Source organism: Xenopus tropicalis, chromosome 7 (assembly GCF_000004195.4).
Source record: "Xenopus tropicalis strain Nigerian chromosome 7, UCB_Xtro_10.0, whole genome shotgun sequence".
In the NCBI taxonomy this organism is placed as follows: Eukaryota; Metazoa; Chordata; class Amphibia; order Anura; family Pipidae; genus Xenopus; species Xenopus tropicalis.
The window spans coordinates 96079627-96367984 of record NC_030683.2 but is presented as its reverse complement, the minus strand read 5'-3'; the positions used below and the strand labels follow the sequence as shown (position 1 = coordinate 96367984).

Genomic DNA, 288358 nt, shown 5'->3' with positions numbered 1-288358 from the left:
AGCAGAGTACTTCATTTATTGCCCACTGGTTGACAAACTCGGTTAGCCGACCAGCAGACACCGCCTGGGTGTACTCCACTCTGATGCGGGAACGCACCAGCACCCGAAACATTACCTCTGCCGACAGAGGGTTGCCACCTTCCAAATGCTGCTTCCTGGATTTATAGATGGCTAGTTTGGCCAAAGCCAGGAGCAAATTGGAGAGAAGGTCTTTTCCTCGATTGTCCCGGGACACTGGGTGTCCAAAAATAAAAACATGAGGGGAAAAGTGTAACCAGAACTGCAGGTGGAGTTTCCTCAAAAGAGCTAAAAGAGGTTGCAGTCTGGCACATGAAAAGTAAATATGAAACAGGGACTCCCCTTTGCCACAGAATGTACAAGCAGCCGGGGAGTCTGTAAAATGAGCCAAGTACTCTCCTGTGCTCAGTGCACCATGGAGCACTCTCCAACTCAGGTCTCCAGTGGGTCTGGGCACCAAGCTGGAATAAAGGCCTCGCCACTGGGGTCTCTCACCCTCTTTGAGCACCCGCCTCCAGATGGTATCATAGCGGGAGACGAGGGCAAGGAAGTGTACAGTGTGAAGCATGAGAGAGTACAGTAGTTTTCTTGGCATGTCACAAAAGCGTGTCAAGGTAAAATTCTCCAACTGGCTCAGGTTGGGAGAAGGAGCAGCCTGAGGGGATTGACGGATCTTAGGTGCTATTTTTATGGCTGGAGGTGGGGCATTCCAAGGGGAATCTGGCTCTCCAGCATGTAAAACCTCATTAATAAAGGTGTGAGAGCCAGAGGAGATGGTGTCCTTGATCTCCTTGATTAAACGGTTTGGAACTCTGGTGGTGCGCAATTCCATGCGCTGCATAACTTCCTGAGTTTGCACCCAATCTATTCTCTCAAAATCCAGGAGATCCCCAACTCTAGTTAACTGAGCCCGGCAAAGGCGGCGGCGGATGCTGGTGGATTCTAACATCCTAGTCTTTAAAGACGGATTGTAAAGTAAGGGCTCAGTTAGAATGTCCTCCCCTTGAATAACTCCTTCCCTTAACACGGAGACCATGCTCCAGGTTTTAAGAGTCTCTTGGTAGTATGCCGGTAATGGTGAGAGGTTTTTTAAGAACCCTTCAGGTTCGATGACAAATAATTTTCGGTCATACCCCATGTTGCGTACCTTGTGATAAAAGCTGGATGCTAGAGTACACCACTGTGGAGCAGGGTCTGCATAAAGGTATCTCTGTATCTGTTGGAGACGGAAAGTGTGCACTTGGGAGCGTATGCACACAACTCCCTGCCCACCCTCTCTCAAGGGAAGGCTTGAAACACCTGCAGATACCCAGTGCTTTCCCAACCAGAGAAAGTCCAGTAACCTTCTTTGGATCTTAGCAATGAATTCTTGAGTTGGGCTAAGGCACACCAGCCGGTACCAGAGTTGAGAGGCCACAAGCTGGTTGATCACCAATGCCCTCCCCCTCAAAGAAAGCACTTTAGCAAGACCCTTCCACTTTCCAAGACGGATGATGACACGCTCCTCTAGTTCACTGAAATTCAGTGAGACAGGGCACTCCTCAGCTGACAGGTAGACTCCTAGATATTTGATGACCTTGGTCTCCCATGGGATGTCTTGAAAAATAGGAGGCAGATTGTCTACTTCTAAAGGACCTTCCAGAAGGCCTGAACTTTTGGACCAGTTGATCCGAGCAGATGAGGCAGCAGCGTAGATCTCTTGGCACTCTTGTGCCCGCTTAAGATCAGATAGGTCTTGGGCCACAAGGATTACATCATCTGCATAGGCTGAGAGAACCACTTTCATATCTGGTTCTTTGAGCACCAACCCCGTTAGTCTTTTCCTTAGGAGACACAGGAAGGGTTCAATGGCCAGTGCATACAGTTGTCCTGACAAGGGGCATCCTTGCCGAACTCCTCGCCCAAAGGTCAGAGGTGCAGTTAGAGACCAATTGATTTTTATCAGACACTCTGCAGAGGTGTACAGCGTTTTCAGGTAGCCTACAAAATGTGGACCAAAGCCATAGGTTTGCAGAGTACCTAAGAGGTATTGATGATCCACCCTGTCAAATGCCTTCTCTTGATCTAGGGAGAGAAAGGCAAGGGATAGACCAGCCCTCCGAGCAAAATGCAGCAAATCTCGGACCAGAAAAACATTATCAAAAATTGTCCGGCCGGGGACTGTGTAGGACTGGTCTGGATGAATCACCTCTGCCAGAACAGACTTGAGTCTGAGTGAGATCGCTTTGGCTACAATCTTATAGTCTGTGCTGAGCAAGGAGACTGGACGCCAGTTCTTAATAAAACGGAGATCCCCCTTCTTAGGTAGCAGTGACAACACTGCCCGACAGCATGAAAGGGGCATCTCACCTGTCTCAAGGGCTTCAGTTAGGACCCTGTGGAAATCAGGTCCCAGAGTATCCCAGAAAAACTGAAAGAATTCTACGGTTAGTCCATCTAGCCCCGGAGATTTATTGTGGGGCATTAAACTGAGTGCTTGAGAGAGCTCATCTAGAGTGATAGGTTTCTCCAATCTCTCTCTTCTCCTCTCGCTGACTACTGGAAGCCCTTCCCATAGTTCCTTGCAGGCATCTGGAGAGATAGGATCCGGAGAAAAAAGGTTTTGATAGAAGGACCGAGCTCTGTCCCGGATAGCCTCTGGGTCCTCAAGGGGGGTGCCATCTTCATCAAGGAGGCATGTGATTTGTTTTCGGTTCCCCTTGTTCTTCTCCAGAGCATAGAAGAAGCGCGAGCCACGATCTAAGTCACAGAGTAACTGCATGCGGCTTCGTACATAGGCACCACGAGCCTGACGCTGTTCTATGTTACGCAGAGTCTCCTTCTTTTCTAGGTATTCCCGCTGTAGGTTTTGGTCATCACATCCCAACAGCTTTTGCTCAAGCTCAAGCACCTCCTCATTCAATGCCTCAATCTCTGCATTGCGCTGCCTGCTCACACTCCTGGTATACTCTTGACACAAGAGTTTTAGGTGAACCTTGCCTACATCCCACCACTGACTCAAAGTGGCAAATTCATCCTGAAAACCCCTCCAGTCCATCCACATTTCTCGGACCGACTTTGCAAACCCCTCATCCTCCAATAAACTGTTATTAAAGTGCCAATAAGCAGCTTTGGCCAGTGATGGTGCATCTGCCACTATCGCAGAGGCACAGTTGTGGTCTGTAAATGGAGCCAACCTAATGGTACTGCACCTGGCTCGTGACATGAGATGACCCGATATATATATCCTATCAATCCGGGACTGAGAAACATGACCATTTCTCACCCTGACATAGGTGAAGGTATTTGTGTCTGGGTGCTGCTCTCTCCAGATGTCAACCAAGGAGAAGCGGGCAATGAGTTCCCGCAGTGCCGACTCCGATGAGTCTCTTTTCTGGGGCACATTGCGGTCTTGAGCATCCAGGGTGTAATTGAAATCACCCCCCATAATCAAAGCTTCATCTGAGTCAATTGTCTCCACGTATGTTGACAAACTTTCAAAGAACTGTGTTCTCTCTGGTCCAGTAGTTGGGGCATATATGTTTATAAGGTTGTATGTGCTATTCGAGTCCTGGACCCGGAGATGTAACACACGGCCTGGGATGACAGATTTAGCACTTAGCACCTGAGGCTGGAATGATTCAGAGAATAGGGTCACCACCCCACATGAAGTCCATGTGAGGTGGTTAAAAAAGACCCTACCCTTCCACTCCAGATGCCAGGTTGCTTCAAGCTCTGGAGTGGTATGGGTCTCTTGGAGAAAACTTACAGAGTATCTTCCTTGGTTAAGAAAGGAAAGCACCTGAAACATGCGGAAAGGCTCTCGACAGCCATTTGTATTTAGCGTGCTTATACTCAATGCCATAATTGTGTATTAGGAAGTGCTTTAGCTCTCACAGAGGCCAGGTGAGACAAACACTTTTTGTGAAACTTAATGATACGGAGATATTCTGCTGTGCCATAGTTCTTGGCCTCTCTTATGACCCCAATATAATGTCTCACAGAACGTATTATTAAAGGCAAATCATGCCAATTCTCCAGGGCCATACGCAGTTTATTATCCAATTTTACACCAAGGTTGCTCTCAAGAAACCTTTTGAGTTCCTCAGCAGGGATGAGAGGGGCAGAAGGATTTGCCACACCTGTTTCACCCTCTTCTACAATATTATCCTCATCCCTTGGCTCTTCCTGGCTGAGGGATTGATAATGTCTCTCCTCCACTTGAGCTTTGAGGATATCTGCACGTGATGTTGCAGGAATGGGATCAGAAGCACCCATCATTTGGAGAACCTGCAATGGTTCGATTTCTCCTGCAACACCTTCAGAGCTGTCTGGGGCAGCAGATGGAATCAGCTCCTCCACAACAGGGGGAGCTTTAGAGGTTCGATAGTCAACCTCTGCCCTTTCTACTGCCTCCTGATCACTCCGGATGGCAATAACATTGGGGTCAGTGGAAGGTAAGGGAGGAGAGACCTCCACATGGACAACAGACTTCACAGGGTTGTTTTCTGAGTCTGCCATGCTATCCTCCTTCATATCCACCACCCCAGCCCCACCATCCCCCCATACAGTCTTATCTGCAGATTCCAGTATGGGGGTTATCCCAATATTTTCCCCCTCTAGGAGTGGAATATCCTGAGGCACTGAAAACTGAGTATGTTTGCAGTTCCCAAAACTTAGCACCTCAGGGACATTGACTACCCACTCTGCAGGTGTTTCATTGGGTGTCTCTTTGCACTCCATGTGCAGAACCTCTAAATGTGTTGGGGGCAGGTGCTGCACCCCTGACTCTGTGGAGAAGTCCATGTTCCCCTGTTCTAGGTTCTCCAGACCATTAACCTCATTATTTCTTACTGAATCTGGAGTTGAGAGTGTATGGTCTGACACTGGTTGACTGAGTCTAAAAGATGGGTTAGACAATGTGAGGGCATGAGGGCCAGATGTTTCACTGCTCTTCTTGCCCTTAGATGGGGGTGCTCCATCATTGACTACTAATGCCCATTCCTCAGGTACCAGGTGGTTGGACTTAAATTTCCTCTTCTTTTCCTTGCCACCTAAAGAGGAAGGGTCACTCACTGCTCCTACCCCAGCAGATGTTACAATCTTGTGTGCCCCCACACCCACAGGGGAAGGTTGATTTGTGGTAGGAATAGCTGTGCCACTGGGGGATGTGGTGAATTTATTTCCCCTCTTCTCCTTTGCTGCAGTTGCAAGACAGGCTGGAGACTTAGGTAACTTCAGTGAAGAAGGGGGAGGTTTTGAAGTTGTGGAGGTGGGTTGTGTAACAACCTCCTTTGAGTTCTCCAGTGAAGGGGATGTCCCCTTTAAAGAGCCTGCTGAAATAGTCCTAGCAGGGCAAGCTGTTACACATGAAGTGCCAGGGTTGCAAGTGTTGGCCGTGGTCTTAATTTGCCTTTTGGGGCAACTCTGGCGAGTGTGCCCCATCTCCTTGCAAAGGAAACACCTCACTTCCTCTGTGTTGTAAAAAATTTTATACAACACCCCCTCAAACAGAACCCCGAAAGACCCCTCAATACTATCTTGACCCCGAGGAAGAAGCAGTTGAACCTGCCGTTTAAAAGAGAGGACATGTTTCAGTCTGCTCTCTTTGCATCCTAAGGGGATTTTAGAAATATTTGATTTTAATTCCCCAAGGGCTTGCAGGTGGGGACGCAATATTGGGTCTTGTAGAAAAGGGGGCACATTGGATAGGACCACCCTAGTGCCCAACCCTTCTAGGGGTTCAACAGGGACATAACTCCCCCCCACTCTGATACCTCTCTGCACCAAAGTGTGTACTGCAGCCAGTGTACGGGCAAAGATTATTGCTTTCCCATACATTTTGCTGGCTGCCACTATTGCAGAGGGGCCCACTAGTTCAGCTGCAGCTTTTATATAAGCCTCTATGCCATGAGCTCCTGACATTATACATCGGACCCCATGTTTCCGTGTAAGTTGCTCTGCCCCAGTGGTGACTTGGCTTGGGCTGCTGCCGGCAGCTACCGCCTGCGCAAATGTTTTAGCCGGGGTCACATTGGCTGAAGCAGCAGATGTAGAAGCGCTGGGGTTTTTTGACACAGGCTCTGACTGCTGCTTAGCTGCAGAGCTGTAACCGGGTCTGTCAGGTCTTTTGCCTTTAGTACCCTGAGGCATTTTTTTATCATTTTTGTTTTTATTCCCTCCCATTATTTACAAAATACCCCACAAAAAAGGAAGCTTAATTTTATTAATCAACAAAAAGTAGATATAAAGGAGAAAGGCTCTTACAGGGAGAGAGTTAATGTGAGCAGGTGCCTGGGAGTTGCACTGCTGCTGAGAAAAGATTTTAAATCCCAAAATCCTTCTCCCTTTAGCTTTCTCACATTACAAAACTAAAAATGCAACATGAAAATAAAATACCCACACAATGTGAGAAAAAAGTCATTGATTTAAGCTGAAACAGAATCAAAATGCAAATGAAACTGACACCCAGGTGTGGGGGAGGGGTAGGGGATCTATCAGTGAGTTTGTAGCCCAAAGCAGTGAAGGGAAATGGGCTAACAATCACTCACCTTCTGGGTGAAACTAAAATTCGATTTTAAATAAAGTAAATCAACTCAAAACTTCTCAAAATTCAACCAACAAATGGCCAACACCTTCTCACATCAAATGAAAACAAAAAATCTTCCCTTAGACAGGGATTTCCCTGCTTAATTTCAGCTTAAACAGAGAGCTTGCTTTTTTGTGGCTTTACTCCTTCAGTAGCTAAAGAGATCTCCTGGGCAATTTGTATGCACTAACTTCCTTATGGGGTCTCTAAATGCCAGATACATTGGTGATCCTATGCACAATGGGCATCAAACCGTTCAGTGGACCCCTGGCTTTCATATTTAGGGTGTGTTTTCTTGGTACCTAATGTTATGTGGGAGATAAGGTGCTTGAAAGTGGAAGATTTGAGGTGATTTTTTAGAATTTTCATAATTTTTTATAGAAAATGCTAAATTCAGTAAAGCATTGCTGTTTGGTACTTAGGAGTTGGAAGACATAGTTACCCATTTCGGATTCGTCAGAATGTGTAGTTTTCAAAAATGTATGGTTTCCTGGGGTAAACCTAATGTTCCAGGATTTTTGGCTTTGGAATGTAAAGTATGCTGTATTCTGCTGTAATGCTTTGAAAATTTAGTAATTTACTGCTGGGAGTTTTTGATCTATAGAAGTCAGAAATCTCAATAAAACTATACATATCAGGTATTGGCACGTTCGGGAGACATGAGGCTTTCCAAATCAGTTGAATTTTTGTCCATAAAATAAAATATGTTTCTGGTAGAAATCCTTATATCATGAAAAATAGCATTTTTTCTTTTTTTTTTTGTATTTCAAGCTCTAAATCTTGTTCCAGAAGTGGAAATACACAAAAACTCAGGTAGATTTGGAAAGCTCAGGTTCTCCTGAAAAAAACAATATATAGTTTGCCTACCTAAACTTAACCCTGCCCCCAGTAAAAGCCCCTACATTGAAAGAGCACAGAATGTTTACAAAACGTCTGGCACTGGGGGGAACTGAAATGACGAATTCGGCTGGCACTTAAAGGGATAAATTAGAGAATGATACATTTTTGTGCACCGCCAGTCTGATCATATAGATTGATATTGGGAGAAAATGAGGTCCCTGATTGGTTTCTTTTTTTTTATGGGTGGGTTGTTACCTGATGGATCTTTCTAACTGAACTATATTCTGCTATATTGTGTGCACAGGTATAGGATCTGTGGAAACCTGTTATCCAGAAAGCTTTGAATTACAGAAAGGACATTTCCCATAGACTCCATTTTAAGCAAATAACTTAAATTTTAAAAATGGATTTCCTTTTTCTCTGTAATAATAAAACAGTAGCTTGTACTTGATGCTAACTAATATATAATTAATCCCTATTGGAGGCAAAACAGCCCTACCTGGTTTAATTAATGTTAAATTGATTTTTAGCAGATCTAAGGCATGGGGATCCAAAGTATGGAAATATCCCTTATCTAGAAAGTCCCAGGTCCTGAGCATTAAGGATAATAGGTCCCATACCTGTATATTATGTATTTCTCGTTATGTTTTCTGTTGCTGTTGTTGTCATAGTTGATCTTTGCTTATTGATTGTATTTTGATATATCATACAGTTCTTTTCTTTAAACCTTGCACAACAACCTTAAAGTTCTGTTATTGACTTTGACTATATATTTTTACTTTTAATCTTGCAGCCAATCACACTGTCAAAGAAACAATGAGGAGGCATACCTTATGCATAAGCTCTTGATCATATATGTCAAGCTTGTATACATATACGTTAGGGTTGGACTCTTGTTCGGGTTCTGTCCAAGATTTTATAGATAAGATAAAGTATATATAATGTTGGGTAGAATGTATGCATATGCTTCAGCTTCTTTTTCTTCTACATGTTTGAACATAAGAAAATATACTGAGTTCTCTGGTGAACTGAGTTTCATGCACCAGGCTAAGGTGTATCATGCACAAAAAAGGATAAATAGTTTATGGCGTAAACCATGGAAAACTGATGGAAGATTCTGGCATTTTAAAGTTATGAACAATAAGCAAGAACCAACTGGTCTGTAGGCTTGGTTGATGTGCGGAGATGGGGGCCTAGGGGTGCTTTATATGTAAATATGGGCCTGTATCTAACCTTTATTTTAAAGGCTGTAATATTTGGGGTCTACTATCCCATGTGACAAACAGAAACTTCTGTCTCTAATGCAGTATGCAAGGAGAGGGTGATAGACTGCTCTAACGGACTACACTCATGTGGGTACAAGATTCAGTATATCTAGAGCCAGGGATAGAAGGTAAAAGTAGGGGCTGCAGTTAACCCAGGGTGCTAGATTCCTAAACCAAAGTGCTGTAACAGTACAATTAAGCTATTTTAGTAGTCCCAAAGGAGACGAAGAACATGAACCCCCACCCAGAAAAACATGAAGCTCCACGTGATACTGAAAGTGGTGGAACCTGAATATTCCATCTAACAGAAAATGTAGGTGTCTCAAGCCTGTTGGTAGGAGTACTATAAACATATCGAACAACTATTACATTTTATTAGGATAACCCCTGTTTTCAATAAATTGTTACTATTGGGTCATTTATAAATGGCAACCACAGATACTGTACATGCATGTGGGTGCAGAGCTGCACCCATTAGTACACAAATTTCATAGCAATTGCATCAAGTGCAGAGCAGCTGTACTTTGTGTCCTTGAACAAACTTTGGCTTTAATAGTTTGCCTGGTGCAAGGAGCAGAGTGTGTTTCTCTCTTGTAGTTGGCACCTGGCATGGCACCTTTTTGCCCAAAGCCACCCATCTAGAGCCTGGGGAATGATGCTGTAGTCAGATGCATACATTTGAGCAGCCCATCACCGTCATGGTGCTCTATTCACTGTCAGGGTCCAATAGTTGTGCCTAATTCCAGAGGTGCACACATTTGTTCCTGAAGGTACTCTGTACATAATTTTTGCATTTTGCATTTCCCATCTCTGAGCCCTTTAGTAAATGAACCCTTTAATACAGTTCTATTGCAATATCTGAGTGTAATCCATGTATAGCATATGCATAGCCTTTATGGGATTTTGAGTGTCCAATGCTAACAGTATTGTTACAACTATAGCATAATTCTATATGTTATATTATTTGATTACATTTAACACATTTTTTTTCAACAAAAATGGCATTTAAGGAACACATTTCACAATCCAGTAGTAAACAGAGCCTTTAAAAATAATGTCTTTATTACCCTGTTTTACTGGTTTAGCTTACAATAACAGTACAGTTCAATGGCTGTGGGGTTTATCAAAAGCTACCGAGGCGTAAAGCGCAGCCTAAATTAGACTTGATCACTTACTTCCTTTTAGAGCAAGGTGCTGTGATCAGAAATGAAAAGTATATATGTATATCATTCATATTACAAAATCAGTTATTATACGAGAACTGTAATTAGTACCTTCTACTCAAGCCTCTAACTAGTTAAAGATGGTAAATGCCCTGATTATGTAAATAAAAATGAAAGACAGTGACATTTGGATGTGATCCAGAATACTTTACCTATAAACTAGTCTAAGCCAGAGAGACAGGATGTTCCACAGAGCAAAGGATCATGTGATTAAACAAAATGCACAAACATTGGGTGTATCATTAACAAAACACAAGGTTGTGTGTTTCTGAGAGGTTGGAATGTGCACTGACGCATGTACTTTGCATACTTCATAAAAATACTGAACAGCAAAAATAGATTCCCTTTTTGTATTTATTCATTGTTGCAAAGTGTTAAGAGTATCATTTGCATGACAATTCTCAAATAGAGCATATAAAGTATATGTTCTTTATTCTCCTAATCTCTCTCTCTTTTTTTTAAATTTGCTAAAACAGTTAGACGGGTCACCAAGTTTTTTTTTCTGTTCTGAATGATATGTGATGCACTTTGCTGTTCAGAATTCTTCAGCCTGATTGTAAGAAACCATAAGATTTGCTTATGTTTGCTAAAGCACCAAGATAAAGTATATTATCATAGGAAAAAAGGTCAGCAGCCAGACAGGCTGAAGTCTCCAGTAACCCAAATGGAGCATAGTGGAATGTTCATACTTCACATTACACCCATTAAGACTGATCTTACATGAAAAGAACTTTAGATAAACCGTAGGTAGGTCATTGCTTTATGCAATATAATAGTATAATTCATAACTATCACACCAACATGTATATGATAATGAATAGGCAGAGCAAACACATAGTAGAAGGTGGTTAGGAGCAAGAGGGAAAAGTTGTCCTTCAGCTAAATCTCACAAACTGCTACCCAAACTGCCCTGGGGCAAAGGGGAAGGAGTACTTGAAGCAGTGACAGGTGGGACTTGGTCTGAAGGACAGTTATAGAGCAAACAGATATGGAAAGGAACGTGAGTAAAGTTGTCCTGTTATTGACAGCAGGCAAAAGTTGGTGGAAAACACAGGGACCCATCCAAGGAAAACTTCCACTGAGCTATGTGGACTGAAAAGATAAGGTCAAATAATGCCTGTCTGGAGCTGCCAGCCCTTACAAATCATTGAAGGGGTACACACTTTTGCATATACCAAAGTGGTACAATAACAGTTGGGATGGGCCCTTGGGTATGTTTAGAGAGGAAGCAGATGGGGCCCAGTCTAAGGTGGAGTGGGATTTACGAAAAAAAGCCTGTTTGCTTCCTTAGATAGATCTAAAAGCCCAGCTTTGAGTGTGAGCTATGGAGTTAGATATGATTGAATGATTAATACATTGAGGTTTTCCAAGATCTCTGGTGAACTTTGGTGTAAGCTAATAAGGGCCTGAAAGAAGGTTTAAGTGGGGTTCTAATGCAAAACCCAGACATAACTAATGCTAGGAAAAACAAATTTTATATTTGCCTTTTCTAGGATCTTTATATGTAGCTGGGTGTTTGGATACCTAGGCAGTTGGTGAGTACGAATTCCAAAAGTAAAAGATTTAAGATGCTCAATGGCAGGTAACTCAAACACAGATCTATGCAAAATAAACCTGAAAAAGTGCATGAATATTTGCAGTTTGCCCAATCAGAAGACAAATCTTGGTTTCTTTTAATGCATGGTTGGATTGGATATTCCAAGAGGTATTTGTTTGGTGACTAACAATGCCATCCTCTAAACTCTAACCATGGTTGGTATATACAAAGTGTGCTGTCAATGAATTTCTCCATTAAGTGGATATATTTGTTAACTTTGCATATATTATATTTGTGAAACTGTGTAAAATGAAAGCCTATTGCTACTAAGCATAGTCAAGGGTAATAGTTAATTATAGTGTTATTAATCAAGCATTACATTTTATTTTATTTCCTGTTTTTCAGTTCTCTGTTAGATATAAATTCCAGCTGGTACGTGATAAAAGGACATTGAAATGATTTGGATTCTGCCACCTGGCTGTAACATTATATGTCTGATTTACATCATGGAGAGCAGCATGCAAAGTGCAAAAACAATATTTTTTTTTCAACTTTACAGCCTACCCTCAATTTGATGTAACTTGCAGCAGATCTCTAGGCTTTGTTTTAAAGTGCTTCCCACACCCACCCCCACAAGTACAGGATGTTTGTACCTGTTTAGTATGTGAAAACATCACCCACAAAAGGTAATCTCGGGAGCTTAATTAAACCTAAAACAATTCCCTTGGCAACTATGGGACAAGAAGAAGTGTTTGTGCCACCAATGCTGTAAACTTCTTCCATAGCACCATGTCTGCATTCTTGGGCGAATGGTGTTTTGAACGGGTGAAAAAAATGTTACAAATCTTATAAAAAGGCTATAATAGTGAAAATGATGGATTCTGAGAAGACCAAGGGGCAGATGTATTGAACTTCCAACCGCAGTGCCCTGAAGGATTCCCAGCAGTGTGACTTTTATCATAGTAATGATGGATTCTTAGAAGACCAAGGGCAAATGTATTGAAATTCCAACAGTCCTGAAGGATTCACAGCAGCTTGCGTTTTATCATAGTTATTAACACTTTCCTAACAATCAAAAAAAGTGTCCCTGACAGAGAGTAAAGTAAATGGTTGATGGACATTTCATTTTGCCCTATCAACCTACACTTGTAACCTATGCAAGTGTTTTAAGTACAATTTGACATTGTGTTTAGTCAATGGAAAAGATTACTATGTCACAAAAACTGGCACAATATCTAATCAAAATAATATCAAAATAAAATCCTCCATTTTTGTGTATATACATGTATTACTGTTTTTGCCAACATGTTTAATACTTGCTGCTTGCTTAAAATGATATAGGGTAACTACAGGAAATATCTATGAGTGTCATTTCAAACGTACGCCAGATAGTTTTCCTTTGTACGTAAACATCAAAGTCTATGGAGCTCTTCTAATGTAGTACTCCTTAACAGCCCTGTACTAGGGATACATATTCATTTATCATATCAGAGATGCTGTTCGGCATTGTTGAACTGCTGTTGATGGAGTACACTTTGAGTTAAAACAGATACATTTCAAATCTGTTACGTATAACCCTATGATAGATTGTTATTTATGAAAGACTAGTTGAAAAAGATTAAATAGAAGGGGTATCCAATCAGTTAAGATATTCGCGGCGGCTTTATTGTACAACCTTAAAATAGAAAGAGCAGGAAAAAGTTTAACGTGAAGAATGAAGCTGTCAAGTAAACTGCTGTTTGGCGATATGTTCATTTCATTCTGTTAAATGGCCAGTCATGCCGAAAAAGGTAAAGATACTTAATATAAATGTTTCGATTATTTCTGTCTTTTTGACACCTGTAAATATTTTGTAACAACAAAGGTTTTTCATTGATATAGTCATGAATTACACCTAAGCTCCACTTATCAAACGTATGAGACCCTGCTTGGCTGCTTATTTATTTATATGTTATTATACCATCTCAAGCCCTTTTAAGCCATTTGATCTGTTTAACAAAATAGCAATTCTGTCATATTATTCACCTGACCATGCCTCATGTGTCCACTTACTATAACAACAGGGACTCATAGTTCCAGTCACTGTCTGAATCTGGTCTGAGGACACTTAGGACGTAGACAGTGGCACTTAAAATAATTATACAATTTCCAAACCATAAACAAAACAGTTTCGATTGCCATCAGTAAATTTGTTTGTGAAACAGCCGGAAATTCACGGTGTCGTCAAAAAAAGTCACAAATTTTTCAGTGAAAGTCGACAGAAACACTCATCACTACTGTTAGGAAGTGGACTGGCAATGGGGCAATTTTATACTGCTTGTAGAAAATGTCACCTCCTGGCAAAATAAGAGCCTTTCAAAGGAAACTTCCTCCATTACAGACCGTAAATAGTGATAATGACCACCTAAGAATTCCATACAAAACCAGTTTGTCTTGTGGGCAACATTATTATACCATAACAGATGTTTAGGGACATATTTACTAAATAATCTGATTTTTTTGTTTTTAGAAACTCACATAAACTCCTGAGAGTTTTTTGATTAAAAAAAATTTGATCAATGATGTATTTATTTATAGTCACGAAATTTTGTAAGTTGATCATAAAAAAGTTTTGAATTTTGTGTTAATTTTATGCAAAAAGTTAAAAATTGAGTATTTTGGTGAAAGCTTTATGAAATTTTTCCATGAATTGGCCAGTGGCCATTTTAGGATCATTGGCATTCATTTTGCACACTTGCATTTCTGAAAACAATATTGTGTTTAAGTTCCACTTGAAAGTGTATGCAATAGAAAACAATAATGTGTTTAAATTGCCCTTGAAAGTGTGTGAAATAGAAAACAATAGTGTGTTTAACTTCCACTTGAAAATGTATCAAGGATAGGCTGTCACTGACTATTCTATTTCTGCATGTTTTTTTTTATAATAAAACTCTAAAAACTTTAATATTAAAGGCCTTCCATAGGACTCAATGGTTCTCGGCAGTGTAAACCTGGCATGCTTTTTGTTAGTATAAAAAAAGTCACATAAAGTTTTATAAATCTCGAACATTTGTGTTTTTTTAAAAAAAACTATACACATTTTTGAAGAAAATACTCCAAATTTTTCGAGAAAAAAACCCAAAAGAATCGTATACTTTTAAAAACATATACGTAAATCTCGAACAAAATGAAACATTAAAAAAATTCAAACATTTCCCAAAAAACTTAGTAAATGGGGCCCTAAGAATCTGATTTCTGATGCTTAACCTGATTATCAAGTTCCTGGGAGGTACATATTCTTTTTAGTAGAAGGATGCTGCTAGCTTTTATTGCACAACAGTTTTACTGCAGAAAGTTACATTGCCCAACACTGCAACAATATACCAGCCCTCAGTTCATGTATGCACCCCATGCCCATAAGGCTGCAATACACTATTGATTTATTCTTTCTACTGATCATGTTCAATAAAAGAATAAAGATCCCATCAGATTTCACTTGAATGCATGCCACTGGTTACAATAATGAAACCTATTAGCCCCAGCATTAGTGGCAGTGTTCCCTTATAATGAGTGCATAGATCTGTAGCTTCTTTGTACAGTTTCATGGAAATAGCTTTCTTTAATACCAAATTTATACAATGCTTTCCACATAGAACCTTTTGTGAGTCACCCAGCACGCAAAGTTCATTAATATTAAATACATAATTAGCATTTGTGGCAATGTTGAACAAACACACCAATTATCAGTACCCTGCAAGTCATTGTAAAAAATGAGCATTTACAGATGTAAATGTAATCGTTATAGTGCAATGAAGGAAATGTTTTGTTGTGATCAAGATCCCCCTGGCCCAATGCAAGCAATAACTGGACCAAAGTTTACCATTGTTTATTTCTTTTTGGAGAATATTCAAGGCTTTGAAACTTCAGTTTCTCTGCACAGTGTTCTGCACAAATTCACTAAAGGCATTTTTACCGGGCAAAAGTCATAATATAGTATGTGCTCCAGTAACTTCTCTACAGAACTCTACAGCACCGTCTCTACAGAGCTATAGATCAGCTTCTATACAGAGCTCTGGAGCTGTAAGACATCTTTCAAAATAAATATTTTAAGTCTTTTTTAATCTATTTCCCTCATATTTGCCCAAATATTTTATGTAGTATAAGTATCAAGCTTTACAACTGCTGACTTTATTAGTATATATCATTCACGCACTGATAAATACTCTTTTAAAAATTCTTGAGAAATTGATTGATTGATAAAAGTTCTATTACATATGAAATCCAATTTTTTAAAAAAAACATCCATACTTTTTCTAAACTTATTTAAAAATCTCAGCTGTCAGTCATATTTTGCCTTACATGCCTCTATGCCTAAGGCACAGCAATCACTTTCACTTTCCATTCTGCCCTTCCTAGATATCACAACCCTCTTCCTGTTCACATACTCCCTTTTGTCTATACAGCATGTAGCCTGTGTATGGCATACAGAAAATCTTGGTAGCGTTCATAAAATGGTGTCTGTCTGATTGCTGTAATTATGAAAGAAGACAAGACTGAAAGAAACAAGATGTATCTCTTTTTTAGTGTAAATAAAGTTTATTTTGACCAACTAGCATGATAAAATATGAATAGAATTTTTTCTTAGGGTTACATGTCCCTTTTAAACTGGCCCCAGAGTTCTCTTTTCCCAGGCTCTATTTCTGTAAGTACAGGTACGGCACCTGTTATCCAGAATGCTCAGGGCCTGGCATTTTCCAGATAAGGGTTTTTCTGTAATTTAGCAATTAAATAGACCTAATTGGCATATTTTCCCCCAATAAGGATTAATTATATCTTAGCTAGGATTGAGTACAAGGTAATGTTTTATTAGTACAGAGAAAAAGGAAATCATTATAGAAGATGTGCTTCCTGTAATTCAGAGCTCTCTGGATAAAAGGTTTCAGATCCAATAACTAGTAATCTAGTAGAATGTAGACCCAAGATGAACAATAAGGCGTGTGCTTTTGCAGCCCTTAGTGCTCTGGCACTTGTATCCATTACTTTCCTTACTTTCATATTTTAATTACAGTATTTATATAAAAAGTAGAAGTAATTAAAAAGATCAGCAATAAGGTAGCATTGCTTGCACTACTGCCAACCAGTTGTATGTCCTGAGCGAACAATAAAGTGACGTTCTCAAGCCAGAAGAAAATAACAGGAGAACAGAACACAGTGTTTTGTGTAACGAGGGGAAACTCTTGCAAAATATTGACTGAAATGCAAGGAAGCCTTTCCATGTTAAACAAACCTAGTTTTTAAAATTGCCGTGATAAGGTTCCTATTTTTAATTAAACATCCTGTTTAGGAGATCGGATTAAGGCTTCCCATTTTTTCATATCATGGAAAGTTAAAATAAGCATTTTTTGTTTTGTCTGCTTCACTATCACACCCTTGCCGCTAATCATTGGTACAAAGTATATTTATAAGGAGTATTTTGTGACCTTGTTTATTATCTGCTGTTGCTCATGCATTTAAATAACTTTTTTTAGTCAGAAATGAATCTTGCATTAAGTTCATTTGAATTATTTATATTGCGTATTTGTTTAAAATACAGAGTAGCAAAAAACAGGCTGTTTAAATGAAAGGCTGAATAACTTCTTGCACCGTGCAATAACTTTGTTACAAGTTAGAAGAAAAGCAAAAGTAAATGTACTTTTCCCTAATAATAATATTGTTTGGAAAAAGGGTAGCTGAATATTTCCTAATAGATCAATATTAATAATAACATAACAATAAAAATAATGGAATCTCTCCCTAAATGCAATAATGGTGAATTAAGCCCCTGAATTAACATCACTATCACAAAAGAAAGTTCCCCCTACCTGCCTTCCCCAAAGTAGGCCAACTTGACAACTTCTGAGCTTTAGGGGGGCCATTTATTGTTTTCTGATTCAGTTTTTCTAGCGCTAAAAGTTTCTGGAAGATTATGGGGCACATTTACTAAAATCCGTTTTTTTTCTGGGCTTAAAACTCGATATGGTATAAATTCGGAGTAACCATGATAATTTTTGATGTTCCAAAATGTTTAGACAATGCTTCTATCATTCTAAAAGTCACAAAATTTTTGTGCCAAATAATTCGTTAGCACCACCAAAACCCTTCTGGGTTTGAAGCCTTCGATGTCTGGCTTTGGAAGCCTTCCATGATTGTATAGAGACATCTAAAACTTACAAAGCAGGCTATATAGGTTAAAACTATTTTAATATCTATCTATCTCTATCTATCTATCTATCTATCTATCATCTATCTATCTATCTATCTATCTATCTATCATCTATCTAATCTATCTATCTATCTATCTATCTATCTATCTTTACCTATCTATCTATCTATCTATCTATCTATCTATATTTACCTATCTATCTATTCATCCATCCTTACTAACACACAGCGTAAACTAAGCACAGATCAACCAATCTATTTTCGAATGTTTTGCAACAATAAGCATTTACTAAAAATGAGTTACACAGACAAATGTGCATATCTAAAAATAACTAGTGATGAGCGAATCTGTTCCGTTTCGCTTCGCCGAAAAATTCGCGAATCTTTGAAAAGATCCGCGAAACGGCGAAAAATTCGCGAAGCGGCGAAAATGTCGTGCGACAAAAAAAATTGTCGCCCGCGGCTATTATTTTGTCGCGCACGGCTCTTGTTTTGTCGCACGGCTCTTGTTTCGTCGTGCGGCTCTTGTTTCGTCGCCCGCGGCTCTTGTTTCGTCGCCCGCGGCTCTTGTTTCGTCGCCCGCGGCTCTTGTTTCGTCGCCCGCGGCTCTTGTTTCGTCGCCCACGGCTCTTGTTTCGTTGCGCGGCTCTTGTTTCGTCGCCTGCGGCTCTTGTTTCGTCGCGCGGCTCTTGTTTCGTCGCCCGCGGCTCTTGTTTCGTCGCCCGCGGCTCTTGTTTCGTCGCCCGCAGCTATTATTTTGTCGCACGGCTCTTGTTTCATCGCCCGCGGCTCTTGTTTCGTCGCGCGGCTCTTGTTTCGTCGCCCGCGGCTCTTGTTTCGTCGCGCGGCTCTTGTTTCGTCGCCCGCGACTATTCTTTTTTGACACCGCGACAATTTTTGGACGTGCGGCGAATTTTTCCGCGGCGAAATTTTTCATCCGTTTCGCGAAACAATCCAATGGCGAAACGCGGAAATTCGCCGCGAATCCATGCCTGGCAAAACTTTTCGCCCATCACTAAAAATAACCATTCTAACTAGTATCAACTATATACATATCTATATATATATATATATATATATATATATTCTACTGCTTCAATATACATTTAGCAAAGGGACTAAGTTTTACCTGCAACATATGGGGGTTTTAACCTTAAAAAAAAAAAAAATATATATATATATATATGTGTGTGTGTTTGTATATATATACATACTATACATACACACAGATATATAGTTGATAGTTGTTTAAACGAATGTATTTAGCTTACAAATGTTCATATATTAGATTGTGTGTGTATTTATGTATATGCATTTCCAGCACACACTTTTGGTAATTTAAAAAATATCAAGGTTAGCATATGGGCCATGCACCCAGATGGCAATTCGAGAAATGGCAAGGGAAGCAAATAGACTGCACACCAGGAAGGCTGAAATAGACATCTCTCTGTTACTTTCATACCAATACATTTTGGAAATCATTCTGTGTCCAATCTACAATATCTGTGTGGATATGTATATGGCAAAAAGATAATCCCAAGGAAAGTGTAACCAAAACGTTAACAAATTCCAAAATGTTCATACTCTTTGTTCTAAGTACAATTTTTTTGTGGAAATTTTACAAAACCATGAAAAACTCGTTGAATTTTAACAAACTTTTCGCATACATTCCGAAATGTTCTATAAGTTAGAAAAAATACTAAATTATCTCAAAGTTGTTTAGTAAATGGGCCCCTAACTGTGCAACAAAACTGCGACAATTCCGAATGGTTACCAGGCTTAGTTGTGCAATTACAAGCAATGCATCAAAACTGATGTTGCACTTGGATTGAAAAAAAAGATTGGAAACTTTTCTAACTCTGGTAGATGTCATTTCCAGTATTTGCATGAGAGTGATGTGTGTTTGATTCTTAAGGTGCAACTGCTCTGCAGTTTGAAGGTGGAACAGGAGGAACGCAATGTCATGGAGTACAAATATACAGAAGAACAAGGAGCTCATCATGATGCAGTACTTTTAACCCATAGGATTTTTAGTGCAGTGAGGCAATGTGCAGCCCCACAACTGCAGGATGGTAGGTAAATCACCCCAACTGTCTTTTGCAAACAGTTCCTTCTTCTTCTCCACCTTCTGTTTCATATGCTTCAAAAATATACATCCTTTGGAACACCCAAAATTTATTTTCTCTCCATCTTTTGGCTTCATCCAGTAAAACTGTCATTACCCACCTTTCTAATGAATCAGCAGACCATAAATGCTTTTAACATAGTTCTAAAATAAAAATAGTGGAAAGCTCTTGACAAAACAATCCCCTGAAGTCTAAATATTAAGGGGATAGCTGAAAAACACCCCAAGTGGGAAACCTGTGCCTCCATAGACTTGAATGAGAAACACCTGTCAGCATATTCTACCCTACAGCCTAATGCTACTAGCTAATTTAAACAGATCCAAGCATTATACTAACATCTATAATGTATATTTTTATTTAGGTCTTTTGAAAATAAAAAGGTCAAGTGGTCCATCTGTAGTATTTGTACTAACATTCTCATGATTGGAGCAATATGAGCCATTCCTATTTCTGACACCTAAGGTGCAAAGGTCAGCTGCTTCCCCCAGGTCCTTCTTACCTCCACTCAGACTCCATGGGAAAAGATTATCCTTCATAAGACAACATGTTGCTACCATGCCATCCTGTGCAAGATATAGTACACAGGACACTGATTCATGGAAGTCTGGACATACCTTCCATGTCAGATCTTGGGCAAGAATCTTCAACCCCATGTCCCCAAGAAAGAAAAAGATTTTTATCTCTACGGAAATGGAGTTTCCTATGCTTGTAAATCTCAATGGACAGCTTTAAAAGAACCAATTCTTAGGAATGGAATATATTCAAAAAATAAAACTTATACTGATGTAGAAATCTGTTCTCATGAAATATTTTAAAATAAACTGACTAGATTCACTGTAAAAGTGAAAGTTATTTCTACAGCTGTTTCCGAACACTTTACGCTGAAAAGCACTTCATTTCTGTGATTTATTTATAAAAAGGCTTGGCCACTGGAAAAAAAAAGTTAAAACGGCTTAGGTTTTACCATATCAAAGCACCCAGACCTGTATGTTTTCTTAAATTGTATATTTTAGAAATAGGACCAAGAATGCGAAACAAGCCTACGCAGCTCTAAATACGTCCTACTCCTAAACCACACTTGCTGCTTAGTTTACGTTAGAAAAATACTGTTTTAGAAAAAAACACTTGTTCAAGTGTCTCAGTTTCTGAACACACTACGATCTTTCATGGTACCTCACAGTCTCACAATATAGCTAACTAAGTCTAAATGGTAGTACATGAATGGTACATGAATGGTATCCATGTCTGCCAGTAACAACATTTTTCTAAGAAATGTGTTTTAAAGGCAGAATTTGAACTTCAAAAATTAAACAGTACAGAACACCTCCTAAACCAACAAAGATGTGAATTAAATTCACTCAGAGTTGAAGGTGAAGTGGACACTGTGTGTATGCTACTGTACTACTGAAACCCCCATATGTCATCAAAGGCACTAAGTTTGCCCAGGTGCAGTAACACATAGCAACAAATAAGGTGACCAGTAAATGCTTCCTGCTATGGTTGCTATGGGTTACTGCTCCTGGGCAAATTTTGTGCCTTTCATTACATCACCCCCCTAAAGGTTTAAACTAGTGCCTCTACTGTGCGTTTTATTCTATTTATTGACAATCACATTAATGAATTTACCATATTAATGAAAATCCTTCATTGTTTTTGATTTACAAACATTACCTTGGCTGGATTTATGGGCAAAGGAACGAATGCAAAAAGACAAACATACAGAGGCATCATAACTGAGAACATTCTGGTCTGGTGCTTCTTTCTATAACAACTATCCTATATTTCAGTACAGGTATAGGACCCATTATCCAGAATGCTCGGGACCAAGGGTATTCCGGATAATGGGTTTTCCTGTAATCTGGATCTCCATACCTTAAGTCTACTAAAAAATCAATAAAACATTAATTAAACCCATTAGGATTGTTTTGCATCCAATAAGGATTATTTATATCTTAGTTGGAATCAATTACAAGGTACTGTTTTATATCTACAGATAAAAAGAAAATAAAAAAATCTGAATTATTTGATTAAAATGGAGTCTATGGGAGATGGAGCTTTCTGGATAATGGGTTTCCGGATAAGGGATCCCATACCTGTACTGTAAATCTATATAGAGTTAACCTAGCCTGCAGATGTCCTAATGGGCTTTAAACTTATCTAAAAGAAGATAAAAAAGTTATGGGTAAAAAAATGAAATTACATAAATCCTAATTCCAAATGATCTTTTGGACGCATGTACTGTAGTTCACAGCCTGGAACAATCTCCTCTGCATTCCATTGCAGGGCTGGATAGTTGCCAGGCACATTATTGGAAAACTTTGCAGGTCAAATGGTAATTAAATTATAGGAAATCAGAAAAAAATACTTCTTTCAACAAAATAAAGGGAGCACTTAATAAGACGTAGAAATGTAGGTCAAAATTGGAATTGCAGTTAAAACTAGGTCACTTGAGCCACTAAAGACTTGGGTTTTGTGCTACATTTTTTCTATGAACAAAGCCTCTTACAGTATAGTAAGCTGAAACTATGTTTTAGAAATAACTTGCATCAGTGGTATATTGCGATGGCTATAGTACCACTGAATGTAATAGTGGCCTAATGTCCATAATTCTGCCTATTCAGTGCTGGAAAGTCTTAGACATCACTAATTTTCCTCTCCATCCAAGTTTTATATAAGGCTTTACTGGTTCCATTGTTCTTGAACAAACTTCTGGTTCCATGCCAAACATTTCAACAGTTCCATGTTATTCCTTACAATGTATTATTTCTTGGGAACGTTAACATTCATTGCATTTTATCAAGTCATTATGCAGCTGCCATATCTGTGCAAACGAAGTTTGGCTGAGGATGGGTATTAGAACAATTGTATTTTATATCTTTATTGTGATGCTTTTTTAATAAAGTGATGATATATACTGCAGGCTTTACAGACATTTTTCATCACTCATGCCAGTACCCCAATTAAGCTTAAAATCTCATATTCCTATCATAAAACCAAACACTAGAGCCAACTTCATGTTAACCCAGTTAACTTGCCAGTTTGTTTTTAAACTGGAATGGAAAATGAAAGCATCAGGAGGAAACCCACTCAAACAACCGGAGATCATGCAAACGTCACGCAGACAGTATCAAATCCAATACCCCAGCACTGTGAATCAGCAAAGATAACCGCTGTGCCACAAGGCTGCCCAATGTCCACTTTGACAATGGTATGATATAATAGGCTTGCAGTTACTACAGAGTCAAATGATTAAAATAAGCAAAAATACTCTGTTTCTAACATAAATAAACATTCTCTTATGCAACCATGTATGCTTGATGGCTATCAGAGATTAAGAAAAATAGCTTCTAAAGTTCTCCTAAAAATGTGTGTACCTTTGATTCTTGAAAGTGCAGATTTAATTTACTGAGTAAAGCATTTTTAGGTAAATCCATTTCCTGGAAACCGTCCAAACGCTAGTTAAACAGGTTATTTAAGATATATTTTTGTCTCTTAAACCCACAGTACATTTATTGGCTTTCCAGTTATGATTTAAATACTCAAATTTTTTTCAAGACAGTGGGGTTCTACTTCTGCTGAAAGATCATTCGGTAAGTATTTACAGGAATCCATGATCAGCAAACAACATTGGTTCACAGGAAATGATTGCCTCCTAGCAATAGCTTGTTGGAGGTGGTAGCATGATAATCTGACAGATAAAGAAACTCTCTACTTACTTCTAAGGTAATATTCAGGCAATGTTGCGCAGATGAGTACAACAAGATTCGGCAAGCATTTGGATCTGTGGTAAAAAAGGCAGATTCTAAGATAATTCCTAGTGCGCCTGTGTGGTTGATTGACAGGAGATGTTATTGAGTGTGAGTGAAACTTGAGGTACAAGGGAAGATGTTTTGGGAAATATAATGCTAGAGAGATTCAGGGTGGCACTGTGACATCCAGGAGGGGATAACAGCAAGGCAGTCTGTACCTTGTGAAAGGACAGAAGAAGAGAGATCAGGAGAAGACAGGTACAGTATATTTGTCATCAGCACAGAGGTGGGGCTGAAGTAATGGTTGAATAAGCTTTTCTGGAGTAGTATAAAGTGAGAACAGCAGAAGGTCTAAGACAAACCCTTGAGGAACTTCAAAAGAGAGAGGGAATGCAGTGGCTGTAGAGTTAGAGAGGGCAACTTTAAAGAAAAATTTAGAAAGATATAACCATGCAATAGCAATGTCAAAAATGCCAGATGAATACAAAATGTCTAGGAAGTATGGGTGGTCAACTGTGGCAAAGGCTGCAAAGAGATCTAGAAGGATGAGTATAGAATAGTGCCCTTTAAGATGGCCCTACACGGGCCAATTGTAGCTGCCGACATCGGTCCCTTGGAGGGGCAGAAATGACGGCCATACCCGACCGATATCTGGCCTAAAATTGGCCAGATTTCGATCAGGCAGGTTAAAAGATTCAGTCAGTTCGAGGACTGCATCAGCTCGTTGATGTGGTCCTCGAACCGACTGTGCCAGGGCCCCCAGGGCCAAACGATTGAATTAGCCTACATTTTCCCGATATCGCCCACCCATAGGTGGGGATATCGGGAGAAGATCCACTCACTTGGCGACATCACCAAGGGAGCGGATCTTAACATGTATGGGCATCTTTAGACTTTACCAGGAGAAGACCATTGTTTACTTTGGTGAGCGCAGTTTCTGTTTCGTGTATTGGATGAACTCCAGATTGACTGCATAAGAAGTAGTATAAACAAAGTGAGACGGTATGGGGCCAAGGGAACAGATTGTGGGGTTGGAGCTGACCAGATATTTGCAACCTTCCTCAAATGTTGCAGAGCTGAAAGAGTGTAAACTAAATGTGAATGTACTGCAAGTTAATTTGAGATTGTCCTTAAACGTTTGCTCAGCCTAATGTGGAAAATGTTGTCTCTAAAGAAATGTGCAAGGTCTTAAACAGTTATGAGTGGAGAATGTGGAGGGGGCACAGTAGGGGGTTAAATGTTTAAAACAGCCATTGTGGTTAAGAGGATAGAGAGGAGATTAAAGAAAAGAATTACAGTTGTTAAACTATTGATAGACTTGATTGTAGCAGGAGATCATGAACTTGGAGTGGAAGTCAGGATCAGTTTGTGACTTATTCTACTGGCGTTCAGCTGATCAACTACATTGAGCTAGTGTTCCAAAGTTGGTGTTTAATCCGGTGACGTGTGGTGAAAAGAGCAAGGGTGTCAAGAGCTGATGAATGCACATCATTGTAGAGAGAAGCTGCCATAGTTGGACAGAAGAGATTGTTAATATGAGAGATCTGATATGCTGCTACTGCTGAAAGTTGATGTAGGTGAAATGCATTAAGATTTCTCTATATGTGGTTGGAGAGGGATGGTTGTGATAGAACAGTAGAAACTGTTATCTGAAAGGAAAGTAAGTGATGGTCAGATAAGGGAAAGCAGAGTTAGTGAAGTTAGAAGGGTGGCAGGAGTGGCAGAATATAATTATGATTATGTGACAATGTGCAGTTGCTATGGCCAGTGAGCCCCAGCACCATATATATTTGATACAAATATGTGATATAATTACCCTAGCTGAGACTGAAACTTTGTTCTTTTTTGCATACAAATGGTACATGAACTGTATATGTAAATAAGCCTTACTCAACAAACAATAAACATGTTTACTAATCAACAAAATGACATGCATATAAAGTCATTATTAATTAGAAAATAGGCAATGCAAAGGATTTAGGTTGTAAGGGCAAGGTAAGGTGGTTGGAGAGGGGGTGGGAGGAAGAAAAAGAAGGAAGGGGCACCAATTGTACAAGAGAAAACTTCATATTTACAAACTTCAAGTTCAAATTGCTAGTTTGAACAATAAATTGAGGGCACATTGACTCTATTCACATGAATTAGCGGGAGCGGCAATGCACCTATCCAACCTGGTCTGATGGATTGCATGCAAGTGTATCCAGGGTCACTAGTAAATGCTGGGACTAGAGTCAAACTGGATGTTATGGTAATTCCACGGTTCCCTTAGGGCAGTGCTGTCCAACTTCTGCGGTGCCGAGAGCCGGAATTTCTCTCACATACATGGTGGAGGGCCGCTAATAGAAGCCAGTTTTGGCCACTCCCCCATTTTAAACCACACCTATTTTATCACAATGGTCGCTGCAGGGATATCAACCATTATTCATATGTTAAAGAATTATATTACGTCATATTAAGACATACCCTTAAATCCATATGCCTCCTCCCCTGTGGATAGCACAGCAACCCCCAGCATATAATTACACACCTTAGGGACAATTTAATGGCTATTTCCAACTGCTAACAAACTCCCAGAACAAACCCCTGCCAGGTTCACCTCCCACAGGCAGCATAGGGTAGGCAGAGTATGGCACACACAGGCAGCATAGGGCAGGCAGAGTATGGCACACACATGCAGCATAGGGCAGGCAGAGTATGGCACACACAGGCAGCACTCTGCCTGTCCTATGCTGCCTGTGTGTGCCATACTTTGCCTGTCCTATGCTGTCTGTGTGTTCCATACCCTCCCTGCCCTATACTGCCTATGTACCATACTATGCCTACCCTATGCTGCCTGTGTGTGCCATACCCTCCCTGCCCTATGCTGCCTATGTGCCATACTCTGCCTACCCTATGCTGCCTATACACAGGTAGCATAGGCCAGGCAGTACCTACAATGTCTGAGGTGTGAACAGGTGAACAATGTGGGTGATTACAGCCTGAGCCTGAGGTGTGAACACTGCAGGGGGTGAACAATACAGAGATTAAAAGGTGTGAACAACACAGGGGATTATATTTTTAAACAATACAGGTGGGATTACAGCCTGAATCTGAGGTGTTAACCATGCAGGGGGCCAGTTAAACTCAGTACTGATACCATTTAAAGCTACACAAAGTTAAGCCATCAAAGCAGCCAGACAGGTGGGGGGCCACACAGAGGAGGGCTGAGGGCCGCATCAATAGCTACAAATGATTTGCAACAAGTGAATCCTACACCTATGCTCTGCTTAATGTGCATTCCTTAATTAACTTGCCATTCCAACACAAGTATTGGGGACAGGGTACACTGAGACTTGAATATGTTTTACCAAAAAAGGCACTACTTTGCAACCATTTAGGTACATTGAGGGCAAGTTACAATGGACACAACTTCGTAAGGGCCTTTAATCACACTGGAATTCTGAGCAACAAGACTGCATTATGGGTAAAAACATGGCGATTTGGATTACAGAATTGCACTTTGCACAATGTGCTTGTTTTAAAATTAGGCTTACAATTTCTTGCTTGTTGACGGGATTCACGAAAGCTTGTAATTTGTTTAGTGGGTTATGAGCACTTTATTTTTACTATAAAAATGGATTATTGAAATGTTTTCACAGTTGGAATATACTGTAACTAAAGGTTACTTGTTACTGATATAATTGTAAAATATTGTGTTTTAGTAACTATAGTATTTAAAATGTATTTCCAGTTGTAATAGCTATTGCTTCTGAATCATGTGTGTTCTAGGCAGGTTCACTAGAAACCACACTAGGGGCCTGATTCACTAAAGTGCGATAAAAATTAGCTTTTTTGCGGTAAAAAAGACGCGATAATTTGCGCGCGATTCACCATAGTATCGCGTGCGATAATTCGCCATTTTCGTATGCGGTATTTCTCGCGCTAGTTTTAGCGCATGCATTAAATTCCGCGCTGAAAAGAATACGATCGCATGATTCACTTTAACTTTTGCGCGCTAAATATCGCATTCGGCTATGCGAAAATTAACTCCTACTACAGGCAGGCGAAAAATTATAGAAAAGTACAGTAAATGAGTTTTTGGCAATAAAATATCGACTTACAGTGTTATTTATTCAAGTATGTGTCTTTTTACTCAATTTTACTAAAGTCTTGGCATGTATGGAATTTCGCTACTAATATACAGTACTATAGCGGTAAAAATTTATTCGCCAAAATATACAGTACTATAGCGGTGAATATTTTGTTGCGCAAAATACATTACTATGTATATTTTGGCTGTTTTTTTTCGCGATTTTGTAATCTCGCGACTTGCGGACATTTTGTGGCGATTTTTTAATCTAGTGACATGTGCGACTTGGGGCCATTTTGTGTCAATGAGCCTGCAGCCACCAAACTGAGAGGACATGCCTGGGGTTTCGGACTTGCTACCAGGGGAGAGGCGCTATATTATCAGCGTGCTGGATATGACCACCCACCGCCGGGGGACTTATGGGTCCACGAGAGGAAGAGGGCAATCCTGGCCAAGCTAAGAGAAGGTTTGCTCGCCAGGTTTGCCCTTGATGTGGGCCCCCGCCAGCTCCGGCGTCTGTGGTCCGACCTTAAGCGCAGGAGCCCAGAACTGGTCGCTGAAATTAAAGAAGGTAATTATTGTACTTTATTATGCTTTTACAGTATACGTTCAGTAAAAGATTTAGCAAGTAATTTGAACTAAAGGTACAAATGTAAGAAATGTCAGGGATGATGAAAGTAACATAGTAACATAGTAAGTTGGGTTGAAAAAAGACATACGTCCATCACGTTGAACCATAATGCCAGTGAGGAACTGAAACGTTGCTCACAATAAACCTCTGAATATTATTTCACATCTTTGTGACTCCTTGTCAAAAACCTGTGTGTGCTGTCACCCCATGCCTGTCTAGATTTTGTTTTGCCTCAGGCACCCAGGTGTTATTGTTCCTTATGGTGTGCAGCTTCCCAGCACTTCCTATTGTATATATATATATATATATATACACATCTATTTTCAAATACATATGCATAAATAAGTTTAAAGCAGGGGGAAGCAGCAGGGAGCGGCCCATAGTGTGAGTCATTTGGGGAAGGGCCACGAATGTTTAAGGGGGCCCTGGCTAACAATGTCTGTGTGTCCTTCGTATTGATGTGAGGGTTCACAGGGGGCGTGGGAGAAGGGGGATGCCCAAAAAATGTTGTTGTGAGGGGCCCCGTTATTTATGATGGTGTATGAATGTATATATATATATAATATATTACACAAAATAACATCTTGCAATACTATTTCACAGAACTTCAGCTGGCGCCTCCTCCCCAGGCCCAACCCCAGGCCCTTCAGCCTCTACTGGCCCAGCAGGCTCTACCGGCCCCAGCGGCCCGACCTGCGGCCCCCGAGGCCCGTCCACCGGCCCCCGAGGCCCAACAATTGGCCCCAGAGGCCTGACCAGAGGCCCCAGGACCCAGCCAGGCCCCAGAGGCCCCAGAGGCCCCAGGACCCAGCCAGGCCCCAGACTCTGATGAGGCGGAGGAGGCCGCCGAGGCCGAGGAGGCCATGGATGCCAGCCACCAGGTTCTCCTGCCGAGGAAGGCCCACAACATCGGTCCATGCAGGAGGACCTGGACAATATGAGGGCTGAGCTGGCCCAGCTCCGGGGGGAAGTTGCTGAACTGAGGAGGGATGTCACCGAACTCAAGGGCAGCAAGCCCTAAGTTTTTTTTCCCCCCCCCCTTTTTGTATTTTAAGTAAAAGTTTTTAGTTTTATACTTTTGAATTGAGTAATGTGTCATTATTTATCCTTCATTGATATGGTATTCTATACTTTCATGTAGTTTCCCCTACACTCTTACATTTATCAGTAACAGCATCAATATGCTATATGGATTAAATGTTTGCAAATATTCTGCCAACAATTTTGTCTTTAGCCCATTTTGCTGAATAGTAAAACTTGCGTTAATTAGTACGTAGCGTATTTTCTGGCGAGTGTGATAACTGCCAATCCAATGTTTTGTTGCCAGAATAATTGCAATATTATATTTGTCCCCGTTTAATAAAGTGCCCATAACATATTTGCCGTTTATTCTGTGTCTAAAATCTCCCACTTAATTTAAGCCACTTTAGCAAATGGACCCCTAAGTATTTGGCTAAATATTCTTAAATGCCCCCCCATTTTATTATCTCTAGCACTTCTTAGATTTTTATAATTTTTGGGGGGTTTTTTTGCAAATAAACTTTTATACAGCACCTATTTAGCACTCTGTGCTCTCCCAGGGCAAAATGTCGCCATTTTTATGCTGCCGATTGTTGCGTACTTCATGCGATAGGTTTGTCGCGACAATTAGCGCATGCAATAAATAGCCTGCATGCGGAAAATACCGCGCACGCTATTTATCGCATTGAAATACCGCGCGTAAAAAGCGCGAGTATGCTTATAGTGAATCGTGCGATAAATCGCCAAAATTAAGACGAGGTAAAATTTATAGCGCACGCTATAAATAGCGCACATTTTATCGCACTTTAGTGAATCAGGCCCTAGGGGGCCTATTTACTGAAAAAAAAACAAAAAAAACAAACAAAAAAAAGCTGTGTAACATAAATGGAGAATTTTGCCGCCAGTTTTTCCATCATTATTCCAGTGGAAGAAACATAAAAAATGATGCCGTTTTTTTACGCAGCAAAACCTGCCAGTTTTTACACAGTATAATAAATAGGCCCCTAGGTTTTGCAATAACTGGAGAATTCCTATATCAGATACAGTTACCAAGCTTGAAGTTCGCCAGACATAAATATTTCCAGAGTGTAAAGACATGCTTGTCTAAGCAAAGCTAATTAACTGTAGGCTTTGCTGATCTCACAGCTGTTCAGCTCCAAATGCTATTTCCGGCATTAGAAGCTGGTGAGTTCGCTTACCATTGTTAGTTTAGAAAAGTGCATGGAAAACACATTCCTGTAGAGCTGAGAGCTGGAGGAAAGGCCACTTGCCATTATTAACTCGTAGCATTAACAAAGCATCTTGGATTCAACATTCCATGTAGATGGTCATATCATTTACAAAATGTAAAAATATTTTGGGAAATCTGCACATTCCAAGCAAGAACTTTAACAAATATCTCTTGGGGCCCTTATGAGCAGTACTATCCCATGTGCTTTGTAGACAGTCACTCCAACTGCACTTTCAGACCAATCAAAGGTCTGCACCTGAGGAGCCATTTTATCCTCAAATTACAAGGAAATTCTAATATACCGGGGTGGGTGCTAATATCAGTGGCATAACCAGCGGCGTACCCTGTGCTGGGCCCCCCTGCAAAAAAATCTTCAGATGAGCCCAGCTCAACTCTGCTTGCCCCCTACCCCTGCCTGCTTGGTCATGTCCCCTGTCCTGCTTGCATATAAATACCCGCTCTCCTATTTAAGGGCTGACAAGGAGCTGGCATTTACAAGCAACAATGGAGGAAGCAGACTGGTGTGGCCCCCCCTGTACCCTGGGCTCCCCCCTGACTGCGGGGTCTGCTTCCTCTATAGCTACACCACTGGACTTAACTACAGAGGAAGCACAAACCCCCAGTTGCAGTATAGTATTGAAGTGCGCTCTGGGCCCTCCAAAAGATATTTTTGCAGGGGGCCTGGCGTAGACTACAGTAGAATTGCCACTGGGCAATATGTTAGACAAAATGTTAAATAGGTAACTATTCTCCCAGGCCTTTGCTCCTGTTCCGAAAAATATTTCCCAGGCATCTTTCTTACCTAACACAAAGCCACCAGCTTCAGTATTTCTAAAGGTTTCCTTGTGGCTTTCTAGGCTAGCTCCAAAATGGAGCACATAGACATAACATGTGCTTTATTCTGAGGGGCAGGCAATTTGAGGATTGTATGCATCCTGCCTCCTAACTTGCCCATTATTCAGGTGCTGTGCTCTGCACCTAACCTCACATTGGGCAGCACCCTGCAAGGCCTTGGATGTAAGTGCCTAGTGAATGATCACTAAGGGTGCAAAATTATATCCCTTAGTTCTTTAGCCTTTGCGTCTAGGTCCTTTGCAAATTACCCCTACTTGATCCATAATATATTGTACTAATATAAATGTATTAAGTTCCTTGTTATCACTATAATCTACTGCTTCCGTCTACATCAAAATAATCTTTTTTTCCATTAATATATTACAATGCAATGGTCTCACAATTGTTTCCACCTTATACTGCATCCTTAGAAAACGTTTGTGTGCCCTTTGCCTGGATCATCTTCTTGTCAAAAGTACAAATTACCTGTCATTACAATAGGTACCAACAAATGGATACTCCGTACTGATATCAAGGATGATCTACAGCCACTTTGCAACTCTGACTGGACTTTATTAACCAAAGACCCTGCCAGTCACCAAAGATATTAGTCCTGTTTTAATTCTGGTAATTCTAAAGTTGAATCCCCTGCCTTCTCAGGAATTGAAGAAGCTCTCTGGGCTTGTGTGTTCTGTTTTTGTGCCTTATAAGCTATTAGGAGAGACATTATATAATCTGACGTTAAACTGGGTGCACCCGAGGGAGACTTCTAGTTGTCTTTGAAGGTCTTTTGAGTTTACTCAAAAAAAAAATATTTTTACTTTATTTTAAATGCTGTTGAAATGCCATGATTAAATATTAACATTCTTCTTATAAATATTCATACATTTGGTACCTGAGAACATACCAGCAACAAAAACCATGTTATTATCCAAAGGGGAGAAAACAGATTTTCAGTACATCTACAAAAAATGGTTTAAATGTGTTATTGTTGTGGATTTCTTGTAAGAGCGGAAATAACAGTCAACATTTGGATAAATAGCACAATAAACATGTTGGAACTGATATAACTGATAACACTATAAGGCCAGTCCTAGAAACAAGCAGAGGATAGTTCTGGCAATGAATAGAGTCACAACTCAGATTAAGGGCAAGCCAGGTAACAGAATGCAGAAACTGGAGGCCAAAATACTTGGCTCTGACCGAAAGTAAGAATGCAGTGTTTCTTCTTCCTTCTGCCAATACCCAATCCTTCTGCCAAGGTGACACATAGGGTAGGATAGGATTTTCAGTTTGGCTACAGTAGCAACTTTGATACTATAAGTTCTAGGATCACAAGGCAATCTCTTGTAACTGACCCCACGGGAGTCACTGATGCTTTGATGGTAGGACAGTGTGGTAGAAACTGGCCAATAAAGAAATACCAATGTTTTTCGCCCACATTGCATAATGGTAAAAGAAAAGTGCAAGGCTTTTTTTTAAAACCAGATCAACTATGTAACATGTCTAACCTGTTAATTCTGTGCATAGGCAGATATTTACGACAGCTAGTGGAAACCAAACCAACACTGAGAAACCTCCTACAACACACAGAATGGAAATATATAACATGGAGATGTGACTGTATTTATTCTTATGTTCTTATATACAGTTTTGCCAATGCATGTGTCCGACAATGAGTTCTGAAGTTATTACATACAGAACTGGCAATGCATGTATCCTACAATGAGTTCTGGAGTTATTACATACAGAACTGGCAATGCATGTATCCTACAATGAGTTCTGGAGTTATTACATAAAGAACTGGCAATGCATGCATCCTACAATGAATTCTGGAGTTATTACATACAGAACTGGCAATGCATGTATCCTACAATGAGTTCTGGAGTTATTACATAAAGAACTGGCAATGCATGCATCCTACAATGAGTTCTGGAGTTATTACATACAGTTTTGCCAATGCATGTGTCCTACAATGAGTTCTGAAGTTATTACATACAGAACTGGCAATGCATGCATCCTACAATTAGTTCTGGAGTTATTACATACAGTTTTGCCAATGCATGTGTCCTACAATGAGTTCTGAAGTTATTACATACAGAACTGGCAATGCATGCATCCTACAATTAGTTCTGGAGTTATTACATACAGTTTTGCCAATGCATGTGTCCTACAATGAGTTCTGAAGTTATTACATACAGAACTGGCAATGCATGCATCCTACAATTAGTTCTGGAGTTATTACATACAGTTTTGCCAATGCATGTGTCCTACAATGAGTTCTGAAGTTATTACATACAGAACTGGCAATGCATGTATCCTACAATGAATTCTGGAGTTATTACATACAGAACTGGCAATGCATGTATCCTACAATGAATTCTGGAGTTATTACATACAGAACTGGCAATGCATGTATCCTACAATGAGTTCTGGAGTTATTACATACAGAACTGGCAATGCATGCATCCTACAATGAGTTCTGGAGTTATTACATAAAGATTTTCCAATGTGTGTGTCCTACAATGAGTTCTGAAGTTATTACATACAGAACTCACAATGCATGTATCCTATAATGAGTTCTGGAGTTATTACATACAGAACTGGTAATGCATGTATCCTACAATGAGTTCTGGAATTATTACATACAGAATTGGCAATGCACGTATCCTACAATGAGTTTTATAATTATTACATACAGAAATGGCAATGCACGTATCCTACAATGAGTTATGGATTTATTACATACAGAACAGGCAATGTGCAAATCCCACAATGAGTTATAGAGTGATTACCTACATAACTGGCAATGCAGGTATCCTACAATGAGTTCTGGAGTTATTACATACAAAACTGGCAATGTGCCTATCCTGCGATGAATTCTGGAGTTATTACATACATAATTGGCAATGTGCCTATCCTACAATGAGTTCTGGAGTTTTTACATACATAATTGGCAATGTGTGTGTCCTACAATGAGTTATGTGCGCCACCATCTTGGCAGTGGCTCCAAATAGGAAAGTTGTGCCATCAGGAACTCCTGAAAGTATTGAGTCTATGGTGTCATGTGTCCTGGATCATGGAACTGGCACTACATTTATCCTGTCATGTGTTCTGGGCACATTATAGATGGAATTGGTGCTGTTATGTGTAATGGGGTGTTATACATGAGACTGGAATTATACAAATTCTATGTGTTCTGGGGAATTATACATGGAATTTTCCCTGGCATACTATGTGTGGAGAATATGTTTAATTATCTTTCCCAAACTCATAAATCCTTCTCCATCTATGATTTTGTGTAAAACTCAGACACATACATTAGTGTCTGTGAAGCCTTTTAAGAAAGAAGCCTTTGATAACTACCTGTCATAGCCAAATATGCAAGAGATCAAAACAGTTCTGTATAATCCGTGGATCAGCTGAAGCAGGGATTAGCTAAGAATTCTTCCTCCCATCAAACTGAATTTTTCTATGGTTATAACAGGATGCTGGTTTGTAAAATACATTCTTGTTTTTTTAGCACACCCATCAGTTATCTTTATATTTTAATATGTACTTTGGCACCATGCTTGTGTTTTGTATGTGTGTATGAATTTAATGGGATGAAGTTATGTTGGCAGGAAGTAAATATGAATTTAGGAGAGAGCAGTATCTCGGCATGAGGGAAAATAAGCAGCAAATAGAGTTTCACCAGATGCCACGTTATATAACAGTTACATTTTTAATCTATTACAGCTGGTTGTCCATATTTACAGCTTTAATTGCTCTTCCTCCAAATAAATGTAACACATTCCTTATGCATCACTAATAACTCATTATTTGTTTAACCCTTAAACTGAATCCTCAAGTGTAGATTTGTATATTCTGTGGTATAGCAACACAAGCCTTTTAATGGTTACTGTAAGAGATTTACACAATATGGCCAAAAGTATGTGGTCATAAGACCTTCCTGTCCAACATCTCATTCTAAAATCAATGGTGTTAATATGAACTTGGTCATCTCTTTGCTAAAACGGCATTTACCATTTATAGTTTAGACTTTCTTTAAATGCTGGAACACTGGGGGATTTGTTTTTACATATACAGAGGCTGGGCATTGATGTTGGGTAACCAGGCGTAGTTGTGGTCATGAGGGGGAGTAGCAACACCTGCATTTGTGTTTTGGTGTGTCAGACACAAGTCCCGCTCACAGGTACAGTTTTGCCAACATGCCTCCTCCAGCCCACCCCTCACTAATACAGAGCTGGCTATCACAATCAGCTCTGTTTTTGTTTAGGAAGCTGCAAGTCTTGGAGCACAGAGGCCTGTGGCAATTTGTACACACCTGAACACAGTGTGCCAAAAGTGCAAAAACACGGTTGGCCTTTTTTTGCATTTTACTTGCTGTTTTGGGGGTTTGCAATGGGCCCTGTATTGTGTTTGGCAGATCATATCAGACAAAATAATCCAGCAGCACATTTATGATCAACATGAGTCTGTGCTAATATTGCAGAAACATGTCTGTTTAATCAGAGCAACATTAAGCAACTCCTTAGGGGGCATTTACTTTGCCCCTGGACAGCCGTGCGAGAGCGGGGCACAATGGCTATGCCCTGAACCTTGTGGCAAAATGCAAAAAATGGCTGATTGAAGGTATTAAATACATTTATGCACAGTAAATGCCCCCCTTAAGTTCTTGACAGGCTATGGGTTTTTATCACAAAAAATCTAAACCATTTGGTTCATGTTCATTTAAATTCCACTACATGGGCTTGAAAAGCAGTCCCTGAGCCCAAACAGATGGATCAGTAGATAGGAACAAATAGTACTGTTAATAGATCTGTGACACCTGATAACAATGTGGACAGTTACGTTTATTAGTTAATATTTGTTTTTCTATGAATGTTTTTATTAAGCAGCTGCATGTGCGGACACATGGAGCTAACTGTCGTTGCTTAATATTGATAATTGTCTCTGTGTTTGTCTCTATGTGTTTTTCAACAGAGGCAATTCTCAGTATTGTCTATGGCAGGGTATTTTCTGGTGCAGTGACAAGTAGCCGCTACTAGTAGCTCCATGGGTCAAAGCCCTAAGGTACTTGTGTGCAAACCTGCTGTTTGTTGTTTCATGCAGTTGCACCACGAGAACCTACTGACACAAGGAAACCCTGGAGCTGCCACTACCCTAAAGGTGGAGTATTTTGACCCAAATTTGCTATTTTTTTTTTGCAGGTGGAAAAAGGACATAGTGTATCATATCCCTTAGGCCTATAGCACACACCTCTGCAATTGGGCGATAAATAGATGCAATAAAAATTACCCTAACAAATAGTCACCACTTTTCTTAGTGTTATGTGGGAAATGTGCTGCCTAATGCAGACATGACAGTGATTGTCGGAGCTCTCCTCATAAACATTCCCATGTCTGCTCTAGGCAGTGCTTTTTTGGGCACTACAGTGTTCCAGCACTTGTTCCTACCCATATTAAAATAAGCTCTGTGCATCTTTATGCAGAGAAAAGAAAAATTATTTATTTTACTGGATTCCTTATTCCCTGCACTATAATCCTAAATAACCTATGCTTATAACCTATACAGTGAAGTGTTAGTTACAAATAGAAATTACAAAAATAGAAAGGACTGTGACCAAAAATACAATTGGTATATTGCAATAATTAGAAAATGCATGGTCCCAAATTCCTAGGGTTGTCTCCCTTAGAATACAAATTTGGAACACAAAAAGGCAAAAACCACAAGTTTAATTGCATAGTACAACTTTCAGTCCCTTGTAATTGGTTTCAACCCTAGAGGACATAAATGGCATTTTTAGAAACACTGCTGCATCAAATGAGATCTATAATAAGTTTAAACTGAGACTGAAGGAAAGCCATGCAAACCCAGTGATCCCATAACACAATAGTAGAATATTACAGGCTAAAAGCCAACTGTATCTTTTGTCATTATAAAGTCAGAAACATTTCTAAAGATAATACTGTTTACAAGTACACCTTGTGTCTCAACCCCTTCTCCTTGTAGATTATAAGCTCTTTTGGGCAGGGCCCTCTTCACCTTTTGTATCGGTTATTGATTGCTTTATATGTTACTCTCTATGTCCAATGTATGAAACCCACTTATTGTACAGCGCTGCGGGATATGTTGGCGCTTTATAAATAAATCTTAATAATAATAAAGTAGGAGTGGCCCATGTTCCTGTACTAGAACCTAAAATTTTGCAGGTGACACATTGAGCTCATGTATTTACTATACACCCTGTTTTACTTTGGTCTATATTTCATTGACATTTATTGCTCAGCGCCCACTTATTGTACAGCGCTGCGGGATATGTTGGCGCTTTATAAATAAATCTTAATAATAATAAAGTAGGAGTGGCCCATGTTCCTGTACTAGAACCTAAAATTTTGCAGGTGACACATTGAGCTCATGTATTTACTATACACCCTGTTTTACTTTGGTCTATATTTCATTGACATTTATTGCTCTCCATGGTGTTGTACTATATATGTTGTACTATATATTTATTGTCTATAACCCACGAATCCGACCCGAATTGGAAAAGTTCCGACTTGAAAACGAACACTTTGCGACTTTTTCGTATGTTTTGCGATTTTTTCGGATTCTTTACGAATTTTTCGTTACCAATACGATTTTTGCGTAAAAACGCGAGTTTTTCGTATCCATTACGAAAGTTGCGTAAAAAGTTGCGCATTTTTCGTAGCGTTAAAACTTACGCGAAAAGTTGCGCATTTTTCGCGTAAGTTTTAACGCTACGAAAAATGCGCAACTTTTTACGCAACTTTCGTAAAGGATACGAAAACTCGCGTTTTTACGCAAAAATCGTATTGGTAACGAAAAATTCGTAAAGAATCCGAAAAAATCGCAAAACATACGAAAAAAATCGCAAAATACCGATCATTGCGAAAAAAACGCAATCGGACTCCATTCGACCCGTTCGTGGGTAAGTAAATCAGCCCCTATATGTAGAAATAGCAACTCTATACAATTCATGTAGTGATGAGCGAATCTGTCCCCTTCCGCTTCACTGAAAAATTCACGAAACAGTGAAAAATTCACAAAACACGGGCGACTTTTTTTTACGCAACCTCGCCCCTTTTTTTACACAACCTGACACTTCAAACTGTGTCTGGTAAAATTAAATCTATATCAAAGTCAATGTTGTTATAGCCTAAAGTTCTCAGCCATTTCTGGTTTTTCCATAACTTGTTAGCGGAAAAAATTTCAATGAAGTTTTTTCATGATCATATTTTTTTCTCTCAACTAATGAGGAGCGTATTTTTGTGCCAGGTGTGGATTTGAGGCAAAATTCCCCATTTCGCCATCAGAGACATTTCTCTTGAAACTACGGCAAAAATTCGATTAAAAAAAATTTAACTGAAAAAGTCACGTGCATAAAAGAAACCCATAGACTGTAATGCATTTGGAGTGAGGAAAAAAGTTGCTTGCACAAAAAAACTCACGCATGGTAGCATTACGCAGATTTTTCTCCGTTCCCCAAACTTTTTAGCATTTTTGCAAATTTTTCAGCAGATTGTCTCATCACTACTCTTGACAACTAGCATAATCACCAAAACAACTGTTACTGGAAAAGCTCGCTCACATTAATGCGCAAAAACAACGTTGCTGAATGTTCTTATTCATATTATTTTTTCATCCACATTTTCAACATTATTTCAAATTGACATTTGGAAATCTCAAATGTAACAATATTTGTTTTTAAAGGCAATTTTCTCGGACAGTGGCATCGAATTCAAATGTTAATAAACCTGCACCTCTAGTTTATGTAGAACAACGTTACTGAAATGTCAGCTTTTGATGTATAATAATGGGAAATTGGCCAAACCTGCCTACTGTTTTAGTAAAAAAATTATCTTTGTTTTTTTTATCTACAACAGGGAAAACAGGAAAATTAAAGCTACTCCATGTTTGGTCCTTGCATGGTAGATAATTACATTAACAGTGCACAATTAATCACCCTGGATAACAAAACAATCAAAAAAAGGGTGAAGGAAAGGCATTGTATACTGGTATTTTAATTATCTACATTGCAAAGGCCAAATATGGAGTAGCTTTAATTTCCCTATTTAGCTCAAGAAATAACAGAAAAACAGATTTTTTTTGTAATAAAAACAACAGACAGCAATTGAACAATGACTATACTTCCCCTTTAGTGAGTTCAACTGCTTTGATGCTTTATAAATATGGCCCCATATAACTTACCACTTACAGAGAGCATTTTCACATGGTTATTAGCACTTCTATAAAGCTATCTTATCTCATAAGCACACAATTTATGCTTCCACCCCAGCAGCCATGCTAATAATAGTCACATAGCACTCTCACAATCTTTCACTAACCACTTTAAGGATCCCATTATGCTAATAATCCACCTTTCAAAATGTAGCATGTGTTTGGTGTACATGGCAGCTATATAAGAAACTAAAACTATTACAGTCAATAAAATACAGCAAAAGATTCACCAATGCCAGGGATTTTGAGAGAGATAGAGAAAGTGCTATTAACTTGGATTTTCTACTGTAATGGATTCGCTCTAAATGTGGTTCTGAGCTAATGCAGCTTAATAGGCCTGGATTTGTCTCCATGCTAATGTGCTTATTTCCCACCTACAATCAAAAACAATCCCTTAAGAGATTTAGCGCATAGCTGCATTTATACATCACATTCCCTAATACACGGCTATTCTTTCTGTACCATAAATCTGCCATTGTATCACAGGGGAGGAATAATTGGACTGATAAAAGCCACAAATTGTGAATGCAATTGAGATGCTGGATTTCCCTGATGTAGGCAGAATAAATAACATGCATGTAAACTCGCCTACTGACCAAGCCATGGATAAGTCCCTGCCCTGGTGAATTAGTTACCCTGAGCCACTGTCTCACAACAAAAAGCCTTGTGTTCTCACTTGGCTGGGCTCTCTTAGCTTTGTTTCCGGTAGCTAATCAAAAGTACAATGTCTCGGGGAAAGTAGCTGTCATCACATGTTTGCATTTCAAATCAGTTACTGTCTGCATGGATTGGATTTGCTTCGAAAGAACAAATGAATGAGGATACCTGATGCATTTCCTTAGAAACAGCCTACGGAATGTTTCAAAACAACTCTCCCATGTAACTTGCTGTACCAGATGCTACAGTTATTCATTTGGAATCATCTTTTGCTTTATTTCTCCCTACACAATAAGTTAGTAGTGCCAAATCTATTCTCTGTAATGCCAGTCTTCCAAAGTGCTGCCATATACCCCCAACAACCCCCAATGCAGACTGACTAGCTCATATTTGTTATGAGCTTTAAAGGGAACATATAACGCATGTCTATAATATTTATATATTTAGGGACAGATTAATCAAATTGTGAGTTTAGAGCTTAATACATAAAAACTCACTCACGTTCTATTCATTCCTGTGGGATTTATAGAAGTGTATTTATCAGGGTGAACGTTTACCCACTGATAAATACACTTAAACTCCCATAGGAATGAATAGAACGTGGGTGACTTTTTATGTATTAAGTTTTAAATTCATATTTTGATAAATCTACCCCTTACGGGCACATTTACTAAAACTCTAACGTAATTTTTTTTATTTTAAAAAATTTAGATAAACTTGTTTCCACGAATGCCTTAGGACGAGAATAGTCATATAAAAGTTTTGACATGTTGCATGAAAAACGCAACTTTTCCAATTGTCATACAAAAAAACAGCTTCAAAAATCCGAAACCTGTAAAGTATCAAAGCAAAAGATATTGACTTTTACACAATCTCAGCAAGTTTTAGCTGGTGAATTTGGACCCATAGTAAATCAGAAAAAAAATGTGGACGCTTAGTAAATGGCCCCCCAAATGTCTATACCTAGTAAAGTTTAAAAGAAAACCTTTCCATTTAAAATACAAAAAGTGCCATTTCTAGTGATGAGCAAAATTTTTCAGCAGGCGTGGATTTGTGGCGAATGTCTACGTTTCGGCATTGGTGGATTATTTTGCGAAATGAGTGCAAAAATTCACCTCTCAACAAGAAAAGTTGCACTCGTCAAAAATTGCATGCATCAAAAAAATTAAAAAAAAAATTTTTTGGACCAATGCAAGAATTTTTTTGCCATGTGACATTTTCCATGTTTCGCTCATCACTAGCCAGTTCCTTTAGGAACATTACCAATGCTATAGTATTCAATCCAACAGGACATATATGCTATCCCAAATATGCTTGGAACTACTGTATGGTTGAATGACAACAATGTTTTATGTAGCTATAACCTTTGTTATGAGCTGAGAGGGATTCAATACAAATAAATAAAAAACTACTACTTCTCCATACCTAACTTCTTGCCAGGTTAAACTATAAAACTGGTTTTCCTGGATGCTCAAAATATTTAATATATCTCTGTGGCTATTGCCCTTTCAAATTAACAGATACTTAGAAACAGTGTCAACAGTGTCGGATTGGCCCACCAGGCCCACGTGTCAGTGGGCCCTCCTGCTTTTGACCATTTGGCCTGCTTCATGGTCATTCCTTATTTCTAAATGGGAACAAAGAGGAGAAATAGAAGAAAGAATAGATGCTAACGAAAATAAAGAGGTTGGGCGAGGAAAGTAGGAAAAAAAATAGTTGGAGAATGGGCCTATGGCCTAAAGTTTTCTTGTGGGCCCCAGTCTGACACTGCTTAGGCAGGATGATAGGAATTCAGAGGTAAGCAAGTTTAGAAATGTTCAGCATTTTTCTGGAATTTTGCAAACTATTCAACAAACTTTGGCAAAGGTGTCAGATTTTAGTCTGGTCTCAGATTTCAATAGTATTTCCTTCCCCTCTGAGCTCTTTGCTCTCATACAAAGCGACAGGTAAAGGTGTTGTGTGAGTGAGAATGGTTTATGGGGATATTGTGAAAATCCCAGACAAAGTGTGGAAGAGAGGAGCAAGTCAAAGTGTTTCTGTGTTTGTCCTTGTTCATTTCCCTACAGAGAGCATAACTGGATACTGTATTTAGCTTCAGTTGCTGCAAATAATATTTTATATCACAGAAAGGGCCTGATTTTGGGTGTACACTTAAAAGTGGAATCCAATTTTCTGTTAAGCAAGAGTAGTAATTGTCAATTTGCACAACAAATCCAAATTGCCCATTTGTGAAACAATACACAGGCAGTACATATATAAACAAACCCAAATGTGCTAAACTGGGTAAAAACTCAACTCAAGGTCTAAAAACCATACATATGGGAAGACCAAATTGCCCTGGGAATTTTGTACATCTTATACTTACAATTAAACTTTAATTTTGGGAATTTTAGCCCTAAAGATAAAACACCAATGGAACACACTGTAAGGTAACTTTCATTGCTGTGTCATTATTATTGCCTATATAAGATACTGGAAGTCTAATGCCATAAATACATGAGAGCAACCTGAGCAAAGTTGGGCCATGACTGTGTGTCAGCCTTTGGCTGAAAGACACCTGTGGTGCTTCACAAGAAGTTGTAACCTATAGTCCATCACAAGAAGTTGTAACCTATAGTCCTTCACAAGAAGTTGTAACCTATAGTCCTTCACAAGAAGTTGTAACCTATAGTCCGTCACAAGAAGTTGTAACCTATAGTCCTTCACAAGAAGTTGTAACCTATAGTCCGTCACAAGAAGTTGTAACCTTTAGTACGTCACAAGAAGTTGTAACCTATAGTCCGTCACAAGAAGTTGTAACCTATAGTCCGTCACAAGAAGTTGTAACCTATAGTCCGTCACAAGAAGTTGTAACCTATAGTCTGTCACAATAAGTTGTAAAATTACAATAATAGATTAGATTAAGAAAGAGATTCTATAAGTTTATTGCTTAAATTTGACTTGTTTAATTTTGAGCCAATAAATGTTTTGTTTATTTCACTGAAATATGTTGTTATTTTTTCACAATAAGTTGTAACCTATAGTGGTCCGTCACAAGAAGTTGTAACCTATAGTCCATCACAAGAAGTTGTAACCTATAGTCCGTCACAAGAAGTTGTAACCTATAGTCCGTCACAAGAATTTGTAACCTATAGTCCTTCACAAGACATTGTAACCTATAGTCCTTCACAAGACATTGTAACCTATAGTCCTTCACAAGACATTGTAACCTATAGTCCTTCACAAGACGTTGTAACCTATAGTCCTTCACAAGAAGTTGTAACCTATAGTCCGTCACAAGAAGTTGTAACCTATAGTCCTTCACAAGACGTTGTAACCTATAGTCCTTCACAAGACGTTGTAACCTATAGTCCTTCACAAGAAGTTGTAACCTATAGTCCTTCACAAGAAGTTGTAACCTATAGTCCTTCACAAGACATTGTAACCTATAGTCCTTCAGAAGACGTTGTAACCTATAGTCCTTCACAAGAAGTTGTAACCTATAGTCCGTCACAAGAATTTGTAACCTATAGTCTTTCACAAGAAGTTGTAACCTATAGTCCTTCACAAGAAGTTGTAACCTATAGTCCTTCACAAGCAGTTGTAACCTATAGTCCCTCCCAAGGTTTTCACAACTGTAACCTGAAGATGCTGTATTGTCTGATCACCTCGACTGGTATAACAAAGAATGTTTGAGCAAGAACACTCTCTCTTCAGATTTTGTAATTGTGCAGTTTCCACAACTCTGCTGATGAGCTGTGTGCATACTGAATGAAACAACAGTTGCACAACGGATGTTCTGATTAGAATCACTCGCTGCTGTGTTATGCCACTTCTGAGAAACATGCACCAATGTCCACAATCCAAACGCAAATCCATGTTTACTGATCGCAAGTTGGTCGACAGTTCATTGGGTCTTGCAAGTCATAGATACAATGGGAATGGGTGAATTTGATTATTATGTAACCCAGCTGCACATTTTCACATTGGTACATGCCGTTTCTGACGAAAAATTTGAGTTTTGCGAAAGTTAAAATCAATAACAAAGGTCAGTGAGGTTTGGGCATATCAGGAAATGCCTATTTACATTGGTGGGTGGAAGATATGTTACCTTTATACTTAATACTACAAGGTAAACCATATGTATTCATTAAAGAATGTTGTATGTGTCAATGTCTTTCCATGAAATTACAGAAACGGAGATGTAATTTTATATTAATAGTATATATTATGTAAAAAATTACATAATTATCTCTATATGTAAGATAACAGCAAGATGGCTGACATTTTCTTGCATTATACTAAAGTTTTTGTCAGCAGAATGAACTTTATTGCATCCCTAATTATGTTTTTTGGCAACTTCTACAGCAAAACTAGGGGGCGCAGTGGGACAGAATCATGGTTGTGTTTCCAACCCCTTTAAAGGCGATTAAGATGTATTTCAGTGATTTTGGCTAAAATAATTGTATATATTCCTTTTTTTTCGCTTTTATTTTTCATTCCCCTTCCCATCTACATCCTGAGCTGACTAATACTTTAATTATACATACACACAGAAGTAGCCAATCATAACCCTTTACTTGTTTATCAATTGCCCAATAAATAGGCTGATACCTTGTGCCTTGAATTACAAAGATGAATGAAATTACAGGAATTTTTTCACCATCTGTTGCTTGTTTTGTTTGGGCCAAAGCACTCATTTAAAAACAGAAGCTGTATTTTTTTTTTTTAAATCCTTCTAATGTAATACATCTCATAACTTATTCTCAGTGTAGAGAGATGAAAGCTACAAGGCTGTGATTCAGTGGAAACACATTTCAATGAGAGGAAGTGAATTCACTGGTCAGCTTGGCACACTGTTATCTACAATGTTCCAGAGTCAGATTCCCATTCTTTTCTGGTGACTGGCAACTGATGTGATATATATACTGTATATATATATAAAAAAGTCCACACGACAGCACCACACTCCGAAAGTTGCTACAATGTAGCTGCCCCTGTGCACGGAATACCAAATAGATACCAAATCAAACACAACCAGCACCAAGGGTCTTGTGGTTCAAATAAATGTTAGTGTATTATAATTGCATGTACAACCGACGTTTCAGTCCCTTTTGGGACCTTTTTCAAGGTTATACTGTATATATATATATATATTCTTTAGGTTTTTAATTTGAGTATTGTGCAAAAACTAAACATGTTAAAATTCTTGGTTACTAGGCAAAAGAAGAAAAGACATCCACAATAAAAATAAATAGCATAGCTCACAATGCATCTAAATGAATCACAGGCATATGGAGAAACTGTTAATAATGTACAGACTGAACCTGTTCAATTGGGAAGGAAACTGTTGGCATCATTTATAATACCATGCAAAAACACATACATTTTAAAACTTAAAAAGGATGAAATATTTTATTGCAATATGTTGTTAAGGGGTGACTAATAATTATTTTTATTTTTGAAGATGCCTTGTGGTACAGTAATGTAGTAAATATGTTCTTCAACATGCCTATATGTTTGATTGCGCTTGGGTGGAGGAGATATCAGGGTAGAATACCTCCTTTCTCTTCTAGATACACCTGAAAGGCTAGCATGAAAGGTGAGATTTGGGATAAAAACTTAAATGGTGTCTTAGGGATTATTGGAACTGTGGCTGAATGCCTGATACTGCAAGAAAATGGTATGCCTCTAACCTTGTTAAGAGCTAATGGGGCCTTTACCAAAGGTCTGATAATAGTCTGACAACTACTGCCTTCATGTCTATGTAAAATGTGTTTCAAGAAGCAATGCTCTTGCAAAGAAGGACCAAGATCTTTCAGAACAGCCTGACTGTGTGGTAAAAAAATCCTACAGTATTGTATATGTCATGATCTGTGAAGCAGTAACCCTGGGACTACATGGGAGGTTGCTTCTGGTAGACGGCCGACTGGTTTTCACTGGGACTCTGGAACGTTCTGCCGACAGGGAACTTGGACACGGCAGAGATGTGTGGTACAGGGTCAGACAGAACTGTGGTCAAAATCAGAGTAGAAGTCAGGGCAGGTAGTGAACATTCAGTGTCATGAACAGACACGGAGAGCAAAACAGGCTTAGGCAGGAACTGTAAGACATAGATCCAGCATGGGCAAGGATTGGGAGTATAAATAAAGCTTTCAAACCCAAAAGAAAAATAAAGGGGCATCAGAATGCATGACAAGATCCCAATGCAGTCACAATGCAGCTCTGCATCAATCTCTCTGCATCAATCTGTTTGCTGACATCTGTTCATCAGAAGGTGCCCGTGCCGTGACACACAGGAGCACCAAGACATGCCGCCATGAGGTAGGAAGGGATACCCGTCTCCCAGGGTGCCTGACAGTATTATTAATTTCTATGTAAGATAATCAAGTTAAAAGAAACTGTTGTTATATAGATGTCTCAAATGGCAAGACTTAAAGGTTATAATAATAATATAACTTTGCTTTATTCTAGTAACTTATTGCAACTAATAAAAGTTATCATTTACTGCAATGTTGTTTTAATTCAGATCAGATCTAAATATTGCTATGGGTTACTAGACCTACAGAAAACATTTACACCTGCTATACATTACTCCCTTTTAGCCTCGCTGCTACATACTTACAGTGAATACTCTAATGCTGCATGTTCATAATGTTGCACACAATCTGCTTTGAAATAAATGAAAACATCAAAGTGAGAAGCAGAATCAGGATTTAAAAGAGATGGGTGAGCAAAACTGTCAGGTTGGATAGTAGCGTCCGTGTGCGTCATGTGTTAAATCAATAAATAAGGTGAGTAATATAAGGTAAAAAAAATAAGGCAAGTTGAGTGAAAATGTTGACCTTTATATAGTGTGCATGCTTTATGTATGAAAAATGATTCTTTTAGTGATAGCATCAAACATGCTAAACATTTTTTTTGTTATATCTTACCTATGACTGAGGTTGCAGCTTAGAATGCAGTCTGATCATTTCATCCAACTGGTAAAAGCTGTGAACCTCAACCTTTGAGGTCTGCGTTAAGGTTCTTGGCTTAAACTAAAGCCAGTGAGGAGAATAGTTTGTTTTCTCCAATGGTTTTTACAGCAATCAAAGCAGCCATGATGGACCTAAGCAGAGGAGATTACAGGATCCCCCAGGATTGCAAGGAGTTGCAACAAGAATGGAACCAGGGTCTCTAGCATGAGATCCTGCATCAAAGGCTACTGGCACTTGCAGGAACATTATAGCCTGTATGACAGCACAAAACATTAGTCTTTTAAAACATACAGATATGCATAGGATAATAATTACTCTATGCCTTTGCTTTACAATTTTAAGGCTGATTTATAATTGGTGGGCAAGGCACAAGGTAGCTGAACTTCCTATATTAATAGTTAATATATTTTGATTAGTCGTCGTTATGAAATTGTGTCGGTGTCACTTTCCCCAAAGCACAAAACAAACAGGTAATGCAATATCCTATTTTAGCCCACACTTGTTACCTTGGGCTAAATGTACTAAAAATGTTCTTGGATTAAATATGCTTCCTTGACTGGCTTTAATATAATTAAACAAGGGTTATTTGAAATTAATTAAGAAATGAAACAGGAAGCAGAAGTGTTGGAGAAATATACTGGAAGCCACTGTGTCTAAAAGAAAAGTAAATACAATTGCCCAACTTCTTTGTTCTAAGCACTTCACCTGTCACTTGACTCACTTATGACTTTTTGTAAGTAGATTGTGACTCACTCTGTTATAAAGATCTAAAGGCTCATTTGACTGACAAAGGTAACAACTGCTAGTAATGAATATGGTACCTGTAGTGGAATACACACTATTTAATAAAGCAGTTAAAAGACATGGAAACCCCCACAAAAAATCTGGATTAATTTAAAAAAAAACCAATTTTTAAAATTGAATACATTTGCTCTTCTGTTTAAGAGATGAGTATTCTATCCAATGTATGCCACTGTGCTGTTCCATAGCAGGATGAGTAACTCATACTTACCAACTACATTCAAATACTGACCAATACGAGGAAAAGATGCTCATTAGAGTTTACACTCTAGTAAGTAAATTCAAGTAGAAATAATATAAATGTGAGTTAAACACTAAATGGTAGTTTGTTGGGGGGATCCTTAATTAAGAAGGATCTGGGGATTTTTGTGGATAACGAGTTGTCTAATTCCAGGCAGTGTCATTCTGTGGCTACTAAATCAAATAAAGTGCTGTCTTGCATAAAAAAGGCATTGAATCAAGGGATGAGAACATAATTTTGCCCCTTTATAGGTCCCTGGTAAGGCCTCACCTTGAGTATGCAGTGCAGTTTTGGGCTCCAGTCATAACATAACTCTTTACCACTACCTTAGAGGGGGTTATACACAAACATATACACAAACAGCAGAGGATCTTTTTTTAGCATAAAATGATCAACGCACCAGAAGTCACCCCTTTTTGATTAGAGGAATGGAGCTTCCATTTGAAGCAGCGTAGGGGGTTTTTCACGGTGAGGGCAGTGAGGTTGGGGAATGCCCTTCCTAGTGATGTGGTAATGGCAGATTCTGTTAATGCCTTTAAGAGGGGCCCGCGTGAATTCTTGAACAAGCATAGTATCCAATGCTATTGTGATACTTAAATCTACAAGGATACTTCTATCTACAAGGATAGATATTGGTGTGTATATATATACTGTATCTATATACACACATATACACATGTATGTAGAACAATATGTAACACTGAACTCACAGGTCTTTTGTAAAAAGCAAAAAAATACATTTATTGAACGGACATTTTGGAGACCTTTATCAAGTTAGAGCGGTGTTACTTGTTGTTCTATAATATATTAATATGTTCTAAATATATATATTTAATATTTTTAGAATCTCCTTTAACAGTCAAGTGTATAGAGCAATAGGTCAGTATGTCATTGAATACACTTGCTTGCATTTGCTTGCCTACTGCAGTTCACTGGTTCTTTGCTGGGGGCACATAATCACATTCCCCCTCATCTGTTGTACATAACATCAATTTTAAAAGGGAAAAAGAGAGGTTTAAAAAAACATTCTCTTTAATTTTCCCTTCATTACCAGCATTCAGGGGCATACAGAGGATTATACTGAAACACTGATAATAATTTCATCATCCTCATTTTTATTCATTTATTTGGTGCCAGTGAGTCACGCAACACTTTGAATGTCAGCATCATATGATAAATTGTCATGTGTTTATTTTTAATGACACAATGTAATAATCCTACACACAGCCGTAATCATTCTGATTCACAGGGAACAGTTATGTGAAAAGCATTCTCTACTATATATTTGTAGGAGCTGCGTGTATGATGCTTATAATATCATCTTAGTCAAAAATGATGCTCATTTGGGGTTTATTTGGAGGGTTTGAACTTGATGGACTTTGGTCTTTTTTTTTCTGATTTAACTATGTAATTTTGTAAAATCTCTGGTCACCATGAAGTGAACTGATTGTCTGCATGGCTATGGCACAGCTGCCATACTGGTACAAATGTACAGCTGTTAAAATTCTGTCCTGTGTATCTATTTCTGATGGGTGTGCAGAGTAGAGAGGTTTATAGCATAAAGGCCACTCATGCACATAAAGCCTGGGTCTATTGTGCACACTATTTGTGTTGGGGATGGCTGTCACAGTGCTCCATTGAAATTTCTTTCTTGTGCCGGCTTGTCTGCTAAGGTGACAACAGCTGTAAGGGAGGCTTCTTGCTTTCCCACACAACAATAGCTCAGCCAGAATATGAAGAATGTGATATCCTTTAGGAAAAGTGACTTAATTTCCTCCTCCTGATTATGGTGACTGCAGTTTACACAATGATAGAAGTTTATTTGAAATTTGGTTAGGGCCTGTCATTTCTTGCCTCCAGAAACATAGTTGAGTAATCGTATATTTTTGTAACTTGCTCTTTTTATAGCAAGGAAAAAAGGTGTGTTTAATCAATTTCAAACCTCATTAGCTCTGGACATGTTTGTGACTCAGTACAAAAGGAAAGTTTATCCAGTAATATGTGAGTGTGTCTCATTAATTAAGAGAAAAACAGAATATTCTTGTTAAGCCCTGAAGGGAAAATGCTTGGGCTATGACTTGTTTTCTCAGTCAAAAGCTCGATCTTTTCCCTTCAACATAATGATATATAAAATGCTACCATTTACAGTACTTTCAAAAGCACATTAATCTATGTCTGTCTCTCAGCATTGTGTCATAGAAGCCCCATGCAGTGTGTTTTCTGGGCCCCAGAATTTCTTATTCTTGTGGATTCATGTTATGGATAGGAAAAGTAGGGTTGTTACAAGCACAACACCCACTGGCTACAGAGAATCTGAAAGTTGATTGAGGAGACTTTTTTTTTTTCTATAGTAATAAAACTGTACCTTGTACTTGATACTAAGATAGAATTAATTCATATTAGGTATAATTAATGTTTAATTGATTTCTTAGCAGACTTAAGGTATGGAGATCCAATGTAAAGACCCCTTATATAGAAAACCCCAGAACCTGACCATTCTGATTTTTTTCTGACAAATTTTGCCTTTTAGATGTGCGCTATAGATTTAAAGATGCTTGTAAGTATAAAAACTAAATGCATTTACAATACAATACAATCAGTTAACAGAAAGTTTATGTATTTGAGAAACTTCTGGTTTGTTTTTTCTCCAATCTTACATGTACAGGTAGGGGACCTGTTATCCAGAATGCTTGGGACCTGGGGTTTTCTCAATAAGGGTTTTTTCTGTAATTTTGATCACCATACCTTAAAGTGCACCTGTCACAATGAAACTGCTTCCCCCAGCAGAGGTGCGGGCTAATAGAGCATCATTTAACTTGTAACATAATAAAACTATGAACAAGAATGGGGGAACAGATACCATATTCAGGATCTTGTACTGAATAATGTGGGAAGCCAGCACGGCCACCTGTAAGTAAAACCAAGAAGAATATATTAGAAACTATTGCAAAGAAATGTAGCGCTATGAGTGTTTCATGTATAACGTTTAAGTGCATCAGAAGCAGCTTCCAAACTGACCAGCCCTGGGACATAGCACAATGGTGACATACTTGAGGTCTGAAATGTTTAATCCTGTTGCACCTATGGCACATTTAATTACAGGATAACCCTATTTCATTCCATTCTATTGGCATCTGTGTTTCTATAGCTATGCTTGAATCTCTTGGCTTTCCCTTGGACCAGTTCATCATGCTGCTGTTATAGTCTGCAGCCATAGTGTTCCATCTGTGTATTTGGAACTAATGGTTTCATTAGTTAATCTCAAGCCATTTAGAAATAATATTCTTAGAAGATCATTATTTTTGTTTCTAATTTTATTACACATAAGGGACTATGATTGTCCTTATCTAACACTGACAATTTACTATTTTGCAGTCTTAACTAGAAGCGTAGTCCCAAATTTTAGCTTGAGCTGAGTGATCAAGATTCACAATTGTCAAGGGATTTGGTTCCGACATCCATCTATCTGCACTTGAAATACATCGTGTACTGCTGGATAGATTCGCCGGGCTGGGATGAGTGCCCAGTGTTGATCGGGTGACCTGCTTTCCAGCGAAACAAAATATGGCAGATGCAAATGTTTTTCTTACATTTTCTTTGAAAAACAATCTGGCACAATTGATTTTGAGTGTAATTCATAGAAATGTCAGTTATTCAATTTGAAAGTAGTGGAGGGGAGACAGCTACAAAAGCCTATTTAAAATGTCACACCTGTTTAAACTTAGTGAGCCTCTGGGAAACTTATATATAATTGTCTCTTTGTCAGCCCACTCACTGACGAGTTCATGCACTTCAAGCAACTGAACTGAACAGCATTGATGCACAGGACACAAACTGCTACGCTATAGCCAGAACTTCCTGCAGAGCTCTTCTATCCCAACTACACAACAGGGAGCTCTGGCAAAGCCAAGGAACTTGCACAATTATCTCTGGCAGTGCTTTACTGCCCTACACAATGGGGCCTAGAATTCTTCAGAATAAAGCTGTAAAATGCCCAATTACAAAGATAGCAATTTATTGCTTTGTTCCAGGAACTCTGTTTTTACAGACCCTTTTTTGTATTTTTTGCCAACAACTAAGCATAAGCTGTCATTATTTATCTTTAACCAGGCCACTAAATAAGTAATCAGTTAATGACCTTCCGTAAACATTGCCTGTTGTCAGTATAAATCTTAAATTGTTATGAAACTGTATATATAATAGCTGCTTGTTTTAGAATGCACACAGCTCAGGCTGATTTAAATAAATAGAAAATGTTTACTATAACAATGAATGCAGATGGTAGGGGTCATTTAGGCCATGCAGGGCATGGTGCAAAGTGCAAAAAAGGGTGCAAATGAATAAGCAGTGTGTCCATGTGGCCATCTCCCATAAATACAGTGCGGCCTTTCAGTTCAGCAGTACTGTATTCATAAAGGACAGAAGTGGGGTTGCACTGAGTGTTGTTATCACTAAAAAGCAAGCACCAAAACCATATTTTATTTCACTACTAGTAACCTGCACATGATGCACAATGATGCACTACAGAACCACTTAGCAACAAAAGAACAGGCCCAGCAGGCAATTAAAAGAGAGGAGACCTTACCATTGGAGCTTATGCTTGAGGACCCAATTTGCTTTGGGAGTTTGTGCCCAGTATTCCAACTCTTGCCTCAGGAGGGACACAAAATAAAATTCCTAAAACTTGGTCGAAACAGGATTCTGGGAACAAATTCCTTTAGGCTCTTAGAAAAGTCCCATTTACATGGGTTTATCCTATAGACTAATGCTTACCCACTGGGTTTTCAAAGCAGAAGCCAGGATAATAGCTGATCAGATTCCCAACTACAGACCGGTTTCGCCCTTCTTGGGGCTCATCAGTGTAGTACAGGGTTTTCTGATCAGCTTCCTGTTCCTGTTCCTGTTCCTAAAACTTGGTAAAGTACCTAGGATTTCTTAGTGTTTTATTCCCTTTTATTTACTGTTTGCAATTCAATATTTTATATTATGATTATGTATATCTTCTTTGCAAAATCTTTTGTATATATACAGTATATGCACTGCTGGTGCAGTCATTTAAATGATCATTTAAATGATAGAATAAATTATTTGCAATGCACACAGTGTAATTTAGTATTAAAACCTATTCCAACCTACCATCAAAATTATGACTGAATGCCTTAAAAGTAGTGTAATTCTTGTTACTATAGATAAGGGAAGTTGAATGAAAGTTGGATTATTTCTCAACTACGGTGGTTATAGTGGCTATACCTTGGCTAAATGTTTCCACATTCACTAACCTTTTCTTTGCATTATAACATTTTGTTATTTTGTAATTTAACAGTGCATTTCCCCCCTTTCTCCCACTCTCCCACACGAAATGCTCTCCAGCTTTGAGCAAGTCATTATTTATCAATATATTATCAGTTTTATGAGTATATGAATGCATACTAGACATCTAAAAATAAAGTGATGAACTTAGACAAATAATCTTATAGTTATAGATATATTATCACTTGGTCAAAGATCACTCTGTCTGCTTGGGTTTCAGAGAACTGCATATATGTGTTCTGCCGCTAGTAACCTCAAGGGCTAAGATAAGGATTTTTTAAAATAATGACAAAAACACAGACCATAATGACAGGTTGAAAGCAGTGAAGAGCCAAGTTCTACCCAGCCATCCTGCACCCCTCCCACCCTGCTGCCTGTCACTCACAACTTTCCTCTTGCCCCCACCTTGTAGTGTCCCAGTAGTTATGAACTTGGTAAAAGGTAAATGCAAGGGAGCAGGCCAATGCAGTAGTTGTTAAGTAGTTGTTATTATAACTTTATACAAATGCAACTTTTCCCTAAAAGATTGTATAAGTGGTCACAAGCCACTTGATAGGATGCAGTACAGGGTATAATATTCCAAATTATAAACACAAAACAGATTCAGTAAATGCTTGAAAAATCCTTTAATAGGTTCTTATGTATCAGAAAAAAACTTTACTAATTCAAAAGTATGGGGTCACTGTAGTGAGCAAACCAAGGAAGATATTGAAGGAGAGACAACCGAAATTGTCATTTCATAGGAGGGATTGCTCTCTTTTAACATTAACCTTGAATTCCTTCCTATGTTGAACATATTCCTGGCAAACATGTGGCACACCAGACTTAACATATACAGTATACTTTCTTACTTTCTACAAGCTAAAAATCCAGCATAATGTCTTGTGCAACAATGTCTATAGGTTTGGTAACAGCATTGTCACATGTACAGATGTCTGTAAATACATTATCTGTCACATTGTCATGAAATATTGGTGTGATCATTTCCCTGCATTACTATTGTACAGGTATGGGAGCCCTTATCCGGAAACCCATTATGCAGAAAGTTCGGAAACTTTAGGGAAAGGCCATCTCCCATAGGCTCCATTATAAGCAAATAATTTAAATGTTCAAAATGATTTCCTTTTTCTCTGTAATAATAAAACAGTACCTTGTACTTGATCCCAACTAAGATATAATTAGTGATGAGAAAAAATTTTCGCCAGTCATAGATTCGTAGCGAATTTCCACATTTCGGCATTGGCAAATTGTTTTGCAAAACTTGAGAGAAAATTTGGTGCCGAAAAATTACTCAGCAAAAAAAAGTTGCGTCACATGAAAATGGGTGCGCACGACAAAAAAAGACGCAATGACAAACACATTTCGCGGATTTTTCGCTTCACTGAAAAAATTGGGAAACAACAGCAAAGTTTGCGTAACGGTGAAAAATTTGCGAAATGTGTTTGTCCCTTGCGTCTTTTTTTTGTCGCGTGCACCCATTTTTATGCGTCCACGCCCCTTTTTTATGAGATGCAACTTTTTTTTTTGCCGTGTGACGAATTTTTCAGCGCCGAATTTTCGGGGACAAATTCAATCATCACTAGATATAATTAATCCTTATTGGAGGCAAAACAAGCTTATTGGGTTTATTCCATATTTAAATGATTTTTTGTAGCTTTAAGGTATGGAGATCCAAATTACGGAAAGATCTGGAAATCCCCAGGTCCCAAGCTTTCTGAAAAACAGGACCCATACCTGAACATGGATTAGTTCTACACAAAAGATCCAATGACAAAGAGCATATGATATAATAAAATCTGCCTATGTATTCATGACTCACAAATATCCAAACCCTGTTAATGTCCTACTGTTTAATATCTGTAAAAAAAACACACACCAGAAACTTATTTCTGTGTATTTTGATGTGTTCAGTTCTATTCTTCCAGCATTACATCCAGAATTCTAAAAATAATTTAATATGATGTTCCTTTTTTTGAAGCAAAGCAAACAGTATTTCAAGTAAGCTAATTGCTATGTTATTTTACTTTATTTAGAAGAGAGCAAAAAATGACAGTAATTTGCCACTGCTGTAATTATATCTGTTAGAAATAAAATTCTTCCAAAGTCTAAAAATACATTTGTTTCCAATGAAAATAATACAGACAGTTTTGCGTAAACACATGTGTATATTCATTGCATGTCATCTATTTTGAGCAGGCCCTGTAAACACAAGGTTATGGTTCCTCTTAGCTATAAAGAGTAAAAAATGTATTTTACTTCTTATTAATGGTCTCATTTAAAAAAACAGGAATTTTCTTTGCAGATCTCCTTTGACAGGGAAGAAGTGGTACTGGTATGAATAGCGCTCCCAATGGGTTGAGGAAGGGAAGCCTTTACAGCGTTAGGAAGACAGGAAGGGCAGAGGATAAGGTTAGACATTCAAGCAATAGGTTAAGGGGGGAGTTGCCTGAATGCTGGTAAACAAAGTGGGTGGCAGGGGGTTCTATGTTGCGTAACAGAGGGAGAAACATTCTGCCCTTTTGCCCCTATTTAAGCTTGTGGTTCCAGGGTTTAGTTTACAGTTATGGTGTGGACGTGGGAAGCAATGCTTGCCAGCTGGCAGGGTTGTTATATTTTCTGCTTAGTGGGGTGCAATTCAGTACTCTTTTGTCCCAGGTGGTAGCAGTATGGAGCAAGGTTTAACTATTTCACTTGCCGTTGGATCATGTGCCTGTTGACTGGCATGGTTGGCGGCCCATTGACTATTGTGGGGTTTCTGCTGGCAAGTATTTCCAGGGTGCTAAAATATATTATTATACTGCACTGTTTAAACCAAAAGCAAACAAATGCAAACATTTCATGTTATTGTGTAGATACAAGCTGTGGTGTTTCACATCCATCCTGGACTCAACGTGCATGAAAGGGAGGAAAGAGTAGGTAGTTGGATTTAATTTGCTAAGGAGCAAACAGTTGCCTTGATGATGCCATGTTAAGGTTACCTTTAAAGGGGATCTGAACCCCCAAATATGAATTGGTGTAAACTTATTCATATTGGTCCCCTGAGTACTTTTCATTTTACATTTACAATATCTCAAAAACAGTTAAAAACAAAAAATGAATGTAAATTGCAATATGCTCAGAGACGCATCATGATTAAGTTTACATTAAACATAAATAAATTCATATTCTGGGTTTAGGTCCCCTTTAAAAAGAAAAGCCTATTATAGAGAATACAGGATATATAAGGAAAGCAAGAGCATAGAGCATGCGCAGTAGCCTAGAAGCATATGGTTACCATGTAGATGAGCCTAGAAGCTCTTAGCTAGACTCAAGCTCAGTAAAGCAGCAACTACCAGAAGAGTGAATGCCTCACTGAGAAGTAGCAAGAGGTTAAATGTCCACAGAAGAACAGACTAGACCCCTAATTAGGACAAAAAAATCAGAGGGAAGAATGATGCCATAAGAGGCAGAGTAGTATAATATGGGGTTGGGGGTCATGATATTTGAGGGTATAATTTGCCTTGTGTTGGTTTGGTGTAGTTGGCCAGCTTGAATATATTACAAAATATGGACAAACAGTCCCTGTTTTGCTTAAAGGGGAGAACATTTCTTGGTAATCTAATGCATAGAATGTCTTAATGTATTATATATATATATTGATAATGGGTGAGTGCAGAGGACCTCTTGTTTGTGTGTATATAAATTTTGTGGTCACAGCCTCATTTTACAACTTTCCCTTTTTTTTTGCTATAGGGCAAAGAATGTGACAAGTTGTGTGACTGAACTAACACCAGTGCCAACCTGCCACTCAACTCCAAAATGTATTTTATTCAGCTCTGCTGGGTCTAGGGGTGGTGGGTGTTAGAAACAGATTGTTCCCTATTACAGCAATATCCAAGTTACTTGATAGTAATTTACTTTGCCAATCAAGTTGCTGAGAGGGAGGGGTCTGGAAACTGAGTGACTGCTTTGCTAGCGTGAGAGCGTGAGGACGGGTCTAAAAGCATAACTGTCTCTCCCACTGCATGACACCTGACAGATCTATATATATAAGACCTCTACTAAAATATCAAAGTATTGTACCGACTAGCAGCCTGACTAAACAGACCAGCCAGAGTTTGTTTTACATTCATTACTATTTTTACTAGAACTGCTTCGTATGTAGTTGTTTTTCCTTACCAAACCCAAGGTGCCACACATTTGTGTTACAAAATAAAGTTACAAAATCATGGACACTTCACTCATGCCAAACACAGGCACTAAGTTAAATGGCTGGTGTTAAAGGTAGCAATCCATCAGCAATACATTTTGATCACTCTACTGCAAGTCTGAAAATAAAATAAAAAAATCTAACTCTTTGCCATGGGTAAATGCATTTCATAAATCAATCCCAAAATATTTAATTCATCATATAGGATTCTTTTGGATGACTAAATGAGGCATCCACCATTTCTAGGGGATGCTACAAAGTCAAAAGTTACTGCAATTAGAATGACTGATATTGGGCTCCTCTTTTTGGACCCCGTAAAAATGCCCTATAACTCATGTATAAAAGTAGCTTGCCCTACTGTAAAGTTAGTAAACAAAGCTGCTAGAGAGTAGTACAGAGTTAATTACCAAGATAACAGGGCTCATTCACTTTCATTCCTTACATACCTTGTGGTGTGTGGTCTGTAGTTTGCTTCTGAGGAAGTGGCGGGATGCCACAACATGGACCTATACATGAATAAAAGTGGCTTTTAATTGACAGCTTTTTTTTGGTGCTCCGTATCTTTTGGTACAGATTTAATATATAATGGGTTAGTTACTAGCGCTAGAATGATACAAATTGCAAAAATGCAGATTTGTTTTATTACTTCTCGATACCAGCATAATTGTGGGCACCCTAGTCTGAGTAGCATCTAAAAAGCAAATGCTAATTACTGTTCATATTGGTGGATTGATCCAGTTGTGTTATCATTTTATGTGCATCAGTGATGTGCATGTGGTTCATTAGGTGCAATGCAGAAATAGAGACTGCAACCAAGCAAAATTTCAGCTGGGGAGCTCACCCCATTTATTATGCCAATGTACCACTGTACAAATGTGGTACACTAGCATAATAAATGGGGTAAGCTCCCCAGCTGAAATTTTGCTTGAGTGCAGTCTCTACATCTGCTTTGTTCTATACATTGTTGGGGCGTTGCCATAAGTCTAGGAGACTTTTCACCACAGAATATTGCCTAAGGTGAGTGCAGCTGTGAAATTTTTTGTTTGCACATTAGGTGCAAAGCCAGTTGAATGTGTAGGCACAGCACACAAAGGGAACGTGCAAGTAACATCTTATCAAGGCAGGTGTTAGTTCCAGTCTCTGGTTTGTCCGTGCCCCTTGTCATTTGCTCCTTTTTCAGAAAATTTGAAGCCAATGGTATTTTGATTCAAGATGCAAGTATAGAAAAGTGTGTACAGAAAGGTAATTTACATGAATTGCATTCACTTTCAAAACTCTGCACACATTTTTGCAATATGAACTTTTGCTTTTCCCTGTATTCTCTGCCATCATCAGAAAAACAACAAAGACAAACAGAAAATATGTGCATTGTTGTTATGAACAGTTGCTTTAAGCAAAGTGTTTTTAAGTATAGGCAGGCAAGAGAAATGACAGAAATACTGGCTAAGTCATGTCAGGCCAGAAAACAAAGCACAAAATATCTTAAAAGGTGGAAGATTTTTGGACTTTCCAAGGGTCAGGCCAACTTAAAGGGAAAATATGCCCCTCTTTTTGACATGAGCTGATTCAGTTAGGCTAGAAATGATGAATAAAACACTATCTGAACTGTAACAAATAAATATAAATGTTATTTTATATTAACACACATGCATACCTTTGTCCACATATTGAAAGGAAACCATTAAAGCCAGTTAGTGTGTTTGTGTTGTGTGTTTCTTTTGCAAAGGAGCAAACAAGTTATTTTGCTGAATGTACATTTTTTTCCTTGAATATACAGTGGCTTGCAAAAGTATTCGGCCCCCTTGAACTTTTCCACATTTTGTCACATTACAGCCACAAACATGAATCAATTTTATTGGAATTCCACGTGAAAGACCAATACAAAGTGGTGTACACGTGAGAAGTGGAACGAAAATCATACATGATTCCAAACATTTTTTACAAATAAATAACTGCAAAGTGGGGTGTGCGTAATTATTCAGCCCCCTAAGTCAATACTTTGTAGAACCACTTTTGCTGCAATTACAGCTGCCAGTCTTTTAGGGTATGTTTCTTCCAAGATTGCCCTGTATTTGGCTCCATCCATCTTCCCATCAACTCTGACCAGCTTCCCTGTCCCTGCTGAAGAGAAGCACCCCCAGAGCATGATGCTGCCCCACAATATTTGACAGTGGGGATGGTGTGTTCAGAGTGATGTGCAGTGTTAGTTTTCCACCACACATAGCATTTTGCATTTTGGCCAAAAAGTTCCATTTTGGTCTCATCTGACCAGAGCACCTTCTTCCACATGTTTGCTGTGACCCCCACATGGCTTGTGGCAAACTGCAAACGGGACTTCTTATGGTTTTCTTCTTGCCACTCTTCCATAAAGGCCAACTTTGTGCAGTGCATGACTAATAGTTGTCCTATGGACAGATTCCCCCACCTGAGCTGTAGATCTCTGCAGCTCCCCCAGAGTCACCATGGGCCTCTTGGCTGCATTTCTGATCAGCGCTCTCCTTGTTCGGCCTGTGAGTTTAGGGGGACGGCCTTGTCTTGGTAGGTTTACAGTTGTGACATACTCCTTCCATTTCTGAATGATCGCTTGAACAGTGCTCCGTGGGATGTTCAAGGCTTTGGAAATCTTTTTGTAGCCTAAGCCTGCTTTAAATTTCTCAATAACTTTATCCCTGACCTGTCTGGTGTGTTCTTTGTACTTCATGGTGTTGTTGCTCCCAATATTCTCTTAGACAAGCTCTGAGGCCGTCACAGAGCAGCTGTATTTGTACTGACATTAGATTACACACAGGTGCACTCTATTTAGTCATTAGCACTCATCAGGCAATGTCTATGGGCAACTGACTGCACTCAGACCAAAGGGGGCTGAATAATTACGCACACCCCACTTTGCAGTTATTTATTTGTAAAAAATGTTTGGAATCATGTATGATTTTCGTTCCACTTCTCACGTGTACACCACTTTGTATTGGTCTTTCACGTGGAATTCCAATAAAATTGATTCATGTTTGTGGCTGTAATGTGACAAAGTGTGGAAAAGTTCAAGGGGGCCGAATACTTTTGCAAGCCACTGTATTTTACTGATGGGTGGCAAAGGATAAACAATAGGATACAAATATGTGGGATTAAATGAAAAATAGTTTTTTTAAAAAAAATATATATATAAAGCAGGAAACAAGCAATACAAAGCAAAAGTACCGTGTTGAATATGTGTAGGATGGAAGGTCCTCCCAAGGGAGTTTAGATCCCAAGGGTATTTGACTGGCCTAGCTGGTAATTCACAAGTTAGAGCTGTGGTCGGTATTACAAATTTACCGCAATGTAGTTGCCAGTGAATTAAAAGTTGCCTATCTTCTCCTCTGTTAACAGTCCCTGCCTGCTTTCCCTCCCTTATCAGGGGCGGTTAGGAGGTGATATCAGATGAGTGTTGCTAGTCAGACAGGGTTCTTAGAAGAAGGGTAGTAGGCAGATGGTCTGAGGCTAGTGGTTGTTGCTATAAAACGGATTTGAAGGGTAGAGGTTTTAAGTAAAAGGAGGCTAGCCTCAGAGATTGGGGAATTTGATCTCTATAAGAACTGCCTTAAGCAGCTAATGGGGAGGACTGGTTTAAGTAGAGGTTGTGATATTGATACTAGTTATATAATGATTAAATGTATCGTTATGTTAAGGTAACTTCCTAATAAATTGGCTTTGACTTTTTTTTTAGCTTAAAAACATGTCTGTCTCAGTAATAAGCAAATGGAATAGTGGTGATGGAGGTTATATGAAGGGACCCAACATCAATGTTGCTTATCCAATCCCCGCAATATAGCTTGCAGTTTATAGGCTTGAAAGCCATTGCACTACTAGCACTCATGTTCATGTTTAGGGCAGAAACCAGTATCAATCCATTTACATTTGTTTTATTCCAACTCCACAAGTAAGATCCAGGCTAATCGTTGGTAATATTACTTTGCCATAACCAAGAAATAAAAGACAACTATTGTAACCATGTAATATCTGCTTTGCAACAATGCAGTACAGATATCTGAGGGACCATTCCTGTCCCCAGCCCTCCAGCATTAAACAGCTGCTCACATATAGCTAGGAAGTTATATGTATCTGTGGAAGGGGCTCACACATATTACACAAGTGCACAGGTTCATGAAATGCCTATTTATAATCTGTGCAGAACGTCTGTTGGCAGTAGTTTATGGGCAGGCAGTTCTGTTCTGTTTATTTTGATCAAATTGTATGAAGTCAGAAGGCTCAATTAGGAACAAACCACAGAACATTAGTCATAATTAGCGGGTAATCTTTTTATCCATTAGCTAACTGGGCCTAAGGCAGAGGATGTCATAAAGTGAGCTGAGCTAGAGACACTTATAAAGCAGAATGTGCAGAATATGACACTAGGATGCTCACTAATGTACATGTATCAGACATAAAACAATTACTTAAGGGTTTAGTTCTCCTTTACTTTTGAGTTATAGGCATATAATTATAAGGCTTTGCAGTGCGAACGTTGCTTCACACTTTGTTTTGGTTATTAACAAGTTACCTGGGCTACAAGTCCACTATTCACCTCATCCTCCCACACCTTCCCCCTGTTTTGTACACAACTGCTAAAACTAATTCCTATGTGACATAATGTTCTGTCCTGCTTGGGAAACACAGACAGTACCATACACACCATCCTCACATACTTAAAAGCTACTCATCATAGTTTTAGTCAGTCTGTTTAAAGCCTATTCTAACGTGAATGAAAAAAAATAGTTTAAAACACTTTTCATTTTTGTTTCATTTATTTTTTATTCATTTTGAAACTCAGTGAAGATCACATAAATATTAACAATTTGTATTTCATAATTTTATAGTACACAAGAGCAATAAATATACATATCCATGTAATTTCTGACACAATTCACTGAAACTTGTGTGTTATAATGAATAATGTCCCCTGTGTTGTGAAATATGACAATAATAGAAGTCAGACTGGAGTTCCATGACCTGAATAAAAGCACTCTGCTTGGGCCTCATTCTTTTCTTTGGTTATAGAACTCCATGATGACTTATAATATACTTACAGTATAGTTTACAATAGGGGTTACATTATTCCCCGTATACTGATTGAGAGCTTGGTCCTTGTTCTTTTGTATGGTAATGAAGCTCCTCAGTGACTTATAGGGATGCACGGAATCTAGAGGATTGGGCCAAGATTCTGCCTTTTTCAGCAGGATGCAGCAAATTCAAGCGCCTGGCTGAACTGCATCCTTAAAATCACGTGACTTTTGGTCACATGAACACGAAAGTAAAACAATACAGAGCACATTATTTCCTTTATATGCTTCAGAGATTGGGCCTTATTCTTTTGGATGGTCATAGAACCACTTGGTGTCTTATAATATCCTTATAATTTACAATGGGGGGTACATTATTCCCTATATATGCTTCATATGAGAGCTGTAGTTAGAAAAGATGGGACCTCTTGCACTACATTTTTATGTATAAAGATCCCAAATTTGCTCAGGTCTAGTAACCCTTAGCAACCAATCAACAGGTAGTAATTGCTGGCCACTGTAAAGTAAACTTAAAGTAAACTTCAATTTGGTTGCTGTGAGTTTCTAGACCCTGTGCACACCTACTTAAAGGAACAGTAACAAAAAATGAAAGTGTATGAAAGTAATTAGAATATAATGTACTGTTTCCCTCACTTGTACAACTGGTGTGTGGCCTCAGAAACACTAATATAGTTTATATAAACAAAGCTGCTGTGTAGCCCCAGGGACAGCCAATCAAAGAAGAAAAGGCACAGGTTACACAGCAAATAACAGATAAACACTATTATATTCTACAGAACCTATCTGCTATCTGCTATATAACCTGTGCCTTTTCTCCTTTTTTCCAGCTTGAATGGCTGCCCCCGGGGCTACACAGCAGGGTATTTATATAAACTATAGTAGGGTTTCTGTAGCAAACACCTCAGTTGTACCAGTGCAGGGCAACAGTACATTATATTTTAATTACTGTAAAAAACTATCATTTTTTGGTGTTACTGTTCCTTTAAGCACTCAAGTATATCATATGTGGTAGGTTATTGCCTCAAGGGGCAGGGGCTGACTCATACCTGCTGGTATATGGGAATTTACCGCTTATCATGTATATCTGAAGACTTCAAATATTTTACACAGAGTTGGTCATGCAATACTGATAATTCTACATTTAGAGTTTATAATTCAACCTGTTACCTTGATGTTAGCGTCCCAGTTACTGTGGCAACCAAGTAGCGGCCTAAATTACAGAAGGGGGCCTGAATAGAAAGATACATTTTCCAAACTATAATTTTGAATTCTGGCATCAAATTAAATCTGAGTGATTTGTTGGACAGTACTCACCTGGCAAGGGGACAGCATTTTGAATTTCAGGTTAGAGGAAGCAGGATAGAAAGGCAAATATTTAAACACCACAAAACTAGAAAAACAAGACCAACTGCAAACTGTCTCAGAATATCATTAAATACATTTTGCTAACAGATAACTCTAGGGTGGATTGTTTCCCATTGCTATGCTATAGTATAGTACTTGGCTTATTGCGTACACAGAAGTTGTACTGTACTTAGGAGAGAGGCATTTTCCACTGGCAAATATATTAGTCCTGTTCTCTGGGTACAAGCTATAACGCCATACTTTATTATATACTTAAAGGGGTAGATCACCTTTAAACCATCTTTTAGTATGATATAGAGTTAGACAATGATATTCTGAGACAATTTGCAATCGCCCTTGATTTTTTTCTTTTTATGGTTTTTCAGTTGTTTAGCTGCTAGGGATACTGTGATGATTTTTATGGGGTACTTCTTATTTCTAAATTACACTGTTTACATAACAAATAATTCACTCTACCATTTACAATTTTATTCTTGAACCAATAAATGTATTTTTTTAGCTGTTATATTGGTGTGTAGGTGCCATCTCAGTGCTTCGTGCCTGAGTCTGAGCTTGCTGCCTTCCCATTGTTCTGCTGATCGGCTGCTGGAGGGGGGGTTGATATCACGCCAACTTGCAGCTCAGCAGTAAAGTGGGACTGAAGTTTATAAAAGCACAGGTCACATGGCTGTGGCACCCTGGGAAATGAAGAATATGGCTAGCCCTGTGTGAAATTTCAAAATGAAATATAAAAAAATCTGTTTTCAGATTTCAGAACAAATTTCAATGCAGGATTCTGCTGTAGAAGCTCTATTAACTGGTGCTTTTGAGAATAAACGTGTTTTCCATGACAGTATTACTTTAAGCAGCTGTTTAATTGCTAAGGTCTTATGAATTGACACATTGATCAGCTTTAATATATGTTTCAGTTCGTTGACAGATAGGAAAGTATTTAGTAATTCATTAATATATAAACTACTGGTAACACTGGCAATAACTGTGTTAGGGTGTTTTCATTCGGTACAAGCCAGCTGTCCAGGTGCAAAACATGCAGGGAACCCTGGAAGATATTCATTCCAAGAATTATTATAGCAACAAGCAAAATTATTAGCCAGACATAGCAAATTTTTCCATTTCCCTATAAGACAAAAAGAGTTCCACCAGCACACCCTTACCTCCTCCAGTACTCAAAACTCGGTGCACAGCCTAGAGAGTCGGCACTCCCACCACAATCCAGCAAAAAAATGTAATCGGCACATGACCAGAACAGGAAAGATTCGCTCATTTATACAGACTTCCTGTGCAAATTTTTGCGCCCATTTACTGAATAAATCCACCAATGGCGAAATGGGAAAATTTAGCAAAAAAAAAAATTTTGACCGGCACAATGAGTGTAATGCAAGCCCCTGCATGTTTATTCAAAGTGTAGAAGCAATGTTTCGGAGACGTATACCTTCGTCAGAGTGGGGTTGCCCCACTCATCCACTCACTTGCACATCACTTAAAAGAGCAAATTAGGGAGTGCAGGTTGGTATGGGCTGCAATGGAGCCCTGTTAGAGCCCTGGCAGGCAGGCAGTAAGGATAGGACTGGTTTGCAACACTACTTTTATTTATTGCTGCCAGTGAATCTTGCAATAGAACAGCACCGCCAGTATTTCCAAGAAATTGCAGCCCCACTTGTTTAATCAACAGGGTGCACTGTTCCACATAAATCTGTCAGGCCGTGTGTTGTTAAGAGTTTGTGGTTAAACACTATGTTAAGTTTTGTTTTGCTAGATTTCAGTCAACAGTAATTTAACAGGCAATATGCCTCGAAGGTAAACTACAGATTCCGTGTATTTTCATAACTGGCAAAACCTATTGTTTGACTAAATGCCCCAGTAGGTAGAACTCTGATAAAGAGATAAAATGCTTCAACAGTTCCTGGTTTAACAAACATGATTTATTGATGTCAGTCTGTGCCCATAGCTAAATGTGTTTTTTTAACCGTAGATAATTGAGACAGAAAAACACTAAAGCAAAACCTCAAATCTGACTGTACTACCCATTTTTTATTAACAGTAAAAATAACATATTAAAAGTACATGAACTTCATTCAGGGTGGGGTACATTTAACATCCTGATGCCAGTTTGAGACTTAATAGCCTTGCACTAAGGAGAACCAATTGCACTGGTTTTTGGCTCCATAGAGCAAGGTTTATACAAATTATGGATGGTCTGAGTTGTCACTAATGGTGTAAATGGTGCACCTAGCATGCAAGTGACCCCAGTATTTAAAGGCATTACCCCATTGGGCTTTTGACATTTCGAAACACAGCAGTACAAAATCTCTAAGAATTTGGACAGGAAGAGTCATTATTTTTTTTAGTTTACTGTTACACAAAGGGAGAACATCACAAACACAGGGAAGGGAATTTTAAAAAGGAATCATAAAGACTATACGGGCACAGAGATGTGTATATGGAGATATATGGATATGGTTAATATATATATATGTAATATTTACTGCACCTGTGCTCTCATTTAGTCACAAATCAGACACAATCTTTAGGTGCAAGTGTGCTGCATGTATTGACGCTGCTTGCAGAGGGAACCCTGAAGCTACCGCCTGGTCAGTACATGGCAGGAGATGGCAGTAGCTCCAAGGTTTCCCTGTGTCAATAGGTGCAGCAGTGCTCAATTTAGAATGGAAAGCAGGAATGGATGAGCAGTACCGAGCGCAACTATAGAGAAGTGCAAGCAGTTCCACTTGCTGATGTAAATGAGCCCTTTTAAGCCACCATGACCCTATAATGCCATAGGGCCAAAGGTCAAGTGCTTTAATATGGATAAAAAAACTCCAGGTCACGACATTCTGAATAATAGGTCTCATACCTGTATATTGGAAATTAGAACAGCATTACATTTCTTGGGGGGTTTATATCCTCTTCTTCAGGCACAGAAGTAAGATTTTTACATGAAAACCTGTCTATGTTACAAAGTGCAAAGATTCAGCTTTATTGCTGTACTTGTTTTCTTATTTGTTTAAGACAGTAGCCACAAAACACTGGTACAACACTGGCAATTAGCTGGAGTAGAGTAAGTGGCAGTCTCTGTCCCTGATTTACAGGGCCGCTGCTGGCCAAATGGGTGCCCTAAGCAGAAATTTACTTTTGTGCCCCCTCCCCCAAATATTACGGAAGTAAAAAATTAAATAATTAAAAAAAACACCTACTATAGGGGCCCCACACACAGTGCCCCCAATTGCCCCCATAGATTGAACTATCTGGGACAGCGGGATGCGCTATAAAAACCGGTGGGACAGTGTTGGGGGGTATGTTATAATATATAAAAATGTTTTATTTTTTGGAGCAGCTGGGATGGTGCCCCCCTGGGAGTTGGTGCCCTATGCAGACTGAGTACTCTGCTTATAGGGAGCGGCGGCCCTGCTGATTTATATCTGATCAGTGATTAGAGTGAAGGGGAAAAGAGCACTGGAGATTTGGATTTCAAGTAGGCACAGCTTTGTGACTTCCATGGAAACCTTCAATGATTACTCATATTTTAAAAATATAAATTTAGGGACTTTCTGAGGCACAAAGGGTTGTTCTACTTAAAATTTCAATTAAAACACAAAAGCTGTCATTGTTGTGCTCTTTCCTCAAACTCTGGAACAGCATTATAAATTCTGTCATTGATAGTGGCATGAAAGAAAGTGTGATTTATGCTTTGTTTTAACTATAATGATTTATTCATGTTTGCACAATGCTTCTCTTTTTCAAACATATCTGTAAATGGATTTGGAAGCAAAATATTAAAGCAATTAATAAAGAAATTTGATTTGGAGAAACTAATCTTAGTGTAACCGAACCTTACAAAGGCCCAATTGTACAAACATTCCAGCTTTAATTTACCATTTCCCTTCATCAGTAACATACAAAGGATAGAAAGTAACTAAGAAGCAGTTAATCTACTCGTGGGAGTTCTGTGTTTCTTTGACCTTCCTCGTGGCACTTAATTATATCACTATTGTAAGACCATCCATTAAACTTTAGAGGAAAAGACCTTAAAGGTAGATCAGGTGTTTTGGGTTCAAACCTCCCCTTGTGGTCCAACATTTGATTTGGTCCTGCATAGCTGATCAAAAGGTTCTGATATGGGCAAACTGTCATATGATCACTTTTAATATAGTTCCAGAAGGATCCACGGTAGTAGGTCGGTATGCCCCCCAAATGTCAGCTTCCGTATATCAACTACTGCTTAATACTATTAACTACTATTTAGGTTCTAGCCCCACTACCCACTAGTCCATATCCTCTACCCCTATAGGTGCTAGCCCTACAGTTTGAGAGCTTCTTAGATCTATATTTTTAATATGGATATCATGTTGCAACAAGGTCACTGGAAATATGCATCTACTACGCCTTGTGCCATTGGGCAAGTCACCTAATGCCCTATACATCAGGCTTGAAACATGATGGCAAGTAGTGAGTAGTGGATAGGCCTCCCTATGTGCTACTCCCTTTAGGTGCTAGCCCCACTACCCACTAGTCCCTATCATCTACCCCAGTGGTCCCCAACCCTTTGGATGTTGCTCTCGGTGCCCCCAAACCATGGAGTTATCTTTAAATTCCTGACTTGGTGGCATGTTTTGGTTGAATAAAAACAAGATTTGCTACCAAATAAAGCCCCCTGTAAGCTGATAGTGTGCATAGAGGCTGCCTAATAGCCAATCTTAGCCCTTATTTGGCTCCTCCATGAACTTTTATGATGCTTGTGTTGCTCTCCAAGTCTTTTTACATTTGACTGTGGCTCACGAGTAAGAAAGGTTGGGGACCCCTGATCTACCCCTTTAGGTGCTAGCCCCACAGTTTCTTAGATCTATATAAATAATAAAAAGCAACAAAAACGATGAAATTGTGGCCTCACAGAGCAATAGTTATATGGCTGCTGGGGCCGGCAACCCACTTTTGACAGTTGAAAAGAGTTAAAAGAAAAAGGCAAATAATTTAAAAACTATAAGAAAAAAAACAAAGACCGGTTGAAAAGTTGCTAAAGATTGTCCATTCTATAACATACTATAAGTTAACTTAAAGGTGAACCACCCCTTTTACTCATGGTAACTTCAAGATAGAGACAATACATAGTTTTGAGCTATCACTTTGAGACATAAGGAAAGGAAAGGATGCTAGAAGTGCAGTTGGTTTAATTCAACCCCAAAGGCACAAACTGAGACCTAAGGAATGATTGGGATTTTTTGTCAGGTTTTGCCACAGAGAAACTCCATAGACTCCAATGGCCACAAAAAAAGGTGCTGAGTATAGGAAAAGTTCCCATGAAAATATGCCTATTGACTTTAATGCATTTTGAAAAGTTTTCGGTGAAGTAAAACACAACAGATTCTCTTATCACTAATTGGGATGCTAGACCCTATAACCCTAACAAGTGTCCATTGCTTACAATGACATGTACATGTATTGGTTTATATAGATTTCTATATCTTAAAGCTGTCATGATCATGTAGAGTGAGTGGCATGTGAGTGGCAGCTGTCCTTTTTACAAATGGAAGATTTTTCTTTGCTTCATGGTTTTAAAGGACTTTTTTGGAGAAAATGTTGCGTTTTTCACATTTTTTCCACGTGTTTTTTCATTTGTGCATTTTCAGTTCAGATCTGATATTAAATGACAAGACATTCAAGGTTTTTGTGAAAATGCGTTTAGTCATGGTTTAATAAACTCTAAGGGGCCTATTCATTAAAGTACGATTATGTCCGAATGTTAAAAATTCATATTTTTTCTAAGTTTTAGAACTGTGCGTATTTTCTGAAAATTTTTGTTAATTTAATTAACTTTTTCGTACCTTGCGACAATTTGTACAACAAAATCGTATTTGTCGCAACAATTACGAAAGTTTTGTATTCATTCAAGCTTCGGTATCGTGACTTTCCTTTGGCCAGGTTGGAGCTGCAGAGTGCCATTGAGCCCTATGGGAGACTTTCCTTGGGCCGGGTTGGAGCTGCAGAGTGCCATTGAGCCCTATGGGAGACTTTCCTTGGGCCGGGTTGGAGCTGCAGAGTGCCATTGAGCCCTATGGGAGACTTTCCTTGGGCCGGGTTGGAGCTGCAGAGTGCCATTGAGCCCTATGGGAGACTTTCCTTGGGCCAGGTTGGAGCTGCAGAGTGCCATTGAGCCCTATGGGAGACTTTCCTTGGGCCAGGTTGGAGCTGCAGAGTGCCATTGAGCCCTATGGGAGACTTTCCTTGGGCCAGGTTGGAGCTGCAGAGTGCCATTGAGCCCTATGGGAGACTTTCCTTGGGCCGGGTTGGAGCTGCAGAGTGCCATTGAGCCCTATGGGAGACTTTCCTTGGGCCGGGTTGGAGCTGCAGAGTGCCATTGAGCCCTATGGGAGACTTTCCTTGGGCCGGGTTGGAGCTGCAGAGTGCCATTGAGCCCTATGGGAGACTTTCTTTGGGCCGGGTTGGAGCTGCAGAGTGCCATTGAGCCCTATGGGAGACTTTCCTTGGGCCGGGTTGGAGCTGCAGAGTGCCATTGAGCCCTATGGGAGACTTTCCTTGGGCCGGGTTGGAGCTGCAGAGTGCCATTGAGCCCTATGGGAGACTTTCCTTGGGCCAGGCTGGAGCTGCAGAGTGCCATTGAGCCCTATGGGAGACTTTCTTTGGGCCGGGTTGGAGCTGCAGAGTGCCATTGAGCCCTATGGGAGACTTTCCTTGGGCCGGGTTGGAGCTGCAGAGTGCCATTGAGCCCTATGGGAGACTTTCCTTGGGCCGGGTTGGAGCTGCAGAGTGCCATTGAGCCCTATGGGAGACTTTCCTTGGGCCAGGCTGGAGCTGCAGAGTGCCATTGAGCCCTATGGGAGACTTTCTTTGGGCCAGGTTGGAGCTGCAGAGTGCCATTGAGCCCTATGGGAGACTTTCTTTGGGCCAGATTGGAGCTGCAGAGTGCCATTGAGCCCTATGGGAGACTTTCTTTGGGCCAGGTTGGAGCTGCAGAGTGCCATTGAGCCCTATGGGAGACTTTCTTTGGGCCGGGTTGGAGCTGCAGAGTGCCATTGAGCCCTATGGGAGACTTTCTTTGGGCCAAGTTGGAGCTGCAGAGTGCCATTGAGCCCTATTGGAGACTTTCCTTTGGCCAGGTTGAAGCTACAGAGTGCCATTGAGCCCTATGGGAGACTTTCCTTGGGCCAGGTTGGAGCTGCAGAGTGCCATTGAGTCCTATGGGAGACTTTCCTTTGGCCAGGTTGGAGCTGCAGAGTGCCATTGAGTCCTATGGGAGACTTTCCTTGGGCCGGGTTGGAGCTGCAGAGTGCCATTGAGCCCTATGGGAGACTTTCCTTGGGCCGGGTTGGAGCTGCAGAGTGCCATTGAGCCCTATGGGAGACTTTCCTTGGGCCAGGTTGGAGCTGCAGAGTGCCATTGAGCCCTATGGGAGACTTTCCTTGGGCCAGGTTGGAGCTGCAGAGTGCCATTGAGCCCTATGGGAGACTTTCCTTGGGCCGGGTTGGAGCTGCAGAGTGCCATTGAGCCCTATGGGAGACTTTCCTTGGGCCAGGCTGGAGCTGCAGAGTGCCATTGAGCCCTATGGGAGACTTTCTTTGGGCCGGGTTGGAGCTGCAGAGTGCCATTGAGCCCTATGGGAGACTTTCCTTGGGCCGGGTTGGAGCTGCAGAGTGCCATTGAGCCCTATGGGAGACTTTCCTTGGGCCAGGCTGGAGCTGCAGAGTGCCATTGAGCCCTATGGGAGACTTTCTTTGGGCCAGGTTGGAGCTGCAGAGTGCCATTGAGCCCTATGGGAGACTTTCTTTGGGCCAGATTGGAGCTGCAGAGTGCCATTGAGCCCTATGGGAGACTTTCTTTGGGCCAGGTTGGAGCTGCAGAGTGCCATTGAGCCCTATGGGAGACTTTCTTTGGGCCAGGTTGGAGCTGCAGAGTGCCATTGAGCCCTATGGGAGACTTTCTTTGGGCCAAGTTGGAGCTGCAGAGTGCCATTGAGCCCTATTGGAGACTTTCCTTGGGCCAGGTTGAAGCTACAGAGTGCCATTGAGCCCTATGGGAGACTTTCCTTGGGCCAGGTTGGAGCTGCAGAGTGCCATTGAGTCCTATGGGAGACTTTCCTTTGGCCAGGTTGGAGCTGCAGAGTGCCATTGAGCCCTATGGGAGACTTTCCTTGGGCCGGGTTGGAGCTGCAGAGTGCCATTGAGCCCTATGGGAGACTTTCCTTGGGCCGGGTTGGAGCTGCAGAGTGCCATTGAGCCCTATGGGAGACTTTCCTTGGGCCAGGTTGGAGCTGCAGAGTGCCATTGAGCCCTATGGGAGACTTTCCTTGGGCCAGGTTGGAGCTGCAGAGTGCCATTGAGCCCTATGGGAGACTTTCCTTGGGCCGGGTTGGAGCTGCAGAGTGCCACTGAGTCCTATGGGAGGCTTCCAAAATCATGCATTGAAGGTTCAAAGTCAGAAAGTTTTTTGTGCCATTTACGATCATTCAGATACGAAAATTTCAGAACTTTCGGAATGAATTTTTGTATGACCACGATGATATTTGCTCAATAAACGCACATCAGAAATTTTCGTATTTCATATGAATTTTTCCCAAACATACTTTTTAAAGCCCGTAATTCAGACTTTGTTAAATCAGCCCCTTAAACAACAAAAATCTGATTGTTGGGAAATCTGCCCTTCAGCATAGCCAGACAAGACAGTGGACTCATGTGAGTCATGTGAGTGTAGCCCAAATTCATAGACTTTATATAAAATGTTTTACCACTTATCATTACACCTGTGCCCCAGGTAGAGACAAGGGTTAGTATGTAGGATGGAAGGGAAGATACCCATTGCATTGACTCCTGACACAGCTGTCATAATTCCAGTCTGACACCTCTGTTGCATGTGACAGGCCCTGCTTGTGCATGGCTACAAACTCATACGTTACTGTAAAAAAGGTGTACTGCAAAGTCTTATGCCCTCCATATTGCTGAGTGAGCATTGCTATTCTATTACTGCATTTATTATTAGATATAGAGTTGCTGTTTTCTCGTGCTGAGAGTGTGGGAGAGCTATTTCCTCAAGTGAAAAAGACCTCGGAGATCCTGTTTGAGGTGGAGGCAACGTGTCAATGTGTATCTATGTTCCAGTCTCCCTGGCAGAGGTGGAAAAGCTGCTGATTTGTTTTACTTTTTAACTTTGAATATAGGAAACCTTTCATGCTAGCACACGTGTGCATTTGACCTTTGGTGCCTGTGGTTTGTTATTTTGGATTTGGAAGAAGCATAAATGGTAATGGCTAAAATGTTCTCATTTCTTAGATGATTTCCTGACACACCCAAGTAAGTTCTAACTCTCCACCCTGGGCACAAAGTAATGTATTTTGAAGCCAAAACTGGCATCTTATTTAATGTTTTTTAGGCATGATGTGGCACAACTACTTCATATTTTTTAATATTTTACCAATGATATTGAACATGTACAGGTGTGGGGTCTGTTATCCAGAAACCCTTTGTCCAGAAACCTCCAAATTACAGGAAAGCCATCTCCCATAGTCTCCATTTTAAGGAAATAATTCTAATTTTCAACAATGATTTTCTTATAATCTGTAATTATAAAACAGTACCTTGTACTTGATCCCAACTAGAAACCAATTAATCCATATTGGTGACAAAACAATCCTGTTGGCTTTAAAGTTAAATTTAGTAGACTTATTGCATGGAGATCCAAATGATGGAAAGATCCCTTATCTGGAAAACCCCAGGTCCCAAGCATTCTAGATAACAGGCCCCATACCTGTGTTTTCATAAGCCTGTAACAGCTTCAGGCCCTTTTCCTTCATCTACAGTCACCAGTAGGCTGTCTTTTCTGCTGCATGCTCTATCCCATGGCCATCCAATGTGTTTATCTCCTGCTGGGGTTGGACCACAAGGCTGTCAGTAGATCCTGGGAGTTGTGTCACAGCTAGAGGGAAGCAGGTTGGCCTTCCATTTTGAAACTGCACATCTGTTCCTTAGTTGTGGAGGGACAACAGTGGGTTGAGGGGATTACATGTTTTTCTTCTAAGCTTGGTCATCATTACTGCACTATTATTTCTGTCCCACTGTATGGTAATATTCATTTTTTATAATCCACCAACTTCAAAGTATTTATCTCTCAATCTTCTTTCAATGGTGTCACAGTGTTTATTCAGCTGGACTGAAAGCTTGCAAGTTGGAATATGTTATATAACTGCCCACGCTTCACTCATTTTTTTCTGCTGTATGTTCCTTTCGCAAGATTAGCCTTTCACACCACATTTCAGGAAGGTCTCATTGAATGTGAAAAACGGTCTTACATACTTGCCTGTTGTGGCCCTATGTTACATATGTATACTGGCATTCACCTGAATGATACCCTTAAATTAACAGCTGTCTGTTTACTGACTCTTTTGAAGTTTAAAATAACTAATAGAAACACAAGTTACTTACTGGATATGTGAGTGCAAGTGACTAATCTATGCCTGGTGCAGTAAAGCTGGGTGTTTGCATGTGGCATATTAAGTTTACACAGTGGCACAGGATAGTGTAAGTTCACATGTGTATATTCCTAAATCTCAGGATCACACGTTATTGTCAATGATTCACAATAGATTCGCCTCCATGGGACCTCAAAAACTCATGATTATAATAAAGCAAGCAACAGCTCACATCAACTAGATAGAAGACATGTCACAGGCAAGAACAAATTCCTGCCCATCTCATCTAGCTTGGGATCTAGAAATAACACAGACAACCCCTTTAAACTTCAGATAACATAACAATTAGGCCACAACTTTATTTAAGTTAACATAGCAAAATATAAATACATACATTAGTGTCAAATATATAATCATCAAATATATAACGAATAGAAACACAAGTTACTTACTGGATATGTGAGTGCAAGTGACTAATCTATGCCTGGTGCAGTAAAGCTGGGTGTTTGCATGTGGCATATTAAGTTTACACAGTGGCACAGGATAGTGTAAGTTCACATGTGTATATACCTAAATCTCAGGATCAAACGTTATTGTCAATGATTCACAATAGATTCGCCTCCATGGGACCTCAAAAACTCATGATTATAATAAAGCAAGCAACAGCTCACATCAACTAGATAGAAGACATGTCACAGGCAAGAACAAATTCCTGCCCATCTCATCTAGCTTGGGATCTAGAAATAACACAGACAACCCCTTTAAACTTCAGATAACATAACAATTAGGCCACAACTTTATTTAAGTTAACATAGCAAAATATAAATACATACATTAGTGTCAAATATATAATCATAACAATACTTGTTGAATAATGAATATGAATAAGATATTAACCATAATTAACACACCTGGTAACACATACCAATAGATACCATAACCATACCAGTCACCTCCTTACCTTCTTCAGCATGGTGGGTATGCAAGGTTATGCAGCTGCCTTCTCCAGCCTTACCACCTCCCAAAGCTCTTGGGGGGAAATTTTATACTTTTTATACTGCATTATTCCAAACCAAAATTTAACTAACTAGACCAATTCCATTGCCAAGGACTAACCTAGCTAACTAACGGCAAGCTGTACCCATGGCAACTTACGTCACAGACCAATGACTTAAAGGACAATGTAGGTGTCTATAAAATATATTGCATAAATATCTCATACGTAAAACCCAGCTTCATCTAAATAAGCCATTTTCATAAAAATATACTTTTTAATAGTATATACCATTGAGTAATACTAAATAAAAAAAACTGCCATTTTAAAAATGAATGGCCCCCTGGGATTAATTATATTAATTTTAGAATTTACACAAACAAGCCAAGGCACACATACACATTAGGTCACATCAGCCAATTAATGGGGAAAGTTCTTTCTTTTGCTTCCAAACTTCTTCCTGGTTAGAGCTGCATTATTTCTGCTCATGTGATCTCTGAGGGAGCACACAGCCCAGCACTAAATGGCAGCTAAAGGGAAAATATGTAAAATGGCAATATTTACTGATATATATATTCCAGTTTGGTGGCAGTCTTTAATATGTCACTTAATATGATATTATGATTATATATTATATTATGTTTGTTAATGGGGCATAGTTTTCCTTTAACTATGCCTTAGCCTGGGCCACAATTGTGACAACTAACACAAGACACTAACCACGGAATGGGAGGGAAGGTGGGACTTCACTTTGCTCTTCCAAAATGGATGCCCTACCTGTGCATTATTGTCCTGCTCTGTCATGTTTTTCTACATGCAAGGGCATTTTAGAGTTTTTATTAAATGCACACATCTCTGTTTCCACTGTTTTTAGTATTTACTGTTCTTCTCAGCACATATGTATATATATATATATATATATATATATATATATACTGATCAATAAACAGCAAACGTGTGTAGGGACCCATAGGGTTAACACATCCCTATGGCTTTAAATCCCTACAGGTTCAGTTCCCTTAGTTGCTGGGCGGAAGGGAATGTATCTAAGTGAGTTCATTAACAAATCTGTGCTATTGGTTAGAAGGTATGGTGACCACATCCTGCCTCATTTTGGTATAGTGCTGGGAAAGGAGCGACACCTTCCTCTTTGCTTCCACCTGAGGAACATGGTGGATGTTGCTGTGAGCCCAGGGCATGGGCCCAGGCCTAGTAAAGTCGGGGAACAGGGCCCCGTGAATAAGGCATTAGATAGGGGCAGGTTAAGCTCCCTTTATAGTACACTCTAGGGGTGTAAGGCAGTTAGGGCTGAGCTATAAAGAGCAGTTCTGAGCTCCTACATAGGACTGGCAGTTTTGGAGAAATCTCTCCCAGGCCACATTGCCTGTAGTGTAGGGATCCCAGTGAATAGGGAATCAGGATAGAGAATTCCCAGAGGGATCCACTACGGGGTGTGGCAGAGGGGAAGTGAGATTCCTGCCAAGTCTGTCCCCAGGGGAGTGGCAGTCTGTATTACACTCTGTATGTGGTGTTGCCTGTACCACTGGCCTCTGAGAAGCTGTATTGTGAGTAACCCTGTGGGTGTTCAATAAAGATTAATTATTTTGATTTACAACCTCTGGGGCCCTCTATTTTTCATTTGTCTGCATAGCAGCAAGAGAGGTGTAGTTGCACAACACCCTCACCTTCATCTTCCACTTAGTGAAGGCCCATTCTGGGTAAGAGAGTACAGTGTAACCCATGTTACGGGTAGGCAGCTATTGAGTTGAAATAGAGGTTACATGTGGTTTTATTATATAAAATGGTCTAAACCTTTATAAGGGAAAAACAAGTCCAGATATGCTCCCACCTCAAATGTGTACAATTTAACACCCTATCTAACACTATTGTGCGATTGCTCCAGATGTATACAATAAATCGCAACATGAAAGATATTCCCAAAACAAAGACTGTCATTTTTTGCACCTGCTGCACTGTAATAATTGTATTCCAGGCCATGGTGAGGGGGAAGAAAAAGAAAACATGCATAGGAAAAAGTCTATCTAAACTAAAACATAACTTTTACTAGATATACAATTGGTGTTTTTTGCAATAAAACTGCATTCGTGCACAACTTGCCTAATCTCGTTAATTGTTAAATAATTTCTCCCACACAAACCACTGTTCTAAATCAAATGGCCTAATCTAACATAGTTACCAGTCCTATAGTACTGTACTCCTTCTCATTAGCCCCAAATTACTACATTGTCAAGTCACTTGTCAGAAGAAATACCTCAACAGAAACGTAAACAGTGGAACAGATAGAAATATGAACAAATGTCAAATCCCTAAACAGGATTCTCAGATGTTTATTCTGCAACAGAAAACAAGTTTATGTTAAAGGCCATCCTGCAAAACTCTCCCAGCTCCGTTATGATAGTGGCAGATATCCCTATCAGTAAATGAATCCTTGAGCAGACTTCCTAATAAAATGCCAGGTTTTTAAGAGTTGTTCAGCATGTTCGGGCTACATGTATGCCACAAATGAACATTTACAAAACCAAAACCTTTCTAAAACTATTCTCTGTGAAAATGCAATTTTCCATGTAAATTCTAAGTTTAGGGGATTACAGAATGTATTAGACTGAGATGTTTTGCAAGTATTTTACCCATGTAAACATTTCTTTCATTTTTTAAATAGATCCTTTAAAGGAATACTGTCATGGGAAAATGTTTTTTTTTTTCAAAACACATCAGTTAATAGAGCTTCTCCAGCAGAATCCTGCATATCCGATTTTCAAAAACAGATTTTTTAAATTTAATTTTGAAATTTCACATGGGGCTAGTCATATTACTAATTTCCCAGGGTGCCACAGCCATGTGACCTGTGCTCTGATAAACTTCAGTCACACTTTACTGCTGAGCTGCAAGTTGGAGTGATATCACCCCCCTCCCAGTAGCCAATCAGCAGAACTATGGGAAGTGAGCAAGATAGCAGCTCCCAGTAGGTATCAGAATAGCACTCAATAGTAAGAAATCCAAGTCCAGCTTAGAAGAAACAATAGGTTACCTGAAAGCAGTTCTAATGTGTAGCGTTGGATCATTCTGAAAGTTCAGACTCAGGCACAATGCACTGACATGGCACCTACACACCAATATTACAGTTAAAAAAAATACATTTGTTGGTTCAAGAATAAAATTTAAAATGAGCGTAATAAAAATCATGACAGTATCCCTTCAATTTAAATATCTACAGTGGATATAAAAAGTCTACACACCCCTGATAAAATGTCAGGTTCCTGTGCTGTACAAAAACGAGATAAATCGTTTTAGAACTTTTTCCACCTTTAATGTGACCTATAAACTGTACCACTCAGTTGAAAAACAAACTGAAATCTTTTAGGTGGAGGGAAGAAAACATAGGCGGATTTTCCATAAGGCTAGGGGAGGCTAAGCCTCCCCAAACCTGCTTGGCACATTAAAAAAATAAATAAAAAAAATAAACCTTACTCCGTTTCTGCACTGTCCTGGAAATCTGTTTCTGCAAGCCCGTTTGCTTGGATCTTTCTTCTTGTGGATTCTCCAATCAGAGCACAGCTTTCTTGACAGACAGTAAAATTGACCAATCAGAGCACAGATGCAGACAGGGATCGAGAGATTTTGCAAACTGGAAACAGTACAGAAATGAAGACTGAAAAGAAGAATCTGCAGCTGTAACTTTACCTAAGAACCAACTCTCAACTTTTGCTGCAGTTTTCATCCCACAGGTACTATACACAGGTACTATACAGTTCTAAAGAATCACTAGCTGACATTAAATTTTTTTTTGCCTGACCTGACATCTATAATAATTTATAATCTATCCCCTACCCTAACAGATGGAGGGTAAGTTAACTCTTTCCCTCTGAAAAAGCTCATTGTGTGTTTATATATTTGTTGTTGTTTTTTGCACTTACTATTTTTTTTTTATTTTTGTCATTGTTTTGTTCATTTATAGTAAGTTACAGTGGGGCCAATGTTGTGTATCAGTGCCAGTGTTATAGTGCCAGGGCCTGAATATCTGCCATCATTACCCACTGCTTCTCACTGTATATTATGTGCTGGTTTTGTAAATACGGACTGCGTCTCACTGTATATAATGTGCCTGGGGAGTCAGTACCCACTGCCTTTCTTGCTATAAAACTAACATAAACACACCTAAAGGGGTGGTTCAGTTTTAACTTAGCCTTTAGTATGTTATAAAATGGCCTATTCCTAGAAACTTTGCAATTGGTCTTCCTAATTAATTTTTTTGAATAATTTGCCTTTCTCTTCTGCCTCTCTCAAAATGGGGGCCAAAAAATATTGCTCTGTGAGGCTACAATTTTATTATTATTATAATTTTGTATTACTTATTTTTCCAAGTAGGCCCCTTAACTATTCATATTCCCATCTCTTGTTTAAACCACTACCTGGTTGCTAGGGTAAGTAAGACCTTAGCAACCAGATAGCTGCTGAAATACCAAATGGAGAGCTGCTGAACAAAAAGCTAAATAACTGAAAAACCATTACAAATAAAAGTGAATTCGAATGCGAACTACAAATGTTTGCAGATCCCCTCACAGAAGTGCACGTATGAATACTTTTACATCCTAAACATTTTAGGGTAAAAAAAAGCCCCCCCCCCCCGCACTTTTGTACAGTATCCCTGGAAGTCAGTGGGAACGGCAAGAGGTAGTTGGGAGGTTAACTTTTTACGCCAGCAGCGAATCCACTAAGTGTCACATTAGCTGTAGGTCAGTCTGTGTTTGGGCCATCTTTAGCCTCCCCAAACAAAAAAGTCACCCTCCGCCTATGGAAGAAAACCAAAAAACTAAAATAATGTGGTTGCATAAGTGTGCACACCCTTTAACTAATACTTTTTTGAAGCACCTTTTGATTTTATTACAGCACTCAGTCTGTTTGGGTATGAGTCTATCAGCATGGCACATTGTGACTTTGCGAGATTTGCCCACTCCACTTGATGATGACTCCACTGTGTTCCATTAGATATCTAATGCCTTGGAAATTCTTTTGTACCCTTCTCCTGACTGATATCTTTTAACAATGAGATCCCTCTGATGCTTTGGAAGCTCTCTATGGACCATGGCTTTTGCTGTAGGATGCGACTAAAAAAAAGTCAGGAAAGACCAACTAGAGCAGCTGAACTTTATTTGGGGTTAATCAGAGGCACTTTAAATGATGGCATGTGTATGCTGACTCCTATTTAACATGATTTTGAATGTGATTGCTTAATTCTGAACACAGCTACATCCCCAGTTAGAAGAGGGTGTGCACACTTATGCAACCACATAGTTGGTTTTCTTCCCTCCACCTAAAAGATTTCCGTTTGATTTCAATTGAGTGGTACAGTTTATAGGTCACATTAAAGGTGGAAAAAGTTCTGAAATGATTTATCTTTGTCTCATTTTTGTACAGCACAGGAACCTAACATTTTACCAGGGGTGTGTAGACTTTTTATATCCACTGTAAATAGGTCCTACTTTCCCCTTCACGCAGAATACTACCACAGGAAAAGGAAGACAGTTTAAGCATGCCTTAATCTACCATAAGAGATTCCTGTCAAGAGGAAAAATGCTGCTGGGAATAAGAACTCAAAGTCCCAAAACGGTGGTGACTTTATAATCCTAGGTTATTTACTTTAATTCATAAAAATGTAAAAGTGAATCTTTTTAATAAAAAGCAGTCTTTATAGTAATAAAAGAGGATAAACATCTTTGCAGTCATTAAATAGCATTGAAAATGCATCTGCCTGTCCCAAGGGTTCGGTGCTACTGTAAGCAGTGCTGGTAAACGTGAATCACTTTCCAGATTTCCAGCAATATGATGGCTTATAGCAAGCAAACCTGCACCCCGATGCCAAAATGTTAATAATGAACTTCAAAGTGTATATGACGTATATTACTATATGCGTGCTTGTTACATAGGAACATTCTGAGTAATCACTCTTTCAGCTAATAAACTTGCAAAGCAATTGGTCTCCACTGTATATTCCATGAACTTTTAATGGAGCTCAGAATGGCAATACTAACACTTTTTCTTGGAACCCTCGTGTGAAATATAAACTTTGTACTTTACTTATCTAAAGTGAGAGCTGAGTAATCTTGTGCCGTATGCTGTGCATATTCTATAAGGGTTGTATTGAAACTGATGAAATGAAGGAAACTAGTGCTGTGGCCATTCTGTAACAAAATGCCATGATTTATTATCTCCTGAAGTGCTGCATAATGGTGACATTCCTTCCTGTTACTCAGCCCTTTGTGAGGCAACAGCCCAAACTGTCCCCTTTATGTAGCACTCCAAGCCCTAATAAATCACTATGTTTTGCAATAGATCTAAAGGCTCCACCATTTTCTTCAATTTAACTGATTTCCTGGTAGCTAATATTAAAAACACAGAATCCATTAAAGTTGAGCATTTTAGACTGTAGACAGTAGAAATAGCTTTTTATCTGTGGACTACCACCAATTTTCACAGTTATCTTCTTTCTTTGGTCTTCCTTACCTTTGGGGTAGGATGTGACACATGAAATATGTATGTAAATACACATCACAGAAGAATGTATCCCTATCTGGTTTCATTGCAAATATTTATTCTCCCCTCCCATCAAGTGCCTGTAAAAATAGTCATGGTTTGTTCTTGAGCTGAATCACAGACATATTGTATTAAAATCATAGCAATCAATCTTCATCAGTTTAGCATTTTCTCTTTTATGGTCATGGCTTCTGCGGTCATGGCATCTGCGGTATCACCCAGAGTGGTTCTGGGTTGAGAAACAGTGGACTCAATGGCACCACAATTAGTGGCAATCAAAACACATTGGTGCCATGGACCTTAGACAAATTATTTTAGCCCTACACCCAGCTGCCATAAGGAGGTAGAAAGTTGGCTATCTTAAGAGGGTCCACTGATTCAATCATTTTTAATTAAATCTTCTCATATGATGGTGCCACGGATATGTGGTTCTTGGGCTCTTTTCCACCAAGTACATACTATAACTAAGTACACCAAGAATACTATTTTCCCAAGATATATACATTTCAACCTCCCAGATATCCTCTTTTCATAAAATTACATACTGTAAAACTGTTTCTTTGCTTAACTGTATTATACCAACAACTCATTATCAAAGGATTCAAAGACTACGGTCATGTAAAGAATGGGTTTCAGATGGGAAAATTGGCCAAACTTGGGGCATGCTCATACCACAGGCGGCACAATCCCTCCTCACACCCTCCTCCTCTGGTTCATGAAGTTAAAACAGCAGAAGGAGCTGGGGAGAGAGAGTAAAATACAGCAGACCCTTATGTCTAGGCCCCTATGTACCCCAGGTCACGTGTTGTGCTGTATGGTAGGGTACACCACTGTACAGAGGATAAGTGATTGTACTTGCACATAAACATATTTTATATTAATTTTAAATTGGAAAATGTTGGGGTATTTATAGGATTTACACCTTGCTGTGATCAGAAAGGGAAAACACATTATACTGTGCCTTTCGTGTGCAGTGCTTATTCCGTGTAGTAATTATATCCGACTGTTTTAGAATTGCTTTCTAGAAAGCATTCTATTATCTCCTCCATCCCCATGTTACAGAGAATGCTGTCACCTTAGCACAATTTTTAGCTTAGACACAGATTTAAGATAACCAAGTTTGTCGGCGATAAAGGTCACAGAGAAACAAATATGTGCTGCTAAAATGAATGCTCAGAACCAAAAAATGTTGCCTGCATCTTCAAACTTTTTTTAATGTGTGCAAGGGCTCTGTTATACTTTTTTTCTTTTATCTTACTTGGTTTTGAATAAATAAACCCATTTTTTGTGGATGGTTTTATCTGTTTTTCTAACATTTTTTCCTGGTCCAAAAAAACTTTACATCAGAGTAGTAATAATCACAAAGATTTACACAAAATGTAAGTTTTGTCTAGGTCTGTATCTAGTATTAATTTAAAATTGTCATAGTAAATTTTAGGGGATGTCCCTCTAAAAATGATTCTTTAGTAAGAATTGTAAATATTGATACCTTCAGCACAAAGGCAGGGTGGTTAGCATCATGCTGTGCAGCGCTAGGGTCCAGAGTTTGATTTTGACCAGGGCACCTTGTTTCTGTGGCAGGTCTGGACTGGAATTCAAAATAGGCCCTGGCATTCCAAGTACATAGAGGCCCCCCACCATCCCAATAATTAGTGACTCTATTCTATCTAGTCTATCTAGTTTATGGCATCTTACAGCAGCACCCCTGCCAGAATCCACATAAGGGATTCTGTGGGTTTCCTCCTTCACCCTCATAATATTTGCATTCGGTTAACTGACCTTTTGGTGATCCTATAGTGGGCGATTCTAGTCTAGCAATATCTGGGTACCCAAAGCTAAACAATACAGGTTTGCATGAAACTATAAGCTACTCTTTTAATCATAAAAAGTTGCAAAATCGCATAATATTAAAGTTGGGCAAGAATTATTTTAGTTATAGCATTACATTTCCCTCCATTTCCGGCATTATGTCCTAGTTTATGTTAATAGAAGATAGAAAGAAATAAGAGCACTTCTCAAACAACTGATTTACAAAAAGTAATACGTATATATAGTGCCCCTATTCCATAAACATAAATGTGGGAATTATATAGTTACTAAAAGATAATGCACTGTGATTCCTTGGGAGTTGAAAGTTATAAACTGGTGCATATAGAACAGGACCAAGTCTCACCATATACAAGCTACATTGCCCGCTGGTTTGCTCAGCTCAAGCAAATTAGCCCAACAGTGGAATGTAGGCCCAAATGACACAACATTTCATTTAGAATCTGATAATGAAAAGATTAACAATTCTACTACTTCATTATATATTTTTCATAGGGACTATGTTTTACCTACAACTTGCTTTGAAGGTTAGAACCCCCAAATGGTTGCCCTTTATATTGGGCACCACTGGGATCACCTGACTGTAGCTGGGAAGGGTGGGAGCTACAACGTGGAGTTGGCCACTTCTCCTGTATAAACTAAACAACAAAGGGAAAGTTGTGTTCACCACTTTTTAAAACTAAGGGCTAGTTCACCTTACAATTAACTTTTAGTATGGTGGGGACAGCAGTATTGTATGAGTGCAGTTAGGGTACATTTTTTGGGGGATTTGAAATATTTATATTTTGTGTTCTACAATTCTCAAGCTTGGCACTCCAGCTGCAACATGGTTGCTTAATTAGGTTTAATTACCCTAGCAAATAGCTACACAGGGATTAGTCTAGTTTAGGAAGATGCATAGTAGAAGGCCTCCTTAGAAGGCCTCAAAAGACAGATGAGAATGAATAATACGGATAGAAATATTATTGAATTTTTGTACTTGATCTTTTTTTTTTTGTTTTGTTCCTTTTGTTTGCAAAACCCCCAACAACCAGCATGTTTAGCTGCCCAGTACGGACTCCAATAATTGCCAATGGCTGAAATATACTGGCGGAGAAACTCTACAAATTTTAATTTAAAATGCAGGCCAGAATGGATCTCAGGACGCCAGCGCTGCAAGGTCACTTAGTGCCAATTAATCCTATGTAGCTTTAATCTTGTATATCTAATATTTATATCTAATATGCCTTCCATCAAGCAAGACAGGACTCACATAAGTACAGGAAATAAACCCAGGATTGTTTTGCCTCCAATAAGGATTAATTACATACTGTTTTATTATTACAGAGAAAAAGGAAGTCATTTTTAAAAATTGTAATTATTTGATTAACATGGAGTCTATGGGAGATCTCCTGCTCATAATTTGGAGCTTTCTGCATAACAAGTTTCCGGATAACTCATCCTTTACTTGAAACAAATGGGTTCTAGTATGCCAAAATAAAGAGACACTACTTTACACATTTTTCATGGTTCTCATACAAACTACTTTTATGTTAACAGCACTTCTACCGCTAGTATAAAGGTTCTGGGTTCACCCCCGGGGGGATTATAATAAGGAAAAAAAGTCATAAAGATTAGTTGTTGGTATCTCTAAGCCAGTTAACCAGGGTGTTGGTTCTGGATAAAATATTCATCCACGATGAATTCCAGTATTATTGTCTTAGCATCATACTGACGTCAGGTGGCTGAAAAAGGAATTTTATCTGGCATCCGTGTCTTTAATTTGGGAAAAATATTTGTTTAACTGTGGCCTTTTATTTTGACAAGATATTTTTTTATCGAACAGAAAGATCAGCAATGTTCTTTAATTTACCCTTTGTGACTGTACAAAGGCTGCTTCATTTCATAGATAAAGTGTGGTATGTTGTTTTTTGTGTAGTATGTATGCACAGTGCAGAATTCTTTCCCAATCCTTAATTTGTTTAAAAATTCTTTAACCTAAAAAAAAAATAAAATGTGCACATGGCTGCCTTATGTCTTGGGTAAAATGCCAGCGCTTTAGGATTTCCACCACTACCTCTCTATTGATTTATTATGAAGTTTCATTGTGAGCTTGACAAAGTCCTTCTGTTTTCTGTTTTTTTAACCTAAATAATGAATAGGGCATATAGGAATAGGAAATCTGGTCTATAGAATAGAATTTAGAATAAAATGACTTATGATTACATGTTGATATAGTGTTATAAGGTCAGAAGGAACCCCACACACTACTAAGAAGGAGCTAAGGAGTATTTGAATTACAGCTAGTGTTTCTGATGCGGATGGACTAAAGTCATTTTGGCCCTCTAACTACTGACACTATCATGCAAGAAACCAAAACCCAAAGCTGCAAAAATAGAATTACAATTGGAACTTAACTAAAGTGAACCAATCCTTTAACTCAATTTAAGTTAACTTTTAGTATGTTATAAAATGGCCAATTTTAGGCAACGATTGGTCTTTATTATTTATTTGTTATAGTTTTTGAATTATTTGCCTTCTTCATTTCTATGTAGCTTTTAAATGGGGCAGCCAAAAAACTATTGCTTTTGAGGCTACAGTTTTATTATTTTTTTTACTTTATGTAACAATTTTTATATATATATAATTTATTTTAATATATATTTTGCATATATATATATATATATATATATATATATATATATATATATATATCCAATACTTGAAAAGCACTCACGGCATAGGATTCAATAGAATCAATTTTTTATTTAAACAAAATATCATATATTTTGTTTAAATAAAAAATTGATTCTATTGAATCCTATGCCGTAAGTGCTTTTCAAGTACTGGATGTGTTCTGTGGATCAGCACCCGGCCAATGCTTTTTGTGTTTGGTGAGTGCCGATAACGCAAGACTATATATATATATATAGAGAGAGAGAGAGAAAGAGAGAGAGAGGTTGTCCCTGACGAAAGTTCCAATCAGGAACTGAATAAACTTTAATTTTTCTTTCACTTGAAGACCTTTTGTGTATATATTTATATGTATATTATGTGAGATGGCCACACTATGGCGCTTGAGAAAGGGGGTACAAATTTCCCGAAACGTTGCGCTAAGGTGGCATGCTTGGTAAGTACTCACATTTATTCTATTACGGACTGTTCTTATATGGAATTTTTAAGCAATTGTTAATAAAAGTTCTCTTTTATACAAACGGAGTGCGACGGAGTGGAAGATATATACACACTACACTTCTTTAAACTGGAACTGAGACTGTATTAAATCATTTTCCAACCTAATGACTGCAGGCTCCTGCTGTCATGGTACCGAGCTACATTTGCCCATAAATCTTATCTCATAAACCGTGTCTGGCCTAAGATATCCTGAGTGTATTTATGAACTGCTTAGGTTTATCTTGGTTTTAGTTCCTCTTCTGTGTTTTTCTTTTTATGTGACTCACAGGGGCGGGGGTTCCCGCTGACAGCATTTGGAGTTGACGAGTGCTTAGGGAAGGAAGCAGAAGTGATAGTAATGCTGTCTGGTACTTCGTATGACAGTAAATGGTTTTTATTTTTGAGTCTTTTGTGAATAATTATGAGTCAAAGAAAACAGAAAGGAAAACATGCACTATGGCATCTTTGTCGGCAGGTCATATATTTCTAAGCTCCCATGAAATATTTTTTTTAGCAGTCCTTCGAGTTCTCTTTCTCCCTGTTATTTCCAGTACATCTCTTTTCACCTGGAATGCCATCTCATAAATTGTGCACCTAAGCACAAACAGCCAAGTGCCTAGGAGTCTGGATTAAATGAATTACTAGAGGTGGGCAAACGTAAGACTTTGAGCAAGTAAAACTTGTATTATATTACCCTATAGATGTTGAAAACACATTTACACTATATACAATAGCAATAATGTAATACATGTGCCAAAGTTTGGTCTTGACTAGTAACCCAAGGCATAGGTTGCTATGGGTTACCAAACCCCTGTTTGTCCCTTTGAACAGACTCACAGAAAAATGCACAGGGTATCAAGATGCAACTCTGTTGGCATATTTATTAAGATTGGGCACAAACATCACCGGTGATGTTGCCCATAGCAAACAATCTGCAATTGAGCTTGAATTGTCACCTACAAGTAAGAAAAACCATGGCTATTGGCAACAGTACTGTTTTTCTCCAGAGTAAATGAATACAACCCTATGGGTCCCCTAATAAGCAAATATACCCCTCCATGTTATTAGATGCATTGTGCTGCTGCTAAGTGGACTTTCATATTATAATTACATTCAGAGACACTTGCACAGGGTGGAACTTTTTGCAGACATATTGGATACATTTTTCTTTGGTTTTTGTGCGCTCCCTTATAGTTTTAGTCCAATACAGAGACAAGCAACCTACTAAAAAGTATTTATTGGGTGCAACAGAGAAGAGAGCTCATGAAGGAACTCCTATATGTTAGTAGGCTGGAGCTTAAAGATCATGTAGCACCGACACACCGTTTTGTATGGTGTGAATTTTTGTTCATACAAGCATGTGATCCCTTATCTGAAATACCCGTTATCCAGAAAGCTCCCAGTTATGGGAAGGCCTTCTCCCACAGAGTTCATTTTAAGTAAACAATTCTATTTTTTTTAATTACTTCCCTTTTCTCTGTAATAATAAAAAATACAGTGGTACTTTATCCCATCTAAGATATGATTAATCCTTATTGGAGGCAAAACAATCCTATTGGGTTTATTTAATGTTTAAATTATTTCAAAATAGACTTCAAATATGGTGATCCAAATGAAAGAAAGGCCCCTTATCTGGAAATCCCCAGGCCCCAAACATTTCAGATAATAGATCCCATAACATTCCTATAACATTCCAGATAATAGACCCCATATAGTATGTGTGGAACTATTATTGTATGTGTGATATATTCAGAGCCTCAGCAGCAGTTCACACATGGAATTGATGGCTTTCCCCTATCTTTATATTTGATTAATCTGCAGACACATGTAACTATTTGTGCTCCGAGAGCAAAGACTTGTGCCTTTCAGTAGCATTTCCAGATGGTTCTGGTTCATAAGTGGCCATGAAGCTACATGTAAAAATCTGTGTAAAAAGTTACAGGAGTGTAGTAAACGTTCATAGAAATTGTGTAAAAGTGTAAGTTTCACAAGCAATTTTAGTGAATGGTTTTCTACACAAGTATCATTGTTCCAAGTCCATTGAAGTGTAAAAATATATTAATTTATATAAGCTGGTACGGCACATATAAGCACATCTGGTTTGACTGTCAGGGAATTAAAACCTTTTGGGTAAAGATACTGGAGATGATGCAAAAAATAACACCCCTACACCCAAGCGTGAATATCCCTGCTCTAATTGTATTACAAATTGTATTATGATTCCACTACCAAGTGATAACAAACCAGCTGCTTCTCTTCATGATTCAGGCTGCAAAGTCCTTAATACCCAGGAAGTGGCTTCAAAAAACACCCCCCTCTGTCACAGAATGGTACTTCACTAAGGAGGAATTAAAAAATTGAAGAAATTAAAGCAATGAGGCAGGGTACATTTTCCTCGCTTAGCAAAATATGGTCTCCCAAGAATAACCACCTAACAACGGCACTTGAGATCCTACAGCCACCACCATAACCTAGATCCTCTATGATATCTACTAAAACCAACCACCCTTCTAGTATACGTGACAGCCATCACCTTTCCCCTGTTTAGCCACAAGGTTCTCCCCTAAAGACATATGTTACACTGTTAACAATGTATCTGATGTTTCTACCTGATTTTTTCCTTTTTTCTTTCCATTACCTACCAATAATATCTGTAACATCCAAATGGAACTTCATATTTTCCCCTCCCCTCTTCTCTTCTGTACCCTTATTTTGAAAACAATAAATAAAGATATTAAAAAATTTTATATAAGCTGGTAACATCTATCTTGTTTTCTTGTCCCTCTCCACCAGGTACATATTTATCCATATGACCTTATACCTTATATTTTTAATCATATAAAAAATAATAATGAATTGTATAATGAATTGTATATAAATAGCAGCCTTAATGTGAATCAGCATGTAATGTACAACATGACTTTTGTAAAATCTGCATTTAGCCCATCCAATTTGTTATGTAAAATACACAGAGCAAGAAAACAGAAATATATATTGTACATAATATAGGGTGTAGGAACTTTGCATGCATCTGCCCTACCTTCCAAACAGGACACAGAGGAGCCTTCGTTAGACGGACACATACTTACCTGCCAGTGACCGGAAGTCAGAAGTGCTAACACAATGTGGTTGTCCTTTGTGGGTAACTGAGGACGAAGCTGAACACAAATGAAATATTTAGGCACATGATAGCAGGAAGGGATCTAAACTCACACTAAAATGCTTCATTGCTAAAATGTGATTTATATGAGCATAATGGCATTGCTGCTTTAAAATAGAAAATGAGCTTTAATTATAAAAATAGAAATAGCTTGTTCCTTCTGCAATTATTATTTTTTTTTACTCTGAGTGTTTGTGATCTGCATCTCCCTCATAATTCACAGAGACTGAAAGAAGCGCTTTACATATGGAAATCAACTCTTTCCAATTCATTCCCATGTAATGCACAATGATCTGTTCTCTCTAGTCGATTTCATGCCAAATAAAGTTGAATAGATATAGCATAAAAGTGCCATGGCACTGTGACACCCAGTATATCCTTTATGGAGAGCCGATTAACCACAAGAGTCTGAGACCCAACTGAGATAAAATGAATTCTATGAAAGCAAGGACAGGTCAGACACTGAGGGGTACCCTAAGGAATTTTTCCTGGAAGATGAAGGGATATTTTAAACTACTGAGACAGAGAAATAGAGCAATTTTCCTAGCAAGACTATCAATGCTTTATTTAAAAGGTTATTTTACATTTGTACCACCACAACAGAATTTATATGTATTTTTTTATTCAAGTTAGTACTACACATAACACAAGTAAATACGTTTGTATAATAAAAAAAAGGGCTTGCTGACGCAAATGAGTGCTACTATAAACACCTGTCTTGAGGAGATGATATTTCTATTGCTTGTACTTATACACACATTTGATAAATCACATGCTAAGGCTCAGTGGGCATCAACTTGTTTGGAAATGCTGCAATTGGTGCCCCACTGACACAAGCAAATGCAAAATTGTGCATGTTTGGCACACTTGGCACACTGGTAAACTGCACAAAGTTGGAGTGCATGATGCTGGCACCCACAATTATGGAATTTTGGGATATATCTCTACATTATGGATAAAAAACTGTGCTAGCATTTTGCTCTTAGCACTTTGAACTAGCTAAGCAAATGAGTCCTTATATCCTGCAGCCAAATAAAGAACAGGGTTAGAATATATTGCCACTGTGCCAAAATGCTGAGGGCTACTTGCAGATCTTATAGCTCTCTGGTTATTGTCTACTATTCATATTTTTATATATACCAGCTGCAAACCCTGGCCTCTGTACTGTATGCTGGTGCTCAGTATTTTGGGAGACAGCACTCCCTCCAAAGTATCATTCAAAAGAAAGGCTACTGGCACACAGAGCCGATCCAAGGGGGGCTAGCGCATAACTCTTCATTATGTCAATGATAAAAGAGAATTCCTATAATGGATATTATTTTTTGGGGGATAATCACAATCTTTGGATCTTTGAGGCACACTGCTGAAAAGTTATGCCCTTTGGGCATGATAAAAAATTAGGGGCTAGTCCCCCTGGTATTGCCTTTGTGTGCAAGTACCCTACTATTCAAGTGGCCTTATGGAACTGAAATTCTGCGATTCTTCATTGGTTTCAGTGAGAACCAGTGATGTATGTAAACAATACATTAACTAAGAAAGTCATATAGTGACTTAAGCAACTATAAAAGAGATTGATTGGAAGGCTGGATGTTTATTATTTTCATTGTTAATCTTTATAATCAGGTCTCCTGTCCTATTCATCTTCCATTCTGTCATTAAACCACTGCTTGATAACAAGGGTCATTATAAGCTTCTAAACAAAATAAGTAAAGTACATTTAATGGAGAGTGCAGATGACCTCTCCATTTCAGGACAGCGGGCAGGAAGGGAAGATTATGCCGGTGTTGCAACAGTACCTGATGTTGTGTGGTACCTGACTCCTGTTACCTTTCCGGCGAGGCAGAGAAGAACGTCCTGTGCTCATTGGATCACTGCTCTCACTCCTTCCAGGTACGCCCACGCTTTTTGGAAAGCTGCTGAATGTCACATCTGCTGCCTGCTTATTGCTGAGAAGGAAAAGATTAATACCTGTGGACTTATGTAAACTTTCCAATCAGCCTCAAACAACTGACCCTGTGTAACTGTAAGAAACCTCTGCATTGCAAGATATATTAAATGCAACTCAGATCACCAGCCTTTCCCTGCATTGCTGTTCAGCATGAATGATTCCTCACATTTAAACCTACAAGCTAGTGCATAATAAACCTGCTAAAGTTTCCCTGTTATGTAAAACACCAAAGCTTGTGACAATGCACCTGATTCATTTCCTGCAACACAACCTCACAAGTCATGTCATAGTGCAAATATCATGATACGTTGTTACAGAAACACAGTTTTAATGCATTACTCAGATAGAGAAAAGCAGGTTCAGCTTTACTGGATTGTGTTATGTGAACTTCAGAACATATTGTTATAGCTCATTGCTGCGGCCCTTTTATGTACAATAGAATAGTGATAACAAAAGTAAAATATAGGTATTTTGACATATAGGTATTTATATCTTTCATTTTACAGTGTTGCCAGTAGTGTTCTAAAGCTCCACATTTGAGCAGTACATTGAACAATCTGTGCCACTGCAAACTGCTTGGAAAAGTTCAAAGTAAAGCAACGTAATGATCATCAGATCTGCCCAATATTTGAATATAGCAAAGCACAGGTGATGATGGTGTATGTTCAAAGATAGCTGGCTCAATGCTACCACCTAATGGAACCAATGTATAATTACAACAGTGCAGTTCAGACATTCTTTATAATAAATCTCGTTTTCTGCACCGAAACAAACCTTGCAAATCCTCATGTTCATAACAGGGAAAACCCACCTTTTTCATATTTTTCATAAATATTGTGTATCAGAAGACAATAAAGAATGCTTAGAAGAGCAGCAGATTGGATAATTACATTATATTGACTTGCACAGCCTTAGGGAAACTGATGTTGTTTCATTGCCATATTAGACAGGTGCAATTATTATAATCTGTGGTTATGCACACAAACTAACTGCCAGAATATATTACTGTATCTATTTCCATATATTATAGTTACAAATGCTTTGCACCTATTAATGCTATGAGAATGTCGTCATTTTATTGTATGCAGTGCAGTTTTGGGCTCCAGTCCGTAAGAAAGATATTTATGAGCTGGAGAGAGTGCAGAGACTGCAACTAAACTGGTAAAGGGGATGGAAGATTTAAGCTATGAGGTTAGACTGTCACGGTTGGGGTTGTTTTCTCTGGAAAAAAGATGCTTGCGAGGGGACAGAACTTTAATTTGAAGTAGTGTAGGGGGTTCTTCCTGGTAAGGGCAGTAAGGTTATAGAATGTCCTGCCGGGTGATGTTATGGTGATGGCACATGTGTATATATGTACACTGGGGTTCATTTGAAATGATTGTATTTGACTAATTACTTGACTTTTACTAATTTGTGCATTGCATGGCAGCTCAGAAATCAGTACATTGTAAATCACAATTTAGTAACAACCACAGTAGTATAACATTTTATGACAGACAAGCCCTAAGCTTATATTCTCAGCAGCTACCCAGAACACACAGAGAATGTGCAGTGTTACTGACACTCAAAAACAGCCTAACAAAAACTAACAATAGTGAGCTTTTGTGGCTGGTAAACTAAGTTCAGTATATATAATACATCATATTCTTTAGTTCTCCATGGGGCTCATTAATGAAGAGATTACAGGGTACCAATATCAGGCTCAGAGGACAATGATTTATTCCACAATTCACCTTGTCCTCACTCTTTTCCACATGTCACTGTGATGCACAAATTGTTGCATCTCCAGTATGGGCTGCAAAGATTTGCACTGATTTTGAATACTGCACTGGTGGCCACAGTTTTTAAGGGGCCAAATAAGGGTTTTTCCTTGGACGCCCCATCATTCACAAAGTACTGACAAGGAGCTCCTGTGAACACGAGGTGCATTTGAAGGTAAAATTGGGTGTACAATTCGCTTACATTGTACAGTGCAACTTGCAGGGACAACAACAAATTGCAGGACCTGACTGATAACCTTACGCATGGGCTGATAAGAATTCAAGGACATAGTGAACCATTTGGACTAAAAACTGTGCTGCACTAAAGTTCAGTAAAATCAGTCATAAAGGGACATAACTGTGCTGATTTGCTAGAAATCTTCTATAAAAACAAGACTGAGCGAGTGTGTAGCCAGTGTAATGCATGGTTCATCAATAGCAAAGGGATGGAATTGACCCTAAACTTGCTGCAGTAGATCCTCAAGAACACATCATTTTTATCTAGGTTTAGAAAAACAAATACATTTTGAATTGTGTTATTTTATAAACAATTTGATTTTCTTGTGTTTTATAGCATCTTTAAGTGAATGTTCATTAACAGTCAGCCTGGAATACAACTGATGATTTAACAAGGACAATAATTACATACAAGTCAGCCAGACTGCTGCTCTGCACGTATAGCAGAGCTATTTTATTGCAACATGTACCTTTGCTCTTATAAACATCTTTAACCTTGAAAAAAGGTTTATTGTCAGGCGGTTTCCTCTGCCCTGGAGACATGGAAAGTGCTCAGTAATAATTAACAATCCATGTTAAACAAATCATACTAAACCACCACTACTTTTTAAATTAAAAACAAGAAACTAAATATGTTTTAAATAAAAGACATTTGTTACTATTAATAAAAACAATTTCTATTCCTAATATTTTTTTATGTTTTCTGCATTCTAGCCAATTATCTTGAAGGTTAATGACCACATAGATCATGTGACTATTTTTGTTTTTGTTTTCTGCATTCTAGCCATTTATGTTGAAGGTTAACAACCACATAGACCATATGATGCAAACAAATGGTGCCACGAGGAAATTTGTTTCACATTGTTAAATTGGAAATGACTTCAAAGCAACCTCACAGTTATAAGGCTAAAAATAAGTCCGTCAATAATATAATATGTCTGGGAATAGTTTCAAGACAGAAAGCTTGGGAAGCTTCTATGAAGCTCTCCATGTAATGTTGTGCATGATGCCATCAAGCTCTGGCCAGAACCATCTATATGACATAGCATAGCAAATAGGGATCTCTTATGATGACAATCATTATAACATAATGCATAAGATAATCCATATCTTGATATTTTGCATTGAACTGAAAAAAATCTACAGCAGATTTGCAAAAAAGTTTGCAAACCATGAATTTTGGTGCAAAACCAGGTATCAAAGTTCCTAGTTCCTAGTGCGCTACTTGTTTGAATACAAATCTTATAAAGAAAGTGGCCTGACATGGAACAGCCTAGAACACTATGTTAAAGGCTCCCATTGGAGGGAAACATGGAGCATTTAAGGGTTAATTATTATGGGGAAATGTAAGGTTTGCTAATATATTTTCCTGTTTAAAATATAAAAGAATTAGAATGTAATCTTTTCTGCTCCTGTCTTGCTCTGTTGATTTATTTATCCACCCACATTTCTACCTTGTGTGACCTCATTAAGCAGTTAGGATTATATATAAACTGCTCGATAAGCACTTTCTTTTTTATTGGCTCTTCACTTTAACTGCAGTACTACCACTTTAACCCCTTCTGTTTAACACATATATATATATATACCTTATAATATATATACCTTGTGTGTATATATATATATATATATATAACTCACATAATAGTTGTTTAATCAAGTTTTCTTATTAATGATACAATCTACAATGTTGCAAACACCCCTATCCTCAATGCACATTCAAAACTATTTAAAAACTGTACAATAGGTACGGGACCTATTATCCACAACCTATGGGTCCTTGGGTTTTCCAGATAAAGAATCTTTCCATTATTTGGATCACCACACCTTAAGTCTGCTAAAAACATTTAAAGTTTAAATTAACCCAATAGGATGTGTACAGAATAGAAGGAAAAATGTGTGGTGTTTATTGTCACAGAGGACTAATGAGCTAGCAATAAGGGAATTTTTTTCGCCAGATATGGATTTGTGGCAAATTCGCGCCATTGTGTTTTTTTTTTCATGAAACGGGCCCAAAATGCGCCATGAAAAATTTGCTGCGAGTCAAAAAAATGACAAAAAAAGGTCATGGTTGCATCAAGAAAGTTGCAGTCGCATCAAATAAGTTGCAGTCAAATAAAAAAAAACATGGTTGCGTCAAAAAAAGGCGCACAAGTCAAAAGAGTCACATTTTGCAGATTTTTCAGATTTAACAAATTTTTAATCAGTTTTGCAAAGTTTTTGCCAAAATAAAACGGGACAGATTCACTCATCACTTAAACATTCTACTATAAATTTACTATGGATAGCAGCAAATGTCTGCCAAATACATGGTTAATATATTGTGTACCTGTACAATTTGTTTTCCACAAATTTCATGCTTCTGTATATTTTTTTGACAAAACGATTTCTTCAGAACAGTAATTTATTAGCGCTACGCTTGCCCAGCATAGGGTGGAAACGTGAGGGAAAACAAGAATCAATTGGCTGCTGCTAGAATTGCTCTTTTGAGTGTTAATTTACGAGTGGTCTTTGTGAGTTATGTGTGATGGATCCGCTCTAAACCTTCAATCCATCTTTATAAAGGGTTTGTCTGCTGCATGAGCTAAGCTTTTGTATCTCTTTATCTTTGTTTATGCCAATAGTATTCCCATGAGAACACAAGAGGCTTTCATTTAGAATGGGAAACAAAATGTCCTCTAGAAATGAACACTCCTGTCAGAATATGGCATGCATCTTTGTAAAAGTGTTGCTGGTGGGTTGGGGTTCAGAGACAAGCAGTAAATATTAACAAAACAACATTTCTGCTTGGATAGACAGGCACAGAATAATAGAAACAGTTTATCTTTAACTGGTTAATAACCAGCATTTCCATATTGGAAAACAGACTTGGTCTTATCTGATCCTTCTTAGGCTGTTTTGATGCTGACAGTTGCACTCCAACAACTATTAGAGGACCGCAAGTCAATGTACATATTGAATATAAACAACAACTGGTACACAGTTCTTGGATAAAGCCATCTTAAAGACTGGGGCCCAAAACTGCACTGCATGCTCAAGGTGAGGCCTTACTAGGGACCTATAAAGAGGCAAAATTATGTTTTCATCTCCCCACTTAATGCCCTTTTTATGTAACACATCACATTATTTGTGTAGTAACCACAGAACAACACTGTCGTAATTTTTATGGTGTAGTTTATTTTACTAAATTACACAGTGTTCATTGCAAATAATTCATTCTACCATTTAAAATGTTATTCTTGAACCAATTAATGTATTTTTTAAGGTATAATACTGGTGTGTAGGTAGCCATCTCAGGTTATTGTGCTGTATTCTGCTCTTTCAGAAAAAGCCAGCACTGCACAATAGGGGGACGTCACACAAACAGTGCAGCAGGAAAGAGTGACTGAAGTTTTTCCGAAAACGAATTGAATAGCTGGGGGCACTTAGGAAAGTAAGGAAATGGCTAGCCTCGTGCCAATTTTCAAAAGTAAAAAAAAAAATCTTTTGTACAACTGGTGTCTTCCAACTATTTCATGTTCAAAACATCCTCTAATTTGCTTTATCCTACAATTTCAGTCTGAATTTAAGAATTTGCTGCATTTAAACGTATGATCATTTTCCAAATTTTCGTCGGAAGAAGACTGAAGTCTGAACCTGTATGGCCACCTTTAGCCAAACATCTTTCCTGTACAATGGCTCTGGCATGCATACTTGGATTGTGAATTGTGAACAGGCTGAAAAGGTTTTTATTGTCTGGTCACAGCATAATACATAAAGAAATTACAAGATTAAAATGAACAGTTTTAACTGACATCAATATACAGAATATACAGTACCCTTTAATGTTGTTGCAGCCCGTGAGTTATAAATACTCTTATTATTTAAAAGCCACTAAATCAGATCATGAGGGATTAAAGTACTTAATTCATATACATAAAATATTTATCTGAATGGTTACCACCTTATAATGAATCACAGTTGTGGCTGTTTTCAAAAAAGGTTTGAGTAGTTTGGAAATGTTCTTTAATTCAGCAAGCTAGAAGCCTACTGGTTCTTTCATGGAGGCAGAACTAGAAGCAATTAGACCCCCGCTGGCTAGACTAGATAATCTGACCCCCTGAATATTTTAACTTTATAGGGAAAACTGCACTCACGGTGATAAGGGGTGACTTATGGGTCTTATGGCATTAATCTGTATAATAAGAAATTTAGCAGCACAACGCGTGTGATGCAAGTGGGGCTTAGCCCCTGCGTGTTTATTCAAGACAGCAACATTTCGGGGGCGTACCCCTTCGTCAGGCAAACGTTGCTGTCTTGAATAAACACGCAGGGGCTAAGCCCACGCTTGCATCTTATTGGACTGTGTTGGGAGCGCCGACTCTCTGGGCCGTGCAAATTTCTAGTATTAAGCATTGGAGGAGGTAAGGGTGTGCTGGGGGAACTTTTTCTTCTGTTGTATTAATCTGTATAACCCTTTAACTGCCAGCAATGTAGACTCTATGCAAAATAAGGCACATGTATAAAGTACCATGAATTTAGATTCTTCATTTCCTCCTTCCATTCAAATTAATAAAAAAAATGTGTTTGATGCGACTGGCCACTAATGGTCGATGTTTAATTTCTACCTTGCTATCATGGCCTGTTCATATGTTGTTTCTAATAATACGGCAGTTTTTTGTAATCTTCCTACACTGGTGGAATGAGTAATTGTGAATCATAATTGTGACAAGATATCTCCTTTACTATATATCCATTTCTAATTCTCTGACACCTACCTACTTCATCCCATTATTTATCTATACATCTCTTCAAGCAATGGTACAACCACGTGCTACAGTAATTTGTGTTACCGTCACCAACAAAATGTATAATTCATTATCATCAGTTTAAATACATTGTTGGTACACTTTATCGCATTACCCATTTTCATGTCAGAATAACTCCACTAAGGTTTATTTTTTAACAGCAAAATACAAATCTGAGGGCCAAATACAGTTGCTGATGTCTCTTTAAAGATCGGTGTATTCATTTGGAGGAACAAAATGCTGTTTCCTGGGTGGTTAGTAATTGCTTTGCTGAAATGTGCAGAGTCTGATCAGGATCATGCTGGGTGCCGAAAGAAACAAAACTCCGCTTTTTAGAATTCGAACAACATCCGCAGTGTAGAAGAACCTAGAGATATTGCTGTCAGCGGCAGTTAATGTCTTCTTGTGAAAACGGAATTATGCAGCACTAAAAACATATTATTCAGGTCACACAACATAGAGAATCATTGTTTATTTCCAAATGTGTAGCCAAAATAAGACCCACATGTTGCCAATGTCTTTCAAACACAGGGCCCGGACAGCTCCTTAAATAGATAGGGGGCGGGCAGGAGAGGGCTCCGATCCAATTGGTTGATATGGAAAGCAAGAGGTATGTAATAAAAACGCACAGCAAAGTTCTAGTGTGTATTTGTGAAAATTTTAACTGCTGACAAAACAAAGAATTTTGCCACAAAACTGCATTAGGAGAAAAATTTTGATCATACTGTACCTAATAAAGACATTTTTTTAAGCAATTAAAGGGGTGGTTCACCTGCAGGTTAACTCTTAGTATACTATAGATAGGCAATTCTTAGCAACTTTTCAATAGGTCTTTATTTTTTTTACGTTTTTGAATTATTTGCCTTTCTCTTCTTGACTTTTGTGGTCACTGACCCCGGCAGCCAAAACAATATTCCTCTGTGAGGCTACAATGTTAGTGTTATTTGTACTTTTTATTATGTATCTTTCTATTTAGGCCCTCCTCAATTTATATTCTTGTGTCTTTTCAAACTTTATAGCTGCTGAACAAAAAGCTAAATAGCTAAGACTAACTGCAGATTGTCTCGGGATAGGACTCTCTACATCACACTAAACATTAATTTAAAGGTGAAGCAATAAGGTAGATTAACCAAAAGTTTTTTCTAAACATATAACAACAATTTTCAAGTATTTCAAGCAGTCAACACATGTCTTTGAGCATAAAGCAGGGATCCCCAACCCAATACCAGAGAACCACATTCAAATGGAAAAAGCGTTGGGGAGCAACACAAACATGAAAAAGTGCCTGGGGGTACAAATAAGAGCTATAATTGGCTATTTGGTAGCCCCTATGTGGACTGACAGCCTATAGAAGGTTCTGTTTGGCTGTACACTGGGTTTTATGCAATCAACAATTGCCTCCAAGCCAGAAATTCAAAAATGAATTGTAGAAAGAATTGTAATCTGATGTAAGAAAATAACAGGGTTAAATTAGCCATAGTCTGGACATCAACATATGCAATATCTATTTAAAGAACCCACAGGAAAGACAATGCCCAGAATAAATAATTCCAAGCCGATGCCCTGTTATAAATTCCAAGCTAAATTTACAACAAAGCCAAAGTGGATCACAATACTCTCACAAAGGCAATATGAGAATCTGCACTGGAAAGATGACAGCTCTGGAAGTGTAATTTGATAAAGAAAACAGGATGTGAATCTGAAAATGTGTTTAAAGGATGTTTTCACACCCCATGAAATTATCATCAATGAATCAGATTTTCAAGCGTTGGTACCAAAGCCATGATTTGTGTATTGCAGTAACACACACCAGCTGGTCAGCTAATGCACACAGTTCTCCTTGTTTATAGCATCAATAAAAATATGATACAGGAAATGAATCTGCCTTGCCCTGCCTATTACATACTTTATTTTGTCAGTTCTACCTAGATAAGAGTTTGACAGTAGCTGATGCCTTATGAATATGTTTAAGATATTAAACCTAACTTTCCAATACTTCACACGTCTCAGGTTGCGCTGATCACAATGATCACATTTCCTTGCAGAGGGCTTTGGATATGTTCCCTGTGATTGATTCTGCACAGTTATTTAGCACTGTGAGGCCTGGCGGGGTTCCCATCGTCTCCTTTTGGCTCAATAATACCAAGTACATGAGCTAATATATGTGAGCCAGATTCTGTTTGTTAGAATTAATCCCTATTCCCAAGGCAGTGTTTGCTGAGTTGGGCACATTCTTAAAAGATTAGATAGGCTGGAGGTACTGAATGAACACTTCAATATCTGATAAAGGCATTATTGTTTATATACAAAACCAGTCTCATTTTATAGCATTTATTAAGATTTTTTTATTAGTTGTGAAATCTGTGGTATAAAATTTATGTATATGTACTGTTACCCTGGACAAAGATGGAATTTTAGAATTTTGTATGGGCAACAGATCTAAATTCTTGCAAGTATTCACTCAAGCACATATTGCTTGTATGGTCAGTACATTGGTGAGTGCACATGAAACATAAAAATAAAATAAAAATGGAAGAATGAAGACAAGACAGGGTATTCCAGTTATCACATCAAGAAAACGATAGGACCACCTGTAGAGGCACTCACCAAGTAGAAAAGGTGGTTCAGGTGCTCCAACCCCAGACCCTTAGCTTATGGAGTGGAGATCTATAAACAGCAACAGCATGGGCTTATAGACACGCAAAGGAGCCACATGGGTCACAAAAGTAGATGTCAAAAAGATATCAAAAAGTTTCCCCAGACACATTAACCCCAGTAAGTATGCTTGCTCTTAAACATATGGCCAGTGAACAGGTGTTATAGGTGACTAGGCCTGCAGCAAACATTGCACTTTTTCACATAACTCCTTAAATTGGTAGCTGTAATGCATGAACCTGTTTTTTTAATTACCTCTTGATGGACACAAGCACTTGAACTAACAACAGTTGTGATAAATGAGCCTTATAGAATGTACTAAACTAAACATTTCTAAATCAAACTTATAATGGACAGTGTATTTTTTAGGTAAGCCATTGTATTGGCAGCTGCCAAATGTATAACATATTTACTTAATGCCCTCTCTAATTTTAAAAACAAATGGCACACGGGGGCAGTCAGATGTTCTAATATTCAAAGAGTACTCCAAGAAGAACGCTGCTTAAAACTCCATAAATCTTAATAGGGTTTTTTGGTGTTGGTGGAGATAATGTTCTTACCAAATTGTATTGCTCCTGTTTACTTCAAAAAAATAAATAAATAACATGTAATATAGAAAGCAGAGAAGAAGGATTAATGTTAATGGACAATGTGGATACGTTTGTAATCGGAAGTTAAGGAGGGAGAGACCTGCCAGCTGCTGGGAACAATCTGAATCCATCATGTTAGGATTTGGCCTTCACAGTGGTTCTGACAGACTGACATACCAGATGCAAATTTGCACAAATGATCAGGCTTATCTTTGTCCATCAAACTTGGGATTCAGTGGCCTGAATCTATGACATAATATTTGAACCATTCAAACCCACTACAATCTAAAATAACAAATATAACGAACCTGCTCATTAGACTGACTAAATACAAAATATTTACTCAATCCCTTGGACCGAAGCTAGATATGCCTTCTGTGCATGATTTAAAGGGTTTTGTTGAATTTACCCAGATAATATGTGAATAAACCTGACACATACTGTACATGATGCAATTAGATTTCTTAATATTTTGTAAAACATGTTATAGAGTTGCACAGACTTATCTGTAACATTGATCAAATGTTGTCTCTATGTATATGGCTCTAATAATGTAATCCATACAAAGGGCCTCTGGAATATCCAGCACATTTTACCCTTAGTTGTGTAGGTGACAATAGAAAACCCACGTTGTATATCGAGAATGGATATTTATTTGTTCAGTGAGAACCTTATAGTATTTATAGTAGAACTAAAAATGCTGCCCACATCTCTAGCATTATATACCCAGAAACAATGATTTTATTTATTGGTTCTCTCTATCTCTGCCCTCTACCTGTGTGCCTCTGATCCCTCTTAAACCATAAGGCTCTTGCTTCATTTCTATGAGATTTTTAAACGCATATTTATACAATGGTGAACTGTAACTTTCACCCATTGATAACTATGCCTCCGATAGAAATGAATAGAGAGCAATGCAATTTTACTGTGGAGAGCTCACACTTTGAAAATCTGCCTCTAATCTTAATTGATTGTCCCTATTTATAATACACTGAAACTGAAGTTCTATTACAATTGAAAGGTTTAAATAGGAGAAAATAGTATACCAGATAGTAGTAACCCCTGTTGTTCTGGAAACTGCTAGCAAACAGTTTAATGTTTTTGCACACTATTCAGTTGACAGTTTGCATACCCTATGTAACAACTGAAACAATCAATTTCATTTCAGTGTAGGAGTTGTTATTCACCATTTCAGTAAAATGAGTAACTTAGGGTAAGAATACCATTAGATTGGTATCTAATGGATTTCAAGGCATAACCTGCAAATGGAGATACACAGGGCCTACCTGGCTAACTGACTTACTAAGATGACAGTGTTAGTAAGTCAGTTAGCTAGGCCATTTAAAATAACAATACCTTAAACTTGATTATAAAAAGTAAAAGCCACAGTTAAGTTTTTACAAAAGACTTATAACAACAGTTTATACTGAGTTATACAGTAGGCAGTGCAGCATTTACAAAAGTAACTCTCCCGAACACACCCATGTAAACAGGTTTCATAGGCACTAGTTTCTTTCCACTTGACAGAACATTTCCATTGGAGATTTATTGTCTTGGGCACAGTGCTGGCACTCATAACATTGGCATCTGCCCCCCCCCCTCCCGGGAATCATGCAGCATAGATAGCAGCTGATGTGTCTTTTTGCATGGAATTAGGAGTGCCTGCCTCCTTCTGGCTCAGTTCAGTAAGGACATTGTCCTACCTTTATAACATCTGTTGGTGCTTACTCTGTTTTTGGGTGCTGTATCCAGGTATCCAGACCCACCAGGTTAATCCTCTTCTCCTAAAAGTTCCTAGCATTCCTTAAGCTGCACCCCCTCCACCTGATGACCCCACTACCAGGTATGAGCTATATGCAGGAGCAAGAAGACTGCAGGAAGGCCACAAAGAAGGGAGGTTCATACTATTTAGTAGTTACAGACTGAACAGTTACTGCACTACATTTCCATAAAAATCTGTGGCCACCCCCAAAGGGCTTACTGTGTTAAGGAGATTGATTTGAAATTGATTTTGCTTTCTGTTGTAAATATTATTGCATAGCAATACATTTTCAGTTAAAATTATTAGTGTATTTATTAAGCAGCTGTAGGGACCCATAGGTTTAATATGCCCCTATGGCTTTAAACCCTACTACTTTCTTTCGGTCACAGCAAAATGGGAGCAGCTACATCAAAAATAGCCACAGTTGTGTCTAAATAGGCGCAGTCACAGCAAAAAAAGACTCACTCAACAAAAACCAGACGCAAGCAACAAAAAATCACAGTGCAGGATAGATATTGTTATAGCACTTACTAGGAAAAGTAAGATAGTCAGCTTTAAATAGAAAGAGCAGCTTTCTGGCTCCAACCAGGAGAGATAGCTGTGCGTATTCTCCTTTACAGGCTCTGCTGCCTGAGTGTAGGGACCTCAGTCTTCTCCCTGATCCATGTCTGTTGTAGAGGATCTGGACCATCAAGGTAGGAACCCTAAGCATTAAAGAATTACTGTCCAGACTACTCTCCACACCAGTGCTGTGCTGTTTAGCTGTCTTTATCCTGCCCACCATCTGCTGAGTTGGAATAAACTCGTGGGCGCTATACCTTTCTACTTGCTTTGTACTGAACCTGCCAATCTGTTGCTACATCTGCATTTGTGAGTATTGCATAACCATGTGGATCATTGTATTGGACAATACAAGTTTAGTTCTGTTTTGCTGCAAGAACCTTTTGAAATGCATTTATTCATTTACTTTGCACACAGCCCAAGTGAGTTGTAGCTGCACTACGTCCCCCTTGATCTTTCCGTGTAGCAAAAGTCCAGTGTTCCCCATGCTCTATAACATATCTAGCTGGTCTTGTCTGTAATTACAGCCAAAAAGGGGTTACACACCCTTTTATACCACAATGTGGTATAAAAGGGGACAATTATGTTTAGGACAGTACAAGCCAAAGGCAAAATGTACCATAATCAAAGGAATGCAAGGCTTCAAAGTAGTGCCTGGTGGAAGAGGGACTGTGACGCAGAAGGAGTGCCAGCAAACACATACCTTTCGATAAAGTATTACCAGATTGCAGCAAATATTGAGGTCAGCACTACTAAAAAGTATGGCATTTGTTACATTTTACATTTTTCTTATGGCTATTTAGCTATGTATTGCTTAGTACAGAATAGTTGCAATGTAGAAAATCTGTAAAAAAATAAAGGGGGCTCAACATTTTTAGATAAAACCAACACTTCTGTTCATACTTAGGAGACACTAGTTTTATATAATGTACCCAGTAATTGCATGCTGTCCTGGCAGCTCTGTGCTTTTTATTGCCTCGGATACAGCTGTTATAGAGTCACAACATCAGAAATATAAATGTGAAATCTGCATATTCTTAGGGTGTAATAAAAGGTCTAAAGTATTAGCTAGGTCTAGTGACACATCCAACCAATCAGCAGGAAACCTAAACTGGTCACCTGTTTAAAAGCAACTATCTAATTGTTTGAGTATCATTACTTGGTGCAAACTTTACTACAGGTATGAAATCCATTATCTGTTAGCCTGTTATCCAGAAAGCTTTGAATTAAAAAAGCCATTTCCCATAGACTCCATTTTAATAAAATAATTTAAATTCTAACATATGATTTCCCTTTTCTGTGTTTTCTATTAGGTATTTTGAATGTTTCAGTGATTTTTTAGTAGACTTAAAGTAGGGAGATTCAAATTACAAAAAGACCTCTTATCCAGAAAACCCCAGGTAGCATTCTGGACAACAAGTCCCATACTTCTACTTTTATTACATTACTTCAATCTCATGGACCCCTTAGAAAAATCATATTTGGTCCACTCTAGTCCCTGAAAAAGGGTATGTCCAGAACAATATCCTGCTGACCAAGAACCAGCACAGCATTCCAGTAAGCTCAGTAGAATTTTACATTGGTTAAAATCAATGGCATACCTTTATACATGCAGGCCCTCGGTACCCCCTGAACCCCCTGTTAGTTAGTTCAGATGTTCATAGCAGTGATATTTATGGAGGCGGAAGAGAAGCACCATACTGTTCACAAATAAGACAAGAAAAGATCAATTTCTCACAAACAATCATATAATAATCAGGCATGGAGAGATTACTTATATTTCTACTCGTTGCCTCTGTTGTACTTGTACTAATTGTACTTTCCCTGCAACAAATGTCCAACCTCAATTCTGAGAACAAAACACAGAAAAATCACCAGCGCTCTGTCTTACCCATGGCTGTGGCATTGACCAGCTGCTAGAAGCCTTGTGCCAACGCTCGGTCTCACCCATATTCTGGAGTTGACCAGCTGCTAGAAACGATAAAGAGCCATTATTTGTATACAAATAGAAACATTCTCAATTCTGAGAAGATTTGCAATGAAATCATTCTTTGGCATTTAAAAATCTTTTAAAACAAGCAACTTTTATTCCAAGCAAATATTTCATAGACAGGCACAAGCTGAATTTGCTTCTCACAGAAAAATATTCCCAATGCAAATTGCAAAGAGCTGCCTCCTGGCATTGTAATTGGTATAAAAACTGTAAATTACTAGCTGTACTGGCCAGACCCCCCAAAACGTTTAACTAGGCTAATTTTTGGAGAACTTTCGCAAAACAATTTGCCATTGGTGAAATGCGGAAATTCGCTGCGAATCCATGCCTGGCGAAAAAATTTGCTCATCACTAACTCAGACTGTATTGTATCCTAGTCCTTACCCATGACAATGAAAGGAATAGAATTGTGGTCTCGCTAGATACAGCTAAAGCATTTGGAACAGTTCAATGGCAATACCTCTGGGAGGTTTTACGAAACCACAGACTAGGGCCTAGACTCTGTTACAAATGCCCCCAAGCTAAGGTCCTGTGTTTTCTCTGCAAAGGTGGTCCTCCAGTGTGAGACCAGGCAGGAATGCTCCCTATCCTCAATTCTGTTCACCTTGGTAATTTAGCTACTGACCCCTCAAATTTGGCATTCTCATATGGTTGAAGGGTTGAGAGCTTCTTCTATGCTGATTACATACTTATATACTTTGCAAACTCCAACATGGCATTACCAGCATTACTGCAACTGATCTCAAGTAGTGATGAGAAAATTATTTTGACAGGCATGGATTCACAGCAAAATTCCACATTTCGCCATTGGCAAATTTCTTTCAGGGAACTGGAGCAAAAATTTGTCGAAACAAAAATTTTCCAAGTGAGAAAAAAATCACAGTCACATCAAAAAACACTGGCAATGCATCAAAAAAAATTGTGCACGTCAAAAGAGTCATGCAGTAGCCACGTTTCGGGAATTTTTCAGCAGTTTTGCTAAGTTTTCGACAAAGAGAAATGGGATTGATTTGTTCATCACTAGTCTCAACCTTTGGTTCACTCTCAGATCTCTAAATTAATATAATATATAATATAATATAAGTCATTGTTTTCCCCAGAGATCATCTTCCCAGTACTCCCCTTTGGATGCCCTCTTTAAGTATTTAGAGATAACACTCCACAAAAATTTCATCAGATAGGAAGCGTCAAACTTTCACCAATAGTGCAGTCCTTGGTTTACAAAGTACAAGAATAACAGGATTTCCCCTTTCCTTCCCAGGTAAATTCTGTCATTATTTTTATGGGGTACTTTTTATTTCTAAATTATACTGTTTACATAGCAAATAATTCACTCTGCCATTCAAATTTTTATTCTTGAACCAACAAATATATTTTTTTTCAGTTGTAAATTGGTGTGTAGGTGCCATCTCAGTGCATTGTGCCTGAGTCTGAGCTTTCAGAAGGAGCCAGCGCTACACATTAGAACTGCTTTCATATAACCTATTGTCTCTCCTACTCCCATGTAACTGGAGGAGTCCTAAGCCGGACTTGGATTTCTTACTATTGAATGCTATTCTGATATCTACTGGGAGCTGATATCTTGCTCCCTTCCCATTGTTCTGCTGATTGGCTGCTGGGAGGGGGGGATATCACTCCAACTTGCAGCTCAGCAGTAAAGTGTGACTTAAGTTTATCAGAGCACAGGTCACATGGTAGTGGCACTCTGGGAAATGAAGAATATGGCTAAGCCCATGTGAAATTTCAAAATTAAATATAAAACAATCTGTTTGTGTTTTTGCAAAATGTATTTTAAAGCAGGATTCTGTTGGAGAAGCTCTATTAACTGATGTGTTTTGAAAAAACCATGTACCACAGTATTACTTAAAAATGATATTTCTTCCAAAATTCACATATGCCTTTCACAACCCCCCTGTTACCCCCAAGCACAGTGGGTCAGTCACCAATAAATTCATCAAAGGCTTTCTCTGGACAGTTGCACACCCCCACATGCGTGTATAGAGGTGAATAGGGAACATTTTCTGCTCTCGTTGAGGAGTTTCAATAATCTCCTGCTATGCTATATATTTCCCCTACCTACAGCCAGGTATGGACCCACCAGCCCAATAAATAGTGACTGCCTATGGCATCTTACAGCAGCCCCTCTGGCATTTGCCAGAACCCACAGATTGACAATCCAGGCCTGCCTACAGCTTAGACATGTCTTTCATACCCAATTCCCCATGAAACCGATACAACAGAAAGAGACAAACCCAGAGCTGTACTTACATAAACCTGATCTGAAAAAAGCACTTTCTTGGTTTTATTTTTTATTATGGCAATCCACTCCGATCCACTGGCCAAAATCAAAGAAAAATGGCAGATGGATATGTCAAACCCAGATGACAGATGCAATGATGCACTAGAGCAAGTTCCAGAAATAACAATGTCAGAGAGGCATGTCACTTCACAGGCTAGTAAAGCTACAGTATTGTCCCAAACTTTAGACCTTTGCCCCAAATGCAGTTTAGTTGTGGGCTTTTTTCTCCATGTTTCTTGGAATGCCCAGCCATCCAACAACTATGGACTGCTGTGTTAAAACACATCAGTGAAACACTATCATCCATCCAACAGCCTCTCTTTTGGGCATGCTGTGAGACCTTGGGTTGACATCTTAACTGCTGTTCTTTGTTAGAAAAGCTATTTTGTTGCAATGGAAGTCAACTGCAGCCCAATCTCCTTATTTCTGGAAGAAACTAGTCAATGATGTTTTACTTGAACAAAAACTGATATATATGACCAGAGGTTGTCCAGCTATGTTTGATGCCACCTGGGACATATGGTTAAATGCACAATCTTTCTAAAAAAAAAAACCCTGGCTCTCATAGGCTTCTTCTCTTCTTCCTTTCTTCTTCTTTCCATCTGCATTCTCTCCTATTATTATGTTGGGTTGAAAAACTGTTTCCTTCGACTTCAGCTTATTCTTCCGCTTCTTCTTCTTAGTGCCCCCCCCCCCATTTTCTAAACGCTACTCTTCCTACAGTTTTAGGGGTACAACACCCAAACTCTCCCCACTTCTTTGCCCTATAGCGGAGCAGGTTGCTTGTGCTTTTCTAAGTGAACCCGCCCCCCGTCTTTTTGTGGCACTGCTCCGAACACCCCAATTTTTCCATTGACTTTTACAGGGAAGATTTTCAAACTGCTGCCACTCTTACAGCTTTGATGCTACACCCCCCAAACTTGAATAACATGATAATGAGGTCACCCCGAATGAAACAGCAACATTTATTGGATGACCCCAAAGTGGGAGGGGTTCCCCATTGACTTTTATGGGGAAATTGAAACTGCTGCCAATCTTATAGCTTTGAGGCTACCCTCCCCAAACTTGAATCACATAGTCATGGGATCAGCCTGAAGAAAATATTATTACTGTTGGATGCCCAAAAGTGGGTGGAGCTGTGAACAATCAGATTTTACCTATTGACTTGCCGGAAATTCAACCTGCTGCCATTCTCACAGTAATAACACGAGCAAGTTCCAGAAATGTCAGAGAAGCATGTCAGTGGGGAAATTTAAATTGCTGCCATTCAGACACTATTAAAACCAGGGTCCCCGAACTTTGCACAGGGGTTTTTACTATATAACTGTGGTCCAAGGTTAGAAAAAGTGGGCGGAGCCAACAACAGATCAGATTTTATTCAGTGACTTCACATTTTTCAACCAAACATGAAGTTTGTTCTCAAACTTGCCTTTCTAGTTGTAACGATAACTAAATTAAAAAAAGAATGACTTTGTGTATGCATTGCAGATTCAGGGAAAACAGAGACAGTCTAGAATATAGTAATTATAGTTATTCCTCTAATATTCTTCTGTTGCAGGGGTTTATGTAAATAGCATCTGATTATGCATATTCTGCATGACAGGGGACTCCTCAATTGACCCTTCGCCTTGAGGCACCCCACTGAACCCCCTTGTTACATATCTTAATGAAACACCAGGAGACAGAGGTGGAGAAAATGGCCACAGTATTTATTCACATTTTATAAAATAAATAGGACCTTGCCAGCCTAACCCAAGGCAATATTCTAAAGCCATAATTCCATAAGAGGTCGCTACTATGCTCTGCCGTTCCTCTCTGAAGACTTGAATGAGTATTAGACTGCTTCTACCTACAGAGAGGATGGCCCAAACTCTGCTACCAGCAGGAGCTGCATTACCAACCATGAGAGAAGTTCAGCAGCCCTGCTGCCATTCCTGGATCTGCAGTGTCTCGATGATAGGAAATCCAAGCAGGCTGTCACCTAGCACAAGCAGTAGTAGCGTCTGTATCTATCAATCCACTGTGCAGTCACAGGAGAGAACCTCCTTTCTCCCTCTGCTAAAATGACCTGTGCAGTACTCTGGCAAGGTCCTACAGCTGCTGTGACAAATAAAACTTAAAATATATTATCATATATCCACTATTTTGATCCAGAGGAAGGCAAAAAACCCAACCTGAAGCTAGTGCCAATTATGCCTCAAGAGGGAAAAAATTCCTTCCTGACCCCCTGGGCGATCGGAAACATTCCCTGGATCAAGAAATTGTTGTTAACATGAATTAAACACAAAGCTGACTCTCAAGTTTATACCATATAAAGATACAGAAAGCACAATATAACAATGCATTCAGGTAAAATTCCACATTCAGTTATTAATAGATAATATGAAAACCAAAAGAAGAGAAACTCCTGACATTTCGCAAAATATGCAAAAAGAGGGAGGGTGGGTGGGATGTTTCTACCTGCTCAGAAGATAAGGAAGTGAGTGCTTTTCTTACATCACATCCCTCTCTTTCTCCGCCCCTCCCCAGACCAGCCTTCTCCTGCCTTAACTCTTTCCTTCTCACCTAATTACAGTTGCACCTGGTTCTGCCAATCTCTAAACATAAACCAGTGTAATCTGGCTGCTGGTTATTCAGATCCCTTGTCATGCAGCCCCTGCGCTTATATCTCCAGGGCTTTCCTGTGTTATATTATGTTTTATACTTTTTATAACCCACTCAGGGAATCTTCAACTCTCTGAAAGCTGTCAGTAATCTTGTACTTGTCGGTATTTATATAAATTGAGACTGTTCATGTTATTGCCAAATGGCTGAATATTGGTGCTGGTAATTACACTACCACAAACTGCTATACTGACAATAACCAGCCTTGTAAACTACAACTGCTTCTCATTGCACTGCTCACAATATTATGATTAGAGATTAGAAAACTGCAGATTGATAATTGTTGGGCGGTGTAGGAGTGAAGCCCAGGAATTATCTGTGTGACTATTTTGTATGTACAGTAAAGCAGTAACAATATAATAGTATATGTGTGCTGTTACTTAAAGTGCAGTGCAAACCCCTCAGAAAACAGAAGGTATTTACATGCCTCGCGCCAATCACATAACACTGCATTAAATCAAGAATGATAGGTTTAAGTTTTCACAAAAAGAATTATGGGCAGAGAACTCCTATTGTCCCTGTGGCCAACTATGCATCCAGAGCTGCTGGTTTAATAGCACAGATACAGCCTAATAATTCAAAGCCATTCAGCCAAACTTACAGGCAGCCTGTTTAGATCCTGTTAGATCTCACAAGTGCTTGCTGTTAAAGAATATTGAAACCTTAATCACAAATCAAAGACAAATTGGAACTAAATAAATCTAGTCCTCAACAAATTCAACGAGTGAAACAAATTGTGCCAATGAAACAACACTTCATTCACAGTCACACCATTGGTTGAATTGGCACATGTTTATACATGTGAGCCACTTTCAACCCTGTTACTGGCATTCACACACCATTCACGCTGGGTGTAACGCATCAGGGGAGAACCAATGTGAATAATTTGCCACTGGCTCCCCACACAAAACATGACAGACGTGACAAAAACAAAGACAACATAAGAGGCTTAAACTGCACGTGTCTATGAAACCCGACCCTTTGCTCATATAATACAACTAAACTTAAAGGACAAGGTAAAAAACACATTTGAAGTTGCAGCCAATTTACCTCAAATTGGGAAAAAACCCTTGACCTTGCCCCGAAGATGTTTTAGCTCTTCATCCAGACAGTCAGGTATCTCAGGTTCATGAAATTGATGGCATCAATGAGCGCCTCGATGTCAGTTTTGTTAAAGGGTGACTGGCTGGTGGCCATTTCGCAGATGGTGATGCCAAATAACCACCAGTCTACTGCTGCGTTGTATGCTTTTCTATGCAGAATCTTAAAAAGAAGAGAAATCTCTTACCAGGTTGCAAAATAGCTACTTTTAAGTACTACTACTGGGATACTATTAGCAATGGATTTAGCTTGTGAAAGAGTGTATGAAGTGCAGCGAGTAACGCATGGGACCATTTGGTTTCTTTAGCTTGTATCAGAACAGTCACCTTTAACAGAACCCAATAAACTGTACAGCGTAACTCACCTCCGGGGCCATGAATGTTAGGGTACCGGCCCTGCCAGTCGTGGCATCATCATCTGCATTGCTAGGCACAAATCACAGATTTTAACGTGCCCTTGATGGTCCAATAGAACATTAAGTGGTTTAATACCTCTGTAATATAGAGATTATACGAGTTACAGAAAAGAAGACAAGGGCTGCTGATTTGCAGAGAAACCTGTGTTTGGCCTCTGCTGTAGAATGTTACAGAAATAAATAAATCTACACTGACCGACGGATAATCCCAAGGCCATGGAGGTACTGCAGGCTGCAAATCATCTCAGCCGAATGGAACCTTTTAAAAAGGGAAATAATGTTTAACTCAGCGAAGATTATTCTATAATATGTTAGCTTTCTTTTAAGAAAATAATTGACTGCTAAATTCGAATATGATGCTTCCTAGTGCCAAAATGTAAATACTGTATTATTCCTTTCTTCTTATAAGTGCAATTAGTATAAAGCTATTTATTAATTATATTGTACTAGCACCATGTAATACTTACCGCACTCTGTCCAAGGGTAGTGTCCCGTGCCGCTCCAGCTCTTTCTCAAGGCTTCCCCCACTCAGGAACTCCATCACATAGTAGGCATGCCGCTGGTTACACAGACAAATGGAAAGAGTGAAGGGGAGGAAAAATTGACACAATGCTTATTTTATTTATTACATGAATATAAAGCCAAATATAATATGGTTAATAAATACCAATTCCTGTATATGCTGCACAAAAAGACTCAAATATATAATAATAATATATGGTATTAGCTCACTAATCTTGTGGGTAGTTGATGGGTATCCTGATGCTGATATTAATCTCTGCAGGAAGAATGCAGTACTGGATATATAAATCCTGCATGAACATGTATGGGAAGTACAAGGCAAGCAGGGGAAGGGTTTTGGAATTCTACTGTACAATCTGTTTGGTTGTTATGTAGGGTCGTGTAATGTGTCATGGCTATTTCATATAATGTGTAAGGGAATATGATATATAACTAAAGCTATAATCTTGGGAACACATGGTAACAGTATTAAAACGAAATGGCAATATGTAGCCAATGTAGTACCACGTAATGCGCTATAACTATTTGAACTCCTTCCACTCTTATTCTGCTTTCTGTATATCTTACTTTAAGGCCTTAAAAACTTTGGTATACATAGTATAATATGAAAATAATTATAATTTGCAGTGATATTTACAGCGCATAGGAATATATAGCGCACTTGTCTTGTGATACTCTTTGGAGTCCAACTACCCCCGCTATTTCATTTATACAAATTATATAAGTATGGGCCATAAATAACTGAATATTGGTACAAAATTGACATAGCCACGCGCCCTAATAGTAGAAGCGGGTTATAGCACATTACGTGGTTAAAAGAATTGAGACACAGATACAACATTATTATACATCCTTTATTATGCACAATGGTAAAAATATTTTTGACACATGGTTAAGGGTATTATTATTTCATTTCATTTTATTTTTATTGTATGTAATCAAGTTCACTGAGTGTATAAGTCATACTGGCACGTCACAATCGAGTTTCCAGCCACACAGGGTATTTAAGTTTAGATGTACTGTTTTTTGGCAACTTTGAGAAAGGCTGCAATTGTGGCCGAAACGTCAGTTCTCTTGTTCTACACTTAATAAACTACAAATTTTGTTATAAGTCCTGAGCGATGCAATTCATGTTTTGTTCACTATCTACGCTGAAGAGGACTGCACCCAGGTGCCTGAGATTTACCTGTATCGTGAGTGCTGTTTATTATGAACTTTTATATATATATTTATATATAAACTGCAGGGGCATCTTGGGCATCTAAAGGGCACACGGATGCTCTTAAGGTCTGAAGGGACCATGACCAGGCACTGCAGTATGGGCAGAGAGAAATGCTGGTGGGTCACAGTAATAATATATATTGGATATCTCAATTTTTTGTTGGTGGGTTTAATGTAAAATTATATGCCTGGCCCACGGTACAGATATATGCTGGGAATGTCTCCACTATTAGAAGCTGTACTATTATATACCGTGCTGTGAGCCCAAGTTAGATAGTACTATTGGGCAAGGTTACATATCCGCATAGGTTAGAAAATGAAAGTGATACTTTGATTGGTTGATGTGGGTATCTCAACTGGAGCAGTTTAGCACTATTTTTTTTAAAATCAGTCCTATAGGGTTAGGTAGTGAATAGTGCAAAGTTGGTACAGGTCTAGTCACTTATACCAACCAATCAGCAGGAAGAATTTACTGGTAACCTAAATAAAAGTAAACATCTAATTATGTCATGGGAAATAGGTGCTAAATAGTGCAGTTACCCATAGCAACCAATCAGATATATCATTTCAAGTTGAAGTACATTGTTCCAAGCTGCTTGATGATTGGTTGCTTTGGCAACTGCCCTTGTACAATGTATGAATATTATTGTCATTATTATTATTAACACTTATATAATGCCAACATATTCTGCTGCGCTGTACAATTAATGGGTATATACATTAAACATATCAAAACATCCATACAAAAACAACCAATACAAGAGGTAAATAGCGTCTTGCCCAGAAGAGCTTACAATTAAAAATGTAATTTCATTTAGCTCTTATGTTAACATCTGGGACCTATACAGCTGTACAGGATATTTTTGAGTGATTTCTTTTTACCTTCATCAGTCTCCTCCCTTCTTTGTTTCTCCTTCCTGCAGCACTTCATGCAGTTGCTCATCCAAACTCCTTTCTCTTTTCTTCTTCTTCAGTTTTTCTTCTCCATCTTCTTCATGGTCTTCTCTTCTTCTCCTTTTTGAGTGCTGGGGGTCTGAATCTCCAGTATCAGAATAAATTCTCTTCTTATTCAACTTTTCCTCTTTATCTTCTTGATGTTCTTCACTTATTTTCTTCTCCTTCAAGGTCTTGGGGTCCGACTCTCTGGAATCAGAACTAATTCTCTTCTTTTTCAACTCTCCCTCTTCATCTTCTTGATATTCTCTTCTTCTTTTCTTCTCCTTTGAGGACTGAGAGCCTGAATCTCCAGAATCATGATATATCCTCTTCATTTTCACACATGGACTGTCTCCTGCTTCTTCTGTCTCTGCAGTCTTCTCACCATCTGACATTTTCCAACAGATGAGGTCTCTTACCCTGTGGCAGGTGCCACCCGATGACACCTGGGCTATAAGATACCATTGCAGTGCAGAGCCAGGTACATATCTCAACTTGGGCACAGGCTGTAAGATACCATTGCAGCACAGAGCCAGATACATATCTCAACCTGGGAATAGGCTGGAAGATACCATTGCAGTGTAGAGTCAATTACAGATACAGCATGTCCTTATTACCTTATTATGGGTTTCTGGCAGGGCTGGAACTAGGGGTAGGCAGAAGAGGCACCTGCCTAGGGTGCAACAATGGGGGGGTGCCAGGCAGGAACCTCTCCTGTGATGACTTGACGGCTTTGCACACGAGTGAGGGGCAGGGGAGAGCAGGGGTGAGGTGACTGACTGGGTTGTCTAGGGTGCCCAGTTGGCTTGGCCCACTCCTGGTTTCTTGTACATTGGGAGAGGTAAAGTATATAGAGTGTGGGCTCAATGCAGTTTGGGGATACATATCCTTTTAAACCAACAGAGCATCCATTAGAGTAGGAAGTGCAGCAAGTGACCCCTTTACATTCACTATGCTGTTAGTTTATCAGCTTTCTTGTACTCAGTGTATATATGTTTCAATCCCTCCCGGTCTGTGATCCAAATCAGATTCTGACTGACTTCTTTCTATTTGTTCATGATGGGGCCAACACTTCTTAACCCTATTCATTGCCCTTAATAGTCTTTAATAGTCCTTGAAAATAAATAAATATACAGATGGGGAAAAGTTGGCATTTTAACCTAGATCATTAGCATACATGTTTACATGTATACATGTACAGTATGTTTAAGTTTAGTTCTTTGTAAAGTGTAATTGAAGCAGGGGATGTTTGCGTCTTTATTTTCTTTGGTTCTGACTCTGACTGAAACAATGTCAGTACACCTCCAGGTCTGTTAGTCGGCTGCTTTCTGAAACATTGTTTCAGAAAGCATTTAAACTTTGCTTTTAAACCAGTAGAAATGTTACATAAATATATATAGGGCAGTTGCTTAAAATTGCATAAGGGACACATCTATGGACCCGCTAACCCACTGAAATTACCAACAGGTAAAATGTGGCAAGAAATAAATATTTTTCAGTTCAGAATTTTTGTTTTATAAATGTCAGACATTTGCGGAAATTAGTTTATTTAATGTTTTTTTAAAAAGTGAGAAAAATTAGGATTTTAGTAAATCTACATATTACACTCTAAGCAAAAATAATGAATATTATATTATTATTATTATTATTATTATTATTATTATTATTATTATTATTATTATTATTATTATTATTATGAAATAATGAATAAAAAAAAGTCTACCCTTAATGAATTTATTGTGAATACAATCATTATTTGCAGAAGGAAGCTGATTGGTTGGGACAGCAGAAGGGGAACCAGAGCACAGCCACCTTAGCTTTTATTCTCAAGGAGCAGGAAGCTGAGAAGAGCCGAGGACAAGCAGAGCAACGTGGGACATATAAACACCGTGATGTAATAGCGCAGGTGCAGGGGCGAGGTGGCCACCGAGTTGCCTAGGGTGCCCGGTCGGCTCACCCCACCCCTGCTGGACACCTTAAGGGAACACCTTAGTGAAAGTCAGGAGACTGCATGAATGAGAGTTTGTACTTGGTGATACAAACTGACATAGAACTCTCTAGGGTTGGAAGCGAGACAGAGTCAGCTACGATATCAGTCCTATGTTCCACTAAGAAGAGACAGTGTGAATTTTGTCTCCCCAGTAACCAGGGAATAGACTTCAGTTTTAGTGCACATTGTTGTTCAATAAATCTGGAGACTAGTGGTGAGCAATGTTTTTTATTTGCATCAAAAAAATTGCGGTCACGTCAAAAAAGGCATCGCTGCTTAAAAAAAAAAGAAACGGCCGCGGCAAATAAGTCGTACGTGGCAAGAAAGTGGTGTTTCGCAGATTTTTTTGCCGTTTCGCGAATATTTCCGAAGACAGATTCGCTCATCAATACTTGAGACCCTTTGCCTCCATTGCTCTGGAGTTGAGGCAGAAACTGAGAAGGAGAGTCGCTGACCCATGCATCTGGGGAACAGAAGGATTTCATTTGACCCTCTTCCATTACAGAATGGAGGCATTCTGTGTATCAGTACATCAGTGTATAATTAACTTACTCATTAATGCTGCCTAGGTGCTAATTTTATATTTTAGTACATTCGTATAAACATGAACATGGTGTGTGTGTTTATACCTGTAAAGTTACTGGTCATTGCAATGTCTGTACAATTTATTGTGTGTTGTTTCTGCCATCTACTGGACAAATTACAAGTTGTGCAAGTTCATCAAATATAGCAGAACCTCCATTTTATGTTTTTCAGGGGTCCAGAAAAAAATCATTTAAAATGATACTACACAGAAATAAAGCAGGCCTGCTCTGTAACAGATCTATTGGTATTTTCTACTATATAGAAGATTGAGACCCTAAAATTAAGAGTGAATAAAATTCACTATAGGGTTGATTCACTAAAGGTCGTGCTTTTTTGTGTTAAAATTGACGCGAAAAAAAAATGCGCAATTCACTAAAGTATTATCGCATGTGTTAAGTCGCATATCACGTGCGTTAAATAGTGTGCAACCGAATGTGTTAATTTTAACGCATTGCGTTAATTCTCGCGCAGAAATAATACGCATGAATCACAAACACTAAATATTGCATTAGTCTGTGCGAAAATTAACACCTACTTGGGGCAGGCGGTAATTATATGAGAACAGTAGTTTTCCGAAAGTAATGGCGTGTATGGCTAATATATACAATATATATATAATACAATTTGTGTACACTGCATTAATTACCGTGCACGAAATTAGTCTTCGCAACTTAAATAACGCAAACAGCATCACGTGTAAATTAACGCAAGTATGCTTTTAGTGAATCGTGCATAAGATTTTTAACACATGCTATAAATAGCGCTCCTTTTATCACACTTTAGTGAATCAACCCTTATGGCTGATACTTTGGCAAGGGAAGGAAGCTGATCAGTCAGTGCAGTACAGGGATTTTTGATCAGCAAATGTAGCACAAGGGTACAAGGGTACTTCACAACCAGAACTTTTTCCTTTGTTCCTGTCCCTGTTAGTACTTAGCGGGATAGCTACTCCCTCACTCCCTAATTAGATAGTAAATTTTGGCCAGAGCCTCATCACCATTTCTTTTGGGTGTTTCTCCTCACTCATCCACTCCTTCAAAGTGCAGTGTTTGAACTTTGCCAGTGGGTATAGCAGGGCCTGTCGGCATCCCAAGGATGAGGCTTTTCCCTCCCATGAGGTTTAGGGCCTGGCTAGGGTTTTTTTGTGGATGCCAATACCTCTTTGGCAACATCAGGCTGCTATTCTACTGTTTTCCCATAAAGCATCTGGTGGCCTGTGCCTTGTCCGATGAGGATGGGAGTGGTAGTTTTTGTTTTTTGGGGATGCGGAAGGGGCGGGGGCAGTTGATGACATCAGGACCTGTGTTCTTATAGTTCTGGGAGACTAAGGCTTTGCCCATACCTCCCAACTGTCCCACTTTATGCGGGACAGTCCCGTTTTTTTCACCCTGTCCCGCTGTCCCGGATACTTATAGAATTGTCCCGCTGTGCCTTTAAGTGTCCCACTTGTCTCCGTGTCTTCTCGGCTTTCTTTGGGTTTTCTCAGCTTCTTCCATCACCGCAGTCTTCGGATCTTCATAGCTTCTTCTGGCGCTTCTCCTCGGCTCTTTCCAGCTCCTTCAGATGCTTCGAGTCGTCTCGGTTCCTGCAAGTCTCGCAAGATGAGATTATGGGATCGCTGCAAGCCATTTTTAGGATTCTACAAGAGGAGTCATGGGTGCGGGTGCTGGTGTTGCGCCAGTTGTGGGTCACAAACGCTGGTGCTACTGCTGCACTGCCCGGAACTACTCCATGCCTCCTTACTGTTTTTTTTTTTGGGGGGGGGGTTTTAGTCCCTGACTTTAAAAGTTGAATATTAATAAGCATCAATTTTTTTTATAGACAACCAACAGGGCCTGTGGGGTCACTTTCCCTCTCAATCCCAGCCAGGAAGACTTTGTGGCTTAGGACCTGTAAATGAGATGTGACTTCTAAGGCTGCAATGTGTTTGCTGCCCTTTCATGGGCAGGTATTATTTGGGAAGAAGCTGAAAAAGCTAATAGCATCTGGAAGGAAGTTTGCCTCAATGATTTGGTCAAGCAGGCAGTAGTCCCTCCAATGCCTCTGGGGTGGTAGGAAAGGGAGTGTATTCAGTGTTCTTCTTTGTTCGGAAGGCCTAGGGGTTTTGGTGTCTGATTCTGGATCTCAAATACATCAACAAGTTCCTGTAGATGTGACGTTTCAGAATGGATTCACTGGAGGTGGTGAAGGATTTGGTGTGCCCGGGTGATTGGATATGCACCCGGTAGGGATGAGCATAATTTTTCTGCAGGCATGGATTCGCAGAAAAAATCTGCATTTCACCATTGGTGAATTGTTTCATGAAACTAATGCAAAATTTTCCTGCAAAAAATTTGCAATCACGTCAAAAAAAGGTGGTCGTCTTTTGATGGTAAATTGTGTCCCCACTGTGCCCCATTTCTATCTGCATAAGTTGAAATTGCTGTTAGGGTTGCCACCTGGATGGTGTTTTTTCAGACTGGCAGGTAATAATGATGTTTGATGCCAATGTTACTAATAGTAAAGAAAGTTAAAAATATATAAAGTCCGGTATTTTTTTCCAGAAAAGGTGGCTACATATAAACCACTTGACTTGTGGTGAAGGTGTCAAGGTGTTATTGTAAAAAATGTAGAAGAGGCCTTTTACATGTAGCAATTTCAAACCATGCAGATGGGAAGGAATTTCTAGGTCCTTTTTTCACCTGCAGGGGATACATTTTACAAGGTGACAAAGCACCCAGTGTGCCATCAGACTAAAGGACTGCAAAATCTCTTGCTACCTCAGGGTGACAAAGAATTATAGATTAGTAATGCTCCTGACTGAAGAAGTACAGTCAGCAGGCTTGTGGTACAAGCTAATAGACAACTTTCTGTGTACTAAATAAATATTTTGATCCAAAAAGTCAAGTAACTCTTAGCAACTTAGACAGCTGATATACTACTGGAGTATCCAACTGGTTAAGTCCCTGAATTCCACTGAGGAATCCCATGTCACACCAGAAACAAACCATTAGTGTTCCACAACTAAACAATAATTTGCAACCCCACCAGAGATGTACATGTTTAGGCTACATTTTGACAATTAAAAAGACATTTAAACATTAAAGAACCCAATAGGATTGTTTTGTCACCAGCATACATTTTTGCAGCTTATTGCAATTTTTGCATCTCGTCAATGTGATATTGGGATTGTATCTTTAGGCTGATATCACACGGAGAGGTTTAGTCACCCTGACAGATCTCTGCTATCGTGGCAGACTAACCACTCCGAAATGCCTTTCCACTAGGAGTCGCTGGTGGAAAGCTGTTTGCATTGCTTGGGTTTTCCAAAGTCGTGCGAAGTTGCCTGCAGGAGGAAACTTTGTGCACCTTCGGAATACCAAAGAAGTTAGTCATTCGCAATAGCGTGATCTATCGTGGGTGACTAAACCACTCTTTGGGACATCAGCCCTAGGCTTTTTATACTTCAGTGAGTACCTACTTACAATTTGTTGATTTCTCAGCCAGTGGTGGTGATAAGGTGACCACATATGGACAAATATGATTGACAAAGCTGGCTGTTTTTCAGCTAGCTGGCCTACAAGCTACATATATATGATTTTCTAGATCAGATTTCACTGACAATAAATTTGTTAAGACTTGCTAGAAGATATGACAGCTCATTTACGACCCTCAACAACAATTGCCTGTGGGAAAAAATAGACAAAGTGTGTATTGACAACAGTCAGTAAAGAAGCTTGCATCCAAAGACACTCCTTGTGCTTGTCTACAGTTGAGACAACACTGCACTCCGGGCTAAAAAATTGGCGAATTGTGTCCATAATTGCACTTTGCACAAACATTTATAAATGGAGCCTATGATGATGTAGCATGTGAAAATGGACCAATCACATTTCTTCCTTGTCTGAGGCTGAATCTGCCATAGGGCCAGTTTGGTTTAGTGTAATTATAATGCAATAATATTTGGAATTCTAGAAGAGTCACAGTGTAAATGAATGATGATCCATTTATCACTTTCTAATCTCATCCGTGGGCTCTGACTTCCTGGACTCACTGTCCAGAACCAGGGGCAGAATATCCAAGCTAAGCTGAGCAGACAAACATCAGAGAGGGGAGGAAAAGAGTGCAGTGATGTCAGCAAACACACACACACATACAAACGCACACCTCCCCCCCACCTTCTCACAGCTAGAGGGCGGAGGGGGGGGGGTGAATTAGAATCTTGGATGAAGGCAAGGGAGGATGCAGCAGTGTCAGCTTGGGATTCCCTGTCTAGCATCACCCAAGCAGTGAAAGAGCACAGACAAATTATGATCCTTCATCTACAATATCAGGTAAGAAGCCACGTTGTGTTTTCTAGCCTTCCGCACCCCACTGCAGGTGCAGTGCTGCAGGTATGATTCAGCTATTTATGGTCTGGAACATAGGGGTATCCCATGAGGGTGGTGTCCTTTTGTTCTAGATATGTGATTATAACAAATTCATCTGAGATGTGGCAGATAAATGAGCATGAAGCAAATCAGAGGTGGCTGTGACTGCAGAGTGTCATTATGGAGGGCTGTATTCACATCCAGGCAGAATAATGCTGTACGGCTGAGACTGTGCATGTGCTTTCTATTGTGGCTACTACTCAGCAAGATATGCTGCTCTGCAATCTGCCGGGTTGGGGTTTCATTCAATATTCAGCCTTTGTCTTACAAAACTCCCATTTTAATGCATGGCTGCTAATGTGACTGTATATAGATTATCCTTCTGCCTGAAAGCCTATAGTACTGCAGTACTGCTAACAATAAAACAATGAGTGATGAACTGATGAATAAGCAGCAATCTTACACCTTTCCTGCTACAGTGTCTGCTTGTTATTGTCCCCTCTTTGCAACACGAGAATCCACTATCCCTCATGCTTTGCTCCTTTTATGTCAGGTTAAATTACATCTATTGCAGTGGTATCAAAACTGCACCACTCAAGCTGTTGTAGGCTACAACTCACTGAGAGCTTGAGGGCCTTAAGTTTAACATTGGCGATTTCACTTTATTGTGGTTTAAGTTTTTTTGCAATAAATCTGCTTATATTATTCACCCCTTGAAAAGATAGGCCTAGCCCAACCTGGATTTAACTGGTATAGGTGCTACTTGCCTGTATTACTGAATATGGAATAAATATATAGAATATAGATTATCCTGTGCTCTCCACTCTGTTATTTCACTCCTCAAATAATAATGCAGTTGTACTAATGCTCTCAATTGATGAATCACACAGCTCTTTTATCTAATTTCTTTAATTCCCAAGTTGAATTAACTGGTACTGTCATAAACATATTGGCAACAAAAATGTCTCCAAAACCACCAATCAAATGAAATCGGGTTATTATGCCAACAAATGTATCTTTATGAGGAAAAATTATGAACGTGGACTGCATTTATTTGTAGCAAATTTCAGGTGTAATAGCTAAGCATGAATGATTATGTGGTATTCATTAATTAAATGAATACAATGCATGTTTTATCTGGGAGAAGTAACTTTCAACTTGGTGCAATGTTGGCTTCAGGGAGCCATTGGATAACAGTTCTGTCTCACCTGCCTACATCCAGTGGAGTTGAGTTTAGCTTCTGCTGCTAATTTGTCCTTGCTATCTGCCTCAATGAAACTGTCAGTACATTGGTTTGATAATAGGTATGAGAAACTGCTGACTGGGAAATTCTGCATGGGAGGTCTTACACCTAACCCGCTGTAAAGTGTATTAGCCAAATACAGTAGCATTAAAGAGACCCTCTTCCAAGTCCATATTTGTGCCATGAATTAACTAACACCTAAGAGTATCAGAAAATAGTGTTGGACAAGATTACTTCTGTTAAATTCTCAAGAACCTTTTAGTTTGCCACTTTCATACTTAGCATGTTTTTAAATGATAGGGGAACATTGCTTATCATTTAAAATAAACTGCAATGTGAAGCAGCATGAGAAACCTAGTATGTAGAAGTGCCACCTGAAATGAGCATTTTAGGACAAGATCCCTAGCTACTGATGCTGCTACAGTTATTGGGATCTGTGTCTGTCCCCCACAGTTCCACACAGCCATTAATACAGTGAGTGTCCCACACTCTTTAAAACAGGATGATCTGTAACAGAAGTCACGAGAGAAGAAAACAGAATGCATCATGACTAATCAGAAATGAGCTTGTCCTACAGAATCACCGAATGTTTTTGTCATTCTTCTTTTTGAAATGTTCCCTAACCCTTTAGATTGTAAGCTTCTGTGATCAGAGCCCTGTTATACCATTGTTATTCCATGACCCTTGTTTGTTAAATTGTTGTTATAAATGAAAAGTGCTGTGTAACTTCCTGGCACTATATAAATAAATGATGATGATGATGATGATGATGATGGAACCAACCCTAAGATTTGGAAATTCCTGGGAGGAGAATAAAATCGCCTGACTTTCCATTTCTATTGATCTGAAGTCACAAATGCTTAGTTCGGCCCATCAGTGCTGTAGCAGTGACCTGCTCCTGATTTGCACATACATGTTTAGCAACTGTCATCAACTTGCATGCACAAATAGATACAGGCATGGGACCTGTTATCCAGAACATTAGCGACCTAGGGGCCTTTATTTGGATCTCCATACTTTAAGTATACTAAAAAAATAATTTAAACATTAAATAAACCCAATAGGATTGTTTTGCCTTCAGTAGGGATTAGCTGTAATCAAGTACTAGGTACTGTTTTATTATTACAGAGAAAAAGGAAATATATTTTAAAATATTTGATAAAAATATGTCTTCTGAACATTCAGGGTAATTAATTCTGGATAACGGACTTCCGGATCATGGATCCTATACCTGTAGAAAGAATTTATGGCAGTAGATAACCCAGTTCCCTTATATTCTTTCATTTAAATGCATTAAGGGCACGGTTATTGATTATACTAAGCTTATTAATTCACTAGTTCTAAGAATTATTTTCATATTTAGTTATTGTTTCATTTAATTTAATCTCATTCAATTCCAGGCGCCCCAAGGCCGCCCACCCGGCGCGCATGCGCAAACATCTCCCCTCCTTCCCCCCGCGCCGAGCCGACGCAAGTGTGGCCATTTAAACTACCATACGGAGCAGTTGGGAGAATTTTCCATTGCTCCGTATGGCCGCAAAATGCTAAAGCTTCGCTGCGGCTGGGCGGCATGCTGCCCCTAAAATTGTGCCGCCCTAGGCCAGGGCCTTTGTGGCCTCGCCACAAATCCGGGCCTGCTCATTCCACATTATTAACTGTAAAACTCTGTGTCCTAAACAGTTTGTTTCAGTCTGTATGTTGTGCCTATCATTAGCCTGTATGAGAAAGAGAGACAAGCAGGAACCCTGCTTAGCACAGAGTCAGTTCACTTTTTATTACTTACATCTTTTACTGAAAGTACTCAATTGCCCACACCGGCCTAAATATGTCTTTTAGCTAGCAGGTTTACTGGCTCTTAAAAAAATTGATCATTGTGAAAGTTATAGGCACCTTAGATTGTAAGCAACAAGGACAGGGACTAAAGTGCATGATGAATGCAATGTTGGCACTATAAAAAAAAGGAATAATATTGTGTTCCAGCATGGAGTAAATTGAGTCACAATATAGCAGTGCCAAGAATTGTATAAAACGAAAATATTCTTTCCATGAAAAATCTCCATGTACAGGTATGGAATCTGTTATCAAGTGTTGCTTGGGAACTGGGGTCTTCTGTATAAATGACATTTCTGTAATTTAGGTCTGTTAAAAATCATTTAAACATTACATAAACTCACTAGAAATGTTTTACTACCAATATGGATTTATGCAGCTTAGTTACCATCAAGTACAAGGTACTGTTTGCTTTTTACAGACAAAAAGGAAATTACTTCTACAAATTTAAATTATTGGTTTAAATTGGAGTCTATGGAAGTTGACTGTTCCATAATTCAGAGCTTTGCGCATGATGCATCCTATAACTGTCGTTTGTTTATTATTTCTCACATATGAGGAACTGCAGGCATGATAAAAGCTGTTTGATGGGATGGTAATTGAAAAAAAAAAATCTGTTTAATCCCTTCTTTGAGATGCAGTCATTGCATGCAGTCAAGGCACTGCTCTTTGTGCTCCTTTCTAAGTGCACAGGCCTAATGGTGCAAACCCAGAGAGCAGCGCACAAAGTGCCAAACAGTATCCCCAATTTCTTAAATGAAACCTGTAGAATTTGTTTAGCAGGAAAAATGATTGAATCCAGCAGATTTTTTTTCTTTCAACAGAAAGATAACCAACATGATTTATTTCTTCTCTGCCATTCTGCAGTATTTTATTTCTGAAGTATTTTGTAACGTGAAAACATATTGGATCATTTACTACATTCAAGTCAAAAAACAATCATTATGCTAAACACCATTTTTTTGGTGCATAGCTGATATTCAAGACAGAAAATTTACCATCTTATATATTTTTCTCCACAGAAGTAAAATTAGCATCATGTCTTCATTTGTAACGTCTCCACCAGCCGACACCCTTCTCTCTAATGTGGCAACTCAAGAATATTGGAGGACCCAGGTTTGTGCCTACAGCACTTCTGTGACAGGGCATATCAGTCACAGAGCCAACAATTTCAAAAGACATCCAAAGAGAAGAAAACTAATACGGCCGTCACCACCCCCTCCTCCCAATACTCCTTGTCCACTTGATCTGATTGATTTTGTTGATCTTCATCCTCGAAGATCTTTTCTGGAACTTTTATTCAATGGGTGCATTTTGTTTGGAATTGAGTTTTGCTATGCAATGGAAACTGCATATGTTACGCCGGTGCTACTACAGATGGGCCTCCCTGATGAGTTGTATAGCATGGTGTGGTTTATTAGTCCAATACTGGGTAATATTTGTATTACTATTGTAATATTTCTATTTTAAATTGTATTTGGTACCAAATGTATTGTAATGCTGCCATATAGACACAAACGCTCTGCGTGAGTTCATAAGTGAGTATGTTTAATGGTATCACTACGCATTCATTTTTTTTTATCTCTGCTTGCTTAAATATCAGGTTGCTCTTATGTGGTTGGGGAAGTAGTAATCCAAGGGAAGATGGTACATTCTAGATTTCTGGTGAATCAGAAATGTACCATAACTGACCTTCAAGCTGTAAAAGAGCAACTAAGAATTTTCTCTAAATCTGACCTTAAGGCTAATGTCACACTTAAACGAAAAATACCAGTGGCAATATCACCAACAACTCCCCATGTCTGTAGGCAGTGACATTAATGGCATCTGCCACTGAGCACATAGCCTAGAAATGCTAAAGTGTGTGTTTTATGAACGACATCTGGTCCTTGCAGGCAGTGACAGATGGGTGCCATTGGTGTCCCCACCTACAGACACAGGGCAGGATTGAGCAGTATCAGCATTTTCTCAATTGGTGTTTATCTTAAAAACCCCAAGTGCGGCATAAGTCTAACTGGCTGTGCACCTAGAAATAAAATATTTTTTTTTAAAATGATGTGCTTTGTACATTCTATGAGACATTCAATGAGGTTAATAGTTTGACTAAATGTTATTTTTTTTAAATATATTTTTCACCTGCATAAACATTGTATTGAAAATCAGAAGCCATAAAATTAGTAGGCTCGGTAACTCAGAATTTTATTTATTTTTTTTTTGCTTAAAGGTTTTATGCTTCAGCCTTTATTAGGAGCATGGAGCGACACTTGCACGTCAAGGTTTGGCAGAAGGAGGCCATTCATTCTAGTCCTTGCCATAGGTAGGTATTCTGTGCACTTACATAAATTCCAAGAAAGGGCAAATAAATATCTAAAATGCTTGTAAGCTGAGGCATTCCTGATTTTCTGTTTTTTCTGGGTTTTTAAGATTTTTCTTTTTTTTAAGAGGACTTGTAATCCATATTATTTTATCTCATTGGCACCTTAGCTTTAGGTTACTAAAACAATTTACACATTAAAAAAAAGTTAGAAGGTAAAAGGACTCAGTTATGCAGATAAATCATCATGTTCTTACCCAAAAAGCAGCAGTTTTCTCACAAATAGCAGTGTAATAGAGCAGTGTGTTACATGCAGTTTGAAAGAACTGTTGCTAATGAGCATCTGCATTGGGAAATTGAAGACAAGCCACAGCTAAGTCCTCTCTTGGTCAACATGTGCTTGATTGGCATGATTTGCGGTGCCTATATGTGGTGTCTGCCTGAGCATGTGGTTCACTGAGCAGTGGTGTGTGTAAGCACAACAAGCCAATGAAATCCTAGATCTAACACTTAACAGGTGTTAAATCCAGGGCACCCTTTCATCGGCACACCATAGTGCACAGCTGGGGATTATTCACCAGTAGCAATCACTAGTATTCACCAGCAGCAATCAGTCAAATGTTTGATTTTGCCGTCAAAGGTAATTGCTGATTAATTGGTTGATTTTGAAACTGCATTTTTCCAATATAGCCCCAATTATGTCTGCAAAAAATTAAGAATTGTTGGTTTACCCAAGGCTCAAGTGGAATACTTTGACCATGTACAAACAATAATGCAATTCTAGTTGCAAATCACATCCTACTGAAATGTGTTAAGGTTTTGTTCTTAAAGATCACACAGGAAATAAATGGTTTCAAATAACATAAACTAATGTCAGGGAACCCTGACAATATATCACTCTTTAACTTTTGTATGTAACTAGAAAACTATATATTTAATAAGCATTTGCTCAGTAACAGAATCATTTTTAATATTAAAATTTACATTTTTCCTATCAGGAGCCTTACTTGGGCTTACTCTTCTACTCAATGGAAGGGATCTAGGCGTGTCAGTGGCAGACACAGTAAATGATCATAAATGGGGACTCATCCTGACAATTTGCGGAGTAGTTCTCATGGACTTCAGTGCAGACTCGGCTGATAACCCTAGCCATGCGTACATGATGGATGTGTGCAGCCCAGAGGATCAAGATCGGGGGCTTAATATACATGCTCTGTTAGGAGGTATGCTTTTTAAATGAAAATAAGATAAACAATAAGCAAACATATTCTCTAGTGTATATAAGTGAGTATTCTAGTAGCTGAGCACATTTTATAAACCAGTTTGAATGCCAGAGAACTGCAAATGTTATCATTCTGCAAGAAAACTAGCACATGGAGCCATATTATGTGGTTTAACAAGCAATGAATCATAGAACTGTGGCTTAAGCTGAACACAAAAATGAATAGGAAAAAAGTCTTTCTCCTCCCCTTACATACAGAGACATTCTATAATTCTATACTCGTTGTTATACTTGTGACAATGACAATAAAGATATATTCTATTCTACTAGCATACAGTAGGTTTTATGTGTGCTACTTACATTTAATTGAGTCCAAACAAAAGTGCAAGAGCACTAAGTGGTGCAAAAGCAGTCTATCTCTCCTTGCCAACTGGTATATCAAATTATTTTATTTACTTACGCAAAGGGTGTGTCAGTTGAATGTTGGACTAATTGTATTACTGATGAAGTAAATTACCCCTTATATGTTATAATTGCCCTACAGCAGAATCAAATCATTTATAGAAAGTAATCCCTTATTTCTTCTGAATTGTAACACAAGCACAAAATGAGGATCAGGCAAGATGGAACAAGCCAAAAAATGTAAACTCATGTTTTTATTTTACAGGGCTTGGAGGTGGTTTTGGTTATGTAGTTGGCGGAATAAACTGGAACAAAACAAGTTTTGGGAAAGCAGTGGGAGGACAGCTGCGAGTTATCTATATTTTCACTTCAATAACACTAGCAGTCACCACCATTTTAACCTTAATTAGCATCCCAGAAAGACCTATTCAGCTATTTAATAAGAAGACTAAAGTAATGAAAAGCCCAAGTCTACCATTGCCCCCTTCTCCACCTGTCTTCTTTGAAGAGAATCAAAGTGAAAACCTCAGTACCCGGAATTCAAATAATTTGTATGCAAGTTTTACCAGTCCAATCTCACCTCTTAGTCCACTTACACCAAAGTATGGCAGCTTGATGAGCAGGGACAGCTCTTTAACGGGTCTTAATGAATTTGCCTCCTCTTTTGGAACTACGAATATTGACAGTGTTCTTATAGACTGCTTCACAGCAGGGCATGAGAATTACTTAGCACCCTCTGGGAGTCTGCCAAGACAAGCTAGTAGTCTTCCTCGAGTACCTGATAGCTTGTATTGCACTCAAAATGGAGTTAGAGGTTCTGTGGAAAGCATTATGTCTCCTGGAACAGAAAGAAGTCACTTAAGAGTTGGGTCTCTTGATGCATCAAAGCGATCTTCAGGGATTCTAAAAAGACCTCAGTCTTTAGCTATACCAGATGTAGTTACAGGAATATGTCCTGAGAGCAGCAGAAGGCGAAATGTGACATTCAGTCAACAGGTAACTCCATTTGCTTATATTGATACTCTTGTTAAATGGAATATAACTGTGTGGAAGTATTTTTCAAATGTGCATGGTATCATTAGAGTGGTCTCTAAGATCTCATCTAGAATGTTTGTAAACATAATTATCTTTAATATTAGTCTATGTCAATGTAATAGTCATGCAAAGAATCTTATTCATTATTACTATTATTATTTCATTTTGATTATCGCACCTGCCTGCTGGGAAAAAAAAGGTCTGTGTTTGATGATCATGATGATCTCTGAGAGAGCACACAGACCAACACAAAATGGTGGTTCAAGGGAAAAGTGTAAAATTTACAGATAATATACTGAGATATATATTATATATATATCTTTAGCAGGTCAATTATTATGATATCAATTACGTGTTGGTTACATATTTATTTTGAGGGTATAGTTTTCTTTTACTCCCTTCTTTGCTAGGAGTTCCTACCGCAGGCAGGTTGCTTCCAGTCTCTGTGCTCTTCTTATACAGACCATACTAAGCTTCCTACTGCAATTTAGTATATTTCCAAAGAGCAGTCTTCCTTCTAAACGTCTGCTATAATATGTGAGCTAGACTACAGTGGGATGGAATGCGTGACCCTCCTCTTTCTGCACTGTAGCTGAAATGTACATTAGAGTGTTTTCAGGTCAAAACCTGATAGGCAGTTAAACTCACAAGGAAACTGCACTGTTGTGTGTAGGCATTTCTCTACTGACAGTGATAAGCCCCTGAAAAAAAAAAAACTTCATCATATGCATTAGCTTTTGAACAAGACCTTTTTATTTAGCACCAAGATAATAATAGATGGCTAGCTAGTGACCAATGACAAGAAGAGTATAATGCAGCCAACAATGTATTCATTGTAACTGCACTACAAATTGTAATGTGGTGAGATTAATTTCTAGGGTTGATATCCTTGTTGTGCTTTTACATACTAATGGGTGACTCTTAGTTTAAAGGGAATATTTTTAAGTTACTTCTGTAAAAAAGTGCATAAAATGAACTGCCAAAATAATATATATTTAGTTTTATTCAAACATACACAATTACTAGGACTGAGAGGAAGGACCATATCTCTTTCCCGCCCCTTCTCCTGAGCTTGAGTCATTCAACCTCTCCCTGCCCCCTCTCCTGAGTCATTTAACCCCTCTTTCTCTGTGTCCCAAGCAAAGTTTGCTGGAACTGAGGGGAGTATTTATTAACACTGGAGACAAACATTGCCGGTGATGTTTGTCTCCAGTGTTAAAAAAAAAACACTGTCCTTTGCTTACCATGGTAGGCTGAGCACAGATTCTCTGGAAAGCAAATTTCCCAATACATTACATTATGACGGAACAGGGTGAAGGAGGGGTTGAATCGCTCTGCTAGCCTAAGATGGTCCAATACAGACCATCATCGCTTCCTCTCAATTTAGGAATCAGGTATGCCTGTGTAAAAAACAAATATATGCAGGTACAGGTATGGGATGCCTTTTCCGGAAAACCCGCTATCCAGAAATTTCCAAATTACGGAATGGCCATCTCCCATAGACTCCATTATATATATTATAGCACATAATTCTATTTTTTTAAAATGATTTCCTTTTTCTCTGTAATAATAAAACAGTACCTTGTACTTAATCCCAACTAAGATATAATTAATACTTATTGGGGGCAAAAGTTATGGAGATCCAAACTGTGGAAAGATCCCTTATCCGGAAAACTCCAGCTCCCGAGCATTCTGGATAATAGGTCCTATACATGTATATATATATATATATATGCCAGTTTAGATTGTCCTTATATAAGCACAACTTACTGAGCTTATGTCAAGAGAGCAAGTATGTTTTTATTAATAAAAGTAAAATAATATACATTACTAAAGATAAAAAAATGTTGAGGCTTGCATTAGAATAGTACAAGTATGTAGGCTGCAATGCAGCATTTATTTAACTGAAACAAGAAATATAACGCATGTAGGCTGCCAATGAATTATAGCTGCTTTTCTTGTCACTGTGGTACTATAAAGCTCAACTGTGCATGACTTAATGATACTGTACATGGTTTGATTTCTAGGTATTTCTGTATTGTGTGCTGACATGGAGTTCTTATGGTGCAGGTGGCTAATATCTTGCTGAATGGTGTAAAGTATGAGAGTGAGCTTAATGGATCATCTGAGATGTCTCAGCAGCCTCTTTCAATGAAACTTCTGTGTTCATCCATCTGCCACATGCCTAAGGCGCTACGTAACCTTTGCATCAATCATTTTCTAGGTAATTTTAAGCAGCCCTCTAGAAGTGTTCATTTTCCATATTTGCAGTATGGGCCCACTATTTTATGGAAAAAATATTCTCAACTGACAGTAAATATTAAGGAGGTCATTCCTGCATAAAATCAAATGCACGCTTCCTCTGGCACACGCAGATAGGCCTCATTCCTATATTTGGTTTCCCCCTTGGCTCAACAAGTTTACATATATATTAAAATATGGCCAGAGCATCAGGGTTATCCCAGACAGTAAAAAAATTCACCCTAACTGATATCCCCAATCAACTGATACCCCCAATGAACTGCATTTAGGCCCTCCTCTCATGGGACAGCTCCAATAGTGTTGAACTGGGATGTCTGGGGCCACTGGGGCTGCTGCCTAGCAGTCCCCAACTCAGTCCGGAACTACTACATCCCTCTATCCCACCGTGTACCACAATTCCTCCTTGTGCCCGTGATAGGAGGGGGAGCACCTGTGATGATAAGAAAGATTTATCTAGCTTATAGATCTAGCTATAGATCTAAAGAAATAGTCTATAAATGTAATGTCTATACTGCTATAAAGTATTAGCTGAGAAAAAACTTTAAAAGTGACAAACACTTGCAAACAATGGTTCATAATATTGTTATTTTATTTTACAAATTTAATAATGATCAACTTTATGACACATTTCCTGTGGCCATCTTGAAGGGTGAAAAAACAGAAGGAGTATCAGTGCCTATATCTGGGGGACAGGACTAGCCCATGGGCACACTGTCAGAGGTACACAGCTTAGGTCCTAAATTTGTTGACCCCTGCCTGTCACTTTAACAGAAATTATGTTTTTCCTGTAAATTTCCATTGGAGACATTCAATTAAAATGCAGATTTCTGTGGAGTGTAATTAAATATTTACACCAGAGAATTTATGTTTGCCCACAGAAAAACCAAAATGGTGAAACATATTTTGGATTATATCTATACTAGTATTGTACTACCACAAAGCCACTGGGGCCCATTCACTATTAATGGGCAAATTTGCCCAGGTGAATTAACTTACAGCAGCAACCAATCATAGTCTGCTATCATTATTTAACCTAAAGTAGACCACTTACATTTATTTTTTTCCCTGCAACTTAGTGCAATGGGGCAAATTTGTGCATTAATGGTAATTGAGCCCATTGGCTGTTCGATCCTGGTACACAATTAATCCAATATATTTTTGTGTCTGGCTTGCTAGCAACATGTGAACAAAAGAGAAACATTTACCATTTACTTTATTTAGCGTTCCAAAGTACAAACAATGCTTCTTAATACTTTGATTTTACAGAAGAGCACATTGAAATGTATTACCTTACTAAGAATCAAGCCTTGCAACTGATTTTGTTTATTTTTCCTTTCCTCAGGATGGCTGTCTTTTGAAGGCATGTTGCTGTTTTATACAGATTTTATGGGAGAGGTGGTATTTCAAGGAGATCCTAAGGCTCCTCATGATTCTGATGAATACCACAAATACAATGCTGGTGTCACCATGGGGTGCTGGGGAATGTGTATATATGCCTTCAGTGCTGCCTTTTACTCAGGTAAACTATAAAAAGACAAAAGAATTGTTGTTCCATGAAGTTCAGCTCTGAGAAGGGTTTTTAATGTCATCTTCTAGCTTTGTATCAATGAGATTGTGACTCCAGGTCTCCAAAGACTGTTTTACAAAACAATACATTTTGTCCCCGAATTGTTATATTGATTTTTCTAATCATTTGGTAGCTGATTTGGCCATATGTGTGCATGTCTAAATTACACCATTCCAATAGATCAGCTCTTACTTGGCTAGGACTGTGGCTTCATCTACTCCATAGTAAGTACGTAAAACATGAGCACAAGTGAGGGTTACTGGGCGCCCGAATTGTTATTTTAAGCACACACATCCAAGGCAATCGCATTTTGATTGCTCAGAATGAAAAAAAGGGATCATTACTGGTTGACAGCCAATATTGCTTACCAGCTTTAGTGAAGATACTTGTTCAAAATGCAGTCAGCAAGTAACAACTGTGGAAGGAGCATATTTGGCCTCAGGACAACTTTAAAGGGAACAAAGGTTTTAATAATCCTTCTTTCACTTAGACTGCATACCCTTTGTGCTAGTTGTTTAGTACTGCAGGAATGCAATTGTTTTTCCTTAGCAGAATGTCACGTAAGTTTGATCACATTGTAGATTAACAGAATATCTATTTTCTGCTAATAGCAAACGTCAACCCTATTCATTCTTCTCTCTTCTTCTCTATCCTTTCTCATTCTAGCCATATTGGAAAAGCTTGAAGATGTTTTCAGTGTCCGTACTTTGTATTTTATAGCATACCTTGCATTTGGATTGGGTACTGGTCTAGCTACTCTATTTAGCAATCACTACATTATCTTATCGCTGTGCATAACTCATGGCATCCTGTTCTCCACACTTTGTATACTGCCATATTCCCTATTGTGTGATTATTACCAGAATAAGAAGGTAAGCCATGATTATTTTAAATATACGCTTTTACTGTATGTTTTAATTTGCAGCCAAAAATAACGGTTTTACACACAAAATGTGTGTTACAACGCATGCTGTATACACAAGTTTTTCCATAAAATGGAAATTTTAAATTAACTACCATTATTGTTAGTAAAGTCCATCTAGTTCCACCTATCCAAATCCCACTGTAATTTCATTTTAAATACAGCAAGTACATTTAATCCGGCAAATCAGACAGGTATGAGATCCCATATCTGGAAACGCTTTATGCTGAAAGCTTTAAATTATAGGGAGGCAAAATCACATAGAGTCCATTTAAACAAATTAAAAAATTTAAAAATGATTTCCCTTTATCTGTAATAATAAACCAGTACCTTGTAATTGATGGTAACTACGCTGCCTACATCCATATTTGGGGCAAAAAATCCTATTGGGTTTATTTAAAGGAAGAAGTAAAGGTAAAAACTAAGTTAGCTTTATCAGAAAGGTCTATGTATATACAGCCATAAGCACTTACAGTAAGGCTGCACTGATTTCTCTATCAAAAGAAAACCAGGATTTCTTGTTCTTTTTTATAAACACGATGTTCCAGTGTCTGACTTCCTCTCTCAGAAACATTCTTTATTCCCATGGCCAGAGTCTGCGCAGTTCTCTCCCCTCTCCTGCTCCCCCTCCCACTAGAATGCTAAGGACTCCCTCCCCCCTCCCTTAGGAATGTGTGATCTCTAATGGCTAGAGCTCCAGGTAGGTAGCTACTTAAAATGGCAGCTGCTATCTTAAGCAAAGAGAGAAAGATTCTAAAGCTGTTTACTCAGGTATGGTAATGGTTTCTGCAGAAAAAATATATTGTTCTAGGTGGCACTAATGTGGCAAATCTATTGTCAGTAAAATACCAAAACGACTTTCCTTCTCCTTTAATGTTTAATTATGGTGATCCAAATTAAAGTACCTTATCTGTAAAATTTTAGGTCCCAAGCATTCCCCATAATACATTATATACCTGTAATGGTTTTATTATTATTCTTTATTTATATCATGTCAATATATAAATTTATAAGGAACCAGTTAACTTGGGCCTTCGCTAAGTGGAAGAGGAAGGTGAGGGTGTTGTGCAACTACACCTCTCTTGCTGCTTTGCAGAAAAATGAAAATAGAGGGCGCCAGAGGTTTTTGCAATAAAAAAACCTCCCACAGGTTTTACTCACAATACAGCTTCAGAGGCCAGTGGTACAGGCAACACCACATACAGAGTGTAATACAGACTGACACTCCCCTGCGGACAGACTTGGCAGAAATCTTAATTCCCCTTAGGGAATTCTCTATCCTGATTCCCTATTCACTGGGATCCCTACACTACAGGCAATGTGGCCTGGGAGAGATTCCTCCAAAACTGCCAGTCCTATGTAGGAGCTCAGACCTGCTCTTTTTAGCTCAGCCCTAACTGCCTTACACCCCTAGTGTGTACTATAAAGGGAGCTACACCTGCCCCTATCTAATGCCTCATTCACAGGGCCCTGTTCCCTGACTTCACTGGGCCTGGGCCCATGCCCTGGGCTCACAACAACATCCACCCTCTTCCTCAGGTAGAAGCAAACAGGAAGATGCCACTCCTTCCCCAGCACTATACCAAAGTGAGGCAGGAAGTGGTCACCATACCTTCTAACCAATAGCACACATATCTTAATGAACTCACTTAGATACATTCCCTTCTGCCCAGCAACTAAGGGAACTGAACCTGTAGGGATTTAAAGCCATAGGGGCCATTTAACCCTCTGGGTTCCTACATGTCTTTAAAGGAAAATACTTGTTTTACAGCAGTAATGATTTTCACTTTATTTTTCTCAGAATCTTTAGTAAAACATATTGGGACTCATCAACACTGGACAAATATAAATCTGCTGTCATTGTTCTAAACTGCTGCTGGCTCACAAAAACAAAACAAAGCACTGATTGGTTGCTATGGTTTTTTGTCCAGACACAAATTTGCCCAGTGTTGATAAGTGAACCCCACTGACACATTTTATTCGGCACAGTAAGCCTTATATAAATATTTGCATTGCTGTGTCTATTACATTTCATCCATAGCGGCGCATGGAAAAGTGTTTCTCAGCAGCCAGATTGTCAAGCATCTCTGAACCTTTTCCTGTCCAGCATGAAAAAATTCAACCAGTACACAATTAGTTATTTAATGTGTGTCTTGTGTGTAAAGATATTTTATCATATCATTGTTTGTATCAAGTATAAATATATATCAGAAATAAATTAGCCACTATGTGTATTCAGACATGTTTATTACATGTGGTACCATGATACCTGGATGTACCTGGACACAACTGAGCAGGCTGTATGAGTCAGGTCCAACTGAAAGAACAGAATACAGTTAGTTGTTCTTGTTCTCGTAATTTGGCTCTCCATACCTTAAGTTTACTAAAAAAATATGTTAAACATTAAATAAACCCAATAGGATTGTATTGCCTTTAATAAGGATTAAAGATTAATTATATCTTAGTCGGGATCAAGTACAAGGTACTGTTTTATAATTACAGAGAAAAATTAGAATTATTTGCTTATAATGGTGTCTATGGGAGATGGCCTTCCCGTAATTCAGAACTTTCTGGATAGCGGTTTTCAGATAAGGGATCCCATACCTGTACTTACAATGGTACATTGCCTGTATTGTAACCTGGAAAGCTTATGTGATGGCAATTAAAAATGGCAGCATTTAAAACAACAAAAAGGAGGAGGGCTATAGTTGAGGGAAATGTAGGATGTGATCAGCAAATTATTGTACAATGGAGTCTCATGAAAGGCCCGAAACACTGAAATTAGTAAAACTTCCTTGGAAGCATGTAAAGATACAGTAAACAACTGTTTACTAAACAACTGTGTATTACTCAAAAAGCTAATTATTTTAGTGGCCATGTGAATACTGATAATTGACCTACTTAAGTGAATTCTCATGAACTATTCCATCTTATAACTATTTGCAATATCCTAACCTGTTTTTTGCAGAGGGTATGTTAAGGCATATAAACTGTACACTTTCTAAAGCAATTGCTTTGAACTGGCCCATAGATAGGATGAGGGGAGGAGAGAGTTCAAATATATGTTAAAGAAATATACAGATATAGCACCCGTTATCCAGAATGCTCTGGACCAAGGGTATTCTGGATAAGGGGTCTTTCCGTAATTTGGATCTCCATAGCTTAAGTCTATTAAAAAATCAATAAAACATTAATTAACTCCAATAGGATTGTTTTGCACCCAATAAGGATTATTTATATCTTAGTTGGGATCAGTTACAAGGTACTGTTTTATTACTACAGAGAAAAAGGAATTCTGAATTATTTGATTAAAATGGAGTCTATGGGAGACTGACTTTCCGTAATTCGGGGCTTTCTGGATAACGGGTTTCCATTTAATTGATGTTATAAGGAAACAACAACCATTACTATTGCTCTTATAGCCCTTCTCCCAACACAAGTGCATATAAAGAAGTCATAAAGCCTAATCAGATCAGTTTGACTTGGGCCAGTGTGTGGGTGACCAAATTGGTCGAGATCCACTTGTTTGTCGGTCTCGCCATGTATGGACAACTGAACACTGCTGATAAAAGTGTGAAACAACTACTATCTGAATGAAGGACCTGGGTCTTAAAATGGCATACAGTCTGAAATATTCCTCTTTGTACAGCACATATAGAAGCAACATGCAACAATATTTTCTCCCAGATTTAAGGGAAAATGTTCATGCCTACGTTATTTAAGCAGGTTTATTAGTGCATTGGCATCCCTTTAAGAATATGGTTCACACAGCCAGTCACCCTTTTCTCACCTGAAAAGTGTTATAATTGCAACGATTGCCTTAATATAATCTCTGCCCTCTGCATGCAAACACCTATACCATAATTTATAGAAGAATACATTGAATTCAAATCTTACAGGTTATATTTTCATTTAATCACATATGCATGTTCTGTCTTCAAGTCTTTAACTGGGAACGTTGTTCAGTTGTCCTGGAGGCAATGAGATGTTAGAGATTTTCCAGTTAGTACAATTTGCTTTAAATAAAAGGTCAGGGTAGCTTTTAGAGAAGAACACTGATTTCCCCTGAGAAACATAAATTGAATGTTCAACTGTCTGAAGTTTTTTTACAATATAGATACAGGTATGGGACCTATTATCCAGAATGCTCGGGACCTGGGGTTTTCCAGATAAAGGATCTTTCCATAATTTGGATCTCCATAACTGCTGGAGTCTGCTAAAAATCATTTCAATATTGAATAAACTCAATAGGATTGTTTTGCCTCCAATAAGGATTAATTATATCTTAGTTGGGATCAGTTACAAGGTACTGTTTTATTACAGGGAAAAAAAAAATCATTTTTAAAAATTAGAATTATTTGCTTATAATGGAGTCTATGGGAGATGGTGTTTCCGTAATTCTGAACTTTCTGTTTAACGGGTTTCCGGATAAGGGATCCCATCCCTGTATTGGATATTTCAACATATTTTTTTAATGTTCAATTTTTGTTTTTTTCTTTTTCTAGTTTGTATGTTCCAGCTCTGATGGATCTAAACGTGGCATGGGTATGGACATATCTCTCCTAAGCTGTCAGTATTTCCTTGCACAGATTATTGTATCCATTGTGATGGGACCTTTGACTTCCATAGTCGGCAGTGCCAATGGCGTCATGTACTTCTCAAGTCTCATGGCATTCGTTGGCTGCTTTTACTCTTCTTTGTTTGTCATATATGAAGTTCCATCTGGAGATTATGAGGAGGAACAGCAACCCCTTTTGATCAACATATGACTAATCAATGAACTTTTTTTGTATTTATTTATTAATTTATTTTTATGTTGACTTTCTTTTTAAACAAAACTGTTTATTCATTTTAAACAGTCCTTGGGGTTTTTAGCCAGTTTGGCAATAAAATGTTAACAAACCATGAGTTCATGGCAGCAAAATTAAAATAACTCCTATAACAAACTCTATTATTATGAACTGTTGTATTTACACTTCACAAGGGAAACACATATTCATTACTGAATAATCAAAGGGGATCATAAAGAAAACTGGGCCTTTAAAAATCAGTATTTAAAGACTTTCTTTTAATTTTCAAAATGTAATAACACCAAAACTAACAAAGACAATAAGTATTTAGAATATGCAAAACAAGCAATTCAAATTCTAAACTTGGTATTCATTTTTTACTACTAGAATAAGTTGCCCTGGGCAGAGTACAAGAAAAGTAGATTGTTGGCTACAGCACTTTATGTTAGGGGCCAGACCTGAATGCCATAAGATGCCGCTATTTGAGCCTCCGTGTACTTGAAATATCAGGGCCTATTTTAAATCCCAGCCCAGGTTTGTTAGGGCATACCAGATGAAGGGAGATAAAATGCATTGGTTGATGCTGTCTTGGTAGATCAGTAATCCCCAACCAGTGGCTTGTGAGCAACATTTTGCTCACCATTCCCCTTGATGTTGCTCCCAGTGGCCTCAATGTTGGTGCCCATTTTTAAATTTCTGACTTGGAGGCAAGTTTTAGAAGCACAGAGACACAGTTGTACTACAAGCATAGCCTCCTGCAGGCTAGCAGACCACATGGGGCTACCAAGTAGCCAATCAAAGCCCTTATTTGGTATCCCCAAAGAACTTTTTTCATGCTTGTTTTGCTCACCAACACTTTTTACAGTGTTGGCTCACAAGTAAAAAGGGTTGGGGATACCTGTGGTAGATGGTAACAAGTAAATCTGTCATAAGCACTGCCCCAGACTCTCCTCTCCAACAGTAGTATACCTCTTTATAGAGATATCTAGTATAAATAAATTTAAAGCAACTGGACTTGTTAAGTAATCATTGAAGACATTTCACTACTCATCCGAGCAGCTTCTTCAGTTCAATTGACTGGTATGGAACACTTCTCTTTATAGAGAAGTGCTGAGTACTAGACTGTACTTAATGGCACTGCTCATGCTCCAGGCTGATCTATGCAGGGAGATTATTTAGATTAGCTAATACACTTTAATTAGAAGATTGGCATCACAGTAGAGGTGAATGTGCAAATATGACATATTCCTGAGTAATAAATGTTGACCAGACATAATTCTGTTCATCAGTGTGATTAGAGCAAATGGACCTCAAAACTAAATCTTTTTTTAGGACTCCACATGCACAAAACATATGGGTAGAAGGTATGTTTTGCACATAGATGACCTATTTTGTACCAGACAAGAACCCCAACCAGGCTTCATATACTGCTGGACTGCTGGATCTGTTGTGAAATACCTGTGTAGTAATGGTTAGAATTTGGTGCCCATTTGACATAGTAATAGCCAATAATATTACATCTACCTAAATTATACTATGAACTGGAATTCCTTTAGGAAGGATGCATGTACACCCCATGACACCCCTTACACCCCTTTGCTCTGTGGATTTTGCAGCATTTGTATGTAATGTTGTTGTTGGCTATTTAAAACTTTACATACCAGCTTTAAACATTACATAACCAAGGTTTTTGTGGCCACATGGATGTTGCTACGCTGCCCCTGCAAACGATTACGTGCACAGATAGCACTACCTGCTCTAAACCACCAGGTGGGGCAACGCTACAAGAAATTTATCTCAAGGTCTGTAACCCAGACATTACTGAAAAGAAAATGTATTTGTGGTGTTGACATGCAGCGGGAAAAGTGAAAGGGTTGGATAGCAACAACAATCCCCTGTGTATTAGAAAACTCAATAATGTGCTTCCAGAATGTCTGCAGTGTACAAGAAGCACAGTTTAAAAACAGACTATTGTTTTTATCAGAGTTCTTAGTCTCTGCTGTGGTTGTGAGAAGTCCCTACACTCTCGGGGCTCACTTGGTAGCAGATCATCATCCAGTACCTCTGAGACACACAGACCAAACAAACAGCCACAAATAGCTACTGTAGCAGGAAAGTAAGGGCTTGGTTAAAATACATTCAATACATATTAAAGGAAACAAATATATTACGCCTTTTCTACAATTAGTCATAAGCAATCCATGAAGGCATAAAAGAGTTAATAGTCCAGCATCAGCTGTGAATAACCATAACAAAATGTGGGAGACATGAAAAGGTCTGAGATTCTAATAAATATCAATATTTAATATGTAAATATTTATACTGTATTACCAAATCACAGACCAGCCTAACTAATTAATGCCATCAGATAGTGGAGCTGATTTATGAATGGTTGGTATTTCTTACAAAGCAGTATCTTTATCAATATTGTTAGCACTCAGAAAAAAGATTAACAATTTGATTTCCATGAATGTATTAGTGCTCAGTGCGGGTGCTGGGCAGTTCTGAGCACTACCAATGAACAGTGGTGTTTGAAATCTCAAAGCAGAACAATTTGTTATCAATTTGTTACGAACTAAGAAGGGACAAAGGGATTGAGGGAGGTGGTGAGACAATACAGAGGGGTTAAACTTAAAATACACTTATTTAGCGAAACGATCGAATTACCATGGATGTAGGAGCTATCGGACCGAGGGCCACATCAATAAGCCAATGCAGTCCCCAATTTGAGGGAAAATCAAACCTGTCCTATCAACACCTGCCCAATATTCAGCTAGATATTGATTGAGGAGGCCCATAGGAAGGCCCCATACATGGGCAAATAAGCTGCCACATTGGTCTATAGGACTTGAATTGGCAGCTTAAATCTACTTGTGTATGGCCACCTTAACTCTCAAGGTACTTCAGGTCAGGGCAAAATTCAGAAGAGGGCCTAGAAATCAGTGCTTTAGCAATGGACAAGAAGGCCACAAAGCTATAAAATGGTCGTCAAGATTTGTCACCATACAAATACAGTTAAATCCCAAAACTACTGGGCAACAACAGAATGCCTGACAATTATAATACTCATCATATCTTTGAAGGGCAAAAACTGTAAAATTACTTTTAGACCCTTGTTCAGTTGATGCTTATTTTATCTAAATGATTGATAGGGACAATGTACATTTCAAACAACCCACTAATGCACACAGTTGCCATGCTAACATATGTGTCTCCCCCACCAAATTCTAAATATAGTCCTCATGAATCACCTTTTTAGATACTGCTTGTAGTTAAACTTCCCTGAATTCAACCTTTTGATTACTTTCAAAATCTTGGCTATCATAACACATCCCCGTTAATTGTTTATAGAATAAGGCAGTCTCCAAATAACTAAAATTAATCATTTTTATTACACAAAATGTAGCACGCGAGGAGCCATTAAATCAGGGTCTTTAGGGCAACACTGTAATCATTGTGCTCAGCGCTGTATGTTTTCCTTCCTCCTGCTTTTCTGTTATTGGAATGCAATGTTTTCGAGTTCGAAACACCTTTTGGTTAACAGTTTGTTATAGAACAGTGATCCCCAACCAGTGGCTCGTGAGTAACATGTTGCTCCCCAACCCCTTGGGTGTTGCTCCCAGTGGCCTCAAAGCAGGTGCTTATTTTTAAATTTCTAGTGAGGAGGCAAGTTTTGGAGGCATAAAAAAACAAGTATAATTCCAAACAGAGCCTTCTGTTGGCTACCAGTCCACATAGGGGCTATCAAATCCCTAATTATAGCTCTTATTTGCACTCCCAGGAACCTTTTCCATGCTTGTGTTGCTCCCCAATACTTTTTCCACTTGAATGTGGCTCACGGGTATAAAAGGTTGGGGATCCCTGTTATAGAATGACCCATTCTTAGCAAGTTTTTAATTGGATCTCTATTTTTATTCTTTATTGTATTTCCCTTCCTCTTCTAACACTTTCCAGCTTTCAAATGGTCACTGACCCCAGCAGCAAAAAAACTTTTGCTCTGTGAGGCCACAATTGTATTGTTACTGTTACATTCTATTATTTATCTTTCTATTTTGGCCCTTCTCTATTCATATTTCTGTCTCTTTTTCAAACCACTGCCTGGTTGCTAGGTTACATTGGATCCCAGCAACCAGATAACTGCTGAAATTCCAAACTGAAGAGCTGCTGAACAAAAAGCTAAATAATTCAAAACCAACTAATCATAAAAAAATGAAGACCAGTTGCAAACTGTCTCAAATTGGGTAAAAATAAGGGTTATAGGTCTCGATACAAGTTGTTGGTTCAGTCAGACATGCACAAGTCTCGAGACCCTACAGAACTGCTTTTGAACTTTTAGGCCACATCCTTGGTGTCTACAGATCCTTCAGAAAGGTGATTAGCACTCTTGCATATATTTCTTACCAGTCATTAAAATGTTATTCAGTGGAGTTTTGTTAATTCTGGCAGTACAGATACCCAGATTTCCCTGCTGCATGAGAGTTTGGTGGACCAAAATGCTCCACACCTGGTCCAATAGTTACACAGCTTGATCAAAAATGACCAAATCATGTGCATAAGCAGTCAACTTTAAGAAGCAATCCTTTAACCCACAAACTGTTGTATTATGGATTTAGATATCTGTAGCAATAAATAGGCAGATATGTTGTACCCAAGTTCACAGAGCATGATACAACAAAATGAAATATTAATCTAATATTCATAACCAAAATGATTTGTATAGCTTCCTTCTTTACCAAAGGCTTTCTTTACCTATTTGCATGGCATCATTTGATTATAATCTGGCCCCCAAACAAGTTATATATGAAATAATCAACCCCAAGTGCAAAAAGGTAAGCATCACTGATATACTGATATTTGCTGCAACTCCAGAGTCTAAAGTGCTGTCTACTGTCTTAGTACAGGTATGGGATCCCTTATCCGGAAACGCGTTGTCCAGAAAGTCCCGAATTATGGAAAGGCCATCTCCCATAGACTCCATTTTAAGCAAATAATTCTAATTTTTTCCTTTTTCTCTGTAATTATGAAACAGTACCTGTACTTGATCTGAACTATGATATAATGAATCCTTAATGGAGGCAAAACAATCCTTTATCCGGAAAACCCCAGGTCCTGAGTGTTCTGGATAACGGGTCCCATACCTGTATAGAGCACTGCATTATATAAATCTGCATACATTACATAGTGTCAAGAACAGCTGCTAACCAGAAAGAGTTCAATGAGAAAGGAAGAAACCAGAGGTACATTTTGGTATGTTTTGTGTTAATGAGAAACAATAACAAAAGCGGTTGCTTTTCTTTGAGAACAGTGTGAATGATTTAGTGGAAGAGAGTAGCACTGTTATTCTGACCAAAAGCAGGTGTTTTTCACTGATGATAGTAAAAAAAACAAAACTCTGCCCCAGTTCATGCTGACAGCTGGCGTATACCATTAGTCCTTAAAAAGCCTACATGTTTAGTACTGTGTCACTGGGAAACCAGCAGTGCCTTTAATTTAGGTGAATTTGAGTTGATTCAGGGCAGGTAATGACATTTTGATCTAAGTGGCAATGATAAATGCTGGGTGTGTCACAGTCCTAGGCTATGGCTGAAATTAGGGTAGACAGCAAAGGCACCTTCCTAGGGCACCACTATTTTGGCAAAAGGAAGGCACACAGAAAATGTTAATTGGGGTCTATAGCTGTTTTGCATTTGTGACATTAAAAACTGCCCCCTCATACTCCCTGTGGAATGAACTAAATTAGGGGTGGGCACAAATTGCTTGTCTTGCCTTGGGTGCCAGAGCTACTTGTTTCCATTATGCAACTACAAAAAGTGTCTATTTTTTAAAAAACATGTCAACCCCAAAAATAATATTTTGCCTGTCCAAGATACTTTTGTATGGGCTGTCCAAAATACTTTTGTTAAATTATAAAACATTGTATACCAATTGTTTGGGTTACAGCTATTTCTGTGGAGGCAATGCAAACATTGAACATTTACAGTATTTAAAGAATTATTATTTCAGTGGTAACACCTAGACTAGCTATAAAAATTAGCATGTGAGACCTTGGGGACTGAGATACATTGCTGTACAGAAATGTTACTGCAGAAGGAATGTGTGTAGAAATAATTGGAAGAAATCCAGCAGAGGGCAGCATGGCAGAGGACAATACAGGCTGTAGTTTACAGGCAATTTAACAGTAAACTGGGATTATTACTTTGTTTCATTTATTTATACACAAACATATTTCATAGCACTGCACATGAGGGTCCATAACAACAGATATACAGACAACACAGTACAGCAGGTAACAAAGGCCTGTCCACAAGGGCTTACAATCAAAGTCATTTACATATTCAGTGCCATAACAACAGGGGAGCTAAGCCCATATCTACAAGTGTAGGGGAATGCAGTAACCACCAGGAATAAATTTTGCTGGGTGGGCAGGGTCTTGCGAGGTCATGTTATTCCACTGTAAATGTTGCTTCTATGGGAAAGAGCATTTTATGACCTTGCTAAAGAAATTTTTAAATATAGAATGAAGATGCAACATGCTTAACAAGCAGAGCAGAAAAACATTTTGCACTGCTGGCATTATTACTACTCGAAGTATTCTTATGCTTTCTACATTTTAATTCTATAGTACCATCATATTTGTATAGGGCTTCCCCCTGGAAGATATTTTATCTGCCTGGTCATTAAAAATTATTTAATATATTATTAATAGGGAAGAAAGTTTCAAAATAGAATGGCCTGCATTTTTTTTTTTTTTGCAATAATGGAGGAAACCCTGATTATGCAGGAAACATTCAGTTGTTCCCTGTCCCAGTGAAGCTTCCAACCTAAATTCCCTATCTCAGTCACACAAACATAAACTAGGGTTCTTTCAATCAGGGGCCATTTAACCCATCAGTATGCGTTTGGAGTGGAAGAGGAGACCAAAGCACCCAGAGGACACTCACACTGACAAATTCAAATTCAGTCTGGAAAAACAGTAAAGTTATGTAGCATCAGAACCCTGAAAACTGCTGGAATTTGGCTGTTTCATTCACTAAATTCTGGATTTGGTGCAACCCTAGCCCAGACCCTCAGAGAAAACACAACATGGCAATGGCCCACTATATAAACTATATACTATAATAAACCAAAGATTCTTAATGAATAAGCTCTTTTATTTGTGTTTATAAACCACCCATGTTCAACTCTAGCTAATTCACAGATTCACTTCTTCCCAACCTTATTTTAGAGATATTACTGTTTCTTTGTTTTTTCCCCACAGTGATTTGCAACTAAAACCACTTTCATTAAAGATACGTGGTTCAATATGCACTCTTTGCATTTCTGTATAGATGCCCTTGCAACGATCAGTCCTTTCTGCTGTCTCTTTTGAATCACCGGTGCTGCACCTGTTGACATAGAGCTACTGACAACTCTTGACCAAACGGTAGGGCACATTAACTTACAGAGACACAGTGAACAAAGTGCAATTTTAAGCGCAACAACAATAGATTTTATTCCTATGATGCACCGTTTCCCCCCCCACCCCCCCCAGTGTAATTTTGGACAAAACTAGCGATTGTCCTGACACAGTTTACCAAAATGGAGACAACTGCATGTGCTCTTTATTGTAAATCGGGTGCAAGCGCACAGACTATTGTTTGGAGTCTGGAGTAATTTCCGTTGTTCGCTGGCATCACTTCCGCGGTCTGGTGTGCGAGTGAAGTGTGCACCTTATTATTATTATCAGATGTGCACGATGAGTGCCAAATAGGAAAATACTGAACTGTTGGTATTCACACTGAAATCTCTAGTCCAATATTTTATAAATCAGACCCTTAATTTACATCATGCAAAGATTGTTAGACAAAGGGGACAAGGAGCTTCTGTAAAATAGTGGAGAATAAAACTGATCCCTCCTTTATATATTATTACTATTATTGTTATTATTAACACATATTAATAAAGCACCAACATATTCTGCAGCTCTGTACAATAAATAGATATATACATTGGACATACAGAATTACATACAAAGCAATCAATAACCGATACAAGAGGTAAAGAGGGCACTGCCCAAAAGATCTTATATAGAAAAGATCTATAAGAAGGAGGGGTTGAGCCACAAGGTGTGGGAATGCTCTCCTCTGTACATTCAAAGGAGTACAAGATCAATACTATCCACACTGCAACATTTGAATAATTTTGACAAACTGGGGTCCTACAGAAGGAATGGGTCCTTTACTAACTACTGCCATGTAAAATGGGGCAGTGGGTTTATTCTGTCTTTTTTTAAATGGAAATGGATATGGATTTTATGTTATATGCTGCCAAAAACCCAATTGCCATGATGGCTAATTCCATATGTGTACATACAAGTGCTCTGTTTTCTACTACACTCAGATTCACTGTTTGCCATTCACATGCGTGACCAGATATTCATCCATCCTTTTAGAATGGTGGTGGCTAGTATTAGAAGAAAAGCCCTGTTAGGAATTCTAATAAAGTTTCTTGGTATAAAGCATCATGCCTCTATACAAATCACATAAAAATGACCTCTATGATAGTATGAGGCCACAAAACAGGCAAACTGCAACATGGTGGTCAAATCATGGGCAGATTTAAGCTGCTGATTCGTGCCCTTCAGGCTGACTTAGCAGCTTATCTACCCATGTAGGCGGCCTACCCAACCAATATCTGCTAGAAAATTGGCAGAAGGCAACGGGGCAGGTTTGATTTTCCTGTGGGATTAAGGACTGTATCAACAAGACCGCCTGTATCTCTTTTGTGATCACAGTTGTTGTGGGCATATCGGGGAAACATCCACTCATTTAGCAACTTTGCCAAATAAGCAGATCTTATAATGTATGTCAAACTTTACTAGTTCTGCTGAATTAATTCAAAAGTAAAACTCATAACTAATTGTATTCTCCTGCTGGAAATGATAAAGCATGTTATTTTCAGAGTACTAAGCATATAAAAGCACCAGCATTTTTATTTGGTCACAGCACTTCTATTTTCCTTCCAACACCAGTATTGAAGTTACACATGTATCATAAAAGAGTTACTAGCTGTAACCTTGATAAAGGGTTATAAATAAAAGAAAGCTCACAGTTTCAGGCTGAGTGTGCAACACAATGAAGATAAATTAGGTGAAACAATTTAACATCTGGTGTAGTAGAGCAATTAGTGCAGGATTGTGGATTTATATGGATGGAGTTCCTCCCTGAAGAAGCACAGACTTGCCTGAAGGGTGAATCCCATTTGAGTCTGACAAGGGCTTTTGTGAATTCAGATTTAAAAACAGGTTGCGTGGTTTGCACAGAACAGGGTGGAAGGGGAAAGGCATGTGTCCTTCAGGATGGTTTCAACTATTTTATAGGTGCTAACAATATTTCAACTAATAGCATATATGTAATATATTTTTATCCAAGACAGATTTACACAGCAACATGCACAATTAACTTCAGAAAAAGGTTGATAATACAAAAGTAATGTAAAACTTTTGAAAGTTTGTAAAATTACATAAAACACATCTGTTGTCGATAACAAATTGTATTGTGAAACTTCTGCGAAAATTCTCACGGTCACGTAAAAAAAGTGAAAAGTTGCATCCAAAAAAGCATAGTCGCGTCAAAATAGGTTCGGTCTCGTGAAAAAAAACTTGTGCACATCAAAAAAGTCTACTTTTTCACCACAAAAATTTTCCATACTAAATTTTTCAACAAAGCAAAACGGGACAGATTCACTCATCACTAGTTTACAACGTATCTGTTGTTTCATAGCTGTTGTGGTAAAAGGACCCTCCAGTTTCACTAACCTGCAGGCAAATATAGGTGTTATTCACTTATGAACTTTAAAGGGACAGTATACGCCCCTGAGCTAAATGAATAGGGCTTGTGCTAAGCATATTTTTTGCCTATTGTTTTAATTAAGAAATATCTATGGTTTCTGTTATTTCTGCCACTAAACAAGAATACAAAGCCAGTTTCAATTTAGTACTTCCTGCCACTTCCTGTCCCACAGAACATCAATGGAGCTGATAAAACTAATTACCAGTCCACTTAGAAGCCCTGATAATGAGCTACTCAAAGGCTACTGTTAAGGGCACACAGTGGTACACAGAGAGATTAGTCACCAGCGATAAATAAATCTTCACTATTTTGGGATGGTATACACATCACTTCAGTCGCCCGAAGTTGCCTCGCAGGGAAACTTCGGGTGAATCTGTAAAACTGAAGCAATATGTATGCCATCTCATCCACGATTTACATCCTTGCCACTGCCCATGTGCCACCCATGTGCCACTGCTCTTAGACAAGGGAGTTTGTTCAGGTAGTTAGGGAGTTCTAAACAAATTGCCTGTTTGTAAAAGAAAGGATGGGTATAAGTTCAGCGAAAATAGCCCAACTTTCAAATGAATGATTTATAATGGCAAAGAAATATATGGATTTTTTTAAATTAAAACAACAGGTAGAATGTCATTTCAGCACAAGTCCTATTTGTGTTCATTTTTAGCAAAGCTGCTTAATGGAAAAGACAACATAGACAGGTCACTATGGCGGATTGCTAATGTGGTGCCGTTATTTAAAAAGGGATCCCGTTCTCAGCCTGAAAACTATAGGCCTGTTAGTCTGACATCAGTAGTAGGAAAACTTTTGGAAGGGGTAATAAGGGATAAGGTACTTGAATACATTGCAGTTCACAATACTATTAGTTTGTGCCAGCATGGTTTTATGCGTAACAGATCTTGCCAGACTAATTTAGTCGCCTTTTATGAGGAGGTGAGCAGGAACCTCGATGCTGGAATGGCAGTTGATGTCATCTACTTGGACTTTGCTAAAGCGTTTGATACAGTACCTCACAGAAGGTTAATGATCAAATTAAGGAATATTGGCCTAGAACATAATATTTGTAATTGGATAGAGAACTGGCTGAAGGATAGATTACAAAGAGTGGTTGTAAATGGAACATTTTCTAATTGGACCAGTGTGGTTAGTGGAGTACCGCAGGGGTCAGTCCTTGGGCCTTTGCTTTTTAACTTGTTTATTAATGACCTGGAGGTGGGCATAGACAGTACTGTTTCTATTTTTGCTGATGACACTAAATTGTGCAAAACTATAAGTTCCATGCAGGATGCTGCTGCTTTGCAGAGCGATTTGACAAAATTAGATAACTGGGCAGCAAACTGGAAAATGAGGTTCAATGTTGATAAGTGCAAAGTTATGCACTTTGGTAGAAATAATATAAACGCAAACTATCTACTGAATGGTAGTGTGTTGGGGGTTTCCTTAATGGAGAAGGATCTAGGGGTTTTTGTTGATAACAAGTTGTCTAATGCCAGGCAGTGTCATTCTGTGGCTACTAAAGCAAATAAAGTGCTGTCTTGTATAAAAAAGGGCATTGACTCAAGGGATGAGAACATAATTTTGCCCCTTTATAGGTCCCTGGTAAGGCCTCACCTTGAGTATGCAGTGCAGTTTTGGGCTCCAGTCCTTAAGAAGGATATTAATGAGCTGGAGAGAGTGCAGAGACGTGCAACTAAACTGGTTAAGGGGATGGAAGATTTTAACTATGAGGTGAGACTGTCAAGGCTGGGGTTGTTTTCTCTGGAAAAGAGGCGCTTGCGAGGGGACATGATTACTCTGTACAAGTACATTAGAGGGGATTATAGGCAGTTGGGGGATGTTCTTTTTTCCCATAAAAACAATCAGCGCACCAGAGGTCACCCCTTTAGATTAGAGGAAAGGAGCTTCCATTTGAAGCAGCGTAGATGGTTTTTCACGGTGAGGGCAGTGAGGTTATGGAATGCCCTTCCTAGTGATGTGGTAATGGCAGATTCTGTTAATGCCTTTAAGAGGGGCCTGGATGAGTTCTTGATCAATTAGAATATCCAAGGCTATTGTGATACTAATATCTACAGTTAGTACTAGTGGTTGTATATATAGTGTATGTATGTGAGTGTATAGATTGGTAGGTGTGGGTTAAGTGTGCTGGGTTTACTTGGATGGGTTGAACTTGATGGACACTGGTCTTTTTTCAACCCTATGTAACTATGTAACTATAACTATGTAACTATTATAGGCATACCTTCTGTTCTTGTATTTTAATGTATGCTTTAGCCTGTTTGCATTTCAGACTATGCAAATGCTTAAACTCTATTGCTTGTAAACCAGGGTGTCAACCACAGTTGACTCATTCTAATCTTGTAAATTAGATTGTTTATTAAAAGAAGAATATTGTTTTCCACTACACGTTTTTTTTCCATCAGAGAACAGTGATGGAAAGCAAAGGCAAGACAGTAAGGCACATAGACTGTACTGAAACATTCACATTTATTTGACCCTTCCTTCAGGTAATGAGTGACTGTGCTGGCTTGATGATTAGTGGGCATCGTGCACTTGGTACTACTGACTGGTACTGTACAAACACCCTCTTTTATTAGTCAATGGGAGCATGAGTTTAGTTTCACCAAGCACAGCTACAGGCAGCAAAGTCATTATTTTATTTCCTGGTGTTTTATACAGCGCAAACACAATTATTCAGCACTTTACAAAGATTATGCATCATTCACATCAGTCCCTGCCTCATAAAATGTTTACTACTACATTTGTGACATTAATAATGATCCTCTCATACTAAAGGTCCCCATACACTATAAGATCCGCTCGCTTGGCGATGTCGCCAAGCGAGCGGATTTTTACCCGATATCCCCACCTACAGGTGGGCGATATCGGGTAGCAAGTTGCTTTAAAAAAAAATAATCCGATCGTTTGGCCCTGGGGCCAAACGATCGGATTACATTTGCGGCCATGGGCAGTCGGTTCGGGGACCGCATCAACGAGCCGATGCAGTCCCCGATCCGACTGGATTTTCTAACCTGGCCGATCGATATCTGTCGGCCAGGCCGCTCGTTTCTTCCCATACACGGCCTGATTAGCTGCCGAATCGGTCCAAGGGACCGATATCGGCAGCTTCTATCGGCCCGTGTATGGGGGCCTTAAGGCTAATGTCCCTTAATGCTGGGGAATCTGCTTTTCTTCTCCTAGGCTTTGTATGCAGTCTGAGCAAAGAAGATCCACTTTCATCATCATCTCCTGTATGTATGTGCACTAACAAGCACTGTGTGTATCTGCACACAGGCCAGTACAGTGCCTGACATCTGCTCTAGTAAATAACTGGACACAATGGTACACAATTTGATTTATTTCCTTTACACATAGAACAGCATGCCTTTGTAACAACTTTGTCTCATCTGATTTCACAATTTACACCTAATCAAAAACCAATACTCGGTAGACAGGAGCCAAATAAATCATCAGAATCAAAGCTAACTATTTATCAGCTAAACTCCTGCCCAGTGTGATGAACTTCACTTACATTCCTTTGCTGAGGTTACATTGGGCATGACCCTATGTAAGAAGATGATAAGCTAGCCAGTGTGCAGTACGGCCACTGTGCTTGGGCTGCTAGTGCCAGGCCACTGGGATTGTAAAGCGAGCGACATCACAACTGACATTCCATCTATGTTCCATAGAACATACTGCATCATCTTATCGGGGTATAATTGTTCACCCTGACCAACCCCCATTTCTGCACAGTTTATCTGGACCACGTATGGTTACTTTTCTGTGGTACTGCGGGCACTACAATAAAGACACATATGGAGGCCCATTTATCAACATTCTCAAGTTTGTAGAATGAGAGGTTTTTAAAACCACAGCTAAACTTACTTTATAATTGTGTAGTCATTTATAAAAGATCCGAACCAAAAAAGCATGAACAAAAAAAGGCACAGAAAAAAACACAAAAACCTCTTTCATATTGTTGCACAATGCAACTGTAAAAAAATCCTGAAAACCTCTAAAACCATCAAACAAAGAAAGATCTTCCAGTTTTAAAAAGAACATCTGTCACTGACTTCTACTAGATCTCGACAGCTTGTAGAAAGCGTGGCTTTGTTTTCATGTTTGTTGTGGTTTTGTTGCATAATATATTGTAACAATTGTATACCACAAACGACTTTTTCCAATTGTTTTTTTTTTTTTTCTTTTACCATTCATAATGGAGACAGCTCTGTATGGGTCGCCAGGGTTGGACTGGGGTATCCAGGGCTCATTTGGCCCTACTTCAAGAGCCCAATTCCCCTACCTCCGGTGTGAACTACCCAACGTGTACTCCAGGGTGTCTACCCATATAAAGCACCACTTACCCAATGCATCTACCGCTCACTTGCCCAACACACTTGCCCACCTGTACCTTGTACTTCCTTCTCCTCCTGAAAACTTGCGCCCACTGGTCCTGGTGGGGAGTGGGCCTGGGTTTACGGGGTCCATAAGGTCTGGGGCTCATTGGGTTTCCTCCAGGTGTCCTGTCGGCCCAGTCCAACCCTGTGGGTGGCCACACACTGGCTGACCTGTCATAGTATCTAACCAATCAGATATGGCAAAGAAGCATACCATAGGGATGGCCATAAACAAGCATGGTTATACTCTATTGTTCCATTCCTGGGAGCCAACAGCATGACTGATCAGATCCAAATTAAAGTAAAGAGCTTACTTCTTTACTTGCCATTGCACCAGGCATCAGGACAAAAGATGCATCAACAGATACAATTTTCAGTCTGAATAAATCAATTCTTGTCCAACAACACTGAGGAATGGCTTGTGGAAACTGCCACCAAGTTGGTCTACATGCCAAAGCAGGTAGGCAGCATGGTCAAATCTTCCAAACCACTTAAATCTGGTGCCAAAGGCCCTCAATATGGCCCGTAACTGTTATGGCTGATAAATGCTAGCAAACAAGAGTATCAAATTCTAATGGTTTAGAGAGTCAACAGTCTAGTTTACTCACCTGTTCTTGGAAAGATCAGGAAGCATACGTTAAAAAAATAGAAAGAAATTGGTGTTAACACATTATTTGTGGTGCCCCATTTGAACACAATAGGATTTGCAAAAGTGCATGATCCTTTTAAGCCTTAGTTTGAAAAAGAAAAATTCTGTGCAGAAACCTAAGCCAAGCAATTTTTAAAGCTATGGGAGTACTGTATACTGGGCTTATACTGTAGGTGTGAACACAATCTATAACCTTTCTACATTGGCAAGTTCACAAAATGTGGACTCGAATGTGCTGCAAATTACATCTGTTTTGAAAGGGACACTGGACCTGCAGCAAACATTGTGCCCAGCATTCCATTACCCCTTATAGATACTGCTCAATCTATAGATACTTTATAAATGGAAGAAAATGGTGTGCGTGAAAACAAGTGTGTAAATTTTCTGCAGACACTGTTTACTGGTCCTGCTCTTTCCTTTATATCTATAGTGGTAGAATGTTTATTGGCTATAATAAAGATGAATTGTTTTATGGTTGGCAACCCATGCTCTATTCTACAATTTAGTGACGTACACACCCTGCATTTTGCATATCTCCTTTAGGTGGAGTTTAAAAAAAAAAAAAAAAAAAAAGGGAAACCTTTATTTCTTTTTAAGACAAATCATACCCAGCATTTTACAATGGCACAAAGAAATTACATCTGTTGATGTGTGCCCATTATGGATATAATATCTAATAGAGGCCCTACTGAACGCAACATGTTTCTGTATGCTCTTGAGTGGTTTTATCACTTTTTTGGACTAGTTGATCCATCTATAAGTAACTTTGTTTAATTATAAATGAAAAATGTTGCAATGGCCCAGGTTAGTGAGTATTCTAAGTTGTACTGCACATTCTAAATAGCAAGGAAAAGCATTTTTAAGACCAGAAAGCATCAAATACAATGTTTTTATGTGTAAGTTAATTCCATGTGACACCAGACACTTCCTCTTTTTGGCAGCCTGTACTGACCTTGAAGAAAAAAAACTTCCTTGTCAAGTAACCTTGTTGTTCCCAACCACTATGCTAACAAGTAGTGTTCTGCTCTGACACCCTGTACCTGAGAATATACCAGTGCTGTATAGACTGTAATAGCTTGGTACAGCCCAGGCCAGCTGTACCTGACCTGCCACCACACTATCATAATTAGGTTTCAAATGTTGCAAGGGTATACATATGTATTTCTTTATGTCACTGAAATGTGCAGACTACATAAAAAGATAAATGAATTAGGGAGAGGAACCTTACAGGTTTCCATGACCTTTTATTTAGATGCTATTTTATTACAAGATGCTCATCTTTCAGATTCCATTTTAATCCATTAATTTATATTTTTAAAAGGGATACTTTTTATGTAATAATAAAACAGCACCTTGTACTCTTCCCTAAGATATAATTAATCCTCATTAGGGGAAAACCAATGCTATTGTGTTTAATATTTAAATGATTTTAGTAGACATAAAAGCATGGAGATTCAAATTACAGAAAGACCCCTTATCCAGAAAACAAACCTGTCTAGCTTTTCCATGGATTATGTAAAACTGGTTAGTTCTCTTTGCAATTTACATTTTTATTTTAACACTGCTAATATAAATGTGTAACAGAATAACCCTGATTTGTCTTGGTGGCAGCTAGATAAAATTGCGACCCTTCAGACACCTCTCAGCTCAGTTTTACCCCTCTTGCCACACTAAGGGGCTGATTTACTAAGACACGAATTCGAATCTTAATTGGAAAAATTCCGATTGGAAAACGAACATTTTGCATCTTTTTCGTATTTTTTTGCGATTTTTTCGGTGCCTTACGACTTTTCGGAAATTGTCGCGACTTTTTCGTTACCAATACGATTTTCGCGAAAAAAACACGATCGCAAAAAAAAAAAACGCAATCGGACGCATTCGGCCCGTTCGTGGGTAAGTAAATGTGCCCCTAAGTGACAGAATGGAATAGTCAGGAGACATCACCTTCAAGATCTTTGTAATTGTGTACTAAACAGTGAGCACTCATGTTACACACTCACAATTTTAAACCGCTATTATCAACTAACTAAAAAGGAAAAAAAATAAATTGCAAAAGTGCTCATGACAGCACCCTGAGCAACTTTATATTAAGTTGTGCGGTTAAGCAAATGTTACCTTTAAAATGGGAGTGGATAACATCAAAGTTCCAAATACACACATTTCACTTTATGGCAAATGCACATAGATCAGGGTCATCAGCTAAACTGATACTGTAGAGTGATACTTATGTGTTAGATTTAGACAAATGTGATTATGCAATGAGTGAACAGCTTGATTAACCTGTTATAGATAGGAAAGCGCCCAGTAAATTTATTGGTACTACTTTGATCTTTCCCCGGGAAGCGAGATCTGAACATACACACGATCACTAAATGAAAAATACTTGGAATTTTATTACATTGTCATGTAAAGGAAACACAAACTCATTTATTTTATATAAAAGATTTATTTATAGTACGTAACCTGAATATACAAAGTAGTGGTAAGCATAAACTAATGAGGTATACAGTTTTTATCTTGGTTATAACTGATGAAAACTACACTGTCAATGCCTCAAAATTTCTGCAGAACACACACACTTTGATAGCACATTAGGATACAGAGAAATTTACATATTGAACCTTGCAATTGTCAAGCCTTGCTTGCACCACAACTATATACCAAACAGCAACAAAATTAAGCCCAAAGATCTATACAGAATTCCCAGGTTAACCCTGGCTAAATAAGATCCACATCTTTGGCCTTCATTGCATATGAACTTTCTAGCCTACCACCATTATATTACAGGAAGGCAGCTTCACTCAAGAATACACATGGCTGTACTAATATGATAAGACATGTGCTTCAATGGTGTACAAAAGCAAAGCTGTACCACTTAAACAAAAAAAAAAAAAAACTTTAGATTTTTATTGAAGCAGTTAACCAGTACAAACAAGCACCAATAAATAACATTTTACAAAAAACCTTAGCTATCTTGCTGTGATGTTACAGGTTTCTAGTGCATGTAAGTTTACAGTATATAAAAAGTCATTTTGTAAAATGTACAGATATAAAGCACATTCTCTACAATTTAAAGTCAACCATGTCACTTAAGCTATAAAATGTCTGGAAGGAGAATTTAGGCAGATTCTTTCACTTCTGTGGAGTCTCCATTTTCTGTCTTCTGTTTTTTAGTTTCAGTTTTCTCCTGTAATGCAAACATCAAGGTTAGCTACAGTTCTACTAGCTGCACAGGTCAGATTAAGACTAGAGCAGGAAGCTGCATCAGTAAGTGCATGCTTAGTTGGTCACCTATCTGTGGCAACCACAGAACATGATGGCAAATTTGTGCTCACCTCATCTTCCGCAGGACGTTTTACTGAAAGACCATCTGTCTCATTTTCATCTCCTTCACCTTCTTCCTCATCCTCTTCTTCCTCTCCTTCACCCTCACCCTCACCTTCTACATCCCCTAGAAGGTAAAAAAAAAATTTTTATGTTTTATATGCATGTAGAATTTAAACCACTTGAGCCAACAGCCAGAAGTTTATTTTCTAGTTATGAAATTGCCTATGCAGAGCTCTATAATAATCTCCCCACATTACAAGAACTGCAGTATTCATTAAGGAGGGAAAAACAAAACACTGCAAGGGTTCATTTGGTGTCCCACTGTGTATAATATTCTTGGTTATGTGTTGACCAAAGACAAGACAGCAGCCAGTTAAATAATGTGATTAAAAATTCACATTATTCATACACAAACACTATAATGCTTGAAGGGTCAAGTGTACCACCCTGCCCATGTTCACATAGTTCAATGAACAGGGCTAATGCTAAATATAAGTTTTCTTGATATTAAAACTGGCAAAAAGCACATGTCATCTCAAGAGTTAAAGCGGGCAAACAGAGAAATAATAAATATACTAAGTTCCTAATTTTCTGGTAAACAGTTATAATAACTGCACAGCAAATCAGTCTGCATAATAGACTTCTACTTATCTGAAAGCCTAAACAGTCAAATGGCAAGAAGGGAGGGGGTTGTTTATACATAGCTCATATCTTGTAAAACTAACTCAGATGATTACAGGATGTTATTAAGTGTGAAAGCAACACAGATCTCCATTACCACTAGTAATTTCTAATTTTTAAAATTAAAAAGATTTTTTGCCTATGTGGAAGGGGTGTATACAGGGTATACAACTGGTTGCTATCTTTACTGTATTGGTTATGTACACTTGCACACACAAAGCAAGGCTTTTAAAAAAAATAAGTAAATTCCCCTGGTGCTTTATACATTCATAGCTCAGCAATCATTAGATCTTCTTATGAAAGTCACATTGTAAAGACTAAAAATGCACTGGAAGCAGGCATGGGGAAGACAATAGCCCTTGGGCTTCTGTTGAATTACATCTCCCAATACCCTAAGGGCACCTGTTCAGTGTTCAAGACAGTGTAATTCAGCATCTGGACGACATTGAGTTTTCCCATTACTGAACTGGATATAAAAGGGCTACACATTCATCCCTCCAATGGAGTCTTGGGCAAAGGTTCTAAAGACTTTTCAAGGCTATGATATTTAAGGCACATAATATATACCTTCTTCATCCTCTTCCTCTGCATCATCATTCTGTGCACCATGGTCAGCTCCATTCTCTTCCTGTCAGGGAAAATACAGAAGTGTTAAGCTATGTTTGGTGCCCGCAGAGACGGACATGTTCCTGTGCAAGACAGACACTTACTGTGCCATTAGATGGGGCATCTCCCTTGCCATTCTCTGCCTTCTCTGGTTCCTCTACCACTTCTTTCTTTTCTTTAAGATCCTTAAACAAAGATACAACAAAAAAATTACATTTTTATTTAAAGCAAAAAAAAAAAAAACACCAAAAGGGGTAAATTTAACACTTAAAGAATAAAATAAAAGCGAATGAAATCGGTGCATGCTGCAGTTTAGCAACAGGGAGTATATGACCGCTGTGAAAACAAAGAAGCAGGGATTTGCAATAGAGGATAGCTCTGTCTCTCTAGGGAGAGCACAAGCAGTACGGGAATAAGCAAAACCCCACTTAACCAAGCGCGTGCACGCGGGAACATCTGCCAGGCGCGCCCCCGACACAGCCGCCGCCGCCGCGCAGGGAGGGAGGGCGCGCGAAAGACAAAGGAGCTTCGGCTCCCCAGCGCCATCTTCCCGGCTCCCCGCCCCCACCCCAGGAAACCGTGCACTAGCGCCAGCAAGCGCGCCCCCGCACCTCACTCTCCCGCACTTTCACCCACTCCTGTCGTGTACGCGCACCCCCCCTCATTCCCGCCGATTCCCTGACGCTTTTGAACTGAAGCGCTTCTCAAGGCGCCGGGCGGCTGGAGCGGTGCCAGCGCAGGTGGCAGACTCGGAAAAGGGGGAGGAGGATGTCGGGCGGCTGAGTAAAAGCAAACAAGTCAACTTATAGCATGGAGAGATAGCTAGGGGACATGAAATAAAGCATGGGCGCAGGACAGCAGCTCGCACCTATAGTGCAGGTATAGGGAGCACTGGCTGCTCTAGTTCCCTGAGGTAACGCTGCCCTCCCATTCACCCCGGTATCTGTGCTTACGCACGGCGGGCTGGAGAAATGCTTCTCAGAAAGGTTATTCTATTAGTAGGGTTAAATGCAACGGGCAAACCACTACCTGCCTCCATAGAAACAAAGCAGCCAAGCCAATACGCGGGAGGAAAAAACACTGTCAAAGATCAGTAAATTCCCATTCAGCTAAACCTATAATTAGCGCCTCAACTAAACACATTGAGGCGGCGGACTGCACCCTATGCCGGCAGAGAGGCGTAAAGGCTGAGCGCCGGGATTTTGAAGAAAAATCCTTAACTCCGACCCCTGACAGATTGGTTGTGCGAGTGCGCTGCGCTCGGTGCGGGAAAGTTCCGATTGGAACCGGGATCCGCTCCCCTCAGCCCAAACCGCGTGCGCGGAAACACAACAAAGAAACCTGCCGCGAACAATGGAAAGGCAATGTGTCAGGGGCACAACGGGAGGCGCTTTACCTTGGTGACGGGGACCTCGGCGGTGGTGGTATCTACGTCGGTATCTGCCATTTTCCTTTGAGAGTTTCTTAATTCGGGAAAAGAGGAAAAAATAAAGACCTCTTTGGTTTCGGAGCGGGGAAAATGTGACGAATGGATGGAACAAAGTCACCAAGCAGCCGCACGACTCAGTGGAGAGGAATGAAACAACTGTACCACAAGCAGAGAATTAAATATGGACTGTAGTTGGGCGGGACTATAGTGATTCTGGCGTTTTTTACTGGTTGGCTTGACGGTGTGTGTTAATTTTGGTTTGCGCGCAAAACTGTCTATTATGAAACATAATCCAGCCCCGTACAGTTACCTAGGTACCTGCATTCCAATTGGCTGGATGTAAGGGATTTCCCCGCCCATTATGGTAATAGCCCCTCTTCAGTTGAACAGATGCTCCTCAGCATCCATTGGTTGGCAGCCTCATTGAATGGCACAAACCTGGCCCCTTTGTTACGACTGATTGTTACTGGCTGGTACCACGGTCCGTCCTGTTTTCTATTCTCTTGTTACTATTGGTTTGTGTGAGAGAGCTCTCCGAGGGGTTGGAGTGTGCCGGGGAGCGCATCTTATGCTGGGGGATGGGGTTCTGCTCTCTCCTCTGGAAGTAGAGGAGTTTAAAACCAATGTTTCCGGTGTTACCATTTGTGGAGCGAAACAAGCAAATCATTTATCAAGGAATGGCACATTATTGGAAACATCTTGTAGTGGCTTGAACTTAGCCGCCTTTTCCTTGGCAAAAAGCTAGGGTCCTGAACGTTGAGCCTTTGCCTGGCGAGGCCATGAGAAGAAGAGTGAAGTAGTTGCAGCTTCGCTTTATGTGAGGTAGAACGTAGTTAGGAAACAGGTTGATATAATAATAACAGAACGCCGGGTTCCTTCATAAAGCTGAAACCCGCGGCGGGAGTCCGCCAGTCACTATATAGGCGGCAGCGCAACAGAACCGTATGCGGAATCCTTGCACTGAATCCTTGCACTGAATCCTTGTCAGAACTGTTCATCCCGCGCATTAAAGCGCTTCCCATTGGCCGGTCAGTAATCTCCTCAAGCGCAGACATATCGCCTCTGCTCAGGGACCTGCAAGCCAGGGCAAGCATTGCTGCAACATAGCTGGGTCACTGAGGGGTTTGAAACTCAATACAATTCTTTACAACTCCTACTGTGGCGCTTACTTTCTGCCCTTTATGGACACATTTCCTTTCAGTAATTGTCAGAAAAAAATATTGGCATTTAACCGTTTTATTCCAAGAGCCTTCTTTGCTAATCAGACAAGTTGTCTTTTTTAAGAATGTAGTTTTGCTCCAACTTCCTACTTGATAACAACATTAAAGGAGAACTAAAGGTATAATCACTGGGGGTGGTAAAACTTATGGCACCCCCCAGTTATTGTAATTGCTTACCTGATATGATACCCCAGGTCAGTGCTTCTGTTCACTAAAAAAATGCACCACTGGGTATGTATGCCATAGATTGGAGTATTAAACTAAATACCATTTGAACTCTAGGCCAGCCTAGTAACAAAGTTTGGGACACAGTAAATGGGAGGGATCTTCTGGCATCACCACTATATTTAGGTTTTTGTAGTGGGTAAGTGTAGCTGTGTGTGACACAAAAGCAGATGTCTCTCTGTAGTTAGATAGGATGCAGATTGGGGGAAATATGTCTGAATACTTCAAAGTGGCAAAGGAGTGAACCACAGCCTGTGGAACATGAGACAAGCTTCTGGATGTCATAGATGTTAGATTTTCTACTTTAGATTATCCAGAATAGTAAGTATCGGTATAGAATCTCAGTAGAAAAATGAAAGAAATTTGAATAACCCTTGTAGCTGGGTTTGACCTAAGTAATGTCTGACCCTGGTGAATTAGCAGTAAAATAGAAACTGAAATCTTAAAAAGAGCTGCCACTACACTGTGAATAAACTATCTACTAAGAAACTGAACAGAAATGTTGAAACCCACTGTGGCCTTTTACCACAAAATATAAAAACAGTTGTTTGTTAAAGCAGCAGTAAAACATAAAAAGAAACCGTAATTCATTCCAATTTTCATACTGTATTCTAATTTATAATAACTATACCCCTGTTTGTATTTTTCATTGTAAAGCACTATACAATTGCATACTAGCCAATAGGCTGTTTTTCAAAGTTCTAGTTTTTGCTGTTTATAGAGATGTGATGGGGGGGCAACAAACTAAGCAGATAAACAACTTTAGTATATTTGTATCAGGTAGGCCATACTTTAGCAAAGGTACAGTGTATACATTTTGTGATGCAGTGAATCCTGGATTTGGTTCAGAATTCAGCCAAATCTGAGTCTTTTTGGTTGGATTTAGATTTGGCTGAATCCAAGTGCCTTATAAAAGACAATTTGGGTCCTTCCAGACAAACTGTCCATAGGCAGATACTTCAGTTTAAGCACAATGTATAGAACTTCTTACTAATTTTTAAATGCTCACCAAATATTATAGGTGGTTTGGGTACTCATTGCCCAAATCTGTCGCTTTAACACACTCTGATGCTTTTTTAAAAAAATACAGGTCACTCACCTCTCCAAATTGGTGGTCCAGGTGCAGCTCCCCAAAGCCGCAGTGAGGGCAGAATCTGACCAGCACAATTAAATTAGGCGTGGACTCCACAAGACCCTGATTGCGGTAAAAAACAGTTTATGGCAGTTTTGTGAAGAATTGGGTATTTCTAACGATCCACATCAACACTGATCTAAGTGGGATAATGCACTCACTTTTTGGTAAAATTTAAAGATATTGGAATCCACTAAGGCTAGTATCACATGTTGCGATCTACTGCTATCCATCTCTTTTTTGCACGGCATGTGCCTGTCCATGCACATACGGATGGGGTTCTGCACAAAAATGTGTAAATGTAGCTTTCTGCCTCAAAATCGCATTTTGTGTGCACTGAGGGGTAAATTTAATATCTGTCACGGCATTCTAAATACAGGGCAGAAGGCAGCGGTGTGACGCTAGCCTTAAGGAGTTATGAGGCAATTAAAGGTATAAGGTGACAAAGTGACTTTGAAAAGGTAATAAAGGTAATAGGACTCCAAAGTGATTTGAGGTATCCACAAAGAGGACATAAAGGCTTTCCAATACATTTAGGCACTCTGTTAGAATCCTTTAGGAAAATCTTGTAATAAAGTTTTATTTCTTTTTCTATCTTTGCTCAGAAATAGCCGCCTTTGCCGTTTTCCAGATCAGACACCCCCAACCTTTGTGCTCTAGGAATCAAAGTGGTCAGTTTCCATGCCATCTATATGAAGAGTCAGAGTGTGACTGAGGTATGTGCTGCCCTTTTATATGTGTCTTTAAAGTAACCTGAACTAACTTGCCATGTACAAAAGTACTTTAAAAAAGGCTTGTTGCTTGCTCCTTTAAATGAAGGTTAGTTCAGGTGTCATATCATACAAATATTGACCAATACAAGAGGCAGTGAGGGCCGCTCAATAGAGCTTACAGGATTCCCCAGTTCAATACCTGTTAAATCAACCCTGTTATTGTTTTAGATAAAACCAATGCTTCCCTAGAGCAGCTAATTAATTTAGCATTTTTTTTGTTAGTAACTTTTATTACAGTGTTCCATAATATGTTTTCTATGTGCCCAAAAGCAATGTGTAACATTTAGCGAAACCAAGTATGCAAAAAGTGATTAATTTTATTTTAAGTTATTTTTAACGTATGTGTCAAAACACAGCAGTTATGTTATTCTTTATTAAGGGGATTGTAATAAATTGGGAGTGTATCAGAACACTAAAAGAACAGGGGCCTCATTTTTTTTCACTTGTACAATGACACATGAGGATATTAGTTGCCCTGCAATTAATCTCCTCTAGCAGTAGCAACAAATCTCCTCTGAGTACTTTTCTATCGCCGATAGTGTAAATCATTGGTATGAATTGATACTTGTGCCAGTTTGGCTTTCTGAAATTGCCTTGCAAAGAAACTACAGATGACTTCAGAAAGCCAAAGCAATGCAAATGTTTATCTAATGGTAATTTATGTTATCATAAGGAAGGCACTGAGAGGAGATTCATCACAGGGCGACTAATCTGCTCATGTCTCATTGTCCTTATATGTAACATTTTATGCAGTCTTCACCTATTAATTGTGACTGGGGCATGGTGTAGATTATGCACCATATAGGTATCAATTTACTCTCTGTAGCCGCATGCTAATTCTTTTTTAAATTTGGTCATGATTTAAGAGGCATTGCAAAATATGTTTAAAGCTTTGGGGGCATAATGGTGCAATGACGGGTACACTTTGCACCTTGCACTGCAGTCAGTAAATGAGGCTCAAGAGGCTATATCCAAGACTGTCAAAAATGTTTGTTTACACCTCTGAGACTAGTAATAGACTATAAGCCACAACATGCTTGGTAAATATTTTGGGGAGACAGGATGTCTTGCCTGATACAAATGTATGTGCTTTCAGTAATAGACAGTTTTATCTTGCCTTGTTGTTGACTTTTAGGCTAATTGCTCTGCAAAAGTCATGGTTGACTTTTAGGCTAATTGCTCTGTAAAAGTCATGGTTGGAAAAAAAAAATGACCATTTCAAATGATATACATTATACAAAATTTCCTGATCTACCCTGAGATAAAATAGACTGCTGTATCTCATCTAAATGTAGGTTGAAACGTGGTTTCTCAATGTGAGACGTGAACTGCTGATGACCTGTGAATCTAGCATGGATGCATTTTTACAAAGCCCCAGCACATAGCAAGTGGGTGTCATCTACACACAGTTTATTGCTAGTTCTTTTCCAATGGGCTAAATTATGGCCCATGCACATTAATTTTTTTTCAAGATTTTTATTGCAAGCTGTAAAAGTTTGTAAAGTGTAGATTGTAAGCTCAGATGCCTTGCTCTGCCTTTTAGTTTAATGTAACCTTTTAGCATAAATTATTACCCCTTTAAAGTTATATAATTACTGCATTTTGTAGTGTTTTTAACGGGAATGAAAAACTTTTGTTCAACCGCACAACTTTACTCAGTTGCTACTGGACTTCAAATCCAAGTATACTTTAACATATTTTTAGGGTTAAAGCATACAGACAATTGTAGTCCAACAATATCAAGGTTGTATTCTTAAAGCAGTGTTGCTTGCTGCTGTAACCTTTTCCCAGCTCACCTGCCCCTATGTTATTTTCTACCTGCAACAGGAGTCGAAAATATTAAAACATTTTCTCCCCCAAAGTTTGATTACAGTGTAATATAATAAAGCAGAATTACCCAATAATCTGTGTATGTAAATTAACACTGAGATGGCAAAGTGCTGGTATGCAGAATTCTTTAACTGATACTCTGTTTTTCAGGTCTTCCCTGCCCCACCCCCACAGGCATTCAGCACATTCAACTATATATATTTTTTCTATTGTGTCTATTTTATTGAGTACTGCATGCAAAGCTGTCCAAATTCTGTAGTCTTGTGCAAGCCACAGGGCCAAGCAACATATGGGTCCCTCTAATGTCGTGTTCTTAGAACATAAGCTTCCTAGAAATGTTGCAGGTAATGCACCTTACAGTTACAGGCAGTTACTTATGGCCCAGGAAATACCTCCCCCACACAAGACCAAGAAATTATAACTTTTTTTCCAATAATTATTCCCCTAAATTACCCCAGTACAGGTATTTTATTAGGCGAGATGATTTTTCTTTAAAGGCATAGAAACTTTTATATGTAAGGGTAACGTAATTAAATCTGTTTTTTATTATTAAACTGAATGTATCTCATTGTTTTCAGTGGCATATAAAAATATTATATTTGGATGAGGGGTAAATATTTCAAGCCAGGATGATTTTAACATCATGGCTGAAACATTTTCAGGCCTACAGCATCTTTCTTTATTGTCACAAAACATCTCTGTTATGTGGTCTGCAAATGACTTGCACTTCCCATGTGCACCACAAGGATCGTTCCCATGCTGCACCTACACTGTGAAATTCACTACCTTGTTCAATAATTCTTTTCTTTCCTCCAGGCCTTTAAATGCTCTCTAAACATGCAGCTCTATGGAAAACTTACCCAGCTACCTAATTACCTTGTCACAACTTCTTCAGTTCAAGTGATTTTTACACCACTGATCACTCTAACCCAATCACATTCCCTTCCTTTACTTCCCAGTGTCTTTGTATTTCCTTACATGCACTTAGGATACAGACAACTGCATCATTTGTGAGCTTTTTATTTTGGTGGCTAATGAATATTTCATTTTGAGAACATGCAGTTTGGTGTAACTATAACATTGCTGAGTTCCACAGAAACTCCCAAAACTTCAGAAAGATTATGTTTTCCCAAGGACCTGCCTCCCCTACTGATTTGGGCCCAAGATAGGCTATTGTTTATTAACATTACAAGTGGAAATATATTTTGAAGGAGATCTACATGTTTAGATATTAGTTTTTATATTCCCTTTTTTAAGTATATGTAATACATACAAGTATATGTTATTCTGTAGAAATAGCTTTATTAGTCACATAATAGTCATACTGTTTTTCTATGTAAAATTGCACTACAAATAATCCAAAGCAAATCATTTGACCAAATTAACCCTTTAAACTAAAAATTGTGCAATTTTTCCACAGAATTTGAAAGGCAAAGTTTTCTGACCCATCAGCCTGTGGGTCTGCTAATGAGATTACTACCAATTCCATGGTGGCCCATGACCTAGCAGCCATCAGCCAACCTTTATTTCTATTTGTGGTTATTAACTCTTGTGTAATGATCCAAAACACTATGACCAATGGTCATATAATTGGGTTATAAATTATGGGACTGCAGTATCAGATTGTATGTCTATCTCTAGACTTCAACAGAATAGTACTATCCAGGGAAAAATGATATTACGACATTGTAGAATGCCTGTAGGATTTACCTAAAAGATGAACAAATTATCATGCAGGCATGGAGTAGCAGGAACATAGTATCGGGTCCTTACACGTATTCAAGGGCTTGGTGGAGGTACGTCGATGATGTCTTTGTACTATGGCGGGGAGACGTTGGCTCCCTGAAACGGTTCCACAATAGACTGAATGTTATACATCCTTCTATCACTTTGTCACTTACTCATGATCTCCAACAAATTCATATTTTGGATGTGTGAATTTATAGAAATGTTGAAGGCTGTTTGTGTACCTCTTTATTTACTAAACCAACAGATCAAAATCAAATTCTGCACTTTAAAAGTCAACATCCACCACATACAAAAAATTCAATCCCGGTGAGCCGACTCTCTAGAGTTAAGAGGTTGGTAAGTGAAACAGGGGTACGTGAAATACAGAAAGATAGGATGTGTCAAAAATTTCGAGATAGGGGATATCCCGAGAAGGTGATTAGTAAAGCGCAGTATAGAGTACAACATTCATCTAGGAGGAGAAAACAGGGAGGTGGGCGGATACCTTTTGTTGCACAGTACTCTGATTATAGTGAAAATGTTGCTCAAATATTACGTAAACACTGGTATATTCTTAAAAGGGCATATCCATTGGTACAGGAATTTGAGGCACCCCCTTTGATTTGGTATCATAGGGGGAGAACTATTGGCTCCTCAGTTACCTCCACTGTACTTAAAACGAAAAGTAAGCAAGGCCATACATTTTTGGGAGTGAAAACTAAGGGTATGCATCCATGTTTAAATTGCACACAATGCCCATATGTTTTAAAAGGCAATAACTTTACACATCCACATACGGGGCAGAAGGTGCAATTACGGGGGCATTTTACTGGTGTAACAAAATATGTAGTTTACGTGTTGACTTGTCCATGTGGCCTCATCTATGTAGGTTTTTTTGGGGGGAGGGGGTGTAAACATTGCATTTAGCATTAAAGGACAAGGCTAAGTCACTTGGGGGTGCCAAAATGTTAGGCACCCCCAAGTGACTTAAATCGCTTACCTTGTACCCCGGGCTGGTGCCCCTGTTAGGAGAAAACAGCATCAGCCCGGGGTACCTGTCGAAAGCGCTTCCTCCTTCCTACTCACGCTGCAGCCAATTGTCCTGGACAAACGCATGCGCAGTAGAGTGAAAAGCTGACTTTTCTGTTAAAGTTCGGCTTTTCACTCTACTGCGCATGCGCGCGATCGATCAGGAAGGAGGAAGCGATCGCTGCTACTGTTCTCTCTGTACAGGGGCACCAGCCCGGGGTAGAAGGTAAGCGATTAAAGTCACTTGGGGTGCCTAACATTTTGTCACCCCCACGTGACTTTGCCTCTCCTTCTCCTTTACGTTTTCGCCGGTGGGATGGCATTTCGGGGAGATTAGTCGCCCGCGAACAGGGAGATTTGTCGCGGGCAACTAATCTTCCCGTGTGCCAGAGCCCTAAAACTAATGGTTTTGAGCTAAATTAACACTATGCTAGTTTTAAAAGGAACTGCTTTTAAAATACTAGTCTGTGCACATTACACCTGTATTAATTGCTGCCCCATTGTCCATGTTCTATTCCTTTAATAAACAAGTCTATCTTACATTTGATTTTGAGACATTATTTACAAGTGAGAAAAAAAACATAAATATTTCCTTGCAGGGACAAGCATCAAAGCTGTATTTGTTTTACGTCAGTACATTATATACATATCAGACACAGATGAAAACATAGTTTTTTTTCTTTACATTGAAGCAATATTTATAGAGCTGTGTATTATCTGTGCTACATTCTTCAACCAGATGGTGGGGCTCAGGAATTGTCATTTCTCATAAGAAGTTTCGTTTTCTATTACATTTTTTTTAATGTTTATTATAGGTCTTTATCTGGCATTTTACAAACCAAAGCTCAAGTTATATTATCTCAAGGAATTTTTACCCCAGCATTAGATTTGTCAGAAAATACATAGCTATAATTACTTCTGGTTAAAATTACTGAGGGTTAAAGGGGTGGTTCACCTTGATACTAATTTTTAGTTTGATGCAGTGGTATTCCAAAACCATTTGCAACTTGTTTTTATTTTTTATTATTTGCGATTTTTGTGATTCTTTTTTGTTTAGCAGCTCCCCAGTGTGGAATTTCTGCACCACACTGGTTGCTAGGGCCCAAATTACCATAGCAACCATGCAGTGGTATGAATGAGAGATTGGAAGATGAATTGAAGACGGTCTGAATAGAAAGATAAACAATAAAAATAAATAACATTTATGCCCCACAAAGAAAAAGTTTCCTTGACTGCCGGGGTAGAAGACAATTAAAAAACAATAAAAAAAAGAAGACCAATTAAAAAATTGCTAAGAATAGTTTAAGGCTGTTACAGAACAGCTGTTACATTCAGATATTCTGCCCTCAGGGGACTGAAGCTCCTGCTTAAAAATGCCGGCAACTAATGTATCGATGATGAGGATAGATAAGCTACTACTTGGAAACACAAGAAAGATTTAAACCAATTCATTTTTAAAAAGTAAAAAATGGTAAAAAAAAAAAAAAAAAGAATAGCAATTGCAAAAAGTCATTACTTTAACTTTTACTTTTGATGCTCCATGTAAGTTACCATCTCCGTGAATGAATCAACTTGAAAGTTTAGCAGAGGACACTTACATAGGCTGGGGTTAGTTATTGCGGTGCTATGATTAGTCCCTTTATACAGAGGCAGGCTGATTTACAGACTTTTTTTTATCCTCTCGGTAGATCAGAGTTATGCAAGAGCTTGCTTGCACATGCATGGTGTTCTGTGGAGTTCCTGTTAAGAACATCTGTGGTAATGGAGTTACCTTATGAAAAAGGTCAAAAGAAACTGAGTTTGCATCTACTCCTGCTAGGACTATATTCTGTAGATCCCTGAGGGTTACACAGAAAGCCTGAGGTCTGTATTTTCCTAATAGGAAGCAAATCTACCTGACCCAACATTACTCTCGGGGTCGGACTGGGTCAGTGGGAGACCGGGAGAAATCCCAGTGGGGCCTGACTCTCATGGGCCCTGCTACAACAGGCTTTTTTGCCGGCCTGGGGGCAGGGGGATCAGTTTGCGGTGGCCACAAGGGGTACATCATGGGGGGCATTGGGCAACAGCCCCAGTGGGCTCCAAACATCCCAGCCCGACACTGGATTCACTGCAGCCAGCGCCAGTAAATGATTAATTCTCATACAATTCGTGCTTAACTCCTTTAATTCTTCCTGCTTCCTTAATTGTAATTTATCCATGCCTTAGAGCAGTGCTGTCCAACTTCTGTGGTGCCGAGGGCCGGAATTTCTCTAGCAAACATGGTGGAGGGCCGCTAATGGAAGCCAGTTTTGACCACTCCCCCTTTTTAAACTACACCCACTTCAAACCACACCTATTTTATCACAAAGGTGGTAGCACAGCAAAATCCAAAATGCTTGGTCCTTACAGCGAGGATATCAACCGTCATTCATATGTGAAAGAATTATATTATGTAATATTAAGATATACCTCCCCTGTGGATAGCACAGCAAACCCCAGCACATAATTGCACACATTAGGGACCATTTAATGGCTATTTCCAACTGCTAACAAACTCCCAGAACAAACCCCTGCCAGGTTCACCTCTCACAGGCAGCAAAGGGCAAGCAGAGTATGGCACACACAGGCAGCACTCTGTCTGCCCTATGCTGCCTGTGTGTGCCATACTGTGTCCGTCTTATGCTGCCGGTTTGTGTCATACTCTGCCTGACCTACCCTGCCTATGTGTGCCATACTCTGCCTGCCCTATGCTGCCTATGTGTGCCATACTCTGCCTGCCCTTCCTGTTTGTTCCATACCCACCCTGCCCTATGCTATGTGCTATAATCTGCCTACTCTATGCTCCCTGTGTGTGCCATACACACAGGCAGCATAGTACAGGCAGTACCTACAATCTCACATCTGAGGTGTGAACAGGTGAATAATGGGGGTGATTACAGCCTGAGCCTGAGGTGTGAACACTGCAGGGGTTAACAATGCAGGGAATAAAAGGTGTGAACAACACAGGGGATTACATGTTTAAACAATACAGCCTGATTACAGCCTGAATCAGAGGTGAGAACCATGCAGGGGGCCAGTTTATCTCAGTACTGATACCATTTAAAGCTTACACAAAGGTAAGCCATCAAAGCAGCCAGACAGGTGGGGGGCCACACAGAGGGGGGTGGAGGGCCGCATGCGGCCCGCGGGCCGCCAGTTGGACAGCACTGCCTTAGAGTTTTCAGATGGTCCTCGTATGTTTCTTTTTCTGTAAAGTCAAGAGGATCACACAGTGGCACAAAATGATGACTCCTGCCTTTCTTCACAATGGCCCACAGCAGGCTTTCCAGCTTTCCAGTTACAGACACTGCATAATTCTGCTCAGACCTCCAATAGCCAAGGCTGGAGCTTGTGAAGCAAACTTTCCACAACTCTATTAAAAGTTCTACAGGAAGTGCTGTTGGCAGGCACCCAACCACAATCATTGCCTGAGTATGTATAGTAGTGGGCATATGCTGTTGTTAACCCCCGAAGGGTACCCCACAGAGAACAGCAAGGCCTGCCAATACCTGTTTTAATGCCAGAGTTTAGCATTAGATCAGAACTATCAGGCATGCAGCATTTATATTACATAAGCAATAAATCACTTATTTCTTATTGCAATTATTTTAAGCTCAAACACTTGTGCCTTCTTGCAGAATGCTTCCTTAGGTCTGTGGGACATGGGTCGTTTTGACCACTGCAGACAACAACGGCAGCCTAAATGCCTGAAATTGCATGTTAACGTGTTTATGAGCAGAGGCCACCTTTTTACCTCCAGCATGTGCCAAAACATTGCTATGGAAAGCACTGATAAGTGATTTTGGGCTATTTGGACCACTACAGTGTTTTTATCTAAGTACAGGTATTAGATTCATTATCCAAAAACCAGTAATCCAGAAAGCTCAGAATTACAAAAATGAATTTCTTTTTTTCTATAATAATAAAGAAATGCCTTTTACTTGATCCCAACTAAGATATAATTAATACTTAATGAAATCAAAACAACCCTATTGGGTTTATTTAATTGTTAATTGGGTTTCTAGTAGACTTAGGGGTCCATTCATGAAACCACAAATTTTATTTTTTTGAGAAAAAATAGTATTTTTTTTCAATTTATAGAACTTTTTGTCAGGTCCACAATATTTTCATTAAAATTCCACAACTTTTTCGTGGTTTTCGTTAACTTCCACGAAAAAGCTGTATTTTTCACAATGACTTTAAACATTTCAGAATTCATTCAAGCTTTGGTATTGTGACTATCTTTTGGCCAGGTTGGATATGTAGAGTGCCATCGAGTCCTATGGAAGGTTTCCAAAATCATACATTGAAGGCTTCAAAGCCAGAAAGGTTTTCGCGCGGTTTCCGAACGCTCGGGTCCGAGTCATTGTGACTGTAATTGTGACTTTCGGAATGCAACCACAATATTTTTGTACGACCTGGAAAATAATTTTTGTGACATTTTCAAACATCAGAAATTATCGTGATTTTAACCACCCAAAAATTGTGGTTAAATGAATGGACACCATATGGTATGGATATCCAAATTATGGAAAGACCCTTATCCAGAAAACCCCAGGTCATGAACAGTCTGGAAACCAGGTCCCATGCCTTTACATGCTTTTTAATGCAGTACCTTAAATGTTTATTGTTTGCAGATTTCAGAATCATTTAATATACTTCAAAATATTTAGATGGACACTCCTCGACACTTGCGCCCCCCCCATCCCCCAGGCCCTCATGCGACTATGTGATCTGCTTCCTCTATAGTACACCACTGACTGTGACAATGTAAAATGAAGGTTTATTGCCTCTATAATTGCACAAAAAATGTTACATATTCTTATAATTTCACAATAAATCAGACTTTGTAATTTGTATTTAAATGACAAATCATAGCTTCCCTCATATTTCCTCCAGAATGCTTTAGACCTGGGGTTTTCTGGATAAGGAATCTTTCCATCATTTGGATCACCATACTTTGTCTACTTAAAAATCATTTATGCATTAAATAAACCCAATAGGATTGTTTTGACTCAATAAAGATTAATTATATCATAGCTGGGATCAAACACAAGGTAATGTTTTATTATTACAACGAAAAATGAAATCATTTTTAAATGTTTGAATTATTCGATTAAAACAGATTTTAGGCTAGTGCTACACCGGGCTGGTTCTTGGCCTGCAGGAAAATGGGGGCCAAAAACCAGCCCCTACTGCCTAGGTGCAGGCAGATGTGGCGGATATTGGCGAAAAAATGAGAGACTTCACATTTCCAATCAATATCCACAATGTCTGGCTGCACCCGGGTGAAGACATTGCTTGTGGGTGCAGGCAAGTTAGCAGGCTGGTGCCAGCGTAGGGGCAGAATCAGAATCAGAATCAGCCCTGTGTGGCACTAGCCTTATCTGCCCTTGTATGGGGCACTGTGATGGGCCTACCAGACCAATAGCTGGCGGAAAATCAGGCAGATAACAATTGGACAGGTTTAAAAATCCAGTTGGGGCGAAGACTGCTTTGGCTCACTAATGCGGCCCTCGCCTTGATGACCTGTATTCACACTGCTGTGATCGATCGCTTGGCCCTATGGCCAAACGATCGGATCATCCTAATATCACTCACCTCAAGGTGGGCTTATTAGGGAAAGATTTACTTGTTTGCCGACCTTGTCAAACAAGTGTATCTTTCAATGAATGGACAGCTTGGAATTGCTTGTTTAGAAAACTGTAAAAAATTTCTGTCCAAGTTAAAGGGATAACAAACTGTCAGTTGATTGTAGTAATGGAAAATTCTTTATAGGGGCTCTCCACCCAATAACTTTTTTTTTTTTTATAATAATGAAAAAAAAAAAACTTTCCAAAGAGTTATTTAACACAATTGTTATTGCATGCACCATCTGCCTGGTTGTTTATGTTCACTGCATTACCGATTCTGACTCCTGAAAGAATGTATCAGAAGCCTGCTAATCAACAGGCCTGGAAGAGAACTGACCTTTTCTACAATGTTCCAAGACTGAGAATCAGAGAAAATAAAGGGATAAATACTGTTTACATTTTTAAATACAAAATTAAATAATTTGACATGTTTGAATGTATACTGAAAAGTTGAATGTGGAATCCACTATTTCAACTATTTATAAAAGGTATCATTGGCTTCTTTTTTATTTTATCCAAAATATCTCTTCAGCATTACCCAGAAAACAGGACAGGTCAGGTTTGATCTGTGAACAGCTTAACAGTTTAATGAGCAAATGTGATAACTTCACTCTATGGTCAAAAGTATGTATTAAAATCAGCCCTACTTACAACATCCAAAATTGGAATGTAATTTAAATGTGTCCTGAGTTCAACTGTTTTGTCTCTCTAGAACAATCCAAAGACAATACAAACACCCTGTAGAGAAAATCGTTGCTCATGTCTTTAAGCCTTGATTTGCAAGACACAGGTCCATTTCTCTTGCCTAGTACCGTTTTCCATTCTTCTTTTGCTGGCCTTTCTCTTTGTGTGCCATACACTTTGATGTGTCTTACATTCTGCACTGAAATGCCACTCAATTTCCCTTGCAAAGGTTCCATTGTATCTGCATCCTCCCACCCCCTACCGTGGTCTCATCTGCCTTCCATCCCCCACAAAGGCAGAGTATTCATATTCCTCCCCCCCAGCACAAGGTTTATCAGCATATACCTTCATTTGTCTTTGAGAAACCATTGTCTTAAAGTATCTTAAATGCAAAGGGGCCATGTTTTCTATGACATTTACTTTTTAAGATAAGAATTTGGCATAGCCCTAAGTAATAAAGAAGGATCAAGGTCAATGGAAATAGGCAGAGATCCAGCTTGAGGCAAAAAACACACACTCAATGAGGGATATCCAACCTGTGGCCCTACAGCTGTTTTGAAACCACACATTCCCCTACTGGTAGTCAATGGAATGATGCTGGGCTTTGTAGTTCATCAGTAGATGGTGTTGATTATACTGTGGGCATGAATTTTGAAATTGAAATAATTACTAACAGTATGTCGGCTATACTTTTATCAAGTAGCCATCTCTAAACCCGAAAGCCCACTTCAAATGGTTCCTAGAGAATAATTAGATTTCATTATATGGGGGTGGGTAGCATAACTTACATCTGAGAGGTAAAACAGAAATCAAGTTTGGTGGCACCATGATGTTTTTCCATTTTTGCAAATATTAACTATTGTAAATTTAACATATTATTAAAGAAAATGTATTATTGCATTGTTATAAGACTTGGGTGCATGGAGTTCATTTATTACTGGCTCACTCCTTGGCCAGTGACATCTATCAGTTCCACAACTAAGTGGCATTACTAATTGCTAATATTGCAACACAAATTGTAACCTCATTTCACTTTGTTATTCAGAAATGGGATCTATTATTCAGAAACCTGTTATCGAGAAAAATTAAAAATTTCCAAACTGCCCCCCCCCAGTAATGATATTTTTTTCAGAATGTCCTACTTAAACAAACGATTCTTCATTTCTTAACCAATTTGCTTTTCTTCTGTGAAAATAGGACAGCGAACCTGGCCATACACATTAACATATAATCATTGAAGGCAAAGCCTCATAACATCCTCTCACCATAGATATTGGTCATTAAGTCGATTAGGCAGGTTTGACTCAAACAAGCATGTTCATTTATAGTAAATATGAAAACAACCATACAAGAATAATTGCAGAGAATGATGTTCTTGACTGGTTCCTGACTGGCAACCTACATGCGTGGCCAGCCTGCTAAGTAATAATACCTGCTAGTTATCATATTTCTAGGATACAAGTCTTTTTAATGATCCATTATGCTGTATATTAAGATATTGAACTATTGTTTGTCTGTCATGCAATAATATCTATGCATGTACTGTATGTTTGCCTCACTTTGTACTTAACAAGGTTAACAAAGCTAGCATATATTGGTCCGAATGGGAAAAATTCATATTTTTTCTAACTTTTAGAACTGTGCATATTTTCTACAATTTTTTAGTTAATTTCCAAGACTTTTTTGTGCTTTGCATCAAGTTGTGTGACTAAATCGTATTTGTTGCAACGAGTATGAAAGTTTCGTTATTCATTCAAGCTTCAGTATCTTGACTTTCCTTTGGCCAGGTTGGAGCTGCAGAGTGCCATTGATTTTCTATCGGAGGCTTCCAAAATCATGCACTGAAGGATCAAAGTCAGAAAGGTTTTTGCGCCGTTTACGATCGTTCTTATACGTAAATTTCATAACTTTCGGATCGTACCACAATATTTTTGTACGACCACGATACGATTTTTCTCGCAATTAACGCACATCAGAAATTTTCGTATTTAATCTGAATATTTTGCAATCGTACTTTTAATGATCCGAAATTCGGACTTTGATAAATCTGGCCCTCAATGTAGCTATAAGGCATTGTGCTCAACATGGAAAAATCCCTCATCTGGAACACACTAGGTACCAAGCATTTCAGTTTACAGAACCTTTACCTTTATATTAATTGACAATATTAAGAATGAAAGAGCTTGCCAGATTGGAAACACAGCAAGACTGAAGAATGCATATAGTAATGAAAATTAAAGGGAAAGTGCCCTGTTTAGTAATACTGTTTTCTTTTCATTTATTTACTTATCACGTAAGGGCACTTATTCACTATATATTGTATTTTCTTGTCTGTATGTATGGACTGTGGCTGGATTTTCACCATGCTGGTATATTACTGGAATTGTTATATATCAGGGGGAAGAATAAAGGAGAGGAAGACCAGCATTTTTTCTAGGCAAAATTGACTACCCTAGTGGTGACTGCTTGCACAGGTATGGGATCCCTTATCTGGACACCCATAATCTACTGTAGGTAGTTCCAAATCACGGAAAGGCCATCTCCCATAGACTTCATTATAAGCAAATAATTCTAACTTTTAAAAATTATTTCCTTTTTCCCTGTAATAATTAAACACTACCTTGTACTTTAAGATATAATGAATCCCTATTGGAGGCAAAACAAGCCTATTGCGTTTATTCAATATTTAAATGAATTTTAGCAGAAGTTATGGAGATCCAAATTACGGAAAGATCCCTTATCCGGAAAACCCCAGGTTCCGAGCATTCTGAATAACAGGTCCCATACCTGTACTGTTTTTTTAATGTGGTTCTAGAGAAGAGCATGCTTCTGTTTCTGGTCAAACTTATCAAAGTTAACTCATTAGGGCTTATTTAGTCACTAGGTGGAAAAATGGGCTTCCATTAAACTAAACAATGCTTGTACTTTTATATATACCAGAGCTCTGTGTCAATTTGCATGTTCTACATACTTTGGTGCATAAGGCACAAAGTGCAGCTCACTCTGGATCACCTAAAGGAACTCCATCTTGTTCCAAGGTGAGATTGAAGGTCATGTAAGTGTGAATCCGTATCTCATCCAGGTGGCACCCTGTACCTCAGAGGCACAAGTAGGACACATTCCTGTTCTGTATCATCCAGAAATATTTGCATGTCTGGTATCCTTCAAAAAATCTTGTGCAATTTTGCTGGAACAATTTTTTGCATTTCCCCTGTTTTACTAAAGAAGTCCTAGTTGTACAAAATAATTTTACTACAAACTAGGGCCAGGAGATGGCACTGTTGAACTCAGTTCTTTGGTTTTACAAGCTGATATCCACACATCAAGCCACTCTTGTGGATAAGGTAAATAATGGGTATGTAATGTGTAAAAATGCATAGTTGAAGTCTAGATATTTACATTGCAGGAGCAAAAATAAGGGCACAATTACCCAGAGTACTAAAGAAAATACCATCCAGGATAGAAAATCAGAGTATTTTTAAAATTATTTTTTAGTTCTATATCTCTTTCCAAGCCAAAGTCTTCTATAGCATATATTTATATAGTTATCAGTTTAAATGTATTTCCAGGAGCATATGTTGCTGGCTCTTAAGCATATCGATCATATGTACGTTAAATGCAACAATCTAAAACTAACATTTAGGTTAAAATTGTTGGATAAAGTCATAAAAATAACAAATTGGAAGATGTTCTGAACATAAAATAATTGTCAGACAACAATTGTTGTGACATCCCAGAAATGCATTGTAGGTCATTCAAGGATATCGTCAGATACACAATACATGCACAGATTTCATTGGTATCGACCAAAATTTTCTAACCTGTCTGATTGACTAAATGACCGATTGCCATGGTACGAAAATGATTGGGATGATAATTCAGTGGCCACACATGGTTCCGAAAATTGTAAGAAAAGTATGTGTATGGCCAGCTTTATGCACCACGTTAAAACAGTAGAGAAGGTGCAAATAATGTGCCACACCTACTACTATATAGCATGCTTAAAGGTCAGGCTTCTGTGCAAATTTGTTGTAAGCAGGCATTTTTCATAACTGTAGGTCACAGGATAAGAGTAGATACTCACAAGTGACTGTAATAATTGTAAGATAACTGAATTGATAGTTGCTCCTTAATCACTGTTGATTATGCACAGCACTAGCCTATGGCTGGTACTGTACATTTTCAGATGAGCTTTGGCAGGGGCGGATTTCCAGTCTTGGCGCCCCGAGGCTGCCCCCGCAAGTTGCGCCCCACCTCCCCCCGCGAGTGCGCATGCGCGAACAACGGGTCACTGCGCGCATGCGCGGAAGGCCACACTTGCATACGGAACAGTGGGGAGAAGTCCCCCATTGCCCGGGCCTTTGTGGCCTCTCCACAAATCCGGGCCTGAGCTTTGGAAGTACATTTTGAGATACTTTGCAATGCAGCCAGTTTGTCAGAGCCTCCTACTGAAATGCAGCAGCCTTCAGTGAAGGAGATGGCCACAGATGTAGTTATATCCTATTAGGGCTTAAGTTGGCCATACATATGTATATTTTGAAAAGATATTTTCTTTTTGTTACTGTACAACCAAGTTTATTCTGAAATTGATTAAACATTTGATTTGGCCATCAACGAAAATTACCATTTCAAGTAGTATCATCTGTTGAAGCTAGGAAAACTGTGGGAAGCTACCTGCATGGCCCTGCAAACCGTGTATAGCCAGCTTTAGTTAGATAGGTTAGGGCAGGGATGGCCAAAATGTTAATCGCGGTCCACCAGTTGATCCCCCGTGGATTTCTGGTGGACCATGTCGAAGCCGGGAAATGCAGAAGTGCAGCGGTTTCACGTGTTTATTGGGTGGGCGTACGTACACTGCGTCGCGTACGTACGCGGGGAGGAGCCAAAAGTCGATCACCGGGGGAAAAAGTCTGGGCACCCCTGGGTTAGGACTATAGAGCTATGCTGGGTGAACTAGTAACAGATGTGGACACAGCCTACGGAATATAAGAAGGTAGAAGACTGTCCCTTCAGTCAGTTCCACAGTTTTATCTGCCATATAGAATTTATAGTTTCTAGCTTTGTATATTTGGCTTTGTACAGTCCTTGAACCTGAAGAATGATAGTAATTGTGTTTTTTTTGTATAATTTACTGCAAATGGCCCTAGGATACTATTGTTTCCTTCATTTTGCCAGTACAAAAACTTGTCTGCATTACCACTTGCAAGTTTGTTTTCTGGTTATCCCATTCTATATAAAGGGTGGCCCCTGGGTGTCTATATGTAAATAAAATAATCTACAATTTATTTAAACCCTTTTAGCATGCCACCAGACACCAGGTGGTGTGGGGTTCTTTATGCCTTCTTTTTTTGGGGGTGAGGTTATGATTCAGGGTTTCATGTACAAAGATGGAGTAAAATAAAACTAGTAAACTAGTAAAAAAATATTATTCTAGTCAAAGTGTAAAAACAAATTCACAAAAGGCTCATATTTTCGAACAAGCTATACTTTTGCATTACATGTGGTACTTGTGAGCCTGGAGCAGTCAAGAATGGTGTCATTTTTTTGCCACATTTTATTTTTTTAACATAACTTTGCTGGCATTAATAATGTGAAATACAGAAATAAAATCAGAAAGAACTGGCAGAAATACTTTGCCCCAGCTTTTTTGCAAAAGTTGGTAAAAAAATCTGTAAACTCTATTTTAACCTCATCTTTAATTTCAGGCTTACTCCGCTTTTACGAATCTCCCTTAAACGTATATGTATTCCAAAAATAATTGTAGAATCTGTACACCACCAACTACTTAAAGCAGAGGGGTGAGGGGCTTCAAGTTCCAGAATCCATCACTTTGCGATAGAACAAGGCGACGGATGGGTTGCATTACACTGTGAGCCAAAGGGATGTTGCACATTTAAGAGGTTCATTGTTTAAATGAGATTGCTTTCAGTGTCCAACCTGCAGCTGGATAACCCTGCTGCCCAGGTGCAAATTTGCCCAGTGTGAGAGAGCTGAGAGACCAATACAGTGAATACAGACAGACTGCCGAGGACGGTATAGACTCTGTGCAGGCAGCACCTCTCTATGCTGTGCTGATTACAGCCCAGATAGTATGGTTGTTTTGTGTAATCTATTAGCTCTGGCACTTTCAACTACACTGTACAGGTATCAGACCCCTTATCCGGAAACCCATTATCCAGAAAGTTCTGAATTACGGAAAGGCTATCAACCATAGACTCCATTTTAATCAAATAATTGACATTTTTAAAAATGGTTTCCTTTTTCTCTGTAATAATAAAACAGTACCTGTACTTGATCCCAACTAAGATATAATAAATCCTTATTGGAGCCAAAACAGTCCTATTGGATTTAATTACTGTTTAAATATTTTTTCAAGTAGACTTAAGGTAGGAGATCCGAATTACGGAAAGACCCCTTATCCGAAGGTCCCAAGCATTCTGGATAACGGGTCCCATACCTGTATAAATTCTTCCTGAGAATGTGGTTTTGAGCTGCATTATTTTAAATGGAAGATTTCACCATAAATACTCCAAAAATCAAGTTACATTAACTTGAATGTAATATGATAGCTTAGTGCTGTCCAAACTCTTTGGTACCAAGGGCCGGAATTTTTCTGGCCTACATGGTGGAGAGCCGATAATGGAAGCCAGTTTTGACCACTCCCCTTTTAAACCACACCCATGTTATAACAAGAGCTTTTAAGACCATACCCATATTAATGGTGATAGCGCAGTAAAAACCCATATGGTTAATGCTCACTGTAGCGAAATCACCCTTCATTCATATGTAAAAGAATTTGTCATATTAATACATACCTTTAAATCCATACGCTGCCTCCTCCCCTGTGGATAACACAGCAACCCCCAGCATATAATTACACACCTTAGGGACCATATAATGACTATTTCAAAATGCTAACAAACTCCTACTGTTTACAGTCTGAATCTGAGGTGTGAGCAATGCAGGGGGCCGGTTAATTTCAGTACTGATACCATTTAAAGCTTACATGAATGTAAGCAGTCACAGCAGCCAGACAGGTGGGGGGCTACACAGAGGGGGGTTGTGGGCCGCCAGTTGGAGAGCACTGCGATAGCTTATTGAAATAATAATAGTGATGCACCGAATCCAGGATTTGGTTCAGGATTCAGCCAAGATTCTGCCTTTTTAAGCAGGATTCGGCCAAATCCAAGTCACATACCGTACATATCAAATATGTGCCATGTGTGACATGTGACGTAGCCTGGCTAGAAGAGGTTAAAACTTCAGAGTACAGTTTGCTTAATACACTACCTTACCTATTCTTTCAAACATTAGCAAAAGGTAAATTTGTGTTCACCACTAAACAGTTGTAAATTATTAAGCAGGGGTGCGATGAGGCTGTAACCACAACATTCATACAGAGAGAAAAGAGATCCTCTGCACTCACCCATTTCAATACATTAAGACATTCTGTACATTAAGCTACTAAAAAATGCCCTCCCCTTTAAACAAAACAGGGATTGTTTGTCCATATATTGCAATATATTTAGGCATTTCTATAGGGACTGAGTTTTTCCTGCAACTTGCTTTTGAATGTTAAAACTTTCAGGTGGTTTCATTTTCTTTGGACACCATTGGGATCAGCTGACAGAAGTTGGGGATGATAGGAGCTACAACGCGGAGATGGCCACTGCTCCTGTATAAAATGAGGCTGTGACCACAAAATTCAAAAAGAGACAAGAGGTCCTCTGCATGCTGCCATTTTAATAGATATAGGACATTAAGACATTTGTGCATTCTAGCATTCCCTGTTACAGAAGAAGTAAAGTTATAATAGCTGGGGGGTGCCAAGTGTTAGGCACCCCCCAGTGATTGCTGTATAATAGCTTACCTGGTACCCTGGGCCAGTGCTCCTATTTATTGAAAACTGCATTGACCTGGGGTACTTCTGTAGAAGCATTTTGGAGCAATCATCTTCTTCCACTTTACTTCTCCTTTCACTAAGTTAACTTCCTATATCATTTAACTAATAAAACATACGGTCTGCAGGGAAAAGGTGATTATGATAATTTCCTGCAGTTGTTTATTCCTCTAAATAATGACCTAGTTAACTTACTTAGAGAGTGATATTAAAACAATAAACTACACATGGAGATACAGAGTATTTAACATAGCACAATATATACAGTATATATATATATAATGTGTGTGTGTGTGTGTTTAATCCTACATACATAAATGTAAAGAAGATTGTTTATAAGCATGTATTTTTTTGAAATGATGTATCATGTGCTTAGTAATAAGAGACAGGATTTCAACTTCCAGGTCTCCATTGTACTGTAATACTCTTGAACACTGAACACTCCCAGCATCTAGTAAACAAATCCGGTTTGCTGACATCACAAAAAATACGTTTCAGTCAGGGTAAAGTATATCAGTCACATTTTGAAGGAGTGGCTTCTTGGTTTAACCATTACTCAGGGAAGCAGTCTGGAGCTGGAGGATAATAACATCCGCTCTGTACAGCTCTGTATTTAATTGCTCATTCTTTTATGTATCTTTCCCCTGCCAGAAAGTCTTGCTGCTTCTACTAACAGCATGAATTTCTTCTCGCAAGTGTTGAGATCCAGCACCAAAAAGCAACTCTGGGAGCCACCCAGCTCTTCACAGCAGGTAATTACCTCTTTTGTTTCCCAGGGTATAATTGTATTCACTGCATGTTTTCATTAGTACACATTAAACAGTACACAGAAAGTGATACTGGCATTTTCAATTAAAATGTTTGGTATACTGTATGTCAGTGATCCCCCAACCAGTGGCTCGTGAGCAACATGTTGCTCTCCAACCCCTTGGATGTTGCTCCCAGTGGCCTCAAAGCAGGTGCCCATTTTTGAATTTCTGGCTTGGGGGCAAGTTTTGGTTGCATAAAACCCAGTGTAAAGCCAACAGCCTTCTATAGGCTACCAGTCCACATAGGGGCTACCAAATAGCCAATTAAAGCTCTTATTTGCACCCCCAGGAACTTTTTCTATGCTTGTGTTGCTCCCCAACACTTTCCATTTGAATGTGGCTCACAAGTATAAAAGGTGGGGGATCCCTGCTGTATGTCATCTCTGGGACCCAGTATGAAGTCACCACCACTGATATCACAGAAGGGGAGGGGACACAGCATAAAGGCCAAAGAACATGCACAGGCCCTAAGCAATACTAAAGTCTGACCCACCACCTGCCCAAAACCATGTTGGTAGGCCCCATTTGTAACCCAAACCAACCTAACACACAGGTTTAATGTGCAGAAGTAAGCAGGCAAAAAGTCAACTGCTGCAATACATGTAAAGATCCGCTTGAGGTGGGCAATATCAGGCTGATTGAATATTGCCCCTCTGGCCAACAGTTGGATCATAATTGTGGCTAGACAGGCAGATGGGATGAGGACTGCATCAAAATATAGATATGGCTAGATCAGACTGCAAAATCTAACCTGCCTGATTGAAATCTGCTTGATTTTCAGCCAGATATCAGCAAGCCCATCAGCTGGAACTTTGCATGTGCACTTTATTGACCCTTGTATGACCACCTTTAGTTTAAAAGGGCTTTTACACATTAGCATTTTGCCCTGTGTTCTCTTGCATTCCATTACAGGGTAGTGCAGGATGAAGCGTAGCCCATTTTTCATCCTGTGCACTTTAGTGTGCAAAGTGCAAATAAAAGGGCACAATCAGGTATTGGAACACATTGAGACTAGTGGCCAGCCCCTTGAATAGTGCAGTGCCTGTGTTAGACAGTGCCATTGCATTACCACCTGTCACTTCCAGGGTTCCTCTGCTCCTCCTGACACTGTGCTCTGCTCCTTGCACTAGAATTTAGATCCAGTGGAAGAAGCAAAGTGTAGCACTAGATGAGCACTAAGGGGCATGCTCTTGAGCCCTGGGGATTTTTTTTTACATAAATTAGCATTTCACTCTAGTTTTACTTTGGTTACGGGCTAACTCCACTTTTATTAATTGCTTCTTAGAGGACTGGATCATTATTAAGAAAGCAACAGGTCATAAGGTTTATAAGTTTTATTAGCCTTTTATAAGTCTCTAGGTTTATCCTTTTACCAGCCGATACAGAAAATGGAATTATTAACACATATTTGTAAAGCACCAACATATTTTGAAGCACTGTACAATAAATGGTTGTACACATCAGACATACAGATTTACATACAAAGCAATGCCTGAAAGGGCTTGCAATCTAGTTCTTCATATTATTTTAGCCTAATAGCACACAAGGCTTTATACTGAAGTGTGGGTACGATAAGCTCCTATCTGCCCCTTCCCATATCTGCAGTGACAGGAACTGTGTTGGCGGAATCCACACTCATCCACTGCCTGTGTTACTTGCACTGAGAGTCACCTCTTCACCTTGTGTGCACACAAAGCAGTTAGGGCAAGGTCACACTGGGTGGATTGTCAGCCTGCGGGTAAGCGCCCTGGTGCAGGCACATGCAGCTGATAGCTGATATCGGCCGACTGGTGGTAGGGATCAGGGACTGTTATATGTCAAGGTTAAGGATCATTAGACAGCCATATTGGTATTTATTGTCAGATAGCTATTAACAGTAACAGCACAGGTCTACTTTTTTTATCAGGCCCACAAAACGTACATTTCACCACTGTCTAGGTTGCCCGTGCCCTTCTGTTTTTTGTAGTGAGGTTATTTAGGTGTGCTTTAGTGCCTGAATTTATTGAGTCAGTAAAGTGCATTTAATGTACTTATGCCACATATGTGGATGTGGTAGCTTCTACTGACCACTGTGTAACATATACAGAAGTCCATAAAGCTTAAAATCCTTTTTTTATAGTAGGGCAATTTTTTACATTGCAGCACCCTAAAATAATGCTGCATAAGTAATGGTTTTTGTTTAATTAATGTCCTCCAGAGGAATCTCAAAAATAATTCATTTTAAATATCCAAAGTCTGGACCATGTTAGAGTGGGGTGCTGGAAGCCTAATAGGAAACCTTAAAGGCTGACTCACCAAAATATTTGTATCCTCTCTATGGTCACCTTCAGTTTTCAGATTTTTTTTTGCACATCTTTTTTCTTCAATCTTCACTTCTTCCATGTCCATTTATTTTCATTTCCTCCCATGCACAGAAGGGGTGAATTTCTTCACTGATAGGGGTTAAATTGCTAAATGCTGAACTTTGCAATACACATACTGGTTGTATCGTTTGTACAAGTTCCCTGATCGGTCCGTGACTGCAGGGAAAAGGTGCAGGGAGCACTAACGGAGGATTTACCCTAACACTGCACAGAAACATGAAAGTATGCATTTTCATGCTAATCCACCTTGCTTGCAGGCAGATGCCGTTCCCGTCAATGCACAGTAACTTTGGGTATGAAAGCAGTTCAAGTTTTCTCACCCGGCGTAGATATGCCTTCTGAGAAAATGCTTCATTTGACATAGTTACAGTGCCATAACTGACAGATATGTAGATAGATAAATATGCACATTTATACCATTATATAGTGGCAGAAATGTTATTAGTAAATAATAATCACCTTGTTCTTTATTGCAGCCAAAACCTCCTGAAGAAGAGGTACAATGTGTAAATGTTCTAATTGTGGGTGCTGGAAGTCGTGGAAAATGTTATTCACAGTATGCGGTGCATTTCCCCAATCGAATGAAGGTAAACATTTTGTTAGTATATGTGACCATTTGAGTAATGTCCATCTCCCTGGTCCTTAGCAGCTGCCACTGTGCAACAACCTGTCATGACACCTAATCAAAGGCATGGGGCCACAGAGCAGCTTCACCATGCACACCATTCAGTAGTGTCTGCCATTAGACTGTGAATATTTGAGTTCATTGGGCACAGAAGTGCAAGTGAAGTACAAGATATTTGTGGTTCTGCAATATGGAGCACCATGCCACACTGTTACTTAAAAAAACATTTTAAGCCCTGCTTAGAGATCATACAGCAGTAGCCGCTTATTTTATATACATATTCAAAGGCCAAATAAATATGAGCAAGTATGGGTAATAATGGGAACAATGCATAAATTAAACTGTTTTTTATCTATGGTATGTATATAGATATTGTATATAAATAAGGATTAATTAAAATTAATCAAAAGTAAAGGAGTGCACAGGTTATTATGGTATATTATGGAGCTTTTCTTGAATAATGGGTTTGCCTATACATGTTTACAATTTCAAGGATGGATGCAAGGCATAATTTTTTTGTTCTTTAAACTCCAGTTGGCAAACTTTTTATAGGTCTGTACTTTGCTCATACTATACATTATACCAGATATCCCCAACCTTTTTTACCTGTGAGCCACATTCAAGTGTAAAAAGAGTCGGGGAGCAACACATGCATAAATAAGTTTCTGGGGGTGCCAAATATGGGCTGTCAATGGCTATTTGATAGCCCCTAACTGGACGGCAGCCCATAGAAGGTTCTGTTTGTCAGTGCACCTTGCTTTTTTCAACCAAAACTTGCCTCCAAGCCAAGAATTCAAAAATAAGCACCCGTTATAAGACCACTGGGAGCAACATCCAAGGGGCTGGGGAGCAACATGTTGCTCACGACCCACTGGTTGGGGATCACTGCATTATACTATACCTTTGATCCTTCCAAGCAATCAAGCTCCTGAACTGTGAAAGTCACTGGTGAACTGTTAAAAACCATGGTAAATTATTGATGAGTTTGTTAAGCTCATACTGCATGCCACCTGGTAATAAATACATTACATACTTCAGGTAATACGTATCAGAAAATACATAACATCAGTTGACTGTGTGGCTAATGGGCATTCACACTTTAAATCTTTTATAGATTGCTCCCACCATTGTCATACCTTTCAGCCATCTCTTCTAGTCACCATAGTGCTTTGTCAGTGGTAGATTTAATGCAGGAGCATGCTGCTATTAATGAGGAAGGGTCTGCTATGGCCAAAAGATGGGCTAAAGATCTTGAATAAAATGTAAAAGTTTAATCACTCTACTTTGATCTTCAGTAGACTTTCAGCTAATGTTATTCTGAAATTGTGGCAACTTGATTGTGTATAGGTATAGTATCTGTTAACTGGAATGCTTGGAGCCTGGGGTTTTCCTTAAGTCTGTCGAAAATCATGTATGTATTAAATAAATGCAGTACGATTGTTTATACAACAATATAGATTCATGCAGATGGGTTAGGGTCAAGAACAAGGAACTGTTATTGTTACAGAGGAAATAGTTTTTAATAATTTAAAAAATATTTGCTTAAAATCGACTCTGTCAGAGATGGCCTTCCTGTAATTTGGGGCATTCTGGATAATGAGTTTCTGGATGAGGGAAATCTCAATTTCAAGCAGGTGCTTTCTCCTGACACTGTATCTTCCTTTCAGTAGTCTAACAGAACCTTCTGAGAAGAACCAGGATTTCATTTTCCTCAGTCTTTGAGGCCAAAATATGAATTTTCCTTTCCTATAATATGGAAACGATAAATCGAAAGCATCTGGTCAGAGCCTGGGAAGATCATTAAAGAGTTACTCAAGAAAATTGAGTCTCTACCAAAATCCAAGATGCCAAAATATTTCCTTTCTCAAGAGAAAAATAATAAACTCTAATGTTATTAAAATCTGATTGAGAAGACCTTTTCAGGCCATACCTTCCATAGAATAATGTGCAGGAGTTGGAGGGTGATGCTAATGATGGGCCAAGAGAGAGGATGGTACCTAAGCAAGAGTCATAAGTAGGAAGAAGGCTATAAGTTTAAACAATAGTCCTGACTTCTGCGATAGAGTCAATGGGAACTATATTCGTGTACTGGGCTTTGAAGTTGATGATAAGTGTAGAGATGACTGAGGTTTAATGAAGATCCCTAAGAGTAACCATGGCATTATTAATATATTGATCAGCTGCTCTTTTTTCTTTAGGTGCTTTAAGGTCACAATGCATAGAATAGCCTTCTTGACTTCAAACTATCTCATCCTGGGACACAACACAATCCCTGTTTCATACATGATTGTACAGGCACACACACTTAACATACAGAGAGCCACAGTAAACGTTATGCCATGGTCATTTGGTTGAATTGCTAAATATTTATTGAAATGAAATGTAATTTTGTTGCTCTCTAGATATTTAAGCAAATTGCTTTAAAATTGTAAGGCACTTCCGGGTTGTGCGTTAGGCACATGCGCCAAACTAACCTGCATAGACGTGCGTCCGCATATACACATGTACAGCGATGCGTATCCTTGTGCACTTTATAACATACATACATGCATACATATGTTTTGTATGTGCCAATGATGATCATTAAGTGGTTACACCTAAATGTTGATTATTCACAAATACTAATTTTGGCCCTGCAACATCTTATGCAGCTGAGGGTTGTGTAAATTGTAATGTTCATTATTCTTTGTAATGTGAATGCATACAAATAATTCTGAGAACATCATTATATCTGTGCATGCAGCCCTCTATCATGAGTCCTCTATCATGGGGCCAAAGCTGTGGGTCCTGTTGGGCATCACTGCTATAAAACAACAAGGTGAATGTTAGAACTTTGTTTTGCATGTATTTGTGTTTGCAGTATAGTCACATGCACATAATTCAGCCAATCATAAATGTTATGAGTGTTATATACATAGTAAGTTAGGTTGAAAAAAGACACACAATCGGTCCAGTCCCTATATCAACTTATACTAAGAGCTATTTAAAATAACCCGGTAAATTATTACTTTCTAAAAAGCCATCCAACCCCCTTTTTTTTTTTTTAAATTTGACAATTTTTATTTTTTCCTAAGAAAGGGAAACAAACAACATAACAGTAGCCATTGCACATGTTTTAACAGTACAAATGTAAGTTTCAGGCTATACATATTCAGCAAACTGTAACTTATGCTCTACCTAAATAGTAGGTAGGGAGTAAGAAAGAAGAAAAGAAGGAGAGAGGGAGAAAAGGATAGAGAGGGGAGAAGAAGGGGAAAGAGAGATAAAAAAAAAAAAAAAAAGGGCTTTAGGTTAGGAAGGAGAAGAAAAAGGCACCAGGAGATATTTATATACCACAGTTCTCTAGGTATCTTTAAACAGACTTATACGTTTTCCATAAAGACCACTTTTTATCATATGAATTTAAAGCGTTTTTGTTTCTAGCATCAAAGAATTCAAATTTCTCAGTTAAGTCTAGTAGATTTACCATATCTATCCAACCCCCTTTTAAAGCTATCTAATGTATCTGCCAGTACAACTCACTTAGGGAGCTTCACAGGTTTCACTGTTAAAAACCCTTTCCTTTATTCTAACCATTTTTGTATTCCTAGCTTCTAAAAATATATTATGCTGAGCTTTCACCAGGGATACTCATAATAAATATATTTCCTTGCTTTGATTTTTTTAAACTGTAAATAGCAGTGAAGAGAGAAACTCCAGGGAAATTCAAACAATGCTGGCTATAGAAGGAAAAATAAACAAGGCAAGCTTATCTTTTGCTGAATGTTGTTCTTTTATGTAAATGTACCAATAACGACACCTTGTGGAGGCTGACTGAACATCAAATACAGCCCAAATGAACCTTAGTTTAGCCTCATACAGTGTTCAACTAGATATTAATGATAGGTTTTTCTTTTCAAGACAATAAAGGGTGTCACTGCAATCCCAAATCCTATATCATTTCAAATCATAGGGTCATTAATTAATAGGTGTTGGAGCTCATTCAAGTAATTAATACACCTCAACAACTGTTTAAAAATCATTCCAAAATGTTATTACATTCTACTTATATTACAAAGTTAAAAATAAAGAAATAAATAGGAAAATTTCACAGAAAAAATTATAAACCAAGTGTGCTAATGTATATAGGGATGTGGTTTACAAACATATACTAATTCAAACACAAAAGCTGGAGGGCATTGGAATATGTGGAGGAAAACACACAAGCAGTGGGAATGTGCTACCTATAAGGCTGATGCCACATGCGGCGTAGGGCTGATTTTTTCGGCAAGCGGAAAAATGCTTGCTGAAAATTCAGCCCTACGCCTGCTACTTGTGCCTGCACCCGAATGAATGGGATACGCTCGGGTGCAGGCACATGTAGCCGATATACGCATGAAAACGCGAGACTTTGCATTCTCTCGCGTTTTCGTGCGTATATCGCACGGGTGCATATACGCTCGGGTGCAGGCACATGTAGCCGATATACGCATGAAAACGCGAGACTTTGCATTCTCTCGCGTTTCGTGCGTACATATGCCTGCACCCGAGCGTATTCCATTCATTCGGGTGCAGGCACAAGTAGCAGGCGTAGGGCTGAATTTTCGGCAAGCGTTTTTCCACTTGCCGAAAAAATCAGCCCTACGCCGCATGTGGCATCAGCCTTATAGGTAGCACATTCCCACTGCTTGTGTGTTTTCCTCCACATATTCCAATACCCTCCAGCTGTAAAGGTAGGTTAATTGGCTCCTAATAAAAAAAAAAATTGACAACAGTGTGATAGTGACCCTTGATTGTGAGCTTACAGGACTGCTGTAAATGATGTACATGCTGTAGAATTAGTTTGGAACAGTACGGGCAACGTTTCAGGCCCTGTTTGGCATATTTTCAAGGTCTGGGATGCCCATACAAAGGCAGATAAGCTGCTGAATGGGAAAGCCTCGAATAGGCAGCTAAAATCTGCCCATGTATTGCCGCCTTAGGGCTCTGGCACACGGGGAGATTAGTCGCCCACAACAAATCTCCCTGTTCGTGGGCGACTAATCTCCCCGAAATGCCATCCCAACAGCGAAAATGTAAATCACCGGTGGGATGGCATACGCGGTGGCGCGATTTCAGTGAAATCGTGGCAGTTTCCTCTCAAGGCAACTTCCACGATTTCACTGAAATCCTGCCACCGCGTATGCCATCCCACTGGCGATTTACATTTTCGCCAGTGGGATGGCATTTCGGGGAGATTAGTCGCCCGCGAACAGGGAGATTTTTCGCGGGCGACTAATTTCCCCGTGTGCCAGAGCCCTTAAGTCTACTAAAAAATCAATTAAACATGAATTAAACCCAATAGCATTGATTTGCCTCCAATAAGGATTAATTATATCTTAGTTAGTTATATCTTAGTTTGGGTCAAATACAAGGTACTGTTTCATTATTACAGAGAAAAAGGAAATCATTTTAAAAAAATGTAATTATTTGATTTAGTCTATGCAAGATGGCCTTACTGTAATTTGGAGCTTTCTGGATAACAGGTTTCTTTTCAGTGACTACAATGTCTAATCAGCCTTTTACAGCTCATTGCAGGGGTGGGCAACCTCTATTGCTGTGACAGTTGAGAAGTTACAGATTGCCTGCCCCCCCCCCTCCATGTCTCAACAGTAGATGGAGCCTAAATGTATCAGGATAGCTTGTTTTGAAAAGAAGAATAAGGAAATGGAACCCAGGTACTACTATTGCATTCTGTGCAATATACAAGAGGCAATATCATGTTATTCAGGTTTTAAGAATTTGATGTAAAGTGTCCCAGAAAACACTGAGTCTTATGGATTCATTCTGTGGGTAGTGCTTGTTAATTGCCTCGTCAGCTAAGGAAATATTCAGAAGCTGAGAGCAAGAAATACTGATCTTATAAAATCCTATGTTCATTTCCTAGGGATTTATTAATACACATACTTGATATCTCTTGAGAATAGGATATATTGTAAGGCTTTTGCAGGCTTCTAAAAAGGGACTGAAGTAATAAATACCCTTTAGCTGTGTGAAATAGAGATGCATACTAAACCCATGAGAGTGTCTATGCTATGACTCACAATTCAGAATACAGCCATCATTGTAATGTTGCAACCCTCCCTCCTTGGAAAAATATCACTGTTGTGATTACCCAGAAACAAACGCAAGGGAGGAAGGAACTGGTTATTTTGCAGGTTTAGCTGCTTTGTGGAGTCTGTGATTCATCACATTGGGAATATTTTAATGTGTATTGTTACAGAAATGTTTGAAGCAAATCATAACAATTAAAAATTGTCAGCTCTTTGCAGGTAGGATCCTCCTTACCTCTTGTGTTGGTAAATCTGTGTTTTTGTGTGATAGGAAGGCTACATGTGTGATAGGATAGGATAGTGTATATAGCTGCAGATATTGTCGATTATTCTTACAGATGAGTGGCTTTCTTCTTAGCATTATTCTAATATGGAAACTGGAAATAAAGGGTCCATTATACCACCTCCACAATGCCATTTTTATAACTGAATAAATGATGCCAGTGCAGTAAATGGGAGAATATTTTAATGAATCTGAATACAGTTTTATTGTACTGTACAATGCTGAAAACTTGGCAGTAATTATAAGCACATGAAAAGTTCACTCAGTATCCAATTAAGCACACATGGATCGACAGTACTAGTATACTCAACCTATGTAAGTTCACTCAGTCAACTGACCATGGTTTTTTTTTGGTCCTTCTGTATATCATATCTATATGTAGGATATTCATATGCACTTTTTTTTACAATTTCTGATTCATTTACAAAAGGTTAGCAGAAAGATTTACAAGTAACATTTGTTATTTATGTTAGAGATAAATATGCAGGGTATGTGTTGAGTTTCTGAAATACATACCATATTAAGTTTTATACAATAAGAAATCCATACTATCAGAATAGTGACATAACTGCAAATAATGCTTCTGCATCTGTTTCTAGCAATAAATAATACAGTTACAGAAGGTAAGCCATCTGTAAGCACTGATTTAACCAAAATTATGTAATAATAATTATATAAGGAGAAAAAAAAATCACCTTTGATTTTGCCCCCATAATACCATGATTAGTGTATAAATCCAAGTGAGGAAAAGCAATTGTTGTTTCTTTCTTGAAAATGTCCTTCACTCAAAAAAAAAATTCTCTTCATCAATCCCCAAAAAAGCGCATACATGTAGTCCTTTTATTACGGGATAGATTTGCTTAAAGCCTGCCATTTATCTGTATACCCTGAAGACTCTGCTGCAATTGTCTGCATTGCTTAAATACGTGTCCTTATCCACATCTGTAATGGATTCTGCAGCAAACATCTCTTCAGTGAGAGGGAGGGAAGAGAAAAAGACTCTGGGCTGATTAACTCTTTGCTTGGAAGTAACCAGTGTGATGTAATTTCCTCCTTTTCCTTAGCTTTTATAAACAAAACAAGTTAGTATTTAATAGATAGGGCTCCTTGTTTGGCTTTGACTTGAGCACCCACCCCCCTGCCTTATGCTGGGAGAAGGTTATTTTAGCAGGGGAGTAACAAAAGCTGTAAACACAAGGGCTAGGCTATACGTGAATCAAGGCACACAATGCAGCCTTCATTCACTGACATTGTGCAAATAAAACAATACCCGCAGCTGAGACACCCAAAATAAAAGCCTTGGCCATTAAACAGGGATAATGATGGCATTTTTGTTGGTGGTGGTGATTATTGACATTAATGCTTTTTGTTGAATTTCATAAACAAAAAGATACTCTGCCAATCATTTTAAGCATTATTAAAATATACAAATTAAGCCAGATATGTGTGGGATGTCAGATTGTGGCTTTGTGTTTTATCACCTTTTACTTCTTTCTACACGTATACTGTTTAAAATAAAAATAGTGAAAAAGTTAAAAGAGCGTTCTGTGTGTCTGTTTATCAGTTCCTCATTTCTCTTCCTTCACCAGCAGCTGTGGTATACGCTATCATGGCTGAAAGAGGCGTGCTTGAGTAGACCTGCAGCCCAGAGAAAAGAAAAAGGAATTGAAACTACATGGCTAATTTAAAATTGTAGTTCCATTTGAAAAAAAAAACACAAACACAACAGTCAGTCCACAAAATGTTTGACCATCATTTTTGTCTGAAGAATGTAAGAAAATAAAAACAAAATTATTATTTTTTTACCTTCACTCTGAGATGGTGCATATTAAAGTAGTTTTGTAGTTCAGATCACTATGCAAGACTAAGCATTTATTGTGTCAAAGTTTGAGAGATTTAGCCTACATTTCTGGTGGGTGAAACAATTTTTAGTGATAGGTACCCTTTAATGTTTCTTCAAGCTGGGCTTTCACGTGTATCTAGAACAGCAATTAGGTATTCTCCTTAAATCTCATAACTGGTCTTTAGGCTGAGTCCAAGCACCCCCTTGGTAGTTCTGCAATGAAGCAAGGTGGGAACTTTGACTTAAGTGTTATTCATCCTGCCTGCTTCCACAGAGAACATTGTTGTATTCTTTCACTGTGAAAGCTGAACTTTCTGTCATTTACCATAAGATTCTGCTCTTTCAATGTAGGAAAACTAATAATGCTTTCTTCAATACTGACAATACCGACCACCCCACCCCAGTGAAGAAGTAAGCCAGCAGGTGGGGTGGGAGTAAGAATATGGCTGGGCTCTGAGAAACCTTGCTATCCTGGCTGGGCTCTGAGAAACCTTGCTATCCATATACTTAACCAAATACATTTTATGCAGATTATATGTTTATATGTTATATAACATGGGTGTTCTTGATACACAGCTCATGTGGCTCTAACTTTACAATTGTTGCTTTAAACAAGCATTACTGCCCCACTGCACTTGGGACTGTGCTTGTTTTTGTCTAGAGCACTCTCTGTTTTTCCCGTTTGTGTTCATTTCCTCTGAGTAGTACAGTTTTCCAAAGTACAAAAATATTGTGAAAGATTTATTGGATTTGATGAAACAGATCTTGTGTTGATGTGCATGTCACAGAGAAATTATATTGCCCACTTGGGCAGGAACTAATGGAACTTGTCAAAGTTTAGGTATTCAACTGCACAGCCTTCTGCTCCCAAGCTCAATGAATCGATCCCCAGTGGCTCCCACTTAGCCTTCTAGATGAAGAGGAGAGCACCATAATGCAGATTCACTGCTTTAAAATATTTTTATTTCAGACCATACACTAAAAAAATATTTTAAAGCAGTGAATCTGCATCTTTATCTATAATGTAATGGAACATATAAGTGCTCTAGAATATGCTGGAATTGTAGAAATAAGCATCATAATAATTTCTCCAGCCTCCTCAAATTTACTTCCTCCTCAAATATTTTCTTCTTTTTTAAACATTTTCAGATGATTAGTGTCTAGCACGCACAGCATAACATTTAATTTAAGCCAATTCATAGCTTTGTGTATTCAAGGCTGTGGTTACAAGGGTGAATACGTTGCTCAGGTAAGATAAGCACAGCACCTGGCTGCTGGGATGGGGGTGGCCAGGAATCTCACAACAATATGCTGTATAAAGTTATATTGCGGTACTTTAGCTTCTTATAAGACCCTGTGGGTAGCAATGGCCATAGCCAGTACTGCACATATAGAACAGATAGGAAAATGAATATTACTGGAAGGAAGACTCTCTGCTGCTTTAAATGTGAGTTAGGAACACAGTAAGGCTACAGCAGGCCCTGCTGAAGACCCTACACAGTATGCTTGCACTTAAATGAAAACTACTTAGAGCAGTTTAAACTACCTAAGAATGGCAACGAAGAAAAAAAAAAGGTTCTAAATCAAGTAAAGGAATAATAGTGGAAGTTTTAAAATCTTCTTCTTTAAATCAGGTGCAGGTCCTTGTAAGTGAAAGTTTACTTCATGCCCCAAATGTTAGATGAACTCAGTATTTATACCTTGTGACTGGAAAATACAGGACTGAGGAGTGTTAAGCAATATGTTCACACAGGCTCCTGTCAGTGTAATTGTGAATATATATTATAGTGTAAATGCAAAACGAATGTGGCTACGTAAAAAGATTAGTGAATAAGAAAAAAATGGCAAAGTAGGTGCAGCTATGAATTAATGATTATACAGGTATGGGATCCCTTATCTGGAAACCCGTTATCGGGCAAGTTACGAATTACGTCCCATAGACTCCATTATAAGCAAATAATTCTAATTTTTTGAAATGATTTCCTTTTTTCTCTAATAACAAAACAATACCTTGTACTTCATCCTAACTAAGATACAATTAATCCTTATTTGAGGCAAAATACACCTATTGGGTTTATTCAATATTTAAATGATTTTTAGTAGACTTAAGTTATGTAGATCCAAATTACGGAAAGATCCCTTATCCGGAAAACCCCAGGTCCTGAGCATTCTGGATAACAGGTCCCATACCTGTAATATCGATTATAGCTCACAACTGTGGGCCCACTATCCTTAAGCACGGCAGGTAAACCCCTCGTGATTAGCAAATGATTATGTAAAATAATTCAGTACGAATTGCCAAATGTAACTCCTGCTTGCAGGTTTTCTTAACTGATAACCATTCATTAACTATGTTTTTAATTTGTTCTCAGGTGGTCGGTGTTGCTGATCCCCGCTTATGTACAAGAGATGACTTCAAAATAACACACAGTATTGATGATGACAAAATATTTGAAGGTATAGAAATCTTAGTTATTATCTTTTTATAGTTTATCTTTGTTTGCAGTCTTTTTTTCCTTGGCACAGTAATGTAAAGTAATGTAGGTCATGAGCCAGACGTACTGTGAAGGTTATTAGAACTGACAAGTTCCTATTATTCTTTATTTATTTAACCAGCTTCTTGACTCACAACTGATATCGCTTTAATAAATATAAACAGTAAAAAGTTGATAATATGACTTCATAAGGATACAATTATGGGCTCATGAAATAAACAACTGAAGAATTTCTGCAGGGAGGTTTCAGTTACAGACAGTGGAAACTATCATGGTTTCATCTTAGTATTGGGAATCATGCTTGCCTATAAAAGTGTGTATAGTAATTTTAGGCAGTACAGATAGGGGTGTATTCATTAACATTGGAGACAAACATCACCGGTGATGTTGCTCATAGCAACCGATCAGCAAATAGATTTGAACGGTCACCTACAAGTTAGAAAACAAAAGCAAAGATCAGATCACCAGTGACCTTTGTCTCCAATGTTAATAAATACTCCCCTTAGTGTTTATGCATTTTTAACATACTGTACAGGTATGGGTCCTGTTATCCAGAATGATCGGGACCTTGGGTTTTCCGGATAAGGGATCTTTTCGTAATTTGGATCTCCATAACTTAAGTCTGCTAAAAATTATTTAAATATTGAATAGACCCAATAGGCTTGTTTTGCCTCAAATAAGGATTCATTATATCTTAGTTAGGATCAAGTACAAGGTAATGTTTTATTATTAGAGAGAAAACTGAAATCATTTTTAAATATTAGAATTATTTGCTTATAATGGAGTCTATGGGAGATGGGCTTTACGTATTTCGGAACTCTCTGGATAATGGGTTTCCGGATAAGGGATCCCATACCTGTAACAGCATCTGAAAAGGGTGGTATTTTTTCCCTTTAAGGCCATATCATCTAAGTATGATTTGATTTTTGGTCTTAGTGGAATGCAGGGCTCCATTCTTCTCCTAACTACAACAAAGCTTTCTGGGGGATGATTCGTTTTAAAGTTATAGACAGTTTACTGATTTAGCTTCATACAATTTCATGTAAAACTGTACTTTTTTATGCCACCTAAAATCTCTCTGGGGGTGCCAAAATGTTAGTTACCCCCCCAGTGATTGTAATTGCTTACGTCATACCGCAAGCTGGTGACAGGAGAAAACTGCACCAGCCCAGAATAGCTGTAAGTGAGCGATCCTCATCCGTCTGTCTTCATTCTTCTAAATCCCGGGGCTGCACATGCGCAGTAGGGTGAGAATGTGCAAGTGGTGCATAGATGGAAGAAGGGAAAGGATCACTGGTTCGCAGCTACCTCAGTTCAAAGAAGATGATTTGATCATTTTGAAACTTTATGACTAACCATTTTGAGGGAAGAAGTTACATTTTTATTTGTTTAGAGGCAATACATTGTTTTGGTGTTCTTTCTTGCATGCGGACTGATTTGCTCTGTTGAGTTGATGCCATACTCATGGGTAGAACTATACTGGGGGGGGGGGGGGGGGTGGGCAACCATGGACTTCACTTTCCTTCGATTTGACTTAGCAATTTTAATGCTTTATAAATAGGCAAATTTCTTTTGCACATGTATCATGTCAAAATCATAATAGATTATATAAACGCTTTTGGCACATGTGGTGTTTCTTTGCTGGCCCCTTGAGCCTCATTTCATTCATATATCAGTGCTCGAGAGTAGAGTTTTATTCCCACTGAAATACACCAGAGGATATGAAGTAAGGAAACACTCACAAGAGAGATCTTAACTTCTGTTGCATATTCTTGCATAAATTGCTTTTCCCCCAAGGGTTTTGTTCTTTGTAAAATTGCAATTGGGTTTAAATCGTGACCTTTTTAATTAAAAAAAAAAACTTGATTGTGATTTTAAAAATAAAATCATAAAGAAAGCAATCAATGCAACTACAACAACAAAATATGCTAGCAAGATTATCATCAGTCCCTAGGTGTTCCACAGGCCTAAAGGGGTCATTTACTAGCATTCGTATTTTATGTTTTTCACGTTAAAAATAAAATTTTTAAAGAGATACTGTATATTATGCTTCAAAACTGCAACAATTTTGAATCCGGAAATACTCCAGCTAAAACCTGTTGAGATCACGTAGAAGTCACAGTTTTTGTAGGTTTTCTATGACTTTTTTCCATTCGCACTTTTTCAGTTTACATCTTTTGATAAATGACTGCCATTCATGGAAATCAGTTTTTCCGTGTTTTTATAAAAATTAAAATGAGAAAGTTTAAACTTTTAGTAAATCTGCCACTTAGGGGGAGATTTACTAATCCACAAATCCGAATTCCGAATGGGAAAAAAACATGGGAAACATTTTGCAACTTTTTCGTATTTTTTGCGATTTTCTCGTCGCCGTCGCGACTTTTTTATGAATTGTCGCGTTACGACTTTTTCGTGAATTGTCACGACTTTTTCGTATTGAGCGCTCATAAAAGGTGGGCAAACCTTTTCGACTTTGCATGATTTTGGAAGCCTCCCATAGGACTCAATGGCACTCTGCAGCTCCAACCTGACCCAAGGAAAGTCACGATACTGAAGCTTGAATGAATCCGAAAACTTTGTACTCGGCGCGATGGTGACGAAAAAGTCGCAACGGCAACGAAAAAGTCGAAAAGGCGACGAAAAAAACGCAAAAATACCGATCATAACGAAAAAACGCATTTGGACGCTTTTCGGACGTTCGTGGATTAGTAAATGTCCCCCTTAGTGTTGTACCATTCACAAAACCAATATATATATACATTTTGTTTTCTTCAGACTGGAGAGATGCAGCAGCCAAAGAAAAATTTGCTGACGCAGTAATAATTGCGACCCCAGATAGATTGCATAAGGTATTTTGAATGTTTACAGCATTAACCTACAATGTGTTATGCCTTGCAAGCAGCTGAAAAATGACATATGGTAGTACTCATTGTAATCATGGTTTTGAATGTACACTGTGGAGTAGAATAGAAGAAATTGCATTTCTTTACTATTCAAGTACTCACATGCATATTTATTAGAAGTCCCATGGAAAATGATTCATGTGCGCATAACTTTCTCTTGATTTGGCAGGATGTATGCATTTATTTGGTAAATACTGGAAATTTAGACTGCATTAAAAGCCAGAGATCTATCACTAATGTGCATATGGGTCCACTCCAACTTAGGCTAACTAATAACTGCATGCATCATAGGCTCCGTATGCCCTTGTAGGACATCACTAACTTTAAATATTCCAGCCATACCTCTTTGCACTGTATTAAAGCCTTCCTACAACCATAGCACTACATTAAAGCCTCCCAATACCCCTGCAATTAAACTTGTGGCCTATATCACAGGCTATTGATGTCACAGCTGCCTTTCACACTATCTTCCGATGGTGGCTTCTTGCACAGGATTCCCAGGGCACTACTCAGTCTCCTAATGGTCTTTCATTCAGCTGTAATTTGTCCCCTTGCATAGTTTCCAAGAGGCTTTTCACTGCCAGTGTTCCTAAGTACTTACTTATACATCTGGCAACAAGGAATAGATGCAGGGAACTACAGTACAATACTACCAAAACTAAATTTCTTAACTAAATTGTTTGGGTACATTGTTTAGGTCTGCAATATCCATTTGACAATATTAATTTGCATTGGCTTATAATTCATGGCCCAAATGCCAAATTATGATAATCTCTTATTTCTTATAGGATCCAGCAGTAGCATTTGCTAGGAAACAGTACCATATTTTTCTGGAAAAGCCCATGGCAGTAAGTTATCCGATTAACATATTTGTTGTTTACGTAAAAGAAGTACATTTTCACCACACTGTATAAAACTCCACATCCTTCCGAGCATATCTGTATTTTCATGTGTAGAGCAGGTAAGATATAAAGGGGAGGGGTTACCCCCCTTTCTGTACTGTTTTTCTGCACTGTTCCCAGAATTTTCCTTATTTATTGCAAAATATATTATTTTGTTATTATTTATGTATTTATAACCAGCATATATGATTACAAAATCAGTTTGCACACTTGTTAATAAACAACCGCCTGATTATTTTTACTGTAAATGTATTTTTATAGAACATACTTGCCAAAGCTTTACACCTGTAAAGTTGTTGCTGTGCTCCCATTGAACTGGACCATTTTTACCTCCTGTATCCACCTGTTTTTGTATGTAGTTTGTTTTTATGAAACCAAGAATGGTGGTATTATAATATGTCTGAAGAGGTATTCTGGTTTAAGTAATATACAAGGGTACAAATGAAGGCACAAAAAAGTTTCTCGGTAAATGTAAGTTTATTTGATACATTATACATAGAGGAAAAGAATACTTACCTCTGGAACTACGCTGCACATTGAATCATACATAAGAGTTTGTCTGAGTTTTGCGCGTGGTGATTTCCTGTCTCCTAGAGCTGCACAGGAACACTCGAGCAACATTGTAGCAAACGCTGATACCTCCCGGAAGAGAATTACAATTGTAGCGTTTCTTGTTTTTTGTTAGCTTAAGAATTGTCATAGTAGCTAACAATTTCTGCTAATAGTTCAAGTAAAAGAGATCGTGTTTTAATTTTCCTTCTTTCTTTTCTTCTGTCTATTTTAAGGTTTTAACAAAAAAAGGTTTTAAGTGAAGAAATAAAGATATAATTATTTTATTGGTAGATACAGGTGTGCCAGAAAAGTGTCTCGTGTGCCTTTTCCCTCTTAGGAACTTCTTATGATCATTTTTCATATATATGACTGTACTGTGATGAAACTGAAATGTAGCATAATGTCGAAGCATGGGGGGGAGCAGTAAAAAATAGGTGTAGCCCCTATACGCTATACCAATGTCTTCTACTTGGAAAGTGTAATCTTTCAGGTTTACATAGCTTAACAGATCAGGTAACAGCAAGGCTGCTCTTTTATTGTGTGAATCAGAAGCAGATGGAAAGCATTTGATTTTGCTTAAGTGCTAAAGACACATTAATGACACCTTCTTAATGTTGGAACCTTAATTGTTTAAACATAGCATTTAAATAGTAATTATCTCTTGTTAATGATTTTCAAGTGAATTTTTGTTAGTTGATTAAAATAAACATGTAACAAATTTACTAGCTGAGAAATAGTTATATATTTATATATCTTTATCTCTCTCCCTGAGAGAGATAGTGGGGCAATATATCTTGCACTGGGTCTCATTATATTTGGCTTTCAGCCGAATAGCTCTCTCTAAAGCTGGCCACACACGTGCCGATTTTCGATCTTCTCTCTCTCTCTTGACATACAGCATTTTGTGCAGTTGAAATACAGTATGATATAGATGGATGTGCCATATTTGCTCTGCTTCACTGGTTATGGTATATACAGTATATTCCCCTGCATTGTGCTATATTAGAAACTCATTACTTATGAATGGATTTTAGACATAAATGAGTTTTACCGATATATTTTACCTTATATTTAGGTTACCCCTGAAGACTGTTCAGAAATTGTATCTGTGTGCAAGGAGAATGGAGTCCTTCTTGTGGTGGGACATGTCATGCGCTATCATCCTGTCTCACGGGAGATAAAGGTAATATTCACAGCACTCAATAAAACATAGGGGGGGGTGATTTACTAACAGGGGCTGCCCAAGTGCATTTACCCATAGCAACCAATTAGATCTTTACTTTCATTTTCTAACTTGAAGTTGTCATTTCAAAACAAATTGCTCATTGGTGGCTTCTGGTAACTGCACTGGTGCAGTTTAGTATCCATTCTTGTAAATCTGCCCCCATAGTGAACCATGTTCTTTTAAATAAAAGTTAAATGTGTGGATTGAAGGCAGTTGGATTAAAAAAGTTTAAAACTGTATAACTGGGGCTTATGTCAGCAGAATGAAGCTGTGCAAAATATTAATTTGTACATTATGAGCTGCAATACTTTATTCTGAAGTCTCTCATCTCTCATAAAGTGCATTATAGTGTATATATAGTGTTTCTGCTTTAAACTGCCTCCTTTATAGCCTCATCATAGCTTATTACCAGATCAATTCTATTGATGCCGTTTTGGCCTATGTTTAATGCAGGGGGCATTCCAAGGGAGTACTATATTTATTAAAAGTAAATTTTTTACTTTTATCTCTGTGGGTAGTAATTGGACACTGGGAACTGATGAGCTTTGAGCTTTTAACAAACCATTTTGTTAATAAGTAGCAAATTCTATTAGACAGAAAAGTTCACTAATCTTTCACTGCTGTCATTCAAAGCTATACAACCATGAAAAATATCTGCAACTCATTGATGTAGCTCATCTAAGCATAAACCTTGACAGTTTATTTTACCCCACTCATAAGGCAATCAGACATTGCTGCCATGGCCATATACAATTCAGAGAGGATTAATAGTTTATAAAGCTGGTATATATGAACTAGCCATTCTACTGTACTTTTTCGGTTACATGGTTGATGTTTGTGGGTGAGCACCTCAGCGTGAAAATCCTGCTTTGGTGGTGGGATACATCAAGAAAAAAAGACTGTGTGCTGTGAAGACACATTTGATGGATACTGTGTGGTGGGATTGTTTGTTTAGAGACAGCAAAATGGGAACTGTGTGTAGAGGGCAAATCTAGAGTGAGAGAACAAATCTAGAAAGAGTGAGATGAAAACTGTGTGGTGTAAAGACATGTCTAGGGAAAGCAATTCCCCCCTCTATTAATACTAACCAGCTCCTCCTTCCTCAGCCCCCTTCTGCATGTCTTAGCTCTTTTGGTCCCGTAACTGTCTCTGAAGTCTCCCGGCTTCTATTGTCTGTTCCCCTCACCACTTGCTCTCTAGACCCTATGCCTTCTTCTCTGCTTAAACACTGTGCTGCTGAACTTACTCCGGCTCTTACTCACACCTTCAACTCTTCTCTGACTTCTGGAAGTTTCCCCTCTTCCTTCAAACAGGCCTGTGTCAAGCCTATCCTTAAAAAGGCCACACTGGACCCGTCCTGTCTCTCTAACTACCATCCTGTCTCGCTTCTACCACTTGCCTCCAAAATCTTAGAGCGTATAGTCTTCTCCCATATAACTAACTTTCTTAATGCACATAATTTAATGGACCCGCTGCAATCTGGCTTTCGGCCTGCGCACTCTACTGAGACAGCGTTGTGCAGAGTTACGAATGATCTTCAGGTTGCCAAAGCCAAAGTTCTTTTCTATACTAATCCTCCTAGATCTATGGGCTGCGTTTGATACGGTTGACCACTCCCTCCTGATGCAGATTCTGCATTCGATTGGTATCCGTAGTCAGGCTGCATCCTGGATCTCTTCCTACCTCTCTAACCGTTCATTCACTGTCTCCTATGCTAACAACACCTCATCTCCAGTTCCTCTTAATGTGGGGGTACCCCAAGGCTCTGTACTTGGGCCGTTGTTGTTCTCCCTTTACACACTTTGGGAGATCTTATCCGTTCATTTGGTTTTAAATATCATCTGTATGCTGATGATACCCAAATTTACTTTTCGACCCCTTAGTTAACAGTCGAAACTCTGACTCAAATCTCTAACTGCCTCCTGGCTATCTCTAATTGGATGAACCAATGCCACCTCAAACTGAACCTAACAAAAACTGAACTAATGATCTTTCCGCCTAAAGGTCCCCATCCACTATAAGATCCGCTCGCTTGGCGATGTCTCTTAACCTTCAAAGCCTCTTCAAAGTCAATTCCTCTGCTCCTCACTACATCTCTTCCCTTGTGTCTCCATATGTTCCTGGCCGACTCCTTCGTTCCTCACAGAGCAATCGTTTGGTTGCACCCCCCACTACAACTGCTGTTTCCCGCCTTAAACCTTTCTGCCTTGCTGCCTCTTACATTTGGAATGCCCTCCCTGATCTCCTCCGAAGAGAATCCTCCAGTCTTTTTAAAACCAAACTAGAAGACTACCTTTTGGAGCACTCGCCCAGCACCTGACCAGGGAACTGGCACTTATATTGTAATGTCACCCACTGTGACCTACAGCACTTATATTTGCCTATTTGTGTCTGTAAGTTACCCTCCCATATAGATTGTAAGCTCTACGGGGCAGGGACCTCCATCCTCTTGTGTCTTTGACTCTTAACTTATTGCAACTGTATCTTTTATTTGTTTGTGCTTATTGTAATACTTTGTATTTATCTATTATTACCTTAATAACCCCCTGTTTGTATTAATGTATTCTACTGTACAGCGCTGCGTACTTAAGTAGCGCTTTATAAATAAATACATACATACATACAAGATGGAGACTGTGTGTGTGTGAGGACATGTCTAGGTAGAGCAAGATGGAGACTGTGTGGCATGAAGTGATATCTAGGGAGTGCAAAATAGAAAACACTTGGTTTGGACAAAAAGATAGACAGATAGAACAAGATGGACTGTGTGATGGAATGCTCTGACTAGCAATATGCAGACTGAGGTAGGGCTTGAGAGATTGATATGGAGACTGTGGTGTGGCGATGTGTCTAACAAGATCAAGATGGACACTGTGTTGTGAAGACAGGAACAGAAAGAAAGGGAGCAAGATGGACTGTGCTGTATGAGGCCAGCGGTACCTCCTATTTCCAAGCTAAACATGTATTAGATACTATGGGCCCGATTCACTAAAGTGCGATAAAACGTGCAATAAAACGTGCGCTAAAAATTTTACCGCGTCTTTAATTTTGCTGACTTTTTGCACGATTCACTATAAGCATACTCGCGCTATTTTACGCGCGGTAATTCATGTGATAGCTTTGTCGCGATAAATAGCGTGCGCGGTATTTTCCGCATGAACGCTATTTATCGCATGCGCTAATTGTCGCGACATTACGCACGCGACAATCGGCAGCATAAAAATGGCAACATTTTGCCCTGGGAGAGCACAGAGTGCTAAAGAGGTGCTGTATAAAAGTTTATTTGCCAAAAAAAACCCCAAAAAACTATAAAAATCTAAGTAAGAAAAAAAATTAGATAATAAAATGGGGGGGCATTTAAGAATATTTAGCCAAATACTTAGGGGTCCGTTTGCTAAAGTGGCTTAAATTAAGTTAGAGATTTTAGACACAGAATAAATGGCAAATATGTTATGGGCACTTTATTAAACGGGGACAAATATAACATTGCAATTATTCTGGCAACAAAACATTGGATTGGCAGTTTTACTATTCAGCAAAATGGGCTAAAGACAAAATTGTTGCCAGAATATTTGCAAACATTTAATCCATATAGCATATTGATGATGTTACTGATAAATGTAAGAGTGTAGGGGAAACTACATGAATGTATAGAATACCATATCAAGGAAGGATAAATAATGAGACATTACTCAGTTCAAAAATAGAAAAGTATAAAATTTTACTAAGAGAAAAAAGGGGGGAAAAAAAACTTAGGGCTTGCTGCCCTTGAGTTCCTCCATGTCCCTCCTGAGTTGGGCAACTTCCCCCCGGAGCTGGGCCAGCTCAGCCTTCATATTGTCCAGGTCCTCCTGCATGGACAGACGTGATTTCAGGAAATCGCCGAAAAAGCTTTGCGAGTCTTTTTCGACGATTTGCGCGAAATTGCGCCGCCGCGTCTGCCATCCCGCCAGCGACTTACATGTTCGCCGGTGGGATGGCAGGGGGAAGGCAACTCGGGGAGATTAGTCGCCCGCGAACAGGGAGTTTTGCCGCGGGCGACTAATCTCCCCGTGTGCCAGAGCCCTTAGGGACATGTAAACCCCCACAAAAAATTTAGTCAGTGAATTGCCAGGGCACAATCCAGGACTTTTTATCAAAGCAAGTTCTGTCTGTTTAAGCCTGCATTATATATAATATATTTTACACCTCTTTTATGCTCTTTGGGTATAATACCCTGTGAAACAGCAACTGCATTTGTTGCTGACACTTTTTGTTTGTATTTTCTTTTTAGTCACCCAACACTGTGTATTATTGGTAGGTAGACGATTGTATGGCAACAACAATATATAATTTTTAGAATTAGCATGATTAGAATAGGTATTCTCTTGTTCAATCATTTCTGCTTTTACAGACCTGTATAACTGCCAGTGTGTGTCTAGCAGGCATGGCCAAGGATTTAAATGTAGGTAAAGCAAGTATAAGGTTAAAAAAAGGACTTTCAAGTGTGTAGGCTGGCATCTGCAGAGAACAGGTGTCAATGTTTTATGCAATATACATATGCAATGAATCAGAGCTGGTAAATATCATTCAAATCACAAAGTTGGTGAAAATCATCTTCCAGCTCTGTCATAACTAAAGTTTTTTTGGGTTGAAATTTAGAATTAGCAAAATACAGGTAATGCTTTATTTACATTTGCAGTTCTATGAAATGTGGATGTCTATTTTGAAGTAAAGTCCTTCAGCCATGTCCCTCAGCAGTAGTTGTGTATATAGGTGTGTATTATCCATAACTTATATTTCAATGTTTATAAATCTGTTTTCATAGGCACTGGTAGACTCTGGAGTTATTGGAGATATTGTACACATTCAACATATGGAACCCGTGAGTATCCTGGTCCTATATAAAACAGTTTTCTCAAAGATTTTCCGAACAGTCTGTTCACCAGTCCATATGTGTAGGATTACCCTCCCAAGCGATTTTGCAGATTACAGTAGTTGGCCAAAAACGCATAAATGGGTCAAGCAATGACCATGTTCACTTTATGTATGGGGTCATGGGATGAAAGGAACTGCATGGGCCTATACTTCACAAGTGTAAGTTAGCCAACTATATAAGCTGCCATATTGTACAATCATCATACAGATTGGTACAACATCATAAACCTTACCCAAGGTGAAATCAGTATTCAACTGATATGGAGTATGCCTTAGGGCAGCCTTTAACTATTTACCTACAAGTGGAGGAGAACATTTTAATTTTTGGTAGCTCCTCTTGAGATGATAGTGGTGGTTTTGTGCCCAAGGTACAGGAAGGTCAAGGGACTTTCCCATGGTGATGACAATTATGTTTTTGACAGAAAAGAAACCCAGTTCTGCATTATACAGAATCTAGTTAGTTCGGTCCAGGCACTGAGCATTCTGTCTTAATTTAAAATTATTGTTATCAAACCTGGCCAGGAACCTTATCTACAAGTTGTTAGCCAGAGGTGCAGGTTAACCTACCAAAAGAACACTTCACACAGCTCTGAGTTTTAACCACTGGTGTAAAATGATTTGCTAAAAGAGAGTAGTTAAGATATCAATATACAAACTGCCTACATCAGGGCAACTTTACATATGTATATTACAGTACCCACCCAGTCACCTGGTATTGCTGTATAATGAAATGTAGCAAGCTTTATAAATGTTTTGGCCATTAAATGGCAATACAGAACGTGCACAGGTTTCTAACTACTGTAAAGTTAATAGCACTAAACTCCAAGAGCACTTTCTTCAGCATTTAATTGAGTTTATTACTCTGTTCGTTGTCTAGTGCAACAGTCTTTTCTATACATGTAATCTAGGGTTGGTATGTAAAACTAAAAATCTGCCAACCAAGCCAAAGTATGGCTTCAGGCACTGGCATTGACATTTAACTACTAGCCAAGCACTGGAAAATTGTTAGTTATTCTGATATTGAATTAAATTTTCTTGAGTTTATCTTGGGATTAAAAATCTTTAAAAACTGTATATAATTCTTAATGGCAGCCCAGACATACAATAAACCATTCACATAGGATAACTTCCAAGTCTGTTTATTTTTCAGGTTGGGGACTGGCATTTTGCTCACTCTTTTGTTAGAGGAAATTGGCGAAAAGAAGACGAGAGCACATTCTCTCTACTTGCCAAGTCATGCCATGACATTGACCTAATATGCTTTTGGACTGGGAAGAAAAGGTATGAAAGTGACTGTTCTGTTTCAATAGCAACCTGGCCGTAAATACTGTTAACTTTTCAATTTTTAAAGTATTTGTACCGAGATAATAGATTTCCCTATTATCAGTGTTGTGCACAGTAAGTTGCTCTGAAACACCAGTATTGAATGTGGAAGGCATCTAAACTTTGCATTTGAAATTATCTATGGATGCCTGATCAGCCCCTTCTTTTGGCGAGGTAGCCAAATGAGCGGATCTCTTTTCCAACCTAAAGTTGGCCCAACATGAATAGATTTAAGCTGTCAATTTGAGCCCTTCAGACTGATCTGACAGCTTATCTGTCTGTGTATGGGCCCCTCTGATGTGCCTAACTGACAAAAATTGACCAGGTATCAATCTTGCAGGTTTCATGTTTTTGTTGGATCATGGACTGCATTGGCTCATTGACGCAGTCCTCTCCTCGATGGCCTGTAGCCCTGTCATTTCACTAAGTCATTGGGCCAAACCATTGGATCAGTGTGATATTGCCTGCTTTAGGTGGACATATCAGGGTAAGTTCTGCTTGTTTGGCCACCTCACCAAGTCTCTAATGTATTGACAGCTTTAGGTGGGAGATATGCAAATGATGGATCACAACAATGGGGATACAGGCCTTTGGCGTGAGGACCACATCAATGAGCCACTGCGGTCCTCAATCCGATGGAGGAAAATCAAACCCACCCAATCGACATATGCCTGATTTTCAGCCAGATATTGATTGGGTAGGCCACATACACAAGCAGATAAGATGCTCAATTGGTCTGAAGGGCCCAAATCAACAGCTTAAATATGCCAATGTAAACTGGGAACCACTAGATAAATATGTACTTTATTTCTGCACACCACCACCTTGGTGCAATTTTATATTTTTTATTTCTATTTTTTTTTTTACTATGTTTAAACACAGTAAAATAAAACCTCTGATCCTGTGTCAGTACTAACAATTGCTGTCCCAGATATGTATTTGAAAAATGCAGAAGTTGCTGAAGTTCAGGAAAAGTTAGGGATATCATAAACTCCACCAGGGCATTGTTTGTACAGAACTTCCTCCTGTCAAACTTGGCTTAATCATTAAATTAGTTCTGTCCTTCTGGTTATGCTGAAGGGTTATAATATAGTTCAGAAGAGGCCTTTTTTTATCTCACTACAGCTTCTTGTTATTGTAACCCTGCTGACTGTACAAATATACAGTTATGGGATCAGTTATGCAGAAAACCCATTATCCAGAAAGCTCTAAATTATGGGAATGTCTCCCATAGACTCTATTTTAATCAAATAATTCAGTTTAAATATAATTTCCCCTTTCTCTGCAATAATAATACTTTTGTACTTAATCACAACTAAGATATAATTAATCAATACTGGAGACAAAATATTCGTACTGGGTTCAATTATTATTTAATATATTTTTTAGTAGACTTAAGGTATGAAGATCCAAATTATGGAAAGATCCCTTATCCAGAAAACCCCAGGTCCCAAGCATTCTGGATAATGGGTCCCATACCTGTATTAGACTATGGTGTCTTATAAAGTGCTCTGCCTTCCTCTATGCCTGATACAATAATGTAGCCATAGAGCAAAACTAAAGGGCAGATAATTTAATGACTTTCCCATAGACAGCCATTTAGGGAATTTTTGGGAATTTTTCAAATCATCTGGTGACAGACTTTTAGCAGACTGGCAACAATTTTGACCATAAATTATAATGGTATTGTCCATTTAAGGGCTGGCAAACACCTTTAGGCAAATAAAATATTAGTACCCGCTAATAATTTTACTTTCAAAAAACTGGCATAAAGAAGAAATGCTGTTTATAAATGGATAAATATAATGTCATTTGTGGAAAATAATGGGCACAAGAAAAAAGATTCAAATTGACCATGACTGTCATTAGTCATCAGCTCAAATTCCTTCCTTACCACTTATGTATGCTTAAGGATTATGTCACTGTGCTATAACTAGGCATACCCATTCAAAGATTATAGACCTTCAGATTTTACCAGAAATGGACCATTTGTGGTTATTTTTTGTCAAAACAGGGCATCAAAACTTCATAATCATCCTTCCTGACACTACCTCCTGTTGGGGTATATGGGGCCATGTAAAAACATCAGTACATGCCATTGTTTAATCTCAGTCCTACTGACTTTAATGTAAGGCAGTTTCTAGCAAAGTTCTAATATTTTGACAACTTATATTTAGAGTTGGTTATACATAGTTTAACACAGTTTAAATTACTGCATAATTAATATCTTATTTTGATAAAAGACTAAGCTAAACATTGTAATATCTAATTTTTATGTAACTAAGATTCTTTTTTTTTCTTTTGTAGATGCATGAAGGTTTCTTCTTTTGGGACTCTCTCCCATTTTACTAGAGAAAATAAGGTATGCATAAAAATAGGACTTTTTAAACAACCAATTTAAAGAACTGCATAGATGAGCAGAATGAATGCAAATGAAAATATATAATGCCATTGAAGAAGCAGACAGTTTTTGAATTATTTAGCATTTTGTTCTGCCACTCTCTGGGTTGGACTTTCAGTAGCTGCATGGTTGCTAGGGTCCTATTTAACCTAGCAACCAGGCATTGGTTTAAAATGGGGACAGGCATATGAATAGAGGAGCATCTAAATAGAAAGATAAGTAATACAAACTAACAATAGCAATAAAATTGTAGCCTCCAAGAACAATAGTTTTTGACTGCTGGGGTCAGTGACCCCCATTTGAAAGCTGAAAGGAGTCTGAAGAGGAAGGCAAAAATTCTACTTATTATTTATTATAAACAATAAAAAATGAGGACCAATTGAAAAGATGCAAAATAGGCCATTCTATACCATACTAAAAGTTAACCTGAAGGTGAACCACTCCTTTAAAGGAGAAGGAAAGGCAAAGTCACTTGGGGGTGCCAAAATGTTAGGCACCCCCAAGTGACTTAAACCGCTTACCTTCTACCCCGGGCTGGTGCCCCTGTTAGGAGAGAACAGCACCACCCCGGGGTAGCTTCAGCACTTCCTCCTTCCGTCTTCGGTCGGTCGTGCAGAGAAGTCGGCTTTTCACTCTACTGCGCATGCGCCTGTCCTTAGTCCTTGCGAAGGCGGAAGGAGGAAGCGCTGCGCTTCAGGTACCCCGGGCTGATGCTGTTTTATCCCAACAGGAGAAAACAGCCCTGGGTACAAGGTAAGCGATTTAAGTCACTTGGGGGTGCCTAGCATTTTGGGAAGTGGAACGAAAATCATACATGATTCCAAACATTTTTTACAAATAAATAACTGCAAAGTGGGGTGTGCGTAATTATTCAGCCCCCTTTGGTCTGAGTGCAGTCAGTTGCCCATAGACATTGCCTGATGAGTGCTAATGACTAAATAGAGTGCACCTGTGTGTAATCTCATGTCAGTACAAATACAGCTGCTCTGTGACGACCTCAGAGGTTGTCTAGGGCTGATGCCACACGCGGCGTAGGGCTGATTTTTTCGGCAAGCGGAAAAACGCTTGCCGAAAATTCAGCCCTACGCCTGCTACTTGTGCCTGCACCCGAATGAATGGGATACGCTCAGGTGCAGGCACATGTAGCCGATATACGCACGAAAACGCGAGAGAATGCAAAGTCTCGCGTTTTCATGCGTATATCGGCTACATGTGCCTGCACCCGAGCGTATCCCATTCATTCGGGTGCAGGCACAAGTAGCAGGCGTAGGGCTGAATTTGTGGACTGTGGAGGAGCTGCAGAGATCTACAGCTCAGGTGGGGGAATCTGTCCATAGGACAACTATTAGTCGTCCACTGCACAAAGTTGGCCTTTATGGAAGAGTGGCAAGAAGAAAGCCATTGTTAACAGAAAACCATAAGAAGTCCCGTTTGCAGTTTGCCACAAGCCATGTGGGGGACACAGCAAACATGTGGAAGAAGGTGCTTTGGTCAGATGAGACAAAAATTTAACTTTTTGGCCAAACTGCAAAACGCTATGTGTGGCGGAAAACTAACACTGCACATCACTCTGAACACACCATCCCCACTGTCAAATATGGTGGTGGCAGCATCATGCTCAGGGGTTGCTTCTCTTCAGCAGGGACAGGGAAGCTGGTCAGAGTTGATGGGAAGATGGATGGAGCCAAATACAGGGCAATCTTGGAAGAAAACCTCTTGGAGTCTGCAAAAGACTTGAGACTGGGGTGGAGGTTCACCTTCCAGCAGGACAACAACCCTAAACATAAAGCCAGGGCAACAATGGAATGGTTTAAAACAAAACATATCCATGTGTTAGAATGGCCTAGTCAAAGTCCAGATCTAAATCCAATCGAGAATCTGTGGCAAGATCTGAAAACTGCTGTTCACAAACGCTGTCCATCTAATCTGACTGAGCTGGAGCTGTTTTGCAAAGAAGAATGGGCAAGGATTTCAGTCTCTAGATGTGCAAAGCTGGTAGAGACATACCCTAAAAGACTGGCAGCTGTAATTGCAGCAAAAGGTGGTTCTACAAAGTATTAACTCAGGGGGCTGAATAATTACACACACCCCACTTTGCAGTTATTTATTTGTAAAAAATGTTTGGAATCATGTATGATTTTCGTTCCACTTCTCACGTGTACACCACTTTGTATTGGTCTTTCACGTGGAATTCCAATAAAATGGATTCATGTTTGTGGCTGTAATGTGACAAAATGTGGAAAAGTTCAAGGGGGACGAATACTTTTGCAAGCCACTGTATATAAAAAGTTGGGGGCTTGTATCCAAAGATACAAGTATCTTTTATAGGGCCTTTGGTTTTTATACACTAGTGTATCTTTACTTCTGTGGAAGTGGAATTTAAGCTCTTTGGAAAGTAGTTTTTTTCTTGAATTAAATGCTGGGGGTGCTAAGATTAATCAAGGAAAGTAATACCTTCCACTACTACAAATAACTCACATAGCAGAACAATGTTACCATAGAAGGCATGACACATGCACCCACCTATGCAATGCAGTAATTTCTCCAAAACTGTACATCTATACTACAGGGATTTGTTTTCGATCAGCAAGTAATGAATACCAATCACATACATGTAAAAATAGCATTTATATTGTAAACACATGCATGTGTTCTGCCTATTCAGTTAAAAAAAATATCTCCAATTTTAAAGCATGAATCATTGTTTTGTTCAAGATAATAAGGTGCCTGTAAATAACCCCCTTTACCCAGCACCAGTCTGTGCCAGGCTTTTAGAGGACAAGTCCATTATACAGATGGCTTATCTGTAGTCTGGTCATTTGATTAAGGGCCCTGGCAGACATCAAGATTTGTTGCCCGCAGTAAGTATGTGCTACTGCAGGCTTCAAGTCTCTGAAAATGCCCTCCCATGTCAAAACATTTGGTTTGCTGAAAGTAAAACATATTACTCTCTGTGATCCAGCTTCATTGCAGGAATATATGAAAGTAGGTAATTTCCCACAAGTAAAGCAAAACTGTCATGAGGAAACATGTTTTTTTTCCAAAACACATCAGTTAATAGAGCTGCTCCAGCAGAATCCTGCAGTGATATTGCAAACAGGTTTGTTTCATATTTAATTTTGAAATTTCCCAGGGTGCTACAGCCATGTGACTTGGCTCTGATAAACTTCAGTCACACTTTACTGCTGAGCTGCAAGTTGGAGTGATATCAACCCCCTCCCAGCAGCCGATCATCAGAACAATAGGAAGGTAGCAAGATAGCAGAATAGCACTCAATAGTCAGAAATTCTGGCTTAGGACTCCTCCAGTTACATGGGAGTAGGAGAAACAATAGGTTACCTGAAAGCAGTTCTAATCTGTAGCGCTGGCTCCTTCTGAAAGCTCAGACTCAGGCACAATGCACTGAGAGGGCTCCCTACTCACCAAAATTACAACTAAAAAAAAAATACATTTGTTCAAGAATAAAATTTGCATTGGTAGTGTATAGTGTAATTTCGAAATAATAAGTACACCATAAAAATCATGACAGTACCCTTTAAGCCAGATCGCTGCAAGTAATTTGTTTTACTTGTGGTGATCCAACTATAAGGCAATGGGAGGGCAGGAGATTTGTGGCCCGTGGTAGTGCAGATTTACCACAGATGACAAATCTCACCATGTGTCCTAAGGGCTGTTACAGATGAGCATTAGCTCATGTGTTTTTTTGCTGTGGCTTTTTAATGCCCATTGTTTTTTTGCTGTGGCTTTTTTATGCCCATTGTTTTTTTGTCTATGTGCACTCACTCTACACAGCTTGTTGTCTTCCACCTGCATTTGAAGGTTTCAAGTGACACAGTGAGTACAAATACATAGCAGATAATGGGCTGCCTTAACTGTGCAGTGGAACACATGAATGAGCCAATGCAAGGGAACGCACAGGCACAGTCATAGTCATATGTTAGAGCAGTGTTGGACTGGGTTGTCTGGGGCCCACGTGGGATGCAGGCCTGGGTCAGCGAGGCCTGGGACCCACTGGATTTTTCCTGGTGCTCTTCCAGCCCAGTCCAACCCTTCGTAAGAGCCCTTATTAAATTGGAAAATCAAACAGCTTCTGTCTTTCCCCTATTTAAAGAATAATTAACTAAAATCATAGATATTTAATAAATACGTGTAAGGCAAAAGGATGTTTGGTAAAAGACCTTCATTTAATTTAATGTGCTGAACAAGGGGGTATACTGTCCCTTTAACAAAACCAGTGGTACAGATCTCTATATAGACCTACAGGATGGTTTACGTCTAGACTAGTCCTTATGGAATAAGCTACATCATGAAAAGGAAGTATTTTGTCAAGCGTGGCTAAAACGCACATAATTAAGCTCCTTACTGTTAAATATTTTAAAACCACTTTTCCATAACATACCTGCATTTACAGTACAAAAAAACTTGGTTTTCATTATTCTTCAAAATGTTTTCATTACATATTACATATTTTGTAATTTTTTTTGTGGAAATGTATTTCCTGGCACTCTTGTGTCTACTTCCTTCCTGTCATAAACCTGGACTCCATAAAAAAAATTTCACTAAGATTCAAACTTTATAACAGAGCACAAGTCACAGATAATCTTTTAGAGAGCTAAAGAAGGTACGGAATTTTCCATTGTACATTTCTACATTTTGACAACACACTTGGCTTATGACCAGACAGTACATTAAACATATTCTGGTACCCAATATCATCATTACCCTATATAATGATGGTATTTTTTCGGATAAGTATCTTGACTTGATCTATTAGGCTGTAAGAAAGTCATGTAATTTGGTGTTTGCTAAAGTTATTTGATTTTTCCAGCTTTTGATTTTACCTCTTTTTTGATTATACCTCTTAATGATACAAAATAGAGGTTCTACAATACTTGGGGGCTCAAATGTTTATTTTATTACTGGCCTCAACGTTTGTTCTTCCTTAGAGGGACCCTTGACCAATTTTGCATCTTTAAAAGGGGTAAAAAGTCAAAAAAATCCTCTTCTTTTATAGCCCAAAGATGCCAGCAGTCGCTGTATGGATTGTTCAGCTGAAGAAAAGTGTCCATTTTCTGCAAAGAAGATTTATCTCAAAAGAGCTGAGCAGGTAAGAACATTTTTCAAGTTTCAAAGATTCAGAATTCATATTGAAATTATACTTATATGGGCCACAAAAGTGGTCCCTGAAACCAGACAAACAGAATGCCCATATGTATTATACCCAACATACCTAATGAGTAGTAGCAAATTTAGCCCAGGATATTATATGAATAATTTGGATATGTACTTTCCTTAGGTTTAAGGGCTGCAAATTAGCTTCTGTCAAGGTGTTTCTGACTCTTTTTGAAGTTTAAGCCAAATATAGACCTCCATTTTTCAATCAATCTTGCCACAGCCACTGTTTTTTCCTCTTCTAGTTTTATAATCCACTTAAAAAGAACAGGATGCAAACAGAGGCATGGTTATGGTGTCAAAATTCCAGGCATAGTAGGTAGAGATAGAGATGAGCATCTCTAAAACATCCCAGAAAATAAATAGTTTAAGAAGAATGGCCTGCCATTATTTAAAATGATCCTAGATGTTTATCAGTGACAGACCAGCAGTAATTGGGCATCAATTACTCAGGGACACACCTTAAGAACATGTAAAATAACATATGATTTGCAGTGTTTTGTTGTGGGAAAGTAAACCAGAATTTGTAGCTGCTCCATGCCTCTATTCTGTTATTACCGACTGCTTAGGTTAGTGGTCATTTGTAATCAAACCTTTAGAACCGCACTCTACAATATTAAATAAATAACATAATCTTATAGAAAAGCCAACTGCAAGAATTAAAAGGTTTCAATAGCTTACAATCTACAGGAGGCTTGTTCAAGTGAAGAGAACCAAATACACTGCAAGTGATTTATGTGAGTGAATATTTCACCAGCCAGTCTCTTGGTGTTAGTAGAAGGAAAACCAAATAGCATCTGAGTTATTTCCCCAGGCATGCCACAAATTAGACTTTTTTCCAGGAAGAAATCAAAACACACTAGCAGAAGTGACACATAGGTACAAAGTTGTGAGATCCATCACAGTGTGAATCACAGCTTTCTTTGTACTAGAATTTACACTGTCTATGTAAAATGTACACTGTGCCTGTGGTTAGAATAAATAGGGGCCCATCAGGAGATCCTCTGCTACTTGGGCAGGCCAGCCCAACTCAGTGTTAGTGGGAGGAACGCTGTCTAGCATCAACATAAATATTCTCTTGCATTGTCTATATGCTTAGTGGGTGTGAGCAATGATCATAGATGATCATAGTTACATAGGGTTGAAAAAAGTCTATCAAGTTCAACCCTTCCAAGTAAACCCAGCACACACAAACCTATACTGACCTATCTATACACTCACATACAGACCCATACTGACCTATCTATACACTCACATACAGACCCATACTGACCTATCTATACACTCACATACAGACCCATACTGACCTATCTATACACTCACATACAGACTCATACTGACCTATCTATACACTCACATACAGACCCACACTGACCTATCTATCCACTCACATACAGACCCACACTGACCTATCTATCCACTCACATACAGACCCATACTGACCTATCTATACACTCACATACAGACCCACACTGACCTATCTATCCACTCACATACAGACCCACACTGACCTATCTATCCACTCACATACAGACCCATACTGACCTATCTATCCACTCACATACAGACCCATACTGACCTATCTATCCACTCACATACAGACCCATACTGACCTATCTATCCACTCACATACAGACCCATACTGACCTATCTATCCACTCACATACAGACCCATACTGACCTATCTATCCACTCACATACAGACCCATACTGACCTATCTATACACTCACATACAGACCCATACTGACCCATCTATACACTCACATACAGACCCATACTGACCTATCTATACACTCACATACATAAACTATATATACTAACATCAACTACTAACTGTAGATTTTAGTACCACAATAGCCTTGGATACTACTATATCATGTATCAAACATTGCTGAAAAACAGATACTCAAAGATAAATATGCATAACTACAGTACTTATGTATGTGAAATGTTTTTTTTACATTGTCGTCCCACCCTGACTTGTACCTGTTAATTACATACCTTCCATATAAATAACATTGCCCCCAGCAATGCTTTGGATTACCCTTAATGGGGCCTGACTGCAAGTGGCACAAAAGGGAGTTTAAGGCCACATGTGTAATCTCTGCAATATGATTCTTTGGTGCAGTTTTTGAAATGTTTTCATTTAAGACTTTTCCAGCTGCATATGTATGTCTTGTGGGTGGCAAACCACTAAAAGTCGCAAAACCTAAACTCACTGAATGATTTTGCTTATGTCTATTCCTAAGCAATAAATCAGCTTCTCTGAATGTATTTGATCTATTATTTTTATATATGATTATATACACCAAGATTTTTTCGTTCGTATTTTTTGGTTGCAAACGTTCATACTTCGGTTGCAAACGTTAGGATGGCAGCATGGCAGTAGCTGACAGTGGCCGCTCCGGAGCCGAAAAAACTGTTCGTTTTTCATTCGTATTTCGGCTGCAAACATTCGTATTTCGGTTGTAAACGTTCGGATTTACCTCCGTAAGTACAACAACTACATATACTCGGAAAATCTAATCAAGATGAGCTGCGTGACCTCGGACTGCTTAGAGTACCAGGCCTCTAATCCTCGGCATTGCCTGATGCCGGTGGCCAGAAGAGGAGACATTGTAAGCGGCGAACGTTCGTATCCCGGTGCAAACGTTCGTATTTATCACCGCCAGCTACATTTACAACTATACAACTCGAGTAAATTCATTCAAGTTGAGCTGAGGCTTAATGGCTTAATGACAAAGTTCCGGACGCCGCTATTCAACTAGACGGACTTGCATTGTTTCGTGCGGACAGAAGTACAGCTCTATGCGGTAAGACTCGCGGTGGGGGCTTGTGTGTGTATATCAACACGAAGTGGTGTAAGAACTCTGTGCTAGTTGATAACTTTTGCTCACCGCTGCTGGAGACTGTGACTGTTAGATGTAGACCTTTTTATTTACCACGGGAATTCACTACTGTTTTCATTATCGGTGTATACATTCCACCGAGTGCAAATACTAAGGAGGCTCTTGGTGAACTGTATGCAAAGATCAGTACTCTGCAGAATATGCACCCTGAAGGACTGTTTATTGTCGCTTGAGATTTCAACCACGCAAATCTCAAGTCAGTGCTTCCTAAATTTCACCAGTATGTGGACTTTGCAACGAGAGGAGATAACACTCTAGATCATGTCTATACTAACATCTCCGGTGCATATCGGGCAGAGTCACGCCCCCATCTCGGCTACTCGGATCACATCTCTGTTATGCTAATTCCAGCATACCGACCAATTGTCAGGCGTTCAAAACCGATTCTGAAGCAGGTGAAAATCTGGCCAGCAGGAGCCATCTCTGCTCTACAGGACTGTTTTGAGAACACTGACTGGAACATGTTTAGGGAGGCTGCGACTTACGGTGACTTCATTGAATTGGAGGAGTATACGTCATCAGTGATCAGCTACATCAACAAATGCACTGATGACGTCATTGTCTCCAAGAACATCATTTCAAGACCCAATCAGAAACCGTGGTTCACTGCGGAAATGCGTACGCTTCTGAAGACCCGAAACTCCGCCTTCAGAGCGGGGGACAAGGTGGCCCTAAGAATAGCAAGGGCCAAACTGTCCAGGGCCATCAGAGGGGCGAAGCGTGCATACGCTTGACTACTGTAATGTGTGAGTCATCCTTTATTAACTGTATATATGTTGAATGTAATAAACACACAAATGGATAGAGGTATAATGTACAAGCGCCAAAGAAACAAAGTAAAAAAAGAAAAACAGAAAACAAAGCCTTTTATCCTCATTAAACCAATAGGCAGTCTCTTTACAAATGACAGTATATGAGTACTGGCTATTATGGATTCCTTTGTTCAAAGCCAACTATATAGGATAGCCATCTGCTCATTAAAGCTGTGCCAAACCTTCAATATAAGTATGCTAGACAAATGATCCAGAATAAAATACACATGAATAGAAAAGTTAAAGGGGCAGAGACTTCCACAGGCATATACAAAAGGCCCTGCCTTCTGCTAGAAACCAGACACAAGATACTTATTATACATCTGCTGTGCGAGCTGCAGAACCCTTTAGATGTTTTTTTTTTCTTTTCTTTATGGATTGAACCTGACATCTGTTCACCCTTTTTGCTTTAGGATGAGAGAGAGGGTCTTGTTAATCAATGAAAAGTTCAGACAAATATGTGCATCTTAATATCAGATTATTGTTCTTAGTGAAATCATATGGTAGTAAAGGCCACAAATGAAATCAGCATTTTTCTAATCGGAAGTGACGCACTGACTGTCTGATTTTCTGATTTATTTTTTAACCTTGCCTCCTCTGTTTGGAAGTTGATCAAAGAGGGAAATAGTTTTTTTTTATATGAGCAGATATTTCACACAGAGAGGTTAGTAGCTGGTATTTCTAGACATAGGTTTCATTATATCCACAAAATATGCTTTTTATACAATAGAAATAAATATTTAAATATTCTTTAAAAAAATGAGGTGGCCTTATTTTTTTTGGCATCCTACTGCCAAGTTTCATAGACTGTTCTGTACTGGCAACACGCCCTTCCAGGACAGAACAGGTAACGGGGAAATACATGGTGGAGTTTCTCAGGAAAGTACCCAAGGCTGGTAAGCCAGCATGAGGTAAGAAAATGGTATTGAAAGTGTCTGAAGGTGGCACCTCTTCTCCCCCCTCCCCCAGGCTTTTAAGTGTTGTTGTTCTTGTAAATATACTGTTCTTGTGTACTTTTCATTTTACATTTTTAAATCCTTTTTATTAGATCGATATTTATGTAATTTCAAATCCAGCACCTGAACATGCCACAACTTCCAGAAGAACTGCAGAAGAGTAGACTCGTACTTGCAGTATTACAGGGCACTTCTCACCTAAAAATTGTACCCCCCCAGGAGATATGGGCTATCAGAGTCCACACTTCGTATGGGTAAAAACTTTTTTTCGAAGAAGATCCTCATATCGAACACCCTGGCCCCTGGAAGGAAGCTCCTGGTCAGCCATGTTGGGGCACATGCAAGCACATAATGAACGAATGCCACGGCTTGCTTGTTACATACATGTGTGTGACATAGTATCTGGGAATTTCGCTGACTGATCTAAGTCACATGCATGTGCATAACAAGGGAGCTGGGAGAACTCACTGTTTAGGAACATTCATGTGCTCCACCATGGCCACCCACACAGCCTTCTCCTGGTGTTTGGGCCAGAGTGCTTAGTAGGGGGCTCTTTTTAGAAAAGAACTATTGTTTCCCCATCTATAGTGCAGGCAACACTTTATAGGTGATATGTGTCCTTTAACTGGCATTCCCTCATCATTTCTCCCTTCCTCCTATACTGGATAATCCCTACAGGAATAATTAATAGCATGAATCCCATTATCCCATTTAATACATTATAAAAAATTATAAATAAATACTTTATAAGTTAAACATAGTCTGTGTTAAAAGGCTCACTTATGGCAGATTGCTAGTTAGGTCAACTATCCCTTACTAATTTGTACTTGCTTTGATCCACTTTCTCTGCCTCAAGTCACCCCCCTCCCCAAAAACACTTTTTCATCTTATTTTTCCTCATGTATTTGATTCACTGCCTGATAACCCCCCTCTCCAAATACAACAATTCAACAACAATTCATATTGTTATTTATTAATTATCTATTGATTCCTCACATTATAAGAAACATGTGTGCACAATATACAGCTTATATACTTTGATTTTGTCTTGCAAAAACTCTGTACTCTCCAGTTTGACTATATTCAACCACAGCTGCTCAAATTCCTCATACCTTTCTGTTGTCATCTGTACTAGGATCCATTTTCCTTTGGTTGTATTGGAGATACCCATTTTATACACTTCTGCTTCTTGGATGTCACTTTCAATTTGACTATTTATGCTTTTGTTCTTTTACTTTTTCACAAAAAAATCATTTAAAACAATAAATAAACTCAACAGGATTGTTTTACCTCCAATAAGGATTAATTATATCTTATAGCTGAGATCAAGTACATGTACTGTTTTTTCATTACAAAGAAAAAGGAAATACTTTTTAAAATTTTTCATTGTTTGATTAAAGCGGAGTCTATGGGAGATGAACCCTTTCCCCCCCCCAGTAATTTGGAGCTTTCTGGATTATGAGTTTCTGGATAACAGGTCTGATACCTGTCTAGGGTTTTGTTCTATGTTGCAGGCTTTTGAAAATAATCATTTAATATCTAAATCTGGAAATTATACCTGTTATGTAACAGTAATATGTGTGACTCTTACTTTCTTTTTATAGGGTTTATTTTCCTGGCCAGTATCTGTTGTATGCAGTAATGGTGTTTATGATATTGAATCACTAACCGACGCATTAAAGACGGGACCATATGGGAGATGTGTTTATGAATGTGACAATGATGTTGTCACCAACCAGGTACATCTAATATTTATTGTAGACTCAATATCTTCTTGTTTCCTTTATGGGAGACTTTGGTTTAGAGGGCTGAGTGCATCACTATTGTGTAGGCATACATACCATGAAGTGTAATCAAGTATATGTATCAAACAATGTTCCCTGCTATAGCATTTATTTTCCACAGGGATAGCACTAAGTCTCAAAACTCCTTTCCTGGCCAAAGGTCAGTGTTGGACATCAGCTGGTGTGATCATGATATTACAGGGCAGCCTGACACAAAATGTGAAGCCAAAACATCAGCTATGACATTCCAAGGATTTTTCTTCTGATGCATCACTGACCGTCATCCAAATGCTGTGCTCTGTCCCTTGTAGCCAGCTTTCTGGCCATCTGTCAGTGTTGCCCTGATCCAACTCACTTTGCCTCTGGCAATTACATTTGATTTAAAAAATCTGTGCTTTGGGGGGATTTGCCAAATCAGTTAAAAAAGCAGGTGCAATGCTTATGACCATTCAAAACACCATATTGCGACATTGCTGTGAAATATATTGGCATTTAAAAAAATCCAGCCACTACAAAAAGATGAATTAAATAATAACAACAGCACACATAGTCAAAGGCAGGCATAGTCTTCAAAGTCCCTTTGCTGATATTGCAACCTATAAATAAATTACACTGGCTGCTGATTTTGTCATTATTGACAGAATCATCATTTCTTTATGTATTAAACCATAACTATTGATGATTGTAACTGACTGGGGGTTACTTTGTTAGGCTAGGTGGAAGATACCTCAGTCCAAGGAATACATTGGACTATGGATGATGTCCATGGCAAACCAAACTGCATAGGTCCTCTCTGCTTTCTAAATGCTGCTCTTATTACCAAATTACCTCCTCATAAAAAAAGTAATCCAAGGTGTAAAGTATGATAAATGGGCACAAGGCATGTGTTTTTGTGCTTAGAATCATTCCACATTCAGTTTTGCTGCTTTGCATCTTGAAGCCCAAGCTGGGAAGTGCCCTAAATTATTTTGTACCTGTTAGCTCTTTTGCACTTGCATCTGTATATTCTTAATAATGTATTGTAAGTCTTCTATTACTGTGTTATTCTCATCCTCACTCAAAACACTTCAGATCTCACCAAATGTATACCAGCTGTGTCTCGTGGCAGTATGGTAACTGATTTCTTCTGCTGTACAGGTTGTTAATATGGAGTTTGAGGGAGGAGTGACTGCAGCATTTACTATGATGGCATTTACACAAGCCCTAGGAGTAAGAACTACTGCAATTTATGGAACTAAGGTAAATCTTATCAATGGCTGCAAAGAAAGAGACGTGCTACATTATTATTATTATGGTCACACTCAGTTACCAGGTTGCCAGGCAGACAATTGGTAAATTTGTGGGGCCCCTGGACAATGGTTTTGAGGAATCCAAAAAACAAATATTTCTTTCTTTTTCCATTCACATAAAAGGTAAGCAGTGGTCTAATGTAGCATCTACCTTTTGTATATTTTCAGTTCAGGGTAAATATTTATGAAGATTACAGTATTCTCATCCACTAAAGCTAAAGTTTTAAATTATATTGCTTTAATCAAAACCAGGCATTACATTCTTACATTTTCCTGCTGGTTAGTACAGATACATGTGATATCATCTGATACAGGTATGGGATCCCTTATCCGGAAACCCGTTATCCAGAAAGCTCCGAATTACAGAAAGCCCGTCTCCCATAGACTCCATTTTAATTGAATTATTCAGAATTTTAAAACTGATTTCCTTTTTCCCTGTAATAATAAAACAGAACCTTGTACTTGATCCCAACTAAGATATAATTAATCCTTATTAGGGCTCTGGCACACGGGGAGATTAGTCGCCCGCGACAAAACTCCCTGTTCGCGGGCGACTAATCTCCCCGAGTTGCCGCCAGTTGCCATCCCACCGGCGACAATGTAAGTCGCCGGTGGGATGGCACATGCGGCGCGATTTCGGGAAATCGCCGAAAAAGCCTCGCGAGGCAACCTTTTGCTGGTTTATTGTAACTAACTTATCAGTTTAGATGTTATAGTTTGTGAAATGGAAAGAGAGTTGTAGTTTACAACAAGAATCATTAAACAGAGTTAGAAATGTCTTTAATGCAGAACTAAAGTACTTTTTAAACTATAGGGCCCCTGTCCAACCACATTAACAAGAATCCCAAAAGAGGCTCTTTTCCCCCTTCCTTGTGCATGCGAGGCAGAGCTGTATAGCAGGGTTGGCAAATGCCATGTTTGACTTCACTGCTAATATGTCTGAGAAAGACCATGGACATGTGACATGCCCAAACATAGTTGACACCAACCTCATTTTGCAGCTTTGCTCTGGCACACATGTACAGGGGAACATGGATGGTTTGGGGAGTCTGGTTGGTGTCCAAGGTCTGTTGAAGACCCCTATAAAATGACTTTAGTCCACCTTTAGGCACCATGGCACAGAGTATATTCTGCCTGTGGCACAGACAATGACCAAATTGGCAATCGTGTCAAGCTTCTGGATCTTTGTTTTTGGATTGTCAGGCAGACAGTTACCCAAAGTGTGACCAGCTTGCTATGTGGAGCTTGCTGAATGTATCAGAAAGCTTCTGTAAAATACAAAGTTTTAAACAAAATTCATAAATATAGGATGTGGTTAAATAGCAATATGGTATGCCATTATACCACCTATTTACTCTAGGCAACCTATTTATTGTAAGGGGTTAATGCTCTGATGTGGCTCTGATATGAAGAATGAAGTCCACCACTTTAAAGGAACAGTAACACTAAAAAATAAAAATGTTTTAAAATAATTAAAATATAATGTACTGTTGCCCTGCACTGGTAAAAGTTGCGTGTTTGCTTCAGAAAGACTACTATAGTTAATAGAAATAGCTGCTGTGTAGCCATGGGGGCAGCCATTTAAATTGAAAAAAGGAGAAAAGGCACAGGTTACATAAGAAGATACCAGATAAACTGTGTAGAATACAATGGGAATCTGCTACTTATCTGTTATCTGCTTAGTAACCTGTGCCTTTTCTCATTTTATCAATTTAAATGGCTGCCCCCATGGCTACACAGCAGGGTATTTACAGTGGAGGAAATAATTATTTGACCCCTCACTGATTTTGTAAGTTTGTCCAATGACAAAGAAATGAAAAGTCTCAGAACAGTATCATTTCAATGGTAGGTTTATTTTAACAGTGGCAGATAGCACATCAAAAGGAAAATCGAAAAAAATAACTTTAAATAAAAGATAGCAATTGATTTGCATTTCATTGAGTGAAATAAGTTTTTGAACCCTCTAACAAAAAAAGACTTAATACTTAGTGGAAAAACCCTTGTTTGCAAGCACTGAGGTCAAACGTGTCTTGTAATTGATGACCAAGTTTGCGCACATTTTAGGAGGAATGTTGGTCCACTCCTCTTTGCAGATCATCTCTAAATCCCTAAGGTTTCGAGGCTGTCTCTGTGCAACTCTGAGCTTGAGCTCCCTCCATAGGTTTTCTATTGGATTAAGGTCCGGAGACTGACTAGGCCACTCCATGACCTTAATGTGCTTCTTCTTAAGCCACTCCTTTGTTGCCTTTGCTGTATGTTTTGGGTCATTGTCGTGTTGGAACATCCATCCACGACCCATTTTCAGTTTCCTGGCAGAGGGAAGGAGGTTGTCGTTCAGGATTTCACGATACATGGCTCCGTCCATTTTCCCGTTAATGCGAATAAGTTGTCCTGTGCCCTTAGCAGAAAAACACCCCCAAAGCAAAATGTTTCCACCCCCATGCTTGACGGTGGGGACGGTGTTTTGGGGGTCATAGGCAGCATTTTTCTTCCTCCAAACACAGCGAGTTGAGTTAATGCCAAAGAGCTCTATTTTGGTCTCATCAGACCACAGCACCTTCTCCCAGTCACTCACAGAATCATTCAGGTGTTCATTGGCAAACTTCAGACGGGCCTGCACATGTGCCTTCTTGAGCAGGGGGACCTTGCGAGCCCTGCAGGATTTTAATCCATTGTGGTGTAATGTGGGCTGTCTAGTTTACCTTTTTAGGCTTACGAATCATGGATTTCTGACTACTACTACTTGCTTTTAAGGCAGTCTGTCATACTGTTAGGGGCCTATTTATTATAGCGTGTAAGTTGTTTTACACTGGATCTTCCGTGTCAAATATGATGTGGAATAAACAGTTTATATATCACAGTGCGTATTAGTTTAACTGCATGATTTTTCACCATTCTTTGCCATTGCGGAAATTAACAAGGTTAACATATTTATTAAAGCTTGGACACTGAATTGTTAGCCAGTATGTTTACACCATCTTAGATGTGGCATAGCCCATTCATTTCAAAGGATGTCATTGTGGCATTATTTTTTTTTTTTTTAGCAGAAGCTGGTTTATTAATATCCTTGTGAGAAAGCATGCAAGGTATTTTGGAATTTTGAGTCCTGATTAGAGTAGACCTGGCTTCAGGTACATAGTTGTAATAAGCAGGACCATCCAAAAGTGCAGAGAAAAGCAAGGGACCAGAAGATTCTTCTTTCAGTAACAATTACAGCTAAAAAATTATTGAATATTTTTAACTTATATGTATAGGAAATTTGCTTAGAATTTCGTTTTCTTGATACAAAAAATACACTTCCATTTTTTTGCTCTTTTCAGCAAGGCACCATTAATCCTATAATCTTTATTTATGCAACACTGAATTCATTTGCACTTTGTGGCATTATTTCCTACACTTTCCTAAATTTTTTTTTTTTATATATTCTTTATTTTCATTTTTCAAATATAAACACATAAATCAGGGTGACATACATAAAAAAAAAATGGGGGGGACGGGGACAAAAACATCAAGGTCTGTTGCAGTTAGTGTAAGGCATTATTTTTTTTATATAAATAAATATGCTGTTTTTAATCTACCAGTGGAAATGAAGGAAACTTGTTATCCAGAAAGTTCCGGATTACAGAAAGCCCGTCTCCCATAGACTCCATTTTAATCAAATAATTCAGAATTTTAAAACTGATTTCCTTTTTCTCTGTAGTAATAAAACAGTACCTTGTAATTGATCCCAACTAAGATATAAATAATCACTAGTGATACAAAACAATCCTGTTGGGTTTAATGAACGTTTTATTGATTTTTTAAGTAGACTTAAGGTATGGCGATCCAAATTATGGAAAGACCCCTTAACCAGAATACCCTTGGTCCCGAGCATTCTGGAAAATGGGTCCTATACCTGTACTAGCATATTACAGGAAGTGACATCATAGCAGTCCACCATTTTCAAATCATATGGAGAAGAAGTATGTAAGGCAGCAGTGCCTAGTTCTGCTGCACAGGAGAAGAAAGCAAGGTAAGCAAAGTGAGTCTCTGGTTCAGGCTTGGGATGTGGCTCAGGAAGTACAGGTCTCTTCTAGGATCGGACAGTCCTGCATATTCAAAAGACACTGATATCTTCTGGAGGAAGGCTTTGCAAAGCAATTCAGGATCTTTATCTTAAGGGAAGTCTAGTGCATTGCCTGGAATGTGCAAAATGCTCGCTGATTTTTACTTCCTATGCAATTCAATGCAACCTTCCATCATTACCATGAGTCTGCCAGTTTTGAGAATCCTAACTACAGTGCGGAACGGAATTCTTAAGTATTCGCGAGGGCTTATTACCTAGCCATTGACCACTGAACAATGGCAAAGGGTCACACAGGATGTTTTCCTGCTGGGGGGTGGGGTGTTGCCTAATTGCCTTAGGACCAATGGCTGCACCCATATTCTGCTTGCACCACCTAGACAGAGAGAGAGAAAGAGAAGAAAAGCCAGAAGCACTTTCACTCCCTTAATAACTAGGTGGTGTTTGATTCCCTGCTGCAGATTATGAGCATCTGGTCAGGGTTCCCCAGAAGTTGCAACAACAAATATATCTTGCCCCAGTACTTTCTCAAGAATTATTTCATACATTTTATCAATTACTTTTGTATTAGAGACTACTTCTTAAAATCTTTTGGTGTTTATTATAACTGTTGTCAAATGTCAGAAAGTAAACCAGAAAAAATATTTTTTTGCAGTTTATTTATTTTATTTATTTCAGTTTATCATTAATTGAAGATTAAAGATTACATTTTCATATTCTCATAATGTTTTCAAATGCTCATATCAACCTACAGCCTGTGGGAGTCAACCACACAAGATCACCAAAAAATCCTCTCCATACTGGGTTGCTAATTTCTTTCTTTCTTTCTTTCTTTCTTTCTTTCTTTCTTTCTTTCTTTCTTTCTTTCTTTCTTCTCCATGTGTAGTTTTACCCTACTATAACTATGCCTAGATAAGAACATATTTCATAATATAAATCACGTATGAACGGATTGTATTATGGCAGACATGTTTTTCCCTGCATTTATGCTGGAATGTTTTAATCACAGCATTATTGTTTAATTCACTTGATGCAGTTATGCACTTACACTTCGGTTTGCACTTACGCTTGAGTTTGTAAATGAGCCTCCAGAGCCCAGGCTCACAGAAGTCTTTTAGGCAGTGCTAAATGTTATAGGTGTTATTTGGGCAGAAGCAAATTGGCCAATTCAGCCGAGTGTCAGGGGGTTAGCACAAGGTCAGAAGTTTTGGTGGACACGTTGCATGCTAAGTAGTCATCATGAACATAGAAGCCCAGAGCATGCCATATCCATTATAAATTAGATTCATGACTGATCAGTATAACATCCCTTTTACCATAAAGTACTAAATATTGACATTTTAGTAGTAAAAACAAGAGTGCTTAAAGTTAGGGATATAAATTCATCCCTAGATGTCTCTCTTTCACAGCTATTTCCACCTCCTCATTCCGTTTTGCTTTTTCAGTCTTCCAACAATACATGGAAATAATGTTTTTTACAGTATCTTTGTTACCAAGTAAATGGTTCTCTAGCATGGATTTGCCCTTGAAACACTGTCATTTGTCTTTCAGAAGTTACAGATAATTAGAAACATGTACATTATTTCAGTGGGTTCATATGGTTTCCCTCTCAGTATACAGAAGGCCCCATGGATAATTTTAATCTTGTTTTTTTTTTTTAAATATCCAGCCTTGATGTCATTTACCTCCCCTTATCTCATTACAGTGCCAGCCTCACTGATTTGTATAACAAAAGCTCCATTTGAAGAGCAGCTGGAGATCTCTGTGATCTCATTCAGCCAGTCCTCCAAATGTCAGAGCCGTGCAGCTGATGGGCTTGTTGGAAAGCATATTCTAAAGCTGGCCATACATGCACTGATATAATCATTTTTGTGTGTGGGCTCAGAATTATCATTCCAATAATTTTCGTACCATGGTGATCGGTTGTTTAGTCGATTGGAGAGGTTAGAAAATTTTGGCCAGATAATGATAAAATCTATGGATGTATTGTGTATCTGACAATATCCTTGAGTGACCTACAATGCATTTCTGGGATGTCACTTTCATACAATTATCTGCCAATTGTTTCAGGACATCCTCTAATTTTTTTTATTTTTAGTCCCTTATCCTACAATTTGAATGTTAGTTTTAGATTTAAAAGTACAATCGACATCTGAATGTTCAATGGAGGAAGACTAAAATCTGAACTTGTATGGCTTTACTCTGCATTTGCTCACTGTGGAATATACACCTCCTATTTCTAAGCAACGTCAGACAGGGGTGTCTGGGGCCCACCAGGGCCAACCCCCCCACCCCAGTTGCAAAATCCGCCAGCCAACACCTGCTGCGCTGAACCCCTCCCCCGCATGTACTGCATCACTTTTCATTTACTTTTGCCCGTTATCAGTGGTGAAGTTCATAGCTTTACTTAAAAAACTGCTGCACAGTGCCACTGGTTGTGGTTTTGGTGTGTTTTTGGGCCAAGAACCACCAATAATTGGTTGTTAAATGCTGCTACAGGCTTAAGTGATCAAAACCAAAGTTGATTTCCAAAACAGAAAATCAGACTGATGATTCAGCTTTACTCATTAGGTGATCATCTGACTACAGGCCAGTCTGTGTCATTTGGCCAACCACATGTGTATCCATGTTACATTAGTTTCTGATTGATCATCCTCTATATTGCCCCATGCCTTTTTTAGTTTAACAATAAAGATGACAGATTGAGTTGATGCTGGGAGAGGGGGGGATGCATAGTGGGTCTAGTAAGTGTCCTGGCCGATGCAACTTTTCATTTTCATTTAGGGATCAGATAATGAAAGTTGAAGTTGAGTTTTTGCCATGATTTAAGTTTTTTGTGCTAAAACTCACAGACTTGAATGTTAGAGATTTATTAAGTGCAAAAAAAAAGAAAAATGTAAAAATTCTGCATTTAAAAGCTGGTGAGTTTGTTTAGAAGTCAATGGGTGCTTCCCCAGCAAAATATAAGCAATTTTTTTCGAGTATTTTGTTAATTTCTCTACGTTACACTTTTTCACATTATTAATTTTTAATAAATAAGCACACATTCGAGTTTGGTGAGTTTTCAAATCTTTTCAAAATATGCCTCCCTGTGTATTGTAGTTCAACAACTGGAGACCACAGGTTGCATAAAGGTTGTACCTTTACGGTAAAAGAAATGGTAATAATAGTAAGAGCACATTACACATTAGATTGGTGTGTTATTTGTATGTCTCCCACATGGCTTCAAATATATTGTGATATAATGTCCAGCAGATAAGATACAATGCTCACACTGCGGGTGGATACACATTCACAAGAGATATATATTGTAACACAGTGGAAAACAACTCCCTATTCAGATTGACTTTGCCTGTTTGTATCTCACAAACAAGGCTCCATAAATAGAAGTGGGAAAGGTTAGTGGGTGGCAGCTCCTTCCTTAACATGAAAAATGAAGCAGTTGTTGTGCAGGCAGGTTAGACCTCTTTTTAACTCATTGTATAGTGCTTGTGCATTTAGAACAATACTTCTAAATACTCTTGGTAAAAGTATAAACTGATATTAAAGAAGGCTTACGGTAGGCAAAATTCATATTGTAGCAACCTATAAAGGCCAGCACCCTGGTAGCAATGTGCTTTTCTGAGCACTAATGCAATTTATATCATTTTCTATTTTTTTTAGCAATTTCTGAGAGATTAGCAGCTTTAGACTGCTTATACCAGGCTTTTGGCTCAACAGCACACTCTGACAGTCAGTCCACAGCCCTAGGCTTAGCTAACTATAAAGGTAGCGCATAAATATGTATAGTTATAGTCGCTGACACTCTGTGCTAGCAGTCTAAAACTGTCTAAAAACGTGACTGTCAGAAACCAATAAAAATTGCAAAAATGTCAGATGACCACTAATGTTTTGGATTTATATCCCCTTCAAAGTACATTTCAGTTTCCCATTATCTCTGACTTTGACATAGGGATGCTAATACCACCTCTGTTACCTCTCTAGTACACCAAATAAGTGTTCATTCGCTTTTAGCCATAGGAATGAACTTTCTGGACAACAAGGCAATAACAAATGGGTTGTTATGTGGGTTGTCCACTAATTACAGTGGTTTCCTTGCCATTGACTTTAATAGAAAACTCATACCTCTATATGTAATAAAAGGTACACTTTGCCAAGGTATAGTAACACATGGCAACCAGTAAAATTTCTGCTTTTAAGTAGGTGCCTAGTAAATGCTACCTGCTGCTTAGCTGCTGTAATTATCTAGTCCAGCAGCAAACTTTGCACCTTTTATTAAAATCTCAAGCACCCTTAAATATTAATTATCTTAGTGTTAGCATGTAACTTCTTAATTCGTTTTCATTTCCAGACTGGCTTTCGCTTCTTTCGCCAAAATGTACACAATATTTGGTTTCAATCCTGCTTATATTATCACAAGCAAAGTTAAAGCCAAAAAAATATTCTGTACATTTTGGGTCTTATCTGTTTGTTAAAAATAACAATCAAATAAACGACACATCATTAGCCAGGCATCACTGTGTTAGCCATACATCATCTGATTTTAGGCTATTTTTTTTACTGCCATAATTAGCTTGAATGGGTAACTTTATAAAAATGATGGCATAAAATAACAGGCATCTTTATAAATTTCCATTTAGTTTACACTGCTTTTTACATAATTTTTTCAGTATAAATCATTTTACGCAGCATGATAAATAGGCCATTATTTGTACAAATAGGCAAAGTTTGACCTCTGCTGGAAATATTCAGAACTACAGGGCTTAAACATGGAGTTAAATAAATATGTGTATAGTGCTACTAGAATTAGCAATGCTGTACAGTTTTTCAAGAAAAAAGTACACACAGGGAGGACAAACATTGCAATAAATAAATATAAATATACAGATGTTAAGTGCCATGTTATAAGGGACATAGAAGAAAGACGGTCCCTGCCCAACAGCAGTGGTTTACAGTCTATTGGATTGTAGTGTGTGTGTAATATCTTGGTACTTTATAAATAAAGTATAATGATCAGCCTGTGGGATTTACTGCTCACCTGTTTAAAATCAAATATCTAATTAGTTGCTATACTTTGCCATGTACAGTATATAGAGTCGGAACCCTTACTATAAGTGCAGAAATAAGTGCAAGATCATTCTTGAAGCTGTTTTATGTAACACAATTTGGCAGCTGGGGAAGCCCCATGTTAATGTCATGTAAATTATGACAGATGGGGGAATGACAGAGGCAGCATTGTAACTACCTCCCCATGGGTCAAACTTTGCACCCATGCTTCTCCCCATCTAGCAACTTGCCAATACTTGCACACCTGAAATGTTGGTACTGTATCGACCCTGCAGTCACACCCCCTCTCCCTCTGGTAGTTTCACAACTTGATAGAGATAGTGCCCCCACCACCATCTCACACTGTGCTACACTCTGAACATAGAATTCCCACAATGCTTTTATTTTTCATGACAAACACACCTGTAAAGAAAGTGAATCACTGATGTGCATAGCATAGTGGAAAATGGTTTCTTGACTGGAGAAATGCGGTAGACATGCAGTCAGGATCTACAGTGCAGCAAATAGCAAAGGACAAACAGATATTTGTTTTTATATATTTTACAGTTACAAAGTATGTAAAATCACTGGAAATTTTTAATATGAGTGTTAACTCTGTATTCACTCTGCATAACTTTATATTTAGATTTTTGTAGCTTGTGGAAAATTAAGAATAAAAGTGACCATAGACCTAAATGTTCACTCATCTGGCCAAGTCACCCAGTAAGTGAATGTTTGAACCAAATTGGGTTGATCCAAACCTAAAAGCCCCAAGGCCAACAATTGGATCACATAGGGAATCTATACATGTCAGAAGCAGACAGCATCCATACATGATATATTTATTGGCTAATAGGATTTTTTCCATTGATATCTGAATGGATCCTGATCAGATACCCATAGAGAAGATTATTCTCTTGGTCCCACAAAGGCCATATTAGCAGTCAGCATCTGCCCGCATGTGGGCACCTTCGATCAAAAGAAGAATATCCATCCCAGTCAAATCCATGTAGCTGTCATAAACTTTATTTATTTAATGTTATTATTTATTGACTGATAATCAGCATTTGTAACCAAGAAGTTGTTTGATAACAAAGCATCATATATTTCAATGGAACTAAGATGTTAATTGCATGGGTGTTATACATTTTGTGAAGTGACAGCATTAGTCTTTCTGGTGCTCATCAGTTTGTTGTAAAATCACATTTGTAGGAGTTTCCTTCTAGAAATTCCCTGCTGGGGATGAGTGCCACAGGCTGCCAGGCAAGGCATGTAATCTGATTGCTGCTATCATATCCTGTTCTGTGTTTAGCTTTGCACAGTCTTTTCCTCCTAAAGGTGGCCATACACGCACCGATATGATCGTACGAAACCTCGTTTCGTACGATAATCGGTGCGTGTATGGCATGTCAGCGAGCCGACCGATATCGCAGGAAGCTGCTGAAATCGGTCGGCTCGCCGATCGGCCAAGTTAGAAAATTTTGATCGGGCGCCATAGAAGGCGCCTGACCAAAATTCTCCCTTCAGAGCTGAATCGGCAGAAGGAGGTAGAAATCCTATTGTTTCTACCTCCTTACCTGCCGATTCAGCCCTGAATGGTGTGTGGCGGATCTGACGATGTTTCGTGCGACCGACGGTCGTACGAAACATCGTGAGATCGCCACGTGTATGGCCAGCTTTAGACACTACACTATTGGTAACTGCAGCCCTCTTACCTTATACTCTTTCCTACAGACACATTTTTTGTTCCTTTAACAGACCATTGTAATTAAAAAGAGAGACACAATTCTAAACTCAGGGGTATAACAAAACCTCTCTGGATCCCCCAGAAAAAAGTAGGACCAAGAATTTATTAGTCAATCGACCTGCAGGTTCTGTGCACTCAAAGGGATCAAGGCAGCTCAGTTAGGGTTCCTTGATTATAGTTTGTGCCTGTGTCCTTGCAAGAATAGAAATGTACACCCTTTTTATTAAGAAAAAATGAATACATTAAATTAAAGTTGTAGAGGGTTTGGTGTGCAACACACTTAAACAGACACCTATTTTTGTTGTTCCTACACCGAACAGAATCAAATTACACTGTAGATCTCCTTAAAGGTAAAGAATCACAGGGAGGGCCCTGGCATTTATGGGGGGGTTGCTTCACTGAGGAATGATAAAAGGGTTGATGATGGGCCCCTCTGTTTTCATGGGTCCTGGGAAAATTACCATTTTTACAGATTATTTACAGTAAGTGGCCCTGAATCAGTTACAAGGGTACCAAATCCCTTCAATGCACTTTGTAGACCGAGATCCCAGATCATCATTTATTACACATGTCCCTGATTTCTGAAATAGCAGTAAGAGGATTTATATTACAGGATATAAATACACTCTGTAAGCACCACCCTAAACACAGTTATTGTGTGATTTGAAGCACTTAATTTTATGAAATAGCCAAGCATTTTAGTCACTTTCACATATATATATTTATGCCACAGAGACAAGAAAAATATAATCAAATCAGGCGCACACTGTGGAATAATATTTGTATGTATAAACATAAGGCTGGAAAATTATCTGCTGACTAAAAAAATACAAATTAAAAAGGCCAAGTCAGTGGGGATGAAGAGTCAGAGCACATTCTTCCTTCCTGACTGGCAGGTTTTCATTGCCTTTTTCTAAAACAATATGTACACATGAGTATACTAGTTTAGATCCCAGAGATTAATTTCAAGTCTAAGTTTAAGTCTAAAATGCAGGGACAGGGAGCCATGTATATATCTGTGTACAACTAGTAGCTTCTATGATCCTTTAGTCTTATAAGTAAATATACAAATCTTATCTATAGATTTTAAGGGATACTTGGCCTTTAATGAAAAATTATCTAAAATATTCTTTTACTTTTTGAAGCAATCAAAATGAGTTAAATGGCGTTTAAAGTAGAAGGAAAGGCATTTTGGCATTTTACTGCCAATAGATTAGCCACCTTAGTGCCACCTAGAACACTATATTTATTCTGCAGAAAGCTTTACCATACCTGAGTAAACAGCCCTAGAAGCTCCCTTTGTTTAAGATAGCAGCTACCATTTTAGCTTGGTCTCAGTAGCTTCTGTGCTGTAGCTCTAGCCACTGGTAGATCAGGTCACACATTCTGATGGGAGGGGGTGTGAATTCTTATCAATTCTTGTGGGAGAGAGAGGAGAGAGCTGCGCAGACTCGTGCCCCAAACCTGAAGGAGCCCTAAAGGAGAGGAAGTCTGATACGACAAGAAATCCTGTGTTTCTTTTGATAGAGAACTCAGTGCAGCTTTTATATGACTGCCTATGGCTGTATTTACATAGACCTTTCTGATAAAGCTTAGTTTTTACCTTTACTTCTCCTTTAAAGTTGCCTTCTCAATCCTGTTTTTGTACAGTGTGGTCAGACTGGTAAACTTTGTTATTGTATAATCGCTGGTAAATGATTGCTCTGAGTAATTTTGCTCATCAAACACACTACATACATGTATGTGGTCCATGACTAGCTGAATTTTAAGCTCTTGGATGATTTGATGCTTGGCCACTTAAAACAGCCTGATTTAGCACAACAAATAGGCAAAAATGCACTTGGCCACCTGACCAAACAAGTGGACTTGGAAATATGCATGGCAGTCATTTAAATAAGAATGTTTGTTACAGTACTTGTATAAAGGAAGTTACCAGTTGCTGTAGATAACTAAATTGTTCTTCAAACTCATTTCATTAGATGTAAAGTTGTCAGACCAGAATTCTTGGCCTCCTGCCGGGGGCTTTCTATTGCTTAATTGTGCAAGAATTTAAGATCATTATGTGAAGAAGTGACTTGCTGATGCCAAGAAGTGATCTGTCTGTATTTAAAGCTGTGTACAATTAACATGCTAAATGAACTTACCATGGGAAATTGTTACTGAACATCCCTAGCAATTCACCAAGACAACATGTGCTGATAAATGGACATATTACTATGTCAGTTTCATGTTGTGAAAGGGTTCCCTAGCCCTTATATTGTAAATTTGGCCCAAACCAAAGTGGGGCTGATTTTTAAATATATGTATAATTTTCCTTACTTACCAAAATTTTACTGCGAGGAGCAATTTATCCGACGGTTAGAAAATTTATTTTTAATTAACAGAGACATTTATTATACCTGATACCTGTGCCAATTCTCCAGAATATATTTGACTGCTTTGAGCAGTAGAACGCCAACAATTATCAGTCCAGAGAATTATTTTCTGCTGTGGAATGAATCAATCCAGCACAGAACATCAACTGTAAATTCAAAAAGGTTCGGTAAAGCTTTACAAATGATAAGTATTATTACTGCTGTGTAAAACATAATAATATAATATAGTTATAATAACTCACCCCACTTTAAGATCCATTCATCTGCTAATATTGCCAAATGAGCAGGTTATTGCCCAGATGGTGGGCCAAATGTGCTGAACTGATTTGATTGCCCCCAAATGAACTACTGTAACACATTAGGGTCCTGGGCATACTAATAGGGACAGTTGTACTGTATCTATGGCCCCATGCGGTCCTTGCCCTGGGTCTGTGCATGGGACCCATAGAGTGATTTTTATTACAATCCAGCCCACAGATGCGGTATATTGCCCCACGACATGGAACGAAAGAAAAGTAATGGCCGAGCTATAAAACTACCTAAGCACAGGGCTGGTTTATTTGTGTCTGTAAGGGCTTGTACTCACGAGCATTCCTTCCTGTATTCTCCTGCATTGCCTTCCACCTGCGTTTGGTGCTTACATGCGCCTGTGTGAGTACACGCATATAAGGAACAAAAGAATGCATTCCTTTTTTGCACTGTACCAAAGGGGAAAGCAGGAAGGCATGCTTACCAGCATTATGCACAATAAAAGTGTTGCATTGCCTATGGCATCCTGATAACATAATCATGATTTATCATCTATCTTGCAAATCAGCAATGGCCTCTGTGGGGAGGACTTATTGGAGTGGCCTTTGGCATGCTGGGTCTAGCGAGAAATTAGTTATTTTAAGTGAAACAGCATCTGTGACAGTTATTTTAGACCATAGGGTTGCCACCTCACCTCTTTAAAACTGGCCACATATTGAATCCACCTCCTTCATGGCTTATTAGCAATTAATTTAGATGCATGCTACAGACTCTAATGATTTCTGTGCAGCCATGCAGCATGCATGTAAATTAATTGCTAACTAGCTATGCAGGGTTCAATATGTGGCAGGTATTAAAGGGATGAGGTGGCAGTTCCAGTCACCCAGCATTTGGATATGCTGTTTCTAGTATTACACCCCTGTTTAATTTGCCTATTACTTCCTAAACTATGGCATGGCACTATGATAGAGTTGCCAGTTCGTTAGTATTTCACCTCCTGGTAAAAGTGATGATTTATACCTAAGGCCATTAATGGTGAAAAGATAACATTAGGAAGCAGGCAACTTTTACAGAACCCTTTCTATTGTCTATGGATTATGGCTGTTGTGTTTCTTCATTTGCATTGTACCTGAAGGAAGTGTTTTTTTTTTCTTCTGCTCCTGTTTTTTCATTGATCCCTTTAAAAATAAACTGTAAATTGATTGGCTGTGCCAAATCGCTTTGTAACCTGATACAAATTGCTTGAAGAAGTGATTGAAGACCTGAATGGAATGCAGGCAGGCTTGGGCACCTCAGGCAATGGAATACTTGCCAGCAAAACTATTAATCATGCAAAGCCCGATACAATGCAAACCTTTGGCAGTAAGAAATGTGAAGTTTAAGAGGTAAACTTGATTATTAGAAGTTTATTTGGGGCTCTTCCCTATAATATTAGACATCTATCTCAATCCAAGGTTTTCTGATCAGCTGCCCACAGACTTTTTCTAAACAACTCCCAGCATCCTCAGCCAATGTTGGAAAGCATAAATCCCAACGATGAGAGCAACTAGCAGGAATCATAATGAACAGTATGAATGTGTTTGCAAAGGCTACTACAGTTATGGGATCTGTTATCCAGAAACCCACTATTCAGAAAGCTCTGAATTACAGGAAGTCTATTTCCCATAGACTTAATTTTAATAAAATAATTCACATTTTAAAAACGTATTTCCTTCTTAATAAAACAGTACCTTGTACAATCCTATTTTTTTTTATGTTTAAATGATTTTTATAGTAGAGTGAAAGTATCCAAATTATGAAAAGATTCCCTATCTGGAAAACTACAGGTCACGAGCATTCTGGATAACAGGTCCCATACCTGTACTATAATATCCATTGCATTTATGTTCTAGTCAATAAGTTTTATGTAGATAAAAACAAGAAATCTGACAACATTTTCAATCTGGATGGAAATCAGAGAGTGTGAATAACAAACAAACTTAATTTTACATACTTTTTTACAATTGTAATTTCAGTCTTTTCCATATCAAACACTTATGGGCTTATTTATCAGTTTTCAAGTTTGTGAATTCGAGATTGTTTTTCTAATTGGAATAAACTCACATTTCAAATGCTTGCTTATTTATTAGTATAGAAAACTTTTCTTGCTTGAAAAAAATATCAATCATTCCAGTTTTTGAACCATGATTCGAATGTTGCGAGTTTTAGCACTAAAAACTCAAAACCAGAGTTATAGTTCTGGTGTGCACACCCAGTGCTGCAATATACCAGATGTTTGGTGAGCCCAAGATTGAACAAGGGACCACAATGCTCTCTAATCATTTATCATTTTTTTCTGCAGGCTGCAGGCTTCTACTGAGTGCAATAGTGAGGGTGAGACATACCTCCGTGTTGTTACTTAAATTTCCAGCGTCATGTGTTTTGTTTGCCACAGTGTTATTCTGAGTAGATTGCATAAATTAATCTGCTGTGAGTGACATTGCCCAGAGGGTAAAGACACAATGATTGTTTTGATTGTTTCAGTCTTCTCACTAACAAATGCACTGAGCATAGCTCCTAGGGCAAAAGCTGATTCCCATTGTAGTGCATGGAAATTATGCAGCCTCTGGGACATAAACAAGAAGTGTATTGCTACTAAGATGTGGACATCAGTGTTGCCTTGACATCCCTACTCACCCTTCCTTTAAGAGTGGAAGCACCCCTGTTGGGTTTAAAAATGGTGCTAATGCTGCAATGTATACAAAGTGTATCTGCTTATAATAATAATAGCAATAATCATAACAATACTCCAACCTCAAGGGCACACCACATGAACCAAAGTGCAAAGCTAAAGAAAACAACTGGGCCCTTTTCTCCTGTATTTTGCATTGTGTATGGCCATCTTCAGGCAGACTCTTACATTGGTGCAGCAGCACCAACTAACATCCACCAGTTTGCACAACTTTATTACATTATCTTATCTGTCCTCCTGTGGCAGATAGGGAAAACATATGGGAATTTCCTGATGCTGTGCTGTGACAAATAATATCCCAGAGTGTATTAAACAAACATTTTAGTTTTGATTGAATTTCTTTTTATATGTGATAATATAATAATACTTTGGACTTTAAGTTAACTTAGCATAAATCCATATTGTTAGAGCTTTTTGTTGCCTAAAGCATTGTATTTTTAAATCCAAAAAAAGACCCTTTAGCCTTAAGACGTATCCAAAAAATTCCAGCACCTAAGCGTTCCAAATAATAAATCCTATAACTATACATGGAATATATACAGACGGGTTAGTGCAGATCCTATCCCTTTGTGTACATGACAGATATTTTTTTCTTTATTTATTATATATTTTCCACTGTAGTAAAGGTATGCTTTAAATGCCTGTGGTGTACATTGATGCAGGAATGTAAGGTAAATATTTAATATATTTTTGCTTGTTCCACCAAAATTTTTCTAACTGCTGAAAATGTTCAAACATGTTTTTGCAAACCCCTTGTATTGATAACTTCAGTCAGACTGATGGTGCACTTATATACAGTCTAACATAGAATACAATGCAACAGTCTCTATGATGAATGTGAATGCTCATTAAGTAAATATTATAACTTGTATTATTGTATGCGACTGGGGTGCAACAGTTAATGGTGCTCACCAGTGGAGAATAGAAAACAAGTGCCTAAGCATAACAAAACATTTTTTTCTAGTAGGGTTTGTCTAACACAAAAATGAGAATGTATATTTAGTTTTGCTTTACTTTTTGTAATGTGATACTGGCTCAGGTTTTAGCCTTATTTTAGTTCAACATGCTATAATTGCACTGCAAAGAACCTAAAGACATGACAGGCCAGGGAGAGTGGTATATGTGGCATGGTCAGTTCAGCAGTAGTGTTTATAGAATTCTCTGTAGCATGGATCTGTACTAGATTATATCATAAATCTATGCCACCATAGGTATTCCTCTGTACTGAGCATAATTCATCCAGAAGTAAAAGGCAAACAGCAACCCTTTAAAATGAATGTATTATGGTAATTTTCCAGCAGCAAGGTTCTGGAGAATACATATATTTGTATGATTTCACTAAAGCAGTAAAACATTTCAGTGTATATTTTTCCACATAACGGGGCAAGTATATTCATAGTTTGGTACTGTTCTGTATAAATTAGAGCAGCTTGCCCTGCTGTTAAGGGAAAACGGTAATGCCAACCTAATTAAAATGAAAGAAATCTAAGAAATCTGGGAGATAATTCACTATGGATTATAAGTAGGTCACCTCTATTTATTTGGAAGGTGAAATTACTTTCCACATAAGATGGAGTAAGAAATGTTGGAAAACATTTCCTAATCTATTTCTAAATTATTTTACCAAGCTAGTTAATAATACAGATATGGGTATTATTATTATTATTATGGGTGATTTGGCTCACCATGCTTAGAATCTATTAACCACACTGGGGTGGTCATTTATCAACATTGGGAAAATTTACCTATCCGCAGGCATTAAATGGTTGTATTCGTTGTTCTACCTGCAGCTGTTGGAAAAAAAGCCAATCACTGATTGGTTGCTATGGGTTAGTTCCCATAGGCAAATGTGCCCGGGGTTGATAAACAAGGGTAACTATGTTACTTAGGGTTGGACCCTTACACACAGGCGTTTTCTCCTGTACCCACCTCTGGTTGATTCTTCATCTGTTCTAAAGCAGGGGAACATGGGGCAAATGCAACCTTTTCTTCTGAATGGGACTGTACCCAATAAGGCGCATGCAAGCGCCAAACACAGGTAGAATGCAACTTAATGCAATCCACCTTTGTTCAGTGGCTGCATGTGTCTGAGTACAGTCCGATCACACATAAAGAACATATGAAGAATCAACCACAGGAAGAAATTCTCATGTGTAAGTGCCCTTATACATGTTTTTTTAAAACTTTTATTTCTCACTACAACAAAAGTGTGTTTCTGTGATTCCTAATGGCCAACAAAGCAGCATTTGGCTAGAGAAAGAAGACACTTGCTTGTGTGGCAGATACTGTATATGAGATATGAAGCCTAAGCTTAGGAACAAACATAGTACTAAACTCATGGCCACAACAGCAGAGAGCATTTCAGCATCTGGGGTAGTCCAGAGACTTGTTTGCAGGTATCTGGTGCAATTGAGCATTTCTGCCTGAGGTGGCACTGCCGCAGAGGTGGAACTTTTCTACTATTTCTATAAAATATATGCACTTTCACGAGGCAATTGTTTTGTTTTAAACAGAAAATGTAGCTCTTACTGTTGCATAAGGGCATAATTTGCTTTCACTAGCCTAACTCACTTTGCTATAAGGCATTGCTTAGAGGTTCTAAATTCCAACTGTGAATATGTCATGCGGCAAACATGCATTTAACATAATATTATAGATCTCAAAGCCAAATTTTAATGGCTGGCAATACTGAATATGGAGCAAGCAGCACTCGCCCAGTCACATTGCAACCAATTATATGCATATATGAAAACATGTCCATTGTAACTGTATCTTCATGAGTTTTACTTTACCTTTGTTTAAATAAGTTGCAACAGAACATGAACTGTGTTGTTTTCACGGCAGATATATCCATCTGTAATCAGCCAACTCCGCACCCATGCTATCGCTACTCACTTCTAGAGCACAAATAAACCTTAGGCAGCTGCCCACTCACTTTGTGAGCCCTTTTTCCTGATCAGCATTCATATTACCTGCATGTGCTCTGATTCTGATTAATAACAGCTAATACCCAGTAAGCACTAGGGCAGTATGCATTTATTTAATCAGATACATTGTATACAGATCGCCGAACAATCCAAGTGCATATTAAAAACACATGTACAAAGCTGAAAAAGACACAGAACAGCTTAATGCAATCAGTTCAGCTTTGCTAATTGCTTATTTAAGTGTCCTCCAGTCATCAGATCATCTAGTAACCCTCATCGGCAATTAATGTCTTCCTGGCCCCTAGCTGTTATAAACTAGCAAACATTTCCTGGTAGGCAGGAACCTGGGATAAAGTCCTCTAGAACTTGATTCCACAGATAAAAGTATTGTGAAATCAGTTCATGTCATTTACTGTTTTCATGGATTTTTCTGATTAACTAAACTGATGTTCAGCATCATAAAAAAATTAAACATGTAATTAATTCAGTGACTTTTATTAAAAATAGTTAGATCTAGCTATCCAAGGACCAAGCCTTCCAATTTCCCCTTCAGAACAATACCATATGGTAATTTGTTTTATCGCCTCACTTTAACTTTATTCAAAATCAGGGATCCCCAACATTTTTTTTTTACTCGTGAGGCACAGTAAAAGTCAGATGCAAAAAGTCTTAGATATAAGATATTGGATAGCAATACAAGAAAGAAAAAAAGTTATTTGGGGATGCTAAATAAGGACTTTGTTGGCCCCATATGGAAGCCAAACTGGGCACCTACTTTGAGGCCACTAGGGCAATATCAAAGATGGTGGTGAGCAAGTTATTGCTTGTAAGCTACTGGTTGGGATCACTGTTCAAAATTCTTGCTTTGTGCTGTTGGTAGTTGCCTGGGTCACCTCATTACCCTTAAATATTGTCTGAAATGCAGGGCTGGGCCAAGCCAATTGGGCGCCCTAGGCCCCCCCGTACATGCGTGAATATGTACTGGTGCACATGAACTTATGACAAGGAAAACTGAGGAGCTGAGGAGCTAGTGGCAGAATGATGATGGACAAAACTAGGGATGCAGAAGAGGTACATGTCTAGCATCTCCACCACTACTGCGCCCTAGGCACATGCCTCTTTTGCCTCTAGTTCTGGCCCTGCTGATATGTGCCAATATGTGTCGCATAGCTCCCCTCAAAAAATACATACAAAGACTTGTGTGGCCACATTAATCCATAAGAACCAATTGCCTAATATCCCTATAGTGAGCTCAGTGTTGCCCGGATCCTATCGCATGCTGTATGCACTGAATACATTGTTAATAAACCAAGCAGATGCGTATTTAACACATAGACAATGTTTAGAGATGTTCAAGCATACGATGGGTTATTCCTGCCTACAGTAGGCCATTCAGTAGAACATTTTACTTAGCTGCCACTAAAACCAAGGACATACCAGATATTAAGGCACAAATACCAGGAAATAAATTAAAAAAGAATTTGCCATGAACGGCTTTTGTTTGTGACAGGTGATGGCGTCCTACCGGAGTTTCCATGACATTAATACAAAACAAAAAAAAATCTTGTGTGGATTGAAATCCTGGAGTAGCCAAGGAAACAGCTAGTACCGTGTGCAGTGGTGTTTTGCACAGGCTTTGTTCAGCCCCTGCCTTACAATGCGGTGGATCAGATTTCACCAGCTCAATCTGTCAGCATCAGATGCACATAAGGAGCTGGTTAATGTACAATTGTGTGTAGCAGGGAAACACCCATTTCTAGCAAGCCTTCTCCCTAACACATTTGTTTTTCTTAAAGTGCCAACAGGATTTACGGAAATGGGTTTTATTTGTATGCTCTGGTACTCAGAGCTTACAAATCATTTATTAATATGAACAAGGAAGTATGTACTGTTATAGATAAAAATATATACTGTATAATCATATGCACATTATGGACATAATGCTCATTAAGGGCGAAGATACACAGAGCTACTTAGTAGCAGCTACTTGTCACAATACTGAGACTTGCCTCTGCTAAAACATACATTGAGACAATTATCATTAAATGAGCAGCATTGTCTACAAGTAGCTGCTACTTGTATCTCCTTTTGTCTCTACTCTAAGGGCAGTAGCACACAGGGAAATTAGTTGCCCCACGATAAATCTTTGTTACCGCAGGTAACTAATCTCCTGGCAGTGCCATCTAAATTGCAGGTGGGATAGCATATGCGTTCCTTCAGTTTCCCAAAGTCGCCCGAAGTGACGCATATGCCATCCCACCGGCGATTTACATTCTTGCTGGTGAGATGGCATGTCAAGGAGATTAGTCCCTTGCGGTAACGAAGATTTATTGCGGACGACTAATCTCCACACGTGCCACTGTCCTAAGGGCGAAGACACACGGAGCTACTTAGTAGCAGATTTTTGTCACAGCTACTGAATGCCTGAATTGCCTATTTTTGTAGCCGTGACAATTAGCTGCTACTAGTAGCTCTGTGTGTCTTCACCCTAAGGGATGCAAGAGCATGCATGGAGCACTTATGCCTGGGGGAAAAGCTGCACTGTGCACCCCACCTGCAGCATCACCCACTTGTGGGAGGGAGCTGGGGCACCCTGAACCTTTCCCCCTCATAAATACTGACTAATCTCCTTGACATGTCATACCACTGGCAAGAATGTAAGTCGCCGGTAGGATGACATACAAGTCACTTCGCTTTCCCAAAGTTGCCTCTCAAGGAAACTTCGGGCAACTTTGGGAAACCAAAGGAACGCATATGCCATCCCACCTGCAATTTAGATTGCCACCGGCGGCCCAGACACGACCTTTACCTGCGGTCCCCCTGCCTGACCGCTCCTGCCCCGACGCGTTAAATTATGCGCGTTCGGGGGAGAACGGCAGGTGAGGGGCCCTGCGAGGGGGGTCAGGGGAGCCCCTGCAAGGGGGGGGAGGAGGGAATTAGGGGACACGGCCGGCGGGGGCACCCGGTGGGCCCTTCACCCCCCAGTCCGACCCTGCCAGTGGGATGGCATTGCGAGATTAGTTGCCCACTGTATTCACAGGGATAGCTGCAGGTCTCTGAGCTTCAAAAAGGAGTATAGAGACCCATGTCAATACAGCAGCTTTTTTTGCACTGATATCCACTCCATGTAGCTTCATGGAGGCCAACACCAGGCCTGTCAATAGAGCTACATGGGTGTGCACATAAGAGCAGATACGCTTTCCTCTGCATCTATAAAAACACCTGGGCAGGAAACCAGTGAACCAGCTTATTGCACCCTTGCCCTTGGGTCCAATTCTGTATGATGAAATAAGCTTGAAAACTCTATTAAAGTCTATGGGAAAAAACTGAAGGAGTAATGTTTTTCCTCATCAGACTGAATCTCACCCTGTTTTCATGTGATAAACTATAAAATAAGGTTTTCCTGTTGATTGGAATCTGAGCTTTATTATCTTATATACACAAGACACCCAAGTCCCTGACCTGAAAAGCTTACAAGGGTAAGATGAATATAAGATTTCACAACTCTGGGAACATTTTCCACTTCATGTATTCTATTATTTACTGTATTTATATAGTCCTGGCATATTATGTAGACTATACTTAACAGTCGAGGTTCTAGCAGACTTTACAGTCTACTGTACCACAGGCACACACTAGGGCCATGTCATTATGAACCAATTAACTGGTATCTTTTTGAAATGAACACATGCTTATACCAAATGCCTTTCTACCAGCAACAAAGGCAATTGCTGGTTGAAAGGCCTACACATCATTTTGGTTTTCCAAAGTCACGTGAAGTTGCTGGTAATTGCCTGCCGAAGGACTTTTATTTAACTTGTTCATTAATGACTTAGGGGAAGCTATGGTAAGCAATGTATCAGTGTTTGCAGATGATACAAAACTCTGCAGCCCAATTAATTCCAGGATGTGGCATCCTTGCAGCAGGATCTTGACAAAATCTGGGTGGCTAAGTGGCAGATGAGATTTAATGTCAATAAATGTAAGATCATGTACCTGGGACATAAAAAATATGCAAGCCACCTTAATTTGACTGCACTAGGCAAATCCATAATGGAAAATGACCCTGGAGTCCTTGCAGATAATAAATTGGCTCTAGCAATGCTAGTCATCAGCTGCAAGAGCAAACAAGGTTTTGAGCTGTATTAAAAGGGTCATATATTTGCAGGTGGAGGGGTTATTCTTCCACTTTACAGAGTGCTGGTAAGTCCCCCATTTTCAATATGCCCTGCTGTTTTGGTCTTCAGTGCTCAAATAGGACATTATTGTGTTAGAAAGGGTTCAGAGAAGGGCAACTAAGCTGGTAAAGGGTATGGAATGTGTCAGTTATGAAGAAAGACTGGCCAGGTTGGGATTGCTTATGCTGGAAAAGAGGCGCTTAAGAGGTGACATGATAAATATGTTTAAATATATAAGGGGATCATATAATAATCTCTCTATGCTTTATTAACCAGTAGATCCTACCAGTGAACACAAGGGCCACCCAGGGTTTTTTACAGTGAGAGCTGTGAAGTTGCGGAACTTTTGTGGAACAGTTGTACTGGCTGATACTGGCTTGACATTAGATAGTTTCAAGAAGGGGTTGAATGGCTTTTTAGCAAGTGGGAAATTACTGGGTTATGGAAGATAGCTCATAGTACAGGTTGATCCAGGGACTGGACCGATTGCCACCTTGGAGTCAGAAAGGATTTTTTTCCCCTCTGGGGCAAATTAGAGGCTTCGGAAAGGTATTTTGCCGTTCTCTGGATCAAATAGCATTTAGGAAGTTTAACGTACTATATTACTATGTAGTTGTCTGTGTAACAAAGGTTGCACACAGAATTTTCATTTGGAGAGGCTAATGCACCTTTGGGATTGTCTTCAATGCGTCTAAGGTAGATCTACCCCACAAGCCATGAGATACACAAATGCATCATATTGTTCCAGCCATGCAAGACTCCCACTAATGAGCACCACATTCTAGAATTTTCTGAAACCCTCTAAAACCATGGATTTACATGCCAGGGAATTACAGCCACTTCTAGCTGCCTTTTGGGTGGGTTATGAACCTGCAGGCAAAAACAATTCAGAAAGATGTGCCTTTTATTCACTCGAGCTGTACATTGTACATAATTGATTTATAGCTACTAATTGCTTTATATACAGGTATAGGACCCGTTATCCAGAATGCTCGGGACCAAAGGTATTCCGGATAAGGGGTTTCCGTAATTTGGATCTCTATACCTTGTCTACTAAAAAATAAAAAAAACATTAATTAAACCCAATAGGATTGTTTTGCATCCAATAAGGATTATTTATATCTTAGTTGGGATCAATTACAAGGTACTGTTTTATTATTACAGAGAGAAAGGAAATCAGTTTTAAAATTCTGAATTATTTGATTAAAATGGAGTCTATGGGAGACGGGCTTTCCGTAATTCAGAGCTTTCTGGATAACGGGTTTCCGGATAAGGGATCCCATACCTGTATATATTTTATCCCAACCCATAACTTTAAAGTTGTTTGTTAGCAGAGTCTGCATTCTGTAGCAAAAATGACTTAAAACATTGGGAAATGTAATTGCTGCCAAGGATTCTGACAACAAAGAAAGCAGCCCTCTCAGCACTATCAGTCCTGCTAGATAAGCAGAAATCTTGGAGCACTTTGCCTTAACAGACTTCTCTTTTTACCCATCTTATTTTTTTAGCAGCCCAGATGTGCAGCACAAAATGCCCCAAATTACCTTCCATTGGCTCTTATGGGATATTGATTGCACCATCACTTTCATACTGACTTCATGCTAAAATCACTTGGTGATCGCTGTTACTGGCACTTTCAGGGAATTCTCAATGGAGATTCAATAAATAGCACCAGTGAAATTAGGTCTGTACAAAAATGCAGTAATATATACAATGAAGCTGACAGCACATTTTGCTATTCATGGGAAGGGAGGCATGTGTGCACTGTTGTCCATCTAATAACTATGGTACATTTTTCCAGTATGTGGGCAGTATACTTTACGCAGGGACCCCTGTACAGTAGTTTCAATGAATTAAGGATTAGCAGTGTTTACAGTGAGGAATAGCTCCTAGCAGAACAGCCAAGAGCATGGAATAATGGAATGTTACAACAAAGCCACATGTGTTTCTGTATGTAAATGCAGCCAGCACGCAGAGATTTGGCTGCTTTTTGGAGGACAGCCTGCTGGAGCTCACTCCTCTATTGTGTGACAGAATTGTGGGAGTTAATTGCGTGTGGGCCAGAAGAAAGTTGCTGTTCTAATGCTAATTCTGATTACATTCAGACCCGACCCCTGACCTGAGCCTTTAGGCAGCACTCGGAGATGTTGTTACACACCAGGCCACATTCTTTTCTTTTTTTTTTCTTTGTTTGTAAAGCCGTATTTGCTAGCCTTAAGTCATCATTTTAAAATATAGTGTCTTCTCTTGGTTTTTTTTCATGGTCAGAGATAATTTATATTCATTAGCTGAAATCAATGCTGTATTTTTTCCATAAAAGCAATCATTTTATTGGAAATGAATAAGGGAGATTAAGAAGGCCTGGACTGGGATTCAAAATCACAAACAGCACCCCCACCAGCCCAATAAATAGTGACTGTCTGTGGCATCTTACAGATTGCCAGTCCGTGCATGAGATTGAGTGCCCTGTAATTTATTAATATCTCAGATACAGGAACGTAGTGATTTAACTCATTCTTTGCCATGTTCTCATATGGCATGCCCCTGGTCTAATCTGCTGGGCTCAACAACAAATCTGCTTTTGCTTTCTCTTTTTTTGCTTAGCTTACTTATCTCAATAAAGTAACAATTAAGAGCTGAAAAGATTATATTTTTGGAAGCCATTTTGATTTTTGCCATTATCCCCTGGCATCCAGCCAAAAAAAGAGTTCTCTTTCTGCATCATTTGAAATCCTGGCAGGGGAGGAGGGACTAAAACATTGATTTTACAAATGGTAACAACTTCTCCACAGCTTACAGACAGCATGCAGGAACTATAAAACCCACAATGCATTGCACTATGATGTTTCTTTCCTTATTGACATCACATGTGCAAGGAATTGTGGGATTTGGAGGATGCAGGCTGAGAACAGTCGACTACTGTTACATTTTTTTTGAGTCCCAAAGTAGTAATTAATGATAAAAGTCTGCTTATTTTTTAACAGATGTATTGCAAAGTTGCTTGAAATATTGTTCACTTTTAAAAAAGCTCCTGCATCGAACAGCAAGGGGCAATCATGTTACAAATGTCTTATTATTAGCAGAGTTTTACTTATATTATAAAAAGGAAGAGGAGGCAATGATATCAGTTTCAAAAGTTCACAGAAGAGCACTGAGCAATTTTACACTATTTTGGATCATGTACATTTTACCTTAAGAATAAATATGTGTTTTGGAATGTAGTGTTGTTTAATGGTAATTATATTGAATTTTGTTTTGATTTCAAGTAGCCATGTTATAGCCTTTTGGAGCATTATTAATATAGACACTGTTTACTGGTAAATGAAACAATAAACGTTAAATATCTTTGCACTTTCTCAAATCATATTCATCCAAGTATTTTATCACATTTGATTTGCAAACAGTTGTAGCGCTGTAGTTCCCCCATACAAGTGACTAGAAAAAATGGGCCTCAACTTAAATTATAGAACAGTATTGTTCGTATGTTTTACTATAGGCATCCCTGCCAGTGGTGTGCCCGGTCCCCCAGCAAGAATATCTTCAGAGGGGCCCAGCGCAGAGTAAACTCATCCAGCCCCCCTTCCTGATGTGTCCCCCCATCCACTCACAAAGTCCGAAATAAGGAGTGCTATTTATAGCATGCGTTAAAAATCTTATCACTTCTTATTTTTCACTCGATTCACTAAAAGGACACTTGTCATAATTAAGAAGCAATGTTCTTGGCGTTATTTATCTTGCGACGACATATTTTCAAGCAATATATTACGCAGCGCACAACATATTACGCAGCACGCGATATTTTTTAGTCTTCAGAAAGTAATGGTTACATGGGTAATATATTGCGCTCTGCGTAAAATATCGCACGCTGCGTAATATGTTGTGCGCTGCGTAATATATTGCTTGAAAATATGTCGTCGCAAGATAAATAACGCCAAGAACATTGCTTCTTAATTATGACAAGTGTCCTTTTAGTGAATCGAGTGAAAAATAAGAAGTGATAAGATTTTTAACGCATGCTATAAATAGCACTCCTTATTTCGGACTTTAGTGAATCGGGCCCTTTGTGTGGTAGCACTATCAGATTAGCTGCAGCCTCATGGACCCCTGGACAGTAGAAGTAGGATGTGTACATTCAGAGCTTGGGGTATAGGGTCCCAAGTGAAGTGTCAGTCAGTGTAGGGCAGTGCTGTCCAACTGGCGGCCCGCTGTGTGGCCCCCCACCTGTCTGGCTGCTTTGATGGCTTACTCTTGTGTAAGCTCTAAGTGGTATCAGTACTGTGATTAACTGCCCCCCCTGCATGGTTCTCACCTCAGATTCAGGCTGTAATCAGGCTGTATTGTTTAAATATGTAATCCCCTGTGTTGTTCACACCTTTTAATCTCTGCATTGTTCTACCCCTGCAGTGTTCACACCTCAGGCTCAGGCTGTAATCACCCCCATTGTTCCCCTGTTCACACCTCAGGAGCAGTAGAAAACCACAAATAATCCCTGCACACTACAAAAAGAACATATACTGAGGTGGTACTTCAATTAAAAAGTTTTTTAATATATAGTTATTGTGCAGGCTGTAGGAGCAGTGCCAGCATTGTGTCACTGTAGGCTGCCTGTGTGTGCCATACACACAGGCATCATAGGGCAAGCAGAGTATGGCACACACAGGCAGGGTAGGGAAGGCAGAGTATGGCACACACAGGCAGAGTATGGCACACACAGGTCAAGTATGGCACAAACCAGCCAAAAATGGCAAACACAGTGAAAGTATGGCACACGCAGGCAGGGTAGGGAAGGCAGAGTATGGCACACACAGGCAGGGTAGGGCAGGCAGAGTATGGCACACACAGGCCAAGTATGGCACAAACCAGCCAAGAATGGCACACACAGTGAAAGTATGGCACACAGGCAGGGTAGGGAAGGCAGAGTATGGCACATACAGGCAGGGTAGGGAAGGCAGAGTATGGCACACACAGGCAGGGTAGTGAAGGCAGAGTATGGCACACACAGGCAGGGTAGGGCAGGCAGAGTATGGCAGGTTTTTGCTGTACTGCAACCATTAATATGGGTATGGTCATGTGATAACATGGGTGTGGTTTCAAGTGGGTGCGGTTTCAAAAAGGGGAGTGGTAAAAACTGGCTTCCATTATCGGCCCTCCACCACGTATGTCAGAAAAATTCCGGCCCTCGGTACAACAGAAGTTGGACAGCACTGGTGTAGGGGAACCAATGTATAGGGATTAGCCAGTGTTAGTGCTGCACCTAAAGTTTAAGGGTGCTCTAGAAGTACAAAATAGCCAGGATTAGTTAATTAAGCAGGCAGGGCTCCAGGAACGAGTATGAATGGGTTCTCATCCCAGTGGTATCCTTCATTGTAGGGAGTGTTCAGGTCCAAAATAGTAACACTGTTTACTATGGTGATCTTTTCCATTTATTTTACACAGCTTTTTACACCGTTTTTTTTCGGAGAATTCGCTTTACACAGCATAATAAATATGCACCTAAGTCTGTCTTTCTGAGTTTAGCAACAATAAATGGGATTGCAAAATCTCTCTCTGAGGCATAGACTGAGGAATTTAACCTGAAGAAATTTTTTTTTTGCTTGTATGCAAAAAAATAAAATAGCAATGGCCCAGGGGCAGGCTGAAGGTGTTTCAGTGTAGCCATACTATGTGGATTAAATGCCCTGCTATTCAGCTGTACTGCACAGCAATGTCTTCCTAAACCTTAAAGAACATAACATTATTATTTGCATACAAATATTAAAATATCTCACCATTCAGGGTCCCAACTCTAAATTCCTAGGCCCCTCAGCAGTCACAGGGTTTGTTTCAACTATTGTCATGCAAATAAGCCTCAGAATGGATTAGTGTTGCATTTTACAGGGGTGGGTGGGAACCTAGCAGATCTGGAAAGTACAGCAGCATCTGTGCTCTGTTTGTCTCTATTCCAGAGCCATGAACTACAACTTCTATAATAAACAAAGAGTTTCATATACTGTATATAATACCCAGATCTCTTTCTTCTGCACTAATTGTCCAAAGCTCTTTCCCCTTTATATATAATATTATAACATAATATAATTAAAAAGTGATTTGCTCACGAGATATTTTCTATACTGATTACAGAAAAAGTTATAAGGGTGCACTCAACACACTAGTGGTCAGATACATTCTATATACAACTGTTTCTATACAAAGTCTGCAGAACCAATCATATTTAAAATGGGAGCTAATTTGTTGGATGATACAGCATGTGTATACTGACCTCTAGTGGTAGAATGGAGGATTTTATATTTATTGCTATTCTGAAATGAAATAGGAACGGACATAATCAAATATGGTAATGACCTATGATTTATATTATAATCTAAATTGTCTTGAGATTGTAGGATGTGCTTGTGGTCACCTCACAATGATGTACATTTCCCTGCCATTGAAGTAACTGATTTTTTACAGAACCTAGGTTACGTTCCATCAAGGGTACAGGGTCATACTGGGCCAGTGGGGCACCGGAAAAAAACTGGTGGGCCCCAGCTCTTGTGGACCCACCGACCCAGACATGTTCCCCACTGACTGCCAAGAAGTTTGTATGATCCATGTCCCCTCCCCCCGATGTCAGCCACAAGTACAAAGTAAAGGGTACATCGTACACAGTCTTTTTGTTCTCTATTTGTCTATTTGGGTTTCCTCCATGTATTCTGGTTACCTCCCAAACTTTAAAAACATACAGATATGTTAACTGGCTACTGATAGAACTGACCACTGTGACAAAGGTTAGATAAAAAAACATCTGCTGTTCTCCACAGAAAAGCACAGTGGTACATCCCAGTAGCACTGAGCCCCTACTAGACTATTAGACCCTAAGGAAGTCAAATAAAAAATTACAACATTTACTATGGTAATACAGCCACTGGAGTAGGGGTATGTTACAACCCAGGGGGAGTGCAAGAGCAAATTGCATCTTTTTTTTTTTTGTGAAGTCTATGAAAGACAATGAATGTTAATAGAAAAATCAAGCAGAATAAAACATGCCACTAATTATGATGTATGTGTTGAAATGTATCCTATAGTATACAAAGTAAATTGATTATTTTTGCCCTATTTTGTTTTACAGGGAGAATTAAATTGTCTGGGAAATGGACCGATACGAGTATTTGATTTTCTCACCAGGAAAGAGACAGAGTATCCCCCTCGTATGCCTGCCTTTATCCCTTTGGGATTGATGGCTCATGGTGGAGCAGACTATTGCATCATGGAAAACTTCATTTCAGCTGTTGCTGTAAGCACCTAAAATCAGGCTTTAATAATCCCGGTTCCATAATGAACAGTTTTATGTAGTGGTCAGTGTTTTTAATGTAACTGGAGTGTTTGTACAAACACCCTTGTTCACATATACACCCGGCTCTGGGTTATTTCCTAGTAGGCCTCTTGCACCTCTTTCTGGGGTTATTATATATGACCAGAGCATGTCCTTTGGTGCAGGGTATTTGATGAGCTTATGTGCTGGTGTTGTGTGCCAGCAGGGAACACTAGCACTGTCACTTGGAAGAAGCAGAGGAGGAGGGTTGCAATTTAGCAACCTGTAAGGTGAGGGGGCAAACAAGAGGCTGACCTTTGAGAGTATAGGGCTGCAGTTTATAGGCAAAACAACAACTGTATTATTTTATAGAATAAAGCTGATATAAAAATACATTGGGCTCCCTTTATAAAGAAACACCAGTAACTATGTTATAGATTTACTTAACACAAGTGTTTTTCTCAATTAAGTTTTAAAGTTTTTAATCAGTGGTCTAAAACCTCCAATGAATCTGTTTTCCTATACAACTTGCTATTAAGTTTAGTTTGCACACACTTCTCTATGCAATGCTATTTAAATGTAACATTTTTAGTAGCAAAATCCTTGGTGCAAAGTTGTGCTAGATCAGATAGAATTCATGGAAATTTCCCAAACTACAATTATACTTTTTCCTGACTCTGATCTATAAAAACCTGTGGGCAGAAAGCAATGGAACCATGTAATTTTGCCATTCAGTAAAACTGGACCAAGATGAACACTGGTGTAAACAAGACCTTATGGCAAATTATTTTAAAAAACCTTTTGAAGCAATGACTGACTGACAGTATATGAACCTGATAATGCTCATTTACATCTGCTAGTGTAGTTGCAGTCCGCACAATTTCCCTCCTTGCACTTCCCTATAATTGAGCTCACCACTCGCCCTTGCCTTTCATTCCGTGTAGGGTGCTGCTGTGCCTATTGATACAGGGGAGCTCTGGAGCTACCACCACCAACCATGTGGCAGAGTTCCCTCGGGAGAGTTCCCTCAGCAGAGTTATTTGCAGCAGTTGATTTGCACTGAAAGAATAAGCTTACACATTACTCACACGCAAAACACTGTAAATGACTCCAGATAAATTAAAAAATATTTGGCACAAATGCGGCCAATTTGTGATGAAGTCCACACGCAGTTGTGTCTATTTTGGCAAATCGCACACAACCGGGGTAGGAGCAGCACAATTGCGTCAAAAGAATTGCCTGTCTGTGTCCACAATGACACCAAAATTCTGGGATTTAAATGACCCCTTATTTAAGTCAGCGGCCGGTATTACCTGCCTACTTGCTGATACACATATTGCACTGTACAGAAATACAGAAAAACAGACAATGTTTTAAATATAACATCGCAATTTTTATCCCTTTGGTTTTTTATTATTTCCAACAGAATAACGATCCTTCGCGTATACTTTCTGGCCCAGATGAAACCCTTAGAAGTCACCTGTTGGTGTTTGAGGCCGAGAGATCAAGGAAAGAGAGCACAGTGGTTCATCTAAGCAATGACAACCCAGTATGAATAGAAAGCATTATGGAAATGTATTACAGAAACTGTCATGTAGTTATGTATGTTTTATATGCTTGGTACACTTTATTTTGTAATAAATACAATGATATAATATAAACAATTGTCCTTGTAGTCCTAAAGACACTCACTGCTCACTGTGCTGATATAGGTATATGCTGACTGATGGGGCCAACTATTATATGGTTTTGTACAATTATTGGGATGGATCCAAGTTGGTTTGACTCTAACAAAAGGCCATATTATGTCCATGTACTGCCATTTAAAAAACTAATACTGTTAAAAGCAGTTTTTGATTAAAAAAAAAAAAAAAACATCGTCTGACCATTTCTTGGGCTTTGTGTGTATCATACAGGTGTTCAGTTATGAACTGAGGTAAGAGCTGTTTTAAATGGATGTTACCTATCTAAAATGTCCGTGGTTTAAATATTTTACTTCCCTTTTATGCACATCTACCAAGTGCTAGTTTTTTGAAAAGGGAACAATATAAAATCTGCAGGTAGGATGCCCCACAGACCAAATGGTCAATATCATCCAATTTGTACTTGAACATGTATTGGCAGCTTATATTGACAGGTTCTTTTGCTGATGGTCCAGTCAAGAGGATCTGAACTTAAATAGGAGGATGCATTGGCTGCCTTTGTTTCTGGATATGCTTATCCTCTTTACTGCCTAATAATTTTGGTTGTTGTAGCCCCCTTAAATATTCAGTTTTTGTTGTTGTTTTCTCAATTAGCCAGCTGATTATTCTTGTGATGGGTTCTGTATTCTGAGTACTGTTCTGTTCTGCCTCGAAGTTTATCATCAAAACATGACATAATTGCTGCTGTTGGGGTTATTTACAACCTTCTGGCAGTTGGCAAAGAAGTGCATAGAAGTATATAGTCGTCTCCTAGCTAGTGTGTCATTTAGATGTGTAGGTTAGGGAGCAGCAGAGGGTGCAAGCCACAATGGGACCCTGTCCTTGCCCTATGGCAGGAGGTAAGGATAGGACTGGCCTGCGCCCCCTGATGCTGCATTGTGCCAATTATTTATTTGACCTGAGGTGCACAGAGCACCCATTCTCCTTGGCAAAAGTGCTGCCTGAATGAGCAGTAAGGGTCATGCCCATGCTCTCCTTATGTCCAGGGGAATAGTTAATGATCACCTTTATCTTATTCAACACCTTTCTGATTTATTGCATTACATTTAAGAGTTTATATGTGGGAAAACAGGCACAAAGCACCATGTTTTTGTCTACAATGCACCTGCCCCATAACCACCAGGTGCAGCACTTGTATTAGACCTGTCTTTGAATGCAGCACTGCTTATGGAAGGGGTGGCACATGGGTGGGATGTTGGTGTCTTTTGTACATCCCTTCCTTGAGCATCATTAAGGACAGGCAAAGAAAGAAACACCAGTGGGGAGCCAGGCTCTCTGCAGCTCTGTATTTAATGGCAGCTCAGGCCTGCTTCTGGCAGGCATTAAGTACTGCCTTGCACCTGGATGCATTGCATTTTGTACCTTGTGATGGATGCACTCGCACAATGGTGCAAATAGCAGCTGCTCTGCATCAGCGTCAGTGCCGGTTTCTATGTGTAGTCTGGCTAATAGGCTCAATTTTGCATTCATTAGTAAGTATAACATTTGCACTCTGCTATGTTAAATAAACTCTATGTTTTCAGCGAAAAATATAAATATTTTATTTCAATGACATTGCCCTTTTCAGTGCCACTATATCACTTTACTGGACCACTTTACAGATGTAACGTACCAAAACTGAGACACATACTGTATGTACTGAAATGCAAATTTCCTCCTAACCTATCTATATGTTGTTTTTTCTAATTCCATCTCATGTGTGCTCAAGATAAAGATTATTTTTCCCCACTTTTATCTTTGCCCATTTATTTCTCACATTTATTATTTATATTTTCACTATATCCAAGAAAATTCTTATTGAATTACATGACATTCCCATAGACTTCTATTAAACAAATATATCAACACAGTTTGAGTTAGAGTAAGTCCAACTACCTATTGCACAACAGCAATGCGGCTGTGCCCACTTGGATAGAATGGTTCTCAGCACCTCTGAGCTTGAGTAATTTTAGCCTTAATGAAAATTGTAAGAAAACCCATAATTTCACCAAATTACACAAAAGGAATTTAAATATTTAGAGGCTGGCATATGTTTATTGGCTTTTCATGGTATCATCTGGTAACATATTCACTTACCATGAAACATTTCATGAAATATACTTTAAGATAATAACAATAGATAAATAATATATTAATCTGTAAATACATTCAATGTTCAAGTACCTCTTTACAAAAATACATTCATTATTATGTTCACGTATTTCATATATTTTATGTGCAAAATAAGTGCATTATCTTCCCTTTACGATCTATTGTGGCAGCAAACATAGATCTCATAAAGGCTTTGTTCATATATCCTTTTACAAACTGCACTGGTAAACAAAATAAAAATATGAAAAAATATATTAATCTTAATATATAAACATACACAATTAAGCGTGTTAATGTGCAAAAATAATTCTTGCTTACATATCCTTATCATTCTTTATTCAGAATAAATAGGGGGAATCAAAGAGATTGTGTGGGGAGATGAGAGTAGGGTGGGGGGTTTGGGTTTATTTGTTGCATAAAGGTGTATATAGATGTGTAGTGTGAAGTAGATGTTATTCTGGGATAGCATTCTAGGACAATTCATAGTTGTAATCACATGGTGGGACATGTAATTATACATTCATTTGTCTTCCATATATACAGCCATGGTTTCCATAGTATCCAGTATTTACAGCTGTCTAATAATGGTAATGTCCTCCATAAGTCGTACTTTTTCTTCCATCAGCAGTACAGCCTGGTATGGCTTAATTTAGCCCATTACATTAATGTATGCAGTTCTTGTAATATGAACACAACCGAGGCAATAAGTATATAAAATAACACCTGGGATTATGTTTGTTCATTGCTGGGGACGATCAGCTCTGGTCTTTGTATATGGAACTAACAAAAAAGAAAGAAAGTCATTCAAAATTAGCTTTTTGCAATGGATTTAATGATTTGTTAAAGGTTTCAGCGCAATGTACACTATGGGGTATATTTATCATGCTGTGTAAAAAGTGGAGCTCATAGCAACCAATCAGATGCTTTGTTTTGGTTTCTAACTGTTGAAATCTAATTGCTGATTGGTTGCCCTAGGCAACATCACCGGGCAGGGCTGGATGCAAATAAGAAAAGGCAACACAGATAGCCCCCGTCAAAGGACGTCAAATATTACAAACGCTACATTTAGGTTTATTAACTGTTTTTGAACTGCAGGCTGTCAAGGATGCTAGGAGTTGCATGTAAGCAACAGCTAAAGGGCTACAGATTGGACATGCCTGGTGTCTATAATAATACAAGAATGCTCAGGCATGGGGCTTTCCTGGTAGTAATTTGAATATCCCTCCCTTAAGTGTACTAAAAAAAAATAATTTAAACATGAAATAAATCCAATAGGATTACTTAGCCTCCAACAAGGATTAATTATATTTTAGTTAGGTTAAAATACAAGGAACTATTGTATTATTACAGAGAAAAGGGAGATCATTTTCTAAACATTTTAATTACTTGATTAAAATGGAGTCCATGGGAGATGGATTTACTGTAATTTGGATCTTTTTAGATAATAGGATCCCGTTCCTGTACTAATTACTGTTACACAATATGATATGCCCTTTGTGCTTGATGGCCTCTTTTCCCCATCCTACAAGTAACCTTGATTTCATGTGAAGTCATATGCTTTTCAAAGGGAAATCTAATAAGGCAAGAAATCTCTTTACTGTAAACTAATACAATCTGAACTGCAATCCAGTAAAATACATTTTTGTAAATCGTGAGAAAAATATCACTATTTCAAGTCAATTAGAACAAGAATATACATTTCTATTGATTTATTTATACTGATTTACTTATTTTGACAACAAGAGATTTTTTAATTAAATGTTAATGATTGAACATTACCGACTGTAGAGTATCTATTTTATCCAGATTAGGCCTGTAGACTCCTTGTGAAAGATCACTTTGGCCAAGCTCACTTCCTTCAACATTATAATTTCCAGACCAGAATGCTAAATTTCCTACGCCTGAGGCTCTTGCCACCTCATCCATATCTAAAATAAATTAGAAAAATAAATTAAATATTGATTGCCAGCAGAAAGGGACCAGAGATATTTAGGCAGACATGCAATTGCTTAATATAAGTTCTTTGCCTACAACCAAGTTCTCACCAATTCTATGATCCATCCTTCACAGAAAACAAATTAAGCATTTTTAGGTGAGGCTTAATAAACTTTTTAATACAATCACTGTAAGCTGCACAGTTTTAAAGATGGGAGCTTAAGAAAGCTGTACATTCTGCTCATTAATATGCCAAGTCTATGGGATATGAAAGCCTATCCTGTCTTTGTAGCACTATAACAGTGAAATCAAGTATTAAAGAAAAATTATACCCCCAAACAATGAAGGTCTCTATAAAAATATATTGTATAAAACCCCACTTTGTCTAAAAATATTGTTTATAAAAGTATGCTTTTTTAGTAATAAGTACCACTGAGTAATCCTAAATGGGAAATTGCCATTTTAAAAGGTCCACTCCCAAGGGCACACATACATGTTAGGTCACATCAGCCAATTAATGGACAGAGTTCTGCCTTTTGCTTCCACACTTCTTCCTGTTACAGTTACCTGTTGCATTATTTCTGGCCAGGTGGTCTCTGAGGGAGCACACAGCCCATCACTAAATGGTGGATCAAGTGAAAGGATGTAAAAGGGCAATATTTACTGATATGTTTGGTACGATTCTTTAATAGGCCACTTAATATGATATAAACTATCTGTTGGTAGTCATTCTGGTGGTATAGTATTCATTTTGGGGGTATAGTTTTCTCTTATAGTAGTCCTTAATTCTGGTGCAGCAAATAACCTGCACAAGTCTATTTGTACATAATTGCAGTGATTTGATGGGTTCACAGTTGGTGGCTGGTACAGGAGGTATTAGTTTCCTTGAACATAGCATGTCAGTTAGATGTATATGTAAGACGTATGTAGTTCCTTCAGCCTATGGAGAATATGTAGACGTGTTTCATACTTTAGACTACTCTGGCTTTTCCACTTTTCACATTGAAAATAATAGCTTCTGTGCCAACCCTCCTGTGGGTAGCAATCGCCAATAAAATGTCTCCATGCAATATTATGTCTGGCACATTACAAAATACTTGTGTAAGTAAGCTAATCAAGGATAAGCGGTATGGCTTTAAATTATGGCAACAGTAGTAAGCAAACACTGGCATTGGCTCTTGACTATGTGATTAAGATAAGCAACTAAGGTCCCAAAGAGTCTTTAAAGGAATAGTAACACCAAAAAATTCAAGTGTATAAAAGAAATTCCAATATAATGTACTGCTACCCTGCACTGGTACAACTGGTGTGTTTGCCTCAGAAACACTACTATGGTTTATATAAAGAATGCCCATGGGGGCAGCCATTCAAAGGAGAAAAGGCACAGGCACATAGCAGATAACAGATAAAACACTATTGTATTATACAGAGCTTATCTGTTATCTGCTATGTAACTTGTGCCTTTTCTCCTTTTTTCCAGCTTGAATGGCACAGCAGCTTATTATATATAAAATATAGTAGAGTTACTGTAGCAAACAAACATCTTTTACCAGTGCAGGGCATTAGTATATTATATTTTATTTACTTTAAAACTCTATAATTTTTTGGTGTTACTGTTCCTCTAAAGTCAGTAGTTTAGTAAAGAGAGAAATCAATGAACCTTATTATGCAAGAAGTGACCCCCAGGAGAAGAGTGTGACATAATAAAGAACTATGAAATGTATTACTCTACTTACCGGTGTGAGGAAAGTGTGAGTACTCTTCATCTAGCGTAAACCATCTTCGAGAGTCACGTCGCTCTTTAAATCCACTAAAGCACCAAAATATCATATAAATTGCATAATACAGCTTAATTATTTTGTTGAAAGCCAGTTAAAAAAACATTTATGAAGATATATTCAGATAAAAGAAAACCTGGAAATGTTTAAATTACAAGGTTCTTAGTTTAAAAGTGACATATAATCTTTATACTTTTCACTCCCAGCTCTGATTTTAACTTTCACTATGGAATGGGTGCCATTGACCAATATTTCCTGACCCTGCTTGACTGTATAAGTCTTTGAGCGCTGGTGGCACTCAGGGATTAGAGGCAGGAGCAACAACAATCAAATATTGGTGGGCAGTTCCCACCCTCTCCGCTAGCTTTGAAAACTCACAGATTCATGCAGTGGCTACAAGCTTCTGCATAACTCCAGTAGAACGAATGAATGAGGTACTGAGGTAACTACCCAGTGTACCGCACTACATTTATTGAGGGAAGGCAATTTGAATAAAGCCTAAAACTGTGATCACATATCCCTATTAAATGTACATTTGTTGTACACATGGATTATTTTGTTAATGCCTGGCAAACCTTAAAAGCTGTTTTTTTGTATATCCAGTTTCTCATGAGTTATTTGATAGTAAGACCCACTTGATTTGAAATCTGCTGAATATACTGTAGATATAGATTTGCACCTATGGTGTTATATACAGTGGCAAACTATAAAAATCTATTTCATTTAAATTCTATTTAACGCTACCAGAAAGTGTAAAAATGGTTGCAAAGTGATGTTTACACTTTATAAATTGATGCATTTGTGTGCTGTGCCCAGAGCAGAGCGTGGCTTATACCTGCATTTGGTTCAGGTAAAAATGTTCTATGCATGATAGGCTCTAAGTACCTCAGCACTTGCACCTACGCTATTAGTAAATGTGCTCAACCATGTTATTTAACCCAATGCAATGCCTCCCAACTGCTACAAGACTACCTTTATCCAGAATTGTCACATTATTGTTGTGACTCTGCTGTATCTGGTGTACATTCTTTGCATTGCATATATTTATTGTGTTACATTGCCGGTGGGAGGATATAAACTGTGAGCTCTGTAAAGATCTGTTTGTACCACTGTAATAATAATGATACATACATTAATAATCACATGTGGTTAAATACCATATCCTTTATGCTGATATTTAACAATGCTGAATCACTGTTAGGGTACAGAATGTATATGTTCAGAACTTAGTTTTAATTGTAAAGTTTTATAGTAAAATGGAAATATTAAAGTTCCCTTACCCAAGCCTTCTCTTCTTTTGCAAGATTATTATTGCAATTAGTACCACAAGGAGAAGAAGAAAGGCGGAGCCAAGGACGCCAAAGAGCACTCCATAAAAACCTCCCGTACGTGTATATAGGTCACAGTGGTTTCCTTCATACTGATAATATTGGAAAGTGTAGCACCTGAATGAAGAACAGCAGGTAATAGCCATATTATTGCAAAGCATTTAGTATAATCTACAGTATATTATGCGTTTAAACATACAATGAAACATGTGCTGAGTTGCCCCGAGGGGCAAAACAGAGAGAGTAGGGTGTATGGAATCATCTGGCAAGGCTACGCCATGTTTGCCACTGAAACAACTGTTCTGGCAAGGGCACTGTGTGCTCCAGATGCATCACTAAAGTCTATTCTTTCTATACATTGGAAATTGAGCATACAGGTTTCTGGCATGTGAGGGTCACAATATCTATGGCAAGGGGTATGGTAGGTATATAACATATTTATTTAAAGCATTGTATGGTTTTTGAACAGAAAACACAGAAATTGACAGTGCTCCAACCCACACTGTGGCTTTGACCAGCTGCCCTTGTGTCAGCACTAGTCTATCCCACATTTTAGAGTTGGCCAGCTGCTAGAAATGATAAAAAGCCATTACTTGTACACTAAAAGGAGAAAGATTCCAAGCACTCAGTTTGCTTTTAACATTTTTCACAAAAAATTGAGGAACAGGCAGTGTAGGACTCGCGTATAATGAGGGGCCTTGACATGGCATGTGAAATTACATAATTTGGCCAAAGTGTGGTACAAACACCTATTTTTTTGTAAAAAAAAATATTTTTAAAGGCAAACTGAGCATTGGCAAACTTCCTCCTATTTATTGTATGGTATTGTTAAAAATAAATTAATGTAGGACTGGTGTTTTCCCTGCATTAATATAAATATGGTACAAGATTGAATCTGATGGACTCATGCCATTTTTCAACCTTAGCCACTTTTTCTTATCCTATATTGATTTGAGCCAGTATTAGCACATGGGCAAAAAAATCCCCAACATAATTAAATTATTCTTTTCAGCAACTCCTTGCCTGTTCTTGTTGTTCCACACTGGATTTGCATGACTATATAAACACACATGATCACAGGCCAGTGGGGCCACAGTCCATTTTGTGCACTTTGTGCACTTTGCACCATACCTGCACTTTGAAAATGGGCTCTAATTTTACCTGTTGGCTCACTTGCCTTATGTAGTAATATCCTTTCATTCATCCTGGTGAATTTATCTTATGTATTTATATTAATGAATACATTTGTTGGCTTATTTGCTATGGGTTACGAAACAGAGTTGCGCCATGTTATTGCATGTGTCTATATCTCATCTCTTATACTGGCATAATTATTGCAATGAGAGCTGTCTTGATCACAATTAGTGTTACACAATTAAATGCATTTGCTAGGTCTTAACAACATAATACAATCTTACTGGCAGATTGGTCCATTCTGTGCATTGAAGCAGTCTCCATGGTAATTACAGTAGGATGTATTATTATAACAAGGGCCGATGCAAGAACAGGTCTGATTATTACAGATGACTTGGTAACCCATATAATTGACACTGCAGATAATGTATTTTGCCATCTGGTGAATGTCTGTAAAAGCACAAGGTATCGTAAGTACGAGGCACACAGTATTCATACTGTATTTTTGTTTAGAAAAATAAGAAGAAAATATCAATGAAATATCAAAATGATATCCTGTTTCCAAGAGGAAGGCAGGATGGTCTGTTCAATAGTGTCCATAGTGTCAGTACAACTTAACTTTCCAATCATGACTCGAATGGACAAATATATTATTATATATTATACTGACTTAATGTCTGATAATATTTTAAATGCATTTTATTAACCATAAACATTTGGCAAATTCACATTCCCCAAACCAGTACAGGGCACTTGGTCACAGCTGTGTACTTCCTTTTCTCTGGCTGCTTATGTCATGGAAGAGCTCCCCCTACTGGATAAGAGCTGGTACAGCCAAGCCATTATATATATTTTTTTGTCAGCCAAGTTTGGGGAGGCTTAGCCTACCCAAGCATTAATGAAAATCCACCCAAGTGTAATCCCAAAGGAATCTGGACTAAAGGTGGCCATACACACTGAGATCCGCTCACTTGGCAAGGTCGCCAAGCGAGCAGATCTTCTCCCGATATCCCCATCTATGGGTGGGCAATTTCAGGCTAATTCAGGTCCCTGGGGCCAAACGATCGAATAAGAATGATGGGCATAGGCACAGTCGGTTTGGAGCATCAATGAGCCTATGCGGTCCCCGATCCAACTAAATTTTTAAACCCACCCAATCGATATCTGCCAGACTTCAGGATAGTCAGTCTAAGGGACCGATATCGACAGCCAGAATCGGCCGGTGTATAGCCACCTTTAGGCATTCCTTTCAAATTAATATACTTGGCAGTCCAATCCAAAAGATGAGGCTGGAGATCCTTATACAAAGAAAATGCCTTAGACCAGGGGGTCCACGAGCTTTTATACACATGAGCCACATTCTATTGGAAAAATGTTGGGGAGCAACACAATCAGGAAAAAAATTCCAGGGGTGTCAAATAAGAGCTATGATTGGTTATTTTGGTAGCCTCTGTGTTAACTGGCAGCCTACAGGAGGCTCTGTTTGGCATTACACAATGTTTTCTGCCAGCCAGAGATTTAAAAATGGGCACTTACTTTGAGGCCACAGGGAGCAACATGAAATGGGCTGGTGAGCAACTTGTTGCTCCCTTAGACCCACATTTCAGTATGATGAAGAATGGAACAACATAATTCTCCTATCTATAATTAACTCCTTCCAGTGTATCAAGCCAGTCAGCTCAGGTAGATAAAGGAGAACAGAGAAGCTCATTATACTAAAGGGTACATGTCTCCTTACAACACTACATGGACATGACTAATAACATAAAATATAAAGAGGAAGGACTGTTTCCATACATTTTCTCTAGCTTGAAAGCATTTATACATAATAATAATAATCATGATGATAAAACTAATGTTTAATGACACTGCATAAGCTTAGCAGATCATGTGAAAAATGTAGGAACCTAATAAAATTAAAGAAAGTACAGAACTGGTACACAGAATTGCTCTTCCACGGGGTGATCGCCTGTGTTTGTTGTATCAAAAAGGCTGCACACAATGTTTTGGGGGCATCCCCCTTCGTCACAAAAGGGAATCACCCTGTGGAAGAACTAGTGTGTGTGCCAGTTCTGAGTTTTTCAGGTGGGTGCCAATCCCACTCAGTACTGAGCACCAGAGTATAACTATAGGAGAGGTTGGGTGTGCCTGTGGGTTCTCTAAACTAGGACTCTGACAAAGACCAGTTAGCAGGGCTGCACTCGTTGCATTAAATGTAAACACCATCAGTGCACACAATCAGTTGTATTTATTAAAAGTGCCCCTAGTTTTTCAAGTGATCCAGTTATCTTGGTATTGCATTGTTTTACCAGATTAGGTCTAAAATTATATGTAAACCATAAACATAGAGGCTATATCAGAGCAGGTTCAATATTTCCCAAATATACAAATACATACAAATACACATCAAAGCCAATAATAAAAAAAAAGAAAATCCATTTTACCTGTTATATTTGAGGCCCCCGCGGTGATATTATACAAAGAGGTGTAAGATTTCAGCTGATTGGTTAGACTGGATAGTGATTCCTGGAAAGTCTGATTCACAACAGTTTTCAGATTGGTGTTCAGGAAATTTATACCAGTTTGATCATTTGGGTAAAGGTAAAGTCCTGCACTCTTCACAATAATACTTCCTTGACTGTAGAAATGCAGAGAAAAATGGGTGTGCATTTTCTACTTAATTCACATAATACAAAATGTACATGCAAACCAATGCCTAATTTATGTGCCTGGTTTGTACAAAGAACCCCCTGCAGCATCCAGACCTAAGTAGTAGAGAGAGCAGCACTGTCTCCATATGTCAAGGCTTGTCATGGGTTGTATATCAGTGACATCTTATTCCTGGTGCATCTTTATGCTTAATGCTGAATACAAGTTTTATATCATAACATACCTGTAGCCATTGATTTCTACTTTATCAAAGTATTGGGGAGATGCTTTTCTGTAGACTGGAGTGAGCTGTAAGAAATTACCAGAATGTAAGCACTGATATCATTATGACTGTTTCATGAAAATACTTTTCTATTTCATATCTTTTCTCCCTTTTAATAACATTAGTAGAAATTATTATTATTATTTTTTCAATATGCCTTTATTGAGTCTTTACAATGGACAATGGAACAAGGTTTTAATAGATGAAATGTCAACATATCAATAAAAATACAACTGATAACAGTCTATGCTATGTCTTAAGGTCCCCATACATGGGCCGACTATAGCTGCCGATATCGGTCCCTTGGACCGATTCGGCAGCTAATCGGCCCGTGTTTTGGCAGAACAGAGCTGCCTGGCCGATATCTGGCCTGAAATTGGCCAGATCTCGATCGGCCAGGTTAGAAAATCCGGTCGGATCGGGGACCGCATCGGCTCGTTGATGCGGTCCCCGGACCGACTGCCCCATAACCACAAATGTAATACGAATTTTTAAGTTACTTGCTACCCGATATCGCCCACCCGTAGATGGGGACATCGGGTGAAGATCCGCTCGCTTGGCGACATCGCTAAGCGAGCGGATCTTATAGTGTTTGGGCACCTTAAGTCTTAATTGTTAGCAGGGAAGAAAGTTGGAGAAGGTGAGAAGTTGTGGGACACAGGATAAGGGAAGAATCAGAAGTTGCAAAGTCTGAGACTGAGCATTTTCATGGTCCTCATGGTACATCATATTGTGATAGTAGAAAAAAAAGTTTGTCAACTAGGCTAGATTGAAAAATGAAAAAAAAATGAGGAAAATTAACTCTTAACCAACTGAAAGAGCCTCCTATAACACACTCAGACAAACAGGCTCCTCCCCTAGAACAATATATATGTGGGGCAACACCCCAAAAATTCCTACTCTATAATGGTTACACTCTCCAGATCCTGCTGTTGTAGGATAAGCAATCATCCCTACATAGTTTGTCTACTTTCAATATGGAGACAATCAAGCATATGTAACAAGCTAAGTGGAGAGGGGGGTTTGGCCAGTACCAGATGGGTCACATACTAAATTCAGGGGTCCCATATGTTCAAAAACTGGGATTGTCTATCATTTAGTATTAGTAGAAATTATTATTTTTACAAGCCAGTTGGCAGAATGCTAGTTCATTTTCCCAGTTTGCATATTATAAGATGGTAAGGAGTTGCAAAGGGCAGTCCTTAGTTGGGGGGATCCTCTGTGCTGGGCCTTATTATTTATAATCCAACCTGCAGCTCTTGCCCTTTTATAGACCTACAATTTATTGGCTGAACAGTAGAGATGGGCAAAATAATTCGGCAGGCATGGATTTGTGACGATTTCCGTATTTTCCTGCCTAACGGGAGACAAAATGCGGGCCATGTAAAAATATTGTTGCCTGCATCAAAAAAAATTGTTGCGCATGTAAAAACAATTATATGCAGTGTTTTCCCTGTTTCGCGAATTTTTCGCCATTTTGAAAATCTTTTAAAATGTTTGCCAATTTTGCAGCAAAGCGAAACAGGACAGATTAGCTGATCATTAATGAACAGTCCTTGCACGTAAACCCTTGGGAGCAATAAGAATTCCTAACTTCCCTTTGTATAAAATGACTACTAGGTACTAGGCTGTGAGTAAGGCTGATGTCAGATGAGGCGTAGGGCGGATATTTTCGGCAAGCAGAAAAACGCTTGCCGAAAATTCCACCCTACACCTTCTACATGAGCCTGCACCTGAATGAATGGAATAGCGTATTCCATTCATTCGGTGCAGGCACATGTAGGAGGCGTAGGGTGGTATTTTCAGCAATCGCTTTTCCGCTTGCCGAAAATATTCGCCCTACACCTCGTCTGGCATTAGCCTTACAGATGAGCACAGTGCACAGAATGTAGGGAAACGTACAGGTGTTCCCAATACAGGCCACCCTCAAATCTATAGCCTGCATCTTATGGCTTCATCATTGCTATTTGTATTGACTATAGTGTGAGCGTGTTTTGTAACACTTCCAATAATACACACAAATCCTTGTACCAAGGGAGCTACCAATCTAATGTACCTACCATACACAGGCACATACACACTAGTATCAAATTCAACAGAAGTTTACTTAATACAGGGCAAAATAAGCTGCCTGCTGAGGGTATAGGGCAGGGATCCCCAACCTTTTTTACCCGTGAGCCACATTCAAATGTAAAACGAGTTGCAGAGCAACACAAGTATAAAACATGTTCTTGGGGGTGCCAAATAAGCACTGTTATTGGCTATTTGGTAGCCCCTATATGAACTGGAAGCCTACAGGATGTTCTGTGTGGCAGTATATTTGGTTTTTATACAACCAAAACTTGCCTACAAGTCAAGAATGAAAAAATATGCACCTACTTTGAGGCCACTGGGAGCAACACCCAAGGGGTTGGAGAGCAACATGTTGCTCACAAGCCACTGGTTGGGGACCACTGGTATAGGGGTAGAGCTGTTAATTTTGCACCATGTTTATAAATGAAGTTCCAGAAGTTCCTTCCATACTTACAATTTGAATCATAATATTTGTCATGTTGATGTATTCTGGTGACGTTATATTTAGCAAGGCATTCATAAATGATGTGTTTACATAGAGGTCGACTTTTATTATCATCCTTGGAACCGTGCTATTATCTGTAAAAAAAACAGGATATATTTTCTATTATCCTTATACAGTATTCAATATAATATAGTGTAGTAAGTCTAAATCATATTCTATTTCTTTTCATAGGCAGTGTTTGTATTTGATAGTATTTATTTTTTTAGTGAAGTTGCATTATTTAATAAGGGACATTGCCATACTCTATTTCTCTAATGAAACATTCCCTTTAATCCTCAATAGAACAGCACCTCTTCTCTCAGAATGCAGAACTGTCTAATGATACTATTAAATTCCTATGTTAGATGGACTTGTCAGTCCTGCACTTCTGTCCCCCCAAGCATTTTAAAGGCTGGAAAAATACTGCTTACATTGGTACTCCAGAATATGGGAGCCTCCTACAGCCCAGCCCAGCATGAAGGCCAGTGATTTTTTTCTTCATGTGTTTCTGCAGTTCAATCCACACACATTCCTTCTAGCAACATTATTTGACAGTGCTACACCTATTTACAGTAAAGTAGCCATTGTACCCCAAAACAAAATACATTTATATACACAAGATTTGGAAAATGATGTTATTGGTTAAAGTGTCTGCAGGGGCTGCTGTGCTTAATTTGCCTTATTTTATTACATCCCCAGCAGGGGCGGGCCAAGCCGACCAGGCACCCTAGGCAACCTGGTTCCCCCTGCTGCGTGTGCTTTGGTGTGCATGCGCTGTCGTGGGGGAGGGGGGTTCGCAATGGGATGCGATGGATCATTGCCCCCACCGCGTAATGACAAGCGGCGGGGGCAATGACTAAAGAGAGTGGACTAGGGGGAGGCAGGAGGGGTTTCTGCCTAGCGCCCCTCAATCGTTGCGCCCTAGGCAGTTGCCTACCCCTAGTTGGGCCCTGATCCCCAGTGAGCTGCAAAAGGAAGCAGCATGTTTTTTTTAAATGGAATCAGGCTAAAAAATTTTTAAAGCATCTTGATGTTTTCTTTTAGAAAAGCAATGGTAAGCGATGTGCCTTTTATATCACCTCATCATCAAACAAAAAGCATATAATGAATGGAAAAGTAAGAAGACTTGCCAGATATCCTCTTCTTGCATATTACAGCCTGAGCCCCTTTTATAAGAACAGCTGCTACTATCGAACTTTATTGCAATTAGCTAATTTATCAGTTACATTATAGATACAATCTGTATGCCCTAGGCTTGGTGGAAAAGTCATCATTTGGATATTTACAAGTCAACCCTGTATGTAGCAGGTACAACTGAAAGCAGTCAGAAACAGGGTTCCAGTGAAGTCTCAGAAAAGTCACAAACTGGATAAGTATTGGCAACAGAAAAATATTTTAGAAGGCACTGTTACGTATACTTCAAGCTGCTAATGAGAGCAGGGTACAACCCCCAGAACCAAGAAGCATGATTCTTGAATTTTTGAATTTTTGAGGGTGCCACTTAGTTCTGGGGATATCATGTCTCATTAGCTGCCTGGCGGAGCTACTGATACTGCCTACCTTAGACACTATGTTAATACTTACCTACAACAGCAGAAGTAAAATTTTGCCCATATGCACATGATGTTCCAAGGAAATTGTCATTACAAATACAGTCACATTGTTGTGTGACAGCATTATAGGTACAATTCTGATTTCCATTGCTTGCGCACTGAGGAGAAGAGTTGTTAGTAGAAGAAGAATATATATTTAGAACAGTGCTTGTTCTTTGAGCTGAAGTAGTTGAATTACTTGTTTTGCCTTGACTGCTTCCTGTTGAAACAGTTGAAACAATAGTTGTTGATTGACTGATAGTAGTAAACAGAGTTTTATTGTTAGTAGTTTCGAGTGCCGTAGATCTAACACTTGAAACTGCAGTTGTCCTGGAGACACTATTTGTAGTTTCTACATTGCTTGTTCTTGGTGTTGTAGATAAAACTGGTATTAGCGAAGATGCAGAAGGAGAAACAGATGTCTGCACTGAAGGCTTTGATAAATGTGTACTTGTTGGAGACTCTGTAGAAGTAGAATTCTGTGAAGTTACAGGCCGTCCCGTGCTTGTCTGTGACGTTAATGTTGTAGTATTAAATGCAACAGATGTTTCTGTATTTAAAGAAGGCTTTTCACTGATTCTCAGTGATGTGGGGTACAAAGTGCTTTGTTCTGAAAATATAGTTGTAGTTTTAGTAGGATATGTGTTTGCCATTGAGGACTCAGTGCGAATTGGTGAAACAGAGGAAAATGTAGGGACTGCAGTAGAAATTTCAGTGTGTAATGATGGAGTCTCAGAGCTAGTTAATGATGTAAGATACTGGGTACTTTGTTGTAATGTACCAGGACTAGTAAGAGGATGAGTTGTAACACTGTGGGATTCATTTGTTACAGTGGCAGTAGTGGAAACTGGGCTTGGGGCTTCTGAAGAAACTGTGCTGCTAATGCTGCTTTCAGTGGCCTGTTCTGTTGATATAATAGTTCTTGGAGAAGATGCAATATTGGAAATGGTTTCAGAAGTTTGATGTGTAGTGCTTGGTATATTTGTGCTGGTTGGTGTTTCTGTATATTGAACAGAGGTTTCCGAAGACATTGTAGTTGTTAGATTTACTATAGGTATCTCAGTAGTAGATGACACTAAAGGTGTAGTATGAGTTGCAGTAGAGAATTCTGTGCTTGTGGAGGGCACTTCAGAGCTCAATGATGTTGAATACAGTGTTTTTGTTTCTGTTATGCTAGCAGTTGAAAATAGATGAGAAGTTACACTTTTGGATTCTGATGTTGCAGTGGTTAAATTCTCTAAATGAGTTGAACTTGAGGTTGAAGGTTCAGTAGGAACTGCAGTAGAACTGCTGCTTTCAGGTTGTAAACTGGTGTATTCATGAGTAGATATGACAGATCTGGGAGATGATACAGTTATGGAAGCAGTTTCAGATGTCTCTGGGGAAGAGTTTAATGTACGTGGGCTTGCTGATGACTCTGTGAATTGAACTGATGTTTCCAAAGATGTGGTATTTTGAAAAGTAACTGTAGACTGTTGAGTACTAAGGGATGAAGATGAATATACAGTATGAGTTACAGGAGACGTTTCTATGCTAGTTGATGGTACTTCATTGCTGCTTAATGATGTAGAATAAAGTGTGCTTTGTTCTGAAATACCAGTAGGAGTAATAACTGGATAAGCTGTAACACTGTGGGTTTCAGATGTTGCACTTGAGCTGGTCTTTGGATAAGTTGAACGTGAGCTTATAAGTTCTGTAGAAGATGTTTCCAAAGATGTGGTACTCTGTAAAGGAACCTTTGAGGACTCCGTACGAATTGGTGAAACAGAGGAAAATGCAGGGACTGCAGAAGAAATTTCAGTGTGTAATGATGGAGTCTCAGAGCTAGTTAATGATGTAAGATACTGGGTACTTTGTTGTGATGTGCCATTACTAGTAACAGGATGAGTTGTAACACTGTGGGATTCATTTGTTACAGTGGCAGTAGTGGAAACTGGGCTTGGGGCTTCTGAAGAAACTGTGCTGCTAATGCTGCTTTCAGTGGCCTGTTCTGTTGATATAGTAGTTCTTGGAGAAGATGCAATAATGGAAATGCTTTCAGAGGTTTGATGTGTAGTGCTTTGTAAATATGTGCTGGTTGGTGTTTCTGTATATTGAACAGAGGTTTCAGAGGACATTGTAGTTGTTAGATTTACTATAGGTATCTCAGTAGTAGATGACACTAAAGGTGTAGTATGAGTTGCAGTAGAGAATTCTGTTTTTGTAGAGGGCACTTCAGAGCTCAATGATGTTGAATACAGTGTTTTTGTTTCTGTTATACTAGCAGTTGAAAATAGATTAGAAGTGACACTTTTGGATTCTGATGTTGCAGTGGTTAAATTCTCTAAATGAGTGGAACTTGAGGTTGACGGTTCAGTAGGAACTGCAGTAGAACTGCTACTTTCAGGTTGTAAACTGGTGTATTCATGAGTAGATGTGACAGATCTTGGAGATGATACAGTTATGGAAGCAGTTTCAGGTGTCTCTGGGGAAGAATTTGATGTACGTGGGCTTGCTGATGGCTCTGTGAATTGAACTGATGTTTCCAAAGATGTGGTATTTTGAAAAGTAACTGTAGACTGTTGAGTACTAAGGGATGAAGATGAATATACAGTATGAGTTACAGGAGACGTTTCTATGCTAGTCGATGGTACTTCATTGCTGCTTAATGATGTAGAATAAAGTGTGCTTTGTTCTGAAATACCAGTAGGAGTAATAACTGGATAAGCTGTAACACTGTGGGTTTCAGATGTTGCACTTGAGCTGGTCTTTGGATGAGATGAACTTGAGCTTATAAGTTCCGTAGAAGATGTTTCCAAAGATGTGGTACTCTGTAAAGTAACCTTTGAGGACTCCGTACGAATTGGTGAAACAGAGGAAAATTCAGGGACTGCAGAAGAAATTTCAGTGTGTAATGATGGAGTCTCAGAACTAGTTAATGATGTAAGATACTGGGTACTTTGTTGTGATGTGCCATTACTAGTAACAGGATGAGTTGTAACACTGTGGGATTCATTTGTTACAGTGGCAGTAGTGGAAACTGGGCTTGGGGCTTCTGAAGAAACTGTGCTGCTAATGCTGCTTTCAGTTGCCTGTTCTGTTGATATAGTAGTTCTTGGAGAAGATGCAATTATGGAAATGGTTTCAGAAGTTTGATGTGTAGTGCTTGGTATATTTGTGCTGGTTGGCGTTTCTGTATATTGAACAGATGTTTCAGAAAACATTGTAGTTGTTAGATTTACTATAGGTATCTCAGTAGTAGATGACTCTAAAGGTGTAGTATGAGTTGCAGTAGAGGATCCTGTGCTTGTTGAGGGCACTTCAGAGCTCAATGATGTTGAAAACAGTGTTTTTGTTTCTGTTATACTAGCAGTTGAAAATAGATGAGAAGTTACACTTTTGGATTCTGATGTTGCAGTGGTTAAATTCTCTAAATGAGTTGAACTTGAGGTTGAAGGTTCAGTAGGAACTGCAGTAGAACTGCTGCTTTCAGGTTGTAAACTGGTGTATTCATGAGTAGATATGACAGATCTTGGAGATGATACAGTTATGGAAGAAGCAGTTTCAGGTGTCTCTGGGGAAGAATTTGATGTACGTGGGCTTGCTGATTTCTCTGTGAATTGGACTGATGTTTCCAAAGATGTGGTATTTTGAGAAGATGTAGTATTTTGTGAAGTAATTATAGATATCTCAGTTACTGGTTTTGAAGTGGATGCTGTTGTTTCCGTTGCAGTTGTTACAGATTCACTTATTGTAGTGAAGGAAGGCATTGTTGATATTGTATCTTGACAAGTTTCTCCTGTATATGGACCTGTACAACTATAAGAATACATTCTCATGTTAAATTATCTCAAACATTTTAAATGCTGCATTATTTGCTTTATATTTATTCTGTTATTTACAGTAGATTATTTGTTTAAATAACTATATATGTTTTTTTCTATTATTTCTTCTCCACATTATCTTGGAACAATATCTATTATACTTCCTTCCCTCACATTTCTTAGCAGATTTTTTCTTTATTACATGTAGATTGGTAGAACGTAATAACAGTTTTGTTCTTGTCAACTTTTTAGTTTGCAGAGCTTTACTAACATCTATAAACAATGCTTTCAAGACTACAAAGCTGTTTGGGTCCAAAAAACAGCCAATAACAGACAAACATTGTGATATCACGTAGCACTGCAAAATAGCAACAATGCTATGGTTGCCATTGTTGAAGAACTAACTAGATAATGTTGAATGAATATGGATTCCAAATTGCACTGTCAGCTAATCATCCTGCATTTGAATGATTGAGCAAAGTTGAAAGTATTTATAGATCCAGTAGGTAAGAGATCACATATAGGAAAAAGGGAGCAGTCAAATAGAAATAGATAAGGAAAGATAAGAGGGGAAGTAAGAAAGTGACCAGCACATACAGAGCGTTTAGCACAGCCATAGATTAGCAGAATGCCTACATATATAATACAGCAGTGTCATCAGCCTTCTTAAGGCTAAGGGCACACCGAGCAGTTCAGTTGCCCGCAATAGATCTCTGCTATCACACGCAACTAACCGCTCCCGAAGTTGTGCATAGTTTCCTCCTGCAGGCAATGTCAGAAAACCGAAGCAATGGATAGGGCTTTTCATTGGCAACTCCTATTGTTGCCAGTGAAAAGCCATTTTGGAGCAGTTAGCCGTCCACGATAGCTCACGAGGCAGCTTAACAATCTACATGGTGTAGATCATCATATTAACATCTACACAGTGATGTAATCTACAATGTATACCTCACACCAATTATGTCATGGGGGTGGGTCCTTGGTGTCAATTTACAGTCATTACTGACTGTTCCAGTTTGTTTACTTTGGGGAGTTGTTTGTGATGTCTTGATAAAGGTCCTCTGTGTAGGACTGAAATGTCGACATACGCCATTAGATTTTTGCACATAAATTAAGTCCTATTAATGCTTTTATTTTTTGCGGCAGCACCTGGGCCTTTTTTGCCTTCTTTTGGGTTAGTACGCTTCCTTTCAAACTCTCTCTCTCTCTCTATATATATATATATATATAATTACCTTTCATAGTTATATAAAATTAATATAATGTAATATAATTGCATTACCTTATAAATTAAGTATTACAATTTTAAGTTTTTACTTACTTGCATACAGGCCCACTGACTTGATTGTAGCAAGTGCCGTTATGTTGACAGTAACCAGGTTTCTGCTCACAAGGCCCCACACACAAGCAAGACTGGTTGCAGGTCATGTTATAACCAGTAAAATTTAGACCGCATGATATGTAACTCTTTAGTTGCACAACATCTAAAAGATCAACATACATTTTTGAATGGTTAATTGAAATCTATGTCCATAGGATGGCCAATAAACATTTACTGTAGACCAATTTTTATAACTCAGCTAACTGTGCAAAGCCATTTTTTAAAATCAACTATTCTAATTTCAGCTTTCATTTTAGTGTTTAAATCACCTTTATTGTAAAAATGGTGTCCAATGCATGCAGAAGCACTTTTCATATGAGAAAGGGACCTAGCAAAGCACCTACTGTTGGCAATATGAGTGGGGAAAGGTTATTGACTTTATACTTTAATTATACTGTGGCACTATTGGCAAGAACAGTCCTGCGTACTGGACTTTGGATTTAGCAATTGATTATATAGTAAGTAAATTTCCTAAAAGAAGATAGATCGGATCTTTCATCTTTCTCACCTTCTCTGACTGTACATGAAATGAAATCAGAAAGGGGACTAGAACTGCAAAAAGGTTGGCTGTTGTCGCCTTTATTTGGTTAGTGTTTATCTCTTGTTCTATACAGAATAATAATATGAAATACATACTTGTTATTGGAGATGATTCAGGTGTTGTTGTCACATTAATCACAGTTGTATTGAGTTCACTTATGTTCATGTTTGTAAATGCATTGATAAGATTCGTAGTCAGATTGTTGTTTATGAAGTCGATGCCCGTCTGATTGTTGGGGTAGTTGTAGATCCCAGAGGTGTTAGCAATGACACTTCCTTGGCTGTAGAGTTACACAAGGAATGGAGTAGTTAGTATTGAAATGCCTTTGTGAGGTAAATTCTATTAAACGAGACATATTGGGCCAGATTTATATCAGTGAGAAATGTTATCTCATAGATTATCATATAAAAACTAGACGAGATTCAAATCAAGGAAAAAAGCTTTTCTTCAAATTCTGTTCCAGTATTTTTCCATAGACTTTTCATGTGATAAACTTTGAGATTCATTTCTCTGAATTGAAGTGCATCTCAAATTGAATCTCATCCATGACTTTTCACATGGTAAACCTTTTTCTCACTCAATTAAATCTGCCCCTTTGTGTGAAGAACAAGAAGGTGCAAGTTCATTGTATTCCTGTGAATATAAAGGGAATGTGCTTAAAAAAGTAGTATTTTCGGTTGATTCATTGAAAATATCTGCAAAACCCCAAGAATCCCATCCATCCATTCCACTTCCTGCTGCCTCTTCTCACAGACTAGAACCAATCAGCAGCTAGGCTGACCCGATAGGGAACTAAAGCCGTCTTTGCTTGTGTGACTGCAGGGTTGTGATTGGCTATTCCTATTCTACTGAGCCTCTGGCAGGGCTCATAAGAGCACACCCTCCTCTCTAAAACACAAACAGGGACTGTAACAGATCTATGCAGAACGCCATTAAAGGGGCCATTTTTAAAGTTAATGATCATTTTTAGCTCAGAGTGAAACCAGTAGCATATACTCTTCATTAAAAATTAGGGGGTATCATTTATCATATATGTCTCCAAGTCAACCATGAAAAGACTTCAATTTGTAAAAATAGCAATGATCAGAAAATCCAGAAGTTATGACAGAAGTAAATTCATGACATTGAATAAATGTACCTAAATCCATGCAGAATCATCTTGACGAAGTAAAGTGGGGCAGCATTGCTGTATGTTTCACTAAAAACCTAAACAAAGAATAAAAATACATTACAATATGAATATACAATATATCACACAAACTATTAATAGACATGTTTCCATACACACAAAAATAAATGATGCTTTTGACTACTAGAGGATGGTATATACATACATGTAGATTGGTAAATACTTTATACATTCAAGTATTAATGACTCTGCTATTGAGTTTTGCAACTCATTTCATTGCGTTCTTCATCTCTGGACACATCCTTCCCTGTAGTCCTTTTCCTGTACTGTTATAATCTTCCTCAATGAAGCATCACAGCAACACTGACATAGCTTCCAGCCTTTAAGGCTACTAGTAGCAGCTACTTGTCACAGCTACAAAAATATACAATGCTGGTCATTTACTGAGAATTGTTGCTGCGTGTGTTTTAGCAGAGGCAATTCTCAGTATTGTCTATGGCATGGTATTTTCTGGTGCTTAGTAGCAACAAGTAGCTGCTACTAAGTAGCCCCATGTGTCTTCATCCCTTAAAGGGACATGGTATAGATTGTACTAGGGAGACATGGTATACTAAGCACACTCTAGGCATGAAGACATTGTAGTGTCACTATAACACACTCCTACAGCACATCATTGTTAATTACATACAATGTACTGTCTTATTGTTATACAGAAAAAGCAAATCAGAAAAAAATTAAGAAAATAATGATTTCTTTAAATGGGACAATAAGGGAATTGCATTGCAGTATCTGTAAACTTTCTTTATAAAAGATTTCTGTAACAGATTTAATTTGTATACAAAACCATAGTTATTAAATATATTCTTACCTTGTTGATCACATTGGCCAGGTTTATGTAGTCTTGTGAGGAATAATTTTTCAAATTATCATTAAAAATTAGATTTAATGTAATTAGCATGTTAATGGCTTTAGGGGGCACAATGTTGTAATCTGAAAATAAATAAATAAATTCACATTTTTTTAAATTTATTAAGCATCAAAACCACAAAAAAACACTAATACAAAACTCACTGTCTATGTCAATGGGAGTTGTCCTAGGCAAAATGTGACAAACTTTATTTCATTTGTGGTTTTAGAGGTTTTTTAGGGAGTCCATGAAGATTCATGGAAAATTGAAAATGTAAAAAACAGAAACAAATTGTGGTCTTCCGGTTCTTTTCATTTTTATTCTGCAATTAATTTTTTTATCATGCTTTATCAATTCAGACCTTTTAAAAAAGGTCTAGACATTCGTGGGTTTGTCACGTTTTCAAAAACCTCTGAAACCATGAAAACCAAAATGTTACTAAATCTGCCCCTAAGGCTCTGTCTCCTCTTTTGCACCATGGTTGCCAGCCCCTAGCCTCATATACAGGTTCTAATTTGAGAATATAGGGGCATTACACATGAAGGGCAATATTACCACCTAACAATCTCAAAAATTGTGGTAAGTTCAATAAATGGGGCTTGTGCTGAATATAATATTATATGATATTTTAATTATGATATTAATTTTTCTCATGCTAATTAGGACAAAATTTGAAACTTAAAGTACAGTCGCCTTCTAGTTTCTGCTCTTCTGAGCACAATCAAAAAGTATCACTCGTCTACCGAGGAGCCTTCTGTATAATGATCTGCTCATATATATGCAGAGAGCTTCTCAGAAGACTGCAGATCTTTTTTGGTGTGCTGCTACAAAGAACTAAGTAGAATGTGACAATTTTCAGTTTCAGATTGTGCCCTACTGTAGCTGTTACATCGTTATCTTGCAACTTGGCAAGGAGCTGCTGCATCTAGGATGATGCTATTTCTGACAAGATGATCTAGAGAAAGGATTAGCAGCCTTTTTTACACATGACCCAAACTCAGATGTAAAAAGTGTTTGTGAGAGACACGAGCATAAAAAATTTAATTGAGGATGTAAAATAAGGGTTGTGATTGGCCATATGGACTGCTGGCCTGCAGGAGGCTCTGCATGGAGTAAAACTGTGCTTCCAAAACTTGCATCGAAGCCACAAATTTAAAAATCGGCAACTACTTTGAGGCCACTGAAAGCAACATCAAAGGGGGTGGTGAGCATGATGGTTGATCACTGATCTAGAGAGTAATATATTCAATAAATAACACAGCGATGGGGGCTTTTGCTTCTGATATACTCTTTAATATGGTTAAATGCATTGTGTTGAGAAATATAGAATACTCTTACCTATTATGATGCCTATAAAGTTATCTCCATTCTGACAATCATTTCCACTTAAATACTGAGGACATAAATTGTTTGAAGCTTTGGTTGTAGCAGAAAGGTGTGTTGAAATAGTTTGGGTGGTGGGAATGGTGCTGGAAACAGCTTTAGAAGTTTGGTGCGTAGAGCTTGATATATTTCTGCTTGTTGTTTCTGGAAATGTAGAATTTGGTATCGTAATTGGTAACTCAGTGGTTGAGGTTGAAATGGAAGTTGTACTTTCACTGGTGGGAATTGAAATTTTTGTTTCACTGGTAGTATAAACTTCTGTTGTTGTTTGTGTGCTTGCTAAAGAAGAAGTTTCTGAAAATGTAGAATTTGGTATTGTAATTGTAGGTAACTCCGTGTTGGAGGTTGAAATGGAAGTTGTTGATTCACTGGTGAAAATTGAAGTTGTTGCTTCACTGGTAGTAGAAACTTCTGTTGTTGTATGTGTGCTTTCTAATAAAGAAGAAGTTTCTGGAAATGTAGACTTTGTTACTGTGATTATGGGTAACTCAGTGGGAGAACTTAAAATGGAAGTTGTTGTTTCACTGGTGGGAACTGAAGTTGTTGTTTCACTGGTAGTAGAAATTTCTGTTGTTGTATGTGTGCTTTCTAATGAAGAAGAAGTTTCTGGAAATGTAGACTTTGTTACTGTGATTATGGGTAACTCAGTGATAGAACTTAAAATGGAAGTTGTTGTTTCACTGGTGGGAACTGAAGTTGTTGTTTCACTGGTAGTAGAAATTTCTGTTGTTGTATGTGTGCTTTCTAATGAAGAAGAAGTTTCTGGAAATGTAGACTTTGTTACTGTGATTATGGGTAACTCAGTGATAGAACTTAAAATGGAAGTTGTTGTTTCACTGGTGGGAATTGAAGTTGTTGTTTCACTGGTAGTAGAAGTTTCTGTTGTTGTATGCATGCTTGCTAAAGAAGAAGACGTTTCTGAAAATGTAGAATTTGGTATCGTAATTGTAGGTAACTCAGTGGTAGAGGTTGAAATGGAAGTTGTTGATTCACTGGTGGGAATTGAACTTGTTGTTTCACTGGTTATAGAAACTTCTGTTGTTGTATGTGTGCTTTCTAAAGAAAAAGAAGTTTCTGAAAATGTAGAATTTGGTATCGTAATTGTAGGTAACTCAGTGGTAGAGGTTGAAATGGAAGTTGTTGATTGACTGGTGAAAGTTGAAGTTGTTGCTTCACTGGTAGTAGAAGTTTCTGTTGTTGTATGTGTGCTTTCTAATAAAGAAGACGTTTCTGGAAATGTAGACTTTGTTACTGTGATTATGGGTAACTCAGTAGCAGAACTTGATATGGAAGTTGCTGTTGTTTCACTGGTGGGAATTAAAGTTGTTGATTCACTGATAATTGAAACTTCTGTTGTTGTATGTGTGCTTTCTAATGAAGAAGAAGTTTCTTGAAATGTAGACTTTGTTACTGTGATTATAGGTAACTCAGTGGGAGAACTTGAAATGGAAGTTGTTGTTTCACTGGTGGGAACTGAAGTTGTTGTTTCACTGGTAGTAGAAACTTCTGTTGTTGTATGTGTGCTTTCTAATGAAGAAGAAGTTTCTGGAAATGTAGACTTTGTTACTGTGATTATGGGTAACTCAGTGGTAGAACTTGAAATGGAAGTTGTTGTTTCATTGGTGGGAATTGAAGTTGTTGTTTCACTGGTAGTAGAAACTTCTGTTGTTGTATGCATGCTTGCTAAAGAAGAAGACGTTTCTGAAAATGTAGAATTTGGTATCGTAATTGTAGGTAACTCAGTGGTAGAGGTTGAAATGGAAGTTGTTGATTCACTGGTGGGAATTGAACTTGTTGTTTCACTGGCTATAGAAACTTCTGTTGTTGTATGTGTGCTTTCTAAAGAAAAAGAAGTTTCTGAAAATGTAGAATTTGGTATCGTAATTGTAGGTAACTCAGTGGTAGAGGTTGAAATGGAAGTTGTTGATTGACTGGTGAAAGTTGAAGTTGTTGCTTCACTGGTAGTAGAAGTTTCTGTTGTTGTATGTGTGCTTTCTAATAAAGAAGAAGTTTCTGGAAATGTAGACTTTGTTACTGTGATTATGGGTAACTCAGTAGCAGAACTTGATATGGAAGTTGCTGTTGTTTCACTGGTGGGAATTAAAGTTGTTGATTCACTGGTAATTGAAACTTCTGTTGTTGTATGTGTGCTTTCTAATGAAGAAGAAGTTTCTGGAAATGTAGACTTTGTTGCTGTGATTATAGGTAACTCAGTGGGAGAGCTTGAAATGGAAGTTGTTATTTCACTGGTGGGAATTGAAGTTTTTGTTTCACTGGTAGTATAAACTTCTACTGTTGTATGTGTGCTTGCTAAAGAAGAAGAAGTTTCTGAAAATGTAGAATTTGGCATTGTAATTGTAGGTAACTCCGTGGTGGAGGTTGAAATGGAAGTTGTTGATTCACTGGTGGAAATTGAAGTTGTTGCTTCACTGGTAGTAGAAATTTCTGTTGTTGTATGTGTACTTTCTAATAAAGAAGAAGTTTCTGAAAATGTAGACTTTGTTACTGTGATTATGGGTAACTCAGTAGTAGAACCTGAAATGGAAGTTGTTGTTGTTTCACTGGTGGGAATTAAAGTTGTTGATTCACTGGTAATTGAAACTTCTGTTGTTGTATGTGTGCTTTCTAATGAAGAAGACGTTTCTGGAAATGTAGACTTTGTTACTGAGATTATGGGTAACTCAGTGGTAAAACTTAAAATGGAAGTTGTTGTTTCACTGGTGGGAATTGAAGTTTTTGTTTCACTGGTAATTGAAACTTCTGTTGTTGTATGTGTGCTTTCTAAAGAAGAAGAAGTTTCTGAAAATGTAGAATTTGGTATCGTAATTGTAGGTAACTTAGTGGTGGAGGTTGAAATGGAAGTTGTTGATTCACTGGTGGAAATTGAAGTTGTTGCTTCACTGGTAGTAGAAACTTCTGTTGTTGTATGTGTGCTTTCTAATGAAGAAGAAGTTTCTGGAAATGTAGATTTTGTTACTGAGATTATGGGTAACTCAGTGGGAGAACTTGAAATGGAATTTGTTAATTCACTAGTGGGAACTGAAGTTGTTGTTTCACTGGTAGTCGAAACTTCTGTTGTTGTATGTGTGCTTTCTAATGAAGAAGACGTCTCTGGCAATGTAGAATTTGGTGTTGTAATTGTAGGTAACTCAGTGGTAGAAGATGAAATAGAAGTTATTTTACTGGTGGAAGAAAGTTCCGTGGTGAAAGAAATTGTTGTTGTTTGTATTTCATTCTGACATCGGTCTCCAGTATATAGATCTGTACAACTATAAAACAAAATTATGTTTAATGTTACTTTAGAAACATGTGTATGTTGTATCATTCGTTTGATCCCTAATCTTTTATTTACATGCTATTTCCATGTCACTTCTTAACTTACTTGCATACAGGTCCATTGGCTTGATTGTAACAAGTGCCGTTGTGCTGACAGTAGCTGGTATTCTGCTCACAAGGTCCCACACATGAACAAGACTGGTTACAAGTGATGTTATAACCAGTAAAGTTCAGACTGCATGACATGTAGCTCTTTAGTTCGACTACATCTAAAAGATCAAAATTAATGAATATTGAATTAATATGAATGAATTAATATTTTGCTAAAATCTATGTTCAGAGAATTGTCACTAAACCAATGTAGCATAAATCAATGCAATTAGGAAGGAAGAAACGAGATTAAAACACTGCACCACCCACATATATCTATACATCTATATCTTTTATTTTGCCGTAGCATAAATCAACTTGTACTTTCAATAGTGACCAGGACATTAAGTTGCCTTGTCCGATCATCTTGTCCAAATTATATTTTATTTCCCAGGAAAGCCCATGAATTGATCAGTCTTCTTTGATTATAATCATGAGTGACTTTTAATTGTTTTGCTTTCTAATTGGCTGCACTCATTTTAAAGTCAAGGTTCAGGGGAATACTGCTCCCTGCTCCAAGCTCTGGATCTAAAAGTCAGCCTTGTTCTTACTGCCTTACTTATGGACCTGGGAAGAACAATACAATTTCATACAGTTACTTTAGCAACAATAGGAATATGGTTATTTAAATAGTTCTATACTTTAGAGATGACTTATGTACCATCATTTGGGAGAGGATGGCACTTACCTCTTCATCTCATTATTGAAATAGAATGCAGATATATAAGGTGTGATTGATCCCCTGCCTCATGTATAAAATGTTGAATGGAAATATTTGTTACTTCTGTAAAATGGTCATTCCTGTACTTGAACATAATAATATGAAATACATACTTGTTATCGGAGAGGCTTGAGGTGTTGCTGTCACATTGCTCACAGTTGTATTGAGTGCAGTGATGTTCCCGTTTGTAAACGCATTGATAAGATCCGTAGTCAGATTATTGTTTATGAAGTCGATGCCTGTCTGATTGTTGGGGTAGTTGTAGATCCCAGAGGTGTTAGCAATGACACTTCCTTGGCTGTAGAGTTACACGAGCAAAATAGTAGTTAGTATTGAAATGCCTTTGTGAAGTAAATTCTATTGAAGGAAATATATTGTGTGAAAAACAAGAATGTGCCAGTGTATTATAATCCTTTAAATATAGAAGGAATGTGCTTAAATGAAAACTATACCCCCAAACAATGTAGGTCTCTATAAAAATATATTTCATAAACAAGCTCATATGTAAAACCCTGCTTCATCTAAATATACTTTTTTAGCATATGCGCTATTGGGTTCTTCTAAATAGAAAATTACCATTTTAAGAATTAAGGGCTGGCTCCTGGGATCATAGGATTCACAGTGCAACCAAACAAGCTAAATCTTTTAATATTAGGGCATTTCCTAGTGGTTGCTAAACTGCGGTGCCCAGTGAATTAGAGTAGGGAGTGGGAGTAATTTTGGTGTGAAAGCTTATTTGCTGCCCTGGATACTTCTGAAACTTTAGCAGTCACTGCTATAACATTTGTATGTAACCATAACCTATCTTTTTAACAGGGGGGGTTTACAATGGGACCTGAGCCCAAGACTTCTTAAAACCTCTATAAGCTAGCCTTTTGTGTGTTCAGAAAATATCCTCTTTCTTTGATTATGTGATACATGTGTTGTAAGGTTCACTTGGAAGAGCTGAACATGATGGACTCATGTTGGAACATCTAACTATGGACTTATCTAACTATGTAACCTTTGTGTTACTGCATGCTCCAGTAACCATATTAGTATTAGTATTATCCTCTCTTAAAAAACATACATATATGAGTTCTATTGATGTTTAGAAGAATTAAAACAGGTCAGGGAAATGAAATATGGCATCTCCATGGATTAGCAATGTACAGACGAGTGAGAAGATTCTTTTAATGTTCAGTATCTCTTTCCAGAAAGAATGGTATAGTTTCCCACTTACTCTGCATTTATTTAAGCATTTTGCCTCTGTGATTTCCAGCATGATAGGCAGGCAGCAAATAGTCAGACTTGTCTCTTCATAGACAAATATAGGAAGTGTTCTGACTACACTAGTGCATGCATGATCAGAAGGTTACAAGGCAGAAATTTGTCAGTGAGCGTGACCCACGGATAAACAAATGGCATGCAAACTGCTAGTCTACATGCCATGTGACTTTAACCTAAAGGGGAAGTTTACCTTTAGTACGTAAATGTTTAGTATGTTATTGATCCGGGTTTCTTAAAATTTATCACTGGGGATCTGGGGTAAATGTGGGCATCAACTTTGTGACAAAAGAATTGGTTTAGCAATAAGGAGGCCCAGTTTTGGGTCCCAACTCAAAGGGTGCAAGTCAGCTTTGCTATTCTGTCTTCTCTTGGGCTGTAACTGGAATTTCAGTTTGGCTGTAGAAAGTCACTGATAGACAGAGGCTTCAACTTTATTGTTATATTTATTGTTGTAATATTAATTATGAATTATATTTGTGGTGAGGCCTCTATTAGTATGGTTACTAAATAATGAAGACTGGTTCCAAATGATCTCAGAATAGTACTGTCTATATCATAAAAACCCCTTTAATACTAAAACTTCAATACATAGAAATAGCAATGATCAGAAAATCCAAAAGTTATGGCAGAAGAAAATTCATGAATTAAATCAATGTACCTAAATCCATGCAGAATCATCTTGACAAAGTAAAGTGGGGCAGCGTTGCTGTATGTTTCAGTAAAAACCTAAACAAAGAGTAAAAATATTTCACAATTCCTTTCATACAGAAATAAATGATGCTTGTGACTACTAGAGGATGGTATATACATTCAAGTATTAATGACACATCCTTCCTTATAGTCCTTCTCCTGTGCTGTTATAATCCTTCTCAAAGCATCAGAGCAACACTGACATACCTCCCTAGCCTTTAAAGGTACATGCTATACATTATATAGAAATTAGGAGGCATGTTATACTAAGCACACCAGGAGACATTATAGTGATTCTTTGCAACACTTGTACAACACATTACCGTTAATCACAAGTTATTGTATTATTATTACAGTGGTTCTCAACCTTCCTAATGCCGCGACCCTTTAATACAGTTCCTCATGTTGTGGTGACCCCCAACCATAAAATTATTCCTAAGACCATCGGAAATATGTGTTTTCCAATGGTCTTAGGCGACCCCTGTGAAAGGGTTGCCACCCAAAGGTTGAGAATCGCTGTATTATTATATA

General features: G+C 38.7%; 4 protein-coding genes across 7 annotated transcripts; 2 read left to right on the top strand and 2 right to left on the bottom strand.

Moving 5' to 3' along the window:
* The first annotated feature begins 122496 nt into the window (after positions 1 to 122496).
* Positions 122497 to 140353, top strand: slc45a1 (solute carrier family 45 member 1). The gene is given in 9 exon segments (NM_001102873.1): positions 122497 to 122574; positions 126706 to 127115; positions 127908 to 128000; positions 128996 to 129220; positions 129887 to 130617; positions 132727 to 132880; positions 134261 to 134437; positions 135152 to 135357; positions 139913 to 140353. Coding segments are annotated over 8 exon segments (2244 nt in total). The 5' UTR covers positions 122497 to 122574; positions 126706 to 126721; the 3' UTR covers positions 140177 to 140353.
* A 17144-nt stretch (positions 140354 to 157497) lies between these two features.
* ptmap12 (prothymosin alpha like) lies at positions 157498 to 161169 on the bottom strand. The gene is given in 5 exon segments (NM_001045704.1): positions 157498 to 158254; positions 158403 to 158518; positions 159643 to 159703; positions 159786 to 159866; positions 161078 to 161169. Coding segments are annotated over 5 exon segments (378 nt in total). The 5' UTR covers positions 161129 to 161169; the 3' UTR covers positions 157498 to 158185.
* A 302-nt stretch (positions 161170 to 161471) lies between these two features.
* Positions 161472 to 258962, top strand: LOC100488469. 4 transcript variants are annotated; one of them, XM_012967179.2, is made up of 17 exons: positions 161472 to 161591; positions 163646 to 163759; positions 164293 to 164403; positions 183937 to 184037; positions 186934 to 187044; positions 197652 to 197736; positions 200550 to 200623; positions 201466 to 201525; positions 203207 to 203314; positions 208164 to 208220; positions 209424 to 209554; positions 211904 to 211958; positions 217012 to 217104; positions 223452 to 223586; positions 224769 to 224870; positions 255345 to 255509; positions 256954 to 258962. In XM_012967179.2, the coding sequence occupies exons 4-17, from the start codon at positions 183963 to 183965 to the stop codon at positions 257080 to 257082; spliced, it is 1380 nt and encodes a 459-aa protein (XP_012822633.1). In that variant the 5' UTR covers positions 161472 to 161591; positions 163646 to 163759; positions 164293 to 164403; positions 183937 to 183962; the 3' UTR covers positions 257083 to 258962. The 4 variants fall into 4 exon arrangements, with proteins under 4 accessions (XP_012822633.1, XP_012822631.1, XP_002937504.1 ...); XM_012967177.2 differs by having other exon boundaries at positions 161472 to 162138; XM_002937458.4 differs by having other exon boundaries at positions 161472 to 162876.
* Positions 258963 to 259244: 282 nt separating this feature from the next.
* LOC100489917 (uncharacterized threonine-rich GPI-anchored glycoprotein PJ4664.02) lies at positions 259245 to 284223 on the bottom strand. Its single transcript, XM_031906516.1, has 14 exons — positions 281677 to 284223; positions 280300 to 280421; positions 279441 to 279508; positions 278398 to 278582; positions 277702 to 277864; positions 272570 to 276375; positions 270956 to 271080; positions 268390 to 268454; positions 267941 to 268134; positions 265781 to 265946; positions 264315 to 264479; positions 262993 to 263066; positions 261101 to 261249; positions 259245 to 260101 (listed from the first exon to the last, which is right to left on the bottom strand). The coding sequence occupies exons 1-14, from the start codon at positions 284069 to 284071 to the stop codon at positions 260051 to 260053; spliced, it is 7728 nt and encodes a 2575-aa protein (XP_031762376.1). The 5' UTR covers positions 284072 to 284223; the 3' UTR covers positions 259245 to 260050.
* Between the last annotated feature and the right edge of the window lie 4135 nt (positions 284224 to 288358).

Coding starts and splice junctions, on each gene's coding strand:
- LOC100488469 (XM_012967179.2), top strand. CDS start 183,963: ATGAATTTCTTCTCGCAAGTGTTGAGATCCAGCACCAAAAAGCAACTC. Junction 184,038..186,933: donor CACCCAGCTCTTCACAGCAG/GTAATTACCTCT, acceptor TCTTTATTGCAG/CCAAAACCTCCTGAAGAAGA. Junction 211,959..217,011: donor ATTTTACTAGAGAAAATAAG/GTATGCATAAAA, acceptor CTTCTTTTATAG/CCCAAAGATGCCAGCAGTCG.
- LOC100489917 (XM_031906516.1), bottom strand. CDS start 284,071: ATGCCAAATTCTACATTTTCAGAAACTTCTTCTTCTTTAGCAAGCACA. Junction 268,455..270,955: donor CAAATATTATGATTCAAATT/GTAAGTATGGAA, acceptor AATTTCTTACAG/CTCACTCCAGTCTACAGAAA. Junction 265,947..267,940: donor GGGGGCCTCAAATATAACAG/GTAAAATGGATT, acceptor GTGCTTTTACAG/ACATTCACCAGATGGCAAAA.